At 48.3% G+C, this 214,196-nt stretch overlaps 14 protein-coding genes and 1 long non-coding RNA gene across 24 annotated transcripts; 8 read left to right on the plus strand and 7 right to left on the minus strand.

Annotated features, from left to right (window-relative positions):
- The first annotated feature begins 613 nt into the window (after nucleotides 1–613).
- Nucleotides 614–15,721, plus strand: GNA11 (G protein subunit alpha 11). The gene is made up of 7 exons (XM_054650008.2): nucleotides 614–787; nucleotides 4,701–4,885; nucleotides 5,925–6,079; nucleotides 6,732–6,860; nucleotides 8,671–8,800; nucleotides 9,548–9,701; nucleotides 11,180–15,721. Exons 1-7 carry the CDS (start codon nucleotides 652–654, stop codon nucleotides 11,368–11,370), a joined length of 1,080 nt encoding a protein of 359 aa, XP_054505983.1. The 5' UTR covers nucleotides 614–651; the 3' UTR covers nucleotides 11,371–15,721.
- A 5,107-nt stretch (nucleotides 15,722–20,828) lies between these two features.
- LOC129131406 (granzyme K-like) lies at nucleotides 20,829–25,120 on the minus strand. Its single transcript, XM_077191334.1, has 5 exons — nucleotides 25,057–25,120; nucleotides 24,833–24,977; nucleotides 23,108–23,249; nucleotides 22,768–22,968; nucleotides 20,829–20,966 (listed from the first exon to the last, which is right to left on the minus strand). Exons 1-5 carry the CDS (start codon nucleotides 25,118–25,120, stop codon nucleotides 20,829–20,831), a joined length of 690 nt encoding a protein of 229 aa, XP_077047449.1.
- A 5,462-nt stretch (nucleotides 25,121–30,582) lies between these two features.
- LOC129131299 (mast cell protease 1A-like) lies at nucleotides 30,583–32,986 on the minus strand. Its single transcript, XM_054650218.2, has 5 exons — nucleotides 32,917–32,986; nucleotides 32,683–32,830; nucleotides 31,808–31,943; nucleotides 31,297–31,548; nucleotides 30,583–31,048 (listed from the first exon to the last, which is right to left on the minus strand). The coding sequence occupies exons 1-5, from the start codon at nucleotides 32,978–32,980 to the stop codon at nucleotides 30,914–30,916; spliced, it is 735 nt and encodes a 244-aa protein (XP_054506193.1). The 5' UTR covers nucleotides 32,981–32,986; the 3' UTR covers nucleotides 30,583–30,913.
- Nucleotides 32,987–36,643: 3,657 nt separating this feature from the next.
- On the plus strand, nucleotides 36,644–38,741 carry S1PR4 (sphingosine-1-phosphate receptor 4). The gene has a single exon (XM_054650029.2). It carries the CDS (start codon nucleotides 36,762–36,764, stop codon nucleotides 37,965–37,967), a length of 1,206 nt encoding a protein of 401 aa, XP_054506004.2. The 5' UTR covers nucleotides 36,644–36,761; the 3' UTR covers nucleotides 37,968–38,741.
- A 592-nt stretch (nucleotides 38,742–39,333) lies between these two features.
- Nucleotides 39,334–54,276, plus strand: NCLN (nicalin). The gene is made up of 15 exons (XM_054650026.2): nucleotides 39,334–39,572; nucleotides 43,944–44,134; nucleotides 44,738–44,882; nucleotides 45,485–45,579; nucleotides 45,769–45,849; nucleotides 46,062–46,165; nucleotides 46,828–46,916; nucleotides 47,048–47,187; nucleotides 47,553–47,731; nucleotides 47,892–47,979; nucleotides 48,079–48,117; nucleotides 48,219–48,382; nucleotides 48,976–49,029; nucleotides 49,121–49,199; nucleotides 50,374–54,276. Exons 1-15 carry the CDS (start codon nucleotides 39,392–39,394, stop codon nucleotides 50,431–50,433), a joined length of 1,689 nt encoding a protein of 562 aa, XP_054506001.2. The 5' UTR covers nucleotides 39,334–39,391; the 3' UTR covers nucleotides 50,434–54,276.
- Nucleotides 39,687–43,900, plus strand: LOC143696121 (uncharacterized). The gene is made up of 3 exons (XR_013185527.1): nucleotides 39,687–42,129; nucleotides 42,544–43,041; nucleotides 43,196–43,900. It is a non-coding gene; the product is annotated as an uncharacterized LOC143696121 (long non-coding RNA).
- An 8,684-nt stretch (nucleotides 54,277–62,960) lies between the features above and the next one.
- CELF5 (CUGBP Elav-like family member 5) lies at nucleotides 62,961–103,187 on the plus strand. 2 transcript variants are annotated; one of them, XM_077191560.1, is made up of 13 exons: nucleotides 62,961–63,328; nucleotides 69,584–69,666; nucleotides 80,846–80,897; nucleotides 89,711–89,839; nucleotides 90,398–90,477; nucleotides 91,645–91,791; nucleotides 97,255–97,399; nucleotides 98,012–98,158; nucleotides 98,359–98,421; nucleotides 98,509–98,592; nucleotides 99,780–99,923; nucleotides 100,019–100,183; nucleotides 101,051–103,187. In XM_077191560.1, exons 1-12 carry the CDS (start codon nucleotides 63,040–63,042, stop codon nucleotides 100,144–100,146), a joined length of 1,491 nt encoding a protein of 496 aa, XP_077047675.1. In that variant the 5' UTR covers nucleotides 62,961–63,039; the 3' UTR covers nucleotides 100,147–100,183; nucleotides 101,051–103,187. The 2 variants fall into 2 exon arrangements, with proteins under 2 accessions (XP_077047675.1, XP_054506065.1); XM_054650090.2 differs by having other exon boundaries at nucleotides 62,962–63,328; nucleotides 80,846–80,894.
- Nucleotides 103,188–103,364: 177 nt separating this feature from the next.
- On the minus strand, nucleotides 103,365–109,950 carry HSD11B1L (hydroxysteroid 11-beta dehydrogenase 1 like). 5 transcript variants are annotated; one of them, XM_077191564.1, is made up of 9 exons: nucleotides 109,487–109,817; nucleotides 109,376–109,413; nucleotides 109,106–109,201; nucleotides 108,337–108,467; nucleotides 107,052–107,163; nucleotides 106,585–106,676; nucleotides 104,599–104,692; nucleotides 104,129–104,294; nucleotides 103,365–103,951 (listed from the first exon to the last, which is right to left on the minus strand). In XM_077191564.1, the coding sequence occupies exons 3-9, from the start codon at nucleotides 109,188–109,190 to the stop codon at nucleotides 103,765–103,767; spliced, it is 867 nt and encodes a 288-aa protein (XP_077047679.1). In that variant the 5' UTR covers nucleotides 109,191–109,201; nucleotides 109,376–109,413; nucleotides 109,487–109,817; the 3' UTR covers nucleotides 103,365–103,764. The 5 variants fall into 5 exon arrangements, with proteins under 5 accessions (XP_077047679.1, XP_077047678.1, XP_077047681.1 ...); XM_077191563.1 differs by lacking the exons at nucleotides 109,376–109,413; nucleotides 109,487–109,817 and adding an exon at nucleotides 109,859–109,950 and having other exon boundaries at nucleotides 109,106–109,353; XM_077191566.1 differs by lacking the exons at nucleotides 109,376–109,413; nucleotides 109,487–109,817 and adding an exon at nucleotides 109,857–109,950.
- Nucleotides 109,951–110,041: 91 nt separating this feature from the next.
- On the plus strand, nucleotides 110,042–112,810 carry MICOS13 (mitochondrial contact site and cristae organizing system subunit 13). The gene is made up of 4 exons (XM_054650092.2): nucleotides 110,042–110,131; nucleotides 111,221–111,377; nucleotides 112,104–112,155; nucleotides 112,618–112,810. The coding sequence occupies exons 1-4, from the start codon at nucleotides 110,103–110,105 to the stop codon at nucleotides 112,713–112,715; spliced, it is 336 nt and encodes a 111-aa protein (XP_054506067.1). The 5' UTR covers nucleotides 110,042–110,102; the 3' UTR covers nucleotides 112,716–112,810.
- Nucleotides 112,811–114,783: 1,973 nt separating this feature from the next.
- On the minus strand, nucleotides 114,784–138,700 carry LOC129131228 (scaffold attachment factor B1-like). Of its 2 annotated transcripts, XM_054650087.2 has the most exons (21): nucleotides 138,378–138,700; nucleotides 137,118–137,205; nucleotides 136,074–136,138; nucleotides 135,788–135,994; nucleotides 133,575–133,634; nucleotides 132,976–133,003; nucleotides 131,575–132,076; nucleotides 131,096–131,145; nucleotides 127,358–127,458; nucleotides 124,596–124,745; nucleotides 124,424–124,500; nucleotides 123,327–123,466; nucleotides 122,966–123,057; nucleotides 122,484–122,590; nucleotides 120,633–120,926; nucleotides 117,958–118,095; nucleotides 117,451–117,493; nucleotides 116,488–116,609; nucleotides 115,556–115,668; nucleotides 115,395–115,446; nucleotides 114,784–115,148 (listed from the first exon to the last, which is right to left on the minus strand). In XM_054650087.2, the coding sequence occupies exons 1-21, from the start codon at nucleotides 138,564–138,566 to the stop codon at nucleotides 115,019–115,021; spliced, it is 2,748 nt and encodes a 915-aa protein (XP_054506062.2). In that variant the 5' UTR covers nucleotides 138,567–138,700; the 3' UTR covers nucleotides 114,784–115,018. The 2 variants fall into 2 exon arrangements, with proteins under 2 accessions (XP_054506062.2, XP_054506063.2); XM_054650088.2 differs by lacking the exon at nucleotides 133,575–133,634.
- Nucleotides 138,701–138,885: 185 nt separating this feature from the next.
- Nucleotides 138,886–160,452, plus strand: LOC129131227 (scaffold attachment factor B1-like). Its single transcript, XM_054650083.2, is given in 22 exon segments — nucleotides 138,886–139,058; nucleotides 139,061–139,257; nucleotides 140,565–140,652; nucleotides 142,042–142,106; nucleotides 143,232–143,510; nucleotides 144,645–144,707; nucleotides 145,503–145,530; nucleotides 146,488–146,989; nucleotides 147,419–147,465; nucleotides 147,870–147,970; nucleotides 148,809–148,958; nucleotides 149,051–149,151; nucleotides 149,624–149,760; nucleotides 150,303–150,391; nucleotides 150,889–151,025; nucleotides 151,650–151,943; nucleotides 152,711–152,848; nucleotides 154,143–154,182; nucleotides 156,136–156,248; nucleotides 156,985–157,097; nucleotides 157,296–157,362; nucleotides 160,052–160,452. Coding segments are annotated over 22 exon segments (3,015 nt in total). The 5' UTR covers nucleotides 138,886–138,913; the 3' UTR covers nucleotides 160,173–160,452.
- Nucleotides 160,453–162,441: 1,989 nt separating this feature from the next.
- SLC35E1 (solute carrier family 35 member E1) lies at nucleotides 162,442–170,963 on the minus strand. Its single transcript, XM_054650163.2, has 6 exons — nucleotides 170,529–170,963; nucleotides 169,795–169,865; nucleotides 169,341–169,478; nucleotides 168,380–168,505; nucleotides 167,680–167,925; nucleotides 162,442–166,222 (listed from the first exon to the last, which is right to left on the minus strand). Exons 1-6 carry the CDS (start codon nucleotides 170,926–170,928, stop codon nucleotides 165,992–165,994), a joined length of 1,212 nt encoding a protein of 403 aa, XP_054506138.1. The 5' UTR covers nucleotides 170,929–170,963; the 3' UTR covers nucleotides 162,442–165,991.
- A 1,366-nt stretch (nucleotides 170,964–172,329) lies between these two features.
- On the minus strand, nucleotides 172,330–196,637 carry MED26 (mediator complex subunit 26). 4 transcript variants are annotated; one of them, XM_054650156.2, is made up of 3 exons: nucleotides 196,310–196,637; nucleotides 177,882–177,956; nucleotides 172,330–176,593 (listed from the first exon to the last, which is right to left on the minus strand). In XM_054650156.2, exons 1-3 carry the CDS (start codon nucleotides 196,382–196,384, stop codon nucleotides 174,914–174,916), a joined length of 1,830 nt encoding a protein of 609 aa, XP_054506131.1. In that variant the 5' UTR covers nucleotides 196,385–196,637; the 3' UTR covers nucleotides 172,330–174,913. The 4 variants fall into 4 exon arrangements, with proteins under 4 accessions (XP_054506131.1, XP_054506132.1, XP_054506137.1 ...); XM_054650157.2 differs by lacking the exon at nucleotides 196,310–196,637 and adding an exon at nucleotides 189,600–189,701; XM_054650162.2 differs by lacking the exon at nucleotides 196,310–196,637 and adding an exon at nucleotides 182,728–183,715.
- Nucleotides 196,638–198,478: 1,841 nt separating this feature from the next.
- Nucleotides 198,479–200,891, minus strand: SMIM7 (small integral membrane protein 7). The gene is made up of 5 exons (XM_054650415.2): nucleotides 200,793–200,891; nucleotides 200,356–200,397; nucleotides 200,219–200,271; nucleotides 199,541–199,631; nucleotides 198,479–199,134 (listed from the first exon to the last, which is right to left on the minus strand). Exons 1-5 carry the CDS (start codon nucleotides 200,816–200,818, stop codon nucleotides 199,119–199,121), a joined length of 228 nt encoding a protein of 75 aa, XP_054506390.1. The 5' UTR covers nucleotides 200,819–200,891; the 3' UTR covers nucleotides 198,479–199,118.
- TMEM38A (transmembrane protein 38A) lies at nucleotides 200,884–208,690 on the plus strand. The gene is made up of 6 exons (XM_054650408.2): nucleotides 200,884–201,200; nucleotides 203,408–203,564; nucleotides 204,448–204,632; nucleotides 206,124–206,211; nucleotides 206,317–206,434; nucleotides 206,678–208,690. The coding sequence occupies exons 1-6, from the start codon at nucleotides 201,077–201,079 to the stop codon at nucleotides 206,906–206,908; spliced, it is 903 nt and encodes a 300-aa protein (XP_054506383.2). The 5' UTR covers nucleotides 200,884–201,076; the 3' UTR covers nucleotides 206,909–208,690.
- The last annotated feature ends 5,506 nt before the right edge of the window (nucleotides 208,691–214,196 follow it).

Consider the following 214,196-nt stretch of genomic DNA (forward strand, 5'->3'; position numbering starts at 1 on the left):
GCGGCCGCCAAGGCCCCACCGCCCGGCGTGGCCCAACCGCGGGCCCGTAGCGGGCGAGGGGAGGCGGCGGCTCCGCGCTGGGCCCGGCCGCGCCCGGTCACGGGAGGCTCCGCTCCCATCCCGGCCCGCCCCGCCATGGGCGCCCGGTCCGCCACCTTCCCACAATGCCCGGCGGCCCCGCCCCGCTCCAGGAACGCGCGTCCGTGCGCCCCCCCCCCGCGACCGGCCAACCAAACCCTGCGCTCCCATTGGTCGCGGCGCCGCGTCCCGCCCGTCCGGGCCCGCCCCGCTGCGCGCCGCGCTCTCCCATTGGTTCCGACCGCTGTCAGTCAGCGCTTGTTTTCGGCGGCAGCGGGTTGGGTTGCGCCGGCTCGTCGGTGTCTCGGCGGAGCCGTGCGGAGGGAGCGGCGGCGCAGCCGGGCGAGAGCGGCGCGGGGGCGGCGGCGGCGCTGGCGCTGGGCCCGGCCGCAGCACTCGGGGCCGGGGCGAGGCCGGGCCGGGCCGGCGCCGCGCAGGGCGGGAGGGTGGGGAGGGAAGGGGGCGCGGGACGCGGGACCGGGCCGGGCCGGGCGCTGCCGGCCGTGCGGAGAACGGTGGTCGGTGCCGGGGGGGTGGGGGGGTGGGCGGGGGCGTCCCGGCCGCGGCGCGACCATGACTCTGGAGTCCATGATGGCCTGTTGCCTGAGCGACGAGGTGAAGGAGTCGAAGCGCATCAACGCCGAGATCGAGAAGCAGCTGCGGAGGGACAAGCGCGACGCTCGCCGCGAGCTGAAGCTGCTGCTGCTGGGTGAGTGAGGGAGGGAGTCCGGAGCGCGGCGCCGGTCCCGCCTCAACGGCTGCCGCGGGGCCCGGCCCGGCGCTCGGCAGGTCCGGGTGGCCGGGCCGGGCCGGGCGGGGAGCGGGTGTGGCGGGGAAGCGGCGGGAGCCATCCCCGCCTCAGCCCGGCGCTCGGGGCCGCTCCCGAGCCGTGCGGGGCGGCCGCCTCATTGGCTGCCCTTTGTTTGATTTTGTGATGCGTTCGCTGTCAAAATGGGTTTTGACACGAGCAGGAACTAAGCGGCTGGAATTCCTGGTGCTGAGGGCGGGCACGCACGAATTTGTCTCGGGGAGAGGATTCTCAGCAGTGCGCTGGGAATCCGCTGGTGGAGTTGGTGCTTTTCAGGATGTGTGGAAAAACGGGCCTGCAGCTCCTAAAGGCAGAGTTTCCCCTGGGGCAAGGGCTGGGCAGGGCGGTGTGGAGGTTCTGGAGGGAACAGACATTCCCCTGTTAGTGGGAATGCACGATGGGGAGATGCCCGTGCTGTTCAGAGGTGCAGATCACCTGTGCGGCCGTGAGAATCTAGGTCTGCGGGTGGAAACTGGAGTTTCATCCGTGTCGTGTTCAGATGAGTTTCCAGGCATGGGTAATCAGCTGCAAACTGAGTCTTGCAGGCGTGTGCCTCCTCCTGCAGCAGTGAGTTTGATGTTCGTACCGAGGTAGCCCCAAAATGTAAACTGAAGTTTCAGTTTTCATGCATGCCGTGATTAGCGTTGCTTGTGTGTCAGATATATCTTGCTTTGTGTCTTGAATATTGTATTATCTCGAGATGAAATGTGAAGCAGATCCGATGGATCTGTTGACAAGGCATTAAGGTCCGGCTGAAGAAGGAGGCTGACCCTTGTGAAAAAAAATCCACTTTGCAGAAGTGTGTGTGTGCCCAGCCCCTTGGAGGGCTCCAGTACCAACGCTGGTGCCTGGGGATAACTGTCAAATAAACCCCAGGGCTTTCCTTTTCACCCTGAACCCTTCACAATTAATGCGTGGCTATTCTTTGTGTGAAAGGTAAAATCGAGGGCTTCACATTTCTGCTCTTTGGAGATGCTGTGGCAGTTTCTGTGAGGTTTCTTGTTCCTCACTCTCGTGCTTCCCTAAAAGCAGTCCCACAGAAGCAGCTGTGTCAAAATAGGTTGTCGCTATAGGATAGATCTGGGTTAAGAAGATCCCACTGGATCTAAATATTTCACTTCAGAAAGAATTCAAATTGCTCAAGAATTCTTTCTGCTTTTCTAAAAGATACAAATTCAGCATCAGATTTAAAAAAAAAACCATATAGAAGGAGGTTATTATTGGATAAGCAACACTTTGGGTGTAGACAGTGTTTGCAGGATGCTTTTCTCTGGTCACAGCACGTTGCCCACCCTCAGCTGGCACAGGTAACCTGTGTTCTCTCTCCCTCCTTGCAGGGATTTCTTCTGTGTTGCTCCTGTTCTATGCAGTTCTTATATTTACATGTATTAATGATTGGCTTAATGAGAGGGCTTTCCCAAAATCTCCAAAATTTTGAATGTGTGGAGGCAGTTTCCACCTTGTAGAAACTGTTACGTTTTTCTTGTCACTACATCTGGTGACAGTTACTTTGTTGAAGCCTAAAACAGAAAATTAAGGTGAAGAATAAAAGTGCTGATCAATGATGAACCTGTTAATAAGAAATTCAAGGTGTTGGACATTGCCACCTGGTACAAAGTAGTAATTTGTCTTTTTATTGGGAGGGGAGGATATTTTGTACAAAAATTACTTGTGATTAAGCATGGGATACTGTTGACTGAGCAGAGTATTTGCTGGGGGATCATGAGGAAGTTACTGTAAACTCTGCTGCTTTCACATGTTGGCAGAAGAAGTGGTGAATTCAGATTATCTCCTGTCATATTAAAAAGGGATTTTGTGCTCTGAGAGTTGTAGATCTTGCCCACCAGAGCTTGTCACCTGCTGCTGTAGTGCTGTGCCTCAGGGAGAGCAAAAGGCAACTTAAAAAACAACCCAAAACCAAACCAAAAACCCACCACCAATAAGTAAAACCAACCCCCAAAACCAAGAGAGGACAGTGATGGAGTGACAGGAACAATCTGTGTTTGAACCCTTAAGTCCTGAGGCAAGCCAAGGTCTGCTGTTGAGGTTTCTTTTATATTTTTATTGTTGAAATGCTTTGAAGCACCACCTTTTTTTTTTTCCTCTCTCAGTTTTGGTCACTGTGGTAAAAGACAAGGAAGTATTTCTCACCACACTGACAGAAACCACGAAAGAGCTGAGTTTCCAGTTTTTCCCCCACTTAGGGTTCACCTTTGTATTCAAGATGGAGATAGTTTGCTGCATATTGATAATGTCTACAGTGTTAATTTCTGGCTGTGCTGACGTGATTTCTGTCAGTTCTTGCTGTTCATTTCAAACATTCTGCTTCTAGTTAGGTGCTTGTTGCTTTTTATCTGAGCATTTTTTATTTGTTTGCCTTTTTACCTACCAAGATAAAATGAGTAACTGAGTATCTACATGGGAGTATTAATTGTGTATTGGGATGAATGAGATCCTGTCTGAACCCATCTCTCCCCTGATGTGAGGAGGATCTGGTGGTGCCTGTGGGGAGAGCCAGGGCTCTGCCAGCATTTTAACTCCAAGTCAAAAGGATTTGTATCACTGACATGATATATTTTGAGGTTTTGAGTTTTTGGTCTCTGTAGCCAGGTGAGCTGGGCCACTGTGTTAGAGAGGTGTGGGCTTTTTATCAATATCCTGCATAATGATAGCAAATTTTAGAAGCTGGAACAAAAAGCAGTGCACAGAAATGTAGTGGTGTCCATTTAGGCTCCTGAAAAATGGAGCTGAGCTGGTCCCAAGTGAGACCTGGCCTGGGTGTCCCCTCCACGAGGACTCCGTGCACGGGGCGATGTCACCAGGGCCGTCCCAGCTGAATTGTGAATTTAGCAATTCCCCCTAACTGCCTGGATACATCTGATGGCGTTTCTCCCTCCTGCTCACCCTGTTAGAAAGCTGCCACTGTCCTTTGGTATCATCTGGTGGCCTTCACACGCCGAGTGACACTCCTGTGTGGGGCCATAAATGTAGGAGTGCAAAGGACCTGCCCGAGTGACGGTGCAGGAAGCGCTGCCCTGCGCCGTGTCCTGCCCTCCCATCTGCTCCCAGCCCGGCAGTAAAACCTGAAAAAGGAGGAAGAGAAGGAAGCAGTGGCCTTGCAGAGCAGGCTGCAGCCCGTGGGGACCCAGGCACGGCACCGACAGCTGGAGCAGTGGCCTACTCTGCTCTCCCTGCCAGACGCCATTTTTAACTCTCTCCCATCCAGAGCAGGATCGCAGCCATCCTGCCACAGGCAGCAAAAATTTGGGATACAAGGCCCATGTGCTGCCTGCCTTGTTCGTGGCAGAGAGAGCTCCTTGAGCTCAGTTCTCTTTTCGAGTTGATTTATTTTTTTCCTGTTGTGTTCGGTTCTTCCCTTCCCGCGTATAAAGCGAAGAACGTTTTGTGCCAAATTAGAACAAAACAAAATTTGCTGTGTTGCTGGGCTTCTCCTGGCCATTCACTGCTGGGTCTGTAGCACTTTTCTGCCTTGAGAGTGTGTCCAGGCCCTTCCTGGCTGTTGTAGCATCTTGCTGGAGTATCTGGGAATAGGTCAGGTGTGACGGGCAAGGGCCTCTTGACGCAGGACGTGTGGGAGTGGCTGTAACGTGAGATTTGGAATAAGTACCAGAGCTACTTTTGAAGGCTGCTGGAAAGGACAAGGTGTCTTCCTTCCAGGCTGCCTTTTTACCAGTCTGAGAAGTGACAAAAAGAGGCTTGGGAGTGGTGTGTGCTTGGGTGTAGCGATAGGAGCTTTCATCTCTCGTGGATTTTGCTGCTGGTGGCTCCTAATTCACTCTCTTGCATCCTGTAGGCACTGGGGAGAGTGGGAAGAGCACGTTCATTAAGCAAATGCGTATAATTCATGGCTCAGGCTACTCTGAAGAGGACAAAAAAGGCTTCACCAAGCTGGTGTACCAAAACATCTTCACTGCCATGCAGTCTATGATAAGAGCCATGGAAACCCTGAAGATTCTGTACAAATATGAACAGAACAAGGTAAGTTGGTCAGTTTTTGCACAAATCTTTAGTCAGTGAGGAGGATTTTGAGTTCTTGTTTCTTTGTGTCTTTCTGTGTTGCAACTTCAACCTCCCTGAACTTTTTTCTATGAATTTTTTATGGCATTTTCTTGATACCCAACTCCTTTTACTTGGTTGTGTTAAGGGACAGAAGAACTTTGCATGGTTGGTGCACTGGTGTGCCTAGTGAGTGGTTGGGATTGGGGTATGAAGGGATAGCAGGGGTGTTATTTTTACTCATTTCAAGGGTTCAGGGTTGTTAAATGTATTGGCATTTTCTTTGCATGTGTTGCTGTTCTTATTGGAACTTGAATCTGGCAAAATACATGCTGGACCCCAAAGAACAGACCTGTGCTGGTAGTTACCCCTGTTTCTGCAATCCTTCTGTTTTTCTGATAGCTCCTGACCAAGGATACAAACCTTTCTTGAAGAATTTTGGTCTCAACCACAGAAACATGCTGATTTTGGGACCAGGAATTAATTTTAGACAGATCTGATCTAAATTATTTTCTCTTTTTGAGGGGGAGGACAGTGAGAGTGAGGGCATGCCAGGAAAATAGATTTTTTTTTTTAGCATATTTTGCTTTTTTTAATGCTTAGTATCCTTAATATTTTGAAGTTGTGTTTTATCTGACCTATCACAGGGTGTCTTGGAGCTGATTTGGAATAATTGTTTGTAGGGATTAGATGATGCCCCTTTCCTGTCTGTGGTGAGAACAGGCAGAGTGTGAGAAAGCTTTCCCTGTGCTTGAAGTGAGGCATGGTTCTGATAAATAAAATCTGCCAGCTTTTGCTTGCTTGTAACTTGTGCAGAACTTCATTTTGGTTTTTATTTATTGGGGGCATTGGCAAAAGCCCCTAGGTGTGGATAATCCCCTCACAGACACCACAGGCTGTGGTAGTTGCTGTACTCCTTCCTTTACTTAGCCATTGTAGGGTGGGTGTTTTTATATCCCCCAATTTCGGGGTTTTTAAAAAAAATTTTCTCTCTTTTATTCTTCTTCTTTTCAATCTGCAGGCCAATGCAGTGCTGATCAGAGAAGTGGATGTAGAAAAGGTCATGACATTTGAGCAACCATATGTAAGTGCAATTAAAACATTGTGGAATGACCCTGGAATACAAGAATGCTATGACAGGAGAAGAGAATATCAACTTTCTGACTCAGCTAAATAGTAAGTATACAATCCCTGGCATGCTTGTGGTGGGAGTGATGCTCTAACAAATTAGACCTGTCCACATTTTATTTATTAAAGTCCAGAGTTTGTTTCCTTATTATTTGCTGCTTTTCCTGGGAGTCTGGTGGGTGTAAAGGTGTTCATACATCTGCTTCAGGATGTACCTGGGGCCAGAATCTCCACATTATTCCATCTGTATTGATCCTCCTGGCTCTTGGGCAGCAGGAGTGCTGCTCCTTCTCATCAAGTTTACCATGTGTAACTCAGATTTTATTCATTACAAATCCATTAAGTTTGGCAATGTACAGAGGATGTTTTTTAGAAAACCTCAGAAGGGACTTGATCCTGAAACATAAAGCATCTAAACTTTCTCTGTAGTAAAGATTGTCTTCCCCACTCCTATACAGAGTGGATAAAGTTGTTTTTAGTGTATCTGGCTGGTGAATTACTGTTCAAATATCCCCAAAAATATTTTCTACTTAGTTTCCACACCATATTTAAAATCATTCAGACAACTCCTGCCTTTCTCATTACTCTACAGAAAGACTTCAAGCAGCACTTTGCACATCTGTATCTCTATGTACTGCAACCTAAGGTAGTTTTTTCCTTTTTCCTTTGTTATTTTTTTTTCCCCCTGTCCTGCTTGCAGCTATCTCAGCGATGTGGATCGTATTGCCACCCCAGGATATCTACCAACTCAGCAGGATGTGCTACGGGTCAGAGTCCCTACAACCGGCATCATAGAGTACCCCTTTGACCTAGAGAACATTATCTTCAGGTACTGGAGGTGTCTTCATGTTACAGCTCTGCTGGGCCAGCAGGGAGATGCTTTCAGGAAGGATAAGTTGGGGCTTGCTGCAGTGGATGTGTGATGGGTGCTCTGGTGTTTTGGCTGGCAGAAAACTCAAAATTCAAAGCTCAACCTGCTTCAAAACCCAGGGAGTTGTAGGTTAGAGTCCCTACAACTCACAGAGTCCTCACAGAGGGATCACAGATCCCTCACAGAGGGATCACAGAGTACCCCTTGGACTAGAGAATATTATCCTTAGGTACTGGAGGTGTCTTCATGTTACAGCTCAGCTGGGCCAGCAGGGAGATGGTTTCAGGAAGCACAAATTGGGGCTTGCTGCAGTGGATGTGTGATGGGTGCTCTGATGTTTTGGCTGGCAGAAAATTCAAAATTCAAAACTCAATCTGCTTCAAAACTCAATCTGCTTCAAAACCCAGGGAGCCATCTTGGTGTCCTTCTTGGGAAAGATTGCACTGCTGAAATTGTGATCTGTGAGGCAGCTCAGCAAGATGTGCTACAGGTTAGAGTCCCTACTACTGGGATCACAGAGTACCCCTTGGACTAGAGAATATTATCCTTAGGTACTGGAGGTGTCTTCATGTTACAGCTCAGCTGGGCCAGCAGGGAGATGCTTTCAGGAAGGATAAACTTGGGCTTGCTTCAGTGTGTCCACATGGTTTCAGTGGATGTGTGATGGTTTCTGCTCTAATTGGGGAGGCCTGATGTTTTGGAAACTCAGAAAACTCAAAATTCAAAACTCAAAATTCACAACTCATTTGCTTTTGAATCAGTGACACTTCCAAAACCCAGGGAACCATCTTGGTGTCCTTGCTGGGAAAGATTGCACTGCTGAAATTGTGATTTGTGAGGCAGCTGAGGGATGTGCTGAGAGCTGAAGCCACCAAGGGCTGACATTTGTGCAGAAATTCTTCCCTGTATCCAGCACCTGCCTTGAGAGCTGATTTTCTGTGCCCGCCTTGTGCTCTCAGGGTGGCACCAAAACTTGCTGCTGCAACAGAGAATCTTTGCAAGCTGAAAGCAGAAACTGAGCCTGGCATGACCAGGCTGAACCCAGCAATTTTCCTGTGTTGCTCTCTGCCCTTCCCCACCACAGTGTGGCATTGCCAGAGAGGAATAAAGGAACCTGCATCCCCTCTTTTAAACCATTTGGTTACAGAAATGCAGAGTTCTCCTCTCCCTGTTCTGGTTTGCTGAGTAGAAAAACAGCAAAAATAAAAAAAAACAAACTGGGAGTAGGTGTAGGATTTTCTCAAATTGAACCACGTGTGGCACTTCAGGTGAGTGCCAGAATAACTTTGGTGAACTTTAGTGTGCAGGTGGGACTTGAAATTGAGAGGCTGAAGTGCTTGACAGTTAAGCAGCACATTCCAATAAAAGTGTAACAACTAAAGAAAGATTTGGGTGGGGGAGAAGCTTTCAGGCAAGCAGGTGCTTTAATTAAAAATAAAAATAGTTTGCTCATGTGACAGAGCACAGTTTTGAAGGACTTGTCTTTTCAGACTCAGGGCTGCTGTTGAGCAAACCAGAGCAGAATGCAACAAAAATGGTGAAGGGTGAATTTGGCCTCACCCACCTGTGGCCATTCTTTCAGTTTGCTGTATTTCTGGAGCATATTTTGTAAATTGGATGGTTTTTTAACAGGCAGATGCTGTCACATCCCTGTGCCAGCTTAATAGGAATGGTAAAGAACCAAATGAATTCTCATTGTTTGCTGCTCCTTTGCATTCAGAGAACTGCAGCTGCCTCTGTGATATTCTTATTTATTTCTCTTCCTCAGAATGGTGGATGTTGGAGGTCAGAGATCAGAACGAAGGAAGTGGATCCATTGCTTTGAAAATGTGACTTCCATCATGTTTTTAGTAGCACTTAGTGAATATGACCAAGTTCTGGTGGAATCTGATAATGAGGTGAGCCAAAGAGTGGGAACTCTGCAGGAGGGAGGAAGAAAGGAGAAGAGGGAGGAATTTCTTTGTATTTCCTTGAAGGCTGGTACCCAGGTGCTTGGTGCCAAGTTGGATTAGCTGCTCTTATTGGTTCTGGCCTTCAGTTCTTGTTGCAAAGGGAACATGAGCCTCCACAGGTCATGCTGTCCCTGAGGATGGAAAAGGCAGAGGGCATTCACATCATCTGGACTTCTCAAGTGAAAAATGAAATTATCTGCGGTTGCAGAGTCCCTTGTGCCATGCACTGTGCTCCCAAATCACCCCTTCCCCTCCTGCACTGAGTTACTTCAGGCTTTGCTGTCTTGTGAGGTGGTGGCTGCACTCTTTGAAGGTGCAAATCTGAATTTCAGCACTTGCTAATAGATCAAAAACATGCTATTAGATAAAAATAGTTGCTCTTTTCCTAGTAGACAAAAGATGCTCACAAATTACCATTGGACAGTCCTCTCACATGACTCTTAAAGCATAAAATGACTTTTAAGTCTTTTGATGTGAAAGGCTTGGCAAATAAATGAACCTTGAGTCCCTCAGATTTTGCATTTCCTTTCCATTTACTGATCCAGCTTGAACCAGACTCTACCTGGGGCCAAAGTTATTTTGTGTGTAATGTTTGAGATGCTGAATTCCTACAGATCTGAGTGCATGTGCAGGCAGCAGAAAGGGATTTTAGTGCTCCTGTATAAAACCAGGGTTTTGTTTTTCTGCTTTCAGAACCGGATGGAAGAGAGTAAAGCTCTCTTTCGAACCATTATAACTTATCCATGGTTCCAAAACTCTTCTGTTATCCTCTTTCTCAACAAGAAAGATTTGTTGGAAGACAAGATCCTGTATTCCCACCTTGTTGACTATTTCCCAGAGTTTGATGGTGAGTGGATTTTAAGAGGGAACACTTGGTGGGGTGGAGGTGATTTAATTAAAATTGACTTATTTTTTAAAGAGCACTCAGATATACAAGTGGAGAAGGCATTAATTGGAGAAAAAATGCTTACAGCAATAAGAAAACATCACAAAAATATCTTAATCATATATAGACAAGTGGAATCTGATAGGTTGATCAAATAATGAGCTTCTCCTAGATGAAGAATTATCCCCTCCAATATGCACAATGGAAGTCTAACTTCTACCAGTTAAATAAATAAAACCAGTTTCATACCCATGACAATTTACTGATATTCTGGCTCTTTTAACCCTCTAGTTAAGAGGTGACTTGAGTCTTTGTTTTGAGAAACCAACTGGTCAAATATCCAAATTGTTTAAATGATGGTGCTAAAAAAAAATCTTCCTGCAGTTTGAAATTCTTATTAGCTTGCCATCTGCTGTTGTGGGGAAATAATATCCATGTGAAACAGAGAATTTCCCATCTGAAACAAAACTCCTTAGCCAAAATATTATTTCAAGCTCTTCAGCTGAGTGCATTTAAAGCTGGCTGGTAACACATCTGTACAGGGCTGAAAATAAAATCAAAGTGGTGAAGGATAAATCAGGCAACACTCTTCTTGCCACGCTCTCATGTATTAATTCTGTAATTATTTGCTTAAAAAAGATGAGGTAAAGGAAGAATTACCATCTTGCAAACAGCTTTTATCTTTTAGAGGACCAATGAAATTGCTCTTGGTGTTTCCTCCCACATCTGGAGTTCCTGCTTGGAGCTCAAGTTTTTCCAGCAGGCTGGGAGTGGCTGAAGAGCTGCATCCCCGACAGGGAATGGAGTTTGTTGGGTTCCAAACCTCAAATGGAGCTTTACCAGCTGGAGGCAGATCCCAGCTTCCAGGGGTGTCCTGTACTTCCATGTTTTCCTGCAAGCAGCTCCTTCAGGGAGGTTGATGGGAGGTTGCCCATCAGATTTCCTCTCAAGAGATGGTGTTTGCCATGCAACAACAGCAGTCCTGGGAGAGAAATTGCAGTAGGTGACTCTTTTCTGGGGACTTGTCAGCAATGTGAATTAAAAACTGGCCCAAATCCCCATTTTCAGCTCCTGTGAGGTGACCAGCTGGATCAGGCTGACTGTATTTTCACTGGCAATAACCCTTGTTCCCAAAATTGACTCTTGTGTCTTTAAGCCTGTGAGATCCACCTGAAAAAAATTCCATTTAGGGAGAGCATTTAGGGGTATCACTGTTTCCCAGTGGATGCTCCCACCCTGGCTCTGATTTCCAAAGCAGGGTCTGAACTGACCCATCAAAACTGCAGAGTGCCCAGAAAAGCACAAGACACTTCATCTCCTGGAGCTTTGATCCCATAAATAATCTTAATTTCACCTTTAAAGCTCTGTAACCCTTAGGAAAAAGGTGCTGCTGGATCTGGGGGAGTGGAAGCATTCACTGGTGTCTCTGTTTGCTGCAGGCCCACAGAGGGATGCACAGGCAGCCCGTGAGTTCATCCTCAAGATGTTTGTGGATTTAAATCCCGACAGTGATAAAATCATCTATTCCCATTTCACATGTGCCACAGACACAGAAAACATCCGGTTCGTCTTTGCAGCTGTCAAGGACACCATCCTACAGCTCAACCTGAAGGAATACAACCTGGTTTGACCTGCTCTGCTCTTGCCCCTTGAGAGGCTTCTTTGTGAAGAAAAGACAAAAAAAAAAAAAAAAAAACCCAAAAAAAAAAAAAAAAAAAAAAGAAATTTTAAATATGACAGGATAAAAAAAAAAAAGTTTTAATTTTTGATGATGTAATGATTGCAAATTGTCTGATCTGTGGAGTGGCAAGTGCTCGGTGTTATCCTGGAGTCTCATGTCTCTGTCCACAGAGTAGTTGATTTCATATTTTTAACAAATTGCTTTTATGTCACAGTTAACGGGGATATGCCTCATTTCTTCAGCACCTTGCTTACTTCTTAATTTTTGCCAAGCAGCTAAGGCAGCCTCATCTTGATCTTTCCTTTGTTGCTAAGCCACTTTTTTTTTTTTTTTTTTTTTAATTTTTTCCCCCTTTTCATTCCCATGGTATACGTAGAGAAAAACAAAAATCCCCGACACTTCCCAGCTGAGATTGTGAATTCACTGGACTGTGGGAGTGCAGAATGCTACTGGTCCCTTTGCCTTGTGCTAGAGGGTGCCTCTGGTGTAATTTGTTAATCCTGCTTCCTTCCCCTCCTTCTTTCCCTTCCCTTCCCCAGGACACGCTCCATGGTTCACTGTGATGAAATGTTGGGGAGGAGCAATTGCTCTCCAACTATTGTGCAAAAAAAAAAGAAAAAAAAAAGAAAAAGGCAAAACAAACAAACAAAAAAAAAAGCCATCACTTTTCCATTCTTTATATGTTCTGAGTAATTTTTTGTTATCAATTATAAAAGGTATGGAGACTGTGATTTTTTTTTTTAAATTATTGATGTTCTATACATAGTTTGCTATGTGTTGCTGTATTTTGTTCATGGACTACAAATGATGGAAGCTCTTGGAGCAATAGCTGCTGAGCCTGGGGAAGTGCCTGACTGTAATTGTTCTTTTTTAATTTCATTTTTATTTCACTTTTATTGCTTTTTTAAATTTTTTTTCCCCGCACACACACACAAACACATCCCACCCACACCACAAGCACGTGGCCATGTGTGCACAGGGCTCAGTCTGCAGAGAGGAACTGTTTTGTTGGGAAGAGTTTTTGCCATCAATGAGCAACTTCTCTATGCAGCAGTTACCAAAAGCACACTGAGTGATTGTGGCACTCCAACATCAGACTTTGCCTGGATTGAAAACCTTAATCTTGTGCCATCCTCTAGGTCTTTTCTTGCTGCCTAATAGCAATCAAGCCTTGTTTTAATTGCATTTTGTGCCAGTGTGTGAATGACTTTGTAAGAATTCCTCAGCCTTGCAGAGTTTGAGAGGACCAGAGCTGGAGGGCGAGAGGCTCTGCCAGGATTGTTCCTTTTGGAGCTTGAGGATGGCTCTTGGAGGGAGTTGTGTCCCTCCTGTTGATGCATTCCCCCTCTTTGGAGGAGTTTGGGATCCTCTTTGGAGGATTTGCACACATCCTTGCTGCAGGGTGCTAGCAGTGGTTAATGAATTGTTAGCAGTGGTTAATTGTTAGCAGTGGCTGCTGCAGAATCCAGAGAGCCCTGCCCTGGCTGCGCTTGGTGCAGCAGGAGAGGAGGAGAGAGGCAGCAGCACCAGCTGGAAGGCAGAGTGGGTGAAATCGTGGATTCTCAATGCCACCTGAATCTCCACTGAGCAGGAGGAGAAGCCTTTGCACACAGGAGAGCTTTAAAGCTTTATTTTGCAGGAGCTGAAGCAAATCAAGGTGCTGAAGGGAGAGGAGAGAGGCAGCAGCACTAGCAGGGAGGCAGAGTGGGTGAAATCGTGGATTCTCAATGCCACCTGAATCTCCACTGAGCAGGAGGTGAATGAAGCCTTTGCACTTGGGAGAGCTTTATTTTGCTGAGCTGAGGCAAATCAAGGTGCTGAAGGGCTGCTGCCAGCCTGGGAGGAAGAGGTGCATTGGCAAGGCAGGGAGAGAGGGTGTGGGAAGCAGGAGGTGAGACCCACTGGGTGTGTGTCAGTCACTGATGCTTCTGTTTCAATCCCAACAACGAGAATCGGGTCCAAATTCTCCGGATCAACCAAACTGCCCCCTCGAAGGCTGCCCGTAGAAAAAAGGCTAAAAAAAGACTGAAGGAGCTGCACTGTTGGAGGGGGCTGTTGATATTTTGTCTCTTTTGTAGACAGAGCACTACATCAGTGTTTTGCACAACGTTGTAAGAGTAAATCTGACTGTCTGAGATGCTTAAGATGCTTTGATCTAGAACACTAAACCGTGGAGGGACATAATTTTGAGTGATTCTGTTGATAGCTCCCTCATTTTCCAGAAGCCTCTGTGTGCTCAGAGTGCTACAGAGCAAAGCAAGCTCTGCTCCAGGTGATTCCAGAGCTCGAGTTGGAACAGTAGCCATGGGACCAACAGTTGAAGAGCCAGTCTGAGTGGTGATGCTGAGGGAAACATAGCATCTCTCTAGGCTAGCCATGCTCTGGACTGCATTTAACCCTTGGGAGGAATGAGGAGGGATTCCCATGTGTCAGACAGCTTTGCATCAATTTTACTGCTTTTTTTTTTTTTGTTTTGTTGGTTTTTTTTTTTTATCTTTATGCCAAAATGATCCAGTTTGTAGAAATTGTCTTATAAAGAGGAATTTATAATCATCTTCATGTATTCTAAGTGCTGTTCCTCTGAAGCAGACAGCAGCACCAACCTCTTCTGCTTCTGTGATCCTTTTGTAAATGGTTCACACTACAGCTGTTGCCAGCAATGAGCCTGGCACTGACATACACAGGTTCTTGGAAAATAACTTCCCAGAAGTTTCTCTTTTCCAAGCTGAATGATGGTGGTACTTCCACTTGAATCAGAAACTTTTTTTTTTTGTCTTGTTTTGTACCTTCCCCTTTCTTTAAGAGCTGCTGCCCTGGCACAGGAGGAGGGATCTTGGCATCTGTCTCTTTGCAGAGTGACTCTGCATCGTGGGAAGCTGTGGGCACAGGGATTTAGGAAAGGTGCTGTACCTTGTGGGGCACCTGCTTGGGGTGGCTGTTGGCCTGAGAAGTGGCTCAGGGGAGGGGAGGGAAGGGCTGAGCTTTGCTCAGTGGCTCTTGCTGAGTTCTAAAACCTCCTCCTGGACTGGGGTAGGAATGGGTCAGACCTGTCCACGTCACCTGGAGCTGTCTGTGACTGTATCACGTGTGAGAAGATTGCAGTGTTAGCACGTGTGCTTTCCTTAGTGAGCAGCTGCTCGTGTGCCTCCAGCTTGGCCAGTGAAGTGTTCCTGCAGAACTGGCTCCTGTCTCTGTTGGCTGGCAAGTGCAAAAGTGCCAAACCTTAAAAACCAAATTTGCCTGTATCGACCTTTCTGAAAGCGAGGCCTGTCAGAATTCTGTGCAGGCTGAGCGTGACTTTCAGAAGAAAGGTTAAAATTGGGTTGTTGTAGGGAATCCAGAGCCTGGGGAGTTGGCTCTCCTTGCTAACCTCTGCTCCTTGTGCACTTTTAATCTTTGTTCTGGTGAAGAAACCAACATACTTGGAACTGGTTTGAAACTTGAAGTCAGTGAGCAGAGGACCATCCCTTTTCCTTCACCATTCCATGTGGATTGGCAACCTGGTGAGCAAAAGCCCCTTCCAGCTGCAGCGTGTCAGCTCCTGCCCTTCCTCCCTCCCCCTTCTCCTCCAGTTGGATTCTTTGGTCTCTCGTTGTTGCTTCCTAGCAATGTTGGCCTTGCGTTCAACTATGGGTTTTTCTTCATGTGTTTTATTGGTTTAAAAAAAAAAAAAAAAAAAAAGACAAAAAAATACTTAAAAAAAACCAAACAAATGGAAAAAAAAAAAAAAAAAGACAAAAAAAAAAAGTACTTCCGGAGTGTGCTGACCATTGTATTGTCCTGTACAGAGCCCAGGTCGTTAGAGTCCAGCAGAGATAAAGTGTGTTATGCAGCACCCAGTTTTTTAAGAGTATGGTTTGTGCCAATGCCCCTTCTTTTAGTAGTGCCAGAGACTCTTTACAAGTGCCAATGTGGTGGAAATTATTTGGTTATACTTGTATATTATAGGATCCTGATTTAAGACAATTTAAACATTATCCTATTTAAAAAGAATACTATATAAAATGCTGTTTTTAAACCTTGTCATTTGCAATGCATGTATTGTTGTGCGTGTTGGGGGGCGGGGAGGGAAGAGGGTAGGGTAAAGGAGTTTCTGAATAAGATGCCCAGTGTCAGGATCTATTCAGACTCCAAACTGTCTCATTCCAGTCCAGGAGTGTGATTGTTTCTTGGAATGATCCCACTCTGACTGCTGGGCAACACGCTTATTACAGAAATATCTGATGGAAATTGATTTTCATATCTTTCTCCTGAAATAAACTCTCTGTTTGAAATTGGAATAAATTTTGTTCCTAAAAGCCGTGGTGGTTGTGTGTGTGTTTCTTCTCTCCTCTTCCTCCCTGGTACCCTGTGGGACCTGCAGCTCTGCCTCCTGTCAGAAAATCAGGATTCTCAGGCATAGAAACAAAGCATGTTTTGGTAAATAAAAGCTATAATAGGCCATAATTCTATATAATGCACTGTCCCATTGACTCTGAAATGTGAGCAGTGTCTGCCTGGGGGTTTAAGGTGCAGGGATGCAATGGTGGCATCTGGATTTGAAGTTTTCCAGGATTTTGGAGTAGGATTACTGAGGGAAGTTGTTGGTGTTTGCTGCTGCCTCTTGCTGTGCTGTCAGCCCCTTGCAGGCACAATTCCAAGCAGGAGATCTTGTTGCCAATAGCAGGAATGTTGGTGGGACCAGAACTGCTTTCAGTGGTGTCTGTTAGAAACAGAAATATGAAATGTGGTTTAAAATCATCCCTGAAGGAGTCCGGGGCTGCATGACTGTGAAAACTAAAACGTCCACAAAGAGATTTCCTGAGATGGAGTTTATAGAGCTTAATTCCTTTTCTCTGGGCTCATTCTCCAGGAATGTTGCACTAAATCAGCTGGGAGTGGGTAGAGATGGCCAATTTCCTCTTTGTAAAGGTTTCCTGTGTTTTCAGGAAGCTGCAACTGAGGATGTTCTGCTCCCTCCAAGGTCACTTAGCCCAGGTGAAACTGCAGCTCCTGGGCAGCCTGAGACATTTTGTTGGCTCCCACCAGGAAGGGAGCAGTGGTGTGGTGGCCAGAGCACTGGCAAGGATTTAAATTGTCACTTTTCCAGCTTTGGGTGAGTTTTTGTTGCTTTTCTCAGAGGCTCTGTCCCCTCAGCAGCAGAGTCAGCGCTCGTGTCCTCAGTCACGTGTTGTGCTGTTCTCTGCAAAGAGCCAAATCTGCTCTGTTTAAATAAAGCAAAGCAACAAGTTGAGGGGGGAAAAAATGACTTTTTAACACCCAGTATTTCCAGCTGGGTGGAAATCCTGGGTGGCAAAGGCCTTTTGCAGCCTCCAGGTGTGAGTGGGGCTGTTCTGGAGCAGCCCAGGGAAGGAGGCAGCTGAGGGAACAGCCCATGAACAGCAGGCTCACACTTGCTGCTTTCCCAAGGACCACTCCAGCCCTGGTGCCTTGTGAAAGCTGACCTGAACAGACCCCAGACAGAGCTAAAGAATAAAATTGGGATTTATTAAGAGGCCTCAATGGATCCACCTTGGGCAGCACAACCTAAAATGGCCACAAAATGGACAACAGGTCATGGGGTCTGTCACTTTTATAAATTCTGCTCCATTTGCATATTGGAGTTCATTGTCTAATTCCAGCTTTAGGTTATGCAGTCCCATCCTTCTTGTTTTTCTCTCTCCAGCCCACGGTGTTTGTGCTCTTGGGCTGAGATTTGGATCATTTGTCCTTGGTCCCCAGCTGGAGCAGGAATTGTTTTGTCTCCCTGCTCTGTGCACAGAGCTCAGCATCCCCTCATGTGAACCCAGACCCACCCACTAGAGCAGCACAGAACCTGAAAAACAGAAAAGCTCAAACCTGAGGCACCAAAAGCCTGAAAAATAGAAAAGCTCAAACCTGAGGCATCACTAAGGCTGTGCAGTGGCAGGTAAGGACCCTCCTGCTGTCCCCCAGGAGCTGCACTCTGGGCTCATGGAGCAAAATTGCCATGAATGTGTTTGTAACATGGCCCTGGTGATACTGGGAAGAAATCCTTCCCTGGGAGGAGCTGGGATGGAATTCAGAATGCCCAGAGCAGCTGGGGCTGCCCCTGGATCCCTGGAATGTCCAAGGCCAGGCTGGACAGGGCTTGGAGCAGAATAGGAATAGAATAGAATAGAATAGAATAGAATAGAATAGAATAGAATAGAATAGAATAGAATAGAATAGAATAGAAATAGAATAGAATAGAATCTGAAAACTATAAAAACTAAAACCTGAGGCATCAGCCCAGGCTGCAAAAAGCTTCCCCAGCAGCACAGAGAGCTCCTCCTCACCTCCAGCTCTGCAGCTGGGGCTGGAGCTCTCAGCTCCTCCTGTGCCCATCCTGCAGGGAGAGGTCTGGGAACATGGGAGGCTGTGTCCTGAGGCACCTCCAGTGCCTGGATAATTCCTTTGGCCTCCAGCCTGCTCCAGAGGGAGGGACTCAGTAAAGAAAGCTGCCAGGGCTGGGCTCTGGGCCAGGGGAGTGTCCTGATAAGGTGAGCTGGCCCAGGGACTGCTGCAAATCACTTCAAACCTGGCCACTGGATGTCCCTGCCCTACCAAAGGAGGTGCTTGGGGTTGTGCTCATGGGTAAAACACGAAGGAAATAAATTTTTGTATTTTTCATATTAAAAATAATCCCATGTGCAAGAAAAAGGAAAAGAAAGAACTTGGGATTTGCCTTGTCCTTGGACAACCATCATCCTCCTCTTTCCTTTGAGCATTCCCTTTGCCCTCTGGGGAAGAGAGGGAAATATCTGTCCAGCATAAGAGTAAAATGCCATGTGGAATTTATAAAGCAGCAATATCAAGCCTCCCTCCTGTACCCCAGGTTTGTCCCCTGTGTTTTCCTGATCCCACACAGGGCTCTGGAGCTGATGAGCAGCTCAGGAGCAGCCTGGCCTGTGGAATGGCAGCTGCTGTTGGAACAACATTTCTGTCAAGAGTTTCTTGAGCCCTGGGCTCAGCCAGGGCTTGTCCCAGCCCAAGCTGTTTCCTGTGTGCTCTCCCAGTGATACCAGTTTGGTATAATTGTCCTGGAGCTGCTTTATCTCCTGCCATGCAGCCTGACCAGGAAGTTAACCCTCCACAAGCTTAATTTAATTTTTGTACCATCTCCACCACTGTGGGTGGAGAACTCATGGCTTTTGAGGAGTTTTTGTGGCTGAAATGTGTGACAAGGACTCCACACTTGGGCTGTGTGGAGCTTCTGGGGAACCCCAGCTGCTGATCTGGGTGAGGATGCATCTTCTCAGGGGCCTCAGCTCTGCCCAGGGCTGTTCTTTGTCCTGGAGCTGCTCCTCCCTTCATCTCAGGTGAGGATCTGTAGCTCCTGGCCATGGAAAGAAATGATGGAGCTCGCCAAGGACAGGTCTCTCCTGCTCTGCTGGTTCCCATCCTCCCTCCCAGTGACTCAGGAATTTGGTCTTCAGCTCCCCAAGAGGTGACACAGGAGGAGCACTGAGGATAGAATAGAATAGAATAGAGCAGAATAGAATAGAATAGAAATAGAATAGAATAGAATAGAGCAGAATAGAATAGAATAGAAATAGAATAGAATAGAATAGAATAGAGCAGAATAGAATAGAATAGAAATAGAATAGAATAGAGCAGAATAGAATAGAATAGAAATAGAATAGAATAGAATAGAGCAGAATAGAATAGAATAGAAATAGAATAGAATAGAATAGAATAGAGCAGAATAGAATAGAATAGAATAGAACAGAACAGAACAGAATAGAGCAGAATAGAATAGAATAGAAATAGAATAGAATAGAATAGAGCAGAATAGAATAGAATAGAATAGAATAGAATAGAACAGAATTCTTCTGGGCAGGATTTGGCAGCCTCAGGAAAAAAAAAAAAGAAATCTCAATATCACTTTTGCAACCCTTGATTCAGAGCAGATTAAATGATGTAAAGAACCCTGGGGATGAGAGGAGCCTTTCCTCGGCTCAGCCGTGAATTTACTTCCAAAGTGGAAGAAGTGAATTTTATTGGATCACTTTGGAAGTTGTTTGAGACAGAACCCTGAAGAACACACCCTGCTGCCAACCCAAAGAGGGCACTCTGGGCATGGAAAACTCAGCAGAAATTTGCTAGAGGTGCTTTCCTTGTGCAACACCACCCACAGCAGAAACCACTGATAACTCTGCTCAGCTGCAGCTTTTCTTAGTCAGGTGAGTGACCTGGGGACTTTTAGACATTTTGAATTATAGGGTTTGGAAAATATTTGGAGTCTTCACATCTTTGTCCTTGTGTTTTGTATCCAGTGCTGCCACAGATGTTGGAATGGCCCCTGACAAGTCACCTTTGGGCAGAGGTGAGCACAAGGAAAGGCAAACACTCCCCAGAAATGTTTTTGTAAATGAAATCCCAAACATCTGACGGAAGTGTTTGAGCTCCTCTTGCTTGGTATCTTTCCAAATTCTCCAGATTAATTTCCTCAGGTTGCAATATTTTTAAGCTCTATTGTAGAAAAGGCAGGGGGTTATATTTTTGTCTTAAAACCACAACCAGAAATAAAATATTTCCTGACTGTCAGGCCGTGGTGGGACTGCGAGGTTCCTCTCTTTGCTGCCAGCTTCACTAAAAGATGACTCAGGGTGCCACAATGAGCACTGGCAGTGCCAGAGGTGCCCTGGGGGGAAGGAAGATGCTGGTTTGGCAGCCAGAGGTGGGATGGGGTAGAATTGAGAGGGGGGAGAGGATGGGAGAGAGGAAATCCCCCCAAGGACCAGCTTGGAGGTCCCTGGAGGGAGTGAGGAGAGTCCCTGCCCTGGAATCCAGACTGGAATTCTCCTCTGGAGGCTTAGAGGGCAGAAAATGGAGGAAAATGGAGGTTTGGGTAGAAAGCCCCAGTTTGGGATTCGGCTCTTGGAGCTGTGGCTTTCTCCTGAGCTGCTCAGCACTGGAGCCAGGGCCCCAGAGAAATCCAAATAGCACCAGGAAAAAGGCTTTGAAATGCTGCTGGGATTTATTGTTTTTATGTGTTCTTCCAACACTGGGGCTACAGAGGAGGGGAGAAAGGAGGCAGCAGGATTCAGAGGTAGGGAGAGCAGTAGTGGAGCACTGGAAGTGTCCTTGGAGCCTGGGCAAGCCAGACCTGCCACAGATCACAGCTGCTCTCTGATGCCTCTGATCTCCTCCTCCCTTCCCCTGAGGGCTCCAGGCACCCCCTGAGCTGCTGCTCCTCTCCAGAGCTGGGGCCACAAAGGGCACAGCAGGGAAGGAGCCCAGGGCACAACCCCAGCCAAGGCAGCTCCTCTGTGCCAGCCCCAGCACGGGCAGAGCTCAGCCTGGCCACGAGGAACCCTTGCCACATCCACCAGGAGCAGGGCAAAAGGAAAGGGAAGCTGGTGAGGATGGGGCTCTGGAGGGTGAGCTCTGCAGGGGCAGCAGGGTCACAAGGGTTTCATGATGCTGTGGGCCCAGGGCAGGTAAGGAGCAATGTGTGTGTAGAAGCCAGGCCAGTTGTTGTGCCTGTAGGAGAAGATGCCAAAGGCTTTGTTGTTGCAGACCAGAGGATCCCCAGCATCAGCCTGTGAAAAGGAGGAGAGAGATCAGAGCTGGGTGGTGGGAACTGCAGGCAAGGAGGGAGGCTGCAAATTCAGGGCAGGATTTCCCCAGCAAGAGCGGGGACTTGCAGTGGGTGGGGGTAACAGAATCACAGAATCTCAGAATCACTGGGAATCCCAGAATCACAGAATCGCTGGGAATCCCAGAATCACTGAGAATCCCAGAATCACAGAATCGCTGGGAATCCCAGAATCACTGAGAATCCCAGAATCACAGAATCACTGGGAATCCCAGAATCCCAGAATCCCAGAATCACTGGGAATCCCAGAATCACTGAGAATCCCAGAATCACAGAATCACTGAGAATCCCAGAATCACTGAGAATCAGAATCCCAGAATCCCAGAATCACTGAGAATCAGAACCCCAGAATCACTGAGAATCCCAGAATCACTGAGAATCAGAATCCCAGAATCCCAGAATCCCTGGGAATCAGAATCCCAGAATCACTGAGAATCCCAGAATCCCAGAGAATCCCAGAATCCCAGAATCACTGAGAATCCCAGAACCACAAAATCACTGGGAATCCCAGAATCACAGAGAATCAGAATCCCAGAATCCCAGAATCCCAGAATTGCTGGGAATCCCAGAATCCCAGAATCCCAGAATCACTGAGAATCCAAATCCCAGAATCCCAGAATCACTGGGAATCCCAGAATCACTGAGAATCCAAATCCCAGAATCCCAGAATCACTGGGAATCCCAGAATCACTGAGAATCAGAGTCCCAGAATCTCAGAATCACTGAGAATCCCAGAATCACTGAGAATCAGAATCCCAGAACCCCAGAATTACTGAGAATCCCAGAATCCCAGAATCCCAGAATCCCAGAATAATGAGGTTGGGAGAGACCTCTAAGACCATCAACCAACACCTCAACCAGACTATAGCACCCAGTGCCATGTCCAGTGTTTTTTTAAACACATCCAGAGATGGTGATTCCACCACCTCCCTGGAGAGAGCATTCCAGTGCTTTATTATTCTTTTGGTGAAAATTTTCTTCCTAATATCCAACATCCACTGTGTCCTCTGGTTCTGCCAGTGCTGCCCAGTGGAAGAGACTGACCCCACCTGGCTCCAACCTCCCTTCAGGAAGGTGTAGAGAGCAATAAGGTCACCCCTGAGCCTCCTTTTCTCCAGGCTAAACAGCCCCAGCTCCTTCAAATGTTCCTCACAGGGCTTGTGTCCCAAGCATTCTGCTTTGGCACAACACAGGCACAGCAAATGATAAGAATTGCTTTTCCTTTCTCTGGGATTCAGAATCCCAGAATCCCAGAACAATGAGGTTGGAAGAGAGCTGTAAGATCATCAAGTCCAACCTATGCCCTAACACCTCAACCAGACTATAGCACCAATAATATCCAATATCCTTCTTAATATCCAACATCCACTGTGTCCTCTGCTTCTGTCAGTGCTGCCCAGTGGAAGAGACCAACCCCACCTGTGTCCAACCTCCCTTCAGGAAGGTGTAGAGAGCAACAAGGTCCCCTCTGAGCCTCCTCATCTCCCCACAGCTCTGCCTCCGCAAGGGGCTGGTGGTGAGAGCTTTGTTTGGGAACAATAAAACTTCATTTCTGCCCTTCTGCTGGCTCCAGACACAAAACACACTCGGACCAACAGTGAGATTCAGGGTGAGCCCCTCTGGCCAAGGCATTGCTGGGACTCCTGTGCCGTGGGAGAAGAGAAGGATCCACAAGGATCCTGTCCTCAGTGCCTTGCCCCAGCCCAAACCTCGCCCTCCCTGGGCACACTGACCTTTCCAGGTACCTTGGAGGATCTGCTCTGGCCACAGATCAAGTTGTCAGCAAGGCCTGGGTAGTGGTTGAGGCAGTCCCTCTGCCTGATGATGGTGACAGTGGCCGTCCTGTCACCCCAGCCAGCCAGGCTGCACTCGGCGCCTCCCCGAATTTTGGATTTCTCCAAGGAAATGGGCCTGACGTGGCCATTGCTGCTGGCATTGCCACTCAGCTGGGCAAGGGCACAGAAAAAACAGAGATAAAGAGAGAGAAAGAGAGAAGAAAGCACAGAGATGAGTGTTTGCCCTGGGATCCCCTCGTGCCCCAGGGCTGCAGCTCGGGGTTTCCAGCCAGGTGTTCCCCCAGGTTACCTTCAGCAGGAGGATGTCCTTGCCCTCCTTGGGGCTGGTGAAGCCTGGGTAGCTGTGGTACTCCTTCACCTGGAAGGTTTGCCAGCTTTCCTCTCTCCTCTGCAGGCTTTGGGCTCCCAGGATGACACTCAGGGGTTTGTGCCTGGTGGCATCGAGCACAGCGGTGTCACCAGCCTGTCCCTGTCCCACCTGGGGACACTGAGCTTCATCCCCCAGGGCATGGCCAGGACAGCCCAACTACACAATACAGTGTAAATAGATATTCCCTAGGCACAAAATCCATCATCCAGAATTTTAAAGGAAGAATTGTGGAACCAAGGAGCTCTGCCAGTGAATCTGCCCAGCCAAGAGGCAGAGCAAGCTCCCACCTGACAGAGTCCTTTATCTCTTTTATCTCTCCTTTATCTCCTTTATTTCAGTGCCCAGACCTCAAGCTGGGCACATATGTTCCAATACTCTCCTTGTTCTGGGCTCCACAAGCCCTTGCAAGTCCGGGGCTTTCTAAATCAGGATATTTATTTCTAAACCAGCCCTGAGCTGTGTGGGAGCCACACCTGGAAAAGTCCCCCTGCCCATCCATACCCCAGCTAGAGGGGTGGAAAAGGGCTGGGCAAGCAGCTGGAATATTCATAGGAATATAGGAATATATTTCATAGGAAATAATTCTGCCAGCAAACACGTTGGTGGCAGAAAGGACAAAGCCTGACAGCAAGGGAAGGAGGAGCCACCCTGACCTCCCATTGCTGGCACCTGGGGAAAACAAAACCAGTCATGGAGGGGGAAAAAATCAGAGTAAATACCTGAGGGTGGGCTGGGGAGGGAAATGGGGCTCAGGGCTGTCCCTGAGCTCAGGGTGGGGAGGGAAATGGGGCTTGGGGCTGTCCCCAAACTGTCCCCAGGGCTGGGGAGGGAGATGGGGCTTGGGGCTGTCCCCAAGCTCAGGGTGGGGATGGATATGAGGCTCAGGGCTGTCCCCAAGCCATCTCCAGGGCTGTCCCCAGGGCTGTCCCCAAGCTGTCCCCAAACTGTCCCCAGGGCTGGGGAGGGACATGGGGCTCAGAGCTGTCCCTGAGCTCAGGGTGGGGATGGAGATGGGGCTTGGGGCTGTCCCCAAACTGTCCCCAGGGCTGTCCCCAGGGTTGGAGAGGGAGATGGAGCTCAGGGCTGTCCCCAGGCTGTCCCCAGGTCTGTCCCCAAGCCGTTCCCAGGGCTGTCCCCAAGCTGTCCCCAGGGCTGGGGAGGGAGATGAGGCTCAGGGCTGTCCCCAAGCTCAGGGTGGGGATGGATATGAGGCTCAGGGTTGCCCCCAGGCTGTGCCCAGGGCTGTCCCCAGGGATGGGGAGGGAGATGGGGCTCAGGGCTGTCCTCAATCTGTTCACAAGCTGTCCCCAAGCTGTCCCCCAGGCTGTCCCCAGGCTGTCCCCAAGCTGTCCCCAGGCTGTCCCCAAGCTGTCCCCAGGGCTGTCCCCAAGCTGTCCCCAAGCTGTCCCCAAGCTGTCCCCAGGCTGTCCCCAGGCTGTCCCCAAGCTGTCCCCAATCTGTCCCCAGGGCTGTCCCCAAGGCTGTCCCCAGGCTGTCCCCAAGCTGTCCCCCAGCTGTCCCCCAGCCAGTTCAGACCCAGCTGGTGGCTGAGGTGACTCCATCTGTGAGCCCTCCCCAGAGGAGCTGCTGTCCCCAGGCCCTGGAGGGGCAGGCACCTCTCTGCAGAACACAGCAGGGACTCACTGGAGGCACTGAGCTGCTGTCATCACCCAGCCTGGAGCCACCAGGAAGCCCCCACAGCTGTGGTTGTCCTTCCCCTGCAGAAAGGCCACGTAGGGAGCAGGCTGTGTCCTGGCTTCTCCTCTCTCCCTCCACCTCCAGGGATCATCTGCAATGGATGGGGCTGGGAATGAGGTTTTTGGAGGGCATAGAGTGAGATTTATCCTTCCCCAACCCGTTCTACTTACTGCTGCTGACTGGGGGGCACATCACCAGCACGAGGGGCAGCAGGAGGCTCTGCAGGTGCTCCATCACAGCCTTCTGTGGGTCCCTTCGAGCTGGGGCAGCTTCTGGGGTCTCATCCTGCTCCCAGCAGGGTTTTATAGCCCGACACCAGACTCCAGGAAACCACAGAAGTCAGACTCATCTGAAGAATCTCTCCACAAGTTGCATGTCTCAGCAGCGTGAGAGGGGAATTCAGTCAGGTCTGGCTCTGGGCACCAACCCACCTCCATCATGGGGCTGATCTGAGGGATCTGACGTCCTTCGAAAGCCAATTTTAGAACTCTGTGTTTGTTCTGGAAGCTGTGGGCAATGCACCCACCCTCACCTCTTTGACTCCTAGTGAGTTCTTCCTTTGCAGCTTCTCTTCTAGGAAAGCCTCTTGATTTTTATCAGGAGCCCCACATGAACAAGATTCTTTCACCTGATGCATCAGTTCCATCAGTTCTAGCGATGCCTGGTGGAGGCTGACCTAGAACAGAGACCAGACAGAGTTAATTAATGTATTTATTTATTGGGAGGCCTCAATGGATCCACCTTGGGCAGCACAAGAGCCCAGCCAGGGCTGCACCCAAGATGAACCAAAATGGTCACAAAAATGGACAAGAGGTCATGGGGTCTGTTGTCCCCAAGTTCTGCCCCATTTGCATCTTGCAGTTAATTGTCCAATTACAGCCCCAGCCCAGCCAGGGCTGCACCCAAGATAAAACCCAAAAAGTCACAAAAATGGACATCAGGTCATGGGGTCTCTCACTTTTATAAGTTCTGCTCCATTTACATATTGCAGTTCATTGTCCAATTCCAGCTTTGGCCCATGCAGTCCCATCCTTCTTGTTTTTCTCTGTTATTTGTGCTCCTGGGCCTGAGATTTGGATCATTTGTCCTTGGTCCCCAGCTGGAGCAGGAATTGTTTTGTCTCCCTGCTCTGTGCACAGAGCTCAGCATCCCCTCATGTGAAACACAGACCCACACACTAACTAAAGTGCACTTTAATGTGTATTTTATTTACCCTGTGTAAATAAAGTACACACTAAAGCAGCACAGAATGTGAAACATAGAAAAGCTCAAACCTGAGGCATCACTAAGGCTGTGCAGTGGCAGGTGAGGACCCTCCTGCTGTCCCTCAGGAGCTGCACTCTGGGCTAATGGAGCAAAATTGCCATGAATGTGTTTGTAACATGGCCCTGGTGATACTGGGAAGAAATCCTTCCCTGGGAGGGGTTGGGATGGAATTCAGAATGCCCAGAGCAGCTGGAAGAGACTGAATAATGAGGTTGGGAGAGACCTCTAAGATCATCAACCAACACCTCAACCAGACTATAGCACCCAGTGCCATGTCCAGTGTTTTTTTAAACACATCCAGAGATGGTGATTCCACCACCTCCCTGGAGAGAGCATTCCAGTGCTTTATTATTCTTTTGGTGAAAATTTTCTTCCTAATATCCAATATCCACTGTGTCCTCTGGTTCTGCCAGTGCTGCCCAGTGGAAGAGACTGCCCCTGCATCCCTGGAGTGTCCAAGGCCAGGCTGGACAGGGCTGGGAGCAGCCTGGGATGGTGAAAGTGCCCAGGGGTGGAATGAGATGATCCCTAAGGACCCTTCCAGCCCAACCCATTCTGGGATTTTCCAGCAAGGGCAAACCTTGAGCATCCACAGCTCACCTGTGACGAAACAGGGCTGGTGTTTCCTCGCTGCCCTCACTGCCAGTAAATCAGTTTTCCCCTCTGCCTCCCGTGCCAAGTGGGCAAACCCCAATCTGAGGCTACAAGCTGCCATTCTCGTGCAAAGCCTGCAGCAGCTGGAGCTTCAAGGAAAAGCCTGACGTGACAGAGATTCATGAAGCACAGATAAGCAGCTGCAGCCTGTTCACTTGCAGATTTCTGAGCCGATAGCAGCTCTGAGCAGAAGCCCAAACATGGACCCTTCTGCTGGAGGCAGAGCTGACTCAGTTTCCCTTCATCCCAGGCAAGAATTTGGAGGATTTGTGAGCAGAAATCCAGGCTGGGCAGTGGAAACCTCCTCCTGAACAGTGGGGAAGGCCCCGAGAGCAGGGCAGGCACCCCTGCCCCTGGACTGCAGAATGTTTTTCGTACATTTAAAATTCCCCACCGGTTTTTCCCACCGCAAACCAAGTCACAAAGTCTCCTGCTGACATCACAGACATCCTCACCCCTGCCAGGGACATCTGCACTCACTCATTCACCAGAGATAATTAGTGGAACGCTAATTGTGGATTTTTTTTTTTTTTTTAGGGTATGTAGTACAATTGAACAAGCATTATTGTTATTAAGGTTAAATTGTTGCTGTAAAGTTTGAATATTTTGATGGTAAAATTGATGAGGTTGTTGTTTGTGGTGAGGAATTGTTAAGGTAATGTTGATAATAAGAATATTAGTTATAGCTCTTTTTTTTGGTGAAAAATTCTAATTGTGGAAATTTTTTAGGGTATGTAGTAATAATAATTGAATATTATTGTTATTAAGGTTAAATTGTTCTTGTAAAGTTTGAATATTTTAATGGTAAAATTGATGAGGTTGTTGTTTGTTTATAGGAATTGTTAAGGTAATGTTGATAATAAGAATATTAGTTATAGCATTTGTTTTTTGGTGAAGAAAATGCTATAACATGGAATCTTCTAATCATGGAACGTTCTAATTGTGGAACCTTTTTTTTTAGGGTATGTAGTACAATTGAACAAGCATTATTGTTATTAAGGTTAAATTGCTGTGGTAAAGTTTGAATATTTTGATGGTAAAATTGATGAGGTTGTTGTTTGTGGTGAGGAATTGTTAAGGTAATGTTGGCAATGAGAGCATTAGTTATAGTATTTTTGGGTGAACAATTCTAATTGTGGAACTTTTTTTTATGGGTATGTAGTAATAATCAAATTAGTATTATTGTTATTAAGGTTAAATTGTTCTTGTAAAGTTTGAATATTTTAATGGTTAAATTGTTGTAAAGTTTGAATATTTTAATGGTAAAATTGATGAGGTTGTTGTTTATGGTGAGGAATAGTTAAGGTAATGTTGGTAATAAGAGTCTCAGCATTCTTTTTGGTGAAAAATTTTGGAAGAGAAGTGTGATGGTGAATATGTACTATAAACTATTATTCAGTGTGTTGTTGAACTGCATTTTATAATTTTAGTAATATATTGAATAAAGATTGGTGATTAATTTTAGATGAAACAGCTTTATTTAATCCCTGTCCCCATCACCTCCCCCTGGGAACTCCTGGCTCTCTCTTCCTGAACTCTTCTGGCTCTTTCTTTCTGTGCTCAAGAGAAGCCATCAGAAAGGAGGTGGAGGGAAGGAGATGGGAGGAAATTCAGACTCCAAAGCAGGAGCTGTCTGGAAAGAGCCCTTGAGCATCCTTTGAGGGGAGAACTCACCTTTGGGCATCCCCCAGCTGAGGGGAGAGGTTTGGGGTGCCACTGGAGCAGGGACAAGGATGTGCCCAAAGCACAGCCAGGACTGGTCCCTGCCCCTCCTGGGCCCTGCAGGGAGGAGAGGAGGAAGCAGCTTTGGGGTCAGGCACTTCTGTGAACCCAGGTCCTTCAAAACCCTTTCAGTTCAAACCTTTCTGTGCTTCTACCCCCAGGAATGGGGATGGGTTGTGGCTGCAGAGCCTGGGAGTAGGGGGTGTGTGACAGCTGGGATTTGGGGTGTGCCTCCTAAAGCCCTGACCTGGTGTTTTACCAGGCACTGCCTGCACCCAAGGGCTCAGAACACAGAAAATCCAGCTCCTCTTCAGCCCAGAGAGATCAGCCTGCTGTGCCCTGCCAGAACCAGGACATTCCTCTGGCTGCCCTGGGTGATTTGAGACCATGGCACAGAGTCAAAACCACCTGTGCCTTCCATTTTAGCCCATGGAAAAAAAATCACCAACTTTGTGTGGAGAGTTACAAGCCACAAGGGTTTGAGTAGAATGATAGTGAATTTGTCACAGGGTGAAAAAGTAGAGTTTTGAGTAGAATGAAAGTAAATTTGTCACAGGGTGAAAAAGTAGAATTTTGAGTAGAATGATAGTGAATTTGTCACAGGTGAAAAAGTAGAGTTTTGAGTAGAATGATAGTGAATTTGTCACAGGGTGAAAAAGTAGAATTTTGAGTAGAATGATAGTTAATTTGTCTCAGGTGAAAAAGTAGAGTTTTGAGTAGAATGATAGTGAATTTGTCACAGGGTGAAAAAGTAGAATTTTGGGGATTTAGAATGAGGGTTCAAGAGGCAAGATGGAGGAATCTGGGTGTGTCCTGTCCTTCTTCTCCTTCTTGTCCTCCATCTTCTGCTGTGATGGTGGCACTTCTGGATTGGTTTAGAGCAGAGACAGACTGTCTAACAGAGGTGATAGGTATTGGAAAATTATGGAAAATTATTGGAAAAAAATACACATAGTTCTTAGTATACAAAGCTAACACCACCCCAAGGGCAGGCACTGTGCCACAGCCTGACCTGCTGGACAGATCTCAGCAGGTCAGAGAAAGAATGGAATAGATAAGAGAAAACAACCTTGAAAAGCAGAACTGACTTCTTTGGTTGCAGGGCTGGAAAAAAAGACTTTTTAATACCTCAGGGGTCATCTCAACCACAGAAACCCAAGAGTGCCCTGTGAGCTTGGTGTCCAGGCTGCTCTGTGCCCTGGGTGCAGCCCCTCAGAGGGAGCAGCTTCACTCTGCAGAGATGGAACCCTCAGAGCCCTGGGCACTGCTGGTGCCCCACAGCCCAGTGCTCCCAGGAGGGGGGAACTGAGTTTGGTGAAGGGATGGGTGCCCATCATTCTGCCCATTCCTACCTGGGCAGTTTTACTCCTCATCAGTGATTGCAGCTTCTTGAAGTCAGGTCTCATAAGTTTCTTGGAGGTCTGTGACTCACTCAAGATAGCTCTGCTACTTTTGGGGGCATAAAATCAGCAGGATGGCTGCTGTGGCAGTGTTGGAAACAAAAAGGTTTAATAAAAGGCAAAATAAAAAACAGGGAAAAACTGAGCTAGGTGCAAGAGGTTCTTGTTCCTGGTAAAACACTTCACAAAAGCCATTAGTTTCTTTGTTCACTTCTTTTTCTAGTAAATTGCCTAGATGGGATTTTTTGGTTTCTGTCTAATTAGCTATCTTTAAGTTTGAGGTGAAGTCCCCCAGGCCTATGGGATGGCTTTTTCACCTAATGGAAGAGGGAAACTTCTGGGCTTCTTTCCTTTTTGAGGAGACAAAAGATAATTTTGTCACTGCATCAATGAGAGGCACATTGCCATACTCATCACCCCTGTGACCCCAGGAAGGGCAGGCCCACCTGCCATTTCTGATTCTGCCACAGACTGAGGATGCAGAGCTGTGATTGCTGCTCTCCCTGCAGCCTCTCAGGTGCAGCAGCCAGAGCCTCCCTCCTGTTAAATGCCATTTAAACATTAAACATGTGATTTAAACATTTAAACATTAAACATGTGATTTAAACATTTCTCTCTGTGGCAAGGCCACAAAAAACACTCAGCACATGCTGGGAGGGGCAGCTTTGAGTTTACTCGAAGTGCAGCAGGGTTCAAACAGGAACAGGGTTATCTCTGAAGGAAGTGGGGTTTCTTGTGGCACAGCCTCTTTTTGTGCCATCTGGGGCCATCTCTGCTCCTGCCAGGGGGGACAGACAGGCAGGCAGGGACAGACAGACAGACAGCAGCTCCAGAGCCCAGTGAAGGGCACTCAGGTGCCCTGCCCAAGTCACTTGGGTTCCTGAGGAGACAGCAGGGATTTGAGCCTTCAGCAGGGGCAGGAAGGAAGTTTTGCAGTGTCCAGGGCCACAGCAGAGCTGGAGAAATGCTCCCACTGCCACTGCCATTACTTCTTCATGACTTTTCTGATCCAGGGCAGGTAGTTGGAGATGCGGGCGTAGACCCCGGGTGGGGAGTCGTAGCCAAAGGAAACAATTCCTTGTGCCACTTTATTGCACACCAGGGGCCCACCAGAATCTCCCTGGGGAGAGATGAAGTTGATTTTAGAGGTAACAGATTTTTTTCCTTGCCTGTGGTAACAGATTTGCTCCCTCCCTGCCCTGGGGCTCCATTCCTGCCCGATTTGGAGGAGCTGTGCTGAGCTCTACCCCTGTGGCTGGTGCCAGGACATCCAGAGAGCCAAATCCTGGTGGGGACTGTCCTCAAACCCTTGTCACCTGCCCTGGGAGCTGCTCCTGCTCCCAGAGCATCCCCTGTGCCCGCCCATACCTGGCTGGAATCCTTCAGCTGGTGGAAGCTGCCTGCACAGACCATGCCAGAATCCAGGTGTGGGTAGAAGAGGCTGCATTTCCTGCGGCTGTAGATGGACACCTGGGTCTCAAAGAGCTTGTGGGTGGCCCTGTCCTCGTCGATCAGACCCCAGCCTGCAATCATGCACTTGGTGCCTGTGGGGAGGTCACTGCCAGTCCTGGGCAGAGGGATGGGCTGCACGTACTCATTGAGAGTGGCCTTTGATGTCAGCTGGGGGAAAACAGGGGGTTCAGAGAGGGCTGTGAGCAGGACATTGGCTCTGCAGAGGCAGGGAGGGTCCAGCAGGCTCTGCAAGCTGCTGTGAGAGCCACACGAGGCTCCAACCCCTGCCCATGGCTCCTTCCCAGATCCCTCCCAGCCTGCAGCACCTGGGGCAGGAGCAGCTTTGGAGAAGGAGCTGGCAGCCAGGACGAGCTCTACCCAGCCTCTGGCGGCCCCCCAGCCCCTCTGTCCCCTCAGAAGCCCTTGCCTGCAGCAGCATGATGTCGTTTTCATAGGTGGTGGGGTTGTATTCGGGGTGCTTGTAGTACTTGAGCACTCCCCGGACCTGCTGGGATTTTTCTGGTTCCGCGAGGTCGTGAGCCCCCAGGATGACTGTGGTGTTCCTGGCCGTGGCAGAAAGAGGGGGAAAGGGGAAATCAGGCTGGGTGTCACCCCCTCCCTCCCTCCCTGATTTTATGGAACTCATTTTACAGGCAGGTGTAGAGAGCTGCCCAGCACAGGAGGGACTGTAGTAAACCCCATAGATTTAGGAAAAGCACCATGGAGGATATGAACAATAGGAATGCTGAAACAGCAAAAGAAAATTCCTGTTTTTCTGTCCTCCACCCCTTAACCTACCTCTGTAACCCTATAAGGCAATGTCATGTTAACCCCTTACCCATTGGTCAAGCTTGGATCCTTTCCAACCCTATAAAAGAAGCGTACTGTACCCCATTAGGGGAGAAAGAAGAAGAGCAGAGACCCTTCATGGACCCCCCCAAATAAAGCCATCTCCGTGGAACAGCCTGCGCCTTCTCCTTCTCCTCTCTCTCTGTCTGCTGCAGCCTCAAGCCCAGGGCACCACTACCTAGCAAGCAGAGCTGAAATCCTGAGAGCTTGCAATCACTCTAGAGCTGATAATCACCATGCTTGCTAGATGGTAGCCCTGAGGCCTTGGCATGAGCGAGCCTCGGGCACCCGGTCCCTACCCAGGGACTGAGCTCCTGAGCCCTAGTGCTGTGCTTTATGATAAGGCCAAATCAGAGAGGCTTTATTAAGGGACCTGCTCCAAAATCACTCCAGGGAAAGAGCTCCCAGGCTAGGGGAGGAAAAAAGGGATAAAACCCCTGTATGAATACTCACCCCAGGCAGTGTGCAGCTGACATCACCCAGTCAGGGGCCACCAGGAAGCCCCCACAGGAGCCCAGCTTTACTATCTTCAGGAATGCCATGTAGGGGTGCGAGTGGGGCCGTGCCTCGTGGCCCCCCACAATCCCATCCCGCAGAGCACCTGCAAAAAAACCCAGCCCAGCATGAGCCAGGGGCTGCTGAGACCCCCAAAGCAGCCCCCAGCCCCCCAGCACAGCCCTGACTCACTGGCACTGGCCCAGGGGCAGCAGAGCAGCAGCAGCAGGGCTGGCACTGTCCAAAGCTGGCACATCTTCACCCACTTGGGTGCAATCCTGAGTTTGCCCCTGGCCAGGAGCTGCTTTTATAGCTGTGCCCAGCAGCCAGGAAACCATGTGCAAAGGGATGATTGGGTTAATCAGGGCATCTCTGGCCTGGCCAGCTCAGTGCCCACATGGCCCTGACTGGCACTGATGGGTGATATAGCCCAGGGTGGAAATGCCAGGGCAGATAGAGTCTGGCACAGCACAGTCACAGCCTCAGGGGCTGCTGGAAGCAAGATAGAGGTGGTTTTGAGGTGTGATTTCATATTTCTCCCACACTTTCTCTTTAATGTTTTTTGCCCTGAGGAAATGCAAGGTTCTTTAAAAAAACCACTTGAAAAAATCATCAGAAAATCTTGGCCATTTAAAGTTGTGAATGTGGTCGAGAGGAGACAATCCTGAAAGTTGCTCTTTCACATTCTTGTTTTCCTTTGAGAGATGCACTGCAGAGCCTCTTTTCCTGCAGAGATTCACCATCACCACCACCCAATTTAAATGAAAGGGCACAACAGCTGTGCCTGGGATGGTTTTGGAGCACTGTGAAAAGTCAGATCTGCAAGGTTTGGGTCAGCCCAGGTCAGAGGGGCCTTCCTGGCTCTTCTTGGCTCCTCTGGGGGCAGAAGCATCCTGCCAGTTGGGGACAGGGATGTGGGAAATGCTGCTCTGCAGCACAAGAGACCAAAGCGGGGAAGTGCAACCACCCAACTGCCAGGAGCGATCAGTCATTTTTAAACCAAATCTGCTCCACCCTTCCTGGAGCAGAAAAACACCTGCAAGTGAATGCCTTGGGCTGTGCTGGGGCCTTGCAGCTTGGGGGCTGCCTGACACTGAGCTCTCCACAGAGCTGAACCCATGGTTTGGTATTTTAAATCTTAATATCGGAAAGCACGAGCTTTAATCAGGACTGTGCAGCAGCACAGCAGGAAAACCTCAAGAGGAATCATCGATGTTTTATCTTGTGTTTGTAATTTGCTGTCTTTGCCCTGCAGTCACTTGTGCTCCCACCCCAAATCTGTGGCTGGAAACCCTCCTGGAGGCAGCAGCCCCAGGACAGGAGGGACAGGCCGTGGGCACAGGGAGCTGAGCTGCTCTCCTGCTCCTCTCTGACTCCAGACGAGTTCCCCTCTCTGAGGCCAAGGTGTTTTGGCCTTCCTGGTGACCTCTGGAGGTTGCCAGGGCTGCTGAGGTGCCTCATCCCAGCATCCATCAGTAACTGCTTCAGGCATGGAACTGGAGCAGGTCCACAGGGCTTCAGGTGCCCCCTGTGCTGCCCATGGCCCTTCCCAGCCCAGCACTCAGAGCCACCAGGCAGTTTCAGGCAGTTTCTGGCAGTTTCAGGCAGATTCTGGCTCTGATCTGAAGGGAAAAGATGAGAAATGTTGCAGGAGGGGGTGTCCCTTCCCTGCCCCACTTGGCTTCAAAGAAAGAACATCTGAACTGGGACGGCAGCAGAGGAGAAGGGCCAAGATCCAGCTCAGGCTGTGGCTGCAGAGAGCAATGGGGACGAGGCAGAGCAGGAATTCTTCTTCATGTGGGGGCTCAGACCCTATCAGCCCCCAGTCATGAGCTGGGCACTCCTTGCCTTGGATGTGTTTGTGGAAGGGACATTTTTTATCTTTTCCATGTTTTGCTGGTCCAGAGAACCTGAACACCAAGGGTGAGGGTGTGGAGCTGTCCCAGCAGCTCATCTGCCTCGACAGAAGGGTTTGCCTGCCCCAGTCCCATCCTCTCCACAGATCTCTCAGGAATCCCTGAGACTCCTCACAGCTCTTGGAGAAGCTGCTTAGAGCCCCTGACAAGCAAAGTTTCTCCATCCTCTGATCTTCCAGGGACATTCCACTCTTGGACAATACCCTTTTCCTGACCCAGACCCAGAGTCCCAGAACTTTCTATCAAGCCCTAAAAACTCTGTACAAATCCATTTCCCAAAATCAAGCCCTAAAAACTCTCTACAAATCCATTTCCCAAAACCAAACCCTAAAAACTCTCTACAAATCCATTTCCCACATTCCACCAGCTCTGTCCTGAACAGACTCATGAGCTGGAGGCTCCCCCTGAGGCAAGAGCAAAGCTCACAGGGGTGATGTCCCTGACCCTTTGGATTCCAGATTTGGGGGGAATTTGGGGGTGATCTCCTGGTGCTGAACGTGCAGCCCTGCACTCGTGGCTCAGCCTTCCTGCTGATTTCCACTCCTTTAATCTTAGGGTCATCTGCTGACCTTATCACTGTGAGTTTCTTTCCACTCTGCTGATAGAAAAGGCCAAAACCTCAGCTGAAAGGGTGAGAGTGGAGGATGGAGCCCTCAGCTTTTGGTGAGAACCACCCTTGCTTGCACGTGGCTTCCTGCAGGAGCCTCCTTTGCATTTTCCACTTTTCTGTGCTGCCATCCAGGCTGGGATCAGTCCATCCAGGGATGGATGGGCTCCCTGGACAGCTCCCTGCTCTTTTCTCTCAGCCTGGGAACATCTCCATGGCTTCCTGGCAGTCTGGAGTGAGAGCCCAGGGACAGCAGGGCTCAGCTTCTGCTGAGACCCTGAGTTAAAAGGTGCTCTGCTTTCCTTTCATCTCTGCCACTCTGCAGCTGATTTGGGTGGGGTCCACTCCACAAAGAAATGTGGTTGATTTTGTAACTTCCCCTTTTTTTCACTTTAGTAGGTAGAAACCTCATTTATTTTGCACGAGAAGCTGTCCCCACTACCTGCACAAGGAGCTGGAGAGCATTTGCTGAACCTCCCTGGGGCAGCAAGGGCCTCCCACAAGCCATGACAGGTGAGTGCAAAGGCAAATTCCCAGCCACAGTTGGGAATAGCACATTCCAAGGCTCTCCTGTTGAGTTTAGCAAACAATAAGGAATTAGGCCAATGCTGGAAATGAACATTTCAGCCATGCTCTGGTTCCTTGGTTCCGGTCTCAGCACCTTGTGCCTCCTCCAAGGTGAGAAGCAGCAGCTTTTTGCCTCCTTCCCTGCCTGTGGGAGGATCCTGACCCATCTCTAGCAGGTGCTTGGTGAGTTGAAGGTGTAGCTGCAGTGTCAGGGCACATGCTCAGCTTGGAGCAGCTGGTTCCCTTTGGAGTGGAGGGGCTGAGGCTCTGCTGCAGCCCCACAGGTGCCAGGAGCTGCTGCACAGACAGGGCTGGATGTGCCTGGGTGTGTTCTGAGAGACTGGCAGGAGCTGGGCCCATGGAGTGACAGCATGGATCTTCCTCCTCAAGAGGGAAGAGGGATGATCTGAGCACAGGGCAGCTGAGGAAGAGGCAGTGGCTCTCTGCCAGGCTCAGGGGTGAGCTGAGTAGCACAGCAGGAAAAGCACTTTGTGTCTTGAGCTGTCTGGGTGTTCTTACCAGCACTTGGATCAGTTCAGGCCCCCAGACCCCACCCATCGAGGTGTTGTCCCTGTTTGACACAGCCTGCTCCACCCTGGCACGTTTCTTCCCTCATGTCACACCTTTAGAACCACAGCAAAGCTGAGAATAACCAGACCCTTATCAAGAAATGATGACAGCTGTTAGAAAAGATGTCAATACTGGCACTCAACAGGAAACTTTATTAAACAACAGGAAGCCCATGCTCATGGGTGGACTTACAAAACACCTCACCCTCCTCTCCCCTCGCTCTTTCAGCGCTGCAGGGCTGGCAGACGGGGCTCTGACTCTCACCTCTGCTGAGCAGGGCTGGCTCCAGCCCTCAAACAGAGGATCTGCTCTGCTCCAAGCCCCAGCTGCCCCTTCCTCCATCGAGCACCCCCTGAGTGCAGACCCAGGCTCAGAAGATGGCTGCTCCAGTGCTGAGCTGGCTGGTGAATCGCTCCCTCCTCCTTCCCCTGGACTCTGCTCACCTGCTCACCCCCAAAGCCTCCTGCCTGCAGCTGGTCGCCGCCGGGAACATCAACATCATCCTGCAGCACTACAACTTCTCGGGCAAGCTCAGCAGGCGGCACTCGGCCGACGAGGGCATGGGGCCTCTCCGCACGGCCTTCGCCATCATCAGCTGCCTCATCATCGTGGAGAACCTGCTGGTGCTGCTGGCCGTGCTGCGCTGCCTGCGGGGCCGCCGCTGGGTCTACTCCTGCATCGCCAGCATCACCCTCAGCGACCTCCTGGCAGGGATCGCCTATCTCTGCAACCTCTGCCTGTCGGGCAGCAAGACCTTCCAGCTGTCCCCTCAGCTCTGGTTCCTCAGGGAGGGCATCCTCTTCGTGGCCTTGGCCGCCTCCACCTTCAGCCTGCTGGTGACGGCGGTGGAGCGTTACGGCGCCATGGTGAGGCCCATCGCCGAGAGCGAGGCCAGCAAGACGCTGCGGCTGCGCGGCCTCATCGCGGCCTGCTGGCTGCTGGCCCTCGCCATCGGCCTGCTCCCCATGCTGGGCTGGAACTGCCTCTGCGATTTCCAGGCCTGCTCCGTGCTCCTGCCGCTCTACTCCAAGAATTATATCCTCTTCTCCGTGGTGATGTTCAGTGTTATCCTCCTGGGGATCATCGGGCTCTACATCTCCATCTTCCTCCTGGTGCAGGCCAGCTCCAAGCAAAGCTGCTCCCGGCATGGCCGCCGGCGCTCCCTGCGCTTGCTGAAGACGGTGCTGATGATCCTGGGGGCTTTCATCCTCTGCTGGAGTCCTCTCTTTGTGCTGCTGCTCTTGGATGTGTTCTGTGACACCGGGGCCTGCAACCACCTGCACAGCCTGGACTGGACCCTGGCTCTGGCGCTGCTCAACTCAGGGGTCAACCCCGTCATTTACTCGCTGCGGAGCGTGGAGGTTCGCCGGGCCGTGGGCAGCCTGCTGTGCTGCTGCTGTGTCAGGGCTGGGCTCTGCAGGCCTGGCAGCTGCGTGGTCATCTCGGACATCAACTCTGGCTCCTCCACAGAGAGCTCCCTGCGCTGCCGGGACAGCTTCCGCAGCGCCGCGGCCCACAGCGCTCGGCCCAGGGCGCCTCTGTCCAGCAACTCCAGCATGATGAGCAATCTGCCCAGTCTGTGAGGGGAAAAGAGGTGCCAGACAGCCCCCAGCACCTCATGGGCTGCTCCTGGCCTGGCAGGGCTGTAGCAAGGCTGAACAGTTGTGAACTGGGCCAGGCTTTGCAGTCCCATCAGACTGGTGCAGCACAGGGACAGGAACTGCTCCTAGAATTGAGTGAAAGCTCCTAGAATTGAGTGAAAGACACGGGGACATTTTGAGATGGATTCTCTGCTGGGACAGCTGCAGTTCTCAGGTTTTGTGTGTGTGCTTTGGATGTGCAGAGGTGCTGTAGCTGCCCATCTGAGGGTGTTTTGCCCCAGGGCACAGTGGCAAATAGGGTGGATTTCCCCAACTAGCTGGTCCTTCCAAGGCTTTGGAATCCTTTTGGACCTTCTGTGATGGGCACAGCTGCTGGGAAGGAATGCAAGCTTGATGCCCAGCCTGAGGATGGCAGAGGGCTGCAGCCACAGCCCAGACTCTCCCCAGGGTGCAGAGGCTGGGCACTGAGCCAGGACAAATGCTGTGACTGAGCTGCAGTGACTAGGCTGGCACTGGCACGGGCACAAGGAGGTGCCCAGAGAGACTGGGAAGCCTGGTGCCATCCTGAGCCTGAAGACACAACCAGTTTGTGCCTCAGATCCCTGCTCTTCTGTTCTCCCATGCAGGGAACAACCAGAGCAGCACCCAAATGCTTCCTCTCACCGTGCCAGAAGGACACAGAAGCACTGGGGACTCACAGTGCTGGCCCAGCCCCTCTGCAGGAGCTGAGCGTGCAGCCCGTTTGTTTTGCAATAAATCAGGGTGTTCAGAAAGCCTTGGGGTGATTTGCTTCGATTTTTTTTCCTCTGGAGGCCAGGTACTGCCTGGGGGATGTTTTTGTAGTCTGGGGACAGCTGGAGCTGCCCTCCTGTTCTCAGGACGGGGGGATTGCCCTGCTCAGGGGGCAGCAGGTCCTGTTCATCCCATCCTGTCCTGTCCTGTCCCATTCATCCCATCCTGCTCCATCCTGTACATCCCATCCTGTCCTTTCCCATCCCATGGATCCCATCCCATCCCATGGATCCCATCCCATGGATCCCATTTCATCCCATTATCCCATCCCATCCCATGGATCCCATTTCATCCCATCCCATCCCATCCCATCCCATCCCATCCCATCCCATCCCATCCCATCCCATCCCATCCCATCCCATCCCATCCCATCCCATCCCATCCCATTATCCCATTCCATCCCATCCGCTGGGGAGCGCTCGGGAGCTCCCGGCCGGGATGAGGGCGCCCCCTGCAGGCCAAGGCGTGGCGGCGGCACCGCGGCCCGCACGGGTCTGCTGCGACTACAACTCCCAGCGCCCCTCGCGGCGGCGAGCGAACTACGGGTCCCGTAGTGCGGCGCGGGGCGCGCCGTGCGTGCCGAGCAGGCCGCAGTGCGGACCGGGGCCGCGGCGATGCTGGAGGAGGCGGGCGAGGTGCTGGAGTCGGTGCTCAAGGCCTCGTGCCTCCCGCTCAGCGTCCTGCTCTTCGTGCCCGCCGTGCTCCTGCTGCTGGGGCCGCCGCCCGCCGCCGAGGCGGCGCACGAGTTCACGGTCTACCGCATGCAGCAGTATGAGCTGGGCGGGCAGCCCTACGGTGAGGAACGGCACGGCCCGGCCGGGCCCGGTGCTGCCGGCAGCGGCTCCCTCAGGGCTGGTGGGGCCGTGGGAAGGGAGCCCCGAGCCCGGGGAGAACCCAGGGTAGGGCGGCCCGGCCTAGGGGAGGGCTCGGGGGGCTCTGAGAGGCGGCAGCGGCCGGGCCCAGGCGCGGGGGAGGCCGCAGGAGGGCCCCGGGTCCGGCCGGGTGTCAGTGCCCAGGGGGCCCCGTCCGGCCGGGTGTCACTGCCCGGGCCCGGCACGAGCGGGAGAGGGGCTGGAGCACCATGGGGGTGACCCGGAGGTGGCCGAGGAGCCCGGTCTGTGGGCTCAGGGCTCTGTGTTTTGGGGTCCTGCATTGTGGTAAACTCGGGTGTGAGCTCAGCTTTGTCCTTTTGCCTTTGACTCCTTTATTGACGGGTTGATTCCTCTTTGCTCTTCATCCTCCTCATCCTCAGCTCTGTGTTGCTCCAGTGGCTCCGTTTCAGAGCCAGTCCTCCCCCTGTGTTACAACTGACCTTTACTTCCTCTGTTCTCTCGCTTGCAGCCTGCTGCTTGTGCAACACCTTTCTCTGGGTCAGAGACACGCCCTGTGCTGGAGTCCGTGAGGTGCTGCAGCCCTCAGCCTCCTCCCCTGTGTGCCCACAAACCCAGAATCAAAGGTTGTTTCTGGGTCTTCTGTAGAGATTTTATTCCAGGCCAGGGCATGTGTTCTGTCTGTGAGTGACTCTTCCTGTAGATTTAACAATGAACAGCCTCACTTTTCATTTGTGCTGTCCATGAGACACCACCTCTCATTCTTTCAGATCTTAATAAGTTCAAATACATAAGATATTAATTGCAGCTGTGCCTGTGTACTTCTTAAACACTTCATGCTTCTGCTGGCTTCTAAATAAATGAAATTCTTTCTGGGTTCTTGCATGACAGTTTCTCAGAAGGTGTCCACACCTTGAGGGCTCCTTTGCTGACAGCCTCAGGAGCTCCAGGGCAGGCCCTGCATGGGGTTAGGGCTCTCTCTCTTTGCTCAGGTGCTGGGAGCTGTTTGCTGACAGGCTTAGCAGGGATCTGATTCAGCTGGCTTTCACTTTGCTTGCCTGAATGTCCCCTCTACCCAAGTGCTCACAATTTTGTGACCTCTTGAAAAGCCAGCTGTTATTTTTTTAAGATGCTTCCAGTTTAGTTTTTCTGCTGTTTCTTTTCCTGGAGCCTTTTAGCTTGGTGGGCTGTTTCCTTTGTTCCTTCCTGCTCCCTTTGGGTAGCTGCTGTTCCTGTTCCTGTGTGTTCTGAGATGTCCTTCAGGATAAAAGCTGCATTTCAGAGCAGTCTGAGTTGGAAGGGACCCACAAGAAGTGCAGAGTCCAACTCTCAAAAGGGATCAAACCCATAACCTTGGTGTTATTAGCACCATGCTCTGACCAACTGAGCTGATTTGTTGTTCCAGATTCTTGTATTTTTTTTCCAAAAATACCAAGTAACAGGTTGCTGCTCAACCTCCTCTTGCAGAGGGAAGAGATTTTTGTCAGCACCGCTCATGGAGCAATTTAAGAACAAGCTTGGACTTCCTCTAATGCTGATAGAATGAGAATTCTTTAGTTTGTAAATGAGTGATTATTAACCAGCTCTTTGTGGAGAAACTACAGAAAATGAAGCTGTCAGGAAAATACTGTTGTGTCTGCTCTGCTTAGATGGCAGAGAGAGCAGAACTTCAGGTGCACACATTGCTGTGTTTACACATCATTCCTTTGGGAATGGTGGAGGGATTATCCTCACTTTGAATTGTTTTTCTCTGGTTGGAGTGGTGGTGCTGTTAATATTTGTTTGTTTAGTGTCAGAGGTCTGTGGGGAGAATTCACATTGTGCCTGGCCTCTGTTTCTGGGTGTGTGGCCCTCACTGATACTGTGCAGGGGAAATGCAGATTTTTCTTGTTTAGATGTTTCTGTGACCAAACTAATGTTAGAATTAAGCTAAGCCAGGTTTAAATGTAGTTCTTAGCAATGCTCCTGTTTGACAGAGGCTGGAGCACCTTGTCTGTCCCTGTGTGAGGACCCAGAATGATGAGATCTCCAATGGAGGTGCCAAAGTTATCGAAGAATAAATTGAATTATAAATTATAGGGTGCTTTGACCCTCTCTATTTGCACAAGATGTCCTTTTGGCCCTCCCTTGGGGAATGCAGGAGCTTCTGGCAAGCCTGCTGTGTACTCCCAGGGGATTGCATTTCCAGTGGGGGATTTGATCTGCTGGAACTGAGAGCAGGAGAGGGTGAGCCCTGAGGAGCAGCCTGCTCCTCCAGAACCTTCCTTGGGGTGACATGGGGCAGTGTTGTGTCCCTGGGGTGACATGGGCCAGTCTGGTGTCCCTGGGGTGACATGGGCCAGTCTGGTGTCCTTGGGGTGACATGGGCCAGTCTGGTGTCCTTTCATCAGGGGCTTCTACAGCTCAATCCTCCAGCTGGGGGAGGCTCTGGAGAGGCCAGGCTGTGTGCAGGTGTGTTGGTTGTCAGGTGCAGGTGAGCAGACAGGTCACCTGAGTGTTGTGTTGAGGATTTAGACTGGAAGGTGAAGTTGTGGGATGTGGAACAAGGGGTCTGGCAGGATTTAGCCTAAAAGGTGAAGTTGTAGGGTGTAGAACAAGGGGTGTTTGGCAGGATTTAGGCTGGAAGGTGAGACTGGGGTGTGGAACATGGGATCTGGCAGGATTTAGGCTGGAAGGTGAAGCTGTGGGGTGTGGAACAAGGGGTGTTTGGCAGGATTTAGACTGGAAGGTGAAGGTGTGGGTTGTGGAACAAGAGGTCTGGCAGGATTTAGGTTGGAAGGTGAAGTTGTGGGGTGTGGAACAAGGGGTGTTTGGCAGGATTTAGACTGGAAGGTGAAGGTGTGGGTTGTGGAACAAGGGGTCTGGCGGGATTTAGGTTGGAAGGTGAAGTTGTAGGGTGTAGAACAAGGGGTGTTTGGCGGGATTTAGGCTGGAAGGTGAAGCTGTGGGGTGTGAAACAAGGGGGATCTGGCAGGATTTAGCCTAAAAGGTGAAGTTGTAGGGTGCAGAACAAGGGGTGTTTGGCAGGATTTAGGCTGGAAAGTGAGGCAGTGGGGTGTGGAACATGGGATCTGGCAGGATGTAGAATTAGAATGTGAAGCTGTGGGGTGTGGAACAGGGGGTCTGGCAGGGTGTAGACTGGAAGGTGAAGGTGTAGGTTGTGGAACAAGAGGTCTGGCAGGATTTAGGTTGGAAGGTGAAGTTGTGGGGTGTGGAACAAGGGGTGTTTGGCAGGACTTAGGTTGGAAGGTGAGGCTGTGGTGTGCAACAAAGGAGATCTGGCAGGATTTAGACTGGAAGGTGAAGTTGTGGGATGTGAAACAAGGGGGATCTGGCAGGATTTAGCCTGAAAGTTGAAGTTGTAGGGTGTAGAACAAGGGGTGTTTGGCAGGATTTAGGCTGGAAGGTGAGGCTGTGGGGTGTGGAACAAAGAGGTCTGGCAGGATTTAGGCTGGAAGGTGAAGCTGTGGGGCATGGAACATGGGATCTAGCAGGATGTAGAATTGGAACATGAAGCTGTGGGGTGTGGAACAGGGGGTCTGGCAGGGTGTAGACTGGAAGGTGAAGTTGTGGGGTGTGAAACAAGAGGTCTGACAGGATTTAGGTTGGAAGGTGAAGTTGTGGGGTGTGGAACAAGGGGCGTTTGGCAGGACTTAGGTTGGAAGGTGAGGCTGTGGTGTGCAACAAAGGAGATCTGGCAGGATTTAGACTGGAAGGTGAAGCTGTGGGATGTGGAACAAGGGGTCTGGCAGGATTTAGCCTAAAAGTTGAAGTTGTAGGGTGTAGAACAAGGGGTGTTTGGCAGGATTTAGGTGGAAAGTGAGGCTGTGGGGTTGGAACAAAGGGGTTTGGCAGGATTTAGGTGGAAAGTGAGGCTGTGGGGTGTGGAACAAGGGGTCTGGCAGGATGTAGAATTGGAATGTGAAGCTGTGGGATGTGGAACAAGGGGTCTGGCAGGATTTAGGCTGGAAGGTGAAGTTGTGGGGTGTGGAACAAGGAGTGTTTGGTAGGATTTAGACTGGAAGGTGAGGCTGTGGGGTGTGGAACAAAGGGGTCTGGAAGGATTTAGGTTGGAAGGTGAAGTTGTGGGGTGGGGAACAAAGGGGTCTGGCAGGATTTAGGCTGGGGGTCTGGCAGATTGTGGCTGCCCAGGAAAACCCACAGACCTCTGCTCCATCTCTGACGAAGACAAGGAAGCGAAGTCAGCTTTATGCAGCTTCTGGCCTCTCTGCAGCCCCTCAGACTGTCCCCAGGAGCCTTCTGAGCAGGAGGCAGGCTGGAGCAAGGGGATTGAGGTGCAGTTCCTCAGCAGCCCTCCTGCTTTCCCTGCTGGCAGGCACCAGGAGCGCCGTGCTGAACACGGAGGCGCGCACTGTGGAAGCGGACGTGCTGAGCCGCCGCTGCGTCATGATGAGGCTGGTGGACTTCTCCTACGAGCAGTACCAGAAGGCTCTGCGCCAGTCAGCAGGGGCTGTGGTCATCATCCTGCCACGATCCATCTCCTCTGTGCCCCAGGATGTTGTGAAGGTAAGCAAAAAAGTTTTCTTCCCCTTCCCATGGGAGGGAATTGGAGTAATTGGGTATCGGAGAAATTGGTCGCTGCAAGGCTGGAAGATTTTGTTGGAACGCACAACAAATTGTATTCTAATTTTAAAACAACTCTCTCTGCTTTGGTTGTTGATTTTTTTCTTGACACCTCTCTGTGGGGGTGTTCACAGGGGTCCCAGGACAAGGGAAGAGACGAGAATTTTGACTTTATGTTTCAGAAGGCTGATTTATTATTTTATGATATATATTATATTAAAACTATACTAAAAGAATAGAAGAAAGGATTTCATCAGAAGGCTAGCAAGGAATAGAAAGGAATGATAATAAAATCTTGTGACTGACCAGAGAGTCCGAGACAGCTGGACTGTGATTGGCCATTAATTAGAAACAACCACATGAGGCCAATCAAAGATGCACCTGGTGCATTCCATAGCAGCAGATAATTATTGTTTACATTTCATTTCTGAGGCTTCTCAGCTTCTTAGGAGAAAAAATCTTAACAAAAAGATTTTTCATAAAATATCATGGTGACTCCTCTCGTGTTTAGCAGATGTTAAGTTTGTGTCTTGCTTAAATCTTCAGCAATTCATGGAGATAGAGCCAGAAATGCTTGCTATGGAAACCATTGTGCCAGTCTACTTTGCAGTGGAAGATGAGGAGCTGCTGTCTATCTATGAGCAAACACGGGCTGCTTCTGCATCACAGGGTTCTGCCTCAGCTGCAGAAGGTGAGTTCTAGCAAGGAGGAAAAAGTTCTGAGGAAGACAGGGCTGTTCCCACCTCTGGGAGGAGTCTGCTGTGCACCATGAACCAGTGTTCTGCCACCTTTGTGATTATTCTGTCTTTGTCAAAGTGTTTAGAGATTCAGTGGAAGAAAAGCACAGTATGAGAAAACATTACTTGACTATATTTGGACATACAATTGCAGGAAGTTCTCAGTCTCACACTGGTAAGGTAGAAATCAAAACTAGGTTAAATCAACATTGAAAACGTTAAGTGATGATGGTGTGTTGGTAGAAACTGAAGCTTTTTTTCTGACCACAAGTCAGTTTGATGCTTCCATGTAAATAGTGTGACTGTGTTATTGACCTGCTGCTTATGACTAATTTCAGTACTGCTGGGGAGAAGTTTTTGACCCGCCAAAATACTGGGATTTTAGGACAGAATGAAAAAGCACCAAGATTCTGTGTCATTGCATAAACACCAGTGACAACTGAGAGGGCTTAAATGGTTTAAAGCTGGTCTTTCCAAAGCTCAGTTAGCAGGGGAAAGGAAGGGATGAAACTTCCCCAGGTGTACATTGTGGGGTTTTTTGGTGTTTTTGTTTCAGTTCTGCTGCACACAGCAACTGCCAATGGCTTCCAGATGGTGACCAGTGGGGCTCAGAGCAAAGCTATCAATGACTGGCTCATCCCCAGTGTGGAGGTGAGTTGTGGATGGATGAGGTGACTTCTTTTATTGGGATTTTATCAGACATTTGGTCAGGGGAGTCTCAGCCAGGTATCTGAACTGAGGCCACAGCAGACTCAGCAGGAATGCAGAAGTCAGGCTGTCCTTGTACAGGCACACAAGAGCTGATGGGGAGTGACACTGCTCTTTTTCTTTCCTCTGCAGGGAAGGCTGACAGGGCTAGGTGGAGAAGACCTGCCCACTGTTGTGATAGTTGCCCACTATGATTCCTTTGGAGTGGCTCCAGTGAGTATTTTTTTTCCTGCAGCTCTCTGTTCCTGTCCTTTTTCCCTCTGCCTTAAGTCTGTGGGGCAGCTTCTGTGTCTTTTCTTGGCCTTAGGGCTGTGGGGCAGCTACAAGTGGAGCCCAGTGCTGTGCTGTGCTGTCCTGCAGCTGCTGTGGTAGCTGAGAGCCAGTGTAGCTTTGTCACCTTGTGTCTGTCCCCCCTCATCCTGCAGTGGCTGTCCCACGGGGCTGACTCCAATGGCAGTGGGATCTCAGTGCTGCTGGAACTGGCCAGGCTGTTCTCTCGGCTCTACACCTACAGGAGGACCCATGCTGGGTGAGGAACTGCTCTGTTTGGGGTTAAATGTGTGTAGCTGACACGTGCAGGGGATTTTGTGGGAAGCAGATTCCGTCCTCAAGCACTGGGAGCTCCTCAATTTTAATTTCTCCTGAGTATGTGGGAAGTGGTGATGTGTGATGGTGTTCACAGGGGTCTCAGGTTGAGGGGAGAGATGAGGATCTGACTCCATGTTTCAGAAGGCTTGATTTATTATTTTATGATATATATGACATTAAAACTATACTAAAAGAATAGAAGAAAAGGTTTCATCAGAAGGCTGGCTAAGGTAAGAATAGAATAGGAAAGAATAATAACAAAGGTTTGTGCCTTGGCTCTCTGTCCAAGCCAGCTGGGCTGTGATTGGCCATTAATTAGAAACAACCACATGACACCAATCCCAGATGCACCTGTTGCATTCCACAGCAGCAGATAACCATGGTTTACATTTTTTTCCTCAGCTTCTCAGGAGGAAAAATCCTAAGGAAAGGATTTTTCATAAAAGATGTCTGTGACAGTGATGGGCAGGATGTCAGGTGCAGGTGGTTGTGATTTCACCACACCTCCAAGTGCAGGAATTCCTGAGTGCAATTCCAGTTCCTGAGTGCAGGAATTCTTGGAGTGCAGCATGCTCACCCTTTTCTGGTTTCTTTGATGGGCAGGTATAACTTGCTGTTCTTTGCATCTGGAGGTGGCAAGTTTAATTATCAAGGAACTAAGAGGTGGCTGGAGGATAATTTGGACCACACTGGTGAGTAAGGGGCTGGTTGTGTTAAAAGTCTATAATTAATCAGCTCTCCTGTGAGAATCCTTGCTTTTTTAGGAGGGGTGGAAATCCCAGCACAAGACATAGCAATAAAGGTTTGGGTTTTTCTGTTCCAGATTCCAGCCTGCTGCAGGACAATGTAGCATTTGTTCTCTGCCTTGACACCCTGGGCAGAGGCAATAGCCTTCATCTTCATGTCTCAAAGCCTCCCAAGGAGGGCACCTTGCAGCATGCATTTCTGAGAGAACTGGAGATGGTAAGGAAAAGTTCATGGGAATTTGGGACTTACTATGCAGCTCTCCATGAGAGGTGAAGATATGAAGAAAGAGTGTGCTATTGAAATAACTCATGTATTATTTAGAATCACTTGATTTGAAGTGCAGACAAATCCTCATGCCACAGTCCCAAGTGAAGCAAACTAGATCTGCAAATGCTACCCTGTACAGACATTAAAACAGCTCTTTTTGACCTGAAAATAATAATAAAAAACCAGCTTTAATAATATCAATAACTGCACCTTACGTGCTGGAGCACACAGAAGTGGGTGTAGGCAGGCAGGGCAGTGCAGGGTGGGACTCTGCAGCGGGCAGCACCCCTGAATGGTGTTCCCCTTGTCCTCAGGTTGTTGCCAACCAGTTCCCAGAGGTGAAGTTCTCCATGGTGCACAAGAAGATCAACCTGGCAGAGGACATGCTGGCGTGGGAGCACGAGCGCTTCGCCATCCGGCGCCTGCCCGCCTTCACCATCTCCCACCTGGAGAGCCACAGGGACAGCCTGCGCAACAGCATCATGGACAGGAGGTGAGGCCTCCAAACCCAGCCCAGAAACTCGGCCTCACAACTGTTTGTGCTCTTCTGGTGGTCAGGGTATAGCTGGCAAATGTGGGAGCTGGGCTCTGGGTTCAGGCTCAGTGAAAAGTGGGTGTTTGTGGCAAGTTCATGATTCCCTCTTCTGCTTTAGGGCACGAATAGACACTAAAGCACTGACCAGGAATACTCAGATCATTGCTGAGGCTTTGACAAGGGTCATCTACAATCTAACAGAAAAGGTAAGAGGTGCCCACTGTGGCAGTGCTGGCCAGACTTGTCCTCCCCAGCCAAGCTCAATAATAACCTGGGTTGATTTTTTTTTCCATTTTCCCTTGCAGGGAGCACCTGCAGACATGCAGATCTTCACAGATCAGATGGTAAGCACAGTGCATTATTTTTGTAACCTGTGGAACCCAGAGTGTGGGAGAGAGCTCTGATGTGTGGTTGACTCCCTTTCTCTGGTGGTATTTTTTTGCAGGAAATCCAGCAGGAACAACTGGAGTCAGTGATGGACTGGCTGAGCAGCCAGCCCAGGGCTGCCCAGCTGATTGATAAGGACAGCACCTTCCTCAACACCTTGGAATATTACATGGGACGTTACCTGAAGGATGTCAAGCAGCATCATGTGAAGGCAGACAAACGGTGAGAAAAGACATGAAAAAACCAGCCAGGCCATGCAAACTGGCTTCCCCCAGACTGAATTTTGTCTCTGAGCTGCAGTTTTCTGGTTTCTTGACATGCAGCTTTGTTCTTTCCTGCTCTCCTGTCAGTTTTGGTTCATGCTTGGTGTTCTCCCAGAGAAAGCTGCTTGTGATTCCTCACAGCACAGGAGCAAGGCACAGCAGCTCCCTCTGTCTGAAAAGCTTGGTTTTAAACTGTTTTGGTTCCACTGTTCTCACTCTCAGAGCAGGAGAAGGCTAATTTTTGGTTAATTACAAAAAGACAGCTTCCATCCTGTTGAACCTGCTCGGGCTGAAGCTGTTTTAGTGAACAGAGGGAGGAATCTTTCATGTTCAGCCTCTTTGGAGACAGCTGAACACCAGCATGAGTTCTGAATTGTGTCCTTGGGCTTCTGAGAGTAGGAAAACAAAGTCCTGATGACTAAAACCAGCTCAAAACCAGTGTGGGGGGTGCTCATGCTTGCCTGGTTGGGTGAACTTGGGAGCAGCTCTGGGCTGTCCTGACTGCAGGGTCAAGAAGTGCAGCAAAACCTGAACAATTTCTCCTTTGCGCAGGGACCCCGAGTTTGTTTTCTATGACCAGCTGAAGCAGGTGATGAATGCATACAGGTATGGAATTCCTCTGGGCATGCTGGGCTGTTGTCTCACCCCCTGGCAGGAACTGCTGCAGCAATTTCATGTTCCCTTCCCCTTCTTCCAGGGTCAAGCCAGCAATCTTTGACCTGCTCCTGGCTGTCTGTATTGCAGCGTACCTTGGTGTTGCCTATGTTGCAGTGCAGGTGAGAGACACAGATGGATTATTTTCCTTATAAAACAAGTTAGATACAGAAATTCACACAGTGCCAGCACTAAAGCTGGAATAATAATGCCACTTATCTGTGCTGTAGGCAGTCTCTTGCCATTCTAATGCAAACCTGGTTTTTAGAGCTGTTTCTTGTACTCAAGGACATGCATAACTCACTTGCTAACCTATTTTGGCTCCAAACTGAAACTTTACAACAAATTTTAGTTACCTTGGTTTGTAGCTTGTACTACTAGGAAATATCTGAACTTGGGATGCAGCTTAGAAATGCATCTTCAGAGTTCTGCTTTCTTTTTTCAAGGAAACCAGAAATACATCCTGTGTCCATACCTCTGGGAATGGGATACTCCATGCCTTGGCCAGCCAAATTAAATGTAATTTTTGTGTCAGTGTTAACCAGGACAGTGTGAGCAAGGCTTTGTTCCTGCCTGGGTTCATGAAAGGGAAGATTTTTACATCACTCTCAATTTTGATCACTTTGTGTTATTTGTGTCTATTATTTGTTTAGGGAAACCACAAGCATTTAAAATGTGTAAGAATATAAACAAAAGGGAAAACATACTTTGATCCCTATTAGCAATCTTTATTAGTTCTGTTATTTGAATTTGAAATTATTTGAAGCCTGGGTCTTGTTACATCTGTCAAATATCAAGTCAAAATACAATCAATCCCACCAAAATCAAAAGAGGAATTAAGTGAATTTCTAAGTCACTGGGGAAATGGTAAAAGAGTGGATCCAGTTAAAGAATTGTGAATTGCTGGGAATCTCTGTTTGCCTGGTTCATTTTTACCTTCCTGGATCTGCTGGCAGCAGTGTTTCTATAGAGACCAGGAACTCCATGTGTTGAAATCTGAAGCTTTCTCCTCGCCTTCAGAGGGAACAGAATTGCATTAAAAATAAAAATTTAAAAAATCTTTAACACATCTTCACAATGAGGTGGTACAGACCTGCACAAACACTTCTGTAAGCCATCATTTTCTGTATAACTTGGCTTCCTTGTCATAATTCCTCATCCATCAAGTCCCACTCCATCTTCAGGATGAGAGGTTGATGCAAACAAGGCATTGCATTTACTGGTGTTGTTTTAAGTCTTCTGCTAAGCTGTGTGTTTAGAACTGTCATGGTTACTTTTCTTCCCTTCTGTTTCCAGCACTTTGGTCTCCTTTACAAGTTGATACAGAGATTATCCCTTAAAACCAAGCAGCAGTGAAGCACCAAGTCCCCCACCCAGCAGCACTGAGCCATCGGTGAGCCCATTGGGAACCTTCTGCCTTCCACTGAACCCTGCTGCTCCTTTTCCTTTGTCTCCTCTTTGCTACTGTATAGAGGGGAGGAAGGCATAAAGAAAATGAAATTTTAACTCCTGTGCACCTTTGAAGTGCTTTTCTTCACCTTCTTCCCCTGACTTGTACCAGGTTTTTCCTTTGCATTTTGGTGAGGGAGAGGCTGAGAGACTTCAGCAATTCCTGCAGTTTGATTTTTGAGCAGCTTCTCTTGAGTGTCACCCAAAGTCCAGCACCTTCATGGACACTGTCACATAGCCAGCCTGGGAACTGAAACTACAGCATCTCTGCCCAGCAAACAAGGACTTGGAGCAGTTGTTTAAAAGAAAAAACCAAAAAGTGCACGTGCAAATTAAAGAGAATGCAATTAGCACGTTTCCTTATGGCACCTCTTCCTTGAGCTCACTGCCTGGCTTTAGGGAGTTGTGCTGAGCAAGCAGTGTCTGCAGCAAGCACCTTCTTGCATTTTATTCCAACTCTCCCCCTTTTAGGAGGTGCACTGGGAGGGATCTTGAGGGTTATTACAGGATGAGGAAAGATTGAGATTGGGTTTCTGGCATCAGGGTTCTGCCAGGGACAGGTTCTGTTCTGTCTCTCTTGCAGGATGCATTTTGCTGTGTACTTGATTTCTCTGGGGGTTTTTGGTCCTTGAACAGTTCACAGCTGCCACCACTCTGTGCTCAATTCTTGCTTGATTTTTGAGGGGTGTTCCCTACTCCAGCTGCTGCAGGATCAGCTTCTGTGCTGTTCCAGGTACTTACACAAACTGGTTCTGTTGATAACCAGAGAAGAGCAGCTCAGACCTGGAAAATTTATTGAAATACTACAAGCCCTAGGCTAGTTGTAGGTCTAGAAGATAACCCTGAGCACTGTCCTGCCACCCAGCAAGTTCTGAGTCCTTTTCTGTAACCTCTTCTGTGTACCTGAGGTCTCTTCACATGCCACAGTGACACTTTCTTTAAAATTTAAGCTACTGCTTGTAATTAAAGCAGCATATCCTACAGAGGCTGAAAAGCTATTTTTTGACTTGAGGTGGACCTTTTTTCTTTTGAATGCAAGGAGAATTCCAGCTGTGGATTCCTGTCTGCTTGTTGTGGCCAGTCCCTGTCCTTTGGATGGGCACCAAAGCACTGATTTCCATCCTCCTCTGTGTATTTTACTCGAATCTCCTTGGAGTACCCTTATCCCATGATTTGTCCTTTCTGCTACTTTCAATATGTAGCAATTTGTTCTTTAAAGGATCTTGTCTTTTCCAGGAAAGCCTGCTGGTGCCAGTGGCTCACCAAGGTGCCAGCATGGTGCCAAGCACTCCAGAACCATCAGCCCCCCAGGGAAATCTGCCTTTTCCTCATCTTTTGAGTGCTCATTTGAAATGTGTCTCTCTGCAGGCCTCAAGTGCTCATGGCACTCCTCTGCCAAATGAATTTATAATGACTTCAGAAGTTGCTGGAGTGGCTGGAAGGCAAGCCTTGATTGTTTTCCACTGGTTTTTATGCTCTGCCCATAGAGACTGCATCTGCTGTGCCCTGGGGAGCTGCAGGCCCTGGGCTGGCTGGGTTTAGAACATGCCTGGTGCAGTGGCTCTCTGAAAAACTCTGTAGGCTCTGAATATCTGGGAGTAGTTTGAGTCCTCCAGCTGCAGCATCAATTTCTGGTGTGTTACACTTAAGGAGGTGGTGTTCCCCCCAGTCTAGCAGATTATTTCACCAGTCTCAATGATTACTTTGCTGAGAAAAATTAGAAAAATAATATTAGAAATGCTGCTGCAGCTTGAGTTGATGTGTGTAAAATCTGGCAGTAGTGAGCAAGAGTGAAGAGAACAGACCTGGAACTTGTTCCTTGCTGTGGAAACTGTCAGCCTTCAGTCTTCCAGGTGAGAAATTCAAAGTTCAGAGTGAAAAACTTGCACCCAGTCTGTTTGCAGAGGCTGTAGCACAAAGGAAACACCTTAGCTCTGTGTGGTCTCAGCAGTGAACTGTTAACACTCCTGATGCTGTGCTAGAAGCCAATGGAAACAACCTAAAAAAAAAGATGGATAAGAAAAATGAGGAGAGTTCATAAACCTGAGGGGCAGTTGGGATGGTGCATTGCTCTCTCCCACACAATGTTAGTTTGTCCTGTAATCCTTTTGTCTCTCTCTCCCTGGTTGCCAGAAAAAGTAATTTTTACAACAGATGAAAGAGTTTTTGCTTTTGATCAAAGTACACGTGCACTGAAACATGAATGCTCCAATCTGAGATAGTCAAATCCCAACTTCCTCATAGCTGGAGCAGAGCCCCCAGCCTGGGATTGAATTTAAATTCCAACTTCCTCATAGCTGGAGCAGAGCCCCCAGCCTGGGATTGAATTTAGTTCCCACATTTTTGTTTCCTTGCTAAGTCAACAGAGGAGCTTGCAGAGAGCCCCTGGAGCTGATCTGCACTGCAGCATAACTGAGCAATTCAGTCACCAGCACAAAGGCAGAAATCCAACAGGTGTTGTGATCAAATAAAAGTTCTCCACAACGTTGCAGAAGAGCTCTGTGTAGCTGATTCTTGTTGCCCTTATTTTTACCTGTCCTCTTTTTCTGAGGAGTTTGCCTGGCCTGTAGGGAAGAGCATGGAAAGCTTTATATCCACATCCACACACTAGTGGCTAGCAGTTGATACTCCAAGCCAGAAATCCATTTTCTTTGCTATTTACCTGACTTCACCTGTTGTCCTGCTGCTGTCAGAGTCTGCAGTTCACCAAAAAAAAAATGGTTTTCCAGCAGGTTTTAACTGAAGCTGTTAATTCCCTCTGTCCACTTCCACCTGCATGGGCACTATTGGGAATTGTTTGGGAGTAATTTGGATTATTGTAGTTCCTCTCCCAAATGAGAGAAGTAATGCTGTGCAATATGAACTCCACTCCTGAAGCCAGAATGGAATTAGGTCTCCTGCTATCTGTGGCTGGAAGTCACCACAATCTATTTAGACATTCAAAACCACAGCTATACCCAAAATTGCTGTGGGGCTTGGTTTTGAGGGTGTTTTGTTTGTTTTAAATCTCATGCTCTTACATTGTTCATGGCCCAAACCCAAATCCCAGGCTGCTCCTTAAACCCCATGTTTAAGCTGGGTTTTACATTTCATTTGGTCTTGACTCACCAATCTGAAATGCTGGGGCTGCTCCTGGATGTCTCAGAAAATTGGGCCTCTGGGTGCTTGAGTGTAGACTCCTGCTTGCTCACTTTAATCTGTTTAGTTTCTATTTGTAGTAACTGCATAGCAACTCCAAGGTTATAATCTGGAATATTTGCAGCTCAGGAAAATGATTTGATTTATCTAGCAATGTTAACTCAATTATTTATCTCTTGTGTGCCCTGAAGAACAAATGTATATTGAGGTGAATATTTAAAAGCTAATAGAAAATTCAATGCAGTTGATTTACATATTTTAGGACTGTAAATGTAATAATATTTAAGTATTTTAACTTTGGGGTTTTTTTTATTTGTTTGTCTCTTTTTCCCTTGGAAAATAAATCAAGTGAATAGGATTGATGGATAGATTTGTCAGAGAACTATTTGCTCACAAAAATGGAATCTCCTTGCATTATTTGGAGGAATAGACACCTCTAGAAAATGGGAGAAAATCGATGTATTTAAAAGCTTCATCCTGCCTAGTCAAAATAGTATGACAGAAAACATTTACACACTCCAAGCATGATTCCAGCACCTTGAGGTGAGCAAATTCCTGTTTATTCTGAAGGTTTGTGCTCATGTGAAGCAATTAAAGATTCTATGCAAAACAGCTTTGGTACTGTGAAAAACTGGTTACCTCAGCAGCCAGCACTGTGTGCTCATGGAGATTGTTGTGCCTCTGTCCTTGCCCAATGCCTGTTTGAACACTAAACTATTTATTCCAATTACAAGCATTGCAAGAGATCTGTTCCCTGAGTCTGTCAGAGTCGTGGTCAGAGGTGTGGAGTGGCAGAAGGGCAGAGCTGGATGTGCTCTCACCCCGGTGCTGAGTTCAGCATCACAGCCCTGAGGGCTTCTCCTTGGGAAACCCAGCACCAGCAGCGTGTGGGGCTGAGCAGTGTCCCCATGGTGACACAGGCAGCCCTTTGTCACTGTTTGATAGGAAATGACAGAGCCATCAGAAGGCTGAGTAGCATAAAATGTGTTGTCTTTACTTGGAACCACTTTTATACACTGAGCAATACAGCTGGACCTGATTGGTCATTTAATCAATACATTTAACCTGATTGAAAATCAGCTATCCTCAAAATACACTTGAGAAACGGCTGAGGGAGCTGGGGGTGCTCAGCCTGGAGAAAAGGAGACTCAGGGGTGCCCTCATCACTCTCTGCAGCTCCTGAAAGGTGCCTGTGCTCAGCTGGGGCTGGGCTCTTTCTCCAGGAACTGACAGAACCAGAGCACACAGCCTCAACTGTGCCAAGGGAAATACAGGTTGGATAACAGGAAAAAAATATAGGTTGGATATTAGGAAAAAGTTTTTCACAGAAAGGTGATAAAGCTCTGCAATGGCTGCCCGGGGAGGTGGTGGAGTCCCCATCCCTGGGTGTGTTTAACAAAGCCTGGATGTGGCTCTGGGTGCCAGGGTTCAGTTGAGGTGCTGGGGCTGGGTTGGACTCAATGATCTTGAAGGTCTCTTCCAACCCAGTGATTCTGTGATGGGCTAATTAACAAGATATTTATTTATTTATTTATTTATTTATTTAATTAATATATATTTTTTAATTTTTTAATTTTTTATTTTTTATTTTTTATATATATTTATTTTTATATATATATATTTATAACAATCTTATGAGAATAACAAGAAAACAGGTATTAGGAAAACAACACCTGCAGGTTATTTTTAATAATTGGCTATCATTCTTTATCTCCAGCTCACTAAAGTCTCCCAGGCCGATTCTGGGAGGACTTACCTAGTTTTCTCTCTCTCTGACCAGGCTGTCACATCCACAGCCCCACCTGCAGGTCCCGAGGTGACAGGAGCATCTCCCGGTGCCAGCCCTGGGGTGTATCCCAGCTCTAGAAATCATTGTTCTCTCTGCACAAGTGTCTCCTCTACCTCCTCTGCTTGTACCAATGCATTTTTGGAGCTGGCGTGCCCAAAATCACAGCCCTGTGGCACAGGCAGGGCACGGCCAGAGCAGCAGCCCCAGGATGCCCAGCGATACTGGAATAATTCCAGTATAGCCAGATGGGACCTGCCTGAGCTTGTCTGGCCCTGCTGCTGAACCAAACAGCAACAACTGTGATGTTTTCACCCCACAGACACTTTTGCCTGCCTGGGTGTGTGGTGTTTCACCCCACAGACACTTTTGCCTGGCAGGGAGTGTGGTGTTTTCACCCCACAGACACTTTGGGCTGCCTGGGTGTGTGGTGTTTGACCCCACAGACACTTTTGGCCAGCTGGGTGTGTGGTGTTTTACCCCACAGACACTTTTGGGTGTGTGGTGTTTTCACCCCACAGACACTTTTGCCTGGCTGGGAGTGTGGTGTTTCACCCCACAGACACTTTTGGCTGCCTGGGTGTGTGGTGTTTCACCCCACAGACACTTTTGGCTGCCTGGGTGTGTGGTGTTTCACCCCACAGACACTTTGGGCTGCCTGGGTGTGTGGTGTTTCACCCCACAGACACTTTTGGCTGGCTGGGTGTGTGGTGTTTCACCCCACAGACACTTTTGCCTGCCTGGGTGTGTGGTGTTTCACCCCACAGACACTTTGGGCTGCCTGGGTGTGTGGTGTTTCACCCCACAGACACCTTTGCCTGCCTGGGTGCTGCAGCTGGGCACTGCAGACAAGTCCAGGCCTGCAGGAGCTCTGGTGGTGCTGGGATGGAGCTTCCCCCCATAACAGGGGCTGCTCCTCAGGTTTCCCTCTGCTGGAGAAGCTTTAAGGGGATGGTGAAGGAAAGGAGTCGGTTCTGATGGAGGCTTTGGATCCAGAGCTTTATTCTGGCCTCTGAATGCAGCACCAGCTCCAACAGAACTCCCTGAGCCCGTGGCTGCTGCTCCTTTAACCCCGGGCAGAGGGCAGGGAAGGGGCAGGGAGCCACCAAGCAGGGACAGGAGGGGAGGGACAAAGGGACAAAGGACACCTGGATGGCCCAGTGTCCCCCCGGGGGTAGAGGGCATCCTTTGGATCTGCCCAATCCCTTCTGGAATGCCAGGACTGACAGACAGTGCTGGGAGGGGTCAGGGTGGGGAAAGGAGAGGTGACTGACACACCTGGGAGGGAATTATCAGGGGAGGGACCCGAGGTTCTGAGGCAAACCCGTGGCTGCCTGTTTGCGGGTCCCTGGGGCTGCTGCTGGGGACGCTGAGGTGCCAGGGGGATACCGAGGTGCCAGGAGGTTGCTGAGGTGCCAGGGGGATGCTGAGGTGCCAGGGGGACACTGGGGTGCCAGGGGGATGCCGAGGTGCCAGGGGGATGCTGAGGTGCCAGGGGGATGCCGAGGTGCCAGGGGGATGCTGAGGTGCCAGGGGGATGCTGAGGTGCCAGGGGGACACTGGGGTGCCAGGAGGTTGCTGAGGTGCCAGGAGGTTGCTGAGGTGCCAGGAGGTTGCTGAGGTGCCAGGAGGTTGCTGAGGTGCCAGGAGGATGCTGAGGTGCCAGGGGGACGCTGAGGTGCCAGGAGGATGCTGAGGTCCTGGCTCCTCACACCAGGCTGTTCAAAGTGGTGATTTGTCTTTCTAGAAAAGAAAGGTCTCCTAAGAGAGAGGAAAGGTTGAAAACGAAGGTGGCAGAAGAGCTGCTGGGACAAGCAGTGAAGATGGAGGTGTACTCCAGTGATGGAGAGCAAAGAGCTGCTCTAGAAATGGATCATCATTGCTCTCTGTGTGTCCCCATTGCTCACACAGGTGTCCCCTCTACCTCCTCTGCTTGTAAGTGCAATTTTGGAGCTGGGGTGCCCACTGTCCCCTCACAGCCCTCTGGCACACAGAGCAAACCCCTGCAGGCTGAGGGGCAGCTCATTGCAGGGCTGGCTTTAACACAGGCTCTGCCGTGTCGTTATCACAGAATCACAGAATTAACTAGGCTGGAAAAGACCTTTGAGCCTCCTATAATTCTGTCAGTGCCCAGCTTTGGAGGGAAGGTCCCTGTGGACAGCAGGGAGGTCCTTGCTGACAGGAAGGGTGGTGGGAAGGCAGAGAGGAAGAAAGTCCAGCTGCCTTTCCTGGATGCAGACTGGGGCTGTGGCAGCCACCCCACTGCAGCTGAGCCTGGCTCCCAGTGCAGGGAGACCTCTGCTTGCCCCACTGAGGGACTGGGAATTTGCACTAGAGAATAGCCTGTAAGGGGCTCTAGGACTCATTTATTAAAGTTTTAATTCTCAGATGATGCTTCTGAGGTAGCACTGAGTAGTTCTTGATAGGGGTGCTGAAGTGCTGTTACATATTTGCATTTGTTGACCATTTTTAGTCAGATGGTTTGCACTCCTCATGCTGGCTTCCTCTCTGTTTCCTCCACGTGCCATTCTGGTTTTATTTCAGTGAAAGTGTTATTCTACTTTAGCAACTTTGTCTGTAGAGATTAAAAAGATTATTAAAATGAGAGGCAGACAAACAACTCTTAGGCACCCTTCTCTGTAGGTTGCTGTTGGATTTCCCTTTTAGGAGAATGCTCTGTGGTGGTTTTTCCTCATGATGTGTTCCCAAATACTCCTGCTCTACAGAAGCAGTCAGGCAGCAGTCTACTCCAGGTCATGGGAAGGGCACACTAGAATATGAATCATTCAAAGGAACTGCTAATTAGGAGGCCTGTTAAATAGAGGGGAAGTTAAAGAATATCCCTTTCCCTGTGGCAGAGAAAAATGACAAACTACAGAAAGATTGGAGAGAGGCTATTTTATGCTCAAGCTCTAAATGGATCCCACTCTGCAATCAGCTGCAGCAAGCACAGCCTTCCTCAGCAAGGCTTTTCCAGACCGTACAACAGCTTGCGTCTTCCATCTATTTTTGGTTTTTCTCTTGCCCTGGTTTCCATAGTATCTGAATGCTTCATGCTCTTAAATATATCTGACACTTACAGCACCTTGCTGAAGTAGGAGGTACAAAGGGCTTTGCTCTTTGGAGCTGCTGGAGCTGGAATAGCCTGGGGATGTGTGGAAGATGTGGGGTGGAGTCCTGAGTGGAAAATGTGCTTTTCTAGAGGCTGGATTTGTCACTGCTGGCTTAGGCATAGCAGGAGAAAAGAAATCCTCATAAAACGTCTGAAAAAATATTTGAAGGGCTCAGTGGTGTAGTGCTGGGAGCAGGGGTGGAGATGATGAGATCTGGTGATTGCCACGTTCTCCTCTAATCCTCTCTGCTTTCTTCAGGTGCCACATTTCTTTCTCTCAGGTAATGAGAGCATGAGGACAACTAGGTTGTGTCCTGAAGCCAGGTTGTTCATGTTGTGAGCTTATTCCTGTGGAATATTTTTAATACAATATATAATAATATAATTTTAATAGATTTAAATAATAATAATAATAATAATAATAATAATAATAATAATAATAATAATAATAATAATAATAATAATAATAATATCTTAATACAGTGTAATGGTGAGTAATGGGAAGATAAAGAATTTACCAAAAATAAAGAGATGAGTGAGAAGCAGATGCTGTAGGGATGATCCCAAGATTCTAGGAATGCTCATTCCTTTTATTTTTAAGGGATACCCAGGTGACAGCATGTGACAGAAATCTCTGTGCTCCAGGAGTGTTTGGGGAGCAGGGGGAGAAGCCAGATCAAATCAGCAGAGCTCAATATCTCTGCTGATTAAAGCCAGGTCCAAACTGAACTCAGTCAGCTGGATTGAGTGTTGCATGGTTGTAGAGCTGAGGAGTTGCCTCTCATTTTTTGGGAAAGGACAGCCCTGTGCCATTCTTTCCTGGCCAACTTCCTTTCAAGCTTTGGAAGAAACAGTCTGCACACAACCCAAACTTCTTCCACAAGGTGGTGTGTTTTTATTTGTTTATTTGGGTTTTGTTTTGTTTTTGAAATCAATCCTCATAGAACAGCTGCTTTTGATATCTGCACAAAGATATCTGGAACCTGTGATGGTCACTTTCAGTTCACCCACTGTGACAACTCGGGTCAAAAAAATCCACAGCCCTCAAAACTTAGTTAATTTTAGGGTTCTTGCAAAGTTAAAATGTTAAAACTCCCCATGGCAAGTTATATTCTTTTACACAGGATATTTTTCTCTTAGGCTGGCAGTCTGGCTGCAGAATCTTTTACACCAGACAAGAAGCAATCACATTAGAGGAATAACTTTTATCTCCCTGAGATACTGTCTTATTGCTTGGATATTTCCTGCCAAGGCTGTCTTACCTTGTCCTTTAGCTTTTCTGCCTAGGGAACAAATAGGTAAGGAAAGGCAGATTGTTTTAAAGGACCCTTTTTTTCCCTCCCTCCCTTTTTCCTTTTTTTTTTTTTTTTTTTTTTTCTGGGCTGTGGTGAGGATTTTCTGCCTTAAATGGTGTCTCCTAGGTGATGTGGAAATTCAGAGCTCCAGCTTGTATTTTCTCCATCCCTCATTGCCTTTAGGAGTGGAAGGACTAGGCAGACACTCCTAAGGCAAAATGGACCTGGCTGCTCCTGCACCCTTTGTATGAGCCCTTCTCAGATTTGGGCCACTGGACTGGACCTCTCCACCTTTCATCTTAAGCTGCCCCATCTAAATACAAAATACTCACATGCCACAAGAAACCAGGCAAGTCTAGATGTGTGTAAGGGAAATATTTTGGGTGTTTTTCACTAGCAAATATTTCTGCAAAAGAGAAACTCGCTGGGTATACAATGTGGTTTTCTTCTAACAGTTGTTTTTTTTTTGAAGCAGCATCTCAGGTTTAGGCAGAATCTGTTCCCTCACCCCTGGGAATTGTGCATCTGAGCTCTGCTGTGCTCCTTCTTGCACTCTTGTGTAGACTCCTCCATGACAGATGCAACATGTTTCTTCTCCCTCTGCACAGGTGACCTCTCATTTCCCTTTTTCTCTGTCTTGGTGCTAAGATTCCTTTTATCTTCCCCTTAATCCTGTTACTCTGGTATATAATTCTCTGCCTGGCTCTGTAAACCCCAGGTGCTGATTGACAGCTGCTCTGTTTTTCATTTTCCAGCAGAATTTTCATGTCTGTTGTTCTCTACCGCAGTCAGGGTGGTTTTAGTATGTCCATTCATGGACTCCAAAAGAGATGGATTCATCTTTCCTTCTAAACAGACATTTTCTACCCGAGGCACTGGGTCCCTTGAGCTGTAACAAAAGCCTAGAGCAGCTTTTGCTGCAGCAGCTGATGTGAAAAAGCGAGCAAGGCATGCAAAGGTGCCTGAAAACTTTACTTGCTTAGGTGTGATTCATCCAAGGTGAGGATTGCTGCTGTTGCCATAAAGCTCTCTTGTTTTAAACATTGCCTTATCTGCTTGCAGCTGTTAAAAATGAGAACAGCTTGACTTGCCATAGGCTTCCCAGCTGATGCATCTGTGCCTTCCAAATAGATGGCAGAACCCTGGCAGCCTCTGCAAGATATGTCAACAGAAAGTTTGACCGGTGTGGGGAGATCCTGGGGGAATTTAGGGTGGATTTTAGGGGTGGTAACACCATCAAACACAAGACAGCTCTCCAGCCTTGAGACACCTGCAGCATCCCTGGGTTCAGACCAGAAATCTGCAGGCCTTTGTGAGTCCATTTCCATGAAAAGCCTGGATGCAAATCCCAGGCTCCTGCTGGCCCTCAGTGAGTGTTCTGGCAGCTCCACACACAGCTGGGCACGGCAGCCAGTGCTGCAGGGAGTGAAGAGGAATCCCAAATCCCTCCGGCTCTGCCTCTCTCATTCTTGCCATGACTTCAGCCTGGGAGCCAGGTGGGTGCTCATACACAACCAGTATATCCATGATAGATAGATAGATAGATAGATAGATAGATAGATAGATAGATAGATAGATAGATAGAATATCCATTCTTCCCTCTGCTTTGTAGGATTGGGCTCCCTCTTCTTCCCCTGGTAACACACCCCCCTTTTCCCTAACCTGCCTTTTCCTGCTGCACATATCTCCTGCTGCAGGGGCCTAGGTAAAATCACACCTGAGAGATGTGGGTAGGGTTTGAGGCTCTGGCATGTGGGAGAGAGGAGGAGGAAGGATGGGACTTGGGGAGCAGGCAGGAGAATGCTGAATTGGGCTGCAGGGGAGCACAGAGCTGTGGCTGCCCTGGTTATGCTGTGCTGTGTGGTAGGGTCACCTCTCCACTCACTGCTGCCCTCCCTGAGCAGGATCCAGGGCAGGAGAGAAGGGAAAGGCAGAGAGCTCTGAGCAGAGACTACACAAGGGGAAGCAAGGCCAGGCTGTGCCTGCACCAGGTCCTTTCACAGGCACAGCCTGGCATGCTCAGAGGAGCTGAGCACCTGACTCTGCCACAGCTCTCTCTGCAAACAACCCAGCCAAACGCCCTCCCTCCTCCCGGTATTCATCCTCAGGGACACTGGGGCAGCATGACAGGCTGAAATGTGTGCTGTGACGACAAAAGCCGTGCACGCTGCTGCGGAGGGAATGCTCTGGAGGAGATGCAGGCAGCGTGTGGCTGTGGGCGGCGGAGCGGGACTGGGCTGCGTCCCTGCAGCTCCCGACGGAGCCTCGGCTGTGCTGCGCCTCAGCGTCAGCCTGGCGTGACAGAGGTGGGGCACAGAGGTGACACAGCCCCGAGGCCACCTGAGCACCGACATCCCCTCAGTGCCTCACAGCATCTGGCAGAGCTGGAGGAAGCGGTGGGAGAGCGATGCAGAGCCTCCCTCACACCATGAGGGAGAGCCGGTCCCCTCAGCAGTAATGGCTGCTTCAACATGGATACACAACCAGCTCCTGGCCATCTGGCACGGTCTGACACAGGAACGGGCTGGGGATCCTCCACCCAGCCTCAGTGAGGAGGGAGCTGAGCTGCTGGGAAGAAAGGGGACTGTCCCTAGAAAGGCAGGGACAGACAGACAGAGAAAAGCCTGCCCGGGGTTTTAGAGCTGGGGCCGTGTGTGGCTTTCCCTTCCAGCTTAGCCCCCTCCAGCCCCTGTGTTCGCTGCTGGGTCACGGCTGCGTTACAAAATTTTCTGCTTTAAATAATCTCTTCGCCTCCAGACCCTTGTGCTGAGGCGCCAAGAAAATGGGCCGAATGCTAATTTCTGACACGGATGTGGAGCGGCTCTGCCTTCGTGGGTGCTCTGAGCTCTCCCTTGCTCCCAGGGCCGTCAGCGCTCCTGGGCCCTAAAAACACAGCGGGGACGGGCATGGCGGCGGTCACTGCCGCCTCGTCGCCTTCACCACCCTCTTGTTCCAGCCGGTCCTGAGCGACCCTCCCGGGCCGCTCCCGGGGGTCTCCGGTGCCGTCCCCGCTGCCCCAGGCTCGTGCGGGGCCGCGGCGGCGCGGGGCCCGGCAGGGGGCGCTGTGGCGCGGCTCTTTGTGGCGCCGCGGCGGCGGCGCTGGCGGCGGGGCCGTTCCCGCCGCGCTGCCTCCCCCGCCCGCCCGCCCGCCCGCCCGCCCGCAGCCGCGCCGGGCGCGGGGCATGGCCAGACTCACCGAGGGCGAGGCGAGGAGGCAGCCGCCGCCGCTCCCGCCAGCGCCGCAGCCGCCCCCGCCGCCGCCGCCGCGCCGAGCCTCCCCCATGAGCAGCAGCGGCGGCGCGGAGCCCCCGGCGCAGCCCGACAGCATGAAGGACCTGGATGCCATCAAGCTCTTCGTGGGGCAGATCCCGCGCAACCTGGAGGAGAAGGACCTCAAGCCGCTCTTCGAGCAGTTCGGCAAGATCTACGAGCTCACCGTGCTCAAGGACCGCTACACCGGCATGCACAAGGGTGAGCGCGGCGCGGCGCGCACAAAGGGGCGGCGGGCCCCGGGTCGCTCCACGCGTGACCCACCGCGCTGTGCTGTTCTGCCACAGCCCCGCGTCCCTCAGGGGGCCTGGCGGCTCCGATCCGCCACCCGGGAACGCGTCCGCATCCCCAGCGCCCACGGGCGGGGTCCCCATCCCCGCGGCGGAGCCCCTCGGCCGCGGCCCGCGCCCCTCCGGCAGCCCCGGGCCTGTGGCCCCGCGTGGGGTGCGGTGACAAAGGCGGCGATGGGCAGCGCGGGCCGGGCCGAGGCTGCCGCGGAGCGCGGGGGCTGCAGCGGGACCCTCGCTGGGCCGTCCCCGAGGGGGGCTCACACCGAGCCCGGGCAGGGCTTCGGCGCTGCGGTTCTAAAATCCGTGCAACAAAGAATATTGGCCGCGAACGTGCCGCTGTCAGTGGCGTTTGGGGTAGGTGAGGGGCCTTGGTGATGGCACACGGGGAGATGAGGGGTCTTCCTTCGCTGAAGGGGGACCTTGAACGGGTGCTGAAAAGTTTGAGGAGGCTCCTTTAGCCTCGCTTATTGTTGTGTTTTTATACTGAAGAGGTGTCGCGTTCGGCGTGGCGGCTCCCTTCGGTGGAGCGGCTCTACCCCACCCCAGCAGGTGTTTGGGATCTTGTGACCAGCACGGCTCCAGACAGGAAAGGAACTCACGGAGTTGTTTGCTGTAGGATCCCAGGGGGTGATGGCAGCATCGCTCCCTGGCGCAGGTAGAACAACCTGCAGGGAGCCGACGGCGAGTGCCCTGAAAGCTGTCGGTGCTCAGCATGGGCTGCTGTGCCCTAAAATGATCTGTGATGGGGCCATGTGTTGGTGCATGCTGGAGGGAGTGTGCAACCCTCAGTCGTGATGCCTCGGATTTAGGAGGAAGGATAGGAAAAATCCTGCCTTGGCAACGTGAACCGTTCTAGACTGAACGGAGAGGGAAGAGGACAAGAAAAAAAACAAGTGTATTTTCAAACAAAAGGCCAAATCTAACTCTCCAGCACAAAAGGAAAGCACTTTTTCATTGAAGCCCGTGGGGGCTGGGCTGGCATGAATTTAGCTGAAGAAGTGTGTCTGGTTGTGAGTGAAAAACGAGGATGCCATGTGCTTGTGTGTCTCTGTGTGCAAGGAGCTGCATCCAAACCTGCTGCCAGGGGATGGTGAGTTGCAAGGTTTCAAACCCAGCAAGGAGGAGAATGGGCCCAAGGCAAGAGACAATTGCACATTTCATTCCAATTGACATCTTAAATATAGACTGTGTGGTCTGAGGTCAGCTTCCAAGCAGGAGACAAATTCTAGGCATCTGCTTAGGTATGGAAATTAGAGGGGGCAGCAGTGGTATTAGCCAGATGTGTGTGATATTAACTTGCAGTTAAAAGCAGGATTTCTGCAGCAAAATAAATACATCCTTTTGGTTCTAACATTTCTGTTTTTTGAGTGGATGTGGGTGTTGTTGGTCAGGGGTTCTGCCCAGAAGAGGCTGTTGAGATGTGAGGTTCTCTGGTGGTTGTTTGGGGGTTATTTCCACACCTCTTCAGTTCCCTGTGCCCCTCCCTGTCCTGTTTTGTACGGAGTGAGAGGCTGGGATTCCTTTCCTGGTGGCATGAGTTTGCATGTAGATCCTCAGCCTGTTTTGGAACAGCCTCTCCAGAGAAGCCATCCCTTGACAAGGAAGTGTGTGGGGGTTTATCGTGCAGGAGGGAATGAATCCACAATCCAGCCCACCCTGGTGCCTGCTCATTCCCATTTCCCAGCTTTGGCTGCAGTGCCTGTGCTCCATGCAGGAAGGGCCATCCTGGTGAGGAGCTGCTGCTGGCATCTGCAGGCCTGCAAGGTGCCAGGCCTGACCCAGGAGCTGCAGTGGCCTGGAGCACTGTCACAGCCCCCAGACAGGGGATGCTTTGGCTGCAGGCTCATCCCTGCACTCAACAGAAGCCACCTTTCTGGGGCAGTTCTAACAGCAGACTCAGTTTTCTCTCCCCACGTTGCTGATCTGCAGTGAGATCCAATTGACAGCTCACATGCAGCTTCCATCTGCTTTTTTCCCTTTCTCTCCCCAAAGGGGAGGAAGCAGTTGTGTGAGAAGCCAGCACTGCTGGTGGAGCCCAGCGTGCCCTCTTGTATTCCCTTGCAGCTTGCCATGGAGCTGAGCAGCCACCTCTGCCTCCAGGGAGGAAGGAAGGGTGGAAAAGGCCTGCCAGGGGCTGGAGGGTGTGAGCTGGGCTGCAGTGTCCAAGAGCTGGTCCTCTATGGGGGCTTAGAATGGATGAATTCAGTGGAGGCAGAGGAGAATCTTGGAGATTTAGAAATGTGAGCTCTGCTATGAAATGGTTTTGTTGGTACCTGACTAGTCATGTCTCAGCAACCTGGCTACTGGTAGCTGATACTGTTACAGCCTAATATTATTCATCAGGCAGTTTTTCTATTTATGTTAATCACAGATACATTTGCATGTTAATGGCAGTGTTTGTCTCAAAGCTAATATTTTCATGGGAAGAGCGGGGAGGTGTTTGAACAGGCTTTTGGAATGGGTCAGGGGAGGCTGAGTGGGCAGAATCAAGTGGAAATTTTTGGCCTTGTGTTCCAGGATTAGGCAGAAGGCACTTCCTTCACAAGTGTCAACTGGAAGGGTTTCCTAGGAGTGCTCATGGTAGGGAAAGTGGAGCCATTGAGGAGCGTGAGGTGCCAAAATGAATTGCAGGGGAATGTTCAGGGGCAGGAGCAGGTGGCTTTTCCAGAGGGCAAGGATACAACACCACCCTCAGCCCAACTTGCCTCCCTGGCAGCCCAGTTTTGACTCAGCTTCTGCAGGCTTGTAGATTAGCTCCCCACTGACTCCACGCTTCCCCTGCTGAAGTATTTAATGTGATTTCTGATGCTAAGCAGAATCTAGAGATCCCTCCCTCCTGCAAACCAGCAGCCTTTTCTTGCTCAAGGCTTTAGACTGCTGATGTGTGGAGTAATATTTAGGATCTGAAGGGACTGTAAATTCCAGAGCCAATGTGTAGTTTGTAGGGAGGATCAGGCACTGAATATATATATTATTTTTTATGCAGTCTCTTTCAAGTGAAACTAGGCTGGGTTCTGCCTTCAGGGAGCTGGAAACCCTCTTGGAGCCCATGGAAGGAGGGTGGTACCACCAGTGCTGGTGGGACATGGAGGGATCTTTGGCAGAATGGTGCTGGCTTTGCAGACAGAGCTCTGGGTGCTGTCCTGCATCCCCATGCTGGGAATGGCTCCTTGGCACTGCCTGGCTGCCTGAGACCTTCCAGGCTGACACTTCTGAACACCCTGAGCACTTTCTAACACCACGTCCTGTGTCTCAGCTGACGTGGTGTGAGAAGTGCCCAAAGGGGCCTGAGCCTGTCTGTCTGAGCTTGCTGTTAACTAAAGCAGGAAATGTGGAAGTGAGAAAGCCCAGTGAGACTGACAGGCCCCTCTGCACCTCTGGACATCTCTTCAGATCCTTGGGTGGCTCTGTCAAACTCAACGTTTTAGGAGCTCAAAGAAGCCATGGTGAGCAGAATCCTGTCCCAGCATCCCAGAGTAGCTGCACAGTTAGTGTGCAAGAGATAATGGCTCTTCAGGAAGGAAGTTTATTTTCCCCAAATATTTATTTACACAATTAGAGCAGAGTGTTTCTGCTAAACCTTTTCCTGTATTTCTGACCAGGGCTTTGCAAAGACAATGCAATTGACTGCTCTACCTCCAAAACACCTGGCTGTGGAAGGCAGTAATCATCTTTTCCAACATCTTTAGCTCCTTCCTTTCCAGAGCCAGTACAGCTTCCCAGGTTGCTGCAGTTGGGGCAGTAAGAATGAGAGGAATGTCCTCAAAGCTTAGGGACATGAAGAGCAGTGGACCAGGCTGTCCTGTACCTGCAGCCCCAGTCCAGGCAGGACATTAGAGGCTGCCTGAGTGCTGCTCCATGCTTGAGTGAGGAGCAGGAGCACAAGTGGCTCCTGCTGAGCAAATGCCCACACCCTTGGAAAGCAGAGCAGCAGTGGGGATTGCATTTGGGTTGGAGGGAGGCATCTTCAGGCTCCACAGTTTCTGTCTCTGGAAGCTGCTGCCTCTTGGTACTGAGCTGCTAAAAGATGAGCAACGTTTCTGCCTTTGCCCTAGGGGAGAGGAGGACCAGAGGGCTCTAAGGAGGGGATTCCTGGCACTTTTTCATTGGTGCTGGTGGGCCTAGGTGTTGCTGGCCTTGACAAATCCCTGATCTGGCATGGTAACAGTACCTCCCTGTGTGGGGAATGTCTCTCCTTTATCCCCACTGAATGCTGTGTCTTTGTCCAGGTCTCATTTTCAGCTTGTCCTCCCATGGACTGGGGTTTTTGAGGGTGCTTTGCCTCAGTTTTGCCATTGCTGAGCACTGGAATAATGGACTCAAGGATGGGGTTTGCCTGCTTGACATAACTCCACTCCTATCCTGGGTTTTCTGAGGTTGATGGCTGATGCTCCTGAGGCAAGAATAGTGCCTTCACTGCACGTGGGCATAGTACCAATGCATTGAAGCTTTTAGTGGAATAAATTGCTTATTCCCAAGTGCTGACTTTGGAGTTTCGTGAGCTAAACCTGGCCCAAATTATCTTAGAATTCTGAGTCTTGTATGACTTGCAAAGTAGCAGCCTGGAGCAGCAGGTGGAGTTGGGTATCTGTGTTTGTGACCAGGCCTTCAGATCTGTTAGAAATAGATTATAGAGGTTGTAGAATCTGGTCTCTCTGGTTATAGAGCTGCTTTTGGGGCTTGATGTCAGAGCAGCCCATGGGAAGTGTGAAAGCTGAGGGGAGCTTCCCCACCACAGCAGAGCCAGCTGCCTTTGCCAGGAGCACTGCATCACCTGCATTCTTCCTGGCCTCACTATATTTGTTAAATTACCTGCTGGTCCCACATTTGGTGCAGCATTCAACATCTGGGCAATAAGGAGCTTTAATGACCTCTCAGAGATACCTAGTGCTTGTGTGCTGTTCATGGAAGGTTTTTTCCCCTAGCAAAGAGGTGTGAGGACAGGTGTGATGTGCTTACCTGCAGCAACTTCTTGGAGCTGGGATGGAAGAGCAGGATAATGATGTTGCTGTGGTTGGGATTGTCCTGAGGAGCTGGCCTCAGGGTGTTGTGTATACCTGGAGTCCCACTGGGCTGGAGGGGAGAGGCCCAGACAGTCCCTGCACCACCTTTGGCTGCAGCTCAGGGAGAGCTGAAGCAGCTTTGGAGCGCCCCAAGCCAGGCACAAGGATGTGGAGGCAGAAAAATGGGCTTCTCTAACCAGAACAATGCATGTGCAGCCCCAGCACAGCAGTGTGGACAGGGATATTCAGCAGCAGGCCAGAGGGACTCGTCCTGCCTTTGCTTGGGATGTGAAATGCCACTGTGGATAGCAGGGGGATGAGTGAGGGGCTCAGATGCATTCTGAGTCTATTCTCCAGTGCTTTGCCTACCCTCATCTGAAACAACTCAAGTGACAGAGCTCCAGGCACTTCCCTGGGGAGATCATTCCACAGTCTAAAGCTCTTTCTGCTAGGAAATGCTTCTTGATAACCAGCCAGATTTTCCCTTTGCTTATTCTTAGCATCAGAGCACCCAAAGATGGTCCCTCTTCTTCCTGGAGGGGCTACAACTCCTCCCCCTCCTCCCTTGGCTCCAGAATTCATCTGAGGTGTTGAGTCATATCTTGACTAAGAATGTCAGGATCTGGCCTTTTCTCTGTGCTTTTCATCTGCCTTCTCAGGTTGGCCCTGGCAGGATGCAGGATGCTCTGCTGGGCTCTGTGTTGCCCTTGTGGTGCTTTGGTGTTTGTGTGCATCACACAGGGCCAGGCCTCTCCTGCCATAGCTCCCTAATTTGTGAGTCTGGATCGTGGAGCTTTTGTGGAAGCCTAAAATCCCAGATACTTCTCTCCTTGCTTCTTTTCTTCTTTTAATCAGTAATCATGCTGGTCCTTGCCTCTCTCCTGATCCTTGTGTTTGGGGCTGTTTGTGCCACAGGCAGGATCAGCTTTCCTTTTGCTCCCCCATTGTGTCTCACCTTGTTCAACACCTGTGTCAAGCCCCTTTATTCACTGGAACCCTTTTCCAGCTCTTCATAGACTTCAGATGTGGCCTGCAAGTCCTTTCACATTGTTTCTTTGTCTTTTTTTTCCCCCCTGGAGCTTTAGACACATCCAAATTATGTAACATTTGTGTTGATGTTCATCTGCAAGTGCCTAAGTTGACACTCTGTGTATCTGCTGCAGGTTGTGCATTCCTCACATACTGTGCCAGAGACTCTGCCATCAAAGCCCAGACAGCCCTGCATGAACAGAAGACTTTGCCAGGGGTAAGTCCCAGTGAATTGTCTGGAGCTGATGCTGTGGGCAGGATGATGGGGAATTTTCAGGGGAGGGAGTGAGGGTGAGATGTGGCTCAGATCAATTCTCCTGCTTGTGGAAGAGAAGGGTGTTTGTTTCAGGGCTTGGAACAGGGATCTGGGAGTGGAAGCACAGCATTGCTCCTCAGAGCTGCTGCTTTTCTGCTTTTTTTCCTCTTTCTGTGCTGCTCTTTGCTCTCTGGGGTGTGACAGGACTCCTTCAGCTTTCTATCCCTGTGGGCTTTGGGGTGAAGTGTGTAGGTGCACAGTGGGCATTGCTGAAAACCTCACACAAGATAAGATAGCAGAGCCTTTTTCCAGGTGTGCAGAACCTCCTGGTGCATCCAATTCTAATCTGCCATTGCCCTGCAGGGTGCCTGGATGGAGCTCTGATGCAGTGGCTGAATTGGATCAGCCTCTCAAAAATAAAATACACACTTGCCACATGCCATTGTTTGGAAGAGAAATGAGTTATTTTTAGGTGAGAGAAGGACTGCTGGTCTGCTCCTGGGTCTTGCTCACTCACAGCTGGTCTTGGGAGCAGAAATTTTGAAATTTTACATCCTTCAGTGGGATTTTACAATCCTTCAGTGGGGTTTGAGGGAGGCTGGGCACTGTGGAACAGGTCCCTCCTTGCCTGGCTGTCCTCTGCCTCCCTGGGACCTGCTGGAGAGCTGGAAGGAGTTCTGGATTGTTGCCCTTCCCTTTTTGGTGTGATTTAGGAGCTTTGACTGGGCAGTTCCCTTGCTGTACTGAGGGGGTTGATCAAGCACATTGAAAGGATTCGTTTGGAGGTGAGTAGGAGGAGGAGTTGGGTACTTATAGATAGAAGCTCACAGGAGGCCCTGAGTGCTCAAGGCAACAGAATAATTAATGTAAACCAGGGGTCTCTGGAGGGTGGTTAGGAATTCTTAACCATAACATTTTTTCTTTAACCCATACAGGTCCAAAGAGCTTCTCTCACCTCTCCCAGCTGCCCTCAAGACCTCCACACACACACACACTCACATCCTTTTCTGTATTTGTTTGCTTGTGCTTTTTTGGCATGGGCCTGTGCTGGAAAATGCATGTGACTCAATTATCACTTAACAAGGTCCTTATCTCAGGCCAGCCAGGGGGAAGAGTACAAATAACCAGCCCAGATCTGCCTGAGATATTTTTGTGTGGTGGGAAATGGTTGGATTTTTAAACTAAAGCAGTGTAACCTCGTGTGTTGGTGCAGGGCAGAGCTGACAGTGCCTATAAGAACAAGTCAGAGGATGGAGGAGCAGTTGAGAGGAGTCATGATACAGTGCTGTCAATGCAGTGGGGAAGTCAGATGTGTCTCTGAAAAATTATTCATGGGAGGCTTGGTGGATTCAAGGCAATCTCAGCTTTGCTACAGTTCTACATGGGGGATTTGTTGCTTGTTTCCCTGTGTTCTCTGCTGTCTGTGCTCTCAGGGGTTGTAGAGAGCTGCATGGAGCAGTGTTTAAAGCAGCAATTTGTCTATGATGTGGTGATCTAAAGGCTTTTTATGTTAAGGGAGGTGTAAGACACTGCCTGGGAACAGTAAGAAATCTGTGGTAGGTGAGCACTTTTGAACATACTTGTCTGGAGACAGTTAATGAGCAGTGTGGTGTAATTATGTTTCAGGATTAGGATGAAGATGAGCTGTGCTGCATTTGGAGCTATTTTCAGGCTGCCAATATACCACTTCATCACATTTGGTTTCTCTTTTGTTCAGTCCCTCAGTGACCAAGAAGGCACAATTCTCTCTCTCTCTTTGGGCATGTGGAGGTGGTTGCTTGGCATGGACATGGGCTGGGTGAGCTGAGCTGGCTTCCAGCCATGGTCTGGTGGTGTTTGTGTAGCATCACCTGTCCTTGTGGGCAACACTTTGGAAATCAATCACAGACAGGAGAGCCAGGCAGTTCTTCCCTGTTTTAGGAGCAAGGATGTAAAATTTCATCTCTGTACATTCACACCTGGATCACCTTCTGGTGATCTCTGGGGCAAAGCCCATCCCCAGGAGTTCAGGAAGGGCTCAGAATGTTGTGACCACACCACTGAGATTTCAGTCAGTGGGCCACAGTCTGATAACCAACTGATTTCTTGTCCTTTTAGCCATATCCTTTCTCTGCATTGCACATAGCAGGAGAATAAAGAAAGCTGAAGGCTTGTGAAGTGTAGGGTGACACAAGCTGTCACCTGAGTGCATGACAGGAGCTTTACAGACAGCAAGGGGTGAAGCTGGCAGGGCAAGGATCTTGTGCTGGTCCTACACTTGCTGTTTTACCACCAAGCAATTGCAGGTGCCACAAGAACCAAAGTACCTCCCTTTGTTGGCCTCAGTGCAGAGAGCTGTGCTTGAACCCAACAGTTCATCAGCCTGAATAGAGACAAATTACTTTTTTTGGTCTTGATGGAGGATTTGGTGAGGAGAGAGTTATGGAAATGCTCTGATATGGTTTCTGAGACAGTCTCAGGCTGTGATCAGGCCTCTGGAGCAGGATTCTGGGTTCTCCTCCAGGCTGTCACTGGGTGGGTCTGGGCCCACTGAGGTGTTGCTGAGCCCTCCATGACCTGCAGGGCCATGAGTGCACTGTAGCTTACCTAGGCTTTTATCTATAGTTATATTTATATTGTAGGTTTTCCACACAAGTCAATAGGAATCACTGTTGTCTGTATTTATTCCTGTGGCATTATTTGGGGCAAGTTCTCTTTATGTGAGGTCAGAATTCTCTTTTGTCTCTGAATTGAGTGCTGTTGGATGTATGGTAACTGAATGGAATTTAAACTCTAAAAAGCTTATTTTTTAACAGTAAGGCTCAGCATCTTTTTCTGAGGTAGACAGAATTTTGGCTTTTACATTCTTTTATATGGACCAATGTGCTCAGGGTGTAAAGTAACAAGATTGTCATAGAATCATCATGTTGGGAAGGATCTCTGAGATTATTGAATCCAACCATTAACCCAGCACTACCAAGTGCACTGAACCATGTCCTTAAGTGCCACATTTGATGGTGACTCAACCAGCCTCACCTGTACAGCTGCATATTGTATTATCTAACACACCTGTGCTGCCCTCAGAGCTGCTGAATTGTTGAAATCAGGCCTTTAAGGCCGTTTCCTAAATTTGGTGCCCTGTTCAGCTGCCAGCCAGCCCAGCAGTGCAGTGTTTCACCTTCTCCCCACTCCCTGGCACACTCCTCCCTGCCTCAGTGCAATGATATTATATCTCAATAACCCATGCCTTTGATTCGTGATTGTGCCTTCACTTTGCTGAGTTCTGAAAGGAATTGGAGAGGTTATTAATGACACACAGTGATCACACAGCAAGTTAAAGCCTCTTGCTAAGTGAAATTTGAGGGAAAAGCATCCAGCTTTTCAATATTTCGCAGAAACGCTTTATGTCTCTTTTCATTTGCAGCCAGACAGTTGCAAATTACATAAAATTGCTCCTGAAGAAGAAGAGGAAGAAGAATAGAGGGAGGAAGTGGAGGGGGGGAGGTTTAAAAAAGTAATTCTTTTGGCAAGGTACAGTTACAGTTTTATTTCTATGCAGAACAAAGAAAGGCCTGCTGAAAGGTAGGCAAGTAAGTGGCAGAAATTGGTATTGATCCAAGCTGGGAATACGGGCAGTTTAAGAGCAGTGATGAGGGTACTGAAATGTGGCTACATCATAGGGAGAACTCATGGATGCAGGGACACAGGAATGGAAAATTACAGAGAGCAGCAGCATGAGAGCAGACACAGACTCTGGGAATGCACCAGGGGTTGAGATGCTGCAGCACTAATTCAGGTGGTTGGGCACCAGCCTCGTGCAGAGACCCAGCAGAGCTGGAGCAGGGGGCATCCCTGTGGGCAGGCTGGGTCCTGTGCTGCCAGGAGCAAGGGCTCACCTGGGCCATCTGGCAGGATCCACAGCCCATGGTGGCAGGAGGGAGCACAGGTCACTGGAGGGACTTTGGTGGAGAGGGCAGAGCATCTCGTTCTTCCCTCCCTTCTCATTTGTGCACCAGCCTGGACCAGGATTTCTGAAAGTTTCAGGTGGTTTAAATGTTTGGCTGAGGTTTGAAGCTGGGCCCTGCTCATTAATCTTTGCAGCTGGAACCCTTGAACAGGGCAGGGTGGAGGAGTTTTTCCCGTGTCCATGCTGCAGGTTTGATGGACAATCCCATTGCTGAGAGCCTTGCAGCATTGTCAGTCAGACACACAGAGAGCATGGCAAGGCTGTCCCATGGAAATGGCAGCACCAGGACACGAAGGTGCTGGGCTAAAGCAGCCCAGAAGCAGCAGCAGAAGTGCCTGTTCAGTGCAGGGGGAATTGAAAATACTTGTGCTGTGGAGGGTTTGACGTGAGGGGCTGAGACCTCTCAGTGAGGCAAAGCCCACTGAAGGGCCTGCACTGAGGATGAAGCTGCCCAGGCAGACATTGCCTCCTGTTCCCTGTGGGATTGGCAGGACAGTGAAATTAAAGATCAGCACCCATTGCCACGTGCTGCCCCAGTGGACACACACAGAGGCTCCGTCCTGTGCACGAGGGCTCTTCCTTTCTGCAGAGAAATTGCTGCCCTTGGCACAGCCAGGCCCTGGCATCTCCTTGCAGCACAAAGCTTTGACTTTTGCCTCTTTCCTGGTGGCCTCACTTTGCTGTGCTGGTGAACTCAGCTGTACCTGCACACCAGCCCACACAGACCCTGCTCTTTGCAAAGGCCCCCCCGTCCTGGGTGAGGTTCCACATTCCCATGGGGTCACTGGGGGTGTGTGCCTGCACACAAGTGTTTGTGAACATGGATGGAGGTGGGACCATAGGATAATTTATGGTGCAAGAGACCCCTGGGGTCTGTGCTCAAAGCCCGCTCAAAGCAGGGCTGACTACACCACATCACTGAGGGCCTTCTCCAAGTGGGATTTTCCTGTCTCCAGGGGCATCCTGCAGTCACCTGGGGCCTCTTTTCTCACTGCCAGCACCCCTAAAGGGAAACAGCTTCTCTCATATCAGCCCAGAGCAGGCTCAGGGGATTTATTTGGGGCTTGGGCCCGTTTGGGGTGGATTTTCCCGTGGGTGTGTCAGTATCCACGGAGGTTTTGCTCTGCTGGGATTGTCAGTGTTAGTGGTTGCCAAGGGAACTGGCACAGCCGCTCTGTGTGCAGGCAGAGGGTCCCTGTGCCTGCCCCCCTCTGTTCCATCACCAGAAATGTCTTTTCCTGGCCACTGTCATTACCCTGCCATGGGGCAGCAGAAGGGCATGGCTGCAGCAGTGAACCTCTGCAGAGCTGCTCAGACACTGCTGTCACAGGCTCTTCTTCCCTTCCCTGCATTTTGGGGTCCTTGCAGGCTGCAGCCTGTGCACAGAGAAGGCCCTGGAGGTGCTCCCTGGACCCGTGGGGCACCAGGGGAAGGCTCAGGGTGCTGGGTGTCCTTTCAGTGCAGAGATCAAAGCCAGCTGAGTGTGTGCTCCCAGCTTTTCCCTCTGCAGCTTTCTTGCCCAACTTGGTGACCCATCTTACTGCTGCTTTTTGCAGGCCTTAAGCCCTAAGCATTCCTTGGGGCAATTCCTTGGCAAATGTGGCAATCTTGGGCAAGTCTCTGAAGCAAGATGGTGCAGCTGACACAGGACTGTGGGTCTGAGCACCCAGCTGTGCCTGAGTCCTCAGGCCCATGGCATTCTGGAGGTCAGAAGGATCTCTTGTGGTCTTGATGAACTTTCTAGAGGAGTTTTTGGGTTTTCAGTTTCATCAGTCCTTCAGCAATCTTCCTTGCTTGTGCATAAAGATGTAGCTGAGCCTTGCAGGCAGAAGCTGTGTGGTTTGTACTCTGGGATTCACATCCTGCTTCTGCCACAGACTTTCTGCATGATCTTCATCACCACATGCCTCAATTCCTCCACCTGGAACACACTGCTCATAATTATCCTTGTCTCCTCCATAGCAGGATTGAATGAGGTGAATTCATAAGCAGCCTGTAGAGCTGTGCCAGAGCTTGGTACTAATGTTGCTCATGTTTCTGTATGAGACAGCCCCTCTTTCTCAGGAAGGAGGGTTCTCCTGGACAGGACTAAGGCACACTGAGGTGGCAGAGGGAAGGTGCAAGCAGGACACTTGAGCACTGAGACTGGCACAAATCCATCCCTGCTTGCATTCCCAATCAGAAACAGAGTCCAAATGAACAAATTAGCATTTAGATTTATGTGCTCTGCCCAGTTAGAAGTGATTATGACCATTCAGAAAGGGCATTTTTAACTGGCCAGAGGAGGACAAGCCCACAATTTGTAAAGTGGAGAGCCTAGGACCTAATTCTGCCAGTGGCCTTGGATGCCTTTTGGTTGCTGCCATCCCAGAGGAGGCAGCCTGCATTGTGTGCTTTGTGCACTCTGCTTCTGACCCTCTTAACACTGGGAACTTCCCCTGCATTGCACCTAAGGGGCTATTTTACATCACTTACTTGTAATTAATAGAGAGGCTTGCCCTGCTGTCTCAGGGGGCTTTTTCCTTCCATCCAGCTTTTGCAATTTGAAAGCTGGAGAAAAGGGGGATCTGGGAATCTTCTCCTTGAAGAGCAGGGCTACCAGATTGCTGAGCTGCCTGACATCTCCTGCTGGGCACTGACTGAACATGGGGAGCCAGTTCACCTCCACAAGTCTTTATTTGGGGTGTGGTGAGAAAAGTGGTGCATTTTGGCCTTGGTGAAACCAAGAGCAAAGCTTCCCCTGACTTTAGGAGTGCCAGGATGTCTGATGCCAGATTCTTGTTCTCTAGAGTGCTGCAAAGGTGGGGAGCATCTCCTCAAAAGCAGAGGGGGAGCCCAGGCAGAGCAGGGTTCCCTGCTTCTCTGTGCTGCCCAGTCCTGGCATTTGGGGTGGGTGTAATCCAGACACTCCCAGCAAGGCCTCTTAGGCCTTTCCCCTTCCCTGGAGTCTCTGGGCTGCAGTCACCTCCCTGTGGGTGTCTCCTCACAGTTCTCAGAGGGCTGCACAGGACATGGATGCTGTGGGACACTCCTGATCTCTGTGCTGCCCAGTCCTGGCATTTGGGGTGGGTGTAATCCAGACACTCCCAGCAAGGCCTCTTAGGCCTTTCCCCTTCCCTGGAGTCTCTGGGCTGCAGTCACCTCCCTGTGGGTGTCTCCTCACGGTTCTCAGAGGGCTGCACAGGACATGGATGCTGTGGGACACTCCTGAGGCTGGCTGCCCCATTGCTTCCCACCAGGAACCCCTCCAGAAAGCCAGCAAAGGCTGCAGGCTCCTGAGAGGGGCAGTGGTGCAGGCAGAGAAACCTCTGTGAGAGCTGAGAGCAGGGACAGCTGTGTTGTGCATCCAGCCAGGAGGGAAATGTGAGGGAAAAGCTGGAGCAGGAGCTTTGCTGCCCATCTGGTGCCCACTGCTGCTCCAGAGGATTTCCTGAGTGCAGTGGGTCACGGAGCTGCCAGCCCTGTCAGTGTCAGCAGCAGTGGGTAGGGAGGACCCTGAGGTGTGAGGGTGAGGGATGGCACAGGGGACATTGGGCCCATGGTGTCCTGACAGCATGTGCCAAATGTTCATGTGATATTCTTAAGAAATGAGGACTAATAATGCTCAGCTGAATAATTGAACAGGGAAGATGAAGCTCAGCTTGTGAGGCAGGTGCAGGCTCGTGAATCATTTGCTGGAATTCTCCATCCTACACATGTGCTCACCTCTGTGTTCCTGTGTGGTAAAAGGCATCCATGTCTTTCCACTCTGGGAATTCAGGGCAGGCACATCCTGACTGCTGGATTCTGGGCCCAGCTGGGTATATACAAATACAATTTTCTTATTCAGGTGTGCTCTCTGATTACTGTGCAGCCTCAGGTGATGACTGGAGGCCAGGAGAATTTGTACTTCCAGAAGTGGGTCCTCCTTGCTGCCCTGTTCCTCTCTTTCTCCCTCAAATAGGAGAGGTGAAACTTGACCTTTCCTACTGTGTGTCCTGTAGGGGACAGAGCTCTTTGTCTGAGACCTGTGAACAGAATTTAGGATCTCCCAGGGACAGTTCTTAAGGCCTTAAGGTGGTTGAGTTAAAGCTGCTGTGGACTCCCTCTTCTTGAGAGGCCTTTGATAATTTGTTCATCTTTGGTGAGATGAACAAATGAGAGTGGTGGTGTCCTTCTTCAGGGAAGCCTCTTGTGTGCAAGGAGAGCTCCCTCTGCCTCAGCTGGGACACCTCCTGTTTCAGGAAGAAGCTGCCACACAACCCTGCTGCTCTTCTCCAAGCCTCAGCATCTGGACACATCTCTTGTATCTTGTTTTCTTCTTCTCTTTACCCAAATCTTCCAGAGCAGATAAAGACCAGCTCAGAGACCCGACCTCAGCTTGGTGGGTGTCTCTCAAAGTCCCTGGAGCTGGCAAAGCCTCTGGAAATGGGCAGGACTTGATCTGATACGGGCAGGGGGAAATTCTTTGTGTGCCCAAGGCAGGTGCAGTTTCAGGTGGGCAGGAGAGGAGCTGTGGCCATAGCTGGGGGTGCTGGCTGTGCCTCCTCTTGTAGCCCCAGGCAGGAGCTGCCTCTGGGGTTGCACCATTGCTGTGCTGGCACTGCCACCTGGCTGCCAGGGCACTGTGCTGGGGCCCAGCTGTGGGCACATCACCTCACTGGCTCAGTGGCCCTGAGGGATGCACTGCCCCAGGATTTCAGGTTTGGTGGGGTCACCACCCCTGGGGTCACGTCCCTGCCACGGGGCAAAGGACAGGGATGGACAGATGGGGAGAGGGGGCCCCTTCCCCAGAGATGATATCAAAATGTCTCTTTTGTGCAAAGCAGAGGGAATGCCCCCAAGAGCTGGTTTCCATGGCAACTGCAAATGTCAGGTTCCATGTGGTGAATAACCGTTTCCATGACAACACCTCCTTTATCCTAGGTGCTGGGAGCTGGAGTGACAGCCCTGTTGGGGGAGGGGACAGGGAGATGGCCTCAGGTACTTAACCTCCCCCTCTCCTGCCCCCATCCTTCCCTCAGCCCCTGCATCCCTGGAGGGAGGTGCTGGATGTGTGTGCCCTGCATTTGCACAGCATCCCTGCCTCCCCTCCTACCCCCACATGGCTTTGGGGCTTTGGCTTCCTCACAGAAGCTGAGATCTCAGTCTGTGCCTCATCTCCCTCCCCATCAGTTCAGTTAGTTTAGCCCTGGTTTTGCATCCTGGGTAGAAACAAAACTATTCCTTGGTGCTGGGGGAATCCATGTCCTGGATGTGACGTGGCCAGCTGCCTCTGCTGGCTCTGCAGGGAGCTCTCTCTTCTGAGCACACATCTGGGCTGCCTGCCCTCTCCCACTCAGCCTCACACAGGCAGGGTGCCAGGGACCGTGAGCACTGACAGCAGCCTCTCAGCAAGGAAATTGAGGCTTTGTGCAACAACAATCTCTGACCTCAGACTCCTGAATCCCTGCCCCACATCCCACTCAGCTCAGCCAAGGGCTGCTGGGGCTGGGGCCACATGGCAGCAAGAGCAGGACATGAGGAGCTCTGCAGATCCCTGCAGCTGAGCAGGAGTGGGGAAAGGACCTGCAGCCTCTCCCTCTTCCCTGAATGATTCAGCAGCTCTTGGGGCTGTTGTCTGTCGAGGTGGAGCATGGCAGCAGCTTGGCCTTGCTCTGAGGAGCTGCCAGCCCATCCCTGGGGCCATTTTCAGCAGCTCCATGGTCAATCCTTGGGGCAGGAATGGTGTGGGCCTGCTCCCAGCCTCTGCTCCTCCTGCCTGAGTTCCATCAGCCAGAGGAAAACAGTTTCAGAGCCCTCAGCTGCCAGGCTGTGTCCATGCCATGCCATGCCAGGAGCCCCTCAGTGCCAGGCTGTGTGCCATGCCATGCCAGGTGTCACCTCCTGGTTGGCCTCTCTGCCCTATGAACTGCAGAGCCACCTCACAGGTTTCCTCCAGCTCTGCCTCTGGTTCCTGGCCACTCTGGAGACTCACAGCCCTCCACATATTTCATGCTGGCTTTTAAACACATCTCAGTTGTTGACTTTTATGGCTTGATTTCATTTTCTGTTTTGTTGCTGTTTCTCCTTAGGGGTTTCCTAAAAGAGGGGGCAGACTGTGCCTGGACCTGCAGCTCGTGTGCAGGCCTTGCCTGCAATACTCTGATTGTTTTTTATTATGAATGTCACTGATTCAGGTCACTGTCAGCCTCTGTGAGTGATGCTGAGAGACATGGAGTGAGATGTGCTGTGAATGTGGAAATCTGCCCTGTGCACCATTCCTTGGAGGATATTCTGGTGCACTTGGATCCTGCTAGCTGGGAAAGGAGGCTACAGCTTGTCAGCTGCCTCTCTGGGCAGCACAGGACACACAGCCCTGCCAGCAGATGAGTTTTGCCCTGCTTTTCAAAGCAGACAGTTAAAGCTGTGTGTTCCTTAATGCAGCTTCTTCTGTCTTACCTGGAGAGTCCCCAAAGCATGTGAGCTAAGCTACCCTTCAGCCTTGTTTGTGCTTGGATTATTGCTGATGACACTAATGGCTGCAAGAGAAGGAAAAGCCTCTTCTCCACACCCAAACAAGAGGAGTTTTGCCACTTCCAACCTGAGCATTTCCCCTGAGGGCCAGAGATGAGAGATGTTGGAGAGCAGCACTGCCCTTCTCAAGAGCTGCTCTGGTGTCTGTGTGAGGGCTGGGGAAGGGGGAACAGCACAGCCCTGCTTGCTCTGCTGCTCCTGGCCAAGTTCTCAAGAGCTTCTTTGGTGTCTGTGAGGGCTGGGGAAGGGGGAGCAGCAGAGCCCTGCCTGCTGTGCTGCTCCTGGCCACGTTCACAGGCAGTGCCTCCTCCCTGCTGCAAGGACAGTCCGTGGTGGGTGACGTGGCCGTGCCTGCACTGAGTCAGGGCAGACACAGGAAGAGCTTCCAGGCACAGTCTCACCTCAGGCCACTGCTCAGGCTCCAGTCACATGGTGCTGAGCTGCTTCCTCAGAGTCCTCTCGGTGCTGAGGAGGCAGAGCTTTGTGCATGGTGGGCATTTCCAGGAGAGCTGAATGGGGGAAAGCGCCAGGTTCCTTTTTGGAATAAAATGCTCCCTTCTTCAAGGGTACTGCTGGCCATCACAATGTCTTGGTTTCCCTTCTGCCTCTCTCCTTCCTGTGCCCTGTTGCCAGTGCCTTCAGCAGCCTGTGCTGGGCACTGGGCCAAGCAATAACCTCTGCATTTCTGTTCCCTTGCAGATGGCACGCCCGATCCAGGTGAAGCCTGCGGACAGCGAGAGCCGTGGAGGTAGTTGTCATCTCTCCTTGCTTCTCCTTTGGTGGCCCTGTGCTTGTGAGGGGGACCAGGAAGTGAGGCACAGGGTCCTGACTCTGCCTTGCTCTGTGTGAGGAGGGGTCTGAGTGTGGCAGAGAGCTGGGGGGCAGGAGGGCAGTGCAGGGACACAGCAGGTCCTGAGGGTGATGGTGTCACTGCCCCCTCCACTCTTTCCTGCAGGAGCATCAGGGGTGGGATGGATGGAGATGAGAGATCTCTGCAGCCAGGCCAGGAACTTGGGGTTCATTGCAAAGGGCCTGGGTGCAGGGCCCTGCTGGGAGCTGCCAGGCACAGCTTGGAGCAGGACTGAGAGAAGAGAGGGGCAGAGAGGGTGAGAGAGTAAAAGGGTAAGAGTAAAGGGGGTAAGAGAATAAAAGACAAGAAGCAAGAGACAAGAGGTAAAAGTGCGAAGTTTCCGTTCCAATACAATAAATCTTCTTCTGTGTTGAATATTCTGATTCTCACTAACCAATCTAGTACAAGATACAAATCCTATAGCATTTCCATACAGCCTATAAGAATCACTACATTACCATACTGTGCTACATTTTAAACCCTAAAAACTCCTCTTTGGGCCCCTTCTGCCAAGCTGGCAGGGTCTGCTCTGACCCTTGGGCCTGTCTGCAAGCAGAGGGTGTTGTTCCATCAAAAGGGGATCACCTTCAGCCAGCCATGCCATTGTTTTCCAGTTGTTCAGTAACTGAGGGATCTCAAAGCTTGCTTTCATTTCAATCTCACTTATAGTTTCCATATTCTCAAAATCTTTTGCCAGGCAATCATATTTGTAAGGCTTTCCTGTTTCATCTTCCCCAGCACTTTCCCAGCTATCTGAGGGTGCCATCATCCTGGTAATGTCTTCCCCAGGACATTACTGTGTGGCACTGGGGCTCCTGCAGCCTTTGGGAACAGATTCCTTCATTCCTACACCTGCTCAGCCCAATAAGAGGCAGATCCATCCCTGCAGCAGAACTGGCTTTTTAATGTGTTCAGCTCACTGGTCTGCAGCTGATTCTCCTGTCTGCAGCTCCCTCCACTGCCTCCCCCATCACTGCTGAGCTGTCTCAGTCCTGCAGCAGCCCCCAGCACATTGTCAAGGCCAAAATGCTGTTGCAGAAAAGATCACATGATGGGGAAATAATGTCTGAAGGGAAAGGATCCTGAGATGGAGGTGCTGTCAGCCTGCAGGGGACAGCTTGGGCAGAGCAGCATTTACTGAGAAGTTCAGAGCTGGAAGGTTGGGAACAAGAGAATCTGGTAATTTAATGGGGAGCTCTCAGCAGCTCAAATGCCTCCTCCAGGTGGAGAAGGTTTGCAACTTCAGCCCTTTCCAGATCCATTAACTCATTTTGCTTCTTTTCCTTGCTTTACTGATCTGTTTCTTCTCCTTTTCTCTCCATTCCATGCCCTGTGTTGTTAATGCTGCCCCTGAGAGCAGTTTTGTAGGGGCCAGGGCAGGGTTTGTGTGCTGCTGTTTGTGCTGTGGGACAGCATTTCATTTAGATTTGGAAGGCTTTTGTTTCACATTCCCAAACAGTTTGTAGTGACTCTCACTGTCAAGATCATGAGATATATTTATAATATTTTATCTGAATGTTTGTATTTCTGGTTGTGTGATACTCCTTTAAAAAAAAATCTGTTTAAATCAGATAGAATCTGTAACTTTTGGTTGTTTACTTGTACACCTAAGTTTTACTGAAGTCTGGGCATTTTACTTCAGCCCCTTGGTTTAGGGTTGAATTTAAGGTCCTTATCTGTGCTGTGGGCAATAAAAAGAGACCAGAATCTTCAGGGTGTTTCAGTCTCACTGTTGGAAATGATGTTAAGAATGGATGAGAGATCCTTTAGAGACCTGCAGTGGGTGATGTGGGGAGGGCTGGCTTCTCACTGACACCTCACATTGCCTCTGGGTTCAGCCATTGGCTTCAGTCCTTCCCCTCCCACCCTGATCAAAAACAAAGAGGTTTATGTGTCTGTGAGTGCAGCTCTGGAGTCTCTGGTGTCGAATCAGGGCTGAGGCCATCTCTGCATCTCTTTTTTACCTGGTGGGGGCTCTTCTCTACACACCCACCTGGTATGAAGGGTTGGGATGTGACATCTCTGATGCCTCTGTCCAATCAAGCTGGAACAGGTTAAAAACCCAGGGTGCAGATTTAGGAACAAGCTTTTGGCCAAGGCACTGGACTCTGAAATCTCCAGGTTTATGAAAAGTGCCACATTCCCTGATGGTTGCAAATGTCAGAGCATCAACTCTGCTTCCCATGGACAAGAACAGAAACCTCTGGGGTCTGAGCACCTCCCTGCAGGCTCCTTGCAGCTCCCACAGGATCCATGGCAAACTGGATTTTTTCCTGAGGCAGGAGCAGCACCCTGTGTTTGTCTGAGACAGATTTCTCTCCTGAAATGATTCTGTCCCCATGCTCCACCTGTCAGAGGAGTGGCTGAACAACTTTGCAGATATGGGAAGAGCAATATCCCTGTGGCAATAACCCCACACTGGCAGGAGGTGAAAGAAAGGTTTGGGGCAGGGCAGAAGTGTCTGGAGTAGGAATTTATCAGGGAATAGTAGGAATTTATCAAGGAATAGTAGGAATTTATCAAGGAATAGTAGGAATTTATCAAGGAGTATCTGCATGCCTCAGTGAGGCACTGCTCTGCATTACCCTTGAAGGGAACCTCATTTGTACTCACCAGGGACTGACATTTCCCAAGTGAATCACCCTGAATTAAGAACATGAAGTTGGAACACCAGAATTTACCTCTTGAGGTCTGAGAAATGCTCATTTTTCTACCAAAGGGGCAGTTCTGGCCCAGCCCTGCAGGGGCTGTGTGGGAATATCTGGATGCTCAGTGAAGAAATTCCCTACAGAAAAGTTGTTTCCTGCATTAGTTCAGAGTGGGACTTGTGTTTTTGGGCCAGGCATTGTCAGCTTTTCCCTCTGTCTCTGGGAACCTGGAGTGCCAGGAGAGGGGCAGAGGGGTTTGTGTGCTTGTCTGGGGCACTGCAGTGATGGGCATGAGGGCACCCCAAGCCTCCAGCACTGCCCAGGCACAAGGAAACTCTCTCTGCTTCCAAGATTTCTGCCTCCCATCCACAGCAGGAGCTGCCTTCCCTCTCTCCCTGAATTCTATGGAAAATTTGTTTCTTTCATGGAAAACTTGTTTCCTGCATTAGTTCAGAGTGGGGCTTGTGTTTTTGGACCAGACATTGTCAGCTTTTCCCTCTGTCTCTGGGAGCCTGGAGTGCCAGGAGAGGGGCAGAGGGGTTTGTGTGCTTGTCTGGGGCACTGCAGTGATGGGCATGAGGGCACCCCAAGCCTCCAGCACTGCCCAGGCACAAGGAAACTCTCTCTGCTTCCAAGATTTCTGCATCCCATCCACAGCAGGTTCTGCCTTCCCCCTCTCCCTGATCCTGCTGCTGCCCAGATAACCTGAATTCTATGGAAAATTTGTTTCCTTCATGGAAAAGTTGTTTCCTGCATTAGTTCAGAGTGGGACTTGTGGTTTTGGACCAGACATTGTCAGCTTCCATGATTTCTGCATCCCATCCACATCAGGATCTGCCTTCCCTCTCTCCCTGATCCTGCTGCTGCCCAGATAACCTGAATTCTATGGAAAATTTGTTTCTTGCTGGAAACTTGTTTCCTGCATTAGTTCAGAGTGGGGCTTGTGGTTTTGGACCAGGCATTGTCAGCTTTTCCCTCTGTCTCTGGGAGCCTGGAGTGCCAGGAGAGGGGCAGAGGGGTTTGTGTGCTTGTCTGGGGCACTGCAGTGATGGGCATGAAGGGACCCCAAGCCTCCAGCACTGCCCAGGAAAAAGAAACTCTCTCTGCTTCCAAGATTTCTGTATCCCATCCACAGCAGGAGCTGCCTTCCCTCTCTCCCTGAATTCTATGGAAAATTTGTTTCCTTCATGGAAAAGTTGTTTCCTGCATTAGTTCAGAGTGGGACTTGTGTTTTTGGGCCAGGCATTGTCTGCTTCCATGATTTCTGCCTCCCATCCACATCAGGAGCTGCCTTCCCTCTCTCCCTGGTAACCTGAATTCACTGGCTTTGTGTCCAGAGCTCGTGTGCTCTCTCTTGGTGCCAGAACCCAGCCTCAGCCCCTGGATTGCTCCCTGGAACCTCCATCAGCAGCTCCGTGCTCTGTGCTGGCCCCTCCTGAGCACGTTGCCATGGGAACTCGACAGTCAGAGCTCACAGTGAATTTCCCTGCTCGCTGGACAGCTCGGGAAATCGCCAATCAGAGGGTGAAAAGCAGGAGATGTAGAGAAAGTGAAGGGGAAAACAGCAGGAGGGGAGAGGAGAGCTTCCAGTGCTGCAGGAATTCCTGTGGGGAGCTGGAGAACCATGGAAGTGATGGCTGAGAGTGCCAGAGGGTTTGGGATTGGCCCTGAGAGTGCCAGGGGATTTGGGAACAGCTCTGAGGGTGCCAGAGGGTCCCTGAGAGTCCCAGAGGGTTTGGGATCAGCCCCTGAGAGTGCCAGAGGGTTTGGGATTGGCCCTGAGAGTGCCAGAGGGTTTGGGATTGGCCCTGAGAGTGCCAGAGGGTCCCTGAGAGTCCCAGAGGGTTTGGGATCAGGCCTGAGAGTGCCAGAGGGTTTGGGAACAGCTCTGAGAGTGCCAGGGGCTTTGGGATTGGCCCTGAGAGTGCCAGAGGGTTTGGGGTCGGCCCTGAGAGTCCCAGGGGGTTTGGGGTCAGCCCTGAGAGTCCCAGAGGGTTTGGGATCGGCCCTGAGAGTGCCAGGGGGTCCCTGAGAATGCCAGAAGGTTTGGAATCAGCCCCTGAGAATGCCAGGGAATTTGGGATCAGCTCTGAGAGTGCCAAAGGGTTTGGGAACAGCCCTGAGAGTGCCAGAGGGTTCAGGATGGGTGGTTTTAGGATCACAGCTCAGGTGGAAGGGATTTGGGATCACAGCTCAGGTGGAAGGGATTTGGGATCACAGCTCAGGTGGAAGGTTTGCAGCATTCCAGCCCTGCTGTGAGGGATGAGTCAGCCTGGATGCTGTGGGAGAACAGCCCTGCTTGGAAGCTGAGGAATCCAGAGGATCCCTGATCATGGGTTGGGCTCCAGGGTGCAGGGATTAGGGGTCAGCAGCAGAAAAGCCCTTGCAGAGGTCCCCAGCTGCTGCAGAGGCATCCAAAGGGAGCAGCCTGGATCATTTTCCTTCAGGTGATCTTCAGAAGCAGGATATTCACTATGAAAAATCTTATATTGTCAGTGATTCCATTCCCTTTACTATTGCTCTTCTTATTCAGAAAATTTTCCAGACCCATAGGTGTGTGTATTTATATTTGTATTATTTGTGTATTTATAGTTACAGCTTGAGTCCCTAAGGTGTCACAGTTTTAACCTGTGCATAGCCAGGAAGACTGGCTCTTTTTTCTTTCTTTTTTCTTCCAAATTCCAAAAAGGAAAGCTGAAATTCCCACATGGAGGCAGAACTTCCAAAAGGTTCTGTTAGTGAGCCCTGTCAGGCAGCAGAAGACCCTGTAAAGCTGCAGGGATGGGGCAGTCACTGTTTCAGTGGATTTTTCCCACAGGGCAGGGTAAAGAAAAATGCTTTTGTTTCAACAGAAATGGTGTGAGGGAGAAACCACAGGAATTACCCAGGAAACCTGAGGGGGGCTCTGGAGGAGAAAATCATGAGTAACTTGTAATTTGATGTTGATTTGATTGCAAGGGGTGTGGGATAAAACATCTCAGCACCCCCTGCCCCAGCCAGCCAGGGGTCCCTGAAGAGAAAAGCAAAACCATCAGGTGCAGTTCTGGCTGTCAGATCTTGGCCCACAGTTATGTCCCTGCAAATTCCAGGACCAGAGGATTATTGCACAGCACCCAAAGTCGGTGCAGGTGTTCCCCAATGTATTTCTCCCTTGTGCTGATGATTTTTTAAGGAGCTCTCTCCATGTTTGCCCCCCAAAGGCTGCAGCATATCAATGAAGGCCTGGCTGTAGCTGCAGTGGAGATTCAGGGTAGAGCAAGGAGGAACCTTCCAGAGCTCCAGTGTCCCTGCCATGGCCAGGCTGGGCTCACATCTGGCACCAGGTGATCTCAGTCACCCTGCAGAGCTGCTGCTCCTTTGGTTTCCATGCTCCTCTTCACTGCCCAGCCAATCTCTTCCTGCCCAGTCCCTTTTTTTGTTCACCCCCTCTGTTCCAATCTGATTTTTCACCTTCTCTGTGTGCTGTTTTCTGGTTGGTTTGACCACCAGCCCTCCTGAGCTGGCCCTTGTGGGGCAGGTGCTGCCTCCCTGCTCAGAAGGCAGCTGAACAGCAGCTGCTTTATCAGCTCCTGTGCCTGGGCTGGGGATTATTGGGCATCACCAATTTGAATGGACTCAATCAGCTGAAAGAATGCCTGCAAAGGCAGCCAGTGCCATGCAGGTGCAGGGGGGAATGTAGAAAGAATCACAAGGAAAACAGAAAGGGATGAAATTCCCATGGATGTAGTTACCCAGGGGTTCATGAAAATGGGGAAACTGGGAAACCTGGCCTGTAAAAAAATCTGCAAAGCGATATATTTCAACTACTTCTAGTTCTATAAATCAGGAGTACCTGCTTGGGAGTGGGTTGAGAGCCATTTCTAACACTTGATGGCACATGTCTGCCTGGGGCTACACCAGAGCTGGTGCTGGGGCTCTGGGGCAGGCTGAGGTGACTCCTGTGCTGTCTGCACATTCCTCCTGCTCACTGAGGAATTCCATTCTGGAAGGCATTCCCAGGGGCTGGGGCTGTACAAATCTGTTCCAGGGCTGTGGGAGTCCCTTAGTGCTGCTTGTGTGCATCTGCTGTGCTGTGAAGGACCCATGGCACTGAAGGTCCTGCCTGTGTGTGCTGAGTGAGTCTGTACCTGGCTGAGCAGCAGGGAGGGTTCCTCCCTTCCTTACCTGGTGTGGGGACCCTCCCCTGAGCCAGGAGGAGCAGGGCAGGGGTGTCACAGCCATCTTTTATGGAAAATCCTTTCCTTAGGATTTTTCTTCCTGAGAAGCTGAGAGGCCTCAGGAACAAAATGTAAACCATGGTTATCTGCTGCTGTGGAATGCAACAGGTGCATCTGGGATTGGGCTCATGTGGTTGTTTCTAATTAATGGCCAATCACAGCCCAGCTGGTTCAGACTCTGTCTGAGCCACAAACCTTTATTATGATTCTTCTTTCCTTTTCTATTCTTAGCCAGCCTTCTGATGAAATCCTTTCTTCTATTCTTTTAGTATAGTTTTAATACAATATATATCATAAAATAATAAATCAGCCTCCTGAAACATGGGGTCAGATCCTCATCTCTTCCCTCATCCTGGGACCCCTGTGAGCAGGGTGACACAGGGGCTGTGTGCATGTGTCATGTGCCATCCTGGCCTGGCATCCCTCCCCAGCTCTGCCCTGGAGCTGCAGTGCTGCTGTAGCTCCAAGACCTGTTGTTTTTCAGGTCAGTGCACTCTGAGGCAGAGAGCAGCTCCCTTGCTGTTGCCCCTGTCACATTGCATTGCTGTGTGTGGAGCCAGCCCCTCTGATCCTGTCGCTAACAATAAGGAATCCTCTGGCACTGCTGCTCCAGAGCCACCTCCTGACACGTCCCCTCCTGTGGGTCCTGTCTCCCCACCCGGATCTGGGCCACTGGGGGAGGGTTGGCTCTGCTTTCCTGGCTAAAACTGAGGCTGGGATTTTGGTGTTGTGCTGTTTTACTGCTGTTGACATCAGGCTGGGGAGGATGCTGCCCCAAACCCTGCTGTGGTTGTGTTTGTGCTTGGCTGGGCAGCACCAGGCATGGGATGGGCTCCTGTGGGTGCTGGGGTGGGGAGGGAGTGAGGAAAGGCGCTCTGCCCCTTCCTTGCCTCCACACTTACCCATCCCAACAAAACCATAATCCTCACTCCTCTCTCTGAGGAGGAACCCAGGAGGAGGCTGAGCTCAACGTCCTGGATATGGTCACTCTTCCAGCTCCCTGCCAGTGTGACATGGGTGCACAGTGGAGAGAGGGGAGCAGGGACCATGGAGCTCATCTGTAGGATTTGGATGATCCCACAGTGAGGCAGATTGGGACCCAGGTTTATGCCAGAATTTATCCCAGGCTTTGGGAGATTAGGTTGGAGTGGGGAAGGGCAGATGGAAATTGAGGTGCTTGGTTACATGGCAGCTAAGGAAATGGTGGCTTGGAGAGAAGGAAAAGGAAAGAGAAGTCAAAGATCATGGTCTTCACCCAGCTGTAGGATTTGGATGATCCCACAGTGAGGCAGGTTAGGACCCAGGTTTATGCCAGAATTTATCCCAGGCTTTGGGAGACAGCTGGTTAGGTTGGAGTGGGGAAGGGCAGGTGGAAATTGAGGTGCTTGGTTACATGGCAGCTAAGGAAATGGTGGCTTGGAGACAAGAAAAAGGAAACAGAAGTCAAAGGTCCTGGAATGCATCTCCCTGCTGTGTTACCCAAGGCACCTGTTGGACTTCACCTGCTGATCAGTAGAAATGGGATTGCCCAGACAGATTTTCTTACTATCATTTCTTTTGGATTATTACTATCATTTCAAAGGAAAAGGCTAATGAATGAAAGGAAATTATTAATCCTTTGTTTTCCATTGGGGAGGGTAGGACAGGGGAAGCCACACAAACCCTTGAAGGTGTGAGAAGCTTGGGCAAACCCTGCATTTTCAGCCCTGGAAGCATTTCAGCCAACAGCAACCCATTTCCATGGCAGGCATGTTTTTAACAGCAGGCTGTTCTGTGCAGAAGTGTTCCTCTCCTCCTGCTCTGGACTGCAAGCCTCATAGCAGGTTGATGTTTCTGTGTTTGCCCCTAGGGGACAGGAAGCTCTTTGTGGGCATGTTAAATAAGCAGCAGTCTGAGGATGACGTGCTCCGGCTCTTTGAACCGTTCGGGGTCATTGATGAATGCACGGTGCTCCGTGGACCCGATGGGAACAGCAAAGGTGTGAACCCTCTGTGTGTCCTGCCCTCTGTCCCTGCCCTGGGTGGTGCTCACCAGCCTCACCTTCCCCTTGGGACACTCATTCCCCTCCCTGTGTTTAGGGAACCCCTAAAACAGGCAGGAATAGGGAGCAGGGCAGGATCCCTGTGCTGCCAGGAGGGACTGGGGAGGGTGGGCAGAGGCTGAGGGAGCAGGAGGGAGGCAGGGCAGGGTGAGTAGCTGAGCTCTCAGGGTCACTCACGAGCCTCTCCTGCCCAGCTGGGGCTGCAGGTTGCAGTGTTTGTACCCAGTCCACAGAGGATTTGGGGAAGAGGTGATCAGGGGCAAGGGTGGAGATGGTGTCATCATCTGTAGAATATATCATTGAAGTAATAATTTGAGACCCTTCCTCTTTTTTCCAGGCTAGAGGACTTGGGATGAGGCATCCTTTTTGTTCCCTGCTTCCTTGGGGTGGCTTTCCTTTGCCTTACCTGAGATACAGACACTGTCTCTTGAGTGATGGCACTTTCACAGCACTCCTGTCACTGCAATCTCCTGTGCTCTTTCTGTCCCTTTCCAGGCTGTGCTTTTGTAAAGTTCTCATCTCACACAGAGGCTCAGGCAGCAATCCACGCCCTCCATGGCAGCCAGACAATGCCCGTGAGTATAAGGCCAGGGGACCTTCCCTCTTCCTAATCCTTGTCCCATTTCCCTGTTCCAGGGACCTCCCCACGCTCTCCAGAAAACCACAGCAGGTTCAGCAGCAGTGTCTGGTGTGGCTGGGAGCTGTGTGGGTTTGTGTGTGCTCCACTCAGTGACCATCCTGTCCCTTGGGCTGCTCTTTGTGCCTGTGTTCCTCCAGACTGGGAGGGACAGCACTCACAGCTGTAAAAGCTGAATAAAAAGAGAGCCAAAAATCAGGCCATGCTTTTGTCTTGGAAACAGCTGCTTGTTCAAAACTGAGCAGGGTGAAAGCTGACAGTTCAGCCAACATGGGTGGTCAGGGCTTCAGTGTCTGAGCACTCCTGGGCTCCTCTGATTTAGGCAGTAGAGGAGACCCCTGGGATGGGCTGGGTGTGGGTGGGAACCCTTTCTGCCTGTGTGGGGTTGTGTGGCTGGAGCTGTGCAAGTGGAGCTGCAGCTGTGGCCTCATCTCTGGCAATGTCCAACCTGAATTTGGGGCACCTCAGGGACAGGACAGTGACCTGCTACAGCCAGGGAATTCCCAGGAGCTGCTCTGGCAATGTCCAACCTGAATTTGGGGCACCTCAGGGACAGAACAGTGCCCTGCTGCAGCCAGGGAATTCCCAGGAGCTGCTCTGGCAATGTCCAACCTGAATTTGGGGCACCTCAGGGACAGGACAGTGCCCTGCTGCAGCCAGGAGCTGCTCTGGCAATGTCCAACCTGAATTTGGGGCACCTCAGGGACAGGACAGTGCCCTGCTGCAGCCAGGGAATTCCCAGCTACCAGGAGCTGCTCTGCCTGTCCAGCCAAGCTCATGGTGGTGCTTGTGGCCATCGATGCCCTGGGTGTTCCTGGCTGCACCATCACCTGCTGAGCACAGCCAGGGATGTGTGCATCCATAGGCAGCTGTGTGAGGTGAAGGGTGTGAGAGGGAAGGGCTGGATGGACAGACAGATGGGGAAAGGCACAGCCCAGGTTCCAGGCAGCTCCCCAGCACTTCCACACCAATATTTGCTCTTCTGCTCCTCTTCCCACTCCTCTCTGCTGCCTGTCCTGCCCCGTCCTCCCTTGCCTGACCGCTCTGGCTGTCCCACGCCTCTTCCTTCTCTCCTGCCTCCTCTGTCTCCTCTCTCTGTGCCTAGGGTGCCTCCTCCAGTCTAGTGGTGAAGTTTGCTGACACAGATAAGGAGAGGACCCTGCGCCGTATGCAGCAAATGGTGGGGCAGCTGGGCATTCTCACTCCATCTCTCTCCCTGCCGTTCAGCCCATACAGCGCCTATGCGCAGGCTGTGAGTATCCACGGGGGAAGGGGGGAATGCAGCCCCTGGGAGAGCTCCCCAGCAGCTGGCTGCCTCCTTTCAGCACTCAGCTGCCTCCTTTCAGCACTCAGCTGCCTCGTCTTGCAGAAATTTTGTGTGGTTTTTCTGCTGGAAATGGAGGGAGGGGTAAGGGAACAGCAAAGATGTTGTCTTGGTTTGGAAAGACAGGAGGCTGCTAAGGAAGGCAGGAGCCTCCCCTGAAATGGAGAATGTGAACCCTCCCCATCGCTCTGAATTGCTGTAAATTTTAAATTAAGGGGCTCTCAGGCAAAAAATATGGGAGCAGGAAATAACAGTTCTTTAATAGGGAAGAGAAAATAAAAGGATAAAATAAACAATGCAGTGAACTAAAACAACACTGCCAGAGTCAGAACCCAACCTGACACCCTGTGGGTCAGGGTGTTGGCAGCAGAACCATTGGAATTGTGGCTCAGCCCTCCTGCAGTGTCAGGGCTGGTTCTGCTGGAGCAGGGATCCTGGAGAAGGGTGGAATCTTCCTCTGGAGATCCAGTGGCAGAGGCAGCTGCTGTTCCTCTGGGAAATCCAGTGCAGAAGCTGTGCTGGTGTTCCAGAATCTCCAGATTATATCCAGGCAGGAATGCTTGGCTCCTCCCCCTGGGCTCCCATCTCCCAATGGGATGCTGTAGCTCTTATCAGCCATGCAGGGACATTCAGTGGCTGTTATCAGCAGATGTCCCCTCCTGAGGGAGGAGTGACTGTGGTCACTCAGAGAGAGAGATAAGGCAAACTGCCCACTTGACAAAAGATAATCTGCCATACAGATGGTAAGAGAAAACATCTTGCATTGCAGTCTGGAACAGGTGTGAACCCTGGGATCTCTCCTCCAGAAGGGAGAGCAAAGATGGGGATGGCACAGGAGGAGAAAGAGTCAGTGTGAGGTCAGTGCCTCAGGGGGAAAAATAGGAGAACCAAACCCAGTGGAAAGTAAAAGGAAAGGAAGGAAAAAAATCCTCAAAAAGTGTGAGACAGGCTGAGTCTTGAGTCAAGGGGAAAGCCAAAACAGAGTCACAGAGCAAGGAGGCTGCCTGGGAGAGCTGGGGCCTCCTCAAAGCGAGCCTGGGATTTCTCTGATGTTGTTGGAGGTGTTGGGAACAGGTCAGTCATGACCCATTTCCTTTGTGTCTTGTTATGAGGAGAGCTCAGAGCATTGGTTCCTGCAATACCAACCTGTGAACCCTTCTCTGGCTCTGGGACACAAAGGTGTCTCTCTGGGTTTGGAGCAGCAGGAGAGCTCTGGACCCAGCTTCAGGAGTTCATTTCTCTGCTGAAATTCCCAGGAGGGCCCTGGAAGTGCCCCCAGTGCTGTCCTTGGCTCCCAGGTTCTCTCCCTTGGCCAGTGGGAGTTTGCAAAGTGCTGGAGAGGGAGCAGAGAGCCAGAGGTGTTTCAGCAGCCTGGCTGTGCTTTGGGGTTTAGTGAGAGAACCTCCTTGCCCTGGAGGATGCTGGCAATTGCCATTGATGTTCCAGGTAGGTCCCAAACTCAACAAGTCCCAGATCAGCTGTGGTGGAGCATTGTTTGAGCCTCCTTGGTGAGTGTCATTTTCAGGTCTCTGCTGCCAAGTGTAAAGCCCATGGAAGGAGGCTCAGAACTTGCTCAAGGTACAAGAGGTTCTTGTGTGGACAAAGAAGTCAAAAGTAGATTCTGTTACTGGAAGTAATTTCCTAGGGGGGAGTGCAAATAAATCTGTTCTTCTTGTGTATGTGGACACCTTCTCCTCTGGCTTCAGCAGCTCCTTGGTGTGCCTTCCTTTCATTCACATGGCAGAGGAGGAACAGCTTCTCAATTGTTGGCTCAATCCTCAAAGATTCCCCAACAACTGCCAAATGCATTTTAAGTGTGTGGCAAGAGTATGGATGAGAAAAAAAGGAAATGCATATGACAAGCCAGACAAAGAATTGATCCAACACAGATTATTTGAAGAGCCCTTTGTGACCAGGCACCCCCTTTTGCCAGGATCCTTTTCTGTCCAGCCCAGGAGCCAGCTGCACCTGAGGGCAGGATTGTAGCAGCCATGAGCTGATGATCCTGGTGTGTCTCCTGCTGCCCTAGAGATGGCCCAGACTCGGTGGTGGAGGCAGGGAGGGACCACACAGGGAGGTTTTGGTGCCAGGAGCTGCTTTATCAGCTTGAGCTGATAGGAGGAAGAGCAGGGAGAGCTCCCAGACTCAGCCTTTAGTCCCCAGGGCCCCTGCTGGTGCTGAGCAGGCAGTCAGGTCTCAGCTGTGCCTCCTTGCTTGTCTGCATCTCCTTTCTCCTCAGCTGTGTCTGCTGCTGTGTCTCTCTCTGATTCTTCACTGGCCTTCCCTCTGTGACTCTGTTTTGGCTTTCCCCCTGACTCAAGACTCAGCCTGTCTCCCACTTTTTGAGGATTTTTTCCTTCTTTTCCTTTTACTTTCCACTGGGTTTGGTTCTATTTTTTCCCCTGAGGCACTGACCTCACACCTGACTCTTTCTCCTCTTGCGCCATCCCCATCTTTGGTTTCCCAGCCAGTCCTCACACACCATCAGAGGGAATCAGCCCTTTGGGATTCCACTGACATCTCTGAAAGTGGGGGCAAAAGAGAGGAATTTCCATGCTGAATCTCCTTATGCTTCCTCAAAATGCTCTGCCATGGGCAGCCCTTGGCAGCTGGGACCTCTGGTGAGCCAGGGCTCAGGGAAAGCCCAAAATCCCTCAAGCCTTCCTCATTTTGGGCTTGGAGGAGGAAATGCTGCACCCAGGGTCCCTCCAGGGCTGGGAGATGCAGCTGAGCATTCTGGATTCTGAGCATTCTGAGCATTCTGAGCATTGTGGATTCTGAGCATTGTGGATTCTGAGCATTCTGAGCATTCTGGATTCTGACAGTTCTGGATTCTGACCTTTCTGACCATTCTGGATGTGGCTGAACCAGACTGACAGGAGCAAGGGCTGCTGGGGTGAACTGGTGCATCAGAGGCATCACAGTTCTTGTGGCCATAATTTCATACCCAGCAGCTTCCTCTCCCTGTCCCCACAGGATTTGCTGAGTTTCCAAGCCAAAGTGGTCCCCAGGGGTTTAGGAAGAAGTTTGGAGCCTGGGTTTGTTTTTGTTTTGTTTTCAGTTGTCTGGTTTAAATTTATATTAATAACCTTCTTCTTCAAAATCTATCTCAAACATGAAATAGTCATACAGTAAGTTTAGTCTAAAGTTATTCAGATCTATGCAAATATGCAAAATAAGGTGCTTAAAATGTCAAACAGTGCATGTTAGCTGAAACTGTATGGAAAAGTCTCATCTAGAAAGTACAACTGGCCAAGCATCTGAAATCAGTTTATTTCAGTGCTTAAATCAGATTTTGATCCCAGGTGCTTCTGTAAATGAGTTCATTTTATTCAACAAGTCAGTTCAGGTGGACTCAGGGAAATGTTTGGGAGCTGAAAAAAAAAATTATCAATACAAAAGAGGCCTGAAGTCTTAAAAAAGAAACTATAGCAATTTACTAAGTGCTTATAATGCTTGAATATGTCTTGTATATCATAAATCAATTAGTTCCAAACACAAATCATAATTTGTTCACACCTCCCTCCTTTTATTTCTGCTCTTATGGTTCATTATGGTAATTTTATGTAAGTGATGAGAGCAATTCCAGAGTGCCTGTTTGGTGCTGCTGTGGCCTTGGTCCAGGCAGAGTGTGGCACAGAAATGAGGAAAGAGAAGATCAATATTCACATAGTGAGTAGGAAATGTGGTGGTTCCTGCACTCTGGAGCAGGGACAGGAGCAGGAACTGGTGGAACACAGAACTGGGAGCCCAGGGAGCCCAGGTGGATCCAGGGCTTGTCCTGTCTGGAGTGGCACAGGAGTGACCCCTGTGCTGTCCCCCTGCCCCTGAGCCCTGCCCTGGGATGGGCTGGGGAGCACTCACCCATCCCCAGAAAGGGCTCCAGCCAATTGCACCCCATGGCTGGGCTGGTTCCAGCTTACAGAGGCAGCCCTGCCATGAAATCCCTCTTTCTTTGGTGCTAAAGCCATGATCAGCTGCTGTGTGAGGAGACTGGGAGGTGTAGCTGGCCACAAACCTCTCACAGTTAGCAGAGCAGATCCTCCAGCTGAGCCTTACTGACTTCAGCCCTTGGTGAGGGCTGGCTTCTGGAGAGCTCTGGGTTTGTGTGGCAATGTCAGGAAGATTTTTGGTGTTTCCTTGGGTTTTGCCCCCTGTGTCAGCCCTCAGCTCCTCCTGAGGAGCTCAGGTTTCCTGAGCCATGCCTGTGCCTCCCCTGCTCTTCTTGCTGGGTGTGAGGACAGAGCTGATAAAGGGCTGGATCATTTGGCATCCAAGTCTTTTTTGCCTCTGCACTCTGAGGGCATCTTATGCTCCCACTGATGGTCAAATAGGACCAGGAGGATTTTTTTCTTCTCTTAACCCTCCCAACCCTCCCACCCTTCCTTGTGTACTGTGCATCTCTGCCTTGGCAGGTGGGTCATGGCACCACGAGGAGCTGATGTGCCAGGGGACAGCCTGAGCTCAGGGCTCCAGAGCTCTGAGGGCAAAGCAGGGCACGAGAACTGGGCCTGGCACAGAGCTGTGCCCGTGCCAGAGCAGGATCTGCTCGTGGAGGCTGGGCAGAAGCAGAGGGATCTGGGCCCTGTTCCTCCAGGCAAAGCTGTGTTATTAAAAGTGCCACTGTCTGGCAGAAGTGACAGGGAGAGGGGCCTGTGCCTGGCAGTGCAAGTGGGGAGATGCTGCTGGGTGCCAGGGGCACAGCCCTGAGCTGCTCCCTCCCCTCTGCAGGAGCTCTCAGAGCCCCAGAGGCCTCTCCTGCTGCCCTTGCCCTGTGCCTGAGTGAGCCACAACCCCTCAGGGCTGCTGGCCCATGCAGAGAGTGAGGCATCGGGGTGCCCAGCCATGTCCCTGGCATCTGGGGTGCCCCCCTGAGCTGTGTCCCCTGCCTGCAGCACAGGGTGGCTCTCAGGGGTGGCTCTCAGTGTCCTACATTGGCAGGGACAGCAGCTGTGTGAGTACAGGGCTGCAGGGCCCTGGCAGTGGGGGAGCAGAGCCACCACTGCCCTCCCCAGCAGCTCTGGTGGTGTCGGGGGGATCAGAGCCACCACTGCCCTCCCCAGAGCTCTGGTGGTGTCAGGGGATCAGAGCCACCACTGCCCACCCCAGAGCTCTGGTGGTGTCAGGGGGATCAGAGCCACCACTGCCCTCCCCAGAGCTCTGGTGGTGTCAGGGGGATCAGAGCCACCACTGCCCAGCCCAGCAGCTCTGGTGGTGTCAGGGGGATCAGAGCCACCACTGCCCACCCCAGCAGCTCTGGCATTGCTGGGGGCAGCTCCAGCGCAGGTGGCAGCCCCGGGGAGGTGCCAGCCAGGCTGGCGTGCACAGCCTCCCCCAGCTCGGCAGGGTCCTGGCAGAGGGAGGCCCTGACTGCCTGCTCCTGCCTTGCAGCTGATGCAGCAGCAGACCACGGTTCTCTCCACCTCCCACGGCAGTTACCTGAGCCCGGGCGTCGCCTTCTCGCCGTGCCACATCCAGCAGATCGGGGCCGTCAGTCTCAACGGGCTGCCGGCCACTCCCATTGCACCAGCGTCAGGTGAGGCCTCCCCCAGCAGGGAACTCCTGGCCCAGCACTCTCAGGGCCCCCCCAGGTCAGGCAATTCTGCAGCTCCAGCTCAGCAGCTGCTTTAACTTCGCTGCTTTCCAGCAGTGCAGCCTCTGAGCGCAGCAGTCTCTGCACAAATCCCTGCAATGCTCTGACAGCCTCACACTTCAGCACATCCTCGTGCCCTGTGGCTGTGCATTCTTGCTGCAGCTTTTGTAAAGGCCTGGGTTCCCAGCACTGCCCTTGGCTCAGCTCAGCAGTGCTGCTGTTCCTGATCTTCAATAATCCATAGCAATAATGAATGTGGGGTTCAAGCCCTGTCAGAGCAGGGTTGTGTCCTGCCTGGTGCTGTGCAAACCCAGATCAAAGATGTTCCCCCAAAGCTCTGATAGCACTCAGGACTGGCAGATCTTCTCACACTCTTCCCACTAGTGCTGCCTCTTCATTCTGTGAAGGCTCCAGCACCAGTCTGTCATCTCCATGTGCCAAACAGAAGCATTAATGGCTTCAGACACGGCAGTGTTGCCAGGCAGGTGCAAGGGGGGAGCAGGGGCTTTGTGGGACCTTGACTTTCATGGGCTGTCCTCTGTTCTTGTTCTCCAGGGCTACATTCTCCACCTCTCCTGGGAACAGCAGCCATGCCAGGACTGGTGGCTCCCATTTCCAATGGATTCACTGGAGTGGTACCATTCCCAAATGGGCATCCAACCTTGGAAACAGTTTACACCAATGGCCTTGTGCCATATTCAGGTATTGAGAGCAGTAAAAAACCCCACCTGAGGAACTGCAATTAGCTCCTCTTTTCTGGATTCCCCACATTTTTGTAGCTCCTTCCCAGACAGAAACTGAGACTCACTTGGGGGCGAGGGTGGGAAACAACACAACACAAAAATACACAGAATGCACGAGTGATTCCTTTGCTGTGCTTCTGATTGTGTTTTTCTCTGCAGCCCAGAGCCCTTCAGTAGCAGAGACTTTGCACCCAGCCTTCACAGGAGTTCAGCAGTATGCAGGTACCAGCTTCCCTTGTCTCCCTCAGGCCCTTGTGTGGCTGACCAGATCCTCAGGTAAATGCTTTGTTCTGTCTCCTTGGGCTACAGCTGTGTATCCAACCACCACCATCACCCCCATTGCACAGAGCATCCCCCAGCAGCCTCCCATCCTGCAGCAGCAGCAGCGAGAAGGTGAGGATCACACTGGAATGGGGGTGGCCAGAGGGGTGGGTGGGGTTTGTGGAGCTCATCAGCTGCACAACAGAGCCAAGGGAGAGGAGATGGCCCTGATTTTTGTCCACTGGAGCTGGGGTATGGAAACAACCACGTGTCTGCAGTGAGTGGGAAGGATCACAGGATGTGTCCTGACCTCACATCTGGCCAGATGCTGCCAGGTGCAAAGGGGCAGGAGGCCTTGGAACACCTTCCATGCCAAAGGGGATGAGAGTTAGCACCTTCCCTGTGCCAAGAGCAGGGACAGGCCCACAGAGCACCTTCCCTGTGCTAAGAGCAGGGACAGGCCCACAGAGCCCCTTCCCTGTGCAAAGAGCAGGGACAGGCCCACAGAGCCCCTTCCCTGTGCAAATAGCAGGGACAGGCCCACAGAGCCCCTTCCCTGTGCTAAGAGCAGGGACAGGCTCACAGAGCCCCTTCCCTGTGGAAAGAGCAGGGACAGGCTCACAGAGCCCCTTCCCTGTGCAAAGAGAGCTCATCCCCTCTTTGCTGGTGCCAGAACCACAGTGCAGCCAGCCAAACCAGCCTCTGCAATGTGCTCTCCTCTCTTTTCAGCCTTCATAACCTACTGAATTTATTTTCAACTTACTTCAAAACTGGCTTGAATAGAATTTGGGGACAAAGGCATTCTCTCTCTGCACCTGATTGGCAGAGCAAGTGTCAGCAGGGGAGCAGCAAGTGAAGGAGTGCACAGCACCAGGTCCATAAATTGGATGTGTGGCAATCCAGGAGGTTTCCAGTTAAGGCTGTGGCCTCTGGACTGAAGGCAGTGCTGCAGGGAGTGCTGCAGCAGCAGCTGTAGGACTGGGACAGCTGTGAGCTCTCACCTCAGCTCATTTCCTTCCAGCAGAACAGCACCCAGACACTCACAGAGTCCCTACACCCTGTGTAGGAACTGGGCAAGCTTTGAAAGAGAATCTGCTCTCCAGAAACCCTGATTTTGTATAGAGTCTCCCCATTGCTCTTCAGGAGCCCTCAGATCCCTTGATGGACCAGTGGCAGGGACAAGCAAGGGGAGGCCAGAGCAGAGGGAGGCAGTGCTAGGGCTCTCCTCCAGTGCTGTGCTGTGAGTTGAGCCCATTTCTCTTCCCCTGCCCTTTGGGGGCTTTCTGTTTTGTCCTTCTCCATCACCCCCACACCTGCAGGTCCTGAAGGCTGCAATCTCTTCATCTACCATCTCCCCCAGGAGTTTGGAGACAACGAGCTGATGCAGATGTTCCTGCCCTTTGGCAATATCATCTCCTCAAAGGTGTTCATGGATCGTGCCACCAACCAGAGCAAGTGTTTTGGTAAGTGCAGGCAAGGGAAGCGTGGTCAGTAACAATGACACACTGGGCATGGCACCAACAGTGCCATTGTCACCCATCTTGTGTCCTTCCTTCAGGTTTTGTGAGCTTTGACAACCCATCCAGTGCACAGACTGCTATCCAGGCCATGAATGGCTTCCAGATTGGCATGAAACGCTTGAAGGTGCAGTTGAAACGGCCCAAGGATGCCAACCACCCCTACTGACAGCAGTGAGCAAGCAGGAGTCACTTCTGCAGCACAGGTAAAGTGTCCCCAGCAGGGCACAGCTCTGGCCAGGCCCCAGCTGCTCCCTGCAGAGTGGGAGGCCAGCAGTGGAGGCAGTGACAGCTGGTGGGGCACAGGGTGACCAGAGCAGGCCTGGAGATGATGGCCAGGTTCAGCAATCATCAGTCAGGGAAATCTGTGGCAAGGGGGCAAGCCCAAAGCCAAGCCAGAAAGTCAAGGTCAGGGTCAGGTCTGGGGAAGGTGAACAGGATCAGAGTTCAGTGATGGCCAGGCAGGTCTGTAGTGACAATAACAAACATGGAGGAGGGGTTGGAGTCAGTGATGAGATCCATGGGCAGGACAGGTCCATGGGCAGCTGGGGACTGGCACTTCCACACTGTGTCAGACAGAGGCTGATGGCACAGGGCTGTGAGGAGACTCCTGGAGCTGTGGGCAGTGTGGGCAGTGCAGGTGGGGCTGGGCAAGTTCATCAAGGCCTGTGAGTGCCCTGACAGGCAGATAGAGCACAAACAGGTCACAGGAACTAAGCAAGGTTTTTCTGTGCTGTCCAACTGCTCCCAAAAAGCTTTTGACTGCCTAAAAAGGTATTAAACCCCAGCAGTTTTCAGCTGTTACATGGGCCCTGAAGTTAATGCTTTCTGGGGTGAGAAGAGACAATCCCATGATTCACAGGGATCCCAGAAAAGCAGAGAAAAGGTGAGACCCTTGAAGGGCTGCTGTCCAAGAGCCAGCTCCTGCCAGCCTACAGATGGGAAGCAGGGGGGGGCTGATCTGATCTGATCTGGGTCAGAGTCCTCCGTGTTTAAGCAGCAGCTCAAAGCCTGAGGTTTGCACAGATGTCCTCCTAATCTCCCAATTCCCTCCCTCCTCCATTTCTGTTCAGGTGAAGGGAAAGTCCAGAGGAAGAATTTCTGCTTCAGGTTGATTTTCAGAGAGGCCAGTAAAATTTATCGACTCTTTTGACACCACCCCTTTCCTTCCTCGGCTTCCCACCTTTCCCACCCCATCTTCCTCCTCCCCTCCTCTCCAAGACATGCAATTAAAGAGAAGGCTCAATATCTGCCCAGGAGGAAGATTCTTGCCACGCCTGGACTCGCATTTTTGCTGCTAACGTGGTGCAAAGCAAAGGGACCAGCAAACCAGCAGCCCCTGGGGCACGGAGCTCTTCCTTGGGGGTGTGGCTGGAGAACATGGACCAAGCAAACCCATGGTGTGTCTCTAGGTTACTGCAGTGATGTTTGGAAATTTATTTCCGTCCCTCCCTCCCTCCTGCTCTGTTTCTGGCCCTTTCATAGATAACTATAAATATATACAGTCTATTTTTTTTTTAAACTAGCTCACAGGACCAAACTTTTCCATTCAGAGAGTGACTGCTTGCAAGAGGTATTGGAAATGAGGGGTTTGCCTTTGCAACAGTGTCTTCTCAGCATGAACTGCAGATAGGCCTGAACATTTTGGAGAGAGGGAGCTGGGGGTGGGTTGGGGAGAGAGAGAAAGAGAGAGAGAGAGAGGGAGAGCACATCTCTCTGCTCAACATGAGCAAAAAGGAGAAATACATTCCTCCAGGATTAGGGCACAGTCAGCTGCTCAGCTTGAGTCACTCACCCACCTTAGCACCAGCCTGCTTCAGGATCTGGAGAGCTCTGTCTTACCTTTCCAAGGGCTTCTGCAGGAAAAGCTCCTGGGATGTGGTGCCAGCCCCTGCCCTGAGCACTCGGTGATCAGGCTGAAAGCACAGGAAACCAGTCCCTTACTGAGAGGAGCTGCACTGCCTCCCCACACATGGCACAGATCCGTGCTGCACAGCTCTCCATGGCAACTGCATTTTCCTGGTGAAGGCAGGAGGAGATGAGAGAGCGTGAGCAGATGCACAGGAGGCTCCCAGGGGCTCACACTGCCTCCCTGTGTCGGTGCCAGCACTGGGCACTTTCTGCCAGGTGCCACAGGATGTTTTCTCCCTCTGCATTCAGCAGGAGGACTCTCCTCATGCACCCACTGCAAAGCTTTCCCCAGCAGATGCAAGGAAAATGGGATGAGAGAGGGTTCCATTCTGGGATTTTCCCCCCAGCACCCCCTCCAAGAGACAGATTCTACATTATGCAGCATATACATATATATATACACATATATATATGTAGGGACAGCTCTGTACACTATATACACAAACTCTAAAGCACAGAATGTAGTTCAGAACTGGATTTAAAAGATCCCCTGGGAGTGGGGGGTGTGTGTCATCCTGACAAGGCACATCCCTTGAACAGTGTGGAACAGTCTCTTCAAGTTTCTACAAAAGGAAGGAAAGGAAAGCAAGGCAGAACAAACCAACAAACCCCAGAGTGAGTAGGAATGAACGATTTCAATAGTCAGAGTTTGATAAGGTACCACAAACATTGGTGTGTGTGTGAGGGTGTGTGAGCACATTGAAATAGGGACAAGAGAGTTGGTGGGGCAAAGTTGGTGCAATTGCTACTGAAGTGAGCTATGGGGATTTTGGAGAATCTCGGCCAACTCTCATTCTCCTCCAGTTTGCCCTTTGTTCAGGTGTTTGTGGCACAGCCCTTTAAGTACCTTCAGATCTCCTCAACCACCCTTCTGTGTCTGATGCTGAGAGTTTATGAGAGGTGAATGAAGCTGTGAGAGTCTGTGTGTTTCTATAGTCCATGTTTACTTATTGTAAATACCATTTTTATACTTAACATCTATTATGTATGTGATTTGTATAATGTACTTTATTTCTGCTACAAGTAATTTCATGAAGTTTAAACTTAGTCTAATTTTGAACAAAACAAAAAAAAAAAAAGAAAAAATATGAACAAATGCAAAATGGGAAAAAAAAAAGGACTTTGGGAATCCTAGGTCAAGCTGGTTTAAAACAAGCATTTACAGTTTCTTCCATCACAGTTACTGATGTGACTGTACAATGTTACAGGTGCGATACAAGCTTTGTCAATGTCAAATTCCTCACTCTGGTCAAAAAAAAATCCTAAATTTATTTAATAAAAGTTTTACTTGCTAAGTAACTGTGACTCTACTTCATATTCTTGGTTGTACCTGCTTTTAGGCAGTGCTTACACTTGAACTCATTGCCAAAGCCCTGGGCTGATTTACCAGTTCACATGGGGTCAGCACCAGGCCTTGGCCCACAGAGTCCAGGGGACCAATGTTTCATCCCAGAGGAAACATCAACACATAACAGCAACACATTCAAAACTTGTTTAATTAAAATAGAGAGAAAAATTCTACTTAGAGGAAGCAAGAGGGTTCATGGTATCCGAAATGAAGTAGTGGAGGAGGAGCTGGAGCCATTCCTGTGCAGGCAGGGTTAAAGCTGGGGCTGAGCAGAGGCTGGATGCAGCCCAAGCACATGAGGGTGAGGCTGAAGGAGGGGAGGAAGGCTGAGGCAGAGTGAGCACGGCAGGGTCTCTGACTGATGGGCAGCAGCAGCAGGAGCCTGGCTGGAGCAGGGTGACAGAGCACGAGGCACCTTAGGAAAAGGGGACTCTGGCAGCACTGCTGCCCTGCCCCTGAGCGACAGCAGTGGTTGGGTGGGATGGCAGGAATGGCATTAAAGGGCTGTAGGAGGAGCCTGGGCATCCCTCAGGCACTGCTGTAGTTGTAGAAAGTCCTCAGCACCTGGTTCCCGCTGCTGGGGAACAGAGCCCAGAGGCAGCAGAGCTGCCGCAGCCACCGCGGGTAGAAAATCTCGGGCGCCCGAGCGGCTCCGCCCCGGACGATGGCGAGCGCGGCCTCGGCAGCGGGGGAGGCGCTGATGAACACTTTGCCCCTGCAAGGCAACGGGCACGGGTCACCCCAACCTGACTGCACAGGGCTCCGCCTGCTCCTGGTCCATAACGAGCAGCCCTGGGTGTGCCAGGCAGGTGCAGTCTCCCCACAGCCTCTTAGACAGAGCTGGGTGCGTTTCTTTGCGTGTTTTCAGGGAGAGATGTGTTCAAACACACACCTGGTGCTCTCCAGGGCTGACTCAGTGTCGATCAGGCCCAGGATGCACAGGGTGACTGCCACATCCCTGTTCTGCATGATGAGCTCGTGGCGCAGGGAGCTGAAGAATCCGTCCAGAGCAAACTTGGTGGCAGAGTAAGAAGTGGTGAAGGGAGTGGGCATTTTCCCTGGAAAGGGGAAAGAGAGAATGGAAAACCCCAGGAAAGTGGTGAAAGGAGGACCCATGGAGAGAAGATGCAGGTTCTGTCATACTCTATCTCAATTCATGTTCTGTTCAGGTGAGTCTCCCTTTATGTAAGTATATTAAAATACATATTACTATATTATTATGTGTTTGTTATAATATTATTATATACTATGAAAAGCACAGTTTGAAAATGGGTTTAGGAATTGAACAACAGAGAAATATGAACAGCACTGGGAATCATTGTTTCCACAAGGCCAGCACTTACTCCAGGTAAAGTCACCAACCTGTGAGGGAAGAAACAACCACCAGAGCACCTCTGTTCTTCTCCAGGGTGGGAAGAGCTGCTGTTGCAAGAGCCACATAACTCACAAAATTCACCTGGAATGATCAATGTAGACATGGAAAAAGCAAGAGGGTTTGGAAGCATGAGCCAAGAAAGTCAATAGAGTGGTCAGAAATGTAAAGGAGCGTGGTTTGGAATTGCCTTTTCAAACATCAAATGAGAAAAATCATCTCTAAAGATGGGGGCAAACATTGCATAATGATTCTTAGAATGTAATGATTCTTCTAGGCTGTATGTGAATGCTATAAGATTTGCATATTGTACTAGATTGGTTAGTGAAGAAAATTTATTGTAACAGGAACTTCGCTCTCTTACACTTCTGTTCTCTTACCCTTTTACGCTCTTACCCCTTTTGCTCCCTTACCCCTTTTGCTCTCCTGCCCCTTTTTACTCCCTTACTCTCTCACCCTCTCACCCTCTCTACCCCTCTCTTCTCTCAGGCCTGCTCTGAGCTGGCAGCTCCTGCACCCAGGCCCTTTAAACCCCAATAAACCCCAAGTTGCTGACCTGGCTCCAGAGATCTCTCGTCTCCATCCATCCCCACCGTGCTACCCCCGACACTCCTGCAGCTGGGAGGCTGCAGGGGAGCGGGGAAGCCTCACCTGCAGGGGAGCACAGAGGTTGGAGGGGAGCTGGGAGGATGCAGGGGAGCAGGGAGGCTGCAGGGGAGCAGGGAGGTTGCAGGGGAGCTGGGAGGTTGCAGGGGAGCAGGGAGGCTGCAGGGGAGCAGGGAGGCTGCAGGGGAGCAGGGAGGTTCAGGGGAGCACAGAGGCTGCAGGGGAGCTGGGAGGTTCAGGGGAGCTGGGAGGCCTCACCTGCAGGGGAGCTGGGAGGTTCAGGGGAGCAGGGAGGTTCAGGGGAGCAGGGAGGTTCAGGGGAGCACAGAGGCTGCAGGGGAGCACAGAGGCTGCAGGGGAGCACAGAGGCTGCAGGGGAGCAGGGAGGTTCAGGGGAGCAGGGAAGTTCAGGGCAGCAGGGAGGTTGCAGGGGAGCAGGGAGGTTGCAGGGGAGCAGGGAGGCTCAGGGGAGCTGGGAGGTTCAGGGGAGCACAGAGGCTGCAGGGGAGCAGGGAGGTTCAGGGGAGCTGGGAGGTTCAGGGGAGCAGGGAGGTTCAGGGGAGCACAGAGGCTGCAGGGGAGCACAGAGGCTGCAGGGGAGCAGGGAGGTTCAGGGGAGCAGGGAAGTTCAGGGCAGCAGGGAGGTTGCAGGGGAGCAGGGAGGTTGCAGGGGAGCAGGGAGGATGCAGGGGAGCAGGGAGGTTCAGGGGAGCAGGGAGGTTCAGGGGAGCAGGGAGGCTGCAGGAGAGCAGGGAGGCTGCAGGGGAGCACAGAGGCTGCAGGGGAGCTGGGAGGTTCAGGGGAGCTGGGAGGTTCAGGGGAGCACAGAGGCTGCAGGGGAGCAGGGAGGTTCAGGGGAGCAGGGAGGATGCAGGGGAGCAGGGAGGTTCAGGGGAGCAGGGAGGTTCAGGGGAGCACAGAGGCTGCAGGGGAGCAGGGAGGCTCAGGGGAGCTGGGAGGTTCAGGGGAGCAGGGAGGTTCAGGGGAGCAGGGAGGCTCAGGGGAGCTGGGAGGTTCAGGGGAGCACAGAGGCTGCAGGGGAGCACAGAGGCTGCAGGGGAGCACGGAGGTTCAGGGGAGCACAGAGGCTGCAGGGGAGCTGGGAGGTTCAGGGGAGCTGGGAGGTTCAGGGGAGCACAGAGGCTGCAGGGGAGCACAGAGGCTGCAGGGGAGCACGGAGGTTCAGGGGAGCAGGGAGGTTCAGGGGAGCTGGGAGGTTCAGGGGAGCACAGAGGCTGCAGGGGAGCACAGAGGCTGCAGGGGAGCAGGGAGGTTCAGGGGAGCTGGGAGGTTCAGGGGAGCTGGGAGGTTCAGGGGAGCAGGGAGGTTCAGGGGAGCACAGAGGTTGCAGGGAAGCGGGGAGGCCTCACCTGCAGGAGCCAGCGCGTGTACTCCACATCCCCAGCCCACTCCTGGAAGCGGTTGGTGCCGATGTGGTTCAGCACGAGGTAATCCAGGCCCCCTTGGACAGCAGAAGAAGCAGTGACACAAGGAGCCCCTCCCTGACCATCAGCCAGGGAGCTCAGAAATGCCAGGAGGGCTCAACCACTCCCTCAGAAGGAGGGAAGTGCTTTACCATGAAGACAGGTTACATGTGATGAAGACAGGTTGCATGTGCTCATCTGGGAGCAGCTTTGGCTGCTCCTCAGGGGTAGAACTGAAAGGAAAACTGTTTGACTTTGACAAGAACCCCCTGAAATGATGTTTCAGTGTGATTCAGGAGCAGAACTTAGCTCTGGTGGTACAGCTATGTCCTGAACACCTTTCTCAGTTCTCTCCTACTAGGATGAGACCTGTGCACACACCTGAAAGCCAAAGAGATGCTCAGGATGCTTACCCAGCTTTTGGACAGCAAACTGAACCACCCTGTCAGGCTCTGAAGGGGAGGACATATCTGCAGGGATGTAAAAGATTTTCTTTGCTCCGAGTGTCAGGCATTTCTCCATCACCTTGAAAAAGAACACACCCCAAGGATTTAATATTTGAAAAAAGATTGGGGGAAAGGGCACCATGAAACACATGCTGCAGTCACTGAAAGTCAGTTCTGGACAGAGACACACACACACCTTAATTTAAAGTTTATTGCTGTTTGGGCCATGGAGAGCTCATTCTGCATCCAGACTTTGAAGCTGCATCCTGCAAAGGGTTCCCTCTATTCAACTGTCTGCTTAAACAATCTGCTTGGGACAGGATCAAGATTCACTGGAAAAAATCCAATCTTCTTCAGGAGCAATCTTCTGGAACAAGGATTATGCTTTACATTAAGTTCTTCTCTTTTTTTTCCAAAATAACTGGAAAAGAATTCATCTTTCATAATTCCTTTGCTATGTTGAGTGTGTGAATGTGCCTGACAATGATATGCAGTTTTAGCTTTTTGCTGGAATAATGCCTTCCAGTCATTAGGAACTATTATTATGCTCACTGTCCCCAGCTCACCTTTGGCACCATTTCACAGTCAAGAACTTTCCTTGGAAGTTACACATCCCCACAACTGAAGAGTTACTCTTTCTAAATATTGCCCCATTTCATAAAGATGAAGAAGTCTCATCTGTTTGAGTTGGTCAAAAGGCATTTCACCTACAATAAGTCTTGAGTTTTTAACAAAACAGCTACAAATGAAACAATTTGGACTCTGAAAAGTTGCACAATATTGCTCAGGAACTGTAGAACATGGAGTATCTCAAATTGAAGAGGACCCATAAGGATCACCAAATCCAATTCCCTGCTCCTCACAGGACTCCTTAAACCAAACCTTATCATTAAGGGTGTGCCCAGATGTTCCTTGAGCTCTGACAGCTTTGGTGCCTGACCACTGCTCCTGGGGATCTTCATCCAAGGACTCATCACCCTCACAGTGGAGAACAATGTCCAGCCTGACCTTTCCCTGATGCAGCTTCACACCATCCCCTCATATAAATAAATGTTCAGGCAGTTAAAAGCTCAGGCATTTGTACAAATACAAATACTGTATTTGTATTTTCTTGTACAGGCCAAATTCTCTTCTGGATTTATACTTCACAGTTCTGAAAGAAAATCTATTATGCTGACAACTCATTTTTTTGTTGGTTTGGTAAAAGCCTGAATCTCTCATGTCTTCCCCCATACAAGGATGAGGTTCTTACCTTCTGCAGCACAGCTTCCCTCCTGGCAGTCAACACAATTTCAGCTCCAAATCTGGCATAGTGATATGCTATCTGCTCTCCAATCCCAGCACTGGCTCCAGTCACAAGAACACGGGCACCAGACAGGCTCTCTTGTTATGGGAAAGAGAATAAAAGATACAGAAATAAGTGAAGAAAGCAGGAGAGGAGCTGCCCTTAACTACTGGCAGAGCTTTAAAGAAGAAAGATGCACCTGAGTGCTCAAAATTCCTGGTGCTTCTGCAAAACTAGAAGGGGCAGGACTGGTGATGCAATGGCATGATGATGACACAGGGCCTAGCCTGGGTTGCTAGACCAAAATCTTTCAAGAACCAAGTTGTTTTTCACCTTCTGAGAAGCTGTACAACATAAACCAGAAAAACAGGCTATGCTCCTTCTGCATATCATCTACTCTTTGCCATCAGCCCTCTTGGGCCAGGCACTGCACACCTCTAGAGATGGTTCTTGAATTGGAACCAAGGAATTTACAACCAAAACATAAAAAGAGCAAGGCAGTAGCAAAGTGCCATTTTCCCCCCACAGAGACAGCAGGATCCCTGCTCTTAGACCATTTCATCTTTCTCTTTGTTTCAAGTTTCTCTTTATTTTGGGGAATGAAACATTGCTGTGGGGCTACCAACTCTAGTAAGACTAGGGGCAGGAATGAGACCATCATTCAAATTTGGAAATTCAACCTCTTCCCTTGTGTGACTTATATTTTAGCTTGAAATCATCCCCCTGGCAAGCCTACCTGGGTTAAAGTCGTCTTTCCAGAAGAAAGCGATGAGCCCAGCTACAACCCCTGTAGCACAAAGCACTTTTCCAATTGGCTTCATTTCCCTCCAAGCTGTGAGGAACAAAGTGAAGCGTTGAAGCTGAGCACTTCAGCCAAAATAATACCGTGTTCTCCTTCCTCTGATGCCTGGAGCCAGCCTGGGAGAGGCTTTTGTAGAACCGAGAACCCACCTGAGGGGTCTCTCACCCGGGAGCCACAGCCACCTTGGTCAAAAATAAAAATTACCTTTCACCGGCAATTCCCACAGCCCTCTGCACTCAGAGAAAAAAAAACCCTCGTGTCTAATCTTAGAGAGCTCTTAATTCATTAAAGACTAACGACAGCTGGCAGCAGTGACCTCAAAGCAGCGGGAGGGAGGCGGCGGCAGAGCCCACAGGACGGAGCCGTGTCTGGATAGGAAGAGCAGCGGGATGAGCCGCTCCGCCACCACGCTGCGACAGCGAGCGACAACACGGGCGGCGGGTACAGCGCCACAAAGGCGCAGGAGCCACATTCGGCCCCCTCACGCCCCTCAGCTCAGCTCAGCTCAGCTCAGCCCAGCCCAGCCCGGCTCGGCTCAGCTCGGCTCGGCTCAGCCCAGCCCGGCCCCCTCACTCTTCTCACACCCTCAAGTCCTGCCCGACACCCTCACAGCCTCAGCCCTGCCCGACCCCTTCACATCCCTCAAGTCCCGCTCGGCCCCTTCAGCACTGCCCGGCCCCCTCACACCCTCGGCTCGGCTCGGCTCGGCTCGACCCTGCCCGTCCCCTCACGTCCTCAGCCCTGTCCGTCCCGCTCACGCTCCTCAAGCCCTGCCCGGCCCTGCTTAGCTCAGCCCTGCTCTGCCCTGCCCGTCCCTCTCAAGCCCCTCACTCCCTCACGCCCTCCCGCCCCTCACGCCCCTCCCGCCCCTCACGCCGGCGGCGCGGGCGGGGCCGCGCGCGCACGTGACGGTTCCGGCCCCGCCGCCGCCATGGCCGCCCGCCTGCTGCCCGCTGTCAAGTGAGTCCCGCCGGCCCTGCCCGCCCTCCCGGCCCGGCCCTCCCGCACCCTCCGCACGGAGCTTCCCCTCCGCACTCCCCGCCCGGCCCTCAGTGCTCAGTGCCGCTGTCCCCGGCCCGTCCCCAGGCCCGCGGCCTCCCTGTGCCTCGGCTGTGCTCGCCTCGCTCCGCGCCCTTGGCCTCGCCTGCCCCCGCGGCTCCCCGGCTGTGTCTGCACAGGCCGGGAGGGCCCCGCCGCTCTCCGCGGGCGGATACGGACACGTAACAAACCCGGGAGTAGCGCGGGGCTCGGGGCTGCACGGGTATCCTTGGGGGCCAGCAGCGCATTTCAGCAGAGAAATCGCTTTTATCCAAAATGCATGTGAATACACGACTTTAAAAATTGGTTCTCTCTTCTCAGCTCTCTTGTATCTGCTTTATGTCCTATTACTGCAGTACCACTGTCTGCCAAGTTTTGCTGTTTTTTTTTTAAAGGGAAAACATCTCTCTGCGAGTCTGGGAAAATCGCTTACCTCAGATCTCTTATTTATAATAGAAATGCCAATAAATGCCAAATATTCTCTTCCCATCTTCCCTTGTGTAGGTTGGCATCACAGCTGTAGAACTGGTGACTGCACATCGTGCAGGGAAACTTTAAAAGCCTCCGCAGTGCAAAAGCCGTGGCCAGGTGTTCATGGGCTGTAAAGATATTGGTGTCTGTCAGATTTATGAGATAAATATCAGATTTATCAGGAAGAATGAACATGCATGGCTTGCTCACTGCAGAATCCTTTAGTTTTAGCAGAGGAATTTGGCAGTGATTCTCAGGCTTTAAAAAGTGGCACATGCTCTTGAGGAACGTGACATTTCTCGTTTTTATATTGAAAACCATCACTGATAAAATGTGAATTAGGAGTAGTTTCAAGGGGCTGACAGGAAATAGTTGTCCTGGGAAGGCAAGGAACATAGGAAAACATTTTTCTGCTGATTTTTACTTACAGTAAGACATGAGGTTTCTTTATTGCTACCTTCTCTGGCAGTCACAACCACTGAGAGAGATGCACTGATGGTCAGAACAGGAACTGAACTGTTGTGCTTTCAATTCTTTCAGGTTTCTGGTCAAAGGAGGCCTGGCTGGAGCTGCTGTGTACGTGGCATATGACCAGGGGCTGCTGGGCAGTGGCATAGAAGGTGCTGAAGCACTGAAGAAAGCTCAGGAAACGCTGCCTCCAGCTATCCAAGAGTGGACAGATTACCTGGGCTGGGAGGTAAGGGCTGCTCAGGTGATGCCTGCAACACAAACACTTCCCCTGAATCAGGAAGAGAAAATATGGGGGTGATATTCTGATTACAGTGAGGCTGGCAGGAGTTTTACTGCTAAAACTGGATTTCACACGGCGAATATTTTGAAGAGGATTGAAATGGAAGGCGAATAAAATGCTAAATTTGGGGCAGAGACATTGCTCAGAGATGTTATTTCAAAGGAGAGGGGTAAGCAGGGTCAAGGGAGGGACTGCAAACATGCTCTGGGAGGTATTGATTGCACTGAAGGATCCTACTTGTTTTTAAGAAAAACAATAAAAATATTATCCTCCCAATTTTTCACATTGCCAACAGTTCAAGTTGAATTTCAATTGCTTGAAGAGGCCCCTCCTCTATGAGTAGTTCTTAGTTTGAAAAATCCTCAGAAAATCAGAGACCTTTGCTGGAAGTTTGAGATTTTTCATATTACAATTATAAACTAACAGAGACAGCCATGGAGATGCTTTCTCAGGAACACCTAAATGATAAGTTCTGCCTTTTGCACCTACTTTAAATTGCAGGAAAAAGCAAAACCCAGACTTTAAGCATCATGTCTGGTCCCTTTTGAGGCCTAGGGAGAGTAGGCACCAAAGTAATTTTGAGATCTGAGGTCAAGAGGCTTTGCCAAGGTGATGTGAATTCCAAGTGAAAGCCCTCAAGTGCTGATATTTTGTCTCTCTCTTTATTTCTAGCTCCCATCCACTCCAAAAATTGACTTTTCCCTCTCTGCTTCCTGGAATAAAGGTAAAATAACTGCTCACGAACTGAGTCTGAGCTCAGGCTTTGGCCTTTCAGAAGGGATGAGCATTCCCATTGTTATTAGAATTTTAGACATTTTTGTTTGAAGGCCAAACCTATAAATACCAGTAATTAATACCTACACTAGGTTATAAATACCTAGTCATATATAGGTTTTATGGTGCAGAAAAGAGTCTTTATGTAATTGTGGGGAAACACAATCCACAAATAACTGTGACATGTCCAGCATCACCCATGGAGTGTGGCAAGGCCAGAAATAAAACAGGACTTAAACAAAGAGCTGAGCTCAGTCCTGGAATTGTCTTAGCCCATGTACAGACCCTGAAGTTGGAATTTCTGTGTCACAAATGCTCAGGGCTTGAAGAGATCGACAGTGGTGGTGTTGGAAATTGGGAAATTTGGTTTGAATGATGATTTTGGGGTAATTCTTCTCTGCTTTGCTCGCAGGAGTGCACACAGTCATGTCTGCCTTGTCTGCAGCTCCCAGCAGGGCCTGTGAGTACACAGTGGAAGGCTGGAAATACGTGAAGGATCTTGTGAAATGACCCCGTTCCCCAGAGCTCAGGATTCTCTCCTTCTGCACCTCTGGAGGGCAGCTCAGCCGTGTAAGGGCTACAATAAAAGACTTTGGTGGAACCTCCATTTGTATTTGGGTTGGTTTTAGCCTGCAGAGTGGAAGGATTGCTTTGTCTTAGCACTGATCCAAGGCTCCAGGAATCACAGGTATTTGTGATGAAGTGATGGCCATGTGCTGACAACAGCTTCTGTTCTAAAGCTTGGAAACAAAATAGATTATTCTGTTCTGAAGCTGAATTAATCTTGAAGAGAAATGCCATCTCATTCAAACCAAACCAATAAGAGTTCAAAAAAAATTTTAAAATCCAAGGTAACAGTAAAAGATGCTGTAAAAGGTGGCCTAGGAGGATTATACAACACAGGAGAGAGTAACTGAGCAAAGTTTATCTGCATGAAACCTTTTGTTAGCTTGCACCATGGCCCAGTTGGCAGACTGTGCACATTTTCATTTTAATGTGGATGAAAACTTTCACAAGGTCACTTTTCAGTCACAGGTTTTGCTTCTTCCTGCAATGTAAAGTAGGTGCAAAAGGTAGAATATATAATTTAGGTGCTCCTGTCACTTTTCACAGGCAAATATAAGGAGGGCACCACTTGTAAAATAAAGATACAAATTGATTCTGTGTTTTTAACTCTCTCTGATAGGATTGTTGTAATTTAGAATGTGCCAAAACACAGCTGCAGAACAGGGAACAGCAGGACGAGTCCTTACTCAAATCAGGAAGCAAATATAGAACATGAGGATGAAGAAGGATTTGCAGTTTTGTTTCCTTTTTTAACAGATAGATAAACGATGCAGCCAACTGCCCAGAGATTGCAGAGGATTTGGCTAAGATGCAAATGGCTTTACCAAGTGCTTAAGTTAATTCCTGAGGCATGGGTCCATCAGCAACTCTTAAACCTGATGCTCCAGATGGAAGCTCCAAGCTCAGCAAAGCCTGGAGTTGTGTCCTGCAGGTGCCTCACAGCCCCCCAGAGCCCAGAGAAGCTCCATCAATGCCCCATTTCTTCTCTGGCTTTGCCATGGCCCCTGGTCTGGAGGCAGCACAGCTTTGGGACCAGGCCTATTCCCCCTTCTCTAAGGAAATCCTGACATTCATCCAAAGAGTTTTCCTCTCTCTGGCTTTGCTACAAACCAAATGGAGCCACTTGGAGCAAAGCCCACCATGGACAAACAGGACACTGCACCTCTGCTATGCTCAGAACTCGAGTTCTCCATGCTTTTCAGGATCTTCTGTACCATTTCTTTGCCCTTTGATGATTGCTCTCCAAAGCTTTGTCATTGCAATATGCTTTCTCCATTGATGAATGAAAAAATATCTTCATGCAGCTCATAAAAAACCCATTCTCTAAAGATGGAAAAACCCCAGTGACCCTACAAATGAATTAAGTTTTTTTCCTCTTGGCATCATAAAACGCATTTTAGGGTAAGGTTGAGGTCATGTTGCTCCAGAGGTGTCTGCACAAAGACAAATTACAGCTTGGATATGGTAGAGCAGCAGATCATTTGCACCAATCTTGATCATGTCAGTCCCTCAACACAAAATGATGCCAAAGCACAGCCAGTGGTGGCTTCTAAGGAAATGATGGACTGCTAGGTAAAATGACTGGGGTATGAGACTGGTGGAGTTCTGGACTACCCTGATCTATCAGAAGCTGAATAAAGTGATCCTGACAAGCACCTCTGGGCTCTCTCTTACAGAAGCTGTGCTGCTATCACAGAGTTTAACTCCTTTTTTAGACATCATGACACCAGATGAAAAGAATTCTACACTCCTTGCCCTACAAGCTCCTGTGGCAATTCTGCAGTGGCAGGACAGTCAAACTTTGGCAGCTGTGATCCACAAATGTTCTCTCATGGTGGCACAGGGGCCATGGTTACAGGGGTTGGTAGCTGTGAGGTAAAACACAGTATTTCACTATTTCACTATTCCTGGGAGTGCAAAGGGACACCTCTAAGGCATTTTGAGACTTCATCTTTGAAACAATGTTAAGCTGAAGAAATCTGTTTGACAGGGACTGCTGACACAAAGCAAGTAACTGTAAACTGGCGTTTATTTATGGAAAATGGAATGCTTCATTAACAAACATTTTTAAATGGGATATGAACAACACCTTACAAAACAAATGAGTTCACATTGGATTGAGTGACATAATATGGCAGCAGCTTAAAAAAAATTACACTTACAGTAGCCCATAAGTTACAATTAATGGTAACCCTGGGGTAACAGATTTGTTTCACTTGCCACCTTGCATTAAAAACCAAGCCGGATCAGTAGCGCCGGTTGAACCGAGGATCGTTGGGTCTGTTTGCCCTGTCCTGGCCAGCAAATCCTTCCCCTTGCATTCCTCCTCCGTGCATGATCTGACTCTGATTGCCACCCTGCATGAAACTGCCACGCCTGCAAAGGGATTCAGACATTTCAGTATTCTCTCATGCTGCTATGGTCAGGTTGCTAGAATGGGTATTTTTTGTTTTCACTCCTCCATAAAATGCATTACATAAAAACCAAAGGGATATTTAATTATTCCTTGATTTAAGTAACAAGATAACTGATACTCCCATGAAATGTTTCTTTTGCCAATTGAAATAGAAGAAATGTCCCTTATCAGGAAAACAAACACTTTGCTCCTTTGGAAGTTCTTACCCTGACATGCCTCCACGATGCATCACATGGCCAGGTCTGCCTCTACCGCCACCTAAAAAAGTTCAAACGGGTCCCTTTATATCCACAGCAAGAATTTTACTTCAAAGATAATGTGTGGATTTCCTTCTTCACACAGCTAAGGAGCTGTGCAAGAGCCATACCTTGCCACCTCTCATGATCCCGTCCTATCATCCCTCCATCCACGCTGCTCTGCCAGGAGCGATCTTGGTGCCCCTCAAACTTGCGGCTGTGATCTCCCCAGTCACGTCCATCCCTGTGAGGAACAGAAATTCCCATTTTGTATTTGAATCTAAGTCACAAACTTACTCCAATGTTGTATCAAGGCTCATGTGAATCTTATAATATTTACATTGTTATCTTTTAAGTAAAATCTCAGAAAAATTTTTCTGCTCAAACCAACTAAGATGATGAATAAAAAAGATATTGGGGGAGAACCCCTATCCTGAAAATAGCAAGATTTGCTAGGAATGCTAGTTAAAATTTGTCACTGACACATTTTATGAAAAATCCTTTCCTTAAGACTTTTTCTCCTGAGGAGCTGAGAGGCCTCAGGAACACAATGTAAACAATGATTATCTGCTGCTGTGGGATGCAACAGGTGCATCTGGGATTGGCCTCATGTGGTTGTTTCTAATTAATGGCCAATCACAGCCCAGCTGGCTCGGACTCTCTGTCCCAGCCACAAGCCTTTGTTTTTCTTTCCTTTTCTACTCTTAGCTATCCTTCTGATGGAATCCTTTCTTCTATTCTTTTAGTATAGTTTTAATGTAATATATATCATAAAATAATAAATCAAGCCTTCTGAAACATTCTCATCTCTTCCCTCATCCTAAGACCCCTGTGAACACCATCACAAAAATTCATGGAAAGCATTATGACTTTAAGATGTGAAGTTATTAAAAAGATCAGGTGAGTGCATGTTTTGATGGCTTCAAATCATCTGCAATCCATCCAACACACCTTTGGTGAAAGCTGGAAAAAAACCAAAACAACATCTTCCAAAACCTGTGAGATGTGGAAATGCTCCTTGGGAGCAGGAGAAGAGCTGTGCAGAGGAGTTTGCAGCACTAACCGTGACTGAGGGGGGATCCCTCTGCTCTCACTCATCCTCCTGTCGGAGCCGTAGCTGCCCCAGCTCTCCCGCGAGTCCCTCGAGTGCCGGTCGGGGCCTCCGTGGCGCTCGTCTGGGTAGTGCTGCAAGGGACAGAGCTCTGCACATCTGCTCACAGCTGGAGCTGCTCCATCCCACCATCACCTGGGAGGGGAGGGAGCTCTGACATCTGCTCAGGGTCAGCCAGCTCCAGGCTTTTCCCAGGGGGGTTTGAGGATCTTCCCAGCTAGAGACCTAATGGGCTCTCCATGCAGCCCATTCCAGTGCTCCCAGTTAAAGGGGACTGGAATCCTCTTCAGATGGAACTGTGCTCCAGTCTGTGCTCACTGACTCTGGTCTCTTCAGTGGGCACCACTGAGTGGCACCTCTTTACATCCTATCCACATCCTCCCTCCCTCAGTTATTAATGTCCGTTGGTAAGACCAGCCAAGAGCATTTCCTGCTCTTGACCTTCAGGATATTCCCATCAGCCCAACTCTCCAGCCTACCCAGGTCCCTCCAAACCTCACAGCAAAGGCCACTGAGGATTCTATGACTCCATAAAATTCACCTGTCACTGCCTGAATGAGCCCTGAAGGTCTTTCCCCCAGCCCTCAACCACAAACATCTCTACAGTTCAGCTCTTATTACCATGTAACCTCATAGAGTGAATTTTTATTTTGTACCTTTGCCTCTTCTATGCAATCTTTTGGAATACTGTATTTTGACTTGCTTGCTTTGATTTCTATCAGAATAACTCTATTTTTTATAATAAATAAGTCTTCAAATTTCATTTAATCTTATTGAAAACAATCTGATTATTCCAACATATTTTGGTAGATATAATGTAATTTTTAACTACTGAAATGTAATCTGACACACACACTATAGAAAACCAGGTTATAAGATGTAAAGATATTTCTGTAGCTCTATAAAGCAACTCACTTGTCCATCCCGATCTCCCATAATTGTTCTGGATCCATCTCTCCTAGAAACAGACAATTAGAATCAGCCTGTGATAGTAAAACACACAGCAGTCCATAAAAATCCATTCATTTAACAACACAGATGAAAAATCCTGCTCTCACATTAGCCATATTATCCACAAAAGGCATAAACAGCACATACGGAAAATGTGCCACATTTGGGATTCCTGGGAAACAGAGTTAGTGCTAATGTATAAACCAAAACCTTGTTAAAATTCTAGGTGCCTACAATATTATTTTTCAGAATGCTATGAATGTGTGAAACAGCATTGGAAAAACACTCTGACCAAGCCTGCAGAAGCTTTAACTCATGGCAGTGTACAGATCTTTTCATGGTTTTACAAGATAAATTCCACAGACACTAAGCAGAAGTTGAAAAGCAAAATGCACAGAGTTTAGGAGCAAAGTGTGCCATGAAGGAGCCATTCTGTGTTTTGCTCCCAGGCTGCAGGGGGTGGACACCAACCTGTCTATGGAATGCTCCTGGTAGCGGCCGCGGTCCCGGTGGTCGAAGTCGTGGAAGCGATCCTGGCGGCTGAAGTCTGAGTGGTACCGGTCGTTCATGGCCATTCGCTTTGCCTCTGGCCAGTAGGGATCATCCCTCCTGAAGGAAAGAGCAGGCTCATTTCAGCCCAGGTAATAAATGCCTGTGGCTGCATTTCTCTTCACAGAGAAAAGCAAGGCACAGCTTCCCAAGGATATTTTCTGGGAATTGCAGCGAGGAAACCTCGGAGAAAGGAAAAACCAATTCTTATCTCAATTGCTGCTCCTCTTGCTGTGCACAAGTGGAGTGCATTGTGGAAGGTTGTTTACCTGAAGGGAATTGGTAATTGGATTCTGCTGTGTTTGGATTCATTGACCAATTGAATCCAGGTGTGTGTGCTGGGACTGTGGGCTGTGAGATTCTGTTCAGTTGAGTGCTTGTGCAGATTCAGTTTAGATGTAGTGCAATATAGTATAGAATAATATAGTATAATAAAGTAATTAATTATCTTCTGGTATCAATGGAGTCAGATGTGTCGTTTCTCCCTGACACAGGGGTTGCTTTGATATTCAATAAATCCCTTTGGATATTGTTCCTCCTTCCAAACCAAAAGAAAGGAAATTAAGTTGAAAAGGGGTCAAAAAACCTGGGCTATTAAACACGACCATCTCAATGCAACCAACAGCTGCTGAGAGCACCTGTGTGGCTTCTTCCAGTCCAGGCAGATGAGACAGTACCTGGCAGTGACATTTCCCACTGGCATCATAAGGATGTGGTGGCTTTACCTGTTGTAGTGTGTTTTTATACTTTGTAATAGTTTTGGTTTTGTATCCCTGTATCTTTCCCAAATGGTTTACCCCAGATTGTACCCCTTGCCCTTTACCTGTGTAATCCCTTTGCTGAAATCATCCCCAAATCCCCACCCTGGCTCTCTGTCAGTCACTCAGCATCCCATCCCCTCCATCTACAACTTTCTGTCCAGGACATTGAGTGATCAGCCAGGGGTCACCCCCCAGGTGTTACCCCAAATCCTGTCCTAAATGTCCATTCCCAGAATCCATCCCTTAGGGTCACTCATTGGTCAGTAAATGTTTTCTACTTTGGGTTTCCACCTCCCTTTCAGTGTAACCTTGGCACCTCTGAGGTTGTAAGGGCTCCTCCAGAGCTCCCAGAACAAACCTTGGATTAACCCTGCTAAGAGTTGACCCCTTCATCTTCTGCCATTGTTCCAGCATCTCCTCTGCTGCAGGGGATCAGCCTGGCTGCCTTTGGTACCCCTGGGGATCAGCCTGGCTGCCTTTGGTACCCCCAGGATCAGCCTGGCTGCCCTTGGCACCCCCAGGATCAGCCTGGCTGCCCTTGGCACCCCCAGGATCAGCCTGGCTCCCTCTGGTACCCTCAGGGATCAGCCTGGCTGCCTTTGGTACCCCCAGGGATCAGCCTGGCTGCCTTTGGCACCCCCAGGGATCAGCCTGGCTGCCTTTGGTACCCTCAGGATCAGCCTGGCTGCCTTTGGCACCCCTGGGGATCAGCCTGGCTGCCTTTGGTACCCCCAGGATCAGCCTGGCTGCCTTTGGTACCCTCGGGAACAGCCTGGCTGCCTTTGGTACCCTCAGGGATCAGCCTGGCTGCCTTTGGTACCCCCAGGATCATCCTGGTTGCCTTTGGTACCCCTGGGGACCAGCCTGGCTGCCTTTGGCACCCCCAGGATCAGCCTGGCTGCCTTTGGCACCCCCAGGATCAGCCTGGCTGCCTTTGGTACCCCTGGGGATCAGCCTGGCTGCCTTTGGTACCCCTGGGGATCAGCCTGGCTGCCTTTGGTACCCCCAGGATCAGCCTGGCTGCCTTTGGCACCCCCAGGATCAGCCTGGCTGCCTTTGGTACCCCAGGGATCAGCCTGGGTGCCTTTGGTACCCCAGGGAACAGCCTGGCTGCCTTTGGTACCCCCAGGATCAGCCTGGCTGCCTTTGGTACCCTCAGGGATCAGCCTGGCTGCCTTTGGTACCCCCAGATCAGCCTGGCTGCCTTTGGCACCCCTGGAGATCAGCCTGGCTGCCTTTGGTACTCCCAGGATCAGCCTGGCTGCCTTTGGTACTCCCAGGATCAGCCTGGCTGCCTTTGGTACCCCAGGGATCAGCCTGGCTGCCTTTGGTACCCCCAGGCTCAGCCTGGCTGCCTTTGGCACCCCCAGGATCAGCCTGGCTGCCTTTGGCACCCCCAGGATCAGCCTGGCTGCCTTTGGTACCCCCAGGATCAGCCTGGCTGCCTTTGGTACCCCCAGGATCAGCCTGGCTGCCTTTGGTACCCCCAGGATCAGCCTGGCTGCCTTTGGTACCCCCAGGATCAGCCTGGCTGCCCTCTGTACCCTTGGGGGCATGAGAGAGTGCCACCCCCCCCCGGTGTCTTGGGGCTGGCTGGGGTTCCCTCAGTGGCACTTGGAGGGACTCGGTGGCACTCAGAGGGACTCGGAGAGACTCGGTGGCACCCAGAGGGACTCAGAGGGACTCGGTGGCACCCAGAGGGACTCAGAGGCACTCGGTGGCACTCAGAGGGACTCGGAGGCACTCGGTGGCACTCAGAGGGACTCAGTGGCACCCAGAGGGACTCGGTGGCACCCAGAGGGACTCGGTGGCACCCGGAGGGACCGGAACATTCACCTGCCATCGATGTCATAGGGTCTCCTCATGGCAGATCTCCTCTCCTGCTCGTAGCGCAGCTGCTCGTGCTGCCGCCGCAGCTCCTCCCTCTCGCGCTGGATCCGGTCCTGCTCCCGCCTCCTCTCGTGCTCGATGTGCATCCGCTCCCTCTCCAGCCTCTCCCTCTCCATCCGCTCCCGCTCCAGGCGCTGCCGTTCTATCTCCAGCCTCTCCCGAGCGATCTCCAGCCTCTCCCTCTCCTCCCGCTCGCGGATGGTCTGGAGGTGCTGCTGCCGCTCCCGCCGCTCCCGCGTGCTGTGGAGCAGAGACAGAAGTGACCCAGGCAATGCTTCAGCAGAGAAAGGAAGTCAGAAGAATGCTAAAAATCAAAAGCACAGTGGCTGCAAACTTGCATCATCCCCTTGAAATGAACACTTGTGGAGGGAAGACACTCAGTGTACACAAATTTATTTAGAGACCAATCAAATGACTCCTACAAAACCCATCCCCAGGGGGAAATACTTCTGTATGGTCAGGAGAATCTGAATCCAAATACCCACAAATACTTCTATAGAATCAGGAGAATCTGAATCCACATGCCCACAAATATTTCTATGGATCAGGAGAATCTGAATCTAAATGCCCCTAAATATTTCTATATGGTATGGGGAATCTGAATCCAAATGCTTACAAATATTTCTATAGGATCAGGAGAATCTGAATCCACATGCCCACAAATATTTCTATGGTCAGGAGAATCTGAATCCAAATACCCACAAATATTTCTATAGGATCAGGAGAATCTGAATCCAAATACCCACAAATACTTCTATAGGATCAGAAGAATCTGAATCCACATGCCCACAAATATTTCTATAGATCAGGAGAATCTGAATCCAAATGCCCACAAATATTTCTATGGATCAGGAGAATCTGAATCCAAATGCCCATAAATATTTCTATATGGTATGGGGAATCTGAATCCAAATGCCCACAGTTCATTCCTTATATTGAAATCAAGTATCTGTGAAGAATATTTTGTTTCTGTGAAGAAAGGCAGGATGCTCTGGTGGATAATGATTCCTGAGTTAAAGCTCAGGAATTTAACTAGAAGGGAGAAACTTTTTCTTCCTTAATAAAAATAACAAAGCATTTTCCTCCTGTTCAATCTGACTACTTTTAGGTGAGAAATAGAAGTTTTGTAATGTGTGGAGAACATGGAAGCCAGGTCACAGTTCTAGCAAGGAATTTGAAGGATGGCAATTATCACCTTTAAACATTATAAAACCTATTAAACATATGGAAACAAAGAAAGAGCCCCACCAAAAATATCTAAATACTTAAATTAAGTTCAACAGGTACCCATAAAAATATAACAAAATTACAAGTGGGGAAAAGAAACTGAAGGCCTTTTTCTGTCTCTGTTTAATTTGATTAGAAATGAAATTTGTATCTATTCAAGGAAAAAAAAAACCCCCACGATGTCAATGTTTAATTTGATTAGAAATGAAATTTGTATCTATTCAAGGAAAAAAACCCCCCACGATGTCAATGTTTAATTTTATTAGAAATGAAAATTGGATCTATTCGAGGAAAAAAACCCCACAATGTCAGTGTTTAATTTTATAAGAAATGGAATTTGTATTTATTCAAGGAAAAAACCCCACAATGTCAGTGTTTAATTTTATTAGAAATGAAAATTGTGTCAAGGAATAAACCCCCCACGATGGCAGTGTTTAATTTTATAAGAAATGGAATTTGTATTTTTTCGAGGAAAAAAACCCCACGATGTCAGTGTTTAATTTTATTAGAAATAAAATTTGTATTTATTCAAGGAAAACCCCCCCCCCACGATGTCAGGGCTGCTCTTACCGGCGCTGCTCTGCCTCCCTCATTTTCCTCTGTGCTTTGATTTTGTCAAAGGGGACAATCCCTTGTCTCTCTCTGCTCTCTGATTTGCGGTCCTGGCTCTTAACACTCTGTATTTAAAAGAGAAACTTTATTAAATTTATTAATTTATTGAATTTATTAAAGGACAACCATCCCAACCAATCCTCTGAGCTCTGTTCCCATTTGCACAGTTCACATCTCAAAGCTTGGTCTCTGCTTTTTTCCAAAGTTGTTCTTTTTTACCATTACAGACACCACATATTAATCCAGTGATACCTTGCCCCATTCATTAGGCAGGATTTGAGTGCTGTATCAGCCAAATGAGAGGTATTTTACTAATTAAAACCACGTTAGAGAAATTCTAATTGGACAAACTGGCAAGGCAAGTGTGGGTTATGCAGAGCCTGGCAGGATTCAGAATCTGTTTTTAAGGAAAATGTTTTCCATGCAGAAGCATCACTTACTCTGTCCTTTGATGTAGTGGATGTTTTCACACTGATAACAGGTTCTCCTTTGGATTTATCCATGACCACTGTTCTCTCTGTTCCTTTACTTCCTAAATAAATCAGAAATGGAAAGAAACCAATTATATGACCTACACCACGCTCTCTAAAATGTGAAAATTGGCATTTAATCCTCTCTTCAAAATCAATTCTTTCACTCCACCTAATCCAGGTACTTCTTTTAAGCATTGCACAATTCCCCTTATTCATTCTGGATTTCCACCCAAGTATCTGAAACAATCCTAGAATCTTTGGAAAGATTATCTACAATGAAATATTCCTACATCAACATATCTGTATAAAAAACCACCAACCCAATTACCTGATTTAATAGTTTTAGACTGATCTGATGAACCAGACTTCTGGTCATCTTTATCTTTTTTTTCCTTTTCATCTTTATCTTCTGTCTTTTTAGCATCATCTTTTTGGTCAGATTTCTCATCCCTTTTAGCACCACCAGGTCTGTGGATAAATATTGATACAGATTAGAGTAATACAGACTAAGAGAAACAAAAATTCAAGGGAAATGCCAGCAACAAAGCAGAACTCTGATGTGATAACAATCATCATTAGATAATTAGAGTTCCAAACATTTCCTTCCACAACTTCTTGCACCATAAAACAAAATATTCAGACCATCCTGGGCAGTAGTCAACAAACTTGGCCAGGATTCAGGATCTCAACTGGAAGCATGAAGACAAATTCACACCACTTTGTGCTCAATACCCAGAGTTTCTTAGAGAACATCACAATGAACCATTTCTGTCAGGCAACTGGGTGAAATAATTGCAAAAATTTCTCAGCAAGTAGCATCTAAGAGAAGTTGTGCCTCAAGAAGATAACTCAAGGCAAAGCTCTCAGTGTTTAATTCACTCTCTTAGTGCCTCTTTCAGCAATGCCAGAGAGGAGAGCAAAGTGCTCAAGGGGAACATGATCTGGGAATAGATCTGGGAATAGATCTGGGAATAGATCTGGGAATAGATCTGGGAATAGATCTGGGAATAGATCTCAGACAATTCTGGTTTGACTGTTTGGGACCTGGAGGAAACCCTGTTCCAGTGGGACAGGAGGTGATGAGGAAACAGGGACACAGATCACAATCCTCACATGGTCCTTCCTACAGATTTAAGACAGGAAAGCCCCACAGTCATTACTAAACCTGAAATATGGCTAAATTAAAAGATGTGCTTGAAAATGCAACCTTCCAATGGCTCCTTAAAGCAGGCAACAGAAACATTTTAATTTAGGCACTGCACATCAACTGAAGTCTATCTTGTAGTAAAAGCTGAAAAAATCCACGTACTCCTCTTTTTCCATGTTTGCCACAGAAATTCTTACTGTAATTGAACTTTTCTCTGACATCAACACAGACTGAAGCACAGCAAAACACCTTTGGTAGGAGAATTTTTAACACAGTACCTCTCACTGACTGTTTCTCTCTTTGCTTCACTCTCTTTTTTTTCACTTGTCTTCTTCCCAGCAGGTTCATTTTTTGCCTGAAATTTATTTTGCACATCATCAGCTGAGAATGTGGCCTCGATCATTTGCACAATCTGGTGGGAATTCAGCATCTCTGAGGCCCAGTACTCACTTTTTCCACAGAAATGATTTTGCCATGCAGCTCTGTCTTGTGCAGGTGGGTGATGCACTTGGTGGCCTCCTCAGCTGTGGACATGGTGACAAAGCCGTAGCAGCGAGCGCCAGGACTGCGAGCGTTGGTCACCACCTTGGCCCCCACCACCTTCCCAAGGAAAAAATAAAATAAAAATGGAATTATTCTCCCTGGGACAGATCCCCAAGGTTAAACAGCACCAACTGCAAGCTGTTTTTAATTCCTGGCCACTACCAGGCAGCAAAGTTCTGGTTTGGAGGTTGTGATTTTGATTCTGATGAACGAGGGTGCACTGCTTGGAGCCAACCACGCTTCCGCTACCTGTGGAATGGTACAAAAGCTGAACCAAGAGGTGACATGTCACAGACATCTGTCATGAAAAAGCCTTGCTGCAGTGTGTCACCATTTCCTGTCTCACCTATCCCAACCCCCTCAAGGATGCCAACCTTCCCCCTTCCCCTGTGCCCTCCTGCCTGGCACCTTCCAGCAAGGCATTGAGTGACTGGCAGACCCCCCCAGGCCTGGGCTCATTGCTTTGTCCCAGTGTCCACATCCCCTGAGCCTTCCCCTGCTCACACCTGGCTGGCCCTCACCTGTCTGTCCCCTCCCCTGTCCCTGGGGCTTAAAAAGGACACGAGGCCATGGGGTCAGGCTCTCTGCTCTCTGCCCTCACCTGTCTGTCCCCTCCCCTGTCCCTGGGGCTTAAAAAGGACACGAGGCCATGGGGTTGAGGTCTCTGCTGTGTCTCTGCTGTGGTTCCGTCTCTGCCTGTCTGGAGCTGATACCACATTCAGATGTCTACCATGCTACAATAAACTCTGGATTAAAGCTCTACAGAACCCGCTCATTTTCTCTTCACTGCTGCCTCAACCTTTTCCACCAAAGGTAAACTGAGTTCCTATTTTGCCTGGATTTGTTCTGAGTGCCCAGCAGCAGCCCCCAGCCAGCCAAAGGCATCTCTGGGGTGAAAACACCACAGCTGCAGCCTTTGGTCCAGCAGTGAGGCCAGACAGAGCCAGGCAGGACACACCCAAAACATTCATAATAATAATATTTAATTATATTTTAATATAATATAATGTAATATAATTTTATAATATATATTATATATTATAAATTTATATATATTATAAATTATATATTATAATTATATAATATAATATAATTATATTTTAATATGATATAATGTAATATAATTTTATAATATATAATATATATATATTATAAATTTATATCTATTATGAATTATATATTATAATTATGTAATATAATATAATTATATTTTAATATAATATAATGTAATATAATTTTAATGTAATATATATAATGTAATATAAATTTAATGTAATATAATTTTATTATATTACAACAACAATAATATTTAATAAAGCCTTTCTTGGGATTTGTCCTTGTCAGAAGCTGCAGTTTCAGCAACCAAAAGTACCCAATGGTTTTTGCTGCTGTGGAATGCAACAGGCAGAGCTGGATTGGTCTCCTGTGGGTGTTGGGATTTCCTGAGCACTCCTGGCAGAGCTGGCTCTTGCTCTGTCTGAGACACAGATCTTTGTGATTCATTCTTGTCTATTCTTACCTTAGTTAGCTTCTCAAGAAACCTTTTCTATTTCTTTTTAGTATAGTCTTAATTTCATACATAGTATTTCATAAAGCAAAGTGATGCTGTTGATGTATAAAGTTAGATGCCTTTTCAAACAAATTTATTGTCACCTGGGCAGTCTTTCCCTGGAAAAGAATTCAATCTTCAGCTCCCACTGTGACCGTGGTCACAGGGGTTTTCAGGATGAAGAAGAGATGAAAATGTTGACTCCATGATCAGAAGGCTTTATTTATTATTTTATGATATATGTTACATTAATGATACAAATCACTGCATCCTTCTTGCAGGAAACCTGTTCAAATATCTGTTTAATTAATAAATATAAATTTAATATGAACTGTGTTCTCAGTTACTTGTGCCAGTGACTGAAATTAAATTTATATTTATTAATATCTGTTTAATTAATAAATATAAATTTAATATGAACTGTGTTCTCAGTTACTTGTGCCAGTGACTGAAATTAAATTTATACACACAAAAGTGTGTGTAGAGTTACTGACTATTCCAAATAAAGGACCACAAATTTTATATTTATTTTATATATTTATTTCTATATAATTTATATAGAAATATGTATATTTTTATATATAAATAATATATAATATTATTATATATTATATAATATTTATATATTATTAATATAATATAGTATAATATAGTATAATATAATATAGTATAATATAATATAGTATAATATAATATAATATAACATAATATAATATAACATAATATAGTATAGTATAATATAATATAACATAATATAATATAAATTTTTACATTTATTTCTATATATTTTTATATTTATTTCTATATATTTTTATATTTATTTCTATATAATTTTATATTTATTTCTATATAATTTTATATTTATTTCTATATAATTTTATATTTATTTCTATATAATTTTATATTTATTTCTATATATTCTGGGCAACAGAATAAAAAACCTCAAGTCATTCAGTGTGCACTTTTCCTTGCTATCTCACAGTATTTTTTGGTAATTGGATTCCTTTCATGGGTACTTTCAGTGATGAGAGTTGTAAAAGTTTTATTAACAGTTTCAAACAACTTGTGCAAACAAACCAAACACCAAAACAAAACCAAAGCAACAAAAAGAAGCCCTTACCTTGCCATATTTGCTGAACAGATTCTTCAGATCTGTAGCTCTGGTGGTGGAAGCCAATCCACTCACCCAAAAGTTCCTACCAGAACTGCCAGCACTGCGACCTAGGTGGGAAAACAGACAGACAAAACCCAAACATACCCCAAATCCTAATTATTGGGATTAATTACTTGAATTGTTACGTGAATTAAAACAGAGCAGGATCACAAATTTTTCATTTTTTAAAATCAGAGAACAAGTGAAATGCATTGTGTGATATTCTTCTCCCATGAGTTGCTTTGCTGAAGGTAAGGAGCATTACAAGTCCAAAAATTTGGGTGGAACTGTGAGTTTTGATATAGAAGTATTTTATTTCATTCTTCAAGAAAGCAACTGGATTAGGGCACCTCTGAATGAATGAGGCCCTTGAAAACCTGCCTGGATTAGGGCACCTCTGAATTAGAGTGGCCCTTCAAAACCTGCCTGGATTAAGGCACCTCTGAATGAATGAGGCCCTTCAAAACCTGCCTGATTAAGGCACCTCTGAATGAATGAGGCCCTTCAAAACCTGCCAGGATTAGGGCACCTCTGAATGAATGAGACCCTTCAAAACCTGCCTGGATTAGGGCACCTCTGAATTAGTGAGGCCTTCAAAACCTGCCTGGATTAGGGCACCTCTGAATGAATGAGGCCCTTCAAAACCTGCCTGGATTAGGGCACCTCTGAATGGATGAGGCCCTTCAAAACCTGCCAGGATAGACCCCAGTAACTCCAGAAGAGTTGTGGGAACTGTGCCTGCACCCCACATGTGCTCATGCCTTTTTATACTCATTAATTTTAATTTTATCTCATTTTGATCCTAGCTCCAAGGGAATGCTGATGCAGAATTCAAAACCTGCCTGGATTAGGGCACCTCTGAATGAATGAGGCCCTTCAAAACCTGCCTGGATTAGGGCACCTCTGAATGAATGAGGCCTTTCAAAACCTGCCTGGATTAGGGCACCTCTGAATTAGTGAGGCCCTTCAAAACCTGCCAGGATTAGGGCACCTCTGAATTAGTGAGGCCCTTGAAAACCTGCCTGGATTAGGGCACCTCTGAATGAATGAGGCCCTTCAAAACCTGCCTGGATTAGGGCACCTCTGAATGAATGAGGCCTTCAAAACCTGCCAGGATAGACCCCAGTAACTCCAGAAGAGTTGTGGGAACTGTGCCTGCACCCCACATGTGCTCATGCCTTTTTATACTCATTAATTTTTATTTTATCTCATTTTTAGCCTAGCTCCAAGGGAATGCTGATGCAGAATTCCTTTCAAGGAGAGCCATTCACCACCAAGAATCCAAGGAAATTTCTCTTTCTGCCCACACAGATCCACAGCTGGGATTGAGTCTGACCTCAGCTGAAGTTAGGAAAGACCTGGCCTAGGAATTCAGGAAATTAGGCCTGGCCTGCTTAAACCATGCCAGAACCCAGAGCAGCCCTGGCCAGTTCTGCAGCTGAGGAATGAAGGTGATTCAATAAATGCTGATGAAGTTGCCAAGTCTGAGCACCCACCATGAAGTGACTGAGGAGTGAACTGCAGCCCAGGCTCAGTGTTTGCATGAAGCACTCACACGAGGATTCTGTTTCCAATCTCCTCTGAGATGTCTGTCCTGTCCTTCCGTCAGTCTGGGCAGCTCCAAGGCCTCAGTGAATGGGTTCACTTCAGCTCCTTGGTTCCATACTTCTGTTTTGGGGTTTTATGGAATTTTACAGAAGTCATTTTCCCCAGAACCTTTCCAAAATGCTGTTTTATTTGGGTGCCTTTCCATCTTCTACATCCTGATAATTTCAGTCACTGGCACAAGTAACTGAGAACACAGTTCATATTAAATTTATATTTATTAATTAAACTAATGTTTGAACAGGTTTCCTGCAAGAAGGATGCAGTGATTTGTATCAATCCCTTACAAAATCAGGTGGGGTTTTTTTTGTATAAAGGTGAGCACACTTGTGCCATGATTTATCTCAGAAGTGCATGAACAAAGGTTTGCCATGCACACAAACACATGGGAGATGCATTGTGCTGGTTTTTTAATAAGCTGAGCCAAAGGCTTTGATGCTTTCATTCCACCCATTTCTACAATTTAAAAATTACTGTCTACAATTACTCTGGCACCAGCATCCTGGAGAAAGAACAAAGTGCTCATTTTTCTCTTTTCTGCTATTTTACCAATGAGTTTTTAAAAGATTTTAAAAACTATGTTAATGACCTTTCTGGTTAAAGATTTATCAGTCTTAATGTCAGGTTTTGCCCTCCCACAAGACTTTAAAAAGTGCTCCTGCAATGGTTCTGCACTTTCAAGACAAAGAAATAGTGGGACTTGAAAATATTTAACTTTGAACCAAGAGCAATGCAGGTATTGGGAGCCAACCATCAACACTGGAGAAATCTTTGAGATGTGCATCCATCAACAGCCAAACCCACCAGGCTGAGCTCATAAATTTAATTTTCTGCACTCTTGTTAACACAGTTTTCAGAATTCTTGCATGGAATATGGAAAACTCTTCTTTCTAAATAAACCCTTCTCACACAAGTGGGCAAATAGCAATGCATGAGTCAGACCTGACTTGTACATTCTATTTTAGGTTCCTTCTGGCTCAGTCACTTTGCTCTGCATGCAGAGAATGTTACACAGCCATGCAGCTCCCTCTCACTGCTGCTCACAAAGCCAGAACATGAATAAATCAAATCTTGTGGAACACAGCACATCCACTGGAGAGAGGAATGCAGGAGCAAGGTGCTTTCAGACACCCAAATTCCTGAAGGCTGCTCTGAAAGCAAACCCAAGGAAGGGCATTCTCAGCCCACAAAAACAAAACACTCAAGTCCTCAGGTAAAGGACAGCATGCACAGAAAACTCCTTGAACTATTCTGCAATGAGAGAACTCAAGATTCCAGACTGGAAGCAAGAGGTAAATTGACCCTAACAGGTATAAATAACCCAGGATGCTGGAAAAAGCAGCTGACAGAGAGGTGAGTCTGGCTTGTAAAACCCCATTCAAACCAATCCAATTCCTCCTGTCCAGCTGGCAGTCAGATCTCACAAGGAGTTTCTTGATTTTTATAGGAATTGCTGGAACTTCCACATTTAAAAGTGCTCAAGTCCTGCCAGCAGCATGTAAGAGAACAGAGGTGGGGTGAGCTGCAAAGGCTCAGCTGCCTGGTGCATTAAAAGCAAGAAATATGAAAAAACATGAAGGCATCTGACACTGATCAAAATATATTCTTCTTGTTTATGATGCATATTTGCACCATAGATAGGATCTGTGTGGACAGAAATTTAATCAAATCAATATTAATTCAAGACAATATTGAGCTGTAAAATTTGTGGCATTTAAATATGTGAATGCTGGATCCCAAATGACTTCAGCAAAACAGAAGATGGGAAGGAGAAATCCAAGTGTATGGTAAAGCAAACAATTGAAAAAGGTTTCTAACAGCTGTTAGTGGGCATCTCCAGTGCCAAAATACCATAATTGCCATCTATTGACATTGACCTTTAAAATCAAGATACAAACACAACAGTGCAAAGCACATGTCCTGAACAGCTGCATAAAAGGAAAATACTTATTTAAACATTACTAAGAAAATGCAGACAGAGATGAATTGAGGCTATTTAACAACTGCATAGATTGCAATCAATTTCTACTGAAATAACCCATCCAACACAAACAGCCACCCAAGCAATCACTGAAGCTTTACAGCTGAAATCAAACATACCTTTCTCATCTTTTGAGATTATCTTTGTATCTCTGTCCTCCTCACCAGGGCTAAAGACAAAACACCACATTATTCAAGTCAGAAAGAAAAGTGACTAAATATAAACTATGAAAAAAGCTAAAATTAAATACCTACCAGAAAACATGTTGCAAACGAAAACACACCTTTGTATACTGGATTTAAGAAATCTGACAAGAAATAATGAAGTCAGATTCTTAAACAGACTTACATTAAGAAGATGATTACAAATAAGACTAATTTGGGAAAACAACCTTTGAAGGTTGAGGAAGGAAAGAAATCAAACCCACTGCGTTTAAAAAAAATAAAAATATCTGCACATGGAGAAATAAAAGAGACCTTTAGGAATAGGCTACAATTTCATCAGTCTCGGAGGCCAATTGAAGGAAACAGCTTATTGGCATCACTTAAGGACCAATGATAAAAGATAGCATCTGGTCTAGAACGGAGAAAAAACAAACCTCTTTTTCTGATCAGCGCCCTCACTGGCTGAGGACTCTTTAGTGGCAGGGGAAGATTCCTCAGAATTAGCTTTGTCTTCTGCTCTCTTGCCATCTTCTTTGCTATCTCTGGCTTCGGCACCTGCGCCTTTCTCCGCTGTCTCCCCACTAGAGGCTTGCGGGCCTTGGGAGCGTTTGCTACTCTGATCGCTTAGGGTCTCTACCACTACACCTTCAGAGTCCGGGGCCTCTTCCTCGGGGCTCTGTTCACTTGTCTCCCCTTTTGCTACCACTAAACGCTTTGCTTCCTTCCTTGCCAAAGCTTGGGCCGATTTGCTGTCCAAAGCTAAAGCATCTTCCTCCAGCTGAGCGGCAGCGAGAGCGTCCTCTTCCTCAGCCAGCCTCTTGCCTGGCCCCGCGTTACTGGCTTCCTGCGCACGCGGCCGCTCCGCTTCGGGAGGTTCTTCGTTAAGTAGCTCAGATTTACAAGTTTCCCCCAAAATGTCGAGTATTTTCTCATTTTCTACGGATTTAACAGGAATAGAACGGCACAAGATTTAATCACCAGGGAAATACAGCAATCACAAATGTGGAACTGGCATGGCTGCCACACTAACACCAAGAGAACTGCTAAGCTACACAGAGATTGGAAAACCCTAGTGTACACAGTGTTACAGCTACCACGCTAACTGCTCTCTCACACCCTGCCAAATCAGCCCTAGCACCTCAACAGCCAAGAAAAATGCCCCCACAGATTTAACAAAAAACTTCGGGCTCAGCCTTCATATTCTTCAGCAAATCGTTCAGCTCTGTTTCTTCTCTAGTTAGCTTCCAGAGTCCGAGATGCTTAACTGAACGTATCAAGGCACTGAGAGTTCAATTTTTAAATTTCTGTGAAATTCTTTTAGCAGAGACAGTCCAACATGAGAACTGGGCATCTTCTGATGGTGCATGAGTGTGTTTGCAGTCCAGAAAGGGAAAAGTATCTGTATGAAATTTCCATGAAGAAACTCTCTTCTTTCTTCTGTATCCAGTAACTAATCTTTACACTTTAATGCCCTACAATATCTTTTTACTGCTTTCACTGCTCTCTACATAGTAACAGAGTTAAGGTGTGTGCAATATCACAAGATCTGTTTACAAGTAGAATATTTAGCTTTTAGAACTGTGATTAAACTTCTCTAAATCCACTTATGTAGTTTAACAGGTTTTTAAACCATTTCATTTCACTGGAAGTATTTCAAGCATCACTTCACAGATCTGGGGATATGATTGGGTTTCCAATCTCTATGACCCTGCATGATCTGGATTGTCCATTATAAAAATAATGCAAATTATGTTTGTTTGCTTGGGTTTTTTAATAGTTAATGGTTTAAAAAGTATTAGTTGAAAAGACAGGAATATGTTTTTCTTTAACAGTACCTGGCTCCAAGTGTAGCTTCTCCATTTTCTGTTCAGGAAAAAAAAGACCACAGAATGAGGATTTTAGAAAATGTATTTTCTAACACAGAATAATACCAACTCCCTACTCAATCCCAAAATTGAAAACTCAACAAATTCATCTGTTACATTTAGCTCTTTTTTTCACCATCCACTGGAAATGAGCATTTTATATAAGTACCTTTTCTGGCACATTAAAGCCAAATCAAAATATCAGCCATAACTGCATTCTCCCAAATAAATCTGAATTATAAAAAGACCAATAAAGTATCTTTGTGTGCCACCACACCAAGTACAGAGTAAAAAACAAACCCAGCTACTGCTTCATAAAGTCATGTAAGAGAGAAGAAATCAGCAGTGCAAGATTTTTATCTGCATAATTGAAGGAAATCTTGAAATCTGAATAAAAAGTAGGGAAAAAACCACAGGGCACCCTCAATTCACACCCTCTATTGAGCAAGGTCTTGGGTTCTGTTACAATTTCATGTTATGGTCACATTTTCTTTTTTGCAGTATGAGAACTCAATAAATATTAATACTACAATACACAGCTATGAAATACAGCTCCATTTTCAGTTTACCTTCATTTCAATTAAATCTGAAGAGGCTTCTAAATTGTTTTCAATCTCATCATAATCTTCCTAAAAGAGTAAGAAATGAATGAAAGTATTTCTTACCAAAAGTAAGAAATTTAATCAAGGAAAATACACCTGCACTTAATTTTCCCTTTTAAGAAAAGCAGAAATATTTTAAAAGTTTTTGACAGATCTTAATTCTTACTTCAGAGTGTGACCCACAAAGGAGGAGCAACACATAAACATACCTGATATTTAAATATCTTTCTCCAATTACTTTTCATTTTAATTTCAACAGGACATTGTCTATTTCAAAGTTATTCTTAGAGTCTTATCTCACATTTCTGTGCTTACTGAACACGTTTTTTCACTTTCTCACTTTTTAACTTTAGTTTCTAAATGAAAAAAACAAGTTAGAAATGAAGCTGACTTAAGTTTACACTCTTCCAACCTGAAAATATACCCCAAAAATCTTTTTTCTTTAAAGAGCTGAGGGTAAGATCAACCAAAACTCATGCATTACATGAAGTTAATTTACAGAATATCACAAAATTGATTCCAGGTGAAGGGGATGCTGCTGCCAGGACTCTGTGTTCAGTCCCATGAAAGGGGAGATTCTCTCCAAGCCTTGGTGTTTGTTTGGTCTGTTGGGGTGCAGACACCACAGCCAGGCTCTGCAGAAATCCCTGGCAAGCCACAGAGAGCTCACCAGCTGAAGATTTCTTGTTGCTGAGCCAGCAGAATGCACAGCTCTGTGCCAAGGGTCACCTCAGATGTCACACAGGTGTCACCCACCTCCAAGGCATGAGCACGCTCACTGATGTGAAATCAGTCACACCTAAATGTAAAAATAGTGTAAAAGTTACAAGTGGGGAGAAGTTAAGGAAGGCTCCACAGCCACAGCCTGAAGCTGTCCTTTCCCCTTTAGGGGTGTCTGGGGGGTAAGAATTGGACTCTGAGGGTGATGAAGGATGAACTCAGCCAGCTCCTGATAGGATTAAAGCTGGTTGATATGGTGGGCTTGTACTGCAGACAGGTACCACCTGAACCTGCTGTGATTTTCTATTCTATTAATGCTGTTATTGCATCAAGGGATCAGTGTGAGCCCTTCAAGGGCACCAGCAGTGCCTGCAGTGAGTAAAGCACTCAGCTGAGGAGCTGGGACAGGGCTGGGGCTGTGTGAGCCTGCCCAGGGCCCTGGGACCACTCTGGCTCCAGGGCACTCCCACTGAAGGGGGCCCAGAGCAGGATGCTGACCTTGGTGGGCACAAGGGTCCTGGCTTCCCTGTGGCACTGACAGACACCAAGTGCCTGTCAAACACAAATTGACAACTTGTCAAACACAAAGGCTTGGAGAACATCTCCCTTCTCAGGGGACAGAAGGTAAATGATAAGAAGTTGAAGCAGATACACAGGCACCAAAGAAAGAATATGTTCTGTTCAATGAGTGAACAACCTAAAATAAATTAAAACAAACCCACAAGGATCCAAGAAGGATAATATTTGGGGAGTGAATGTGACACATGGATAACCCTGTGCTGTCTGCAAAGGACATTGCAAGCTGCTCTCAAAACCAAGTCAAAAGCCTGACAATGTCAGAGCAGGGCAACACAGGAAGTTCTTTTATCAATCTCTGGGAGCAAACAGAACAACACAGCTTCCTTAAACCAGAGCATTATTTCTGCAGAAAAGATATCCAAATTACCTGAGTTCAAACAATCTTTTTCTCTCTCCCCATATATATAAATGCCTGGGTGGCTGGGTGTATTCATATATACACTTTGACACATATACAAACAGGAAGAGGGAATACAGAAACTAATAGAGAAACTAATAGAGAAACTAATAGAGAAACTAATAGAGAAACTAATAGAGAAACTAATAGAGAAACTAATAGAGAAACTAATAGAGAAACTAATAGAGAAACTAATAGAGAAACTAATAGAGAAACTAATAGAGCATTTTCAATTCCAGGCTCCTTTCACAGCAAGCAAAGCTGATGCTGCAAGGTAAGGAAGATGGTGACTTGTCTCCTGAGAACATTTGAAGCCTCAAGAATATTTCCCATTTCTAAGAGCAGGACTTGAGAGCTGTGAATGGGGAATAGAATCCAGATCACATTCATGTCCTGTATTCTACTGGACTGAAATCCCTTGTTCATGTGCCCATATCTCTATCAAATATCTTGTGAAAAATTACCAAGACCTCTCCTCACTCACCTCATTTTCTGTTAGCTGATCAGGAAGCTCTTTCATTTCTGCTTCAACATTATCTTTATTATCGGACAGAGAGTCGAGGATGTTGTCAGGACTGTAATCCTCCCCACAGTCCACAGCACTGCTGTTATCAATTTCAGCTTCATCTAACACACTGATATCCATCATGTCAATGTCCTGCAGGGTGTCCAGGTTTGCTTCAAGATCCTCCTACAGAGAGAAGGGTAAAACTGTGTTTATTGCAGGTTACACCATGCACATTCTTAGTAACAATCATCATTTCACCTACCTGCCCATCTCTAGAGTTTTCTTCCAGACCATTGTCTTCCACACCTTCTTCTTCTGGCTTTCTTCCTAAAAACAGTATCAGTATCACTGCAGTGAGATGTAGCACTACATCTTGTACTATGTTTAAGCTTTGCTGAATTATCTGTTACAAAAAGTCATCCTGAAGAGGCTGATCCAAAAGTCTGGGTCTGTATGGATGGAACTGAGGTCCCCCTGCCACCCCATCAAAGCAAACAGCAGGAGCATGAACTACCAGCAGCATTTATTTTTGAAATGCTACAGTATTCTTCTAAAGCTACAGTCTCATTGCACAACACTTCAATACCTAATAAGACACAGCAGCCTCTGGGTAATCCATTTAAAAGTAACACCTTGAGATTGTTATGAAAACACCTCCCTTAATTAAACGGATTTAAGAATTAAGTGCTCACTTTCAAGATCTTGGCCACACAAATCACATTTATGCACATCTGTCACCTCCATCTCATACTGCTATTCAAAGACAACAGCTCCTTTTCTATTTTTAACCACTCTGTCTCAAAAAAAGCAGCTTAATAATCTGTTTCTCATCAGAAAGTATTTTTAAGAACTTTAGGAGTTATCAGCAACTCAAGTAAGCCACGTGTAAAATGGCATGTACAGCATTTCATATTTTGAAGCAACATATAGTTTAATATAATTATAGTTTACATATAACTGAAATATAATTATAGAGGCTTTCCATGGAGCTTATGCTGCAGCTGCTTACTCTGTACTTGACACAATTCTACTCATGGTCACTAATACAGAAACCCCTGTAATTTACAGTTTCATCTTTGATTTTCAAGACATCCTAATAAAACACAGGTTTAAAGTTGTTATTGCTCATTAATGCAAGAGAGTTTTACCATTTCCCACTCCATTCCACAAATGGAGTTTCCACCATTCCCATAAAGTAAAAAAGCAATTTTTTTTTCAAATTAAACTAATTCAACAGGAGAAAACAAGTTTGCACAAGTTCTAGCCCCATGCAAACAGTGGAAGTGCAAGTGTCCAGACACTGTACCTTTGCTAGTTCTTTTTGGCATTCTCTTTGTGGTCAGCTCTGAGGCCACTGGAATTTCATCAGGATCTCCTCCTTCCTCCTCAATGGCCTGTTGGAGACAGCAGGATGATATTCACTGCATGATTTGCTGCTGTGCATTTGTACTGGCTTTGGATGGGGCAGTTAATTCTCTTCACAGCAGCTGACAGGGGGCTGTGGTTGGAGTTTGTGCTGGTAACAGTTATGTGGTGCTTGCCTTCCTGCTAGGGTTTAACCACAACTGCATTTTTAAGGATTTTTCAGAGAGAAACATTGGTGGCTCTCCCTAGCTCAGGTCACACAGCCAGGCAGCCACACCACATGTCAGAAATACCAAATAATAGGGAGCAACACATCCCCACAGGCAAATCAAGCTACAGCTGGGGAGCAAAGCTCTCTGCTTGGCAGATAAACACATTAACAGTATAAAACCAGGACAGACTCTCACAGGAGCTCAGGTGAATGAGTTTTTTCTCAATGTGCAGGCTTGTTAGAACCCATATAAGGGCCAAAGCTGACCGTGCTGTTCTGGCCTCATGGAAGTCTGTGGGAATACATTCCAGAGAGGTCAGAGAGATGGAACAGGGTCAAGTGTAGTGGTGCCAAGCATCAGGGCAGAAACTGATGTACAGAAAGTTCCACCTCAATAGGAGCATAACATTCTTTACAGCGCAAGTAAGCATGCACTGGAATAGATTGCCCAGGGAGAGTGTGGAGTCTCTCTCATTGGACATATTCAGGACAAAACCCTGCTGGAGCAATGACCCAGTGTGATCCTTCCCAGTTTACCCATTCTGCGAACGGCACAGAGAAACACGAGGAGGGGTACGGGGAGGAGGCCCGTGTCTGTGTGTCGGGGGAACGGGAGAGTAAAGCGGGGAAGGACGCGCGGACACCGGGGTCAGGCGGTGACGGACAGGCCGAGGCTATCTCACACTGCCCCCAGTGCAACCCGAGCCGCGCTCGGAGCAGCGATGGAGGAACAGGCGCGCACACCACAGAGCGGTACCGTGAAACAGCGCAAAGGCAGTGGCGGCAGCAAAGGGGACACGGCGGTGCCCAACAACGCTCCGCGGGTGCCCGCAGCAGCGGCAGAGCCCCGCTCCCCTCAGCGCCGGCCGCGCTCCCCTCAGGGCCCCGGGCCCGAGCGCGCACGCGCCGAGAGCGCCACAGACAAAGGACCCGGATGGCCGCACGCCGCTCTCCCCCCCCCGCGCTTCCCCCGCCGCGCTTCGCCCTCACCTTCCTCAGCCGCTCCATGAGGACGCTCTTGTTGCCGCCGCTGTCCAGGTTACGCCGCTTGAGCTCAGCCCGCAGGTCGATGACTCGCAGCTCGCTCAGCCGCCGGGTTTCAGGTTCCGAACCAAAAGCCGCGGCCCCCCCAAGGGATGTGAAATCCCCCAGTCCGGCCGCTGATTGACTCTCCGCCATCAAGGCCCCTTCAATATTTGGCCTCGAGCCCGAGCGCGCAGGAGAACACGGCGCAACCCAGCAGCAAATCTGGCGATCACGGCACAAAATGGTGGGGAGCGAGACGCGCCGAGGGGAGGGGGAACAAAGCGCGCTGTGCGCATGTGCGAGCGGGACTGAGCGGGCGGGGCCTGGCGGGAGATTCGCCCCGCGCAGGCGCAAACGGCGTCGCCCGCGTCCAAGGACGGCTCGCGAGCTGTCGCGCATGCGCGGGAGGGGGACCGGGGGCCGGCCGGCCGCGTGACGTCACCGCCGTTCCGGAGTTGGCGGCGCCGCGCCGCGTTTGGCCTGCCCGGGCCCCGGCGCGCATGCGCGCTGCTCCTCCCTCCCTTTCCCGCCCCCTCGCTCTCCCCTGCGCCCCGGGTCTCCTCCATTTTGTGCTGCGGCGGCGGCTGCGGCTCTCCCGCCTCGCCTTCACCCCGCCTCGCCCCGCACGAACGAGTCCAAACCGCGGCCCATGGCGGAGAGTCACTCACCGGCCGGGCTGGCGGAGACTGCGTCCCTGGCTGGGCCTGGCATCCCCGGTTCAGAGTCGGAAAGCCGGCGGCGGCCGCTGAGCGAGCTGCGCGTGATCGACCTGCGGGCCGAGCTCAGGCAGCGCAACCTGGACAGCGGCGGCAACAAGAGCGTCCTCATGGAGCGGCTGAGGAAGGTGAGGGCGCTGGGGCTGCCTCAGCGTGCGTGGAGCGGCTGCGACCCCGGCCCGGCGGGCACCGCTGAGGAAAATGGCGCCAAAGAGCTTTCGGGGCCCGGCGGGGATCGGTGCGAGCGTTCCGTGCCCGGCGGGGATCGGTGCGAGCCCTCGGGGCCCTGAGGGGATCGGTGCGAGCGTTCCGTGCCCGCCGGGATCGGTGCGCGCATTCGGGGCCCTGAGGGGATCGGTGCGAGCGTTCCGTGCCCGCCGGGATCGGTGCGAACGTTCGGGGCCCTGAGGGGATCGGTACGCGCGTTCGGGGCCCGGCGGGGCTGGGCCGGCCCGGGCTCACCCTGTGACCGCTGCGGCTGTCACTGAGTGTCACCGAGCCCGCTCCGATCCTAGCGCTCGGCCCGGGTATTTCCCGCTCCGTGCACTACAGAATTCTGCTGTTCTCTGAGCTGCTGGATTTACGGTTCTGCGCGCTGTCTGTCGGGATTTTTGCTGCGTTTTTCTGACAATTTAGCTGGCAGCCCTTTCGCTGTATCCTCATCACACCGCTGAGCGTGTTAATCCCATGAGGAATCCTTTCTCTGAGCTGCTTGCTGTGCCCCAGAGCCGAGGTTTTTACCCTGTCACAACAACCCCTGTGTCTGTGCACAGTTCCAAATGCTGTTCACTTTTAAGATCTTGGACATACAAATCACATTTATGCACATCTGTCACCCCCAAACTCGTACTGCTATTCAAAGACAACAACTCTTTTTCTATTTTAGCCACTCTGTCTTAAAAGAAGCAGCTTAATAATCTGTTTCTCATCAGAAAGTATTTTTAAGAGCTTTAGGAGTTATCAGCAACTCAAGTAAGCCACGTGTAAAATGGCATGTACAGCATTTCATATTTTGAAGCAACATATAGTTAAATACAATTATAGTTTACACATAACTGAAATATAATTATGGAGGCTTTCCATGGAGCTTATGCTGCAGCTGCTTGCTCTGTACTTGACACAATTCTACTCATGGTCACAAATACAGAAACACCTGCAATTCACAGTTTCATCTGTAGGCTTGATGATGAACAGCTCCAAATGCTGTAGGATTGGCTTTTTTTGTTGACAGTTTTCCCAAAACATTACAGCAACGTGTTATTGCCTTCTCCCCGCTTGTTGCTTTGCTCTGGTGGTTTTTTGTTTGTGTATCCAAGTTGCTGATTCATGGTTTGGAATTTTTCAGCCTCTGGTGTGCGGCTCTTAAACTCAACAAGAATGTACAAATGAAAATGTTTATGTCTATTTTTATATCTTTCTTTTTTGCCCCTATTAGGCTATTGAGGAGGAAGGAGGGAATCCTGATGAAATTCCAATGATTTCAGAAAATATCATGAAGAAAACAACAAAAAGAAGCAGCAAAGGTAATTAAAGAGACTTTCCACCTTGTCATCCTTGAGTTTTCAAGCAAATGTATTCATGAAATGGAACCTTCATAATATTTTTTGTGTTACTGGTATTCTACCCCACATTTGTTCTCAGCTTTTTAGGGATGGGTAAGAAAATTAAACTTAGCAGTCATTTACTGAGAGAATTTCATATGATTTAGTAAGGCAGTAAATATTGAAGGATCTGTTGGTTTGTTCCCTGAAATTTGTATGAAGAATTACCAAGTAACACTGAAGCAGTGTCAGGGTTTTTAGTACTTTTTCTATGTGGAAATGTAGAGTTTTTAGCAAATACAAAATAAGCTCTGTAGTGTTAAGCTTCATAGCTAATAGCAGTTGCAATTTTCTTCTCAGAAGACAAGGTTTTAATCCATTTCTGAAGTCAGATATGTTTTCAAGGCCTTAGGTTTGGTTTTTGTAGTAGTGAGACAGTTATTATCTTACATAATCCTTATTTTCAGAAAATAATTTATCATTTTTCTAAAATTAGTTAATTAGCACAATTTGATCTTACTTTGTAAGCAAATAGTGTTTAAAACTTTGCATTGGAGCTGAGCAAAATAACTAGTTTAGCTAGAGTATTTTTATTACTAGATTTGGTTTACACAAAATATAAATTTGTGAGATGAGACTCAGCTGTTTTGACAGCTAATTTGTTTGATTTTTATCATTGCATCTGATTTGGAGTGATGGTGCAATTGCTAAAATGCAGGCTAAAATGTGAAATCTTGAATGTCATAAGAAAGAGAGCTTTTAAATCATATTAATTTCCAAGTCTCAGGAAAACACTTGATGTCTGTTACAGCACTTTTAATGTGGGGATGGAAATAGATGAAATATTCCTCTTGGCTCTAAAACCCTTCTCACTTTTCAGTTGTAATGTGCTTGTAGTTTTTGAGGAAAATCAAATTCATAAAAGGTCAAACAGCTGCTTAGCTCTGAGTTTGAGGAGTTGCTCCTTGGTGCTGAAGCTGCTGTGGTGTTTTCAGTAATTTCAATAATTGCATTAATTGGGATAATTCCCATCCAGCTGGTGGGCAGAGCACTGCAGTGAAACCCACAGCTAGAGCGGGGTTATTTCAGTATTTTTGCATTATTTTGTGTTTTGTTTTGTTTGGTTGTTTATTTTTCTTCTCATAAATGTTGAGGTAATAAATTGCTGCAATCTGAGCTGAGCCCAATGTTCTGGGCAGGTCACAGAGCTGGAGCTCCTGCCAGGGGCTGGACTGTGGCCTGTTTGTCATTCACTGGGGTGCTCATAAACAGGGCCAAAACTGAAGCAAACACCAGCTCTGGTGAAAAAGTCAATCTTGAGGGGCACAATTATAATTTCTGCTCTGATTCTAATGCTGGTAATGTTGTTAGGCCGTAGAGCAGATGAAGAGGGAGTGGAGGACAACGGCCTGGAGGAGGACTCTGGAGATGGACAGGTACTGGGACTGCCCTGAGGGGGGGTGGGTGCTGCCCTGAGGGGGGGTGGGTGCCGCCCTGAGGGGGGGTGGGTGCTGCCCTGAGGGGGGGTGGGTGCTGCCCTGAGGGGGGGTGGGTGCTGCCCTGAGGGGGGGTGGGTGCTGCCCTGAGGGGGGGTGGGTGCCGCCCTGAGGGGTGGGTGCCGCCCTGAGGAGGGGGTGGGCGCCGCCCTGAGGGGGGAGGTGCCGCCCTGAGGGGGGGGCTCTGCCCTGAGGGGTGGGTGCCGCCCTGAGGGGGTGGGTGCCGCCCTGAGGGGGTGGGTGCCGCCCTGAGGGGGTGGGTGCCGCCCTGAGGGGTGGGGGCTGCCCTGAGGGATGAGGGCTGCCCTGAGGAGGGGGGGCCGCCCTGAGGGGGGGTGGGTTCTGCTGCCCTGAGGGGGGGCGGCTGCCCTGAGGATGGGGTTCTGCTGCCCTGAGGGGGGGGTGGGTGCTGCCCTGAGAGGGGGGCTCTGCCCTGAGGGGGGGGTGGGTGCTGCCCTGAGAGGGGGGCTCTGCCCTGAGTGGGTGCTGCCCTGAGGGGTGGGTGCTGCCCTGAGGGGGGTGGGTGCTGCCCTGAGGGGGGGTGGGTGCTGCCCTGAGGGGGTGGGTGCCGCCCTGAGGGGGTGGGTGCTGCCCTGAGGATGGGGTGGGTGCTGCCCTGAGGATGGGGTGGGTGCCGCCCTGAGGGGGTGGGTGCTGCCCTGAGGGGGGGTGCCAGGGGCTGCCCTGAGGGGGGGGTGGGTGCTGCCCTGGGGGGGGGGGGGGGGGGGGGGCTGCCCTGAGGGGTGGGGGCTGCCCTGAGGGGGTGGGTGCTGCTGGGTGCTGCCCTGAGGGGTGGGTGCTGCCCTGAGCAGGGGGGTGCTGCCCTGAGGGGTGCTGCCTTGAGGGGGGGCTGCCGGGGGCTCTGCCCTGAGGGGTGGGTGCCGCCCTGAGGGGGGTGGGTGCTGCCCTGAGGGGGTTGGTGCCGCCCTGAGGGGGTGCTGCCAGGTGCCTCTCAGGTCACCCTGACTGTGACCATGTCCCTTTTTCAGGTCACCCTGACTGTGACCATGTCCCTTTTTCAGGTCACCCTGACTGTGACCGTGTCCATTTTTTGTCTTTTCACAGGACGATATTGAAGCAAGTTTGGAGAACTTGCAGGATATCGACATGATGGATATCAGTGTGCTGGATGAAGCTGAAATAGATAATGGCAATGCAGTAGATTGTGGAGATGATTACAGTGCCCATAATATTCTCGACTCGCTGGCTGATAGTAAAGAAAATGCTGATGCAGAAGTGAAAGAATTTCCAGATCAGCCTGCAGAGTATGCTGTAGGTAACTTGGAGGCATCCCCACAATTTTCAGAAATAAAAGAAGAATCAAGAGAAATACCACTAGTGATGGTATGCATCTCTTATGTGTGTGAAATCAGGGTTTTCTTTTTAAAATTTATTTATTTCTGGATTAAATAGCAAAATTCTAAAGCTAAAAGAGTACTTGGGAAAATGTGGAACTGTACTGGTTCTTATGGCCACTGCTTTTCTTTTTACACATTTGTGGAACTGTGTCTTAATTTTTAAAACATCTAAATGTTGGTACACATGTGATTGTATTGATAGTGGTTCACAGGGCATTTGGTTTTAATCATGCTTTGAACTCTGCTTCACCTCATTAGTTATAATGTATCTATTATTCCTATTTTCATATTTTTATTTTAGAGAACATGTGAGGCATACAAACAGTGTAACTTACTTTCTTCTCAACTGAACAGCACCGTTCAGGGAATTATATTCAAATTATATTTTTCTGCTAAGGTTGAGTCTTGCAGTTATTCAGTTACTGAAAGTGTTTTTCTGTTGGCTTTCTGTGTTTATCTGGCTGTTGGCACTGGGCTAGAGGATAATCCCTATCCCCTTGAGATAAACCAAGTGCTTTATCTCCTGCAATGTACAACAGTAGTTGAAAAAAGCTCTTTCTGCCCCATCTAATGGGGGAGCATTGCTCTTTGCTGTGTGTCCACATTGACTGTGAGCTTCTAAAGTTGGGTGGTTCTTTTCTAAAGCTGCAGAAATGAGCTTGGCCCCCTATCCCCAGGCATGTCCTTGTTCTACACAAATCAAATGGAAATACTCAGAATAAAAGGGGGTTATTTTTGAGTGAGTAAAATATCTTGAGGCTGGGTCAGTTCCCATCCTCTGCTTTCATCAGTGAAGGAAATAATTACCAAGTCCTGTAGGATTTCTTGGCTCTGTGTTGTTGCTGTGAATGACAGGGATAAAAATCAGAGAAATTTTGCTTTTGGAATCCCTATACTTAGAAGATTTTTGTGAGCTGACCATCATAGGAGATAATGAGATATTTTATTCAATTAGTGGGGGTTATCACTCAGTTTTTCCCATTATTGGTTGCTTTGGGTGCTGGATGTGTTTGCTGGGTACCAACAGTCAGTGCAAATACAAATCTTGAGTTTCTCACTCAGGTTTAAATCACAATATTCCTTTAGTGATAACAAAATGTCTCCTGTTTATTTTTTAAAGGTAGAGTTTGAAGATGTTGGGAACAGTTTAGATGCTTCTTCATCAGATTTAACCATAATAAAGGTAAATGGTAGCCAGTTTTTCTTTACAAACAAACAAAAAAAAAGCATAAAATACACGATATGTGTACAGTGGGTGCATTCTTCCTCTGCAAAGAATGGGAACTAATGCCTTTTGATTTATTCATAGAAACAAAGATTTATTTCTTTCTCACATCATATATGTGTATATATATATATATAAAAATCCATTTATGATGTGTGTATCACACTGAGTTTGGTGGCAGATTGGATTTCTTGGATCTGATGTAAATACCAGCTCAGTGCCTTGCATTGTGTTTAACTGCCATTAAAAATGTGCATATCCCAGGGTGAGAAGAGAGCTGGAACTGTCTATTCCTGAAATGCTGGCCTTGTTTGCAGATCACTGCTGGTAGGTTAAGAGCAGCAGCTCCAGGTGAAGCTGGTGTTTCTCTTGATCCTGTTTTCAGAAAGGAGACTTCAAAAAGCACAGCTTAGGGAAGGGTAACATGAAGATAAGTTTTCCTCTGTGCTCCTTACATTTATTGCCTCATTTATCCATGTGAATGTGTACCAGGTGTTCAACAGGTGGCTGAATTTGAGAGGTCTCAAAGTTTTCAGATTTGATAAAATTTGAGGATGTTCCAAACTCATCTTCAATTTTTCCTCTGAGAAATTGATTTGAATTTCAATGTTTTCAAAGCTGAAATAGGCTAAATTATAGTAATGCTTTCACTAAATACTCTCCTGTAATGGGTTGATAAAAAATGTCATTCAGAATAGCATCTTGCTTATGAAATAGTGATATTTCTCCTTTTCAAAATCTTTTTCACTACAGGAACTTGAAGAGTTACCTTTGGAGCCAGGTACTGTTTGTTTTTGTTTGGTTACTTTGATTATTTTTTTTTTTTTTAATGAAAAAAAAAAATCCTGGGCATTTAAACATTTTCATTCTTCATTTAGGCTTTTTGCGTCCCTGTTTGGTTTTTTTTTGGTTCTTTTTTTTTTAATGCATTACTGTAGTGTACGTTATTATGGTGGAAAATCCAGGTCATGCAGGGTCATAGAGATTGGAAACCCAGTCATATCACCAGATCTGTGAATAACCAGCCTTGGAAAACTTGTTTAATGCCATGAAATGGTTCCCTAGAACTGTTACTGCAGAGTGAAGTTAAGGAACGAGCCTTAAAGATGGTAAAGGTTCTGAAAACAGATCTTGTGATATCACACTGTACAGTGGTTCTGTGAATAAATAGAAATACAGGAGTGTAGGCAGTGCAAAGCTCTGGTGCAGAACAGAAATTCAGGAGTGACTGGACTTGAGAAGAAGGAACCTGCTGCCAACAGGAATTTGCTACAGATCCCACTCGCTTCCTGGACTGCAAACACACTCAGAACCATCAGAAGATGCCCAGTTCTCATGTTGGACTGTCTCTGCTAAAAGAATTTCACAGAAATTTGGAGAATTGAACTCTCAGTGCCTTGATACGTTCAGTTAAGCATCTCGGACTCTGGAAGCTAACTAGAGAAGAAACAGAGCTGAACGATTTGCTGAAGAATATGAAGGCTGAGCCCGAAGTTTTTTGTTAAATCTGTGGGGGCATTTTTCTTGGCTGTTGAGGTGCTAGGGCTGATTTGGCAGGGTGTGAGAGAGCAGTTAGCGTGGTAGCTGTAACACTGTGTACACTAGGGTTTTCCAATCTCTGTGTAGCTTAGCAGTTCTCTTGGTGTTAGTGTGGCAGCCATGCCAGTTCCACATTTGTGATTGCTGTATTTCCCTGGTGATTAAATCTTGTGCCGTTCTATTCCTGTTAAATCCGTAGAAAATGAGAAAATACTCGACATTTTGGGGGAAACTTGTAAATCTGAGCTACTTAACGAAGAACCTCCCGAAGCGGAGCGGCCGCGTGCGCAGGAAGCCAGTAACGCGGGGCCAGGCAAGAGGCTGGCTGAGGAAGAGGACGCTCTCGCTGCCGCTCAGCTGGAGGAAGATGCTTTAGCTTTGGACAGCAAATCGGCCCAAGCTTTGGCAAGGAAGGAAGCAAAGCGTTTAGTGGTAGCAAAAGGGGAGACAAGTGAACAGAGCCCCGAGGAAGAGGCCCCGGACTCTGAAGGTGTAGTGGTAGAGACCCTAAGCGATCAGAGTAGCAAACGCTCCCAAGGCCCGCAAGCCTCTAGTGGGGAGACAGCGGAGAAAGGCGCAGGTGCCGAAGCCAGAGATAGCAAAGAAGATGGCAAGAGAGCAGAAGACAAAGCTAATTCTGAGGAATCTTCCCCTGCCACTAAAGAGTCCTCAGCCAGTGAGGGCGCTGATCAGAAAAAGAGGTTTGTTTTTTCTCCGTTCTAGACCAGATGCTATCTTTTATCATTGGTCCTTAAGTGATGCCAATAAGCTGTTTCCTTCAATTGGCCTCCGAGACTGATGAAATTGTAGCCTATTCCTAAAGGTCTCTTTTATTTCTCCATGTGTAGATATTTTTATTTTTTTTAAACGCAGTGGGTTTGATTTCTTTTCCTTCCTCAACCTTCAAAGGTTGTTTTCCCCAAATTACTCTTATTTCTGTCATCTGCAAAACAGAATTGTCCGTTTAGGGGTACAAATCCCTATTTCCTGTCACTCTTCTAGAAAATTGCCAATAATAGTGTTTATTTTGGAACTAATTTACTGGTAGGTATCCAATTTTAGTTGTGCTGTCTAGAATTAATGGTCTTTTTGCATATGATCTCTTGAATAATGTGGTGTTTTATCTTTAGCCCTGTTGAAGACAAAGATACAAAGGCAGTCACAAAAGATGAGAAAGGTAGGTGCAATGTTTGGGTGGTTTTTGGGTTTTTTGTTTTCAAAGGACCTGGAGTAAAAAGGAGGACTGTTAATTCAGTGAACCCTCAATGCAGTTGTAACACAGCCCTTCCAAATATAACTAAAATATCAGATCTTTGTAACTTTTGTAACATTATTAACAGAGTTGTTGTTTGTTTTAAATAAGTATTGTTTTTTGTGAATTAACATTTGATACTTTGTAATTCTCCTAAAAGTGATTGAAGTACAAGAAGAAAATCTGTAGCTACAAAGTGTTTAAGTCTGCTCAAATGCACTTTTACTATGAGGAGTTTTATGAAGGAAAAAATGTGAGGGGTTTAGGACTCTGAATTTTGCACTGCTGCATTTGTGTTTCACGTGGTTTTTTGTGTTTTTTGTGCCCAGGCCGTGTGGGGAGTGGTTCTGGCAGAAATTTGTGGGTTAGTGGCCTTTCCTCCTCTACTAGAGCTACAGATTTGAAGAACCTTTTCAGCAAGTATGGAAAGGTACGTTGGGGATGTGTAAATTAACAAACCATTCTGTCAGTTGAAAAGGCTGACCTTAAATTTCAGTCTTATTTTCCCTCATGAATAACTGGGCAGGCTGAGTTCTTAACTTTGTGTTCTTTGGAAACTCCATATCTGAAAGGAGCACAGTTCAATAAAGAAGATTGCAGTGGAGGGGTGGGAGCAGAGATGGAATTTGCAGAGAAAATCTCTGCAGATACCTGTGAGAATGAGGCAATTCCTGACAGGAGAGACTGGCAGATCATCATGTAGTAGTCTAATCATGTCTTGAGTATCCAGCAATGAAACTGGAATTTAAACTTTAAAACTGCTATTTTAAACTATTCCATTTCAAGGGGTATCCTCTGGAGAAACCCAGTCTTTGAGGGCAGGCTCCCACTTACTTTGCAGTGCCTGCTGGCATACAAGAGCAGAAGTTGTGGAAGGGAACTCTGTGTGTGCCCATCTCCCCTTCTGCCAAATACATTCTAAAATGTAACATTAAATGTTTGTCACTAAGTGCCACTGCCTGCCACAGATTGTCACCTGTGGGTACAGATGTCCTGTAAGGAAAGGGAAAGTGGTAGGAATTTTTATTCAATTTTATTTTGGTTTTTACCATCCCACTCTCCCTTCTCTGGATATATCTGCCTTAAGCTCCTGACCAGCTCAGCAACTTGAAGATGAATTTTCTGAGGTGCATTATTGAAGATGCCCCTGCCTGTGACAGGGGATTGATTGAACTAAATCAAAACTCCTTTCCCATCCAAATTGTTCTAAGAAATGGTCATTCAATTAGAATTTATTTAGAATATTTTGTGTTGTTTTTTCCCCAAAGGTGGTTGGTGCAAAAGTGGTGACAAACGCTCGCAGCCCTGGTGCTCGCTGCTATGGCTTTGTGACAATGTCAACTTCTGAGGAGGCCACCAAGTGCATTAATCACCTGCACAGAACAGAGCTGCATGGTAAAATGATTTCTGTGGAAAAGGTCAGTGGCAGCTATTTCATGGCAGTGTCATGAAAATCAAAGCATGCAATTTCCATCTCTGACTGTGTCCTTCTTTCTGGCTGAATTTCTAGGCAAAAAATGAACCAGCAGGAAAAAAGCCTTCTGACAAAAAGGAGGGTGAAACAAGGAAGGAAAAAGACAGGCACCATTCTGCAGAGTCCAAATCTGAGAAGTAAAGTGTTGTTTTGTGTTTTATGATACTTAAAGACCACTCATTTCTAATATAGTCAGGTGACCAAGTTGAACAGTAACTGTAATAAATCTTGATTTAATGTTTCATCTGCATTTGGAGTAGGAATAATGCTGGGAAAGTTGGTGTTTTACAGTAGTAAGGGCATCTGAACTGGCCCTCTGTTCAGAAACACAAAGCTCTTTAGTGTTAGTATAAAAACTTGCTAGTTATATAAGGAGACAATAAATCAAATTATTTAGAGATAAACCATTATTTTTACCAGTTGTTTGTCCTCTGATCTGACTCTGTCTTGGACTCTACTTTTAACTAACAAATATTTCTAGGATTTATGTGTCTGTTCTGGTAGACTGACTGTGTGGTTAGTGAGTGATACTTGTGATACTTCCAACATTGATTTTTCAAGTGGTTTGTTGCTTTTGAAAGAGGCATTTTGCTTTCCTGCTTTTTGTAGATCTGTTGGTGTTAAGAAGGAGGAGAAGATTGACAAAAAAGAGGATGCTAAGAAGTCAGAAAAAGATGAAAAAGAAGGAAAAGAAAAGGATGAACAAAAGACTGGATCTTCTGATAGATCCAGGGCAAGCAAATCAGGTGATGCTGGCTGTCTTTCAGAAATGTTTTCAAGGATACTTGTACATTGTTACATGTGATTGATAATTCAGTAAAAAGAAGCTTACTTAGTAAAACTGACACAAACAGCAGAAAACACCTTGAAAATTTTGACTTCAATTTCTAAGAACTTAAAACAGTTTCCATAATTCTTATGGAATTGTCTCTGGGTTTGGGCCTGACACTGTGTGTGGTTTGTGTCCTTTTTTGGGCTTTTTTTTTTTTTTTTTTTTAACTGTGGCACAGAATGTATTTTGTGGACAGAAGAAATAAATTAAATTTGTGTTCTTTAGTTATCATCCCTGCCAGAAAATACTGCTGTAATTTTGGGATAAATTTACTACTCCCATCCTCATGTTGGCCAAATCTTGGCAAGCTATTTAAATCATGAATAAGTTCCATAAGTTATTAAAAACCTCATTAAAATAACTTTATACTATTTAGTATCCCCATAGTTTTGACTCTTGCAAGAACTGTTGAATGTCTTTTGTACCATTTATTTTTGGCTCTGTTTTGTTTTCTAGCAAGTCGAGGAACAGAGAGGACAGTGGTGATGGATAAATCCAAAGGAGAGCCAGTTATTAGTGTGAAAACCTCTGCATCAAAAGAGAGGGTAAGGCCAACTTCCAGAGAAGCTTTGGTGTAAAAATAGGTGCCAAGTAGATTTCTGTGCTCAGAGCTGAAGGAGTTTTAGCCTTGCATTTTGGTACAATTATCATTTTATCACTTTCTGGAGAGCACCAGGGGTTTAAAGATGTGGCGGAGGGGAAATGCTTCTGTTTCACCTTTTTATATTTCTGACCTAGTGCAAGGAGTGGAATTGCAGTATGAGAATGGTGTTAGGATGATGTGTTTCCCTGAGCTTGGGATGTTTTTGGTGTGTGTTGTTGGAAATCAGTGCAAATCACTGTTGTGTTGTGTTCCTCTGGTATTTATTTGTAACATTTACAAGTTCTGCTCAAACTGGGGGCGCTTTTCCCTGGAGTTCCACTGTTGTTTTCTACCTCTGGGGAAGGCATGGCAGCATGTTTTGTTCAGGTTGACATAGTGGAGGTGTTTGCCTAGGAAATGCTCAGTGTTCAGCTCATGCATTGTTCTGATTGACCTCAGAGCACGAAGAGCCAGGACCGCAAGTCGGAGAGCAAGGAGAAGCAGGACATTTTATCTTTTGATAAAATCAAGGAGCAGCGAGAACGGGAGCGCCAGAGGCAGAGGGAGAGAGAAATCAGGGAGACCGAGAGGCGCCGGTGAGTTCCCAGCACCTCTGAACTTCAAAGGACATTTTTGACCCCTTCCCTGTACCTTTAACTGCCTTTCCTGTTCTGTGGTTTTGTTCAAAGCTGTGCTGTGCTGACCCTCCAGCAGTGATATCTCAGATTGATTTTGTACTAATTACTGTCTCAGATTGATTTCATGGTAATTATTGCTAGAACAGACATGATGCCAAGTGATGGAGGCTTTTACTGCTGAAATCAATGTTCTCATGAGGCTTCCATAGGTGCTTTCAGGCTTTGTCTTCCACTTGACTGGATTTGAATTTCCTTGATTTTTTTTCCCTGAAGCCTGTAAATACTTTCTGTACATTAGATTTCTGTCTTAGGACTTGCTGTGCTCTTTGGAAGCTTTTTCAGACCTGACTTAAGAGTAGATACTGTGTTACTTGTCCAGAACTCTCACCTTTGCTTTTGTCATTCGTTGGAGTTTTTTTATTTTCCTCTTAGTTGTTACTTAATTGGGAAGAAAGGGAGAACATAGAAACTTCTTTAAAAAGAAATTAAACTTCACCCCAAAACAAAGAAGCAGTAGAGCTTGGACTGAAGAATCTCAATTAAAAATCGAGTATCTTCCATGAAAAATCTGTTTTAAATTAGAGAGAGAGAGAGGCGAGACCGGGAGCAGCGCCTGGCCGCCATCCACGAGCGCGACGAGAGGCAGAGGCTGCAGAGGGAGCGGGAGCGGCTGGAATTCCAACGGCAGCGCCTGGACAGAGAGCGCCTGGAGAGGGAGAGGCTGGAGAGGGAAAGGATGCACATAGAGCAGGAGAGGAGACGGGAGCAGGAGCGCATCCAGAGGGAGAGGGAGGAGCTGCGGCGGCAGCAGGAGCAGCTGCGCTACGAGCAGGAGAGGAGATCTGCCATGAGGAGACCCTATGATCCTGACAGCAGGTGAGGAGCAGGGCAGTGGGGCTCCAGAGTCCTCAGGCACGTCCCCTCGGGAGCCTGTGGGAATGGGGAGCACCCTGGATAAGGCACTCATGGCAGCTCCCAGCTGAAAGAATCTTTAGGTGCTGCTTTTAGCACTAACAGCAATTTGAAGAAGAGCAAACACCAGACTTGTCCACTTGTAAGCCCTGTTCAGGTCTACTTTTCTTTCCCAAAGAGGGATGACCAAGAGTAGTAACAACACAGAGTTGTTACTTTGAGTAATAGAGAGTAGATAGTAATAATAGAGTTAATGGAGTAGTAGTAGTAGAATTGTAATAATAGAGTAGTAGTAGCAGAGTAGTACTAGCATAATAGTACTAAGAGAGTTAGTAGAGGAGTGCTAAGAGAGTTAGTAGAGGAGTGCTAAGAGAGTTAGTAGAGGAGTGCTAAGAGAGTTAGTAGAGGAGTGCTAAGAGAGTTAGTAGAGGAGTGCTAAGAGAGTTAGTAGAGGAGTACTAAGAGAGTTAGTAGAGGAGTACTAAGAGAGTTAGTAGAGTAGTAGAGTTGTTTGTATCAACTCTCATGGTAAGGGAAAAGATACTCACTCTCTTCTCACGTCACCACATACTGAAATTAAGCTGTTTTTGCTAAACCAAATTTGAAACCAAAATGCAACTCGTGCTGAACACACATAGATTTTTACTTCCTGGCTTGAAGGAGGTTTGAGAGAGCAGCAAAGGGGAGGAGGTGGTTCTGGGCTGCTGCTGATGGGAGCCCTGTGTGTGCAGGAGGGATGAGCCCTACTGGCCCGAGGCCAAGCGGCTGGCGCTGGACGACCGCTACCACTCGGACTTCGGCCGCCAGGATCGCTTCCACGACTTCGACCACCGCGAGCGCGGCCGCTACCAGGAGCACTGCCTGGACAGGTTGGCACTGCCTCCTCTTCTTCCTGTGCCTTCAGGGAAATCTGGTGTCTTCTTGTGGCTTGGGTGGAGTCAGCAGAGTAAAAGAAGTCACTCCTGTGTATTTCTGGTGTCTGATTTCACACGTGCTTGCAATCCTTTGTTTCCGTGGGTTAGGGATGACCCCTGTGGCAGGGAGGAATGATGAGGAGGACTCCATCTTATCAGAAGGCTAATGAATGACTTTATTATCCTATATTACATTATATTGCATTACATCTAAACTCAATCTGCCAAGCATTCAACTGCCCAGGATCTCGTGAGTGTCAGCCCACAGTCCTGACACACACACACACACACACACACACACACACACACACCTGGCCCTGACAGGCCAAGGACACAAACCACCATCACTGTGGGTAAACAATCCCCATATTGCATTCTGCTTTGGCACAAACACAGGCACAGCAAATGAGGTAAAAATCTTCTTGGGAAGAATTGTGAATGAAAAGCCTCACTTCTCTCTGTGAAGAGAAATGTGGGGCCACACACTTGGCCCTGACAGGCCAAGGAACCAAACCACCATCACTGTGGGTAAACAGTCTCCATATTGCATTCTGCTTTGGCACAGCAAATGAGATAAGAATTATTTTTCCTTTCTCTGAGGTTCAGAGAATATGAATCTCAGAAATCTTCTTGGGAAGAATTGTGCCTTGCTTTTCTCTGTGAAGAGAAATGTGGCTACAAGGGACATAGAGGCTGCATGAAGATGATAAGCCAAGTCCTAATGTAGTCTGCCATGATGCTGATGGAGGTACAACAGCTTCTCTTGAGGTGTATGGAAATCTGCTTTATGAAGATTCAGCCATTTCCTTTTGCTTTAAACCTTTCCCTGTTTTCATCTTTGCACCCTGGCTAATGCAGCTTTTTAGCACCACAGAGTGGAAAAATATTTCTGTGTGGTGCCATTGAGATTTCTGTTCCTCTCAAGGGATCTCTGGTGAAAACTGTACTGTTTGTGTTTGCTTGTGACTCATTTCTGACACTGGCAGATTCACCCAGTGTTCTCCCTTGGTGTCACTGAGCACCTGGCCATCCTCAGGGGTGCCTTTTTACCCATATTACAGTGACAGGTGTTAGTTTGATCTCTTTTTATACTGTGAAATTAGAACTCTGTAGAGTTATCTTCCCACTGAACATTAGCATCCAGATTTACAGCCTAATGAAGATGAACTTTTCATGGGTTATTTCATGCAGACCCTGGCATTATAATTACAGTGTTGATTCAACTGAAACTTTTCTTTTTTTGTTCCAGGAGAGATTGTACAAGGGGAATTCCAGATCGAGATGGGCAGGTATGTTACAACCAAATCACTGCTTCATTAAAAACCAAAACAAGCTGACCCCAAAGCAGAAAGGCCACTTCAACACAATCCTTTCAGCTGAGATACTTCAGCAGAAATAATTTTCTGTGCTAATGAGCATGAAATAAATTATTAGGTCACCTGCTTGCTGGGGTGGTAGCCTGAGATACAGGCAAGGGGAAGCCTCTGAGTGATGGGAGCATCTTTTCAGGCTGGGATGTGGCAGTAAAAGGTTTTGGATTGACCATCCTAGGTGTTAAGAGAGAGCTGCTGTACTTACTGAGCTGGCAATGGATGCCTTCTCTCACTTTTATCTAAATGAAACAAGGCTGTAAAAGGACAGGTGTGAAAATCAATGCCACAATGGGATTCAAAACCTTTCATTTCTGAAGAGAGGTAGGAAGTGAGCAGATATTCTATATAAAAATTTAAAATCTGAAGCCAAGAACATAAACCTTAAAAAACCTTAGCAAACAAAAAAAGATCTCTCCCACCAGCAAAAAATAAATACCTGGAGTGAGCCATGCCCTACAACAGAAGCTGTAAAAAATAAGACAGCTATAATTTTTTATCCAAAAAGCCAAATTTTTGCAATCCTAGAATGTTGGGAAGGATGAAAGTTTGACAAGGAAGTCTCACAGATATGGGTGCTTAGCAGAAAGATTTTTGGATGTAGAATCTGAAGAAGGAATAGAAATGAAAGCAAGTTTTGATATAGAAGAAAAGAATTGCTGAGCCAGTCTCACTGGATAACCAAGGAGGCAAAGGGTGTGTGAGTTAGAAGGGGTTTGTATGGCTTAGAGCAAAGGATAAACCCACCCCAAACAAGAAGATGTTTTTACCAAGCAGAAAAATAGCACAGGCAAACAAGGCAGCAAATGTTGCAAGTGGAAAAAAGATGTCAGAATTTTCCACTGCAAGAAAACTGAAAACCAACTTCTGGCTTAAACTGTAATGTACTGACTTTAAATGATTGGAGAATTGTAACATGAATATGGTAATTACAGTAGTTATGATAGGCTATAGATAATAGTTACGGTATAGATTGGTTCTACTGTTTTAAAATGCTCAGTGAAGAAAAGTCTGGAATGCATTGTAACCAATAGAAAAGTCCAGAATGCATTGTAACCAATAGAAAAGTCTAGAATGCATTGTAACCAAAACCAAAGGGTCTCCAGGCCTGCCTGCAGCTGGAGCTCACAGCTGTGGGCACAGCTCTGTCACCCATGATCCTGGACTGCTGGTCTTGGATACAATAAACTGCATTTTGGAGAGCAGCCTGGAGTCCCACATCCCTCATTTAGGCTCTTGCAGTGGTGCCCAACGTGTTGCACCATTACTAAGAGGGATTGGTAAGAGCCTGAATGAGGGATGTGGGTCTCCGGGCCTGCCTGCAGCTGGAGCTCACAGCTGTGGGTGCAGCTCTGTCACCCACGACCCTGTACTGCTGGAATGTCTTGGATGTATTAAACTGCATTTTGGAGAGCTGCCTGGAGTCCCACATCCCTCATTAAGGCTCTCACAGTGGTGCCCAATGTGTTGGCACCATTAGTAAGGCCCTCAATGAGGGATGAGGGTCTCCAGGCCTGCCTGTAGCTGGAGCTGCCATCTGTGGGTGCAGCTTTGTCACCCACAACCCTGTACTGCTGTAACCTCTTGGATACAATAAACTGCATTTTGAAGAGCCCCTGGAGCCCCACACCCCTCATTTCAGCTCTTTCAGTGGCACCCAACATGAGGCACCATTAGTAGGGCCCTGAATGAGGGATGTGGGTCTCCAGCTGCCTGCAGCTGCCATCTGTGGGCACAGCTCTGTCACCCATGACCCTGCACTGCTGGAACCTCTTGGATTCCTTTTGAAACCCCCCTAGAGTGCCTCATTCCAGCTCTGACACTGGAAGCAAGCTCGTGTTGTGTTTGTGACTGGCCCTGTTTGCCTTGCAGCACTACCCGGACGAGCGGCACGGGGGCCCCGAGCGCCACTCGCGGGACAGCTGGGGGGGCTACGGCTCCGACAGGAGGATGAGTGAGGGAAGAGGGATCCCCCCACAGACCCGGTTAGTGCCTGGCACAGCAGGGAGGTGATCTGGGCTTCTTCACATCTTCTCAGTAAGCCTTTGGAGGGTGCCAGCAGGAGGAGCTTGACAAGTGTGAATCTTCTCTTCAGATCTTTGAGCATCTGCAGGAGCAGGGAGTTGCCACGTGAAGCTCTGTAGTGAGTAAAGAGCTGCTCAGTTAGCTCAGCTCCTGACTCTGCTTCTCCTGTAAATAACTTTCATTTCTACAGATGAGATTCAGTCTGTTTCTACAGAAAAGCCTTTTTCTACAAAACATGCACAAGTCTTATTCACGGCCAGTGGTCAGGTTTTAAAAGAAATGGAGTGAGAAGTCTCTGCAGTGGTGGGGGTAGAGATCTTGGACTCACCTGAATTGTAGTGAATTCAAGTTTCTCTTTAAACCAGTGAATCAAGCTGGGCATATTCCAGCTGCATGATTTTCAGACAGAGGAGGGGCAGCCAGTGAATTGATCCATGCCCAAGAATTTCAGTCCATTGCAATATCCATGATGTCTCTGGATGAAAAAAGCCACGTTTTGTTGTGTCAAGGATGCTGTTCAGCAAGTGTCTGTCATTGTTTCTCTTTGACCAGCTCTGATTGTAGTGGTTGGGTGGCTACAGCTAGAGCTTGATTAACCATTAACACACTGTGGCATGGGGTATGGTGTTTGGCTTTACCCTGTGCTGCTCACTGGGGAGGGGACATACCTAGAAGATCTTCTTTTATTTTTTTAAGAGATGGACGTGACTGGGGAGATCATGGTCGAAAGTTAGAGGGGCATCAAGATCGTACATGGCAGGGAAATGTGGATGGAGGAGTGATGGGACGGGATCATGAGAGATGGCAAGGTACACTTGCTGCTTACCAGTGTGATTGTGGTTCTTTTCTGTGAATTACTGCTGCTGAACCTTCTAGTGGTAGTTAAATGACTGAGAAATCAAATGAAATTCTGGGAACAAAGTGACATTTTTATTAGGGAAACACAAAAACCTGTGTTTTTCTTTCTTTTTTTTTTTTTTCTCCCTTTTTTTCTCTCTTTAAATCAGGTGGTGATAGAAGCATGCCTGGTCAGTCAGGACCAGGCCATGGGATGACTCGAGGAGGGACATCAGGGTAAGAACCTCTGTCAGAATGCTTAGAATGCTTTCATAATACTTGGATCTGTATAAACCTGGATTGGCAAGGGGGGAAAAAACCCCAACAAATTAAAGAAACCAACAAATTAAAGAAACACCTTTCAGCAGAGTGTAGCAATGTGCCCCCTGTTGGAGTGACTGAATTATTCTTTGTCTGCTTAAAAATGCAAAAAGCTCACAAGTTTCTCTCCATGATTGCAGAAGGCTGATCAATCAGTTTATTGTGCTAATACTAAATTTTACTCTTCAGAAAAACCCATCACCTTTGCCACACAGTCCAATACAGCTTTGACCTAATGGGTCAGTCCATCCAAAATTGGGCAGTCCAGTTAAGAAATCACCCTGTGCTAAACAAATCTCCTTAACCAATTCCACACATGCACAACAACAGGTGCAGCAGTGAAGCATCCTCAAATTCAGGATGAGAAACAGGAAAATGTTTCCCATTTTCTCTGAGCTTTGTCACAGCTTCCAGGAGCACCCTCCAAACCCCATCCCCAGAGTCCAGTTAAGGAGATTTGTTCAGCCCAGGGGGATTCCTTAACTGGGCTCTGGGGATGGAGTTTGGAGGGTGCTCCTGGGAAGCTGAGACAGCTCAGGGAAAATGGGGAACAATTCTTCTCTTGGTGCACATGTGGAATGGGTTAAGGAGATCTGGTTAGCAAAGGTGATTTCTTAACACATCCCACATGTGCATAACAGGTGCAGCAAGTGAGGCATCCTCAGCTTCAGGATGAGAAACAGGAAAATGTTCCTCATTTTCCCTGAGCTGTCTCAGCTTCCCAGGAGCACCCTCCAAACTCCATCCCCAGAGCCCAGTTAAGGAGATTTGTTCAGCCAAGGGGGATTCCTTAACTGCACTCTGGGGATGGAGTTTGGAGGGTGTTCCTGGGAAGCTGAGACAGCTCAGGGAAAATGGGAAATAATTCTTCTCTTGGTGCACATGTGGAATGGGTTAAGGAGATCTGGTTAGCAAAGGTGATTTCTTAACACATCCCACATGTGCATAACAGGTGCAGCAAGTGAGGCATCCTCAGATTCAGGATGAGAAACAGGAAAATGTTCCTCATTTTCCCTGAGCTGTCTCAGCTTCCCAGGAACACCCTCCAAACTCCATCCCCAGAGCCCAGTTAAGGAATCCCCCTTGGCTGAGCAAATCTCCTTAACTGGGCTCTGGGGATGGAGTTTGGAGGGTGCTCCTGGAAAGCTGAGACAGCTCAGGGAAAATGGGAAATAATTCTTATTTTGGTGCACATGTGGTGTTATGGAGATTGTTTAGCAAAGGGTGATTCCTTAATTGGACACTGAATGGTGATTATGGGATAGACTGGCCATGTAGGTCAGAGTTACATTGGACACATTGGACACATGTGCAGTGTCCTATGGGATGTGCTTAGCAAAGGGTGATGAGGAGATCAGAGGTGATGAAGAGAAGGGGCTGAGGAATCACCCATGGCTCAATGAATCCCCGTGACCCATCCCACCTGTGCAGGGAGGGAGGATCAGAATTGTTCCTCATTTTCCCTGAGCTGCCCAGGAGTGCAGCGTGCCCAGGCAGGGAGCTCTGTCTGTCTGTCTGTCTGTCTGTCTGTCAGAGGTGTGTGATGCCCTGTCAGGGAGCTGTGTCTGTCTGTCTGTCTGTCAGAGGTGTGTGATGCCTGGGCAGGGAGCTCTGTCTGTCTGTCTGTCTGTCTGTCAGGTGTATGACGCCCCGGCAGGGATCTGTGTCTGTCTGTCTGTCTGTCTGTTCAGAGGTGTGTGATGCCCCGGCAGGGAGCTCTGTGTGTGTGTCTGTGTGTCTGTGTGTCTGTCTGTCCGTCAGAGGTGTGTGATGCCCTGTCAGGGAGCTCTCTGTCTGTGTGTCTGTCTGTGTGTCTGTCTGTGTGTCTGTCTGTGTGTCTGTCTGTGTGTCTGTCTGTGTGTCTGTCTGTGTGTCTGTCTGTGTGTCTGTCTGTGTGTCTGTCTGTGTGTCTGTCTGTGTGTCTGTCTGTGTGTCTGTCTGTGTGTCTGTCTGTGTGTCTGTCTGTGTGTCTGTCTGTGTGTCTGTCTGTGTGTCTGTCTGTGTGTCTGTCTGTGTGTCTGTCTGTGTGTCTGTCTGTGTGTCTGTCTGTGTGTCTGTCTGTGTGTCTGTCTGTGTGTGTGTCCGTGTGTCTGTCAGGTGTGTGACTCCCCCTGTCAGGGAGCTGTGTCTGTCTGTCTGTGTGTCTGTCTGTCAGGTGTGTGATGCCCTGTCAGGGAGCTCTCTGTCTGTCTGTCTGTCTGTGTGTCCGTCTGTCTGTCAGGTGTGTGACGCCCCGGCAGGGAGCTGTGTGTCCGTCTGTCTGTGTGTCCGTCTGTCTGTGTGTCCGTCTGTCTGTGTGTCCGTCTGTCTGTGTGTCCGTCTGTCTGTGTGTCCGTGTGTCCGTGTGTCTGTCAGGTGTGTGATGCCCTGTCAGGGAGCTCTCTGTCTGTCCGTGTGTCCGTCTGTCCATGTGTCCGTCTGTCCGCCTGTCCGTGTGTCCGTCTGTCTGTGTGTCTGTCAGGTGTGTGACGCCCTGTCAGGGAGCTCTCTGTCCGTCTGTCTGTCCGTCTGTCAGGTGTGTGACGCCCCGGCAGGGAGCTGTGTGTCTGTCTGTCCGTCTGTCTCTCTGTCTGTCAGGTGTGTGACGCCCCCGCTGTCGTTGCAGGCGCGGAGGCTTCTCCGGGAGCCAGGGCCAGGCTGTGCCGGGCCCGGCTGTGCCAGGGGCGTTTGCAGCCCCCCAGAGGAGCCCCAGGCTGGGGGAGCCCCGCTTCAGCCGCCGCTACTGACGCCCCCTGTGCACCCAGGGGTGCCTCTAAGGCCACCCCCCCGTGGCTGTGAGTGTTATGAACCCAGGGTCACCTCGAGGCTGGGATTCTGAAAACGCCAGATGCTGCTGTGCTGTAGCCAAATCCTGTGTCAACTTTGGTTTGGGGTTTGTTTGGTTTGGTTTGGGTTTTGTTTGTTTGTTTGTAATGAACATGGTGTTGGTCAAACATCGCTTTTAAGTTTCTGTAAGTGAAACATTCCATTTTTCAGAAATAATAAAATTGGTTTATGGCTACTGGTTTTTTTTGGTTTTGGAGCCTTTGTTGTCTCTTTAATGATTTTGAAACGTCCCACAAGGTCAATAATCTGCTTTTAGCACTTTGATGGATCTGTGACCATGTGGATGGGCCTGGCAGACCCTGCCTGTCTTTAATTATTTCCTTTGTGCCATTAAGTTTAAATATTCTTTCTGCATTTCCATTGTAGTTTTCTGTCATTATGAGAGTAGAAATAGAAGGAGGAAGAAAGAAAGCTGGGAGAAAGGGGGAAGGAGAGAGAGGAGGAAGAAGAAGGAAGGAGAATTAGGATTGAGTTCAGTCTAGGGCTCAGTGCTCACCCTGTTCACCTCCCTCTGCTGTGATACCTGTTCTGCTCATTGCTTTGCATCTTCAACATAAAAACCTAAAAGCCAAACATAAGAATTTCTTCCATTCACCTCTGCCTTCCTGTCCCTATGTTTTAATTCCTCGCTTTAAAACTTCTTATTCATATACATACTGAAAAATAATTTTAATTTATATAATAACTGAGGGTTATTTCCAAATAACCCTCTTCATCTACTGTATTATACACAGAATTTCAGAAGGTAAGGAATTCTGAATGCAGATTCATATAACTCTTAGACATACAAATATAACTTTTATATATATATGCATAGGACCTTGCATAAGGACCTTGAAAATGTAAGAAAATCGGTTCTATAAGGAGGAAATAGAGGTTTCTGTGTTTATTTTTTCCAGTCTCTAACAAACTTTAAGGCTGAGATTTTGGCTCGATTTCAGTCGCTGTCGCCGCCTGGTGGTGAGGATGAGGAACTGCAGCGTCCTGAGCGCTCGCGGCGCCCCTGCTGGCCAAAGGTGGAACTGCAGGGCAGGAGCGGCGGTGACACCGGGGACGGGCGGGTGGCACTGACGCGGTGACATTGGGGACTCACTGCTGTCACCAGCACAATGATATTGGGGACTCACTGCTGTCACCAGCACAATGATATTGGGGATTTGCTGCTGTCCTTAGCACAGCGACACCAGGGACTTACTACTGTCCCCAGCACAGCGACACCAGGGACTCGCTGGTGTCACCAGCACAGTCACACTGGGCATTCCCTGGTGTCCCCAGCAGAGTGACACTGGGGACTCCCTGCTGTCACCAGCACAGCGACACCGGGGACTCACTGCTGTCCCCAGCACAGTGACACTGGGGAAGTTGCTGCTGTCCCCAGCACAGTCACACTGGGGGGACACTGGAGGGACACTGGTGTCTCCAGCACAGTGATACTGGGCATTCTCTGGTGGCCCCAGCACGGTGACATCAGGGACTCACTGGTGTCCCCCAGCACAGTGACATCAGGGATTTGCTAATGTCCCCAGCACAGTGACACTGGGGACTCACTGGTGTCCCCAACACAGTGACACTGGGGATTCACTGCTGTCCCCAGCACAGTGACACTGGGGATTTGCTAATGTCCCCAGTACAGTGACACTGGGCACTCCCTGCTGTTCCCAGCACAGTGACACTGGGCACTCCCTGCTGTCCCCAGCACGGTGACACTGGGCACTCCCTGCTGTCCCCAGCACGGTGACACTGGGGATTTGCTGCAGAGGGATTCTCCAAAACCTTTGTGACCTCCTGGTGGAGGCAGGAAGGAGCCCCAGGAGCTGCAGCCCCAGTGTGGTTGCTCCAAAGGGATCCCAGCATGGCCCCGAGTGAAATCCAGAACTTCACAGAGCAACTGAACAGGAAAACAACACACAAAAGTTCATTTGCTGAAGGGCAGGATTCCACACAGAAGGAGTGTGGGCTTGGTTTGGGTTTTTTGGGAAACTCACCCATATTCCCATCAATTTATAGGAGATCTAATATAAAATAACACAAAAAAAAGCTGGGTACCCCTTGGCTATCTGCACACCTGTCACTTCAGGGTTAACAAATTCCTTTCACTGCCCTGAACATCACCACAAAGAGATTGCAGAATTATTTTTAACAGCTCACAGCACGACCCAGAAATTTAAGCCTTGGAAAAACAAAATTTTCCCTTTATTTATATTGCACCTGTTTCACAAAGAGCCACATGGCAGAAGTTCCTTCTGCTGCAAAATGCTGCATCAGAAAAAAATGGGTTTGAACAGATTAGAAAGGAAAACTGAGCTTTGGAAATCATCATGAGTTGACCCCAAAATACCAACACTATTTTTACAAATCACTGTGCACTTACAAAGCCTAAGCCTTGCCTCAATTTTATTTAGCATTCAGTTATTTAAAAACCACAAGCATTTTACCAGATGACAAAGATCCTCTTACCACCACTGGGTACTAAAATTCAACCTGCAGGGGGAATATTTTTAAAGAGCACCAAATACTCTTTGGAACTACCAACAGGAACCCATGTGGAGTGGGGAGAGATTGATTTTCTTATTTCCACAACTACCCAGGGCTGCTTGGGGAAGAAGCTTTTCAATGTTGTGATGTATTTCTGTGTAAAAAATGCATAGTAAAAATCAAAATACCTCAAAGAAGTCCAGTTCTAACCCTGGTTTCAGCGTTTGTGAGTGAGAACATTCACCCAACTCCTCAGCAGTGGCCATCATGACACTCCCAGAGCTTCCTGTGAGGAATCAGCCCAAAGCCTTGGCTTTGATTCAATACCAGGGTCATTGTACACACTTGTGTAGACTTTGCCCTCTTCATTCCAGCTTTTCTGTCCTTCCTACAGCCCTGTGCACAAACACACCCCTCATTTACAAACCAGCTTAGAACAAACATCCCATTGGCCAAACCAAAAACCTTGCAGAGCTCCAAGATTCCAATGTTGATTACAGCAATGTCAGGAAGTTCCTGTCCCTGAATGTGGGCAATATTGCTTAAGGGCTGGGATTTGGGATGCAGCAAATCCACCCTGTGCAACCGGCCAGGTTTAATGAGACCCTGCACCAACCCAGCCATCCCTGCTGCCCTCAGACCTCGGAGCAGCAGCAGGAGCTCTCCAGGGAACAGATTCACTCCCTGGGCCCTCAAAAGATCCATTCTCCTCCTGGGAAATCCTCATCTTGGGCCAGACTGGAATTTGGGACAGTTGTGAACAGGAAACCTTCAGCTGCTGCCAAGACTACAGAAAAAGCTGAGCTTAAATCTGCCCTGGGAAGTGTGCAGGGCAAGCTTGCTGTGAAAACACTGGCCAGAAAAGGTTTGGTTGTGTTCTTTAAAAGGAAACAAATCTGAATATATTTAATAAAACCTCTGGTCTGGTTTTTATTTACTCCCTGTGGCAGCTGAGGCTGTAGGAACGTGGCACAGCAGAGCATGGAGAGATGAACTCAGAGCATCCCTGCACATCCCCACTGCCACTTTTTTCTGGTATTTTACCCTGTGTGATCAAAGAAGAATCATCTCCATTTCCCAAAAGGAAACTGAGGCACAAAGACAGAATTCAGGGTTTGCAGGAATTCACCAGGTCACAGCTTCTGAGAGCAGCTGGAGAATTTCAGCCCCTCCTGAAATCTCAGCCTGAGTCTCATCCTCACATCAGACTCAGCACCAAATCCAAATGCAGAGTTCACCAAATCCTTGTTACTTGTAAGTAAAAGCATTGAAATGTTGGCAAATGAGCCCTAGAAATACACATTTGGCATTTTCCCCATCTTAAAAAGAAGTAATTACACACTCATTAATACTGGAACAGGCTAAAGAAATTTCATCTGAAGGAAAGATTTCCTCATAACCTTGTTCACCCTGGTTAGGGACAGATTTATTTAGATTTGCTACCAAAATCCCAAGTTCTCAACTGGCATGAACACACTGAGCTCCAGTCAAGGCAAGGAGCTCTGCTCACACCCAGCAGCAGCAGCAGCAGCAGCATTTTAAAGCCATCTCTCAAGTTTCACAAGGACCATTTCCTCTTTTGGGCTCTCTGGTGGAAGGCTGTTCATGAAACCACCACCCCCAGCAGCCAAAAGAATAAGATCAGCTTGATTTTGCACTTAAAAATAAATTCTTTATTATCCAGAAAGGAGCCAAATCATCATCTCACATCGTGGAAATGGTCATTTTAAAGCAATAAATAAGAGGAGTGTTCTGTGACACAGCCTGGATTTTGTCACTGGTGTCTGGTACCTCTCTGGTTAAAAGCATAAAACTTATGCTATCAAAGTCTCACTGTACAACAGTCTGGGAAGGAAAGAAGGCCCCTAAAATCTTTTACTAAAGCAAGGACAGAAAATTCTGCTTCAGTGAAACCCAAGTTCCCAGTTGGGTTTCACTTCATTCCAAGGAATTTCATTCAAAGGAAGGAAAGCCAAGGTTCATCCCTTCCATGCACAAATGCAGTACCTGACACACAAAATCACCTTGTCTAGAATTGATTCTGAATCAGTTTTTAGCCATAAATTATCTAATTACTGCTGATCCAACCAGTTTTTCTTTCGTTTCCTATTCGAGCCAGGGGAGTTGCAGGAACAGCACAGGATACAAAATTTAACTTCTTTCAGCAGGAAGTGGAAGTCAGCCTAAATCCACACAGCTACTCCAACAGCAGTGATTAAGAAATTTAAAAAACCCAAATTAGGGGCTTAAAAGATTTAAGAAACAATTAATAATGATGATTGTTCAAATCAATGCATTCAAAAGATATAAGTCATATAAGAGAGCATAACTTATGCATAAAACTGAGAACAAAACACCTTTCACCTTTCAATTCCTAAAGCAACAGAACAGTTTTGAAAGAACAGGTGTGAATCAAGTAAAAAAATAAAATCATATTATTCCAAACACTTTTATTGGAAGGAGTTTCCTGCATGGCCAGGGGACAGCAATGTCTGCAGTTACAGGACTACATGATTCAGAAAACAATGATGATTTTAGGTTGGGCTTGGCTGCTCTCTGCCATGAGCAGTGATTTGGAGAACTGTGTTTTTCCTGAAGCAGATCTGGGAGAGATCAATCCTTCCACTGCCTGCTCCTGCAGAAACATTTCTGGTTCCTCATCCAGGGCTGAAGGCAGAGGCACAAGGGTTGTGAATATCCACAAGGAGCTGCACAGATGCTGGAGATGAACTCGGCTTTGCCTGCCTGCAGCTGATCCTGCCCAGACAAATCCTGATCAGCACAAGTACCCCTTGCTTTCACTTCTTCCTGAAAGCTTCATTAAAAGGATCATTGAACCATTATCAAAGAACAAGTTAAAGGTGACATTACCAGCATGGAAAGGAGATACTGGCCAGAATTCAGCTGCCAAGAGAACAAGGAGCTGGCAGAGCCTGGAAGGAGCAGTGGCAGATGTTCCACTCTGCAGGGTCACTCCCACCTCAGCAGGATCTGCTCTGTGGGTTTGGTTCCAGTGTCAGCTCTGACTCTTCCAGGTTTAAAGCTGTTCCAGGTCTGGCTGCTCCAGGTTTAAAGCTGTTCCAGGATTAAAGCTCAGCCCAGCAGCTCCTGCACCACTCCCCTGCACCTGCCCTGCAACCTGCACACCTCGATGGCTCCGTGACATTCATGGATGTACTGGAAGTGTTCTGATAATGCTGGGGACACTCTGATACCACAGTCTGTGCCTGAGTGCCAGGATATCCTAAATATCAAAGCGATTCAGGTTGTAGGCTGTGGGGTAGCTCTGCCTGCTGAACTGGAAGTGCTCTGTGAGGACGCTGCTGCGCACAAAGTCCCCGTGCTGGCCGAAGGCTGCGAGTCCATTCTGGGACTTCTCAGCAGGATTTCGGTGCCTTTCCAAGTTCACCAGGTCTCCAGTGGTCACTGGGAGAAGCTGCTGCTTCTTTGCCTCTTGGTTTGCATCGTATTTTGTCTGGGAAAGGAAGGGAGTTGGTCACAGAACCGTTTTGGCTGCCCAGGGGTCTGGGTACAGATCACACCCAGGACGGGGCTGCTGGGGAACATTTCCCAAGCTGTTTTATTTTCCAGCATCAGCCTCATTACAGGGCTATGGCAATGGGAAGATGCCAGCAGCTCACACCCCAGGCAGCAGACAAAGAACTTAATGTTACCTCTCACTTAAAAGTCACTTAATGTCACTTTTTGACCAATCACACAAAGCAAAAGCATACTGACAGTATTTACATCTGTATAGTAAATATTCTATATTGCCAGTAGTTCAATCACTATAAGCACCCCTGCCTTGGGTTAAAACAATGCTTGCTTCTTTCAAATACAATACCTGCTTGTGAGCCTTCAAACACAATGCACAGAGCTCCATTATTAAGCTTAAAACTTCCTAATATCTCACTAATATACTAATATTACTTAGTAATATTACTTTATTAATCAGTATTAATTAATAGTACTTTAATAATAATTATTATCTTATTAATAAGTAATATTACTGATTTAATAATCAGTAATATTACTGATTATTAAAGTAATATTATAATTAATTAATATTACTTTAATAATCAGTAATATTACTCTAATAATATTACTTATAAATAGAACTTCATAATATCTCCCCAGATATACTTTTCTGTAGCTTAGGGAGTTATTCTATCCAAGCATTAATACACAGACCATTGTTCTATTTGTCCTTACTTTCTACTCCTCATAGAACTTTTCTGCTGACAAATCTCATGGCTTCTGCTTAGCTCTAATTGCAGCTCTGCTGTCTGTAAAACTTCCCTTTTGCAGCTTTCCCAAAACCCTCTAATTTTAAAGATTCCCACAGGAAAATCTGAGATCAAGTCCAAGTTCTGCCCCATCCCCACCTTGTCACCCAGCACTGATGGGGCAGAACTTGGACTTGATCCCAGATTTTTCCACATCCAGGCCTTCCTTGGACACCTCCAGGGATGGACACTCCAAACCTCCCTGGGCAGCCCCTTCCAAAGCCTCACAACCCTTCAGAGGAGGCAGATTTTCTTAGCTATCACCTAAGATAGCACCTAGACTATTGCCATACCCAGAGAAAAGCAGCCAGTTCTACAGTCACATCACCATCACTTTTTTGTTAAGAGTATTAAAATATCAGTGAATATCTAATGAAAACCTCACTCCTCTCCCATGCCAAACAAACTTTTGCTCAAGAGATTCTGAGTTACTTCCCTTTTCAAAAAGAGCTTAAGATCAACATTTAATTGTGTGAGAGGCCCAGCAGCTGCTGTGACCAAGTCCTTCACCCGGGCCATGCTCATCCCTCCTCTGCAATGCAGCCTCGTGCCTTTTGTGCTGTCTCAAGGAGCTCTGAACTTGTAAAAACAACAACTCAAAGCTGCTGGGCTGCTCCAGCTGCCCTTCCTGGTGGATAAAGCTCACCTTGTTGTAGAGGAAGACGCCCAGGATCGCTGTCATCATGCCCAGGACGTTGGTGCTGGTGACGGGGTTGCGCAGCATGATCAGGGACACGGTGATCACCATGATCCTCTTGGTGGCGTTGGCCACGGAGTAACTCAGGGGGCTGATCAGGTTAAGGATGCTGAAGGCAATCACATTCTGGGCAAAATTACAGAATCCACTGATTATAAGCAGCATCAAGGTCCAGGACCAATGAGACATGGAGCTCTGTGGAAAAGCAAACAGCAGGAAGGAAAAAAAAAAAATTATCTCGGGTTTCAGGTAACAACACAAACACAGCCTGAGGCACTTCTTACCTGCCACTGCAGGCAGGAATGTCTGAGCTCTAAAGAGGCCCCCAAGCTCTTTGCTTTATGCAACTCCCAGCTCAGAGAAAGCAGAGGAGGACATTCCCCACACCCCCTGGGAGTGTTGGTTCTGCCTCCAGCCCCCAGCTCCTGACATTTATGCTGCCCATGAGCTGCCTCTGCTAACCCTGACAGGAATTCTCACAATAAACACTTTGCTAACTCCTGTGAAACAATTTGCAGGTGTTTCACAACACTTCCTTCCACACTGAAACACTTCAGAGCACTTTCCTGGTCGGGTGCTGGAGTTTGTTTGGTATTTGTTTTCTATTTTCTTTCATAATAGCAAACAGTTCTCCAAATTCAGCGCTTACCAAGTCATTCTCTACCAAGAAGGAAGAAAGATCCACCAGCACCCAGGTTGGGATCATGAAGAACACAGCATGGCAGCCAAGGATGTTCAGCAACCGAAGGTGATGAATTCTGGAATCCCTCAACACCTGGCAAGAGCCATTATTGAACAGCAGTCAGGAAACAAACTGCTCCAGGGGACAGGTAAATGAGCAAAATAAATAAATATCCTTATAGTATTAATTTCCTATTAGGCTGACCAAAGAAAAATTGATGTCTCTTTGAAAAACAATGGTTTTTTTGAGTGGTGGCTCTTAGTATCAACAAGATATTAAAATTAAAATTAATTGATACAATTTATATCATATATTGTTATAATAATGTAATATAATGTAATGTAATATAATATAATATAATGTAATATAATATAATATAATATAATATAATATAATATAATATAATATAATATAATATAATATAATATAATATAATATAATATAATATAATGTTATAATATATAATATTATTATATTATCATATATACTAATTGATATAATATATATTGCTAGCTCTACAAAACAGAAACCATTTTGTAACTAAATAGAGCCAAACCACACACTTTAATTTTGTTACTGTGGTTTCAAGGAGTGCCCAGTGTTGACAGTGACTCGTTCTGCACAAAGGAATGATTTGATATAACAAGGTACAATTAAAGGTACAATTAAATGAATTATTGAATTTGAGCACTATTGAATTGCCACCAGAAAAAAAAAAAATCCACGTTGAAGAGTAAAGAAAGGGCTCAGGATAAATTCAGTGTAACAGCTTCAAAAGATGGGAAGAGCTGCAGGGAACACACAAAATAACAACCAACCCTCTGGACTTGTCTGATTGCAAAGCCAACTAAAAAAAATACATTTATGTAATTGAAATGACACCCTGTCCTGCTGAAGGGTGACACCAGAGCTGTGAACAGAGCTGTACCTTCTTTGAGAAGATGTTCTGGAGAGAGAAGCACAGGGTAGCAGCAAGGGCACTGATGAGTCCCCACATGTCAAAGGACAGCTCTGTGACCGTGGCCAGCAGGACACCAGTGATGATGGGGATCAGGGACAGGTACACCTGCAGCAGGGACACAGGGGTAAATGGCATCTGCTAGGAATTTTCAACGAGTTTATACATCCTGCTGATTTAGGGATCAACCATTTCACTACTGCAGTTCAAGGAAATTTGAGTGACTGCAGTAGACAGTGACAACTCCAGTGCATCAGATAGCAGCACCCTGGTCGTTGTTCAGACGTGTTTTACACTCACAATAAAAGGAAAAGGGATTTTAAAAATCTGCACAATCTAATTCCAGTCACAAGATCCCCCCCAAGCCAGCAGAGCACCCCCCAAGCAGCACCAAGAGAAGAAACCTCAGCAAACCTGTCCGCACCTTCGTCGTCTGCTTCTCCTTCATGATGATCCGTGACAGCAGAACCACCCAGATGGGCATGGTGGCTTTCACTGGGGACAGCAAGAAAACAGCACTGGGGACTGGGACAGCACCACCAGCAGAGGGATGGAGCTCAGCCCAGCCCAGATGGATGCTCCCTCCCTGTCACTGTCCTGGACACCTGCACCAGCTGGACCTTGGTGCTCTGGGCACCCACAGGGCACACACACACTGGGGCACTGCCCCTGGATCTGCTGCCAGCACCCACTGGGGACAGAGGCACAGCTCTGGGGACACACAGTGAGCACTGGGACACTGCACTGGATATTCACAGCACAGAGAGGGTACTGGGACACTGCACTGGGCACCCACAATGGGTACTGGGACACTGCACTGGGCACCCACAGTAGGTGCTGGGACACTGCACTGGGCACCCACAGTGGACACTGGGACACTGCACTGGGCACACGCACTGAGTACCAGGACACTGCACTGGGCACCCACAGTAGGTGCTGGGACACCGCACTGGGCACGCACAGTGGACACTGGGACACCACACTGGGCACCCACAATGAGTACCGGGACACTGCACCAGGTGCCCATACAAGCACACACCGGGTTTCAGGTCACCCCCCTGGGCACGAATCCACGCTGGCCCCCAGGACACCCCCGCGGGCACCTCCTTACGAGCACAGCCGGCACCGGGACACCCCCGGGACACCCGCATCCCTCACCTGTGTGCGCGTAGGACACGGGCACCCTCCAGAGCGAGACGTGCGCGGACACGGAGGCGAAGTATTTGCCGAAGGCGAGCGGGAGGATGTAGCGGGGGTAGGCGCGGGGCGGCAGCTGCGCGGGGCCGGCGGGCGGGACGCGCCAGGCGCGCAGCAGCGGCGGCAGGAGCCCGCAGAGCCCCAGGATGTGGAACAGCGACACGGTGACGGGCCGCGGGAAGCCGCCCAGCAGCAGCTTGTTGACCACGTTACCGCCGGCGCTCAGCCCGTACCAGGCGAGGCACAGCGCCGACACCCGCGCCCCTTCCCGCAGCGCCGGCCCGCGCCCGCCCCGCGCCGCCCCCGCCCCGGGCCCGGCACCGGCCCCGGCGCCGCCCGGAGCCGCCAGCGGCGCCGCCATCGCTCCGCAGCCGCCGCCGAACGTCAGCGCGGCCCCGGCGCGTCGCTTCCTGGGGCGGGGCGGCCGCGGGGCCCCGGCGGGCTCCGGGCGTCACTTCCTCCGTTCCTCCGGCGCTTGGCTTCCTCCGCCCCGCCCGGCCCGGGCCCGGGCCCGGCCCCGCGGGGTCCCCGCGCCCTCGGTACCGGCTCCGCACAGGGTGATGGAGCCCCAGGGGCTGCCGTGAGCCGGGCCTGGCCCCGCACGGTCCCTGCGCCATCCGTACCGGCCCCGGGACGATGGAGCCATAGGGGGTGCCGTGAGCCGGGCCCGGCCCCGCGGGATCCCCGCGCCCTCGGTGCCGGCCCCGCACAGCCCCGGGAGCGCCAGGGTTACCGTGAGCGGGGCCTGGCCCCGCACAGGGCGATGGAGCCCCGGGGGTTGCCGTGAGCCGGGCCTGGCCCCGCACAGGGCGATGGAGCCCCAGGGTTACCGTGAGCCGGGCCTGGCCCCGCACAGGGCGATGGAGCCCCGGGGGTTGCCGTGAACCGGGCCTGGCCCCACTCAGGGTGATGGAGCCCCAGGGTTACCGTGAGCCGGGCCTGGCCCCGCTCAGGGTGATGGAGCCCCGGGGGTTGCCGTGAGCCGGGCCTGGCTCCGCACGGTCACCGTGCCCTCGGTTGCGGCTCCGGGGCGATGAAGCCCCAGGCGTTGCCGTGACCCGGGCTCGGCCCCGCACGGTCCCCGCACTCTCGGTACCGGCTCCGGGGCGATGGAGCCCCAGGAGCTGCAGTGAGCCGGGCCCGGCCCCGCTCAGGGTGATGGAGCCCCAGGGGCTGCCGTGAGCCGGGCCCAGCCCCGGGAGCCCGAGGTTGCCGTGAGCCGGGCCCGGCCCCGCACGGTCCCCGCGCTCTCGGTGCCGGCTCCGGGGCCGTGGAGTTCCGGGGGTTTCTGTGACCCGGGACGGCGCTCAGGGAGCGGAGCCGCCTCCAGGGAGGCCGCGGCGGCCCTTGGAGCCCCGGGCAGCGCCAGGGCAGGGACGGAGCGAAGGTCACGGGCTCGCAGGCACCGGGACCAGCGCTCCCGACCTTTAAAACTAAAGCGAGGAAGGCGGAGCGCCGGCCGGGGTAAAGGATGGGTGAGTACCTGGCAGGCAGGAGGGGGTGTTGGAGAGCCCGGTTCATCCATGCACCATGTCAAAGACACCTCTGCAGAATGAATTTGGCCATAAAAACAGGGATTTTAGGTGATGGTAACTCCCCAGAGAATTTGCTGATGCGCCATTTCGTGTCATCCGGTGACAAGGAAGAAATGGCAGCGTTTTAACTTCAGGTGTTAGGATTAGAAGGAGAAATTTTGTGAGAGAGGTAGGAGAAAGCAGTAGCAGAGAAACTGAGTCATGCACAAATGAGAGTACACAGCAGGTACGCACATGGTAAACTTCATTTGAACTTGTTTACAAAATTGACAAAAAAATATCACCTTGTAAACTTATTCACATTTGTTGGAGCTCACAGAACTGGTTATACTGGCATGCTGAAATAAAGATTGTCAAGCCTCATCTCACCCTGGAGGACACACAAGTGAGTTGACCCCTTACAGCAGCAACAAACTCAGCAAGGAACAAGATTTAAAGCTTGCATCGGGAGGGAATTTCTCCAGCAGTTTTTGTACCACCAGGGAAAGGGCTGGGTCTGATTCCTGATGCTTCCTCAAAGCGAGGAGCACCAGCACAGGCAGTTTGGGTGGAATCTGAAAGCTGTGATGAGCTTTGGGTATCACCTCACCCAGTGCAGTCAAGGGCCATCAATTGCATCAGAAATGGAAGCAGTGGAGAAAAAGATGGAATTTATCAAGTAATACTTTGTCATTTCCTGAATTCAAAGGCCTCCAAAGAGCACGGACCCTGTTCCTAAATGGGACCATTCAGGGAAGGAGGGAGAAAGGGCAGGAGGAGATAAGATGCACAGTACTTTTTTTACAGAAACAAAACTTAAGCATTTCCAAAATGACCAGCAGCTTAGCCCTCTGCCATCAAATGTGAGCTGCAAGACAGGAGCTTTCCCCAGCTCTAAACCACACTGCTCAACCTCAGCAACTGCAGGAGGACAAAATGGAAGTAACCTGAAAATATACTTGGATGCATTTTTTGGTAACCACTTCTGGTTTCACTCTCAGACCTCAGATTTCAGAAATGGAAGCACACAGACATTGTTATTTCTGAGATACCCACACATTTCAGTAACAGTCAGATCATAAATGATGAACAAGAATGACTTAAAAATAAACCAGACTTCATCAGTTGTATTCCAGGGAATGAACCAACACCATGCAAGCCTGGCCAGGAGCACCCTCCTTTGAAAAATCAGGGAAGAGCTTCAACTCTGCCCTCAAAGGCAGGACAGCTCCTGCCAGGGCTCATCTCCAGCACAGATGAGTTAACAGAGTTAACATCACTAAACCCAGGAATATTTTTGGTATAGTGTCCCCTCCCCAACCCTCTGAACAGAAGCCCAACAGTGGGGACTGCATCAAACAACACAGTCCCAAATATTAAAGCAAGTACAGTTAATAGAAATAATCCTTCACTTTCTACACCCCAGGCTGCTTCAGAAAGCACTGTAACAAACAGGAATAAAACATTACAAAGATGAAATCTGATCTCTTTAGACTTTGAGGTACATTATCAGCAGTTGGGTTATCAGTCTCCAGAGTTAAAACAGATCCACCCTGTGTGACTGGACAGCACAGCGAGGTTCTTGGAAGACATTCCTGTTCTCCCTGGGGCAGTGTCCAAGGGATTCAGCTCCACCTCCCTGCTCTGAGGGGTCCCTGCTGCCAGGGCTCCCCTGCCTGGGCTGGACTGAGCAGACTCAGGGGGGGAAAATGAGTGGAGTGTGTATATAAATAATTCACAAACTGGTTTGTGCAAATTTTTTTTATTTCCACATTTATATCACAACGTGTCCACTTAAAGGACCAAATAGCAAAGTTGCTCCCTTCTGCATCCCAGGAACACAGAAGTCTAGTTACTGTACATTCACTAAGGCTCTTTGTTTTTGCAAATTGCGTTTATGATGGATATCCATAAGGCAAACAATATCTAAAGGAATGGTAACAAGTATATTTCCAGCATACAAACAGGCTTCCTTTTTCCCTCTCACAGTACAGTTACAAACTTGTAGCACCCTCATTACATTTAGATTCTAGAAAAGGTGATTTTTTTTTCTTTTTTTTTTTTCTTTTTGTCTTTTTGTTTTTTTTGTCTTTTTGTTTTTTACCTATAAGTTTGCAGGAAGGGAAAAGGAGGAAAAATATTTGGCTGGTGGTGGTGGGATCAAAAAATATCGTTAAACATCTAGTTTTTGCAGCATTTCTCAGAGACTGGATTTAAACTGAAACCAGACTAAAATATGTGGATGCCTATGGAATGTTGAGCTGAAGCTGGTGGCCCAGCCTGCAGTGCAACACCTGCTGTTTAAAACCCAATCTCCGTACCACATGACTCTTAAATAACGCAATCATGTTCAGAGATGTGATAGAAATAAAACTACAGTTTTTGCACATTGTCTCTCGAATATCTCACTGCCAAATAAAAACCCAAATCAAGTCAAATAAATAGATGCATATTTTGTTAAGGTAACTTCCACAATTTTTTTTTTTTTTCTCTGTACCTGCCTGTAATAAGATTCCGGCATTCAGAAAGTGCTGGAAATCCTCTTCACTTCTTGGGGACTAACACTTTTTATAGCTGGCTCGCTATAAGAGTTTTAAACTCAACTGATCAAACCTTCGTATGCCTTCCTTTTGCAATTGTTAGTAAACTGGTAGCAGCATTTCACAAAAAGGAGAATTTAAAGGAAGGAGCTGGAAAGGCCCAGCTCCCTCCCCCCCTCTGCTCGTGGGGCCTGTTTGTCCAGGACAGGAGGCTCTCTCCAGCTGGAAGTGGCATCGTGTCTGCCAGTTCTGCTAAGTGCAGGTGTACAAAGCGTGCTCAGCAGAACTGCTCTCAGTCTAGGCAGACGTAAGGCAGGATGTTCAATCTCCCATCATCCCCGTGTGGATCTAAGGATATGCACTGTGTCCAATCATACCAGTTACCCTGTGTGTCATAACAACCGTTCACGCCCGGCCAGTTGTGGTCACGTATTCTGTCGAGGTCATCGCCCGTGACCTCTCTGGTGACCCCAGGCAAGTCTGTAGGTTTGCTGTTAGGAGCTAGAACGTGAGTCTTTCTAGCCTCTTTTCTAGTGCTTTCCTCCTGCTTTAAATACTCAGACATGAAGTAGTGAGCTCCTGGAGTCTGTACTCCTGATGAAGACAGCAAGCTACTCTGTCTGTTTAAATATGACTGAATGATTTCATTTCTGGACAACTCTTTCCAGTTCGTTTGTTCAAAGGGGCTTTGCAGGTTGGGTTTTTGCTCCTGCTTTTCCGTTTCTGTCCTGTGCTGTTCAGTAAGTGCAGGGATTTCTACCTGCAAAGGATCTTTCGGTGTTAAAGGTTTTATCTGTCCTGTCATGGGATCAAAAGTGAGTTTTCTCTCTTTTAACCTCACAGGTTTCACACCCCCTTCTATCACGTGCCCATCCAAGTTGACTGTATAGTCTCTGGGTCGGTACCTTTTCTTCTTTTTGCTATCAGACCCTGAAGCAGCATCATCACTGTCCATTCTGGAAGTGTCCTGTGGGAAGCCCGTGTGTGATTCCCCGGGGTGGCCTTTGCAGCCGGGGGCCGTGTGCTGCTGAAGTGTCCCTGCTGTGTGCCTGTGCTGGCCCTCGGGGGCTCCCTGCTGCTCCTGCCAGTGCTGTGCCACCTCGGGGGCCGCCTGAGGAGGGAACTCCAGTCTCTTGGCCGGCATGGGAGGCGTGGATGGTTGCATCAGGGATGGAGGCGGCGACGGCACCGGCGCGGCGTCCGCGAACTGAGACCTTTGAGATGGACTGGGCATCGAATCCTTTGGTGAGTACGTGGTGTGCTGCCGAGCAAAAGCATCATGCCTAACGTTCCTGGGGCTAAAGGAGGAGCAGCGTGGGCTCTTGGGCTGGTGGGGGCCCGTGGCTTCTTCTGATTTCTCATGCTGCTGAAGCACTGCAGTCTTTAGTAACGAGGAAGTGCTTGAAGGTTTTACAAGTCCTGGAGAACTGGTGTGAGGTTTTACAGCGTTTACTGGGATCTTATTGTGTTTATCGTTTTCACTGAGATCTGTCCTGCTGCTTTCGGGCCCTGCATGTAGGTTTATGTCTACAGGACTAGGAAAATTTTCAGGACTACCTCCAATTCCATTGGTTGGAGGGGGTGAAGAGTTTTGTAATACTTCATGACTAGCTTTGGAGACCTTTGGGGGAGGAGGGCCCTGATGCCCATCCCTGTGATCACCTTTCCTTTTCCTATTTCCCAGTTTCTCTGGTTTTGGAGAATTGAGTTTCTGGATATCATTCCTGCTTTTCAGTTCGCTGATGGGCTTGGCGCCGGGCACAGCAGGAAGTTGGGAGTCTGGTTTGCAGTTGTGGGCACCTCCATTTGCTGATCCTGGCGGGTTGGGCAGCCCCCTTGGCACTGGCTCGTTCTGGGTTACGGGTTCTATCAACTTCTGCCAATTCCTCAGCAATTTCTTGGCACGTTTGGCAAGTTCCTCATTGGATGTCTTCTTCCTCACCTCATTGATAAGCCTCCCGAGTCTGGTTTCCTACAAAGACAGACAAGGTGGTTTACAAACATGTATCATGCCAAGCCAAATCCTTAAGGAATGGTTCTGCCTTGTAATGCTCACCCCTGAGAAACACCTGGTTAAAAACACTAAAGATTTAAGTGTTGAATTAATGTTTTTGGAAAGGATTTTGGAAAGGATTTTGGAAAGGATTTTGGAAAGGCCAGTGTTCTGCCACATGAAACTGATTGCAGGTTTCAAGTCATGCTGTCTTTATTCCCTGGTAAAAGCAGGAGAGCTGGGAAAAACATCAGGAAGGAATTTTTTAATGAGAAATAACCTTTAAGAATAAGGGTGCAGGTTCAGATTCGAGGGGAAATGCAGCACCCAAAGGTGTGTGTTTATCACAAGGGAAGTGAAAGATCTGCAGAGAGAGCCAAGAGAAAAGAATTCCAGGATCTTTGCCTGTTACAGCAACTTGTTAACAATAAAAATTTCCATTTGACAAACCTGACTACCAGGTGTGAGTTGGGTCCTACCTTTTTCCTCCACCTCTCTCCTCTCCCTTCATTCCCCAGCCTCGTGGAAATGTATGAAAAAGCCATTTAAACAACATTCCCAGGGAGTCCCAAGGTGGTTTCGTGAGCGGAAGGAAGTGTTTGATTGTTCCCAAAGCACATTTGAAAACAAAGAACTGTTCCACAAGTCAGATTTCTTAAGGAAAGTACTTCAAAGGAGACCACAGACCAGACTGTGAGAGAAATATGCAACCTGTTGTCATAGATATGTTGAAATACAGGTGGAGTTGTAATTAAGCAACAGTTAAAAGCAAGAACACCGCTAATTTCAATACAAGGAGTGAAAAAGAAATATATAATTCACCCAGAAAACCTCTTTGGACTGTTTCTACAAGTGACCAGTGAGAGTTCAGCTCTCTCTACACCTGACCTCACCACAAATATCAGGCCTTGAAATCTGCTTATCTGCATTTAAGATTAATTTTCCTATTTCAGATTTTAGGTGTTTTGTCACCAAATGTCTACAAAGGTGACCAGAAGTGCAGGGTGATATTGCTGAGTACAACAGAATTAATCAGTGGCAAGTGATGATTAATGTAGTGCCCTGCACAAACAGGAACTGTGCTGCCCAGAATACTGATCTGGGCCCAGAAAGGATCCCTGTGTTCAGCGAGATGACAAAATAATATCTTAATTGTGAATCCTTTGCAATCCATCTATTGTTTCCAGAAAAGCTCGGATGGAAATTGGAAAGGCAGGGCAAAGTCCTTTTATACATTTAAAAAAATCATGTTCAGAGGGTGACATACCTCAAGTGCCTCTTTGGTAATGGGATATTTCTCCAGGCTGGAGATCACTTCCAGCACTGCCACCATGTTATGGATCTGCAACAAGGAAGACAAAGTCACTTCATGTTTCATGTACTGGTCTTAGTTAACAAATGTAATTTAAGACCTTCCACTTTATAATTGCTGGGAGCATTAATCACAAACTGCTATCAGACTGTCTGGCTTTAGGGAGCTGATTGTTCAAGGAATAGGGACAAGGACACTTTTACTGACCTAGTTGGAAACTGCAGGAGCTGTAACAAACACCCTCTTATGTAAAACCCAAGGAAACAGTGGCAATAAAACTGAGAAACAAAGTTCTGAGACCCCTCTGCAAATCATCAATTACCTGTGCACACCTAATGGGAGCAAGAGCAGGAGCAGCAGTGGGAATGTGGAGCTGAACCCTTCCATGTGGAGCTCCCTCCTCCACTGCAGACTGACCCAGGCCACTGCTCTGCAGTCCATTCCCAGAACCACCTTTCCTGATGGGAAATCCCACTTTTCCTGGGATTCCTCTGCACACAGGAGTCCCAGCCTGCAGGTCCCTCCTTGGGGCAGGGCTGGTGTCCCCAGACCATCAGCTGGGGCTGGCCATGGGGAGGAGGAAGTGCACAAACCCTCATCCCCTCAGGAGGTGAGCATCAGGTTCTCTGATCACATCCTCAGCACATGTGGGATTTGAATGGTTCCCATCATTGGTTTCCACTGCATGTTTTAGGGGTAAACATGGCAGGGCTGGGTTGGACTTTTTAATCTTGGAGAGCTTTTCCAACCCAAACCAGTTTATGATCCTATAGAGAGATCTTTGTTTCCATTACCTGATGTTAAGAGAGCTGAAACCTGGAATTTCTAATTCACCTTTGGAGACAGATTTAAAAGATAAGCAAAGGAAAACTTGAATCACAGTCTCATTTATTGCTTAATTGCATTTATGACTCAACTGGATGTGAAGTGCATGTGAGAAAAATCTCTCAGCAAGAACCTCTGCAGGGATCCTACATCATCCTGAAACCTCATCATCATCATCATCATCATCACCACCAGGCAGCTCTGCCCTCCCAGCACAACCCCTCCTCTTAAAAACACTGATTTGTGTCAGAATTGGCTTTTCCAGTCAGTTCTACCCCTCTGCTAAGGTCCCACAGGAACACCAGGAGCTGATCCCCTCCTCCCTGCAGAAAACCTTGGCCTCAGACCATGTTTAGTCCATCCCTGCAGGACTGTTAAAGGCTGTTTGGGAGTTTTCTGTTATTTAGGAGGTATCGTCCTGATTTTATGATTCACTTTTATCGAATTTATATTTAAATGCAGGCTTTGAATGATTCTAACTCCTATAGGGTGTAAAACCAACTCCAGGCCAAAGATGAATTAATTTGTCCTGGTTCTTTCTTCATTCTGCAGATATTTAAAGCCCTACCATGAGGTCAGGCCTGGTAAAACCCTGCTTAACTTTTAGAGCAGCAAGAGCACCTATTCTGAGATATTTTAGTTCTTATTATTTCACTTCAGTGCTCTGACTTTCTTCCATGTTTTGACCCTTGCCCTGCCCTCAGAGCCCAGGAAGGAGAGTTTAGCACCACAGTTGAAGCAATACACAACATCAGGGTTGTTTTGTTCAGTTTTTACAACCAGAGCCCTTAGAATAGTTAAAGCTCAATTCTGGGAGTTTCCAGACAAATATTTTTAAACTTGCAAAACATGATACTCTCCTTCCCAACACGTATTTTAGACTATGAATTACCAGAGTGAAAAAGGCTCTGTTGCACACACCATTAACTGCTACAATTATTTTTGCAGTTACTGGTAATCCCCAAATATTCATTACCTAAATGAAGAACTGATGGCCAAAAAAAAAAAAGGGCCATTGAACTATCAGAGGGTGAAGGTGGGGAAAGTGATACCAAATATTCATTATCTACATAAAAATCTGATGGCAAAAACAGGGTCATTGGCCTATCAGAAGGTGAAGATGGGGAAAGTGATACCAAATATTCATTTTCTAAATGAAGAATTGATGGCAAAAACAGGGTCATTGGCCTACCAGAAGGTGAAGATGAGGAAAGTGATGCCAAATATTCATTATCTAAATGAAGATCTGATGGCAAAAAAAGGGTTACTGGCCTACCAGGAGGTGAAGGTGGGGAAAGTGATACCAAATATTCATTATCTACATGAAAATCTGGTGGCAAAAAAAGGGTCACTGGCCTATCAGAAAGTGAAGGTGGGGAAAGTGATACCAAATATTTATTTTCTAAATGAAGAATTGATGGCAAAAACAGGGTCATTGGCTATCAGAGGGTGAAGATGGGGAAAGTGATACCAAATATTCATTATCTACATGAAAATCTGATGGCAAAAAAGGGTCATTGGCTATCAGAGGGTGAAGATGGGGAAAGTGATACCAAATATTCATTTTCTAAATGAAGAATTGATGGCAAAAAAGGGTCATTGGCTATCAGAGGGTGAAGATGAGGAAAGTGATACCAAATATTCATATCTATGTGAAAATCTGATGGCAAAAAAGGGTTATTGGCTATCAGAGGGTGAAGATGAGGAAAGATGTGCACACACACACACGTACAGAGAGGTGGAACTGCTCAGGGAATTTCCAGTCTCAGCTGTGCCCCTGTTCAATACCCAGCAGAGGATGCCCCAAAGCAGCCCAGCAGCAGAGCCAGGCTGTGATTCCCTCCCTGCTCTGGGGCACACGTGGTGCCAATTGGGGCCAGTGAAAGTGGCCTTGCAGCCTCAGCTCCTGCAGGAACACAAACCACCCCTTTTGGATTCCTCACACATTTGTAACCGATTGAGGACGCGCTGTCACGGAGCAGCTGCTGAGCAGAGCACGAACATCTCACACCCCACACGACTGCCAGCAGCTCCTCTCCCTCATTTTCTCTTTTTTTTGACCTCTAGGGAAGCTTAATTCTTTGAAAATAAATACAGAAAATGTTCAACAACTTGTCCTCCCTTCCCCTCGTGTGGTTTTTTCAGAATGTTTTGTCTAAAGTGGCATAAAGAGGAGCTTATAGTAAAAATCGTATTTGATTATTTTAAAATAACACAGATTATGAAATTTCTTGTTGTGCAGTTAAATACAGTGATAGAAACAAGAGGATCTCCCAAAACACCTCAAAATCACCTGTTCACTGTAGAGATAACAGCAGCACACCCATCCTGCACACCAATTCAATGGTTACAATAAAATTCATATATTGTCACATAACCAAAGTGACAGTAATGTTACCAAACCTGCTTTGAGCAGCACCAGAAATGATCATTAATTAACACCAAGGGCTACTGAAGATGCTCATTGGGAACAGAAGAGCCAGGTAAAGTGCCACAGAGCAGAGCAGGACAGGGAGTTCAGCAGCCCTGCTCCCTATGGACACTGAGCTGGAACTGCCCAGCTCAGCAACTCAGGAATTTGCATTTTGGTTTCTATGTGCCTTTGTCTGCTCACACTGCAACCCCTTAGGACCCCCCAAAACAACTTCCAGGACCCCCATTTAGGAGCTTGCAGCAAACAGCTCAAAATAATTGCTAAGGAATTGCTAAGGAATTGCTAAGGAATTGCTAAGGTGCTCCAAGTTCTCCCATGCTGAGAGCACTGAGTGGCACACACACTAATTCACTCCAAACTTTCCTGGGGAACATCTGCTTTGAGTCATCCACGATAATCCTTTCCAGCCAAGCCTAATGACAGCCACAGAAAACAAATCTTATTTATTCCATGCAAGGCTCCTTAAGTCATGCAGCCACACTCTGGAGTTACTATTGCTGAGATCTTTTCCAAGTTAAGCACTGAATGCTTTTACTCCAGCCTCAGACAAAAGCAGGGGTTTCTGAACTCTCAGGAAAAGATCAAGAAGCTTCATTTTCCTTTCTTAACTGCTGTCTTAATCTTATTTCAGCATTTATAAAGCAGGACTCAGTCAGTGACTAATTTCAGGGTGTTACACAGCAATTCTAAGGGGCTTGGGGAAGGTTGAGGTACAGCTGCTCCCTCCCAGCTCCACTTCCCCCAGGAAATCTGAAAGCAGCACCAAGCTCAGCATCCATACAAGCCCTACCACCAATTCCAGCTGCTGGGATGTGTTTTCTGTGGGATGCTTTGATTCCCTTCCTTTGCTTACACACCAGCCCAGACCCCAAAACCAACGTGAGCACCTCTAAAACACCTTCCTGTCCTGCCTGGACACACAGCACAACCTGCACGCTCTCACTGCAGCCTGGAAATCAAATGTTACAGGAACTTTCTATTGCAGATACTCAGATAAAGCAATGATTTCAGGTTTTTTAATATTTCACAGGGATGTTTCCAAAGATCTTTGCATGCCTGACTAGACTGTGATAAATGACAAAGCAGCTCTGAGTTACCTGGAGCAGAAGGAGCAGCTCTTTGTGTGCAACATGAAAAACTCAATGCACAATTCCAAAAAAAAACCCCTTGCTCATGCAGATTCCTGCCTTTCAGGTAGAAAGGCTCTTTTCAACCACAAAATTCAAAAGTCATCATTTCATACAGTAACATCATCCTTCTGAGTCACATTAGAGCCTTCACAAGTTTCTAAAGGATAACTTAAACTTGGCCTGGAGTTGCCCATCACTGACAATCCTCTAAAACCAAATTGGAACATCATCATCCTCCTGAAATCCCAGCTCACAACAATCACAGCCTGACTCCACCACAGGCATGCTGAGCAGAGCACCCAGGTATCACAACACACATGGATTTGCCATCACACTCAACTGCTTCATCACAATATCCATAAATACTCCAAATTTTGATGGTTTCAGAGAAAGTTCTGCAACACTGTCCCACCTGTAGCACCAAAGCAGCGTGACAGAAGCAAGCAGAGAATTGGAGACACTGTGGGAGACTGAACAGATCTTTTGTCCTCCTACAAACACAAATCCAGGTGTCCAAGCTGGAGGTTTCTGGTGGTAGTAAGGTCCAGACAGAAGTTCACAGGAGCACTTTTTGTCTTCCCCCTGCTCCAGGGCCGTGAATCTCCTCAAGGAGTGCAGGAAAATGTTGAAGAAGATCCCAGGTTGAAGGTGAATCCTGCTGGAGAGGCCAGGGAGGCAGAGCTGATGGCCAGGAGGTGCAGTGCAGGCTCCAGGGCTGCTGTTCCTCCTCCTGGAGCTCTCAGTGCCACCTGCAGCAGCTCCTGCCCCAGACCAGGGTCCCCCCTCAGAGTCACACCCTGCCCCAGCACTGCTTTTGTACAAAACCAACTTCACTGCACAATCATCTAAAACATGGAATAAAAAGTGAGGAGAGAAAAGTTGCTATTCTCAGGAGGCTTTATTGAAACGTGACAACAGCAATACAGCAGTGCAGAGTTTATTTAGCATTTTGTGTAGGAACTATGAGACAGCAGGCACTGACAATACACAGCACCAACAGCAAATTGTCATGTCATTTGTTCAGAGGTACAGACCAAACACACCAAGTCAGAATTCAGGTTACAACCTGCTGGTATTTAGTTCAGTTCCCTTGCAGCTGATCTATTAACAGTTCCCCCCAGCCCCAGTGTGACATGATGTTGTCTAAAGATAGGGAACACCAGATACTATTCACAGACACAACATACCAAAAAGATGACCATGCACTACTTTGCTCACATTATTGAAAATGTCTGAAAGTCAGTTTGCCAAGCAAAGATCCAATATTAACCAGTATACAAAAAAATATTCTTAAAGGTGGAGGCCAGTTTTCTAATAGTATTTGGTAAAACACTAAATACTACTTTGCTCACATTATTGAAAATGTCTGAAAGTCAGTTTGCCAAGCAAAGAGCCAATATTAACCAGTACACAAAAAAATATTCTTAAAGGTGGAGGTCAGTTTTCTAATAGTATTTGGTAAAACACTAAATACTACTTTGCTCACATTATTGAAAATGTCTGAAAGTCAGTTTGCCAAGCAAAAGTCCGATATTAACCAGTACACAAAAAAATATTCTTAAAGGTGGAGGTCAGTTTTCTAACAGTACTTGGTAAAACACACCTTTAAACATGAAGGAATCAATTATTTGAGTTGAAAGTCATTCACTTGGAGAATTTTCTATGACAGAGAAATTCATGCTTTGAAAACTGATCAGAAATTTATGCTGCAAAACAAGGGGTAGAGGAAATGCTCCTTGAAGCATCTGCACCTCCAGATTTCAAACTCCCAGGTCTACTTTAAAGAATCAAACCAATCTGCATATATTTTATTTGTACTGAGGCTTAATTTAATGCCAAATTAACATAACACAGATACTTTCCTGTATATGCTTTACAAAGGCAGGATCAGCAAATGAGGGTAAGGTCAGAAATACAATTCCACAGTGTGAAGGAACCAGTGGAGCTGAAATATTTCCCTGAGCAGTGCCCATGCACATCCCTGAGCTGGGCAGACACCAGAGCAGGCACGAGTTTGCCAGCACAGAGCCCATTTTGCCCTGGCACTCACCAAGGGCCTCCAGACAGGAATGCCCAGCAGCTGGGAGTGCCATCAGCAGCTCTGCAGGGAGAGATTCTCCCTCCCATTCCCAGAGAGGCACCCAAAGCCCCTGGCACAGCAGGAACAAACTCCAGGCTGGGCCAAGGCAGGGGGAACCAGCCAACTAAAGGAGGATGGGACAAGAGGCAGTAAAATACAGATTGTGATGAAGACAGGACACACCTCCAGCTCCCTGTGCTACAGGAAAATGTCTTCAAGGCAAACAGAAAACAGCAACAGTGAAACACTTTTCTCCATTCACGTTTATTAGCCAGGAACTGAAAGGCATTTTTGTTACTACAGAAAGAAATACCTGTTGGCTTCAACAGTTACTAAACATTTTGTATAACACCATAGGAAACGTGCCTGCAGTGCCAGCCCTGAGCTGCAGATGTACAAAGATCCATTGCAATATGAATTCTTTTCCCCAAATTCTCTTTCCACACCCCACAACAAACTCACCCCACCAGACTGTGAAGCTGGACAAATAAAAACTCATGAGCCTGATTTTAAAGAGCCCAGTAGCCAAAGAGGCTACATGAAATATTTGGTAAGTTTCTGTACAGGGGAAGAGGAGGAGAAATGATTTTCCTGTAGGCAAGGAAAGTGTGTCACAGTTGGATGTGGGGTTAAGGGCTTGGAGGGTGAGTGTGAGGTGGCTGAAATGGTACCAGAGCCTGAGTGGGGACACAAACTTGGGGCATTTGGGATTTTTGGGATCACAGTGCAGGGCAGTGAGGTTGGAAGTGGTGAATTTTTAGATCTTTTACAAAACAAGCTGTTTCCTAGGGTTACCTGTGTGGATCTTTCTGAGAGGACAATTCTGAATTGCTGCTCTGAGTCCAGCTTGGATTAGATGGAAAGGGTGTGAGGTTAAATAAATGAAATAATTGGTAAAAAGCTCCTGCTGAAGGAACAGAGCAAGAACCAGGGAGCAAAACCCCAGGCAGGCACTGCCACTGCTGGTGGCATCCACCACAGCACACTGCAAGCAAGACCATTCAGTGCTCTTTTCCAAGCTGTAAGGAATGGCAGAGGAATCAAATTCAGAGGAATTACATCTTCATCTCAAGCTGCAACAGTGCAGGAAGAACATACACCAAGAGGAGGCCAGAGGACAGCAGGATAACCGTGTTTTGGAAACGTGGTTAATAGCATAAAGTGAAGTTTTCATTTCACACAGTATTGAAAAAATAGGAAAGAGACACATGAAGCTTGAAACAAGCCTTCCTCTGCATTATTAGTCATAATAAAGAAATGTTAATCAACTGTTTTTATGCTCACTGGCCTAATTTGCAACAAGACAAATACTGATTGCATACAGGAATAACCAGGGAGCTACCAGTGCACTCAAATAATCTCTCCACAGTCTCCTGAGCCACACTGGAGGTTTAAGAACAGATTAGACAGGTCCAGAAGGAGCTGTTCCAGGAAGGTGATGGAGCACATCAAGTCCCTCCCAGCCATGCCAGAAGACACTGAAGGAGCACAATCACCTCACACCCTTTCCATCTAATCCAAGCTGGACTCAGAGCAGCAATTCAGAATTGTCCTCTCAAAAAGATCCACACAGGTAACCCTAGGAAACAGCTTCTTTTGTAAAAGATCTAAAAATTCACCACTTCCAACCTCACTGTGCTCCATGTGATCCCAAAAATCCCAAATGCCCCAAGTTTGTGTCCCCACTCAGGCTCTGGTACCATTTCAGCCACCTCACACTCACCCTCCAAGCCCTTAACCCCACATCCAACTGTGACACACTTTCCTTGCCTACAGGAAAATCATTTCTCCTCCTCTTCCCCCTGTACAGAAACTTCAACCAGAAAATCCTGGTAGTTACTATTTATTATAAGCCACGAACTGAAGTCCACAATTATTGCTCCAAAATTTAGAGAGCCATAAAATGAGGTTGCTGTGCAAGCAAAGTCACGGGGACAACTGGTCCTACTTCAACGAGACAGAAATGCAGTTGGATGATTATTATTATTATTAATACAGAATATGGAGAAAATCCAGCCTTAAAATGTGCCCCTTCTGATTCATCTTGGGGCTTTCTGCTTAAGGAACTCACCTGAACTCACTGCTGGTACCTCCCCTTATTTTACCCATCCCTTAAAGTATCTACCCAGATACTTAAATATTCATTAAATAAATATTTATTAAATATTTACTAAATTATATTTATTAAAATAGAATTTATTTACGTTTATTAAATATTATTTAATATTTTTATTACTATTTATTAAATATTATTTTACCCATCCTTTAAAGTATCTACCCAGATACTTAAATATTTATTAAATATTTATTAAATTATATTTTAATAAATATAATCTAATACATATTTAATATTTACTAAATTATATTTATTAAAATACACTTTATTTATATTTATTAAATATCATTTAATAGTTTTATTAATATTTATAAGTATTATTTTACCCATCCCTTTATTGATATTTAGTAAATACTGTTATTATTAACCCCTTTATTGATATTTAGTAAATACTGTTATTATTAACCCCTTTATTGATATTTAGTAAATACTGTTATTATTAACCCCTTTATTGATATTTAGTAAATATTATTTTACCCATCCCTTCAAGTATCTGCCCAGAGCTGTTAACAGAGAGCAGTTGATATCTGAGTGCAACTCAGAAAGGCCCTACTGATGTCCCCACAATACAAAATTTTCACTCTTTTTTAAAAGGTAAAACCATTTATCACCATCCCAGTGTAGTTTAAATGCTGCAGGCCAACTTTCCTCATATTTCTAGGGAAGTTTCTCAGCTGATTACTTAAATGATAGAGGAGGCTGAGGTGAATACAACGTTGAATTCTTTGTGGAATATATTAATTTATTATACTGAAGTGCAAGATGCTCATGTGACTGCTCATGAGAGTTTAGGCATGGTGTGTTTGTTCACAAAACCCGAGGAAAATAGCAAAATAGCGTTACAAACTGAGAAAGTTTGTGCAGAAGTCACTGTATCCTTTCACCAACTGTTACCAATAGTGAATTCCTGTCAGCACCCACCATAAACAAGTTTTATGGATATGGAACAAAAAAAACTGAAATCAATTTCCACATCTCCTAGAATTACTGCTCTCCAAATTCTAGATTAAACACTGCTGCCAGTCAGCCATTTCCAAACACCTCTGCTCTCTGAGGGCTGTGTCACCTCAGGACAATGTCACCTGTCAGGAAAGCAAAGCCCCCCAGAAATCCCTGGAGAATTTCTGGCCATTCCAGCCAGTGGCACAATCCTCAGCAGCTCCCTGGAAACAAAAATGCCTTCTCTACCTTTGGCTGGGGAATAAAGGGAGGTGGGCATGGAGCCTTCTCAGCTCAGGGTTTGTAAAAGCAGCTCCACTCCAGCCAACTGCCCTGTGTGGTCATGGCAGGACCAGGGAACCCGGGATTCAGCAGCATTTGTTCAATATTTAAACACAGAACATGGAATTGTGGAATCCCAGACTGGTTTAGGTTGGAAAGGACCTTCAAACACCTCATTTCACCCCCTGCCATGGGCAGGAACACCTTCCACTGTCCCAGGCTGGTCCAACCTGGCCTTGAACACTTCCAGGGATGGGGCAGAACATTCATGAACCCCCAACCTGGCCTGCTTATTTCTAACCTAGTGGCAAAAACCTCTCCATTTCCACTTCAGAAAGGCTCAGTGAGGCTTAAGCCCCTTGGAAGCTCGTCTTGAAAAGTCCAGCAAAGAGAATGCGAAAGTCAAAACCCCAAAGCCTCGATTTTGACAGACAAACTCCTCCTCACAAGACAAGGGACATTGAGTATTCCAGGATGCAGCCAGGCTCCTGAGCAGTGTAAGCACAGGGGTTCAAGCCAAATCAATCCAAATCAATCCAAATCAATCCAAATCCAGGAGCTGCAGGCACCCAATTTCACAAAGGAAATCCAAAACATCACCTCTTGCATCTTCTCCTCCACCTCACTGTGCTCAACTCCATTCAAGAATCAACTGTGGTTTCTCCAGAATATTATTTTTTCCTGGAACTTTCAGGATGCCAAGTTATATAGAGAAAAGTCCAGCAAAGAGAATACAGAAGTCAAAATCCCAAATCCTCGATTTTGACAGACAAACTCCTCCTCACAAGACAAGGGACCCTGAGTATTCCAGGATGCAGCCAGGCTCCTGAGCAGTGTAAGCACAGGGGTTCAAGCCAAATCAATCCAAATCAATCCAAATCAATCCAAATCAATCCAAATCCAGGAGCTGCAGGCACCCAATTTCACAAAGAATTCTGAAACATCACCTCTTGCATCTTCTCCTCCTCCACCTCACTGTGCTCAACTCCATTCAAGAATCAACTGTGGTTTCTCAAAGGATTAAATACAATACTGAAATAATATTTTTTTCCTGGAACTTTTAGGATGACAAGTTACATAGAGACATTCCCTGTCCTTTCCTGCTGCAGTTAATTTACAGAGCATGAGGAGTGCTATGCACTGACCTGCTCAGAAAGTGATGGCTTGAGTTACAGACATTTGTAGATGTGCTGTAAATTTGTTCACCAAAGACAATTTATGACTGTGCATCACCACCTAGAAAAACCACCACGTTCCTCTACCTTCCACAGCTCTACACTCCTTTAAAAAAATAAAAATCAAACCCTCCAGATCTGTACTATAACTGTGATACTCTGCAAGCTGATCCTGCATGGAAACTATGTGAGAAAGCAGCTCACAGAAGCACTGGCTGTCACTCTGAGACAAGGCTTCCACCTCTGCAGTCGTCTCCACAGCTCCAAGTTTGAAAACACGCCCAGCCGAGCGTGTCCCCGAATCCCTTGGATGCAGGATCCCTCCTCCCCAGCTGCTGGGTTAGAAACCACTCTGTTCACTAAAACACAGCTAATTATGTTTTACATCCAGTGACTCCTCAGCAGAAATTGCTACCACTGACTGTTTGGACACGCTGAAAATTGTACACTTTGATATTAACAATCGCACGCAGGCACGCACGGCTGCCCTGTGAAAGCCGTGCCCCTGAAAACACCAATTCTCTGCAGAGTTTGAGCAGATTGCACCTCAAATTAAAGCAATTTGCTGGCACTTAAATATTATTCCAAACACCAAAAGCATGAATTACCCTCAGAAAGAGTAATTTAGCTGTTAGAACACTGAATAAACAAACCTACATTTACATTAAATTGAATATGAGGTACTTACTTACCTTTACCTTAAATTATTTCTTTAAAGACCAAGTGTAAAAGTGGGGCCACATCCTACCACATTATACAGACCTAAGGAGTGTATTTGGTGTTATCACCAAGCACATAACTGGTGAGAAGAGATAGCAGCAAAATATTATCAGGCAAAACAGACATGTTTTTATGTAAAAAAAAAACTACACTGAAGTAGTAATTTAATAGTAAGTTAATTTTAACTCCAAGCCTAATGTATTGGGGTAACTATGCCTTAAAAGCAGTGAATCTTGACTAACATCAAACTTCTGCAGCAGGCAGAATCAATTCCTCCTTGCCCTCTCCTGAAACTTTTGTGGTTCCTAAAAGAAAAGAAACAATAATTGCCACCTGCAGCAGCTTCTTGAAGAAACTGGGAAAGGATCTCACAGGGAGAGAAAGCTTCAGCTGCAGTGGAGCTACTTTGATCAGGAGCCAAAGGTGCCAGGATGACAGTGCTGTTGTGTCATATGGCCACAGCAAAACCCCAAAAAAAGGCAACCACACACACCTCAGCACCCCTAAACTGGGCTCACCTCAACTTACCAGACAAAACCCCCCCAAAAAGACAAATTGGAATTCCCAGCCCTGCCCCAGAGAGCTGAAACACTGAAAGTCTCCCTATTCCCTAAGGCACAGCTTGGGTCCCTCTGCACATGGGAGCTTTGGAGTTTCCCTCTGGCCCCTCTGGTGTCAGTGCCCTGGCAGCAGGAGCTGATCCAGCTGATCCCATACTCACCCCATACCCATCCCATACCCACCCCATCCCCATCCCATCCAGCTCCAGCCCTGCCAGGATGGCCTGCTCAGCTCCCTGCTCTCTTGGCTTCAAGGTGTGCCAAGGTGCACTCAAATGGCCTCACACAGGGTCCAGAACACCCCAAATCAGAGCAGCACCAGCCAGGGGTCCTGTGCTTTCTGGGAAGTTTGTTCCAGCACATCTCTCCTGCAAGGACCCTCAGCAGCTGCCTGTTCCAAGCTGTGGCTCCTGGTGACTGCCACAGGTTATTCCCCATATTTATATTACCTACAAAAGGTTGGTTCTTCCATTGAGGAGCTGTTTCATGGCTACACCAATAAAAATGTGTTCATGAGTTCTCTCCCTGCAGCCTCTGAGCCTTCAGGGTTTGTTTCCCACCAAGGGCCCAGGTACAGCACGTGCAGATGGGTCCCTGCTGCAAAGTTGTAGCATTTGGATTTCAAAAGCTCTTTGATGATCCAGTCTGACAATGGGAGGGGGCTCAAGCTGTTTTAGGACAGCCTGAGCTGCCACCACCCCACTGTCACCTCTCCTTGCCACACAACTGCCCCTCTCTGAGCCCAGGAGGATCTGGGCCATGGGAAGGGTCCCTGAGGGTCCCTGTTCAGGTAGGGCTGGGCCAGGTGAGTTCCTTGCCTGGGTCAGCACAAGGGAGGGAACAAGAACAGCTGAAGGTGGGGATGTGATCCCAGCAGCTCTCCCAGCTCCACTGGCAGCTTCAGCTGGTGTAAGCACAGGGTTCAAGCCAAATCAATCCAATTTTGGATCATTTGGAGCATTGTCCACACAGCTGTTAGGGGAAGGTGGTGGTTTACTCTTGAGCTGCAGAGTTCACTCATGAATTACAACTCAGGAGCATCCTCCTGGCTGGCTGTGAAGATGTTTCCCAGTTATTGCAGGACACATTCAGAGCCCCTGTATTGCTGCATGCCCACAAACACAGGATAATTCAGACATCTGTGAGCCACACACAAGTGACAGCAACAAAAAAAGGCTCTGCAAGTGAAACTCAACCATAAGGCAGCCACTGTCACCTCAAAAAACCCAGACAGGCGTGGTTAACTTTTCCAGGTGGCAACACCTCCTTCCTGCCAGGTCCCAAGGCAGCAGGGAAGCACCCAGGAAGCAGCCACATTCCACTCCTCCTGGAATCACACACTGGGCTGGGCTGGAAGGGACCTTAAAGCCCATCCCATTCCATTCCCTTCCCACACCTTCCACTGTCCCAGGCTGCCCCAAGCCCTGTCCAACCTGACCTTGGGCATTTCCAGGGAGCCAGGGCCTCCCCACCCTACCAGGATGTTCTTCTTTTCTGCTTCCAGACTCAATAAAACACTTTAGGACCCAATTCTGCTGCCAAAACTATTTGTGATGCACCAGGAGTTTTATCAACTAATTGAGCTACATCAAAAACTACCTGGGAAAAGATCCATATATTGCCTTTTTTCTTCTTGAAATCCTGATCAATTCCTCAGTTCAGTTCACCACACCATCCTGTGCACATAAAATGGGTGTGTGTGTAGCAGGGATAAGAAGTGGGTGTTATTTAAATTGTCACTGCTGCCGAAACAAACACTCAAATTAGAGCTTCAGAGCAAATGACTACTGCCATCATCACTGCAACCTGGGGAGTTTCAAGGAATTAACAACTGAAAAGCAGTCTGGCATTCCCCTTACTTTGACCCCACAGTTTAAACTCTCTGATATCTCTGTTCACTCAGGTTTTGTCTAGGCAGCCTCAAAGCTCAGAATGGTCTCACTGCTACAAGGGGCACTGAACAAATTCGAAGTTTTTAAACCTCCAGCCTTCCAACCCCTCTCAAGAAGTGACAGCCTGCATTGCCACTAAACCAAATAAGCTGTTTCAGAAAGAAGTGGACAAGCAATATTCAAACCAACTGCATCACCACCCCCACACAGTGAATTCAAGTGAATCCAAGTGTTTGTAATAAAGAACACTGAGAAATACAGACCTCATTTAAAGTTATTATAAAAAACCTGAATGCAATGGGACTCTCTCCATCAGGCCCAAATCTTTATCTGAAACTAAAGCTTGACATGATAACAACACCTTAGACCTTGCACATTAAGAAATGCTCCCCAACCCCCTGCATTTTGTCACACAGCTGGAACAACCTGCTGCCTTCCTGCACAAAACGTGAGGCTGCTCCAAACCAGATGAGCTGCAAGTGAGGGAAGGGACAAAGAGGGCAAGAGGTACAACAGGTTCTCTGCACCTCCCTCAAAACTGCTAAGCTCATTAGGGCTCACAGAAAAGGATAAAGCTCAAGCAAGAGCCATTCCTAGTCTACTTTCGCCCACACGTAACATTTCTGCACCCAAAGAAATCTCTGGGACCCTCAGGAAGTGAAGCACCAGCTTCCCCTGCTTTCTACATATATTTATTATTTTATTAAGCATTCTTAAGACACTACTGGAAAGCACCTGTACCACTGGTGAGGGGGGCTTTGCCTCCAGCACCTTGGTAAAACAACCAACAGAGAAAACAGCCTTTAAAGCATCTTTAACCATGCAACTCGTGCCAGCTGGGAGATCAGGCCATGCCAATGCACCACCCAAGATATTCCAACACACAGGCTAATTAATTATTAATAATTCAGGCCCTGGACCACTCCTGAAGGTCCTTGCAGCAAGCCCAGCTGAGGTACTGCATGAAGCACAGGCTGAGTTAGAGCCAAGCCCAAGCTCACAGGGAGCACACAATGCAGGCTCTTACTCAAACCAAAGCTGGGTTTGTGTCACAGAGGGGTACTAATGGCAAATAATGAAGTTATTATCTAATATTTAAAAACAGGAACAGATTGCTACATATTCAGCATGAGGAACCATTTAATTGCAAGCACAATTCTAGCAGCTGGCTGGAAACGACAGGCTCGTCCACAGAGCAAAAAAATCAACATTTCTCATTACTCCTGACTTTATCAGGGAAAAAACCCCCCCAGCAGCACAGAGCACGAGTCACCAAGGCAAAGGGGCTCTGAAGGGGTGGTTTCTCAGCCTTGTTCCCACCAGAATCAAGGAACATCTCCCCTGTGAGACCTCACAGAACAGAACTCCTGCTCTCCTCCACCTCCTGCTATGTTCTCACAGAAGCCTTGGAAGGAAAGTGATGCTGGTACTCAGTGCTTAGGTCATGGAGCAGAAGTGGTTTGCCCATATGTTTCCTCGAGGAGAAAAGGCTGAATAAATGAAGACACAATACCAGACATCCCGGGTGGCTTCTAGGATGATGTAAGTTCCTTTAAAAATAGCTTATTTCTTATAGGTCTCCTTTGAAATAGTTCAGAATTTACACAGGTAACCTCTAAGTGTGAGAAACCAAGTTATAAATATATTCTGCAGCAATTACTAGAGGAGGTTCAAGTGCTAAACATGTGTAAATTCAATATTGCTCCCGAGTCAGCAGGGCTTTATGGAGCAGCTGGAGATGAACAATCAGTACAGGAGATGATTTCCTGAGGCCAGCAGGTTCTGCAAGCTTGGGGAAACCATTATTTTGACCAGTTCAACCCAACAGAGGTAGAGAAACTTATGTCCTATTTTTTTTTTTTTTTTTTTTTTTCACTTAAGGCATGACCTGTGAGTCGACCAAGATCCAACTCAGGAATAAATACCCACAATGGCAGCTCGTGTTAAGGAATTTAAGTGAAGTTTAAATTTACAGACCCTACAGTAAAGCATCTCCTCCCTCCTCAGCCCCATAAAACTGGACTGGTTTTGCCTCCCTGAGCTTTCAGCCTCTCCAGAAACACACACAGCAACTACACTGAAAAACTGGAATTAAATCTAGGCCTCAAAGCTTGGCCTTCTTGGTAAATGAGGAAGTCAGTGACAACAATGTCTGCTGTAGGTTTGAACACGACTAATTCTGTCAGAAGAAGATTCTGAGAGCCAGCAGAAAGTAGCTGGAGCTTTCCATGAGTCCCTGCAGGCACAGCAGCTCATGGCTGCACTGGCTCTCCCAGCAGGAAAACAGCACAGCAGCTCCTTGTACTCTCATGATGGTGCCCAAGGGTGATTACACTCAAAATCTGCTTTTTAAGCGTGTTCAAAATGTGAGTTTTTCTTCCCTCTATGCCAGTGATGTGCCAGGTAGTGAACAATCAACACCACCACATATTCCATGTGCTTTGGAGCCAAGAGTCTGAGCTCTGAGCCTGCACAATGAACCTCAGCAACACCACCTCTGCTCTCCTCCAAGAAAAGGTTAAACTGCAAGACAGACCCTGCCTACAGGCACTTAGGAACAATGGGCTGATTTTTCTGCCACCAATTATTGCCCTGGATAAGTATCAAGTATGTAGAATTATAATTTAACATACATCACTCCTAAACTTAAGGGGCTACTGACCTGTTGGGAGCAGGGAGCTGCCCGGTTATTTTGGGTCCTCTCACAACAGCGTGTGGAGAAAGGGAGGAGTATCCATCACAAAATTGACATCCTGGCTGCTTAGCTCTGCACAGCCACAGTGTCTGACAAAGTAACACCAGAATTAGGGTAACCACTGCAGCTGACAGTTCTGAAGTCAAAAGACACCACAGATCTGCTAGAATTTTATTAAAGTAGGTTGGCACTCGGTCTCACGTAGAGTGAAAAATCTGCAGCCACAGAAAGAGAGCTCAGAGCAAACAGGATTCATGAAGTGCACTAACTGACATTTCAGCAAGATCCACGTTAAAGTACTGCAAACTCAGACAACGCTGACATTTAACAGCCCACAATTACCACCAGGATTTGTTACTGTTACTCCAATGTGTAACACTGCAGCTCCCCACAGATGCCCAGCCCAGGGAGTTCTACAGAACCTACAAGGCCAGGGTGATTTTTCTTCAGTCCCCATGACACAGGCAGGCTGCTCCGGGAGGGCTTCCAAATGACAATAACTTTATTAGCTACTTTAGCACTTTGATGCAGGTCTATCACAAAAAAGCACTTGTTCAGACAGGAGCAGGTATGACTTTGATGGAACCAAAGCACCATTTCACACACCCCAGCCCCTAAAATAACACGTACACATTCAGCCTGATGCACCAGAGGCTGCCCCCACGAACTGCAGATGGCCAAGACAGACCCACCTTGGCATCCTGCGGCGGTGACTGTTGATCTAAGACTCAAAAATTGGACAGATTGAGGGCCCTGCAGTCCTCTCACAGTAATAAACACCTAAGCGGAGAACTGCTCGGATGAGCCAAAAAACCCTTAAAAGGAGCAAATGATCCTTTGGATAACCGCCGCTTAAGGCCACTTACAGGTAAAATACACGCTGACTTCTGTGCTTACACCACATCCCAGAAGGAGCCCATAAGCTCATTACGGCGCTGCAGGAAGGGATAAAAGCGAAGACCGAGGCTGCTCGGTGCTGGAGCAGCTCCAGAGCCCCGCAACCACCGCCGGAGCCCTCCCGGCGTCCCCGCAGCCCGGGGTGCCCCCGGCCGCGGCCGGAGCGGCCGCTGGGCCCGAGGAACAGGTGGGCGCCCCGGAAGGTCCCGGCGAGCGGCGGCGGGGCCGGCCCAGAGCCCCCTGCAGGCCGCGCCCGAGCCGCGGCCTGGCGTGGGGAGGCGGCCGGGCCGCCCGCCGCATGGCCGGGCAGCACCGGCCGGGCCCGGGGCGCCGAGCGGCGGCGGGGCGGGGGCGGCCGCGGCCACGGGCGGGCGGGGAGCGGCCTCCGGAGCCCCCAGCGGGGCGGCCCTGAGCTCCCGGCCCGGGGGGCGCGGGCGGGAGGCGCCGCCGGCTGCGGGACCCCGGGCGGACGGCGCGCCGGGAGCTCCGCGCTACCGCCCGCAGCGGAGGCTCCGGGGCGGCCGGGGCGGCCCCGGCGGGAGCCCCGGAGGCCCCGGGAGGGGGAGAAAGGCGTCGCGGCGGGAGCGCCGGGCGGGGGTCGGCCCGGAGCGGCGGGGGCCCGCGGGGCCCGTACTCACGTTGCTCTGCGGGTCGATGGCCTGCAGCAGCCGGTCCCTGATCTGCTGCGGGGACGGGGCCGGAGCCGCTGTCATTGCCTGGGCGAAGCGGGGCGGCTGCGGCTGCGGCCGGGGCGGGCGGGCGGCGGGGCCGGGCCGGGCCGGGGCGGCGGCGGCGGCGGCTCCTCACTCGCCGGCGGCGGCGGCCTCGGGGAGCCGGAGGAGCATGTTCGCTCCCCGCGGGGCGGGGGCGGCGCGGGGGGCCGGGGGGAGCGGGCGAGCCCAGCGCTCCGCTCCGCTCCGCTCGGGCCGAACGCGGGGCGCGCTGGGGGCAGGGCCGGCGCCGCGCGCGGCTCCCTGGGACGCGCCCGACGCCGTGACGTGCGCGCGCCGCGCCCCGGCCCCCGCCCGCCCGCACCGCCGGGGGCGCGCACCGCGCGTGCGCGGGGGAGGGCGGGCGGCGGCGGGAACGCGCGTGCGCCGTCGGGGGAGAGGGGCGGGGCTGGGGCGCCGTGAGGGGGGAAAGGGGGACACGGGGAGAGGGGAAAAGGGGGCAGTGCTGGGGGACATGGGGACAGCGAATGGGGACCCCTGAGGGGACGGGGTGATGCTGGGGGACATGGCGACAGCGAATGGTGACCCCTGAGGGGACCGGGGCGATGCTGGGGGACATGGCGACGTCTGAGGGGACGGGGCGATGTTGGGGGACATGGCGACAGCGAACGGGAACCCCTGAGGGGACAGGGGCGATGCTGGAGGACATGAGGGCAGGAAACAGGGAACGCTGAGGAAACAGGGTCGATGCTGAGGGACATGGGGACAGAGAACAGGCACCCCTGAGGGGACAAGGGGGACATGGGGGCAGCGAACGTGGACCCCTGAGGGGACAGGGGCCATGCTGGAGGACATGGGGACAGTGAACAGGGACCCCTAAGGGGACAGGGGCGATGCTGGAGGACATGGGGACAGCAAACAGGGACCCCTGAGGGGACAGGGGCCATGCTGGGGGACATGGGGACAGCGAACAGGGACCCCTGAGGGGACAGGGGCGATGCTGAGGACATGGGGGCAGCAGGAAGAAGCTGGAGGAGAGGGCGCTGCGGCAGGGAGCCCTGAGGGGGAGAGTGGCCCCCTGGTGATAAATAAATAATGGAAATAAATAAGGGGAATAAACCCCCTGCGGGCACGGGAAGGTGTGAGGGGTGTTGTGGTCCTCTCAGCAAAGCACTTAAAAGTTGTTCACAGCATTTAAGAGCAGCTCAAGATTGACTTCTGATTTCGTTATTTTAAGCGGCTGAATCACAGGTTTTGCACAGCTGAAGTCTTGTGGGGACAGCTCGCTCTGGTGTGTGCAGGGTGATAAAACTGCTTGAATTCCTTTAGCAGTGGAACTCCCTGTGATCATGAAGTCATCATTTTTCTAAGGAGAATAAACCCCCCCTCGCTCAAAGCTGAGCCCAGGGGTGTCCAGCAGGTCACACACACACAGTGATGCCACATCCACCCTTCTCTTCACACTTGGTTTAATGAAGATTAGGCACTAAATGTTTTCCAAGAATTATACTAGTTTAATCCCTGTATTGTAATCGGCAGTATACTTTTGTTTTTGTCTCATTCTAAAGAATCAGATAAGGGTTAAAATATACCAGAATTACAGGCAATGAATATGTTTAAGTTTAACCAAAGGTTGTACATATTTCTGGATGGCTCAAACCACACTTGAAGGAGCCTGTCTGTACATTTTTCTGGGTTCATTACAGCCTCTCTCAAATGACCCTTCCCCTGTCATGTTCCATTAAAGTGAAAACTTCAGTTCAACCAAGAGGGTGACTCAAGTAAAATGCTGCAGGTGCCCAACACTTGCATCTCACTACCAGGTAAAATTCAAAATACTCCCTAGAACCTGTGCCAGGGGGAATCATTTAAATCAGGTCTCTTTCTCCTCAACAACTAAAGGAAGTGAAGCTATGGAAGCCCCACTAACAAGTTACAGTTTGATTTGAAATATATTCAGTACTTCACTCTCTTAAATGATCTTGGTGATTCTGGGGAAAAGCTGTTGGTCAAAAAGCCCAACTTAATATAAATAACACAAGACTCCAGACAGATTACAGGAATAGCTACAATTTCCCAAAATACACCAATACAGAATCAATTACTCCTGCAACAGAATGAACATGGCATCAAATATATATTTTACCCTTAAATAGAACTTTATTCAACCAAATCCAAGATTATTCCAAAATTATCTCTTAACATTGGCTTATAGAATTATTTTTGCCATTTTTCCCCATTCAAAATCCCTTACATATTGCTTAGGAGAAAAAAAAAATTCTTTGAAATATTAATTTAAAAAGCTTTTTTTTTTCTGGTAAAACAGGGAGAAAGTGAGAAGAGCATTTTTTTTTCTTTGAACATTCCTTTTCTACACCTCCAACAAAACAAATGGAATAGTGAGAAGTTACAAGAACACTCTGCTCAACTTTTACACAAAACTGAGAGCTCAGGAGTGTGACTTGGACAGGGGTAACTCGAGCTGGCACAGCCCCAGCTGGGACTGGTGAGGCAGAGGTTTAAAACTGGCTCCAGTTCTCCCCTGCTCTCACTCTGAGCTTAGAAAACCAAGTCAAAATTCTCTCTGAGTGAAGCTGAGATCATTTGTGTGAAGGTTGTGGCTCCAAGCCCTGGCAGAGCAGGAACCTGGAGGGGACGAGCGCATCCCAGCTCCCCACGGGCCTGGGGCTGCAGCTGGAGAGCAGCAGAATCTTTTTATTTCTAGAAAAGTTGGTTCCCAGCCAAAAGTCTCTTCCAATGTGTCCATGAGTGGCTTTCAAGATCCAAATAACCTGGGGGTTGCAAAAAATAAAAATAAGGAGATTAGAAACAGCCATACCACTGCAAAGCAGATTTAATTGTATTAATTTGATGGGTGGGTTTCCACCCCACCCCACCCAAAAATGAAAACCATCCCCAAATTTCAACCCAGGTGATGTTTAATTTGAGCAACTCCCAGAACTCTGCCTGATGCTGAATGGCTCTGGTGCTGGCACAGGTGCTTTTCATGCACTACATTAGCAAAAAACCCCCATGAGATCAACTCATATTTGAAAATTGAAATCAAGAAGTGAAATGAAAAAGAATTATGGAAAAAATCGAGTGGGAGAGACAGATGTGCAAAGAGATCTATGTGCAAGAAAAGTGCCAATATTTGATGTTCTGTAACCAAGGGAGAAGATGCACAGGGTTACTCACACAATCATGCAGAACATCATGAAGATATTCCACAAGGCAATGAAGATTCGGAAATACCTGAGACTCAGCAAGAACTCTCTGATATTGTCACCTAGAATCCAAGAGGAGAAGCTTTTGATATGAAAAACACACCGGAAAAGTCACATTTTCAGCGCTGCCTGAAAATCACGAGCAACTCTGAGGGGGGGAAAAGAAAAAAAACATTAAAAAACCACAACCAAAAATTCAGATTGAAATTTGAGGTTGTAGGTGAAGGATGGATGCTCTGTTCAGTGCAGCTCTATAAGGAGACGTGGCAAAATCACCAAAAAATTATAAAAAGGGGTCACAGTACGAAAAAGGGAAGACCAAAAAAGGCTTTCTGGGATTTTTAACCAGCAAACAGAGCTGCAAGGGAGCAACACAGGTGGATCCACGTGGAAATGGCGATCAGGGAATGAGCCGAGTGTTACCTCTTATAGCACAGGTACCTACAGCTCAAAAATGCTGAAAGAAATGTGCTTTTTGTGTGCTTCTTCTCATTTCAGTTTACAAGTTAAAAACCAGTTAATAAACCAGTTATTCCAGCCCCACAGCAATTCACATCCAACAAAAAGGGGTGGAAAATTTGTGTTTTGGCCAAGGATTTCCTCCAGCAAAGCCCGTTCCTGTTCCCGGCTCCGGCATCCCCTCCGTTACCGGTCGTGGGTTCCCTCGGCTCCTCTCCGAATCCCTCCGTGTCCCTCCTCCTCCTGCGGGGCAGAGGGGCCGTGTCAGGCAGGTGAACCCCAAAAAACCCTTCCCGTTCCCCTGCCCGCCCTTCCCCGCTCGCTCACAGCCTGAAGTTGAGCACGGCACCGGCGTTCACCAGCAGCGTCCTGCGGGAGAGACGGGGATGAGGATGGGGAAGGGGGAAAAGGGTCGGGGAAGGGGAATGAGGATGGAGAAGAGGGGGTTTGGGACGGTGGAAGGGGGACGAGGAAAGAGAAGAAGGAAACGGGCACAGGAAAAGAGGGAGAGAGAAGGGGAGTAAGGACGGGGATGGTGAAAGAGGTCGGGGAAGGGGTACGGGGAAAGGGTCAGGAAGGGAAAAGAACGGGAAAAGTGAGACGGGGAAGGGGAGTGAGGCCGGGGAAGTGGGTCGGGGACGGAGAACGGGGATGGGAAGGGTCGGGAAAGGGGGAAGGGGTCGAGAAGCGAGACGGGAACAGGGTCAGGCACAGCCGGGCCGGGCTAACCCGGCCGAGCCGCCCCCGGTTCCCGGCCCCGGTACCCGCAGAGCAGCAGGTCCCCGATCATGGCTCCGGCGGCGGCTCCGGGGGCCGAAGGGAAGCGGAAGGGGCGGGCGCTGCCCCGGCCGGCGGCGCCTGCGCTCCCCGCGGCGGCTCCGCAGCGGCGGCGGCGGCGGCTCCGTGCCCGGACACCGCGGGGAGCGAGCGGCCCGGCCCGGGCAGTGCCGGCCGCTCCGCCCGCATCCCCCGCAGCTCCCGCACGGAGCTGCCGGGCCGGGGCAGGGAACCGAGAACCGGGGACTGAGAGCCGCGCTCCGGGGCCGCCATGGATCTGGCGGAGGCGCTGCCCCTCGGGGAGCTGGCGGCCGCCTTCGCCGCGCTGCCGGTGTTCCCGCTGTTCGACACCGCCTATTTCATCATCTCCGTCCTCTACCTCAAGTACGAGCCCGGTGAGTGCGGCCCTTGGCCGGGGGGCCCCGGGGGGAGCTCCGGTACCGGCACGGAGCACGCACTGCCCCGCACCAACAGGTCCCGACACCTGCCCGTGCCTCTGCCCTGCCGCCTGTCACAGGCCATGTCACAGCTCCGACACCTGTGCCTAAATATAAAGCGGGAAAAAACCCGTGACTCTGATTTTGAGAAATAATCCTGGATTTTATTTAAGGCTGGATTCCGGCAGCATTGAGGTATTTCAGTTCGGTCACTTGGCTGCCACCCCAGGACTCAGAGTTGCGTTTCTGGCCAATCCCTTGGCTTGAATATTTTTGTGGCAGTACCTTCCTCCTATTTATATACAAAAGGGCTGGAAGTAAAGCCTTGGTTTTTTCCCACCCTCTGGACCATGCCCTGAGCTGTTCTCAGGAACCATAACTGACCTTGCTTTGTTTGTTCTCTTGGGCTTATCTTGCACAGATCGATAGACCTGTGCCTTGGCTTTCACCTTCTGCCATTGTCACAGCCTGGCTGTGCCGCGCTCTTCTCCAAACGCCCCTTTCCCTGTTTTTGACAATGTGTGCACTCCTCATGCTCTGTTTTGAGCAGTTTCCCGGTAGCTGCACAGTGACCGAAGGGAAAACCAATCCCGGGCTCGGGAATGATTTTCAAATCTCGTGTTGTGTGACCTCCGAGCCGTACAATCCACACGCTGTTCCTGTTAAACTCCTGTAAACAAGTGCTGCCTTTCCAGGCCTGATCACTCCCAGCTGCCTTCCAGCATGGAGCCCTGAACCGAACAATTAACAGGCAGCCCTCACAAAAATAGCTTTTAAATATATGCAAGCCCAGGAATCCTCTTGGGGCTGGATAAGGCCGGGGTGTGCTTTTCCCCAGATTCCTGCAGTGCTCCCATCCCACAGTTATGGGCTGGGGATCAGTGTCAGGACAGAACCGTCCTGTTTCCCCCTTGGAGACAGCATGGCTTCGTGGAGCCAAGGAAAAACAAGTGTTACTAAATTTAAGCCTCAAGCTAAACCTCAGGTTCCTATAGAACCAGTTTCGTGTCTCGGCTGTTGCAGCTGTCTCGCTGCCGCTGTGTTTTCAGCTGGTTCAAATGTCCCCGAGGATGGAAGGGCCTGGGCACTCACAGCTTTGGCTCATGCTGATCCACTTACTGCTGTTTGAGGGGTACCAGGTAATCATGTTGATATAATGTTTTTAGCATTTTCATTCTTTGTCTGCTCTCTGGACAGAGTTTTGTATCTGAAATGCTGCACAAAAAATTCTGGAGCAGTTTAAGGTGATGAAAGAAGCTCCCAGAATTGATGTTATTGGGAGGTTTCCCTGAAAAAGTGCAAAGGTGGATGAAAATTGCTACAGGAGTTTAAAAAAAGGCCATAGCAGATCCACTTACTGCTGTTTGAGGGGTACCAGCTAATCATGTTGATAAAATGTTTTTAGCATTTTCATTCTTTGTCTGCTCTCTGGACAGAGTTTTGTATCTGAAATGCTGCACAAAAAATTCTGGAGCAGTTTAAGGTGATGAAAGAACCTCCCAGAATTGATGTTATTGGGAGGTTTCCCTGAAAAAGTGCAAAGGTGGATGAAAATTGCTACAGGAGTTTAAAAAAAGGCCATAGCAGATTGTGGGAGGAGACCACAAAGTATTTCCAGACTAGTACAGGAGCGGAGTAGAACCCTCAAATCCTCTTCTCTCAAATAAAGATTAAGAATTCCTGTTCTATTTTTGCAGGTTATCTTATGAATGAAAGAGCTGAACAGATTGTTCATGAATTCTTGAGGGCACCTAGGTTGAAGCAGTGGAGAGAATGGTACCAGTATGCATTTTATTTTTAGACTGTAAAAAACCATTGATTTCAAGGGAAAAAAAATGTTCTTTATGGTAGCAGAATAAAGGAGAGAATCTCTCAGCCAGTTCATAAACTTCTAATGACTCTGTTCACATGAGACCTCTGGGGGCTCTGCAGGCTGTGATCATTTCTTGGCCATCTCTGGTGCTTGTTTGGGTTTCACACTTTTCTATTTTGTTTTACGAGCGCTTTTCTTTGAGTTGCTTTGTGGGAGAGCACGCACCTCAAGCCTCTCTCTTCCTGGCCCTTGAAGTTCCTGCTTCATTGCTAGATCCATCTTCTCACTGAGATGGCCTTGAGAGGGTCCCTTCCAGCACAGGTGACTCCGTGATTCCCAATTTTTTCCACAGGAGCCGTGGAGATGTCCCGGAGGAGCCCTTTTGCCTCCTGGCTCTGTGCTATGCTCCACTGCTTTGGGAGCTACATCCTGGCTGATCTGCTGCTGGGAGAGGCACCCATTGCCTACTTCAGCCACAACTCCAGTGTCATCCTGGCCACAGCAGTGTGGTGAGTGCCCTGCAGCCCTCCTGGCGTGGCACAGGCTGCAGGGAGGCGTGGGGGAGATGTTGGGACACAGCTCTGATGCCACTGGGATTAACTGGGGACAGCAGAGGTGGGCTGAGGCTGTCTCTGAGGCACTCCTGGCTCTGGTTCCCAGTTTCCCTGCCCAGTTGCCTAATGCTGTGATTATCTGGGCTGGGGCACTTCTATTCATAGCAGCCACTGCTGAGCCAGGAGCAGCAGCACCCACGGATCCCACACAGGGCAAGGGGTGGCACATCCTGAGGGTTTGGGGGCATTTTATTTGTTGTGTTGGTGAAATGGGCACAAATGAAGCTTTAACTTCCCCAGTGTGTGTGGGTTGCAGGTGCTTTTGCCTGGCAGAATGAGCATTGCTGGGAAACACTGTGAATGAAGTTTTCATAAACAGAAGTCTCTGAGTAAATCCCTCAGCCATCTAGTTTTCTATACTTGAGAAAAAAAAGAGAAATATCTTCTTCCAGGGCTGAAAAATGTGGCAGTGTTCTGGAAAAAAAGAGTGTTTGAAATCTGTCCTCTGTCTGTAATATCATTTCAGTATATTTAGCTTCTTGTTCTGTATGAGCTGATGCTTCTGGACCATACAAGACACAAACTTCTAAAAAATTCTGAATTAAAATTATTGGGTTTTATTCAAGATGGAGTGTTAGTAGTGAGGGCTCTCTGAGCCACTGAGGGCTCTATAGCTCTTGCTATAGAGAGGCTTTGTTGCATGCTGGTTTCCTCTCAGGATTAGCTCTGAAATCAGGAATATTTTATTTTTAGGTTTTCCTTCTCCTTCGCCCGCCATAACCCAATCTGCCACCCTCTGCACATCCCAGATCAGAACCAACCCGTGCTCTTTTTGCAGGTACCTGACATTCTTCTGCCCCATGAACCTCTTCTACAAGTGTGTCAGCTTCCTGCCCGTGAAGCTCATCCTGGTGGCCATGAAGGAGGTGGTGCGGGTGCGCAAGATCTCGGCCGGGGTGCACCACGCCCACCACCTCTACCACCACGGCTGGTTCGTCATGATGGCCACGGGATGGCTCAAAGGTGACACCCCAGAGGCCCCAGGGAGGGCTGGGACGGGCTGGGGGCAGCTCAGGAGGAGCAGCAGGGAGGGGGTGGGTGTTGGGTTGCTTGCCCGATGTTGGAAGGAATGAGGAATCTGACTCTGTGTTCTTAGAGGGCTAATTTATTATTTTATGATATATTATATTTAGTATATTATATTAATTATATCATATATTATCATGTATAACATAACCATATATAATTATAATATATTTATGATAATATATAATACCTATATTATATATAGCATATTTTTACAATTATAATATAATATAATTATTATATTACATTATACTATATTATACTTTATTATATATTATTATAATACAATAATTATATTATTATAATGTATAATATCTATATTATATATAATAAATATTACAATTATATCATATTATAATTATTATATTACATTATACTACATTATACTATACTATATTATATATTATTATAATACAATAATTATATTATTATAATGTATAATATCTATATTATATATAATAAATATTACTATTATATTATATAACATCATATATCAATCTTATCATATATTATCATGTATAACATAATGATAATATATAATTATAATGTAATTATTATAATATATAATATTTATATTTTATATAACATATTACAATTATAATTATATTATACTATATTATATACGATTATAATATAATCATATTATTATAATGTATAATATCCGTATTCTATTATATTATATTTATTATATTATATTTATTCTATTTATTATATTATATTATGCCATGCTATGCCATGCCAATGCTATAACTATACTAAAGAATAGAGAAAGGATACAGACAGAAGGCTACAAAGAAGGATCATGAAAACCCATGACCTCTTCCAGAGTTCCAACACAGCCTGACCATGATTGGTCATTAAATTAAAACAATTCACATGAAACCAATCAAACAATCACCTGTTGGTAAACAATGTCCAAACCACATTCCAAAGCAGCCAAACACAGGAGAGGCAAATCAGATAATATTGTTTTCCTTTTTCTCTGAGGCTTCTCAGCTCCCCAGGAGAAGAAATCCTGGGGAAGGGATTTTTCAGGAAATGTGACAGTGACAGATGTGAGCTCAGGTCCCACCATGCAGGTGTTTGTGCTGCCTTGCAGAGTGGTTGAAGACTGGAGTCAGGAGTTCTTTATTCTTTCTCCTGTGCTCTCTGACCTCACCTGGGTCTTTTCAGGGGGTTCTGCCTGTCAGTTTTCCTTTAAGGTTCTGCTTGGAGCAAGCACTTGAGCATCAGTAACTGCAAGAGGCAAATGCCTTTTCCCTGAGTCAGGATCCACTTGGTAGAAAGTCAGGGAAGTGTTTGCCCTGCTCTGTTGGCTTAGGCTAACTTCTAAATTTGGGGAGAATGTCCAGAACCCTTTGTCCCCTTGAGGATCCAGAGCCCTCTGCTGAGGCAGCTCCAGCTCTGACAGGTTTCTCTGTCTCCCAGGTTCTGGTGTGGCCTTGATGTCAAACTTTGAGCAGCTGCTGCGTGGGGTCTGGAAGCCTGAAACAAATGAAATTCTTCATATGTCCTTGTAAGTCAGCAAGCTGGAAATTCCCAGCCAGGTGAAGAATGGAATGAAAGACCCAGTCAGGGCTGGGTGCAAACCTTGCAGAAAACCTCTTTCTTTCTCTTGCAGCCCTACAAAGGCCAGTCTGTATGGTACAGTCCTCTTCACCCTGCAGCAGACTCACTGGCTCCCCATCTCTGAAGCCAACCTCATCTTCTTTTTCAGCATGTTCATGATAGTCTGCAAGGTAAGTTTAGAGCAGCAAAAGCCAGAACCTGAAGTGGGAATTTTCACCTTCCTGAGCCACCACAGGATTCCCTGCCTGTAGGATCTGCTCAGGAAATTCAGTGTTAAATTCTCCATCACACAGGCAGCTCCTTGTGCCTCGAGTGCTGCAGCAGCAGGGACATTCTCTGGGGTCAGGAGGATGCTCACTGGGCAGGGTTTCCCTGCTCTCTGGGATCTCTGAGTGCTCCTTTTTGCCTGGCAGGTTTTCATGACAGCCACTCACTCCCACTCCTCACCCTTTGCTCCGCTGGAAAACCTCATCTGCCCAGTCCTCTTTGGCTCTGTCTCCAGTGGGCACCCAAGCCACCACCACGACCACCACGGGGCCTCCCATGAGGTTTCCCACCCTCCTCCTCCTCCTCCTCCTCCTGCCAAGTCCAAAGAGGAGCTGAACGAAGGCACCAGGAAAAGGAAGGCAAAAAAAGCTGAATAAAAAAAGCAACGGCGCAGAAAATAGGCCAAGAAAATTCTTCCAGAGCTGAGTCTCAAAGCCACCTGTGACCTCCTTTATGCTCCAGTCCTTCTCTCTCAGACTCCAGAGGAGAGGTGGAAGCCAGGACACTGCCAGCTGGGTCCCTGAATTTCATTTTTGCTCTCTGTGCTGCTGCTTGCTTCTTGGTCTCTGCCTCTCTCTATTCTGATCAGATTTTCAGGGATTTGGAGGTTTGTGCCAGGCTGGTAAGTGGGTGCCACTTCCCAAACTGTCAGCAAATCTGATGCAGCATTTTCAATTGATGTAAAATCTTTCACTGTGTTTATTTATGAATGGGGGGAATGGTTTGTGCTCCTGCAACTCTTAAGTTCCTTAGAATTTTCACTGACCTTTTCAGTGTCTGCCAAAACAACAAACTGTTAAGACACAATGTGAAAATCAGGTTTCATACTCGAGGAAATGAAATGGCCTGGTATGAGCCTGCTCTGGTTTTTCCCAGCTCCCACAGCTGCCATATCTCCAAATAATGTGACATTTTAAATGCAATAATGACATGGCCTGTGAGCCAAACCCTGTTCACCTCGGTTCCCTCTCATGCTGGTGGTCAGGACATTCATTTGCTCAGCCAAGTCTGTGTTTGCAAGAGCCCTGAAGCTGTGGAGTGCTCCCAGTGCCACGTGTTGGCACTGCCACCATCCTGGGCTGTGTGTGGCATTGCTGGGTCCCACCCCAAACCTCAGACTCTGGAACCAGGGGAGAAGCATGGCTCTGCTTTGTTTGTAATCCTGTGGGATACAGGAAGAGTGGGTGTGAGTGTAAGTATTTATTATTATTTATTTATAATTGCCAGGGCACCTAAGGCAAGGACCTGAATCTGTTTTGTTTTTGTTTTATTTTGGCATTGCAATTGGAACTTTTAGTTGTGGCCCTGAGCCCACAGCTGGTTTGGGCTTGCAGTGATCCTGGAGTGCTCCAGGACAGCCTGAACACTCCCTGGGGGCAGGAAAAAGCCTTTCCTATATTCTGAAATTCACATCAAATAGGCTGAAGCAGGGCATTTCACACCAGCTGATGAAAAAATACCTTAAAGGGCTGATCACAATCAGCTGAAAATCCTGATTACCTTCTGTAGGTGCCCTGGGGCCAAAGTGCTGGGCTGTGGCTGCAGCTGGTGCCCAGTGAGTGAGGAATCTGATCTGCCTTGCATGGCTCAGGAGGGGTCTGGCAGCTCATTCGTGTTCTGGCTTTTAGAGTAGTCCAAAGCTGTTCTTATAACTGATTTTCCTCTTACAAATGGCACCTTCCAAGGGCTGGGATCCCCACAGGGACAGTGGCAAGCCTGGGGATGTAGCACTGGGCATTTTCCATCCCTGGCACTGAGGTTTGCTGCTGTTTCCATTGCAGCTGGGACTGGAAACAGGATTGGAGGGAAGAGAAGGGTTTGTGTGTGTGTGTGTGTCCCTGTTCAAAGCTGCAGCTGATGGTTCATTAAAGATAAGAAACCCTCCTTGTGTGCAAGCAGGAGGAAAGGTCAAACGTGTGGCTCTGGGGTTTGACAGTGCCTTAATGTTGTGAGTGTCCCTCCCCTTCAGCAGAGAGCAGAAATTCTGCTTGCAGCTCTGTCTGGTCCTGCAGATGCTGCTCTGCTGGAACCTGATGTGTCACAAGCATGCACGAGACTGAATAAATGTTTTATGAGATGTCTGATCCCAGGGGAATTTTGTTTTATAAAAGCTGTCAACAAATAAAAATGGTGAAGTGACTCTTGATTGTCCAGTGGCACCTGAGGAAATCTCTGTGTTTGCTTGATACCTTTCCCAGCCACACAGGAGCTCTGTGGCACCAGGAGCTGGGGACAAAATGATTGTGGTTGAAGGAGGAGATCAGAATTCATGTCCTACAGCTGTGTCTGGAACTGTTCTAAATGGAAGTAACAGGGTAAAAGGGGTTTGTGGTGTTGTTCTCAGAGCAGACAGCTTCAGATTTCAGGGAAGGAAACGAGGAAATTGGAAATTTGAGAATAAATTAGAAATTCCCTTGAAATGTCCTTATTCCTTGAAAAATGAATTGCCTCCTTTGGTGTTTATACCAGTTGTCTCTATTTTTCCTTTTGTCACTGGAAGAGGGAGGAGGGCATTCACCTGTGAATGGTAAATACACACACACACAGTTCCAGCAGATTTATGTGGAGTATCAGCATTCAAAACTGGAAAAAAAAATCAAAATTCTCTGCACAAGTGAATATTTAGTGTGGCTGAATATTCACTGCTTCTCTGCTCTCTGAGTGCAGTCTTTGCTCTTCAGAGTCTTTGGACCCTGAATCAAATCAAACTGAGTCAAATCACAGCTTCCAATCAAACACAGAGAGAAGAAATATTCCAGAGGAGGTTAAAATTCAAGCTCTGAACACCTTCAGAGTACCCAACAGGAGCAGGATTGATTTTGAGAAGACAACAGCCTCAGAGGAATCACAGGTTCCATTTGGTGAAGCCTTTCCCAGTGAGAGGAATGGAACTTGGCTTGAATTTCCATGGCTCAGCACGGCCAGGCTGGTACAATTCCAGCCTGCTGTCCTTCAGCCCAAGAAGCAAAAATGGGATTTGAAAAAGCTGCACATTTTAACCACAGCTGTGGGGACACTGAGCTGCTCCAGCACCTCTGGAAAGCACCAGCTGCCCTTTCCAGGCCCTTCCTTCCTTCAGGCTCTGCTCCAAAGACAAAGAAAATGGGACTGGGGTGTTTCCTGAAGGGATGGAATAATGAATTTCCACAGCTCAGAGGTGGAATGATGAGGAAATCATGACCCAGCCAATCGACCCAAACAAGAATCTGCAAAGCCTGGTTATATTTTGAAGGGTTTCTCATCTCCCCCACAGATTTAACTCTTTTAAAATGTTCATAAACACTCCTTAATTTAGAGCAGATGAGAGTGTAAATTGCACTGGAAAAGAGAATTTCCATTGGCATGAACCACCAGTGGAAAAGGGCAGTGAAAGGCACTAAAAACCAGCTCAGAGAAGAAGGGGTTTCAGGTGTTTTAACCATTCTGCCCTGTTACATTCAGGTCAGGGTTATTTTCCTCTCTGAACAGCCTGATGAGAGCAGGTTTTCCCCATCCTCTGAAGAATCCCACCATGTGGGGATAAATAATTTCCCATTAATTATTCCTCTGGAGTCTCTGGCTCCCCAGAACATTCCCAGCTCCCGGGCCAGGAGCCTGGCAGGGCTCAGACTTCCATGGACAGACAGAGATGTCCTGATCTGATAACTTCTGATAATGACAAGATACTTTGAAGGGTTTCTCCTCTTCTCTTCCTCTTCTCTTCCTCTTCTCTCCTCTCCTCTCCTCTCCTCTCCTCTCCTCTCCTCTCCTCTCCTCTCCTCTCACCCACAGATTTAACTCTCTTAAAATGTTCATAAACCTCCTTAATTTAGAGCAGATGAGAGTGTAAATTGCACTGGAAAAGGGAATTTCCATTGGCATGAACCACCAATGGAAAAGGGCAGTGAAAGGCACTAAAAACCAGCTCAGAGAAGAATGGGTTTCAGGTGTTTTAACCATTCTGCCCTGTGACATTCAGGTCAGGGTTATTTTCCTCTCTGAACAGCCTGATGAGAGCAGGCTTTCCCCATCCTCTGAAGAATCCCACCATGTGGGGATAAATAATTTCCCATTAATTATTCCTCTGGAGTCTCTGGCTCCCCAGAACATTCCCAGCTCCCGGGCCAGGAGCCTGGCAGGGCTCAGACTTCCATGGACAGACGTCATTCCCTCCAGAGATGTCCTGATCTGATAACTTCTGATACTGACTCCAGTGAGACCAGGCTAAATTTAGCAGTAGGTTTAATCCTCAAAGAGGCCCTGGGTGCCTGCTGGGAAAAGCAAATGGTTCAGTTGCTGTTTCAGCATTTCATGTGGATTGACAGGTTTCCCTTTGCTGTTGCAGAGCCAAACCCGGTGCCTGCAGCTTTTCCCTGGTGGCAGATCAGCTCCACAGATAGGGAAAGCTCCACAGGCCTTGTGTATTTGTAATTTAAAACAAAGCACCAAAAAAAACCAACAACAAACAAACCCAGGGGATCATTTTACACAGAGCATTAATAATTCTTCACATTAAATGAAGTAACAAAAAGAGGAGGGCAAAGGAAAGAATTTCAGAAAGGGCAAAGCCAGTGCAAGAGCACCAAGCCAGAGCAAGCAGTGTTCTTAGTTTCCACTTTTCCTTTTGTTATTGATGCCAATATTTACATTGTTGCCCGCTTTGTCCAAAGAATAAACAAATTATATAATCCAGCAAAGCAAAAAGACCCAGGGGATGAAGCTGGAAGTTACCTTGGCAGTCTCCTGAGCCCTGCAGAAGTTGTTCCTTTTAACACTTGCCAGGTGATCAGCTGCCAAATGCCTGCTCCTTCCTGCAGCCTGTTCGTGGTGCTTTAAGGGCACAAAAAAGCATTAAAAATTAGAGCTTTGTGTGTTTCAGAGCAGCACAGCTTTTTCTGGCCCTTGGCTATGATTCTCTGTTTTGTGGTTCTTGTGCTGTTTTTTAGAGGATGTACCTGGCTCCTGTGAGGGTGCTAAGGAAGGTAAATCTGGGATAAAATGGCATTTCCTACGGCCTTAAATTTTAATTCTTTGTCCAAATAACGAGAAATCAGAATATACATCTATACAAGACTCCCCAGAAAGGTCTCAAAGGGAGTTTGGATTTAGTGTGAGCTGCTTCCATCCAGGAAAACAGGACACAGACAAGGCAAACCCCTCACCACGGAGAAATTCTACTGCTGGTGCCAAATCCTCTGCTCAGTGGGTTGATATTTTCCTCTTTAGGATGCTCTCAGTATTGGCCCCGAGGCATCTGGTTCATCCTGCGTGCCCAGCAAGGAAATGCCAATTAGAGGGGTTGGAATTTCATCAGACACCAACACGGCTTGGTGAACACCCCCAGAATTACCTGGCAGCGAAGGGTTTCATGCTGCTCCGAAGGCAGCGGGCTGTGAACAAGCTCCTGGGGGCTGGTGGCTGCAGGAACAGGCAGAGAAATCCCTTCCCCATCGTGCCGGAGCCCACGCTGCCATCCTGAGTCACAGCTGCTCCTGGCTTCACCTCTGCGGTGACATCTGCGACAAAAAGATGTTGATGGTGCTGAGATCAACAGTCGGGAACGCCTTGGAGTCTGGGCTGTCTCTCACACTCGTGCATTTGCATCTTTCACACCTTATCCTCAGGGAAAAAATGACATTTTTATTTCCTTATCTGCTTCCTTAACTTGCCAAAAGCGAATGTGGGGAGGGATTTGTTGTTTTTTTTTTAAGGAGCTTGTGAATGTCAGGAAGAATCGGTGTGAGACGGCGATTCCATCTTAGCCTTAGGGTACAGGTAGGCTGTAGCCCTGGAATGCAGGAGAGCAGGTCTGAGATGTTCAGAGGCTTCAACATTTTCATAGCCTGAGGAAATCCAGAATGTCCCCGGAAAAGATTTCCTTGTCTGATTTTGTTTGGTTTTGATTTGCAAATTACAGCGAACTCCCCCAAACCTCGGCATTCCTCCAAAGACCGAACTGCTGCTGCCCCGTGATCCCAGCTGTGAAAAATGCGAATTTTATGGTTGGCTTTTCGCAAATATTCAAATGAGTATTGTATGTGTGGTGTTGGAAAGTGATGCTGTATTAATTCTCCTAAGTAGTGTGGTAAATATTGTTTTAGGTTATGACAAATTGTTAAAATAGAAACTTTGCTATGTAGGATGCTTTTTTTTTAAAGAAAGGACTCGCACTGAGATAGCAGCCACAGGACACCTGAATCTTTCAGAGAAAGGGAATTTATTGCTCCATTATCAGGAGAAATGAACTTCTTCCCACCTCACACGGTCAGGATGAGGCCGTTGGGATTCAGAGGAAGAAGCTGACACTGCCCAGACAGAATCCTGTATTCAAATGGAATTTATGCATCATGTATGAGGGGTATGAATATGCAACAGGCTGTTGTTTTTAAGGGTTAATCCTCTGTTAACTGTGTCCTTTTTCGGGCTCCTGATGCCCAGACAAAGGTACCTGGACTGTCCATAACTCTATTTGTTGCCTCATATTGTCCTAATTCAAATTGTCCAAATTATTATTACTCAAATTCTATTACTATTTTTATAATCATTTTATTACTTATTAAACTTTTAAAATTTTAAAACCAAGAGATTGGCGTTTTTCACACCAGCCCTGGTGCTCCCCAGAGGTTCCTGGCAGCTGCAGCATCCCTCAGGAAGGGCCATTTTCTTCTCTCCTGATTTCTGTCTTGCTGGGCTCTTTGAAAGTGATTACATTTTTATTTTCTATCTTTCCCCAATGGCGCTGGCAGCTCTTGGCATTCCCAAAAAAAGCTCTGCAGGCTTGGGGACCATTGTCCCCACCTGCCTGATTTTCTTTGTGTGTGACCGGAATCGATGACAACGGCAGAGAGATGCAGAGGGAGAAGCAGAGAACACATCCCAGATTTTGATGCCTTGAAATGCAGCCTAAAAATCCATCTTCAGAGTCCTGGTGTTGGCTGAAATTAGGTTTAGAATGATGTAGGCTAAACCCCCATGTAGGCTCTGTGCTGTTTGTCTGTCTCTCTCGAGGTAAGGCTCCCTGCCCGTTTGATTTATGGCAGATTAGGATCTTGGTTAATCTCCTCTTATTTGGGTAGATGACTGTGGAGATTCATCAAGTATTGTCTGCAAAAGGAGCCCACAAATGCAGATTTCTAATTTTTCATTAATTATTCCTCTGTATGCCAGAGGGATCCAGCCAGGGATAGAGACAGCAGCCTCTGAAATCTCATTTCATGAGAGAACCAGGAAAAGCACAGCAGCTGCTCTGGCTGATACTGGTTGTCTCCCACATGCTCAGTTCAGCTTCCTGAAAAAGGCAAAAATCCACAGAAATTATAGATTATGGGCTTTTTTGATTTAAGGAAAATTAATCCACAAACACCAGAGGTTTATGTCCAAAAAGGAGACAGAGGAGTCCTTTGACTTTATTTGAATAAAGGGAGAGGCCATGGGGCACTCCCCTGGGATCTCAAATTTTGGAGGGTGCAGCCCCCATTTTATCCCAATTTCCCTTCTCTCTTTCCCCATTTCTGAGGTACTTGAGAGGTTCAGGCTTCCTGATACTCTTGATACCAAAGATTCCCCTCTAATGTACAACCTTCCCTTTTAATTTTTAATTCTTATGGAATTTAGGGATTTTTCTTCCCCATTGTTTCTTTCATCTTTCAATGTCTAATTTCATTTATCAGCAAACCTAAAGTTTAT

This window comes from Agelaius phoeniceus, chromosome 29 (assembly GCF_051311805.1).
Source record: "Agelaius phoeniceus isolate bAgePho1 chromosome 29, bAgePho1.hap1, whole genome shotgun sequence".
Taxonomy (NCBI): domain Eukaryota; kingdom Metazoa; phylum Chordata; class Aves; order Passeriformes; family Icteridae; genus Agelaius; species Agelaius phoeniceus.

What these genes read in the sequence shown, in the direction of transcription:
- GNA11 (XM_054650008.2), top strand. Translation starts at nt 652, where the DNA reads ATGACTCTGGAGTCCATGATGGCCTGTTGCCTGAGCGACGAGGTGAAG. An exon ending in GCTGAAGCTGCTGCTGCTGG is followed by an intron (nt 788 to 4,700) that starts GTGAGTGAGGGA and finishes TGCATCCTGTAG; the next exon opens with GCACTGGGGAGAGTGGGAAG. An exon ending in TGGTGGAATCTGATAATGAG is followed by an intron (nt 8,801 to 9,547) that starts GTGAGCCAAAGA and finishes TTCTGCTTTCAG; the next exon opens with AACCGGATGGAAGAGAGTAA.
- LOC129131406 (XM_077191334.1), bottom strand. Translation starts at nt 25,120, where the DNA reads ATGGAGCACCTGCAGAGCCTCCTGCTGCCCCTCGTGCTGGTGATGTGC. An exon ending in GTGCCCCCCAGTCAGCAGCA is followed by an intron (nt 24,978 to 25,056) that starts GTAAGTAGAACG and finishes CATCCATTGCAG; the next exon opens with ATGATCCCTGGAGGTGGAGG. An exon ending in AGGACATCCTCCTGCTGAAG is followed by an intron (nt 22,969 to 23,107) that starts GTAACCTGGGGG and finishes GCCCTTGCCCAG; the next exon opens with CTGAGTGGCAATGCCAGCAG.
- LOC129131299 (XM_054650218.2), bottom strand. Translation starts at nt 32,980, where the DNA reads ATGTGCCAGCTTTGGACAGTGCCAGCCCTGCTGCTGCTGCTCTGCTGC. An exon ending in CTGCCCCTGGGCCAGTGCCA is followed by an intron (nt 32,831 to 32,916) that starts GTGAGTCAGGGC and finishes GTTTTTTTGCAG; the next exon opens with GTGCTCTGCGGGATGGGATT. An exon ending in AGCTGAAGGATTCCAGCCAG is followed by an intron (nt 31,049 to 31,296) that starts GTATGGGCGGGC and finishes ATCTCTCCCCAG; the next exon opens with GGAGATTCTGGTGGGCCCCT.
- S1PR4 (XM_054650029.2), top strand. Translation starts at nt 36,762, where the DNA reads ATGGCTGCTCCAGTGCTGAGCTGGCTGGTGAATCGCTCCCTCCTCCTT.
- NCLN (XM_054650026.2), top strand. Translation starts at nt 39,392, where the DNA reads ATGCTGGAGGAGGCGGGCGAGGTGCTGGAGTCGGTGCTCAAGGCCTCG. An exon ending in GCTGGGCGGGCAGCCCTACG is followed by an intron (nt 39,573 to 43,943) that starts GTGAGGAACGGC and finishes CCCTGCTGGCAG; the next exon opens with GCACCAGGAGCGCCGTGCTG. An exon ending in TTGCCTATGTTGCAGTGCAG is followed by an intron (nt 49,200 to 50,373) that starts GTGAGAGACACA and finishes TTCTGTTTCCAG; the next exon opens with CACTTTGGTCTCCTTTACAA.
- CELF5 (XM_077191560.1), top strand. Translation starts at nt 63,040, where the DNA reads ATGGCCAGACTCACCGAGGGCGAGGCGAGGAGGCAGCCGCCGCCGCTC. An exon ending in ATGGCAGCCAGACAATGCCC is followed by an intron (nt 90,478 to 91,644) that starts GTGAGTATAAGG and finishes CTCTGTGCCTAG; the next exon opens with GGTGCCTCCTCCAGTCTAGT. An exon ending in CAACCAGAGCAAGTGTTTTG is followed by an intron (nt 99,924 to 100,018) that starts GTAAGTGCAGGC and finishes TCCTTCCTTCAG; the next exon opens with GTTTTGTGAGCTTTGACAAC.
- HSD11B1L (XM_077191563.1), bottom strand. Translation starts at nt 109,190, where the DNA reads ATGAAGCCAATTGGAAAAGTGCTTTGTGCTACAGGGGTTGTAGCTGGG. An exon ending in GAAAGACGACTTTAACCCAG is followed by an intron (nt 108,468 to 109,105) that starts GTAGGCTTGCCA and finishes TCCCATAACAAG; the next exon opens with AGAGCCTGTCTGGTGCCCGT. An exon ending in TCAGCCCTGGAGAGCACCAG is followed by an intron (nt 103,952 to 104,128) that starts GTGTGTGTTTGA and finishes GTTGCCTTGCAG; the next exon opens with GGGCAAAGTGTTCATCAGCG.
- MICOS13 (XM_054650092.2), top strand. Translation starts at nt 110,103, where the DNA reads ATGGCCGCCCGCCTGCTGCCCGCTGTCAA. An exon ending in CAGATTACCTGGGCTGGGAG is followed by an intron (nt 111,378 to 112,103) that starts GTAAGGGCTGCT and finishes CTTTATTTCTAG; the next exon opens with CTCCCATCCACTCCAAAAAT. An exon ending in CTCTGCTTCCTGGAATAAAG is followed by an intron (nt 112,156 to 112,617) that starts GTAAAATAACTG and finishes CTTTGCTCGCAG; the next exon opens with GAGTGCACACAGTCATGTCT.
- LOC129131228 (XM_054650087.2), bottom strand. Translation starts at nt 138,566, where the DNA reads ATGGCGGAGAGTCAATCAGCGGCCGGACTGGGGGATTTCACATCCCTT. An exon ending in GGCGCTGATCAGAAAAAGAG is followed by an intron (nt 131,146 to 131,574) that starts GTTTGTTTTTTC and finishes TTTTGTCTTTAG; the next exon opens with CCCTGGTGAGGAGGACAGAG. An exon ending in CAGGAGCATTCCATAGACAG is followed by an intron (nt 117,494 to 117,957) that starts GTTGGTGTCCAC and finishes GTCTGTTTCTAG; the next exon opens with GAGAGATGGATCCAGAACAA.
- SLC35E1 (XM_054650163.2), bottom strand. Translation starts at nt 170,928, where the DNA reads ATGGCGGCGCCGCTGGCGGCTCCGGGCGGCGCCGGGGCCGGTGCCGGG. An exon ending in AGGAGAAGCAGACGACGAAG is followed by an intron (nt 169,479 to 169,794) that starts GTGCGGACAGGT and finishes TCCCTGCTGCAG; the next exon opens with GTGTACCTGTCCCTGATCCC. An exon ending in AGAACATCTTCTCAAAGAAG is followed by an intron (nt 168,506 to 169,340) that starts GTACAGCTCTGT and finishes GGCTCTTGCCAG; the next exon opens with GTGTTGAGGGATTCCAGAAT.
- MED26 (XM_054650156.2), bottom strand. Translation starts at nt 196,384, where the DNA reads ATGACAGCGGCTCCGGCCCCGTCCCCGCAGCAGATCAGGGACCGGCTG. An exon ending in CCATCGACCCGCAGAGCAAC is followed by an intron (nt 177,957 to 196,309) that starts GTGAGTACGGGC and finishes TCCTTGTTGCAG; the next exon opens with ATCCATAACATGGTGGCAGT. An exon ending in TTACCAAAGAGGCACTTGAG is followed by an intron (nt 176,594 to 177,881) that starts GTATGTCACCCT and finishes CTGTCTTTGTAG; the next exon opens with GAAACCAGACTCGGGAGGCT.
- SMIM7 (XM_054650415.2), bottom strand. Translation starts at nt 200,818, where the DNA reads ATGATCGGGGACCTGCTGCTCTGCGG. An exon ending in GGGGACCTGCTGCTCTGCGG is followed by an intron (nt 200,398 to 200,792) that starts GTACCGGGGCCG and finishes TCTCTCCCGCAG; the next exon opens with GACGCTGCTGGTGAACGCCG. An exon ending in GCCGAGGGAACCCACGACCG is followed by an intron (nt 199,632 to 200,218) that starts GTAACGGAGGGG and finishes CTTGGATTCTAG; the next exon opens with GTGACAATATCAGAGAGTTC.
- TMEM38A (XM_054650408.2), top strand. Translation starts at nt 201,077, where the DNA reads ATGGATCTGGCGGAGGCGCTGCCCCTCGGGGAGCTGGCGGCCGCCTTC. An exon ending in GGCCACGGGATGGCTCAAAG is followed by an intron (nt 204,633 to 206,123) that starts GTGACACCCCAG and finishes TCTGTCTCCCAG; the next exon opens with GTTCTGGTGTGGCCTTGATG. An exon ending in GAAATTCTTCATATGTCCTT is followed by an intron (nt 206,212 to 206,316) that starts GTAAGTCAGCAA and finishes TTTCTCTTGCAG; the next exon opens with CCCTACAAAGGCCAGTCTGT.